The 276283-nt window shown below is 39.9% G+C and overlaps 51 protein-coding genes, 1 non-coding gene and 1 pseudogene across 56 annotated transcripts in view; 26 read left to right on the forward strand and 27 right to left on the reverse strand.

Moving 5' to 3' along the window:
• Positions 1 to 12932: 12932 nt before the first annotated feature.
• BDBG_16990 lies at positions 12933 to 13013 on the reverse strand. The gene has a single exon. It is a non-coding gene; the product is annotated as a tRNA-Leu (tRNA).
• A 10863-nt stretch (positions 13014 to 23876) lies between these two features.
• BDBG_04254 (7-dehydrosterol-delta 7-reductase) lies at positions 23877 to 26711 on the forward strand. The gene is made up of 5 exons (XM_002625339.2): positions 23877 to 24867; positions 24926 to 25040; positions 25098 to 25214; positions 25275 to 25597; positions 25691 to 26711. The coding sequence occupies exons 1-5, from the start codon at positions 24261 to 24263 to the stop codon at positions 25924 to 25926; spliced, it is 1398 nt and encodes a 465-aa protein (XP_002625385.1). The 5' UTR covers positions 23877 to 24260; the 3' UTR covers positions 25927 to 26711.
• A 274-nt stretch (positions 26712 to 26985) lies between these two features.
• BDBG_04255 (uncharacterized protein) lies at positions 26986 to 29531 on the forward strand. The gene is made up of 2 exons (XM_031721598.1): positions 26986 to 28088; positions 28166 to 29531. Exons 1-2 carry the CDS (start codon positions 27418 to 27420, stop codon positions 28809 to 28811), a joined length of 1317 nt encoding a protein of 438 aa, XP_031578208.1. The 5' UTR covers positions 26986 to 27417; the 3' UTR covers positions 28812 to 29531.
• A 496-nt stretch (positions 29532 to 30027) lies between these two features.
• BDBG_04256 (uncharacterized protein) lies at positions 30028 to 31461 on the reverse strand (the record flags this gene model as incomplete). The annotated part of the gene is made up of 3 exons (XM_031721599.1): positions 30598 to 31461; positions 30429 to 30457; positions 30028 to 30366 (listed from the first exon to the last, which is right to left on the reverse strand). Exons 1-3 carry the CDS (start codon positions 30878 to 30880, stop codon positions 30028 to 30030), a joined length of 651 nt encoding a protein of 216 aa, XP_031578209.1. The 5' UTR covers positions 30881 to 31461.
• A 457-nt stretch (positions 31462 to 31918) lies between these two features.
• BDBG_16991 (uncharacterized protein) lies at positions 31919 to 32326 on the reverse strand (the record flags this gene model as incomplete). The annotated part of the gene is made up of 1 exon (XM_031724819.1): positions 31919 to 32326. One exon carries the CDS (start codon positions 32324 to 32326, stop codon positions 31919 to 31921), a length of 408 nt encoding a protein of 135 aa, XP_031578210.1.
• Positions 32327 to 33061: 735 nt separating this feature from the next.
• Positions 33062 to 34768, reverse strand: BDBG_04257 (oxidase; the record flags this gene model as incomplete). The annotated part of the gene is made up of 7 exons (XM_002625342.1): positions 33062 to 33392; positions 33499 to 33673; positions 33734 to 34063; positions 34123 to 34272; positions 34344 to 34374; positions 34429 to 34547; positions 34603 to 34768. 7 exons carry the CDS (start codon positions 34766 to 34768, stop codon positions 33062 to 33064), a joined length of 1302 nt encoding a protein of 433 aa, XP_002625388.1.
• A 368-nt stretch (positions 34769 to 35136) lies between these two features.
• Positions 35137 to 35396, reverse strand: BDBG_04258 (uncharacterized protein; the record flags this gene model as incomplete). The annotated part of the gene is made up of 1 exon (XM_031721600.1): positions 35137 to 35396. Exon 1 carries the CDS (start codon positions 35356 to 35358, stop codon positions 35137 to 35139), a length of 222 nt encoding a protein of 73 aa, XP_031578211.1. The 5' UTR covers positions 35359 to 35396.
• On the forward strand, positions 35344 to 40568 carry BDBG_04259 (CFEM domain-containing protein). The gene is made up of 10 exons (XM_031721601.1): positions 35344 to 35652; positions 35741 to 36705; positions 36758 to 36896; positions 36952 to 37139; positions 37201 to 37237; positions 37303 to 37370; positions 37427 to 37809; positions 37879 to 37946; positions 38002 to 39959; positions 40146 to 40568. The coding sequence occupies exons 2-9, from the start codon at positions 36619 to 36621 to the stop codon at positions 38289 to 38291; spliced, it is 1260 nt and encodes a 419-aa protein (XP_031578212.1). The 5' UTR covers positions 35344 to 35652; positions 35741 to 36618; the 3' UTR covers positions 38292 to 39959; positions 40146 to 40568.
• BDBG_04260 (uncharacterized protein) lies at positions 38426 to 40885 on the reverse strand (the record flags this gene model as incomplete). The annotated part of the gene is made up of 3 exons (XM_031721602.1): positions 38426 to 40280; positions 40347 to 40465; positions 40659 to 40885. The coding sequence occupies 3 exons, from the start codon at positions 40883 to 40885 to the stop codon at positions 40135 to 40137; spliced, it is 492 nt and encodes a 163-aa protein (XP_031578213.1). The 3' UTR covers positions 38426 to 40134.
• Positions 40886 to 40971: 86 nt separating this feature from the next.
• BDBG_04261 (choline dehydrogenase) lies at positions 40972 to 43075 on the forward strand (the record flags this gene model as incomplete). Its single annotated transcript, XM_031721603.1, has 2 exons — positions 40972 to 41033; positions 41098 to 43075. The coding sequence occupies 2 exons, from the start codon at positions 40972 to 40974 to the stop codon at positions 43073 to 43075; spliced, it is 2040 nt and encodes a 679-aa protein (XP_031578214.1).
• Positions 43076 to 43725: 650 nt separating this feature from the next.
• On the forward strand, positions 43726 to 46664 carry BDBG_04262 (uncharacterized protein). Its single transcript, XM_031721604.1, has 3 exons — positions 43726 to 44987; positions 45064 to 45598; positions 45674 to 46664. Exons 1-3 carry the CDS (start codon positions 44436 to 44438, stop codon positions 46117 to 46119), a joined length of 1533 nt encoding a protein of 510 aa, XP_031578215.1. The 5' UTR covers positions 43726 to 44435; the 3' UTR covers positions 46120 to 46664.
• Positions 46665 to 48757: 2093 nt separating this feature from the next.
• Positions 48758 to 51164, forward strand: BDBG_04263 (PWWP domain-containing protein; the record flags this gene model as incomplete). The annotated part of the gene is made up of 5 exons (XM_002625348.2): positions 48758 to 48961; positions 49100 to 49601; positions 49774 to 50125; positions 50276 to 50516; positions 50641 to 51164. Exons 1-5 carry the CDS (start codon positions 48811 to 48813, stop codon positions 51162 to 51164), a joined length of 1770 nt encoding a protein of 589 aa, XP_002625394.1. The 5' UTR covers positions 48758 to 48810.
• Positions 51165 to 53737: 2573 nt separating this feature from the next.
• BDBG_04264 (18S rRNA biogenesis protein RCL1) lies at positions 53738 to 54949 on the reverse strand (the record flags this gene model as incomplete). The annotated part of the gene is made up of 1 exon (XM_002625349.1): positions 53738 to 54949. One exon carries the CDS (start codon positions 54947 to 54949, stop codon positions 53738 to 53740), a length of 1212 nt encoding a protein of 403 aa, XP_002625395.1.
• Positions 54950 to 55104: 155 nt separating this feature from the next.
• Positions 55105 to 60005, reverse strand: BDBG_04266 (Noc1p protein). The gene is made up of 3 exons (XM_002625351.2): positions 56677 to 60005; positions 56564 to 56599; positions 55105 to 56506 (listed from the first exon to the last, which is right to left on the reverse strand). The coding sequence occupies exon 1, from the start codon at positions 59686 to 59688 to the stop codon at positions 57538 to 57540; it is 2151 nt and encodes a 716-aa protein (XP_002625397.1). The 5' UTR covers positions 59689 to 60005; the 3' UTR covers positions 55105 to 56506; positions 56564 to 56599; positions 56677 to 57537.
• On the forward strand, positions 55279 to 57014 carry BDBG_04265 (3-hydroxyanthranilate 3,4-dioxygenase 1). The gene is made up of 2 exons (XM_002625350.2): positions 55279 to 55573; positions 55764 to 57014. The coding sequence occupies exons 1-2, from the start codon at positions 55542 to 55544 to the stop codon at positions 56308 to 56310; spliced, it is 579 nt and encodes a 192-aa protein (XP_002625396.1). The 5' UTR covers positions 55279 to 55541; the 3' UTR covers positions 56311 to 57014.
• A 271-nt stretch (positions 60006 to 60276) lies between the features above and the next one.
• Positions 60277 to 62973, forward strand: BDBG_04267. 2 transcript variants are annotated; one of them, XM_031721605.1, is made up of 4 exons: positions 60278 to 60462; positions 60557 to 60819; positions 60924 to 61536; positions 61679 to 62944. In XM_031721605.1, exons 2-4 carry the CDS (start codon positions 60700 to 60702, stop codon positions 62269 to 62271), a joined length of 1326 nt encoding a protein of 441 aa, XP_031578216.1. In that variant the 5' UTR covers positions 60278 to 60462; positions 60557 to 60699; the 3' UTR covers positions 62272 to 62944. The 2 variants fall into 2 exon arrangements, with proteins under 2 accessions (XP_002625398.1, XP_031578216.1); XM_002625352.2 differs by having other exon boundaries at positions 60277 to 60819; positions 61679 to 62973.
• On the reverse strand, positions 61602 to 65715 carry BDBG_04268 (oligopeptidase). Its single transcript, XM_002625353.2, has 2 exons — positions 65340 to 65715; positions 61602 to 65242 (listed from the first exon to the last, which is right to left on the reverse strand). The coding sequence occupies exons 1-2, from the start codon at positions 65369 to 65371 to the stop codon at positions 63070 to 63072; spliced, it is 2205 nt and encodes a 734-aa protein (XP_002625399.1). The 5' UTR covers positions 65372 to 65715; the 3' UTR covers positions 61602 to 63069.
• Positions 65716 to 65763: 48 nt separating this feature from the next.
• On the reverse strand, positions 65764 to 73062 carry BDBG_04269 (pre-mRNA splicing helicase). The gene is made up of 2 exons (XM_002625354.2): positions 66681 to 73062; positions 65764 to 66616 (listed from the first exon to the last, which is right to left on the reverse strand). The coding sequence occupies exons 1-2, from the start codon at positions 72812 to 72814 to the stop codon at positions 66076 to 66078; spliced, it is 6675 nt and encodes a 2224-aa protein (XP_002625400.1). The 5' UTR covers positions 72815 to 73062; the 3' UTR covers positions 65764 to 66075.
• An 85-nt stretch (positions 73063 to 73147) lies between these two features.
• Positions 73148 to 79766, forward strand: BDBG_04270 (DNA mismatch repair protein Msh1). The gene is made up of 4 exons (XM_002625355.2): positions 73148 to 73539; positions 73605 to 74517; positions 74603 to 78787; positions 78866 to 79766. The coding sequence occupies exons 1-3, from the start codon at positions 73228 to 73230 to the stop codon at positions 76354 to 76356; spliced, it is 2979 nt and encodes a 992-aa protein (XP_002625401.1). The 5' UTR covers positions 73148 to 73227; the 3' UTR covers positions 76357 to 78787; positions 78866 to 79766.
• BDBG_04271 (ureidoglycolate hydrolase) lies at positions 74502 to 77637 on the reverse strand. The gene has a single exon (XM_031721606.1). It carries the CDS (start codon positions 77405 to 77407, stop codon positions 76505 to 76507), a length of 903 nt encoding a protein of 300 aa, XP_031578217.1. The 5' UTR covers positions 77408 to 77637; the 3' UTR covers positions 74502 to 76504.
• On the reverse strand, positions 77961 to 79839 carry BDBG_04272 (uncharacterized protein; the record flags this gene model as incomplete). Its single annotated transcript, XM_002625357.2, has 7 exons — positions 77961 to 78228; positions 78332 to 78531; positions 78597 to 78653; positions 78720 to 78866; positions 78952 to 79035; positions 79180 to 79360; positions 79718 to 79839. 7 exons carry the CDS (start codon positions 79837 to 79839, stop codon positions 77961 to 77963), a joined length of 1059 nt encoding a protein of 352 aa, XP_002625403.1.
• A 547-nt stretch (positions 79840 to 80386) lies between these two features.
• BDBG_04273 (peroxisomal membrane protein) lies at positions 80387 to 82294 on the reverse strand. The gene is made up of 6 exons (XM_002625358.2): positions 82038 to 82294; positions 81864 to 81979; positions 81744 to 81770; positions 81438 to 81651; positions 81138 to 81361; positions 80387 to 81047 (listed from the first exon to the last, which is right to left on the reverse strand). Exons 1-6 carry the CDS (start codon positions 82050 to 82052, stop codon positions 80990 to 80992), a joined length of 654 nt encoding a protein of 217 aa, XP_002625404.1. The 5' UTR covers positions 82053 to 82294; the 3' UTR covers positions 80387 to 80989.
• An 87-nt stretch (positions 82295 to 82381) lies between these two features.
• BDBG_04274 (uncharacterized protein) lies at positions 82382 to 84810 on the forward strand. Its single transcript, XM_002625359.2, has 2 exons — positions 82382 to 82707; positions 82792 to 84810. Exons 1-2 carry the CDS (start codon positions 82498 to 82500, stop codon positions 83233 to 83235), a joined length of 654 nt encoding a protein of 217 aa, XP_002625405.1. The 5' UTR covers positions 82382 to 82497; the 3' UTR covers positions 83236 to 84810.
• On the reverse strand, positions 83388 to 85227 carry BDBG_04275 (valyl-tRNA synthetase). Its single transcript, XM_002625360.2, has 3 exons — positions 84986 to 85227; positions 84753 to 84915; positions 83388 to 84616 (listed from the first exon to the last, which is right to left on the reverse strand). Exons 2-3 carry the CDS (start codon positions 84764 to 84766, stop codon positions 83617 to 83619), a joined length of 1014 nt encoding a protein of 337 aa, XP_002625406.1. The 5' UTR covers positions 84767 to 84915; positions 84986 to 85227; the 3' UTR covers positions 83388 to 83616.
• On the forward strand, positions 85052 to 88286 carry BDBG_04276 (uncharacterized protein). Its single transcript, XM_002625361.2, has 4 exons — positions 85052 to 86438; positions 86495 to 86551; positions 86609 to 86656; positions 86707 to 88286. Exons 1-4 carry the CDS (start codon positions 86382 to 86384, stop codon positions 87829 to 87831), a joined length of 1287 nt encoding a protein of 428 aa, XP_002625407.1. The 5' UTR covers positions 85052 to 86381; the 3' UTR covers positions 87832 to 88286.
• BDBG_04277 (ribonuclease P/MRP protein subunit RPP1) lies at positions 87911 to 90041 on the reverse strand. Its single transcript, XM_002625362.2, has 2 exons — positions 89231 to 90041; positions 87911 to 89143 (listed from the first exon to the last, which is right to left on the reverse strand). Exons 1-2 carry the CDS (start codon positions 89304 to 89306, stop codon positions 88266 to 88268), a joined length of 954 nt encoding a protein of 317 aa, XP_002625408.1. The 5' UTR covers positions 89307 to 90041; the 3' UTR covers positions 87911 to 88265.
• Positions 90042 to 112279: 22238 nt separating this feature from the next.
• BDBG_04278 (CMGC/CK2 protein kinase) lies at positions 112280 to 114519 on the forward strand. The gene is made up of 4 exons (XM_002625363.2): positions 112280 to 112689; positions 112852 to 113225; positions 113305 to 113724; positions 113820 to 114519. Exons 1-4 carry the CDS (start codon positions 112575 to 112577, stop codon positions 113922 to 113924), a joined length of 1014 nt encoding a protein of 337 aa, XP_002625409.1. The 5' UTR covers positions 112280 to 112574; the 3' UTR covers positions 113925 to 114519.
• A 13-nt stretch (positions 114520 to 114532) lies between these two features.
• Positions 114533 to 119346, forward strand: BDBG_04279 (valyl-tRNA synthetase). The gene is made up of 4 exons (XM_002625364.2): positions 114533 to 114824; positions 114915 to 115019; positions 115158 to 117170; positions 117244 to 119346. The coding sequence occupies exons 1-4, from the start codon at positions 114794 to 114796 to the stop codon at positions 118245 to 118247; spliced, it is 3153 nt and encodes a 1050-aa protein (XP_002625410.1). The 5' UTR covers positions 114533 to 114793; the 3' UTR covers positions 118248 to 119346.
• Positions 119347 to 120001: 655 nt separating this feature from the next.
• Positions 120002 to 122265, forward strand: BDBG_16992 (uncharacterized protein). Its single transcript, XM_031724820.1, has 3 exons — positions 120002 to 120497; positions 120697 to 120831; positions 120895 to 122265. Exon 3 carries the CDS (start codon positions 121064 to 121066, stop codon positions 121559 to 121561), a length of 498 nt encoding a protein of 165 aa, XP_031578218.1. The 5' UTR covers positions 120002 to 120497; positions 120697 to 120831; positions 120895 to 121063; the 3' UTR covers positions 121562 to 122265.
• Positions 122266 to 122812: 547 nt separating this feature from the next.
• BDBG_04281 (uncharacterized protein) lies at positions 122813 to 124335 on the reverse strand (the record flags this gene model as incomplete). The annotated part of the gene is made up of 2 exons (XM_002625366.1): positions 122813 to 123942; positions 124029 to 124335. 2 exons carry the CDS (start codon positions 124333 to 124335, stop codon positions 122813 to 122815), a joined length of 1437 nt encoding a protein of 478 aa, XP_002625412.1.
• Positions 124336 to 125743: 1408 nt separating this feature from the next.
• On the reverse strand, positions 125744 to 129581 carry BDBG_04283 (uncharacterized protein). Its single transcript, XM_031721607.1, has 3 exons — positions 129026 to 129581; positions 126995 to 128956; positions 125744 to 126889 (listed from the first exon to the last, which is right to left on the reverse strand). Exons 2-3 carry the CDS (start codon positions 128848 to 128850, stop codon positions 126304 to 126306), a joined length of 2442 nt encoding a protein of 813 aa, XP_031578219.1. The 5' UTR covers positions 128851 to 128956; positions 129026 to 129581; the 3' UTR covers positions 125744 to 126303.
• A 32066-nt stretch (positions 129582 to 161647) lies between these two features.
• BDBG_04284 (uncharacterized protein) lies at positions 161648 to 165817 on the reverse strand. Its single transcript, XM_031721608.1, has 2 exons — positions 163711 to 165817; positions 161648 to 163624 (listed from the first exon to the last, which is right to left on the reverse strand). The coding sequence occupies exons 1-2, from the start codon at positions 163895 to 163897 to the stop codon at positions 162609 to 162611; spliced, it is 1203 nt and encodes a 400-aa protein (XP_031578220.1). The 5' UTR covers positions 163898 to 165817; the 3' UTR covers positions 161648 to 162608.
• A 1280-nt stretch (positions 165818 to 167097) lies between these two features.
• Positions 167098 to 170892, reverse strand: BDBG_04286 (RING finger protein). The gene is made up of 4 exons (XM_002625371.2): positions 170478 to 170892; positions 170322 to 170426; positions 169571 to 170255; positions 167098 to 169499 (listed from the first exon to the last, which is right to left on the reverse strand). Exons 1-4 carry the CDS (start codon positions 170499 to 170501, stop codon positions 167815 to 167817), a joined length of 2499 nt encoding a protein of 832 aa, XP_002625417.1. The 5' UTR covers positions 170502 to 170892; the 3' UTR covers positions 167098 to 167814.
• Positions 170892 to 174152, forward strand: BDBG_04287 (MFS transporter). The gene is made up of 4 exons (XM_031721609.1): positions 170892 to 170946; positions 171075 to 171193; positions 171279 to 171544; positions 171604 to 174152. The coding sequence occupies exons 3-4, from the start codon at positions 171311 to 171313 to the stop codon at positions 173197 to 173199; spliced, it is 1830 nt and encodes a 609-aa protein (XP_031578221.1). The 5' UTR covers positions 170892 to 170946; positions 171075 to 171193; positions 171279 to 171310; the 3' UTR covers positions 173200 to 174152.
• BDBG_04289 lies at positions 173381 to 180558 on the reverse strand (the record flags this gene model as incomplete). 2 transcript variants are annotated; one of them, XM_031721610.1, is made up of 4 exons in its annotated part: positions 173968 to 176333; positions 176400 to 178869; positions 178944 to 180135; positions 180226 to 180558. In XM_031721610.1, the coding sequence occupies 2 exons, from the start codon at positions 180556 to 180558 to the stop codon at positions 179212 to 179214; spliced, it is 1257 nt and encodes a 418-aa protein (XP_031578222.1). In that variant the 3' UTR covers positions 173968 to 176333; positions 176400 to 178869; positions 178944 to 179211. The 2 variants fall into 2 exon arrangements, with proteins under 2 accessions (XP_002625420.1, XP_031578222.1); XM_002625374.2 differs by having other exon boundaries at positions 173381 to 178869.
• BDBG_04288 (uncharacterized protein) lies at positions 176915 to 178997 on the forward strand. Its single transcript, XM_002625373.2, has 2 exons — positions 176915 to 178603; positions 178678 to 178997. Exons 1-2 carry the CDS (start codon positions 177158 to 177160, stop codon positions 178894 to 178896), a joined length of 1665 nt encoding a protein of 554 aa, XP_002625419.1. The 5' UTR covers positions 176915 to 177157; the 3' UTR covers positions 178897 to 178997.
• Positions 180559 to 186728: 6170 nt separating the features above from the next.
• On the reverse strand, positions 186729 to 188662 carry BDBG_16993 (uncharacterized protein). The gene is made up of 2 exons (XM_031724821.1): positions 188327 to 188662; positions 186729 to 188233 (listed from the first exon to the last, which is right to left on the reverse strand). Exon 2 carries the CDS (start codon positions 187439 to 187441, stop codon positions 187121 to 187123), a length of 321 nt encoding a protein of 106 aa, XP_031578223.1. The 5' UTR covers positions 187442 to 188233; positions 188327 to 188662; the 3' UTR covers positions 186729 to 187120.
• Positions 188663 to 191285: 2623 nt separating this feature from the next.
• BDBG_16994 (uncharacterized protein) lies at positions 191286 to 192395 on the forward strand. The gene is made up of 2 exons (XM_031724822.1): positions 191286 to 191401; positions 191492 to 192395. Exon 2 carries the CDS (start codon positions 191593 to 191595, stop codon positions 191929 to 191931), a length of 339 nt encoding a protein of 112 aa, XP_031578224.1. The 5' UTR covers positions 191286 to 191401; positions 191492 to 191592; the 3' UTR covers positions 191932 to 192395.
• Positions 192396 to 195959: 3564 nt separating this feature from the next.
• On the forward strand, positions 195960 to 201338 carry BDBG_04294. Of its 2 annotated transcripts, none has more exons than XM_031721612.1 (3): positions 195960 to 197674; positions 197806 to 198533; positions 199352 to 201338. In XM_031721612.1, exons 2-3 carry the CDS (start codon positions 198014 to 198016, stop codon positions 200887 to 200889), a joined length of 2058 nt encoding a protein of 685 aa, XP_031578226.1. In that variant the 5' UTR covers positions 195960 to 197674; positions 197806 to 198013; the 3' UTR covers positions 200890 to 201338. The 2 variants fall into 2 exon arrangements, with proteins under 2 accessions (XP_031578226.1, XP_031578225.1); XM_031721611.1 differs by having other exon boundaries at positions 196049 to 197674; positions 197806 to 199112; positions 199352 to 201268.
• A 43-nt stretch (positions 201339 to 201381) lies between these two features.
• BDBG_04295 (COP9 signalosome subunit 1) lies at positions 201382 to 204223 on the forward strand. The gene is made up of 5 exons (XM_031721613.1): positions 201382 to 201473; positions 201578 to 202225; positions 202366 to 202410; positions 202495 to 202775; positions 202854 to 204223. The coding sequence occupies exons 2-5, from the start codon at positions 202081 to 202083 to the stop codon at positions 203922 to 203924; spliced, it is 1542 nt and encodes a 513-aa protein (XP_031578227.1). The 5' UTR covers positions 201382 to 201473; positions 201578 to 202080; the 3' UTR covers positions 203925 to 204223.
• BDBG_04296 (DSBA family oxidoreductase) lies at positions 203969 to 205503 on the reverse strand. Its single transcript, XM_002625381.2, has 5 exons — positions 205241 to 205503; positions 205097 to 205175; positions 204958 to 204998; positions 204748 to 204875; positions 203969 to 204667 (listed from the first exon to the last, which is right to left on the reverse strand). Exons 1-5 carry the CDS (start codon positions 205272 to 205274, stop codon positions 204275 to 204277), a joined length of 675 nt encoding a protein of 224 aa, XP_002625427.1. The 5' UTR covers positions 205275 to 205503; the 3' UTR covers positions 203969 to 204274.
• Positions 205504 to 205545: 42 nt separating this feature from the next.
• BDBG_04297 (oxidoreductase) lies at positions 205546 to 207566 on the forward strand. Its single transcript, XM_002625382.2, has 5 exons — positions 205546 to 205832; positions 205929 to 206357; positions 206483 to 206580; positions 206637 to 206708; positions 206798 to 207566. Exons 1-5 carry the CDS (start codon positions 205739 to 205741, stop codon positions 207056 to 207058), a joined length of 954 nt encoding a protein of 317 aa, XP_002625428.1. The 5' UTR covers positions 205546 to 205738; the 3' UTR covers positions 207059 to 207566.
• BDBG_16995 (uncharacterized protein) lies at positions 207415 to 211094 on the reverse strand (the record flags this gene model as incomplete). Its single annotated transcript, XM_031724823.1, has 7 exons — positions 207415 to 207575; positions 207681 to 208422; positions 208480 to 208764; positions 208824 to 209176; positions 209243 to 209415; positions 209812 to 210931; positions 211010 to 211094. 7 exons carry the CDS (start codon positions 211092 to 211094, stop codon positions 207415 to 207417), a joined length of 2919 nt encoding a protein of 972 aa, XP_031578228.1.
• On the forward strand, positions 211069 to 212410 carry BDBG_04300 (small nuclear ribonucleoprotein G). Its single transcript, XM_002625385.2, has 5 exons — positions 211069 to 211375; positions 211454 to 211525; positions 211658 to 211732; positions 211813 to 211845; positions 211930 to 212410. The coding sequence occupies exons 1-5, from the start codon at positions 211346 to 211348 to the stop codon at positions 211954 to 211956; spliced, it is 237 nt and encodes a 78-aa protein (XP_002625431.1). The 5' UTR covers positions 211069 to 211345; the 3' UTR covers positions 211957 to 212410.
• On the reverse strand, positions 211912 to 217410 carry BDBG_04301 (transcription initiation factor TFIID subunit 2). Its single transcript, XM_002625386.2, has 5 exons — positions 217178 to 217410; positions 214186 to 217120; positions 213761 to 214129; positions 212908 to 213702; positions 211912 to 212807 (listed from the first exon to the last, which is right to left on the reverse strand). The coding sequence occupies exons 2-5, from the start codon at positions 216508 to 216510 to the stop codon at positions 212544 to 212546; spliced, it is 3753 nt and encodes a 1250-aa protein (XP_002625432.1). The 5' UTR covers positions 216511 to 217120; positions 217178 to 217410; the 3' UTR covers positions 211912 to 212543.
• On the forward strand, positions 216927 to 219655 carry BDBG_04302 (sn-1,2-diacylglycerol cholinephosphotransferase). The gene is made up of 6 exons (XM_031721614.1): positions 216927 to 217123; positions 217196 to 217299; positions 217372 to 217497; positions 217570 to 217613; positions 217680 to 217757; positions 217813 to 219655. The coding sequence occupies exons 1-6, from the start codon at positions 217099 to 217101 to the stop codon at positions 218726 to 218728; spliced, it is 1293 nt and encodes a 430-aa protein (XP_031578229.1). The 5' UTR covers positions 216927 to 217098; the 3' UTR covers positions 218729 to 219655.
• Positions 219656 to 219860: 205 nt separating this feature from the next.
• Positions 219861 to 220772, forward strand: BDBG_04303 (phosphotransferase enzyme family protein; the record flags this gene model as incomplete). The annotated part of the gene is made up of 2 exons (XM_031721615.1): positions 219861 to 220440; positions 220528 to 220772. The coding sequence occupies 2 exons, from the start codon at positions 219861 to 219863 to the stop codon at positions 220770 to 220772; spliced, it is 825 nt and encodes a 274-aa protein (XP_031578230.1).
• BDBG_04304 (uncharacterized protein) lies at positions 220658 to 221667 on the reverse strand. The gene is made up of 3 exons (XM_002625389.2): positions 221540 to 221667; positions 221258 to 221459; positions 220658 to 221201 (listed from the first exon to the last, which is right to left on the reverse strand). Exons 1-3 carry the CDS (start codon positions 221554 to 221556, stop codon positions 220890 to 220892), a joined length of 531 nt encoding a protein of 176 aa, XP_002625435.2. The 5' UTR covers positions 221557 to 221667; the 3' UTR covers positions 220658 to 220889.
• Positions 221668 to 222369: 702 nt separating this feature from the next.
• On the forward strand, positions 222370 to 223619 carry BDBG_04305 (uncharacterized protein; the record flags this gene model as incomplete). The annotated part of the gene is made up of 5 exons (XM_031721616.1): positions 222370 to 222397; positions 222476 to 222575; positions 222619 to 222892; positions 223123 to 223476; positions 223509 to 223619. The coding sequence occupies 5 exons, from the start codon at positions 222370 to 222372 to the stop codon at positions 223617 to 223619; spliced, it is 867 nt and encodes a 288-aa protein (XP_031578231.1).
• Positions 223620 to 223666: 47 nt separating this feature from the next.
• BDBG_04306 (uncharacterized protein) lies at positions 223667 to 226826 on the reverse strand. Its single transcript, XM_002625391.2, has 3 exons — positions 225891 to 226826; positions 225695 to 225789; positions 223667 to 225584 (listed from the first exon to the last, which is right to left on the reverse strand). Exons 1-3 carry the CDS (start codon positions 225985 to 225987, stop codon positions 225189 to 225191), a joined length of 588 nt encoding a protein of 195 aa, XP_002625437.1. The 5' UTR covers positions 225988 to 226826; the 3' UTR covers positions 223667 to 225188.
• A 388-nt stretch (positions 226827 to 227214) lies between these two features.
• On the forward strand, positions 227215 to 229870 carry BDBG_04307 (FluG domain-containing protein; the record flags this gene model as incomplete). Its single annotated transcript, XM_031721617.1, has 7 exons — positions 227215 to 227561; positions 227790 to 228041; positions 228096 to 228421; positions 228526 to 228760; positions 228821 to 228963; positions 229030 to 229430; positions 229550 to 229870. The coding sequence occupies 7 exons, from the start codon at positions 227215 to 227217 to the stop codon at positions 229868 to 229870; spliced, it is 2025 nt and encodes a 674-aa protein (XP_031578232.1).
• A 29062-nt stretch (positions 229871 to 258932) lies between these two features.
• On the reverse strand, positions 258933 to 259021 carry BDBG_16996 (annotated as a pseudogene). Its single transcript has one exon. The product of its transcript is annotated as a tRNA-OTHER (tRNA).
• Positions 259022 to 274729: 15708 nt separating this feature from the next.
• Positions 274730 to 276283, forward strand: part of BDBG_04308 (PX domain-containing protein) — a 1816-nt gene continuing 262 nt past the window's right edge. The window contains exons 1-5 of the mRNA XM_002625393.2: positions 274730 to 275541; positions 275636 to 275661; positions 275741 to 275835; positions 275946 to 276003; positions 276090 to 276283. The exon at positions 276090 to 276283 is cut by the window's right edge and continues 262 nt beyond it. Of these exons, the coding sequence (XP_002625439.1) occupies positions 275029 to 275541; positions 275636 to 275661; positions 275741 to 275835; positions 275946 to 276003; positions 276090 to 276162 (765 nt within the window). The 5' untranslated portion in view covers positions 274730 to 275028 and the 3' untranslated portion in view covers positions 276163 to 276283. The remainder of the gene's footprint in view (positions 275542 to 275635; positions 275662 to 275740; positions 275836 to 275945; positions 276004 to 276089) is intronic.

The following is a 276283-nucleotide window of genomic DNA, read 5'->3' on the forward strand; positions in this document are numbered from 1 at the left end:
CCAAGAATAAGACTAAATGAAATCAAATGAAATCACTTTCTCATTTTTTTCAAGTCATGGTTTCATTTTAAGATCTGATATATAGTCACTTTACATGTTTTTTTAATGACTAGTCCCAGCGGGATTCACGCTAAGAAATGTATGAGATCAGATCAAATGGAACCAAACATGAAATTCATGATCTCAGCGGCCAGTCTAGAAAGATTTATCATAATCTGATTAAATAAGCACTGAGAATGTTATCACACATTTTCTCAGTGTGAGAAAAGTCTCTTTGTATACAGTATTTCAGATAATTGAACAAAACTTCTTCTTCTGCAGATTAGTATTTACTTCTCTTAAGAGATCTGAGAGTGATGCAGCTATTCATATGAAATCTTTGATGAATCTGTGATAATATAAGATCAACTCAAGAAACTGTTATATATAATGTATATTTCTCAGCTGCAGTTAATTCACTATAACATTCAATTTCTCTGAGATGAGATGTATACAGTTACTACTTATTATATATCTCATAAACTTCAACTCTTCTATTTCAAACACACACTTGATTGATTTGATATAGAGCTTATACTCTATCAGAGTTGTAAGCACTTTATCAAGATACTTTAGATGTTTATTATATGAGTTTAAGAAAACTAAGATATCATTCAGATATATGAGATATGAGATTTTATTCTGTTTATAAAGAATTGTATTCATTATCATTTGAAAGATGACAGGTATATTCATTAGACTGAATAATATTGTCAGGAATTTGAACTTCTCTCATTATGTATTAAATATAGTTTGTAGTATTAACAGTTTATCTACACAGATCTGTTAATATTCTGAGAGAAGATTAATCTTTAATAGATATCAGATGTTTCTGACTGTATTCAACTGTTATTAAATTCATAGCAGTGAATATTCATTCTTGATTATAAGCTTATTAAGTGCTTGATAATTAATACATATCTGTTACTTCTCATCTGCCTTTTTTATGAATAGAACTGAAAAGTCTCACATACTTAATAAGAGTTGTATAAGACTATGTTCTAGAAGATCTGTGATCTGACACTTCTGTTCTTTGAGATATGTTTATAACAGAGAGTATATATTCTGATTAACTAGTTTCACATTCTCTGTATTAATCTCATATATAAATTCTTGTTTCAGCAGCAATTCTAGTGAAAGATCTGTTTAGAAGATCTTTTCATACTTCTTCAGAAGTTTTTTCATACACTTGTTCTTCTATATATCTTTTATCTTGATTTTCTCTGCTTCTGAGTTCTGTATGATATACAGAATGCTTTTAAATAAGATCTTGTAAATTGTTCTTTTTACTTATTAATATATAAGCAGATTTAACTCTTCTATATCAGAGACATGAAATGTTCTTCTTATATCAGTTAATAGAATTATATGAACTGTTTTCTTTCTATCAGTTAACTATATATGACATGTACATTATTGAATCTGCAGATTGAACCTTTGAAACTAATCAAGTCTGAGAGCCCCGGTGGCCGAATGGTTAATACGGCCACCCGGTAGCGCCTTGGCGTGGGAAACCAAGGCGCGTGGGTTCGAAACCCGCAGGGAATACATTAAATTCAGAACTCAAGCACCTCAGGTTTCTAATAAATACAGAGGTGTACAAATCACTTCAATGAATCACTCTATGTTTCTGAGCTGAGAAGTTATTATCACATGTATCTAATTGTTACTTCTTTGTATTTTCCTATGTTCTTGTTATCTTGGCGTGGTCTCAACACCTGTATTTCCTCCTGTATAATCAACACTTAACCTGTATTTAACATCACGCAAGGACTCATCATAAGCTCCGCTTGAGTATAATGAAAGAATAATAATAATAATAATAATTAAGTCTGAGAATAAGATTATATTTCATGTTCTGCAGCTCTTGCACTTAAATATAACAAGATTATTATCTGAAGTATAAGAGAACTCTTACTCTTGCAGATAATATTAAATATCAGTTATTAAATAATCTTATATATTGAGAATTCTTCACTCAGTGAATCTCTTTCAGTCTTCAGATTATATAATTATTAATATATTATATAGAAGCTTCTGTATCTGCTAATACTTTTACAGTCATCTTTTAATTCTTACTTAAGTACTCTTTATACATTAATATTTCAGGTCTTAAGATATTAAGATAAGTGTTCACTTTATTCTTATCTGTATCTCAGTCAGAAGCCTGCTTTCTCTTTATATTCACAGAGTTTAGTAGATTATCTAATGCAGGCATTTCTTTCACATTGAAGACTTTTCATAGAATATCAGTGAGTATCTCTAAGCTCACTGATTCTGCTAGTTTTTTAACTCTCTTGCTTTTCTTGACTATGCATACTATGTGTAATTCTTTGCATCATGATTCTGGTATCTGCAGTTGAAGCAAGCTCAATACTTATAATATTAAGATTTTCACTTAGAGAATCTCTTTTTCAGAGAATTCAGTACTTTAACAATAATATTCAGATCTAGATTCATCACATTCAGATGTATAACTTATATTATAAAAGTCTGATTACTCATTCTCTATTAAGAACTTAAGATATACTTGATTGCAGTATTTTCTGTTGTAATTAACTTACTTATTCTTATATAATAAGAATATTGTATGCTTTCTTCACTGTATTTGATTATAAGATTAAGCATTTTCATTCTGCTCTCAACTCAGATATAAGATCATGAATGAAGATCTGTAAATAGAAAGATGTTAAAAGCTCTTCATTCAATACAAGATAGTATAAGCTGAAGTATGTAAAGTATGATATAAGATCACTTACTTATCTACACTCAGTGAAGTGTTTATAACACTTATCTTATATATTCACTTTCTCAAAGTTATATAAGATTTATTTAAAAAACTCATTTCATATATATGAGAATGAATATTATTCTAAGTCTGTGAGATTTATCTTTTCATCAGCTATTTATAATAACTTTGCTTTTCTATGTAGAAATACAGCAGATCTTAAGACTTGTTAAAATTCTGTTAACTATCTATCTGTAAGTTTATATTCAATCTGATAATATAATTATATCTGACTTAGTCAACTGATTGCAGCATTATTTTTTCAGTTATTATTAAAGCTTGATAATTTCAGCAGATCTTCTGACTTGATATATTTTATATTTAAATTCTCATTCTATGCAGTAGTCTTTAATGATATATATACTTCTGAAGAGATTGTGAATAATTGTAATGAAATCTTCAGATTCAGTGTAATTATCTATTTATATAAATATTCAATCTCTCACTGCAGATCTATAACCTGGTTTTCTCTATTCTTATTAATGATAATAATTATGTCAGTGAAGCTCTTCATAGTGAATACTTGATCTGCAGTAAATGTCAATTGTTGTTTAACTTCTGCCTCAGTCTGTCACTGTATACACAAGGTCTCAATTTTATTTAGAATTCTTGTACATGTACAGAGCTTTAATTTCAGTTTAACAGTCTTAGCTGCTTTTCTTACTACTTTAAGTAAATTCTCTGAGAGGTTCTGCATATCTTTCAGTTCAGATAGCAGAGAAGAATGTTCATATTAACTAGAGAAGATATTCATTTCAGTGATTTCTTATTAATTATATAATATCTATTATTATATTGTTATATCTTTATATTATAATATGACTTCTGATTTTCTGTTATTATTATACAACTGTAGTGATAGTCATCTCTCTTTTATTCTTCTAAATAGAGAGTAGTATTCTTTGAATCTGATTTATCACTTCTCTTCTCTTTCTCACATCTCATCTGTTCACATATGTAGACTGATCATGTGACCGTGTCTGAGACCAGAATCAAACTTTACAGTTGTCACATTGTCTAAAAGCATTACTTCTGATCATGATTTGTATTCATTACATTGATTTCAAATCATATTATTTCAAATATTAAAGGTTTCAGATTCACTTTTTAAATAAAAATCTAGTCTCAGATAAAGAATATATTTGAATTCTTAGTCACATTTTCATTCTGATCTTATTATTGAGAATAGCATTAAATAAGACTATGAAATCATTTCTCACTTATGTAATATCATAACATAGTACTCATTTGTTGAAAATTTAATAGAGAGTGTTATTAAATATCATTACTTTTCTGAACACAGATTATAATTTATATAATTTTAATTATGAAAAAAATATAAAATATAAAAAAAAATAAAAAATAAAAAATAAAACAAAAACAAGAAAAAATCACAATAAAAAATAAAAAAAAAAAGAGAAAGAAAAATAAAAAAATAAAAAATAAAAATAAAAAAAATCAAGATCACAGAGCTGCAGCACTCTTAAAATAGTCACTTCTCAGAGTCTTTGTAATATTCATTATTAACTGTGTATCTCTCACAGTGAGAGTAACACAGCTGCAATGAGTTATTGTCTTAACACTATCTAATAAATAATCAGTATATATCTGTACAAATATGAATAATTAGAAAATATACACTTAAAAAGTGTGATCAGAGTGAACTCTGCTGCTACTTAAATGATATTAAGAATAGAACACTGAAATTGATAATTTCTCTCATTGATTTCACAGACAAGACATGTGAAGATAATCTTGAGAAATATAAGATTTCTCAACTTCTGATAAAAACAGATCTCACAGAGAGACTCTATTTTCATAATATTAGAGACTGAGTGTTATTAAAAAGTGTTACTTTCATACAATGTATATATACTTACTACAGTAATTCACTCTCTGTGTATGTGACTGAGAGTTGCAGCTTTCTCACATTACACAGCTCTCTCTGAGATACTGTTATCAGTTTACAACTTATATAGTCTCTCAGTTCAGTACATGCTGCATGTATACAGCTCTACATGCTGAAGCTGTGTTGATTATTATAGTCTGATATAATACTTGCTTTTCACAGGCTATGTTTCATTTGAGAGAGAGAGAGAAAGACACAACTGTTGTTTTATTAAGAGAGAAATGAATAATTAGTATTATTGAATATAATTTAATTCATCTGTATTTAAAATTTGATTAGTCTATACTCTTTAATTTAAGAGTTTCTAAGAGTGTTTTAATAGTTTTCATATCAGCTTGAACTTAGTGATGAGTTGAAGAAGAAGAGAAAAGAGAGAAGAAAGAAATGAGAATAACTTATCTTTATAATATAAAAACAGAGAATCACTGCAATCATTCTTTCTAGTAATAAAGATCTGTTTTCTGTATGTATCTCTGATATAGATTATATAATAAATGTATACAAAGAATATCAATAGTGTATGTATTAAATAAAGATAATATTACTATGCAATACTGTAGCTGTTTCTGTACATCTCTGAAAGCTGTTAATAGTTTCTTTATCTCTTTATATTTAATAAGTTAATAATATATTCTGATGCACTTTCTCTTTTATCATTATTATCATTATTATTATTATCATTATCATCATCATCATCATTATTATCATTATTATTACTATTATTATTATATCATTGCTAGCTGTCTTCTCTGTCTTTACTCTCTCTCAATACTTATTAAAATTAATTATGTCATTTCTCTTCAAATATTCTGTGATTCTGTGAATCATCAAGGCGCGTGAGCACTGTCACAGATTGAAGAGAGAGAAGAAGAAGGTATTCAAGTGCAGAGAGACAGATTGTAAGATATATTATAATATCTTAAAGAGACTCTGTAGAAGAGTAGAATGATAATAATTTTAAGTAACACTTCTGATAGATTTAGACTGAACTAAGTATAGAAATAATGTAAATGATGTTATCTGTGAGAGATTGAAAAAGAAGACAGTGAAGAGTCTTATACAGTAGTGATAAAACCAGAAGAAGTTCTGAGAATGATTTGAGATCAAGATAAAGAGAGAGAGAGAGAAGAAGAGTGTTACTGTAAATAAGTAACAGCAGAAGAAGATTGAGAAGGTATTGAAGTAAGAGATAAAGAAGTTAAAACTGATAAGTTTTTTATTAAAAGATAATGATTTTTAATAATACTTCTATTCTCTAATTGATTAGCAGAAGCTGACAGAGAAGAAGAGAATTAAGATCTTATTCAGATCTTAAATGCACTTCATGGTTCAGAATATTAAGAAGACAGCTCTACTCTCTGAGCATGTCAATCTGCTTATCACTGAGATGAAACCCGAGATAGTAGATCAGAAAATGCAGAATTTTAAGATACAGATTAATCTGACTGAGAGAAAGCAGTGAAAACTCTTCTCTGAGAAGATAGCAGAGAGAGATTTTGAGATGATTATCATCTCAGATGAGAAGAAGAAGAAGAAGAATGAGAATAAGAAATGAATTATGAAGAATGATAAGAAGAATGAGAAAGAGAAGAAAGATAATAAGTAGAAAAAGTTTTTTACTTTTTATATTAGTTAGTTATAAGTTTGTAACTATTAGTTAATAATTGAAATTAATTTTGAGTTTTCAAAAATTATTGTACAAGTTGTAATCAATTATCAATGTCAGAAATAATATATATATATATATTCAACTATCATGTCACTATAATGTATAAGTATCAACATTTTTTCAACATTGATATTTATAATATTAATATATTTTTAATAATATTATCTGATAACATAATTTAGTAATACTCTCTTTCATAATATTAATATATTTCAAGAAATATGACAGAGATTAATCAAGATTATTTATTTACTTTTATACATTGATAATATTCAATCTGAGTTAGTATTAAAATTATAACTAAGCTAAGAAAGAAGATTATTTTCTCTTATATTAATTCTTCTTACACACATCAGTGATCAGTTATTGAAAATAAATTATTATCTTTCTTAAATTATTATTATATCTTCTGAATTCACTTCTTTCACTTCTTTTACTTCTATTGAAGATTCATAAACTCTTTAAGAAATCACTGTAAATCACAAAGTTTATATTATTCATAATTCAATATAGAATACTCTCTTTCAATTATAATGAATAATTACTTCATTCTTCACATCTGATTTCAGGTCATGAAATTTATGAAAAACTCAACACAAACACTGAGATGAACTATGAAATAATTATTAACAGATTGTATTACAGATTACTGAAGAGTCATCTCTCTGCTACAATCACTGCAACTTCATTCAGAAACATTCATTATAAACTGATTATAACTCTGAAGAAATTTTCTAACATCTGAAGTCATCAGAATGCAGATAATAAAAGAAAAATAATCAGAAAATTACTACTGAGCTGATAAGTTACTCTATCAGATAATGATTTTTAGTAACACTAACTTTCTAATTTGAAGAAAATCATGTGAAAATAATCATGTATTAGTACTCTGATTTCATAACTCTTATCTGATAACTTTCATGAATAATTACTTTATATATATATATCTCTGAATCTTTCTCTTCAATTAATTGAAAACCTCAAATTCTGAACACTTCTTCAAATACTTAATTCAAATTTTCATATTTCACATCAATTCTGTCTTCAGTTCAATCTTAAGACACACTACAAAGTTAATATATAATATCTAGAATCAGAGTTGAAGAATCATTGAAGAGTATCTCTCACAGTAAATGCATGAACTAGTATAAATAATCTTATATTTATAAGAGTTATATGTTATTACATTGATGAGAACTGAACTTATTAAGAGACATTAATTGAATTTGAATCATTGATCAGTAGTCATACTGAGAATTATATAACAGAGATATTAATAACTGTGATTAAAAATAACTATTGAGATATTAGTCTCAGTCTTCTTATATTATTATTATTATTATTATTCTTCAATTATAGATGTATGCAGTCAGAGACTATGACATCTACCTGAGAACTTTTAGTTCTCAGGGTTTTTCCTATATCTGTAAAGTTAACTATTATACATTCATCAATTTCAGATATGCAAAATCAGAAAATTCCAGCCTAGAATACAAAAACTGTTTACAAATTGCAGTGTTTTAACATCATCTCATACTTTGAAACCATTTGACAATATCATGACAAAGGAAAGGAGAACACAGTCTTAAAGATAGACACATTAAATAGATAGACAGAAAGAAATTGAAAGGAAAAGATAAAATAAAGAAAGACTGTAACAAAACAAATTATTAAAAGATAGTATATAGCTGTTTTAACAGACTATATCTGATTGATTTCCTCCTCTTCATATTCAGATAATTCTGAATTTAGTCATTTTCTTGTAGCTGCTTGAGTTTCTGATAGAAAGTCTATTAAGTATTTAATTCCTGTCTCAGTTGAGAATAAGAATCTCATATTTAATTGATTTAGATCATACTTCTCTTTCAATCTGGCTCTGAGACTATTGTATAATACACAGTGCATTACAATATACTCAGAATTCTCATTTGTATTGCAGAATAAGCATTCTATTGAGTCAAATCTATCATCAAATCTTTGTATATAAGATTTGAAATAGCCATGTCCTAGTTTCAGCTGTATTATAGATGAGAATATTTTCTTTTTACATTTAATTGAACAAGATTTTCACTTGAGTTTTGTTTCAAATCTTGAATAATGTATACTCTTCTTTTGTTTCTGCCAGCTTTCATTTCACTTGTCTAAACAAGATTCTTTTATTTTTCTCTTTATAAAAGATCAGGACACAATTTTTTGAATAGATCTGCTTAATTCTGCACTCTTTTTTGCAGCAGAATCAGCCAATTCATTGCCATGAATATTCATATGAGCAGGAACTCAGTGCAGATGAATTATCAGCTTTGATATTCTTCTCTTTTGAATTTTTAAAACAGAGTTTAAGATCAGTTCAAGATTCATTTGATCATTATGAATCTGACTATTTCTAAGTCTTTTTAAAGCAGCTTGACTATCAGAGAATATTCATGTCTCTTTCAAATAATTTCCTCTTTTATAAGATTTTATTTCAATGAGTTTGAAAGCTTTCACTATTGCAAATAGTTCAGCATCAAAGACTTCACATTCAGAGCCTAGATTTCAGAAATCTGAGATAAAATTGATATTATCTTCAGTATAAGCAATGCCTGTGCCTAATCTATTCAAGTTCTCATTTTTTGAGTCATCTGAATAAATCAGAATAGAGTCTTTTATATTAATTGTAGAAATTCTCTTCAAATGCTGTTTATATTCTTTCTCTTTTAATAGTTCACTTATTTGTAAGTCTATAAGAGATTCAAGCTTTTCTCTCCAGAGAGATAACTTCTCATGATTAACTTTTTCAATATTTAAAGAAGAAAATTGATTTTTAATCAGAGAGCATAGTCTGTACAGTTGAGAAGGCATTTTCTTTGAAGAATTATTTTCATTTCAATCAAGAAATCTATTTCAATCCAGTTCATTTCCAGAGTTAATTGATGGAAATGAAGAAGAGACTCTTTCTCTGATTATATAATTTGAGCTCATCTTTACAACTCTCAGAGCATAGTTCATACAGGCCTTTTCAAATCTAATAGCAGGAGAAGGAATTGAAGCTTCAATTTCCATTGTTTTAATAGAAGATGATTTGAATGCTTCTAGAATTCTTCTCAAGGCTCTGTTTTGCAGACTTTGAAAGAGTTCAGTGAAATTCCCTTAATTATTTCATCAAACTTGAACTTCATAATCAGCTACTGATGTAATACAGGCTATATATAACTGTCTCATAGCCTGGAAGAATAGACCTCTCTCTGTATTTAATAGTCTGATTATGTTGTTCAATAGTCTTTCTGCCTTGACAGTTCTTTGTTGAATGTGATATTTAAAATTCAACTTGGAGTTTAACCATACTTCTAATTATTTGACATTTACACTGGGTTTAATCTCTCTATTTAAAAGAGTTAGAGATAGTTCTTTCTCATTGAATCTAGAAAAGAAATGAATTAACTCAGTTTTATTCATATCAAATTAAATTTGATTAATATCTGCTCTAACAAAGATTTTCTTTGCAGCTTCTTCAATTACTTTCAAATTCTCTTTGATAGTTTTTGAGCTGTAGACTAGATCAATATCATTCACATAACTCAGAGATCATACTATTCTCATATTTCTATTTTTGAATAGATATGCAGTGTATATTATAAATAAAATAGATGAGATTGAAGATTTCTGTGATACTTCTATTTTTATCTCAGTCTTGTCTTGTTTCATTCCATCAAAGAAGAGTTGTATACTTCTTTTAGATATAAAACAGTTAACTCATTTTATTAGAGAAAGTGGCAGTTTTAATATCTTCAATGTCTGAATTAACTTTGACTTTGAAACATGATCAAATGCTTCTTTTATATCAATAAAAACTGCAGTTGAGACCAGACTCTCATGCTTTGCTATTTGAATATCATGAATAACTGAGAGAACAGTGTCAATTGCAGAACACTGTTTTCTATCTCTCATTTATTCACTGAATAAAAGAGAATCATCTATAGAGCTTATAAAAGATAGTTGAGTAGCTATTATCTTTTCTAAAACCTTTTCTAGGCAGTTCAATAGAGATATTACTCTATATGACTTAGAAATTGAAGTTTTTCTATTAGGTTTTGTAAGAATCACTTCAGTGGCTTCTCTCCAGCATTCAGAATGATATTCATTTTTCAAGAGATTGAAAAAGAGCTCAAAATATTCATTCTTTAAGTAGAAATATATATTTTGAATAATTAAGTGATTAATTGAATCAGGACCTGCAGCAGTTTTAACAGAACTTGAGAAGATAGCTGACTCTAATTCATCTTGTGTAAGATCAGATCATTCCCAGTCATTTTCATCAATATAGTTAAGAAGTGATATATTCTCTTTCTCTGAATCTGAATCTGAATCTGGTGAGTTCTGAAAGAGAATTCTCATGAAAGCTTGACATTTTTTCTCAAAAGAGTTTGCTGTATATAATTCATTCTGAAACTCATATTCTAAGGCTGAAAGTTTTGCTACACTTCTTGTTTTAGTATAGTTAAAAGCTTTAAAAACTTCCTTCTCTTGTGCTTCTTCAAGAAATTTATTCCAGCAGTCTGTTTTAGCTCTTTTAATATCTGAAAAATATTCATTTCTGACAGCTTTGAACTCTTCATCAGATATTACATCATTCTTTCAATCTCTTCTAATAGTAGCTAATTCTTTTCTTTTAGATGAGATATTCTCATTTCATCAAGATTTTGAATACTCAGAAGATTTTCTCTTTGAAATATTATCTCTAACACTTGTTAGAATAATAGATGTAATAAGCTTCACTCTATTCTCAAGCATTTCATTTGAGATATCTTGATCAGAATTTCAATATAGCTCATTCTGTCTTTCAGATTTTAACAGTTTTATACTTTCTTCAACTGCTTTTCAATCAGCTTTTTCAAAGTTATACTGATTAGAGAGAAGAGGATTTTCACTCATTTATTTTTCACTCAGTTCAATATTAAATTGAATAATCTCATGATCTGATTCTGATGTCTCATTAGAATTAATAAATCAGTTTACAAGTCTTCTTTTCATTAGATTTTATGACATGAAGATTAGATCTATAATAGACTTCTGTTTCATATCTTTTCTAAAGAATGTTTGTTGATTAAACTTATTAATCAAATCTATTGAATACTCAAAGGTTCATTCAATCAGATTATCAGCTCTTACTACTCTCTTACATTCTGAATTTCATCAGAGATGATGTGTATTGAAGTCTTCTACAATTATAGAGTTTCTTAATGAAGTTATATTCAGAAATTCTCTATCAATTATTCAGATATTGTTATATTTCTTCAATGACTTTTCATTATAGATATTTATAAGCTGTATAGTATCAAACTCATTTTCTTTATCTATAATGTCACTCACCAGAATATCAGGGTCAGACATGATATCAAATCTTAGATTAAATTAATATCTTGATCTCTTTCTTTCATAGATCACTACTTTTGACTTTATCTCAGACTTTTGAGATAAAAAGCAGTAGTAGCTTGAATGAGAAATGATATATTTTTACTCAGTATTAAAATTCAGCTTCTGAAGCAGTACAAAATTAACTTTTTATTCAAATGCAATTTAAAGATAAGAATAAATACAATTTAAGTTTCTATTCACATTATTTTGAATAAATGTGATTTTTGAAGAGTTTTTAAACTTTTTTTATTGTTTTTGTTATATATTCATACTAAAAGAGAGTAGAGTAGAATCTAATCACTATTATCAGATAGTAGATTATAACTGTTTTGAAAAGTAGAAATCTCAACTGCTTGCATTATATCTAGTTTATTATCAGAGTTATTTCTCAATTCTCTAATCTTAACAGAAGTTTGAGAATTCAAATTCTGTTTATATTTAGCTGGAGAATTGAAGTTTGAAGACTACAGATACTAGTCACCCGCAGAATGCATTTTAAGCTAATTACATTTAACTCTCTATAATTAACTGATCACTGTGTCTGTTCTCTCGGGCCAGTCACTAATTTCCAGGGGCATTAGTTAGTGGCTGCCACCGCTCACTTGATAGTGTACACACCAAGCTTCCGGTTGCTGATCTCAGCCTCATTAGATGCTCATAGGCCTATCAATCAGCTGTCATGGCCTCGCCCCGTGTTAGAGACTAATCATAGGCTTGATGACTGCAGTTCTCCCTGCCAGTATTAGAGGTTGGCAGTGAGCTTGCAGGCTCTAGCCTATCAGGGTGCCCTGTCTAGAGCCTAGATGTGCGTCTAGGCCTGCTAGTCGAGTGGTTTTCAAAATCATTCCCTGTATTTGAGGGGGAGCTAGGCTCCGATGGCAGCCCTAGTTTAGGGACTTGCTTAAGTAGTGTATAATCACTACATTAGGCTTGGCTCTATATCATTAGAACCTTGACGGGTGCATAGTAGAATAGTGGGACATTGGCATCCCATGCCGGCCCTGGTGAGTGTTCGCAGGATCTTGCTTAACTAGTGGCTTGGCTTGCAGTAGAGAGTTCTACCCCGCACCAAGCCTTACTAATTAAGCTCAGCCTCTATTACATGGGGGCTTTCATGGGTAAGAAGTGACAGGTGCCAGCGGTGGGATTCGAACCCACACACCTCTAATGTGTGCGGCCTTGGTTACCAGTCTTACCAACTGGGCCACGCTGGCAGTCTTCTTATAATTACAACTGACAATGCTGTAAATAACTATATTATAATAAACAGCTTGAAGTAAAAATTAGCTTTGCATTTCTGAAATAATAAACAAGGTCATATTCTCTGCATTACTCATGTGATTTAACTTGTGATGTAAACACTGATAAAGAATCTTAATATCAAGATAAAGAATAATAAGATAACTGATTCTTAAAATAAGAATAAGATGAAAGTGATTACTTAAGTAACTTTTATATTCACTTTATAAAAGATAATGTTTTTTAATAATACTTTTTAATATTGCTTTTTAATAATACTTTTTAATAACACTACTATTAATTTTTAATAGATTGACTAATAATTTAAATATCACAGATTTGAAACATTGTTAATATGATTTGTATCTTCTCTAAATAATAATAATGATTTTATAATATTTAATAAATAAACAAATCAGTCACATCACTGAATATGATACAGAATATTAGAATATAATGAAGTTTAATATATAAGATAACTGTTCAGACTCTTTGATTATATCAGATAATTAATTATTAAGTGCAACACTCTGATTGAGAAAAGATTCAGATATTGAAACTTTCTGATATAAAGTGAACTCAGTTGAAATATATGATTGATTTACTGTTTCAGTTTTATAAGATAATAAAGACAGTCTCAATCACTCATACATCAATGCTGCAGTCAGTCTGATAAGTGTATAACAGTTTATTTACTTATCTTGAGAAGCAGTTGAATCACTTAAAAAGAAATTCAGTCTGAGATAATGTTATAATGCAGGCTATTATTACTGTAAGAAATAAACTGATATATTACTACAGTAAAACTGAACAATCTTTTACAGAGTACTATACTATAGCAGCTCTACTAGATTTCTCTCATTAAGTTAATATCTACACTTCTCAAGATTGAACAGAGAAGAAATGAGACTTATATATTAAATTAGTCTGAGACTACTACAATGTCAACTATTAGAGATTTGAATGAGCACATGTTAGAGATATAGAGACAGTGAAATACAATTCTCTAGTAAGTAATAATCTTTGATAACACTTCATATCACATAGAACTATAATACTAACTTTGAAACAGAACTTGTATACATTGATTACAACTGAAAATCAGGCAAAACTACATACTTGTAAAACTGAATTTGATCACTATCTTCAAGATAATTCAATAAATTTACACATCAAATCAATTCTAGAGTTATAAAAAATTGTTAAGAGTATATATTCAACTGTTACACTGATGATGTATGATATTCTGATAATTTCATTAATAGAGATGAAAATGAAGTGAAAGTTCAACTCAAGCTAAGATATTTATCACTATCACTGAGAACAATTATAAGAAGAAATAATCAAGAAACTCATGATTATAAAACATAGAATTATCAGACAGTTTAATATCTCTAATCACAGTATATCAGAGAAGTGTAGTTTTTATAAGAAAGTAAAGAATAAACTTACACAAGAATGTATTTAGTTGTTTCATAAGTATTATCAATAATTATTATCAAATTCTGATTATATAAGTAATCACTGAATGAACTGAATGAGACTGAATTTAATCTTCAGTCTCAGTCTCATTCTGATTTTGAAAGAATAATCATCTTTTACAGTTTATTCTGAGAAATTACTCTCATTTCACTGTTCTTGAATTAAATGTGATCATTTTTCACACTATTTCTCTCAGAAATGGTTCATTTTCAGATTTTTTTGAGACTTGGTCCTGGTGAGACTCACATCAAGAAATGTATGAAATCAGATCAAATGAAATTAAATGTGAAATTCATGGTTCCAGCGGCCAGTCTACACATATGTGACATTTGTCTGAGTGTGAAGTTTTTCTTCAATAAGTAAAGTAGTATTAATTGAATGCTCTTTCACTCACTGCTCTTTATATACTATCTTTTGAGATATTTTAGAACCACACTGACATGATAATTATGAATCACTTTGTAGATGAAATTATCACACTCTGAAGAAGTCTGCACTTCTTACTAGTTTTTAGACATGCTATCAGATGTGATTCAAAGGTTACTTAAGTTAGTGTATAATTACAGGCGTACGCGGCCTTCTTATATATATTATCTAAATTAATTAGTGGCCGCTAGGACCTCTTTACATTCATAAGCGTGTTCGGAAGCGGCCGTGTTATTATCCGGCGGTTGTACGTTCTTTCCGAACCACATGAATTCAGATATTGTAGTCAGAATAATGAAGTTTTTAAAGAAGAATGACTCAATTGAAGCTATAACTGATTTTTAAACTTTAATATCAGTTATTAACTAAGAAAAGAACTGCTGATTAATTTCATTTCTGATTCTGAAAATGAGATTTGAGTTTAGCTTGTTTCTCTGCAAGATATTCTGATTTAATACTTTAAGAATAAGTCTTCTATTTCTGAAGATTTGAAAGTTTTTCTCTTTTTATATTTTTTTCTTTACTTTTCTATGAATAGAAGCATGAGCAGTATTTTTTTTAGTTTTCTCAGAATTTTAAGCAGATTTTGAGATAGCAGGTTTAGAGATAGCAGATTCAGCTTTTTAAGCATATGTTTTCTTCTGATTTAAAGAAGAAGAAGAAGAAGTAGAAAAAGAAAAAAGTAAAATAAAGAGTCAGTGATTATACTAGAAATTTTCAATATTTTTTAAACTGTATTTGAAATTCCAAGTTTGAACTTAATTATCTTCTGTAGTTATCTAATCTGAGTATAATGAATTAACAGAACTTCTTCATTCATCTTACTCAGACACTGCTTTTCAAGAATCTTACTTACTTTTTCAAGTTTCTGTATTTTAAGAACTTATTATTTCTCTATTTCTTCTTTCTTTCTTCTCTTCAGAATTTCAATCTCAGAAATAGTATTTAAGAAAGCATCTTTTTTCACATCAACTGAGTGTATTTTTGAACTTATTATTCTCACTCAATAAAAAGTTGATTAGACTGTTTTAATTAAGAGATTTATTAAACTCTTTTAAATTGAAAAGTTAGTTAGACTGTTTCAATTAAGAGATTTCTAAGTCTGTTTTCAATTGAAAAGTTAGTCAGACTATTTCAAAAGAAGAATAAAAGACTTTTATATAAAAAATACCTGATTTTTTTCACACTAGTTCAGTAACTAGATTAGATTTTTGAAGAGAATCTAATAAACTAAAATTGATTTTTAAGATAAATTAATAAAATCTTTATAATCTCTTTCTTGAAATACAGTGAGAAAAAGTATAATATCAATTGATAATAAATCAGATAATATGACAGTTTTTAAGAGAAAAACTGATAAAAAATAAATTAATTTTTTGCAGAGAATTTGATTAAAACTATTTAATTTTATTCTAAATCATTCAATTCTTCTCACACAATAAGTATGCAACTCAAATCAGTTAATAAAGAGTGTAAAAAAGAATTAAGTATTAATGAAAGCTCTTCAGCTACTGAAAAAGTAATTCTTACTTAAAAGAATATGAAATTATGACAGAAAATAACTCTGTTTTTAATTCTTTATAAGAATATTGTATAAAACTCAGAGAAAAACATCTTACTTTTTCAAGAGAAGTAAAAAACTATTTCTAAGATCTTTTTTTACATTAACTGCTGCAGAAGAATGAGATAGAAACTACTAAGATATACACTACTGTATACTCTCTATCAAGACTTTTCCTCTTCAGAGTCTTAATATTATAGAGAATATAAGTCTGTTTCTATATAATAATATAAATATTATCAGCAGAATGTAGAGAAACTGATTATTTATATCTTAAAATAGAAGACTGTGTCAATGATTATATCAATATAAAGTTAATTCTCAAATTTAATAGAAATCTAGTATTACTGTTCTCAATTCCTTGCAGAATCTATTGAATATTGAGATATTAAAACTAGATTTAATATATCTCACTATGCAGAGATCAAAGACTCAGTCAGATCTTAAGATATACTGATTTTATAGTTATTAATATGCTGTTAACTCATTGTTCACTGATTATGTATTGAATACTGTTACTGAGATATCTTTTTGTATTTTTCTGCTGAGAATGAGTCAGATTGAAAGAGGTGATATGAGAGTGAGACTTGATATTGATGTCTAGATACACTGAAGACAGACAGAGTATTCACAGAGATTACACTTCAGATGTATCTGTTAATTATGTACTTGACATTATTGCTGAGGTATCTATTTGTATTTTTTTATCAGAGATGAGCCAGATTAAGAAGAGCGGTATAAGAATGAGACTTGGCATTGATGTTTTGAAACATCAAAGATGAATAGGGTTTTCGCGGAGATTGCTCCTCAGATATCTCCACAATTACAGATCAGAAATCTTTCAAAATCAAGAAGATTGACACATATGACTATGTCTCTTCACCTTACAATTTGTATGGTAATTTGGCCCAGGGTTGTAGTGTGGTAGGGGTGAACAGGGGATAATCCCACACAGGAGTTTCAAACAACATCTGGTTTACATTTGGCTGGATAACTCCACCATCACACGGGGTATGCAGTCGGTGATAGGGTCAAAATGCTCCTATGATCGAGGGCTTTTCGATGAATCTATCGGCGGGTTCTTATTCGAAAAATCGAGCGAGTTCGTGGTGGAGCGGTTGGAACTTATAAGTTACTTATAAGAAAATACTTCTGACTGAAGATATTAGAGCTTGTAAAAAAGATAGTGAATTCTTATACTATATATCAGAATTCATAGATAGTGCAGTTCAGACTATATAAAGAACTTACTTCTCTACTTATCTTATAAAAAAAAAAAATCTTGAGAATAGCTAGAAATAAATTCTCTTATAAGTCTCTTTGAAAGTAAGAATATATATAATATCCGTTTTAACAGTGTGCTGATTAGACTGACCGTGTGACCGTGTCTGAGACCAGGATCAGAATATTTGATGATCTCATTATCAATTCAACTGATCTCATTACACTGTTTTAACATTAGATAGTAGTTTCATACTGTCTCAGTGAGACTTACTGTCTACTCTTATTACATTTTTCAAATGAGATCATGATTTTCACTTCTCAATTTAAATTATTTTTATTGCTTTAAATGACTTTAAATCTCATTTGAGTGTTACCAAAAAGTGTTACTTTTTAAAAAATTAAAAATAGTCTAAAAAAAACCTTAAAATGTCTAAAAATAGTAACTTTATGCCAAGAATGGGACTAAATGAGACCAAATGAAATCACTTTCTTATTTTTTCTAAGTCATGGTCTCATTTTGAGATCTGATATATAGTCACTTTGCATGTTTTTTTAATGATTAGTCTCAGTGAGATTCACGCCAAGAAATGTATGAGACCAGATCAAATGAAATCAAACGTGAAATTCATGATCCCAGCGGCCAGTCTAGTACTGATAATAGTAGATTACTTTATCAAGATAACACACTTTATATTCACTTATAAGAATTTAAAGTCAAAGAATTTATCTTATATCTTTATCTGTAATATGATCTGATTATATAAATTACTTATAAACATTGTCTCAGACAGAGAATTAATCTTTATAAGAGAGTTCTAATCTAATCTGATAACTATACTGAAGATCTTATAAGATCTAAGCACAGCTTTTTATCAATAGATAGATAATCAGATAGAATATCTGATAAATATATTATAACAGTATCTACAGTACTTTATCAATTATAATTAAAATAACTAAGTACATTAGTTATCACTTATAGAGTTTGTATATAATAACTTAAAGCATGTCAGTACAGATAAAATTCTCTTTAAGATACTTACTAAGACTTATCTGTGAATAATCTTAATAAATCTGTAAGAGTATATTATAGAGTGTAGTAATATCTGTAAATAAGCTGAGAGAATTCAGAATATTTAAAAGAAAGTCTATAAATTCTTGAGAAAGACTTAAGAGTATTAGAAGAGATACTATAACTTCAAATATATTATAAAAAGTTTTAAGAAAGATAATAGAGTCTGACTAAGTCTGAAAAATATTATTATATAAAGATTTAGTAAGAAGCTAAATCTTTTATAAATAGAGTCTTATAAGATTATAAAGAAAGTTAGCTTATAGTTCTATAGATTGAAACTATTATATAAGTTATAAATATATAATATTTTTCATATCTCTTTACTCTGTAAATATAAGAAATTCTTAGAAGAGAATTCTATAACTCATCACTCTGTTTATAAAGTATTAGAGAGTGAAAGAGAATATCAGATTAAAGAGATTATTAACTCAGAGAAGTAAGATTATAAGCTCTGATTCAAGATTCAGTGATAAGAGTATTCTAATAAGATGAATAAGTTCACTTGAGAATTATTCAGACAGATAAGACATCTGTGAAAGCTGATATATAACTTTTATATCATGAATTCTGATAAGTTAGAATAATAAAGTCTTCACTAAGAATCTGATTATAATAAAGATATTAACACTGTTATTTGTAAATTCTAGTCTATAAAAATAACAGATTTCTACTAAGATGAACAGTCTGCAGTGTATATAAAGAGAAGAAGAAATCATATTATTATTAAAGTTAAAAATAAAGAAAAATAAAAACAGAACTATGAACACAATTTAGAGATTAATAAAGAAAAAATAAAGAAGACTTATATTTATATTCTTTATCTGTAATACTTAATCTCTCTATAACTATTAATTTCTCTCTTTAAAGAAGTAGAGAGTATTATACCTGTAATATAGATAATTATTGTATTTAATATAAAGACTATTAAAAATACACAGACTTTAAAAGGGCTGAATATCAGAGTATGTATAGTTACAGTAGAATCTTGAGAACTAATCATCTATATATATAATCAGATATCTTTTACAAAGCTGTATTCACTCTCTTAGTTATACTGAAGTATTCAGTCTGAAAATAATTAAGATATAGAGAGAGAGCTTATCTACTTAAATTAACTTCTATTGTAAATTCATAGTATTCATATTATTTTAATTATTCAGATTTTATAAGTACTCAGAGACTTATCTCTCATTAATAATAAGATTACAGAAATATACTACAGTGTGAGAACTGTTAATAGAAAATCTAGATATATTTGTATATATCTAGTCAGAGATTGTGTGAATAGAGAGAGAGTAATTATAGATTTACATAGTTACAGAGAATACTAACAGCACTAAGAGCTTCACAGAAACTGTTAGCTAGAATCTGTAAGAAATTACTTATAAAGAGACTTACAGTAAAAAGTAGAACTATATTACTGAGAGTCAGAGACTGATCTGAGAGAGATATAAAATTAACTACTAATCTGAAGATCAGATACAGTGACAGAGCTGAGAAGAATAAAGATACTATTATAAGTAACAGTATCTCTGCATTATCAGTCAGTAGAAAGTGATTAAAGATATTATGAAAACACTTATAAGAAGCTTAGTAGTAGTCAGATATTATTTATAAAGATATTAAAATTAAAAAAAAAATTTTATTCTTAGAAAGTTCTTAAATTAATATATAAATATTATTAGAAATACTCTCTCTCTGTTATCTGAGTGAAAACACTTTACAGATGAATGAAAATACTCACAGTTTATAAAAATAAAAGCTGTTATAGAAAAAGAAAAAAGAGAATAAGATTTTATAGACAGATCTGAAATATTTATACTACTTTAAAGAAGTTTATTTATACTATAAGTAATTCTATAAAATAATCAGATCACTCTAGTAAATAAAAAGTGATTATAAATTATAGATCTAAATCTTTCTATATAATTATAAAGAGTGATTACAGACTGTGAATATCTTAATTCTACAATTCTACAGAGTTGATAAAAGAATGAAAAATTTCTTATAACTCTACAGTGTCAAAGAATTATAATTTATAAGAATAAGTAAAAGATTAACTTATAAATACTTCTCTTTAATAAGAATAATCTCATAGAAAGTAATTCATCTGTGAGATGAATCTATGTAACAGTTATACAAGAATTTCATGAAAAAATAATTAAAGATCAACTGAAACTCTTTAAATTAAAAGATGTAAAATGAATCTGTGTAATAATTATATAAGAATTTCATGAAAATAATTAAGAGTTAACTGAAACTCTTCTATATAAAAGATATAAGATGAATCTATATAATAGTCAGAGAAAGATTTATAAACTATAAAAAATCTTATAAAATAAGAAACTAAGTAACAGACTCTTTTCTCTTGATAATAATAAGAAATTTTTCCTCACTGAGATTTTTTATAAATATAAAGAGTTTTTAGTAAGTATTACTACAGTACTGAACCTGATTCTATAAAATCACTTAGTGAAAGACTTTATAAATGAAGTCTTAGAGAGAAAGAAGTATATAAAAAATCTCACTTCTTATAGATTTTTTATCTCTATTTCTATCTCTTATATAATTAATAGAGTTAGTAGCTCTTGACTACATATAACTATATAGACTGAAGTTTATAACTACTATTTATAACTCAGCTTAAATACTGTTATATATTTAATCTCTATATTTTATCTTTCTACTGTGAATACTTTTAGTAGTTAATAGTACATATCATGTCAAGCTGCAAACATCTGAATAATCACCTGCAAGTACTTATTCTTACATCAACTTATACAGATACTGAATTTTATTATTTTTATATATTAAAAAGTTAGTAGTTATAATATTATTAATCTTTTTAAATATCTGATTAAAATTAGAGTTATAGAGTGTTTTCAGAATCTATAGTTTCTCTTTATTAAAAAATATTAACAGTGCTTATAATATTAATACAGATAATAACTGAGATTTAAAAAGCAGAGATTTCTGAAGAAATTTTTAAAAATGTAACTATGTTAATAAGAGTTTTATGAAAAAAAAATAAGTAAATACAAGTCTTGATACAGATAATAACAACATTATAAAAATAGAAAAAAGTATAAGTTATAAAGAAGTTAAACAGTGATAAAATTTATTAAGAATATTTACATATAATAACTTAAATATATTAAACTTTTAAAAAATTTACATTCTGCAGAAAATAAAAAATTATAGTATTAAGATTTACTGTTATCTTTAATAATTTTTCTTAAAGCTTTATTATCTGTTTAATTTACAGTTAGAGCACGCTGACTTTTCATTTATGAAAAAGAGAAACATTCAGCTGTTTATATAGACAATTTAAAAATGCAAGATAAAACTATAAAATTTTCAGTCTATCTTACTCAAACAATCTTCACAAACCTAGCTGGGAAAAAGAATGCCTTGCCTGATAATCAGCTAAAATCAGCTGTAACTGCAAGCAGGACTTGCACAGCTGCATAATGCAGTTCAGCATCATGAGACACATAGGCAATGTAACTCTCTATTTATCATCACTCTGCTCTTGACCTCTTCTCTTTCCCTTCTTCATCTGCCACCAGTAGAAGTTTACCACTAGCAAGGCTGCACTGTTTGACCAATGTTGCATGAAGACTAAGAATATAGTGGAGACACTTGAAACCCAGAGTCTGGCATCCTTTTTCCAGTGGGAGTCCAACTGACACCCGCCAGGGTCTCAGATTGCACAGAATCTGCCTAAAAAAACGCATTCACTCGTGGTTGCCCGGTTTAGCCAGCGCCATCGCCCAGCTCGGAGACCACCGGGGATGACCGCAAGACTACCGAGATTGCCCCGTGGGAGAAATGTCAGCTAGACCATGCCCCCTTTCGAATTTTCCCAGAATGGATCCATTCTTGTGAGACATCCAATACGATCAACAGTTCCCAAGTCAAATGCATTGGGGGCCCTGCGCCGCCGCGATTGAAAGTCCCGCAGATAACGAGATGAGGCAATTTTGCTACTGGTCCAAGGGAACAACCAAAAAATTGTTGGCCCCAGCACGGCTCTCAACGAGAATGGTCCAGCCGCCCAGCTGGAATATCGGACTCCAGGTGTTGGAATATCCCACCGCAAAAGGCGACGCAAGAGACCTGAATCAAGCGCGTATCGAGCTAAGAGGTAGGAGAAAGAAACAAAGGAAGGGAAAATTAAGATAGAGGAAGTGACCGTGGCCCCGTCCCTAGAGTTGAATAAGAAAGAGGGACGCAATATTCCATGCCAGGATAGAGGGAGAGGAGTTGCGCAGTGCAGGCTGCAGGAAGGAAATAGAGATGTAACACTATGCTTGTCCTTTGTTGGGGCGCAGGCAAAGATACAAGAGACACGGATAGAACGTCAAAAGTTGAGAAGTACGGGAGAGGAGAAAGTGGAAAGGAAAAAGGAATTGCGTGCGAGATGGGAGGTCGAGGTGGTGTTTATATAGATCAACGGCGATGGTGTCGACATTTTGATGGGGTCGCCGAGCAGGTCACGCCAAACCTAAAGTAGACACGCTACGCCTAAAGGAGCAGCGCTAGACCGAACACGGCGAGAGGCCACGCCCGAAGAGGCATGGCAGCGCGGCGACGCGGACCCACTCGCTAGCTGGGAGTTTATTGTATTTTATTTTATAATTGAATCTATATTTTAATCAATTTTAACTATATTATAATAATTTTGAATTATATTATAATATAAGTCTTGATATTTTATAGATTACAAATTAAAAAGTAAAAATAATGAATATTCATTGAGATATTAACATTTAAAGTTGATTGTAATTGATTTACAATGGTGAGCGTTGGGTGGAAACGACGTTATTGTACCTTGGGATCAGGACTAACTTTTCCACAAGTTTCCAATCATGCGGTCACATGGACACCGGCTGGTCTACCTAGGTAACTTCCGAGTGAATTTAACTATCACATGATTCTATAATGTATCCAAACTATGAAGATCTAAACTACTTTCAGACTAGCGTATTCAGATCACATGACAATGGATGCGAACCTTGGAATTTATGGTTCAGCAACTGGAACCAGGGCGGAGCTGCGGGATAGAATGCAAGGTGGAAGGAAGCTTTCCTGGCCCGTTGGTGGCCCGCAGGTAGATTTGGGGGCGAGCTGTCCTCCGTAATAGATAAATATGGAAAACATTCGCATCACGAAACTCGCCTGTTGTGCTCCAGCCACGACTCCACAAGACCGCTCTAATTGTGCCACCAGAATCTATGCTTGTGTTGGTCGCATTGAGCTATTTTACCTCTTTAATTCACTTTCCTCAAAAATATAAAAAGACTTGCGCGGCTTCATCTCTCCTGTTGGATGTGATCGTTCCTCCAGTCCGTTTCTAATCCAGTCGCGTTCCCAACACCTTTCTCAGGTCCAGAGCTCATTGATTTTTTTGCCGTTGAATACTACTTCTGTGCCCGATCCTAGATTGAGAAAATGAAGGAGATCATCTCGAGTTCCCCTCCTTGCCATTCTGACCAGAAAGGGTACAATCTTCAGCGCATTTCGAAGGACGTTATCCCGTCGTGGGGCCGGCGCAGCGATGTCCCTCCACTTCGAAGTGCATTGTCTCTTGCGATAATGCTGGCATGTCCTGCTGCCATTGTCTTCTGGTACGTGACACTACAGCATTTCGACGGCTCCCTATTGTCGGCCACGGTGGCCCTCCGAAACGAAGGGTTCATTTATTTTTACCGCGAATACTGTCCGATCCCCAATTTGCCAACTACTCTTGTCTACGGAGCTTGGGTCCTCTTTCAAGCGCTGCTCTACAGCTTTCTCCCGGGATCTACGCATGAAGGACAGCCTACTCCTGCTGGAAACATTCTCAAGTACAAAATCAACGGGTTGTTGGCTGCCGTTGTAACTACGTTGCTATTTGGCGCGATTAGCCTGTGGGGTGGTACTTCTGCTTCATCATTTGTCGCCGCCAATTGGGGCGCGTTTCTCGCCATATTTAATATCTACGGATTGTTTCTCACCCTGGCTTTCTACATTAAAGCCCACATCTCGCCGTCCCATCCGGAGGACAGGAAGTTCAGCGGTTAGAACATTCATCTTTTTTGACTACGTTAGGGATTGCCTGGCTTACATTTCCATAGGATCTCCGTTGTATGATATATATATGGGGATTGAGCTGAATCCGCGACTGGGCCAATCATGGGATATGAAGCTTTTTCACAACGGCCGTCCTGGTATCATTGGCTGGATATTGATGTGAGATATGCAAAATATTTTCTGGCTATATATTCAATGAGCTAACAACATTATTAGTGACATGTCCTTCACTGCTCTCCAATTTTGTCGACACGGATACATTACGAACTCAATTCTTATTGCGGATATCCTTCACCTGACTTATATTATGGACTTCTTTTTCAATGAGGACTGGTATGTTTTCCATGAGGGAGAGAGTTTCCCTATACCCGCTAAAAACAGAAACGCATCTAGGTATCTGAAAACCATAGATATGGCCCATGACCATGTCGGATTTTATCTGGCTTGGGGCTCTGCAGCATGGCTTCCTACGATCTACACCTTACAACCCCAATTCTTAGCAATTAACCCAGTTTCTCTCTCCCCGATTGCTGCAGCCACGATTTTGACAGCTGGGTTTGGTGGATATGTCCTATTTCGGTCCGCAAATCACCAAAAATACCTCGTGCGTGATACCCAAGGCAAATGTTTGATATGGGGGAAAGCGCCAGAGTATATCCAAGGCGAGTATAAAACCGCAGATGGATCGAGGCACAAATCTATTATTCTATGCTCTGGTACGTTCAAGCATCCTCCCAGTGCTTCCACTTGTAATAATTGTGAATTTTATCACTGACACGGGCCATTTGCGCACTGCTTTTTCGTGACAGGATGGTGGGGAGTTGTCCGTCATGCGAACTACCTGGGAGATCTAATCTTGTCCTACGCAATGTGTGCTACCTGCGGGTTCACTCACCTGCTCCCTTGGACTTACGCCATATTCATGACAACGATTCTCGTCCACCGATGCTATCGAGATGAGGAGCGATGCGCCAAGAAGTACGGGAAGACCTGGGGTGAATACTGCGGGAAAGTCAGATGGAGAATCATCCCTGGCGTCTTTTAAGAGCTATCCAGTCGCCGAATATTTTCTTTCGTTTGCTTCCTTTTCAACTCAAGCCGGAATAATAGCGCGATTCGAACTTATTTTATTAGTAGACTCAGATCTACCCTGTCGTTCCTAAGCGACTTTGAAGGGATATCGGCTGTTGGAAAGAGTAAGGGCCGCCTGAAAGACTATGCATGAGCGAGACAAGGTGTGGAAAACGAAATTAATAACTAATGTATCAGAAACCTCGATGATCAAACCTGGTCATGAGATCCATAGATACTTGAAGCTATGTAAGAAACTAGACAGAAATCAGAAACAGATGAAACAGCTAATTGTGCCATGACAACTGACAACAGAGTAAAATACATACCTGAAATGGAACACTTCTCTACTTCATATCTCTTATCTCTATGGTGTTTTCGTGTAACTGCAGCAAAGGTCATCGGTCACCCGACATGTAGCCGACTACAAGTCCGAGGCCTGTGAGGAGAGTACTTGCCCGCGGAAGAAGCACGCCTGCAGAGTAATCGAATCGCAATCTCTCTCCCGACTGTGTTTATCGGCGAGAGGCAGTCATGAGATCACGTAATTGCGAAATTGCATTTCCGCAGAGGGTGAAGTTGCTGATCACTATTGATTGTAGTGATAGGATATATATGGCAATGTTTGAAGTGACAGCAGACTTTAAAGCCCAGTCAAACCTCGCGCACAAGGTTATTATTATCGCTCATAGTCACAGCCACAAACATTGACAATATCATGCCGCACCTTGCGAAGCACATAACTTGAATGTCAGGTTCCCGGATCTCCTCTGTTGTAGATTTCAAGGGGGGGGTGAGGTGTCGGATCCTTTTGGTGAGGTCGTCTGGCCGATGTATTGTTCAACAGACAGACTGGGATCCTGAAGCTCTCATGTTAGCGAAGTGGTATCTTCCATCCATTGCATTGTGGTCAGCGCTATACTCCGCTCGATAATGATATTGGGACTCGCTGTTCCATTTTAAAATGCCATATTCTCAGCGGTTCCAACCTGAAGGATGAACTGGGTTGTTGTAATTGGCGCCAAACTAGCGCGTCTACAACCAACAAGCAAGCGCGCTTATTTAACCAGGTTCAGCCAGGATTCTGCTTTACGGTGGCTGAATTTAGAGGTACTGTTGTAATTCAAATCGTTTAAATATATCATATGCAGTTTTTATGAAGACTCTTTGAAATTTATGTATCTGAAATGCTAATTGGTCAAGCAAGGAATTGAGATTTCATGGTTTTCGGCGGCTGGGTCGGATAACTTTAATCTCGGCTTCAATTTTTTCAATAATAAAGCGCTTCTCAACCAACAATATTCCGTATCTCATACCAACATTTGTTATGCCTGCACTTTTTTTTATAATTTCCCCTTAAAGCCACACAAGCACATGTGTTTCACCTGTGTTGAACTCCAGAGCTTGTCCCCAATGCCCTCGCGGGTCTTACCTGCGCAGGAGGGCAGAGAGCTCAGTACATCGGATGGGCACGGCGATAGCCGCCGGAACCTGCAGGCTACGGAGCCTGGGGCCAATGCAGCTGTGGAACGTGGTGGGATCCGGTCGGTCCGTGTTGTCTGGGCTGGCTTCCTCTCGAGCGAGGCTTCGACCCCCGTGCGCATATCCAGTTACACGCGTGAGGAGCACAACGTCGAAAAGGTCGTTCCACTCGAGCCCTCCCTCTCTATCCGAACGTCGCATATCGTATCGCATTGCCGCGTCCGCCTCCGGGAAAGGTCAAAAACTCTCTCCTGCGAAAAATGTCATTAGCTTTAACCCGGAGGAGCAAGCCGCTCTTGGCTTGCAGACCGGGACAACTGCTTTGGCTCGGAAAATGTCCCGGTTTGATAGTGGAGAGGATGCCTTCTTTGTGAGCAAGGTGAATGATGAACCCAGCGCTGTCGCTTTTGGCGTGGCAGATGGTGTAGGAGGTTGGTCCGAATCTGGAGTGGACCCGGCAGATTTCTCTCATGCTCTTTGCAGCAACATGGCCCAAGCCGCGTTGGAGTGGAATTCAAAATTAGAAAAAGTGAGGCCTAGGGCTCTAATGCAGGCCGGTTATGAGAGATGCAAAGCAGATCAGTCTATTTTTGCGGGTGGAAGTACCGCTAGCATCGGCATTGCCCATAATGATGGCAGGGTGGAACTTGCGAAGTATGTATACATCCTCCTGTTCTTTACATGACGAAAACTTAAGGGCTTGCAATACTAACAACGACAATTTCGTTCAGTCTCGGAGATTCAGGGTCAATTCTTTGCCGACTTGCAGCCATTCATCATTACTCCGTTCCTCAAACGCACGATTTCAATACTCCGTACCAGCTCACCTTGGTCCCACCAATCATGCGAATCCAATCGTCAATATTCGGGGGTCGAGTCTTCGAGGACCTCCCCCACCACGCGAGCGTAACCAATTTGAAAATGCAACATGGTGACGTGCTCATTCTTGCCACCGACGGGGTCCTAGACAACCTTTTCAACCAAGACATTTTAAATAGCATAACAGACCAAATGATAACCGCTGGCGCTTGGAATGTTACTTCGGAGTCGGGGATTCGCGTTGCCGCTGATCTCGATAAATTCACTCATGAAGGCGGCCTTATCCCAGAGCCCAGGGTCTCGTCCACCTTGGCGAACGATCCCCAATCTCAGCAACCAAGATCTAACGCTCAAACACGGCACCTTCCCTTACAAAGCCTCCTCGCTCTTACAGTCGTTCGGCAGGCCAAAGTTGCCAGCATGGATCGTCACAGGGACGGACCCTTTGCGAAACAGGCCCAGAGATATTATCCATGGGATAGATGGAGAGGTGGTAAAATCGATGATATCTGCGTAATTGTCGTTGTTGCGGTGGAGGAAGGGAGAGCAGAATCATGACAAAAATTCCAACTCGACCTCCATGCCGGCGCGGAGAGTAAAATTTGAAAAGAGGACGGTTCATGAAGTGTAGATTTGAGACGCCCCGTTGGTCGCCATATCCATACAGCAACGGAGCCAGATAGAAGAGAAAAAGCAAAAGGACACCAATCAATCTTCAGGACAATTTCCGTTTTCATGCCCCGAATACTTTCAAAAGTCTTGTCAACAGAACTGTTTTGGCACGTACAATAAATAACGGCGAAAAAAAGGAGGTGCCAACTCATATGCTCCGGATTTCCAGCCTAACAACCCCATATCTATGCATGCTTCGGCATCCTCGCACTTGTTGAATCAATTTTGGATGCCACTCACAAACCAATATTTTCTACTGCTACATGCGGCTATGCCTGATTATATATCCCCTATAGACGTGTACATAAGCGACATATTCTGTACATATTCACATGTTTTGAATGTCAAATGACCATAGCAGACTGCTATGAGAGGTTATTAACTAGATTTCTTTAATTACGTATTCTGTTAGATTATTAACGGTCTATCTTGTTATAGTTAGCAGTTATATAGCGATACTATAAATTTTCTGTGAGGGCTTCAGATCTCAGGTTTGAATATAGTAGTAGCCCCCCATTAATTTTCAGTGTAGTAGTTGTAGTTGTAGAGATATCTTGACTATCTATAAATCTCGTAATATAATGATAAAGTAAAAAACGATCTAGATTGGCTTGATTGATTGATTTGATTTGATTATATCATATACCGATCCAGCCCCCCCGGGGGCAAGGATTTGAACTAACGGTTTTTCTCTCAAATACTGGTGAATTATTTAAGCGCACCAGAGCGCTGTGCATGTACTGCACAAGCCGTAATTCTGCCTGCCTACAAATTTTTTTCTGGCTTCCCCTGAACGAACGTATTATAACACGAATGTAACACTGTTATTATGGGAATCTCGTCATTTATATATCTAATCTACTGAGGGCTGAGCTGGCAACCTGCTAGAGCAATGTGGGAAGCCAATTCCAGGAGCCATGTATTCATGTGGTTTTGCATACCCAGTAATAGGAGGGAGGTGTCATAGGTTTATACAATCTTCCATTGTTCCTGCTTAATATTCGTCTTGTCTGATCCTTGCTTTTAGGGAAAACACGATTGCAAAAGGGCCTTGTACTGTCCCTTTTACAGCATGGCCAATGGCATCTGAAGTGATGGCGCCCTAGATATAGCCATACTTCAGAAGGTCAAGTGCACTGGGCCGTAGTTCTGGAACAGGATTGAGTGCGACGGGCGCTGTCTCGATATCCTTTTCCGGAATATTCTTGTCAAAGAGTTTTACTACCCAGTGATCATGCTCGGTCCTTGTTTCATCCTTTGGCGGCAGCAATTGCCGCGTAACAGGATTCGAGTTATAATACTCAATCGCGTGAAGGCTAAACTCTTGTGCCATGGCCGCCCGGATAACATTCTCCTTGTCTGTCAATGTTCCCTCGACCTCCAAAGAGTCAAACATTCCGGGTTTCTTGAAATTGATGTGGGCTTGAAGCAGGTGCAGGTACTGTGTAAGATGTGTTAAGCATCATCTACTGCAAGAGGTGTCTTGAGTATGGAAGAAGTTACTATGCCCCAGGGCCATATATCTGTTGCAGCTGTTCAGGGTTTGTTGAAGTACATCTCAGGACTATGGTAAGTGATTGCGGATATGGATGGGCCTTGAGAGGGCGGCCAAGCTGGTCCTTAGTTGGCCATTCGCAGCAGCGAGCTGGACAGCCGTGTAGCGACAACATACCCGTCCCAAGATTAGCAATCTTTGTTACCAAACGTTCACCGGAGCCTGGGGACTTGTTATCGAACCCATTGACTAGGACGTTCTCCATCTTCAAGTCTGGCACATAGTGTCTATTCAATGTTAAGTCCCGTTCTCGGCAACAAACCTGTATAAACGATATTCTTGTGGTGTATAGTCCCAGTCCAATTGCGATAGATCTTGCGCTGCACAACGATTTCTCGAATGCCTCGAGAACCATGGTCTGAGGCTCCACATCAGAAGGAGGCGGGACAACATCGACCATCCGACGGATGTAGCCAGATTTATACAACAGCTCCTACATTTCCATCTCCCTACGGGGGCGTCTTCATCGTCCGGCTACTTGAGGACAAACTGGCGCATTGGGTCGTTCTCCTTTGCAGCGCTCCAGACATTGCACCGTTTACCTTCGCGCTGAACGAGCGGATCAAGCAAAACATAGGTATGGCAGCGTTTACCAACCAGCTTCGAGCCTCGAGTTAACACACAGAGAGGGGACGACATGATATCGTAAACATCTTGTAGATGAGTTTAAGCGATTGAGCTATCACGCACTGTTTCTCCTTTCGTGACAGGAGAACGAATTCGCAGAGCAGAGCATTACAGAGGGAGCTCCATCTTGCGCAGTAATTACTCGGAAGGGCCTTGAGCAATTTGGTTGCGATGAGGTCGCTCGCTCAAGACCAGATTAGACATAGCCTAGGTGCCTAGGTAGGTGGTGTGTGCATATTTAAGGCTCGTCCCGCAGGTCAGCTCACGCCCATTATTCTCACAGGTTGCAAGCATCCCGACTGGCTTCATTTTGTTCTCCTCTCACTGTCACTCTGTGCCCTAATTCGATAAAAAATAGGAGCCGGCGGCTATGCGGGTCTATTTTTTTGTCGTCCCGGAGCTAAGAATCGTCCTGTCATTCAGTCATCATTTGCCCCATCAACAAGTTGAAACCTCCCGGCTCATTGGACTCGATATTTGAGGCAAAGCAGTCGGCACCCCCAGCAAGCAGATCATGGCACGGATGTCAATTGTTAGCCGCCTGTCCCCTTGATACTACTGTAGGACGGGATCCTTAACGCAAATCCGACACAAAAACCCTTGACGGAGATGCCTACCACCAGTCGCTTTCTACTCGCATTGTATCAATCACAAATTGTCTCGAGTAGCCGCCTGAATTTTAGTTTTTGAGGCGTTCTGACTCTTTGGTTGCCAGGGGCATCAAACAGTCATGCGCCTGGCTCACAGCCTGGCGGGCATCATGGGGGGAGAGAGCTCAGCTGTATATACTCGATCAAATACCCAGTCTTGTTCAGTTTCTCATTCTCCCCTTCAATAAAATCGGTGCACTGTGTACTGACGCTGCCAATTCCCCCTTAATTTGCTTTCCATTCAATCTTCTATTCTCGAGCCTTGCTCTTTCAACCTTCATTGAAACTATCCGTATTTCCTGACGGTCACTACGGCCAATAAGGACACTGGACTTCGCGTTTTGCGGAAACTGAAATCGTGGGATCCCTTGTACCTTCATATGGAGCAAGGAGGCGGAGCCTGGCATCGTCCCGGCGTTTTCGATGAGTCGTACTTCAGCGAAGGTGTTGGAAAACGTATTGATGACGAGTTCCAGAAGCACAGTACTCAAGTCGAAGAGAAATACGGGAGCTCTATTGGGATGGCTATCATTGAGTAAGGATTCCGAGACAGGACGCAACAGCTTCATGGTCACTTTCGTCAGGGACGACTTCCACGAGAGCGGAAATGATAAGGAGAGCCCTCTGGGGTCACCTACCAAGTCAAGGATGGCAAACATTTAACCCGGCGCCATGTCGCTGGGAGGCCGGAGGAGCAGAAAGAGGTAAGAAAAGAGGTGAGAGATTATTTGCTTGGTCTCATGATTCCGTACTGATGATATTGCAGAGTGATAAGAAGTAGCGAAGCTTGTACCGCCGAGGATATCAAGGCGTGCCTCTCTCAGTAAGCCAGCTCGACCGTCAAGATGGGACATAAGTGGGATTGCCTTGTTTTTTGTCTCTCTGCTATCTCCCTGCCACAAGGGGTCCAATTGAAAATCAAAAAAAAGGTACGTTATAGCATACCGTGGAACGCCCATTGAAATAAATGAGCCCAAGGAATTAATATCAAATGGACTATGGACGCATAATAGCAGGAAAGTATATAAGTAGGCTGGGTAGGTTTGGTAGCCAACTTGACAGGGGGAAAGACTGTCCGACTGTGCGAGAACGAATCCACAGACACAATATATAAATTTATACTAAAGGTTTAAAAGGACCAAAAGAAAAAAAAGAAAAAGAAAAAGAAAAAGAAAAAAGTCAAGAAGGAAAATTATCCAAATAGGCTGCTTTCGGCCAAAGCCGACATGGCTTCTGAAAATATTACAATGAATCTCACCGACAACGACTTCAGTTGAGAATTTTAGACCTGCTCAGTTCGGAATTCAGAGTGGAGTTCCTCCCTTCTTTGCACCGGGGAACGTATCCAGCAACACATCCCAAATAGGCTTGCCGCCCTTGGTTAGATCAGCCAGCGCAGGGCAGTCGAGATCAAGGAGGGGAACATTGAGGGTCTCGGTTAGGAGCTTTAGAGGGGCTTCGAGTGTGGCGATGGTGCTAGATAGAGAGTTTGGAGCGAAGGCTTTGACGATCTGAAGCAGGAAGCAGATGAGATTGTTGCCCTCGAAAACGTGGCCGATGTTGGCGATGCCTGTTGTGAGATTTCCCAGGTCAAGGCCGGCAAAAGAGTCGATTTTACCCAGGTTACCGCCAATGCTGCAACGGGAAGATATTTGTTAGTATATGAGCTCCCTGTAAACCCTTACGTAGGTATGTTCATACGCCCCTGGAATGGAAGCCAAGGGTGGTTCAAAAGACTCACCTTGCCAATTCGGGATATTTAAGTACCCAGTCAATGATATCAAGATTGAACTGGATTAAACCGAAGTCAACTGGAGTGCGATACCAGTTTTCTGGAATCTTTTCCCAGCCTTCCTTGTACTCGAGACAGTCCTCTTCGCCATAAATACCGTAAAAGCTCTTGATAATGTTTTTTGCTGTGATCAACCTCTTTAGCATTGCCGCTGTCCACCGAATACTGGGAGACCTTCACTCACTCAAAGTACCCTGAGGGTTTTCGCGGGAATGGTTCCTGAATAGTCGACCAGGGAAAATATACCCAGCGTTGCGGTTGATCAAACCGGTAACAGGGCCATAGTAGAAATAGGGGTTCTCAAATTTGCTTTCTTGGAATCTGTCCGCTGCACGTCGTGCCATGATATCCATGTTATAATCTCCGACTGGGTGCTCTCGAGACATGTTGTACCAAGCCATAAACTTATCCATTCGGAGGGTATGGGCGTTTCCTGTGGAATATAGATCATCCCGCGTATTGGAAGAGTCTGATTCGATCATGTTGTGAGACCCGATAAGCCCTTGCGGGGTGCCTGAGACGAATTGTCAACAACACTGATAATAAAATGCCGGGAGCTACTTCCACTCATACCAATCAATCCAAGAATCTCGTGAAGAATATTTTCAGACTGGTTAGTCGGCCCTCCAATGCTGAATCCCGGAGTCAGGGAGATTGGGTTCCCAACCCACACTGTTCCCAAGACTCCAAGAATAGTCGCAAGGTCGATGCCCATTCCATATACTACATGTAGAGGTCATATTAATCAAAACTCAAGACGCCGTAAGGTGCGGTAGTTGGTGGCTAGCTCTCACCGTCATTGATAGCAAAGATAACTTGCGCTGTCTGTTGGCCCCCGTTAGATTCCACAATGAGCTAGATAGGGTAGCTTTAAAGTACAGTTGTGACTCCGTTATGTGGAATATATCCATGGTTTGCCAAGGCGTTCAAACCCGGGCAAGGACCTCGCTGGTCACCAGCTTCGAAGTTTGGTGGAACGAAAGCATGTTTTCCAGTAACTATGTTCAACTTTAGCTTAATATCACAGCTAGATAAGCCAATTGTCCATCTTACCCTCGATGGGCTTCTTCATCGTATCGACAAAGAGTCGCTTTTCCCGCTTGTGCTTAAGCTCAGCTTGGAGCAGCGAGTACGGACATCCTTTTTGGGACTGCTCTACATTGAATCTAGCAATGTTTTCTGCAGACGGGAAGGCATTGACGAGCACATCCAACCCCATGAGGGGAAGGGCAAAGGAGAGAATTGAAAGCTTCATGAGAAATAAAAGGGCGACGGTTCCAAGAAAAAGAGAAAATAAATATGAAAACGAATGATTGGAATTTAATATCTGCCTAGGTAAACCACCATTCGGGGTCTGGAAAAGGAGTGGACAAGCTCCAACAACCAAAGATCTAGAAAATGAGTTACAGAACGAAGCACCTCTGCGGTTATACAAAAGCTAACTTCATGGAGAGAAAATGTGAACGGATGGATATCTACTAGGTAGGATCGATATCCGGATGACATAAGTTGAAAGAAGAAGCGGGAGTAAAAGTCTCCGAAGAATATTATTCCTGCATAGTGCTAATCCGGCATATGTGAGTGGCTTCATCCCATGTCGCGAAGCCTGCTGGGACCTCTCATGCCACGACAGAGGGCTGGGGTGGAAAACTCGACAGCATCAAAATCGAGATCGACGCAGTACAAATTTCTTTTGTCGCGCCCAGACAAGGGATCCCAGACAAGGGATGGTTGGAGAACTACGCTGCGTAAGGTAAAGTCAGAATAGCCTGTTTCAAGCCTTGTAGGCATTTTCTGGGATAGAACCATGAAGTGGAACGAACCCACATGGTTCAAAAATAACCTTAACAAAGGGAGAGAGAGTACGATGTGCAGAATTCCATTCCATCTTGGACTAGCTGTGGGCTAAGTGCCCTAAAAGTGCCAAGGAGCGGCTCATGAGGTCGAAAACTGGAGAAGCATTGCCAGCTCCTCGCTATCTCCCAGCACGCTGGGCCGTCCTGGTTTTGTCGCTGTTGCAATTGATTGCGGTGTTGAGACCACGGAATGTTGGAATAGTTAGGGGTTCGATGTAGCGACGCTGGTGGTTGGTTGGCGAGTTGAGTAATTAATCACGTGGTGCTTCTTGCCCTAACTAGTTATCTAGCTAACTAACTAAACTACTGTATCTAACCTCCTTATTTTCTGTTAGCGCTCGAACCATGGACAGGACACAGCCAAACGTGCCTCCAAGAATTATCTCCGACAAGCCCAGCAAGCTTCCTGTTAGAATTTAACTTTCATACGAACCTACGGGATAACTCATCTTCTTCCCAGTACATAATCTTATAGTGAGTGTTGCTATCTGACAAGCCTTGCGAGCAGCAAGCGACTCTCTTCTACCGAATTCTCTTGGCTTGTTTGCCCTGGGGCCACACAGCTTCTCATCATGTCTCCGCCGGCCCTCAATCTGGGATTTCATGTTTGACCTGTGAGAGGAGTTACTGGAGCCTTTTTGGCTTTCAGCCTTTCTTTGGTCATTGATCAGCATCAGTGGCTTACGCTGCGTACACAAAAGTTTGTTTGTCATAGCTGCGTTCCTTCTTGGGGGTTGTTCTCTGGAGCTATGAGCATGGCCTCGATGAGAGGATTCCTTGACAACAGCCGAGGACGACTTCCCGTAGTTAGCCCTGGCTGATTCTTCGGGAGGTGGAGTGCGGAATCCCCGTCAGGAGCTGACGCCCGCGTCGGGCCTGAGGGAGGTCCATCAATATTTTTTTTAAAGTCACAATTCCTCCTCCTTGATCCTTGCGCGCCGTGAGGAACAATTCGCTATCAAGCCTCAAAATCGCCGGCGTGCGTAGATATTCTTTAGAACAGGATTTCCCATTTTCATTCATTATTGCTGGCCTCGTTCTTATTTTATTTCCTGATTTTGGCACCTCTGACTGTTGAAGTCATCTGGCTCGCGCTTCGCCTACTCTTCACTTTCCGTTGAATTTGTCCTTGGCTTTCTCTCAGTTTCTCCCACATGCGCGGTGATTGGGTATCACGGCGCCTCTATGGTACTTAGACCGTGGATAAGTGGATATGAAGGGTTTGAACATCTTCTTGACGGGGTTTGCAGCCCTTGTTTCAGCAGCGCAAGCAGAGAGGATATATGTACCTGAATGCACGGTAGGGTGTATAACCTGAGGAATAAGTATAAAACATAGCTAATTGTATTCAGATCGAGTGTACGAAACTGGCAATATCTGAACTATGCGCGCCAACTGACGTGAAGTGTTTGGATACCTGCACAAACCACCAGCTGGATGCTAAGATCGCACCATGCGTGGAACGGACATGTACAGTTAGAGAATCGTTGAGTAGGTGGTGGCTTCTATTCCATGATCGCTATCCACGGCTACTGATGTGATGCAGCAACGAAGAGGATCTCTGATTTAAAATGCGGACGCCCAATCCGGGACCGTACTAAGTTGATATCGGTTACGGGTGTGGTTGGGGGAGGCCTCGCGCTGTTGGCCTTCAGTTTGCGGATGATGGCAAGGTTGCCTTTTTTCAACGGTGGGCCATTTGGCATGGACGATGCGATGATAATAATAGCGATGGTTAGATCCCTATGATGACTATGGCCTTCGGTTTGAGTGGTGATTGCTAACTAAATATTAGATGTTCACAGTCCCCTTCACCGTGTTCTCAGTATTTAGTGAGTATCACTATTCTTGACCCTGACCACACAGGAAAATATAGCTAACAATCAATTTAAAATAGTCGCAAATGCTGGCCTTGGGAAAGACATATGGCATGTTGATTTCGACGACATCACAAAAGTTCTTTACGTGAGTAACCCCGCGTGCCTTTCTCGGGGGTCTTCGTGCGACTGACCAAGGCTTAGATATACTTTTGGGATGAGTGGATTTATTTTTCAGCTCTCACAGCGACAAAGATATCCCTCCACTTCTTCTATCTTCGAATATTCCCAAAAAAAAGTTTCAGGATAGCCATCTATGTCGTCATGGGCCTGACACTGGCATACGGGTTCGTCTTCATCATTGTGTCGGTGTTCCAATGCTCACCGATAAAACTTGCCTGGCTCCGGTGGGATGGCACTACCCCGGGCCACTGCAATAATATCAACCTGCAGGGCTGGACAAGCGCGGCGTTTAATATTGTCTTGGACCTACTTACTCTAGTTCTTCCCTTAAGGGAGTTATCGAAAATGGACCTTTGGCGCAGGAAGAAGATCCACATATGCATCATGTTCAGCGTCGGTTCTTTGTATGTTGATGTTTCCTTTTCCAACTTTATCTTCTTGCAACAGAGAAGGCTGACAGTAAAACTTGATAGCGTCACTATCGTCAGCATTCTCCGCCTCCATACTCTTCTTGAATTTGCCAAATCGCACAATTTCACTTGTGAGTTTACCCTTTTAATTTCATGTCCACGAATTCAGACTAAACCAGTTTTCAGGGGACTACGTCGAAATGGGATATTGGAGTACAATTGAAATCCATGTGGGCATAATCTGCGCATGCATGCCAGCAATGCGATCCCTCCTCCGAAGACTATTTCCCAGCTTCTTCTCCTACACTCAGCATCAGAAATCTGGCACGTTCGGTAATAGCTCATCGCATGAAGAGTCCGCAATACGCAACTCGCAACGAACGCCTCAAAAGCCCGGGTTTCACGATTCGGACTCATTGCCTCTGGTCGATGTCTATAATGCTCGACTCCAGTACAGCTACTTCAATCCTAAGTAGGATCCGGCTGCCAGTCTGTCTGGTTGCTCCGCCTATTTGCCGAAATATGATTCTGCCTATCTTTTTAAGCCATGCCGTGTTCCATTCTATTTCTGTCGCTACTGTTTTAGACTTGTGATAATCGCCCTTTCGTTTTCTCATCTGCTTATTGATCTTAAGATCCCTGATACTAAATTTACGCTCGCTAGAGTCATACAGTGGGCAAGACCCATTGTTCTTTCGTTTCTCTCTCAATCTTCCCCATTTTCCCTATTTGTATGATTTGCTAGGCTTTTCAGTTGAGAGTAATATTATTGGCGGCACAGAAAAGGGGGCTTTCATTCCTGCAGAATATCCTGGCTCAACCACTTCAAAAAAAATACACATAAGCATCCTGCGTAATCACATTTAAACGCTACCAACAAAGGGGAACATGGCTCTAAGTGGAGCCTCCGTTTCCACTATTCCCTCCCACACGGCACACGGCTTGGGGTTGCTCGTTCGGAGCCTCCGAGGCAGGTTGGACGAGACGAAATTAAGCATTTGTCCCATTTTGGAATCATGGTCAACGGACCATTGTGTACTCTCACCACAGCTAAAATACGGTCTCGCGACAATAATCAATTATCGCCTCCTCTCATACTCCCTATGACATATAGTTATATACTCTAACTAGTAAAATTGAAGTTTGCGCAGTATACGGGAAAATTCAAAGCATTTTCCAGCCGCAATCCTAGCATATTCAGCCTTTACCCGAGCCGAAGCTCCCCCAACTCCGGAGGCAAGTATGAACATGAGAGTTTGAACTAACTTATGATCATGCAAAGTGACTGGCTGGGGCCGTGGTACCTTGTTATTGTGCTAATCCCACCCACCGTGCTGGAGCATTTAGCGCTTACTCCATGGATATTGTGCAGCTTAGTTTTGATACCTGGCAGATGATCGGCATGCAAGCTCTTTTTTAAGGTTCCGACCAGACCTCAACGCCCAAGCGGGAAATCCCTAGCAGCCCTGGCAGGCATTTTACCAAAATAACAGTTCGTCAGATAGGCATAGTGGAGCCAAAAGTTTCGCGTGGCAGAACAGAACGAATAATTGCGATTCGACTATTGTTTCAAAGGCAGAAAAGGCTCCCTCTTGGTTTTTTTTCTTGGGTATTGCCTTGCTGTTATTGGGCCCAACTCGATCCTCAGCATTCTAGAAGACTTCCTGAACATCGCTGCGAAACCTACAGACTGACAACCATACCTCCAACACTCCGCAGAACGCACTTGGCGGGGACATTTTCTCCGTCGAGTCCGAAGTTAGGATCGACAACTGCCATGCGACGGATTTCCTTAGTCGTGACTAGCTACCAATGGCGCATTAGAGAGCCTCTGAAGGGGTGTTGTGAAGGGCGCCGAAGATGAGCTCCATTTCCTGCTAATGTCTCCGATGCATGATGCCCATTCAGGATTGAGAAACGGCTGAGTTTGAACGGTCGACGACGGTTCGTAACAGTCATACAAATATAACCGGTTCGTCTGAGCGAAATCGCAAAATCGCAAAATCGCAATTTGTGTGGAGACTACCGGCAGCGAAACCTGGTCAAGCGCCTGGCGCTCCTGCTTCCAACCCTATGATTATTCTAGGCATCATCGCACTCAACGCGAGAGGTTGGTATTGGGTTGGAGTTAAGGGTACGCAAAGGTAGATACAGCCTTGAGAAATATTGGACAATCATCATCATCATCATCAGTATCAGTATCAGTATGAGATCTTTTATACGCTGCGTAACTCCGTGTCCCCTTCATCGGATTGTTTCTCTCACCGATGCTAGAGCTGACGCCGAATGTTTTTCCGGCCGAAGTAACTAACATGAGGCCTATCCTGTAGAACTCCGGGTGGTGTCGTCCTGCTGTTTACTCCGCCCATCCCACCACCTGAACGAGCGAACGGGACCAGGGTCAAAAATGCGATCGTCAGGGGATGTTGCATTCATGTTGAACTCAATTCCACCCGCTCCGTCATCTGTTAAGAATAGGTTAGCACCAGGATATCGAGCAGGGGATTCATGAGTGTCCCAGGGCCAGCTACCTCTGAGCCGTGCCGAGGGGTGAAGATCTATATCATGCAGAACACTTTCATACCACATCTGAGTGTAGCCTATCCCAACTCTGGAAGGCTGCTGGGAAACCAAACTGAGCCGCCAGCAGCTGGGTTCACCCCGGCGCCTGATGAGAAAGTCCCCTGCGAGCGGGACGCGGACGCCGGGAGCGCCATCCACTGCGGGAAAAAAATAAATAAATAAATAAAAAAGCACCCCATTAGCATGTGTAAGTTGGCCGATGGAGGGTGAGATCATTACTAACATAGTCTGTTGCAATGGATAATACTCATAGCATCCACCTATCTCCACCAATATCCGTAGCTCCAGCTCTAACTCCAGACTCCACGGAGCCTTTTATGCTCAACGTTAAGTCCTGCTCTTCACGGGAGCTCAAGAGAAAGGGGGATTGGAAAGAGTTTGAGTTCTCCGTGTCGGGCAGCTGTTCCTCCGCGTATCGTCTCTCGTTTCTATTTCTCTTTTCTCTTTGTTCCTTTGCTTCGTCTTCGGGCATTTGCAACTTGAACATTTCGCCTTCTGTGAGGCTGCGTTTCTTGTAGCCGGCGGCGATTTGCAAAGATATTTCACTTACATTCGGCCAAGCCTCTTGACGATATGCTCCCTCGACAGGGCCTTGTCTTGCTCGCTCTCGTCGCTTCTGACGTGCTGGCTGCGACGTAAGTGTCAGGAGTTGGTTCAGACGAAGTTATTAAAAAATGTGACATCTACTGACACTTCTAGCAGCGTTCACGGAAAGCATCACAACCACCTTAATGGTGTCATAGACAAACATCAATCGTCCAATACCACAGACGAATATGAATATGTCATTGTCGGATCTGGCCCAGGAGGGGGCCCTCTCGCATCTAGACTTGCTATTGCAGGGCACAAAGTGCTTCTGATAGAAGCTGGCGATGACCAGGGCGATTCTATCGTGTATCAGACCCCAGCTCTTCATTTGCAATCAACAGAATATGAGCCAATGCGCTGGGACTACTGGGTTAACCATTACCCCGACCTCGAACGCCAAAAGAAGGACTCCAAATTTACCTACAGGAAATCTGATGGCCAATTTCATGTCGGAGCGACTCCACCCGCAGATGCCGAACCTTTGGGGATTCTATATCCAAGAGCCGGAACTTTGGGAGGTTGCGCCTCCCACAACGCATTGATTAGTGTTTATCCCCACAAGAGTGACTGGCTTAACATCCAGACCATCACTGATGACGATTCCTGGGCCCCGGAGAAGATGCGAAAACTCTTTCAGCGTCTGGAACGCTCGCGATATATGCCTAATGGTCTTCTCGGCCACGGCTTCGAAGGCTGGTTCGAAACCAGCCTAACAGACTTGGGCCTCGTTTTGCAGGATCTCAAACTTATCTCCCTGGTCGTTGCGATTGGCACTGCCATGGGCAAAAGTGTCGGCAAAGTGATCTCAACCGTCGCTGGCTTGGCGGAGGTTTTGCTTTCTGATATCAACGTCGACACCCCGCTCCGTGACTCCACTGAGGCCGTATACCAGGTCCCCATCGCGGTCAATATTCCGGAGTATAAACGGAATGGTCCTCGCGAATTCATCCTCCAAACCGCCAATGCAGTCAACGAAGATGGGTCGAGGAAATACCATCTGGACATTGCCCTCAATACCCTTGTAACCAATGTTCGATTCGATAACTCTGGCCCTGCACCGAGAGCCGTTGGTGTAGATTTCCTCAAGGGACAAAGTCTCTACTCAGCTGACCCTCGTGCTTCTGGCGCTAAGGAAGGAATCCCAGGCAGCGCCACCGCTACCAGAGAAGTGATTCTCTCTGCCGGAGCATTTAATACGCCTCAATTACTGAAACTCAGTGGCATCGGGCCCAAGGATGAGCTGAAGAAATTCGACATCCCAGTCCTCGTCGACCTCCCCGGAGTTGGCCAGAATCTCCAGGACCGCTACGAGATGGGTCTTGTTGCAGAGACCGAAACCGATTTCCTCCTTACCTCCAAATGTACTTTCTTGACCACCGATCCAGACCCATGCCTTGAGCAGTACTTGACCGGCCACTTGGCTCTTGGAAAAGGAACTTACACCACCAACGGCCTTGCTGTCGCAGTGGTCAAACGTTCCTCTGCTGCAAGCGGTGATCCCGATCTCCTTATATCTGGCGCCCCAGCCTTCTTCCCCGGCTACTATCCCGGCTACTCCGTTAAAGGCCTTTCCGACGCTCGTCACTGGACCTGGATCCCGCTCAAAGCACACACGCGCAACAATGCTGGCACTGTCAAGCTGCGCTCCAAGGATCCCCGCGACATGCCCGAGATCAACTTCAACTACTTCGACGCTGGCGTCACGACAGACGATGCTGACGAGAAGGATCTACAGGCCGTTGTTGAGGGGATGGAGCTGTCGCGAGAGATCTTCAAGAACGTCGTGCCCATCCAGGGCAGCTTCAAGGAAGTCTGGCCTGGTACTGAGCGAGCCAATGACACCGAGAGCCTCAAGGAGTTCATCAAGAACGAAGCGTGGGGCCACCATGCCTCGTGCACGTGTCCTATTGGTGCCGACGATGATCCGATGGCTGTGTTGGATTCCAAGTTCCGCGTCCGTGGCGTTGAGGGCCTGCGTGTTGTTGATGCCTCTGTCTTCCCCAAGATACCTGGCTTCTACATTGCCGTGCCAATCTATCTGATCAGCGAGAAGGCTGCGGATGTCATTCTTGAGGCTGCCACGGACTAAAAATAAACATAAAAATTCATATAAAAAAATAAGGGTAGTCAACCAGGTTGTCATTTTATGCCTTCCCGCCATAATAACGGAGTCACCGTACATATACATTTCGCAGGGAAAGGGACTGAATTCCCTTTCCAAATGATATACCCACCCTGCTTTAGTTAATAGAAATAGGAACCTGTCTGCACTGTACATTGATTTTTGTATTCTCTATATATATTTCCTTCTAATTTAGCCACTACTATTTTCTTCCTTTCTCCTTTGCTGAGCGATGTGTGCCCTTCAATTTGAGCACAATAATCTGCATATAAGAGCCACGACTTATATTATTCAACCTGTTCAACCACACAGATTCATTGAGTGAGATACGAGTAAGTTTACGATGATGGCTCAATCCTTTCAAACTTTATTCTCGTAGAAGTGTTGGGTTTCTTAGATGAAGGCGTCAACACCTGAAGGTTCCTAGCTGTATATGCCATTAGATAAATTAACGGACTATGCTTCACCGACGTATAAGAGATTTCGTTGTTAGAGCATATTTTATGATTAAGGAGTTGCCACTGATCCCCGCCAAGATTTATATCTTAGTCATCCATTTCCAACCCTCACTTAACTAACCTACCTACATAGTCTCATTCAGCTTATGTATCAACTATCTCTCACGTACTCACTCTAGCATATTGGCTAAAGGCCCTAGGAACCCCTTTGCGTTTAATGAAACTAAATATGGAGCCTCACTCTCTGCTTCTGACGACGGGATGCCTTCAAATCTGCTCACAAGCCTTCTGCTCTGGCTTTTTCCACATCGCCTTTGCTGCCTGCCCCCCTCCATGGCAAAGACGATCTCAGATCTACGACAATGCCTCCCTATACACCGCACCTATCTCAGGTTCCACATGTACTATTATGCCTCTAATAGTTGGGTGATATCGATCTTTTGTTGTACAGCCAAGAGTAGAATTGGATTTGTATCCAATGTGGTTTCCTTTTGATTGCCATTGGTGGCGCCCCAGAGGTCAGCGAGGTGTGCAACTTCCTTCGCAATGAATGGCTGGGCTCAACAATGGTATTTTCCCATTATATTTGCCCTTCTCAGGCATCAGATGGCATGTACCTTTTCTTTTCTTTATTATGCTATACATGATACCATGAGAAGTTATCTGCATCCTCTTTTATCTGGTTTTTATTGTCATATTTTAGGCAAGTGACTCGGAGCCCAGAGACCAATCCTAGCATCGGATATCCCTTCATGAATAATGGCTTCCGCGATGCTTTGAATGATATCGCTTGAAACATCTCATATCGTCTCATCGTGGTGAGGTTTTGCGGATTCCTCGTCGGTTTCTTTTCTTCTTTTTAACGGCGTATGGACTCAACCTCAGATCGCTACCCTTTTGACTACTTATTACCTCCTGTTTTGGTTTCTGGATCTCGCGATCCAACATCTGTGCACGTTTTATTCTATTCTGTTTGCGCCTCTTTGACCATATCTACAATCCAGGGCATGGGGATCGGGACTTTTTTGGAACCATTGGTGGTTATTACACTGCTTGTGGGGGGAACATGGATCAACCGATCATCTGAGATATCCCGTCCATTTACCCACGATACAACAAGGCCTAGTTCGGTTACAAGTGATGAATTCACGGATAAAACAGTTGGCAGCGTTGAGGATGGGTTATCAACGACTACCAGTACACACGATGGATCGATGTCAACCCACTTGTACTGTTCCTTATCTCCATCTTTGCTTCTAGAGCAAGAACCGCCATGGAGAACTCGCCAGATTTGGTTGTGGTCATGGAAGAGAGAGGTTATGACGCCAAATACAGCTAAATATCGGAATCGATGTTTCAGCAGATTTCTTCGGAGATTCCCGTTTTTAGTGGAATGTTGGTACTGGACATTGGTGTATTGGGTACGTCACCTTTTGTGCTAGAGTTTAGAGAACACATGAAACTATGCCTAAATTCATATGCTGACATTATATATAGACATATCAACTTGCGCGAGCCTTCACCGCGGTCACTCTTCAAGATGCAACAGTGGACATCGCACGAAAGCATGCATTACAACTCATAAAGCTAGAGGAAAGTCTCCACATATTCTGGGAGCTACATATACAACATTATTTCCTCCACCACCCGATACTACTGACTTGTACTAATTGGCTCTACTCTTTTATTCATATACCTGGAACGATTGCTTTCCTTGTTTGGCTTTACTACTGCAGCATCACGAGAAATCGACCTGCAGACCGTTATTCCATGAAGCTCGAGGGTTATCAAAGCAATGTCCTTACAGGTTCAGAGCTCTATCAAGCTCGCAGGCGGACTCTAGCATTTTGTAACCTGCTTGCATTTGTGGTATTCACGCTGTGGCCGTGCATGCCACCTCGGCTTCTTAGCGATCGATCAGTCACTGGGTTGGTTGGTGAGTTTTCAAGGAGCTATGGATTTGTTGATACAGTTCACGGGGTTGGTGGTGCAAGCAGTGTTTGGACGCAGAACAAATTTTGTAATCAATTTGGTCAGTGTCAAGATCTACAGCCTTCCATATGTGTGGAGTCTCTTGCTCACCCTTTGTTCCTCTACTTACTTTTAGCCGCCATGCCATCTCTACATTTTGGATATTCGCTGATGATCGGAATCACTATAACAACCATTCCGCTTCCTTCTGAGCACACTCGATCCCGAGCCTTACTACCACATTTTCTCAACTTTTCTCTCCCTGGCCTCGCCTCCAAAATCCGCCCCCTAGCTTGGGAGCGCATCGTAGCTATTGTTGTCGGGATTACGTACCCGTTTACCATTCTCGTTGCGATAGTGGCAACCGCTAACCATTTCATTCTCGATGCGTTTGCCGGCGCGATTATCTGCGGGTTAGCATGGTGGGGAAATTCTGTCCTTTTAAACCTCCTTCCGTTGGAGGATTATCTTTTTTGGATATTGAAGATTCACAAGCCGGAGCAAGGGTCTCACTGTCTACGCCCTTCGCTAGTTTTTGATGATTGTGATGGAGACCACGTCAAAGATGCTATGAATTACTAAATTACGCACAAGTCCCTTTTTTGACTTTTTCATTACGCTTTTTTGTTTTTATTGGTTATTCGCTCATTGGTTATTATATCCATGCGACTAGATATACCATTCGCCGCCTGTGGATGTTTCACTCTTGTTATTTTTGTCAGGTTCAGCAGATTTCCTGGTGGGTGAGAATTTGTTGGTTAGGACCTGATACTGTATCATTATCAGAAGCCCCAACAGCAACTTCTCCCCATGTTAATGTTGTCATCTGAAAATCCGAGCATGCTGCCCTGTTTCTGTGATTCTTTTTCTGTATGCCTGGCTGATGTATAGTATTTCTTGTTAGTCCTAGGATATGATGCCACCCTTTTCATTGTTCTTCTCTCAATTGACGTGTTTGCTCCACTGTCTGGAAACGAAATGACTGCCACAGAGCACCGCTTGTTCTATACAGGTTTGGTTATCTTTTAATCATGTCAGCTAGGTGCGTGATGCGCACAGTTCAGGGATTTCTTGTGTGTCTTGGAAAAAGAAGGGGGAAAAAAACTTCAAAACCTAAAAAGTTCAACGGCTCGTTTTCTCCTGCGAGAGTTTTTTTCCTACGGCAGAAATTCCTCCCCCACCACCTCCTGGCGCCTGCTGCTTGCTGCCCGGTGCTCAGGTAGCGGTGGATGGAGGACACAGACGAGCTTGCTCTGCAAGTACACCGCAGAAATTCGTACCCGGATACGACCTGATTGATTTCCCTTGAGGTACCCCACACTGGCAGGGGTCGGGATCTGGTATGGCAAGCCTCTCTCGAGCACCAAGCAAGGCAAGAGGATGGATGGATGGATGGACAGTTCGCGGGAAGGAGGTGGATGTAACTTGGTGATCCTTTTCGCTTCTGCTTGGTTTGGCTATGTAGGTTTTATTTTTATTTTTATTTTTTTCAAAGTCTTGATACCCTCCACGTTGCTAGGATGAAGAATGAGCGGGAAAGGAGAAATGAGGATGGGAAGAGAAATGGAGGAAGAAGGGAAGGGAAGGGAAGATGTGGAATAAATTCCAAATGTCTTGTCATCTTTGAGTTAAGGCTACCTTGGTAAGGTCGGTCGGTGGTAGAAGACGTTCATGGGTGAGGGAGTTTCTTTCCCAGCTGGCTGCTAGTAGTCTTTGTCTGCACCATTTTTCATTCAGCGAACAAAAATCGGGCGGCGTGCTCCATGCGCGTATTCGCACGTCCTGTTCTGGAAAATGCCACGGCCAAATCGTAGTAACCAAACTACAAGCAGCTTGTATTTTTTCGATTCAGACGAACGAAGAGCTCAGACGGTTGTTTAGATATGTTTTTGATAACTCTGGTTTGAGTCTGTTATTTTGTTTTATTTATTTCTTATTTATTTATTAAATGAAACACTTATTGTATCTGAAGCAGATTTTAAAAGAGCTACTCTTGCAACTCCAGAAATGACGTTTTAAGAACTGGCTAAATAAAATGAATAGACAAGTACATAATAGATAGAGTAAATAAATCAAACAAGTTCTCTCTCTCTCTCTCTATATATATATATGAGCGGTAAAACGGGAACGAACACAGCATTCAGAGCTCTCAGATCATGGATGGGAGGGAAGGGAAGGGAGGGTAAGCGATGGCTTGACCATTAAATAAAGCGGGCTGATGCTGCTCTATTTCCTCCTCGCATCATCATCATCATCATCCCTTCATTCCCTCTCCTATCTCACTCAACTCAGTGATCTGTTACTGCGTACTCTACTACGGGTTCTTCCAGCTGGTGGCCTGCTTGGATAAAAGAAGACCAGGTCTTTTTTTCTACGATAATTCCAGGATTCCTCTACAGTTACCTGCTATATACTTCTGTGGTTGCATCTATATATATACCCCTCTGTGAGCAAGCAAAAAATCTAAAGAGGGGAGGAGATATTGATCATATCTCTCTGCCTGCCTGACTTTCTACTGGATTTATTGCTTTTTGTTTCTGTTGTTGCTTTACTGTTGGTTTTTCTTTTTTTTTTTTTTTTTTTTTTTGGTCAAAAGGAAAGGTTCAAACGGGGCTGTATTGAACACAGCAACCCTTTTACTTCATTGTACTTGAGATTTTTCTATTCATTTACTATTTTTGAAAGTTTGAAAGAGCTTGGGGATTTTCCTAGCAGTGACGAGAGAGATAAAAAAAAGAGGGAAGAAACCGAAGCTGTGAAGGTGAAGCCCCTCCATTTATTATTATCCCCCTTCGTTGTGGTTGTGAATCACTCCAATCCAGGGCAGATAAAGGGAGAAGAAGCCCTCTCTGGAATTCGAACAATACCCTCATACGAATTACTTAGCCAAGGCTAAATAGAGAGCAGAGCAGACTGCTGTCTCATCTCTGAGATCTATCTATATCTATATATCTATCTTTCTGTCGTTGTGGTGGTTTCTTCTTCTTCTTCCTCTGCTGGTCGCCCCCCGAGTCTTGCCGCAGCGCCCTTTCCACACACGCGTTTCTTGTCTCACGCCACGATCTTCACGCACCCAAGGAATCATAATATTATCCACCGCCAACTCCCAACGCCAAACACACAACTCTCTCGCCCTCAACTCCCTCCACCCATTAACCCGCCCAATCCACCCCGTCGACCACCCCTTCGCCTGGCCATCATCGCCTTTCTTCTCACGCCCTACGCCAGCTCTCCTATTCTTTTGTTCTCCATCTGCTCTGTTTTCTCTCTACCATGGCAGAGGATGCAAACCCCGCCGCATCCCGAGGCGACTCGGTCCCCGAGACTACGCCATCAGCAAACGCTGCTCCCAATACTCCTGGGTCTCCACGCCCTGAGAAAGATGAGCAGGCCGATGTAAAAAAGCCTGAAGACGCGTCGGCCGGTAAGCGCTCCTGCTTCATCCTCCTGCCCCTTCCCTACGTTGTATTCCGCCAACCCCCCTATTATTCCCTTTTGTTGGAGAGACGGAGTACCCTCTTTCTTTACCTCTTCTGCTGACCTGTCGCTGTCGACGTGCAAGGAACAGATGCTGCGGCTTCTGAAAAACCCGAACCCGCTGCTACGGACGCCTCAACAGACGCTGCCAAGCCTGGGTCAGCCGCTGAAACACAAGAGCAAAAGACGGACGACAGTGCTGCTCCGGCGGAAGAGACTGCTGAAACCGCTTCTCCCACCGCAGATCGCGCCAACGGGACACCCGCTGCGTCTAAAAAATCGAATGCCGCAAAACGCAAGTCAACCGGGGGCGACACCAAGGGGAAGAAATTGAACAGGAAGAAGTCTTCTGCTCGAATTACACACCTCGATGCCAAACCTGGAGAATACTACATGGCTCGTCTGAAAAGCTACGCTCCCTGGCCATCGATAATCTGTGATGAGGAGATGCTACCGCCCTCACTTTTGTCGACGCGTCCGGTTACTACGAAGCAGCAGGATGGCACGTACAGGGAAGCTTACAGTGATGGGGGCAAACGGGTGCACGAGCGCACGTTTCCCATTATGTTCTTGTACACTAATGAATTGTGAGTGGAGTTCTTTTCCTTTTTTTGGCCTTTTTCCCCAATGTCCCTCAGCTGGAATTAATGCGCTGGGCTCTTCCAACCACCCCCCCCCCCCCCACCCCTTCCGCATGGTATGATTACTGGATTAGAAAATATCGGAAGTACGAGCTAAGAGAAATTGATATGTTTTCAGCGCCTGGATTCCAAACACAGACCTCACACCCCTCGACCCAGAGTCCTGCAAAGATGTAAATGAGAAGGGAAAAACGAAGAACCTGATTGAAGCCTACCACGTAGCTGCCGAGAACCATGATCTTCAATACTTTAAAGATATGCTTGCCGACCATCAGCGGGCATTGGAGCAGGACCAAGAGGAACGTGAAGCTCGCGCGGCAGCAAAGGCAGCGAAGCAAGAGAAGAAAAAGCGGAAGAGCATGGATGTAGCTGATGAGCACGAAGACGAGGCAGCAGAGACAGGAGCTGAGAAACGAAAGACCACGAAGAAACGGAAGAAGGATGGTGAGAGCGAAGCTGAGAGCGACAAGGTAAGCAGATGTCCCCGAAATTTTGTGGAGTTACGATTTCTCGATCGCATACCTTCGGGCGCGGCATTTTGGGTGGTGCTTTGAGTGCTTTGATGGAAAGGACAGGTGGCTAATGGGGATTCGTTTTGTTTTTGGTCGCACACAACACAGCCCGCAAAGACCCCGAAAACTGCCACTAAACTTAAGTTGACCACGCCCAAGACTCCCGCGACCGGTGAGCCAGGCAAGAAACCTGCAGCCAAACCAGCTAAAACGAAGGCCACCAGTGCCAAAAAGAGCAAAAAGGAAACAAAGGCAACAAGTGATGAAGATACTACTGAAGCTCCAAAGGAAGCTGAGGTTGAGAAGCCGATTGATCCACAGGAAGCGAAGCTGAAGAAGGAGAAAGAAGGTAAAACATTTTATCTATCATCATCCATTGCCCCGGTTTAATTTTTGCTCTACGATATTATTTTCTACATCAGTTCCAACACATTTGCAGCACCAAAGAGCTGTGCTGACCTGATTCCCAACAGTTCTCTATCTTCGCCACAAACTCCAAAAAGGGTTCCTCACACGTGACCAGGCTCCCAAAGAAGAGGAAATGGCGTCAATGTCTAACTTCATCCAGAAACTGGAATCATATGTCGACCTTGAGGTCAGCATCATCCGCACAACCAAGATCAACAAAGTGTTGAAGGCCATTATCAAATTGAACTCGATCCCCAAGGACGAGGAATTCAATTTCCGCGGCCGCTCCATAAACATCCTGAACAAATGGAAGACCCTGCTAGATTCTGATATCCCCCCGCCAAAGGAGAAGGAAGAACAGGAGCCTGAGCCTAAACCAAAGGCAAATGGCCACAACCAGGTCAATGGGCGGAAGGCGGAAGAGGTGACTGAAGGGGATGATGAGGCTGCTGGTGGTACTACTTCCACTCCCCGAGCGGATGAAGATGAGCCTATGCCAGATGTCCCAGCGGAAGTAGGGGCCAAGGCCCATGGTGAGAGGTCAGGTTCGTCTCCTGCTGAAGGGGAAGCGGAGGCTGTGGAGGCTTGAGGCATAATTTGTTACTTGATTTCTGGAGCTTTCTCCTGCCCATTTCATTTTTCCTCTAAATTTTATTTTATTATATATTTTATTTTCTTGTGTCTAGTTTCGTTTGTTGTTTACCTTTTGCCTCGTTTGTGCGTGTGCTTTTGAAGTAAGAAGTCCGAGTCTGAGTGAGTGAAACCCGGTTTTCACGAGATTTTCACTTTATTTTATTATTATTACGTTTTCATTCCTCTTTCTTCCTCTGTTATTATTATATTTCTCATTTTTTCCAACTTCCCTCGCCATCCGATAACATCAAGGATGTACAGGTGTATTTTCTGGACAGGTTATGTGACTCCGTCTAGTTGGGCAGTGCGAGGGAGATGGGTCATGGATTATATGGAATGCTCCATGACAGATATAGGAAGACGGTTTGGGGGTAAGTTGTTTTCAAAAAGCAACCATCAGTCAGGATTACGTATGGGAGATTTCTTCATGCGCCTGTCCAACGGGTGTGATGGGGCAAAATGTGACCGCCAGACCAACGAGAAAACGAAGTCAGCAAGGATGAAAGAAGGGAAAGAGAAGTGGATAATAAAAAGTAGCTCCGGGGTTAGGGGCAGGGGAAAGGCATTTTGCTTGTTTGCCAGTTTGCTTGGTTGGTTGGTTGCGATGGGATGGTGTGTTTTGAGAAAAGAAAAAAAAAAAATTTGTTTTTGCATTAGCAAAAAGGTAAAGCGAAAGCAAAATTGAAAGTAAAACAAAAAAGAAAAAAGAAAAAAAAAAATAATAATAATAGGTTGCATTTGAAAAGAAGTAAGCTTGATTAATATAGGTGAGGAGGCAAGAGAAAAAATATTAGGTGTGTTCATCTTTTTATTTTATTTTACTTTGCTGTCTCTTTTTTCTCTTTCTTTTTATATATATTTTTATCTTCAACGATTTCCTGTTTCCTGTTTCATTTTCTTTGTTTTTTCTCCCCCCCCCTCCTTTTTTTGCAACCAAAAAAATACCCTTCAACTGAAATGGAACTGGGATAATATGGCGGTGGTTTTTGTGCGGCATTTTGGGCTTTCTACTTTTTCCTCTATTGTTTTTGTCTCCTCTCTTATTTATCTCTTTTCCCCTTCATTATTAACTCTTGAATTACATCCTCACTTTCTGAAGTTATATCTGTGTACAGTCGCTGTGCCCCCTTTCTTTTCTTTTCTTTTTTTGGTTTATCTTGTGATTTAACTATTTTCATCAATTCTGAAAACGCGTTTTTTGTTGCCTATTGTCCTACGCAAGCCATCAAAGGAACAAATACCGATTGATCTATTATGGCCTCATAGTTGATTTTACTATGGCTCCTTCTGGCAGTTTTCCCCCGGTCAAAAGACAGGTAAATTTCTTGTCTATGTGTGAATAAACCCTAAGAGAGAACCACGAGTTGCTTGGTTGCTTCTCTATATAATAGACAATAAAACGCTCCACGAAAAATACATTCAATTCAGCTCAGATCAGACAATTGTTTTGAAAATATCATAAGAAATTGTAGTCTTGTCTTGCGACACTGACTCCCCTCCCTCACCCCCTCTAATTATATGTAGGAGGAAACAATGATGTCCCCCTAAATTGTCCCAGCTTGCATAGATTTCCCCATTGTTCATGATCAGGAGGATACCTGGCCACGGACCCGTAGGGCTATTTGTAGAGGTATTAAGCCGGTTCACGTTCATCGCCAGAGATAACTGCGGTGGAGCTCAACTGAGATGCTTAGGTGGGCGGCTTCGATTGAGGGATCAAATTGAATCACTGGCGTATTACTTGTTAGTACTTGGGTACCGGTACCTTCGTAGATAGGTTACTAACAAGTCATGGATGTTCACCCTTGCACCCCCATGGCGGATGATTCGAAGATCACACGAAGTATAGGTGGAGGAAATGTGGGAATGGCTGACTTGATAGCTGGCATTCTAGACCGATGGTATCAGAGCGGAAATATTATACATTAAGTGATGAAGAGCGTGAAGCCGAGAGACAAAACGAGTCGAGGAAGAAGTTTTAAGGGGTTGTCAAGCTTGATATATATAGGAAGGCTTCAACCAGCAGCCCCAAGCTTTGTTCTGGTTCCTTCCATATCAGTTCCTGTGGAGATACATCCCATGGGCCAGGAAGGTGCCATGGCCATATCGCGCGCACCTGCCATCTCTCGCATATCTTTTTCATCCCACGCGAAAGAACCAGACGTCGACACGTGAAGATATTGATAAGACCCGGATGGCCTTCCTTTCTTTTTGTTGAACCCGGACTTGCGGTGCACGGCGGTGGGTGCTAAATGCCAGCCAGGCCGTATACTGTCCTCGCGCTTTGAGCGCATGTCACGGAGGTATGTTGTGTCAATGCGGATCGGCCGGAAGGGGCAGATTATTTCGGTCCAAACCTGTTAGTCGCTGCAGTGTGATCCGTGCGATGTACCATACAGGGGTATATATCTAATAAAGTATTGGTATGAATACGTCTCCTATGGAGTCGCCCAGCGCACATGAGGAGCTCTGTGAAAGGATAGGGCACAGGCGGCAGTGAGCCCCCCTGCTTCATCGGAAACGAGTTAATCAGGCAATCTTCCGCCCAACATTTCCTATTCCTCTGCCAACAACGCTAATGATCACGTCCCCTGAGTCATTTTCTCCAGGTGCGTCCCTGATTCCCCACCCAGGAGTACCGAATTTATTTAGGTCCCTGGCGAACTGGACCATGGACTCATCCGCGATGACATCCCTTCCCACTTGCAGTCTTCCTACGTCTTCAGAGCCCATCGCCATCAGCGTTATCATCGTTGGAGCCGCAGCCTTCGAGACACATCCACCCACTGAGACGGACTCTAGGAGTTGGTACGCACACCGTTTCCCGATATCTTCTGGGGGTTCCCCACCGGTGGGTAACGAGGCCACATCAGCGGAAAATAAACAACCCGTGGAGGACTCAGCGACTAAAGACAGCCCAAACCCAAGGCCCATCTTCTTTTTGTTAGAAGGGTTATCTCTGGTCGGTGCAGCGACTAAAGGCGCCGAAGAGACGTCTGAAAACACATAGGTATCGGGGCAAAGGGGGTTCAGGATGCCTCTCGCAACTTCAATCATCCTGGCGTTATGAGATCCAGATACGCCTACAGCATATGCCACACCACGTATTTTCTTTATTCTACCGGGGTTTAGCAAGTGTAGCGTCTTCGGAAGTCGAACCTGGTGACCGAACACCAGCTGAACCTCTCCTCCTCCACCTTTTCCATTTGGGCCGGGATTTGACCGTTTCAACACACGCAGCTCGATATTGTTGAAAATGCCAAATTGAGAAAATAACGGAAGAATAGCAGTCCGCACACTATCGACAGACATATCGCCGGTTGGGGTGGAGGAGGTAATGACACCAGGACCGGTGAAGAGGATATTAAACTGTGCTTTGGAGAATGGCGCAAGGAGGCACATTGGTAATAAGAAATAACTAATGCCGCGAGCACAGTTGGAAGGGATCTCATGCTTTATCACACCCCCGCTTGCACCAGACCCGGGTGCGCTCCCTGTTATAAGCCCCGGTTTGTAGAGAACGATGGTTCCAGTGTAGGAAATTTCCATGTGTGAGCCATTGGTAACAGCTTCGAGGAGTCGTAGAAATGAAATCTCATGGGGAGCAAGCCCCGTATGGATGGGATCGGACGGCCGGATTTGAGATATATGAACCGGACGCCCAGTGAGGGTCGAGAGAACAAGGCGGAGTGCAAGCTGGCGATGGGAGGTGAACCGCAGAGGGGGTTGCGGAGTAGCCATGGTTTGTGTAAATTGGAGACTGGACCGAATAGCTGCTATCGGGGCATGAGAAGGAAATTGTCTGAGAGTATATATATAAATATTCAATTATCGAAAACCTGCTCGCTCCTGAAATCGATCTTGTTCACATCCACAGGAGCCAATATCAAAATCCTGGCGTTGCGTTTTTGACAGTTCAAAAAAATATATAAAAATATGGGTGGATAAACATTTATCCGAATTCTGACGGGGACCGGTATGGAGTATATGCGTAATACCGAACCTTATCCTTATGGCATACAAATAGCACCCTTCAACCGCTGTAACTAGCGTATTTCCATGACACCGCGGGGAGACAAACCTCCGAATTTCATAGATATAACAGAGTTGGATCTGGAAAAGCAGCAACAGAAATTTGACATGGCCAAAAACTGCCTTTGACTCAGTGCGAATTGCATCTCTGTCTCCTGGAACTGAGATCTCACTGCCCGTACATAAATCGAAATCGATCGCCAACTCCTGACCTATTCCACTCCTTTCTTTACACAACCCAACCCTCCGTTTGCCCGCATCGGACATTGCGGGGGATCCGCACTCCAAGCTACCAGCTACAATGCTCCCGCCAGCGCTCAACCTGCCGCAATGGTAACCCATCCCACTATACATATTTAAATACATGCACATGCCCCGCCCAATAAGAAAGAAGACAAAAAGAGGAAAAAAGAAAAACAAAAAAAAAAAAAAAAACCAAGAAGAAAGAAGAGAAGACAAGCAGCAAGCGCCATTCCACCCACACACTTCATTTTTAACTAACCCCCCTCATCTCATCTCACAGGCTCTCCCAAAACGCCCACCTCCTCCAACCCCCCGTGAACAACTACTGCGTCTACCACCCTTCCTCCCCCGCCACCGAGGGCTACACCGTAATGGTCGTCGGCGGCCCCAACGCGCGCACAGACTACCACATCAACAGCACGCCCGAATTCTTCTACCAGCACCGCGGCGCCATGCTCCTCAAAACCGTCGACACAACCACCGCCCCGCCGACCTTCCGCGACATCCCCATCCACGAAGGCTCCCTGTTCCTCCTGCCGGCAAACACGCCGCACTGCCCCGTGCGCTTCGCGGACACGGTGGGTATTGTCGTCGAGATGCCGAGGGCGGCCGGGGCGGAGGATGTCATGCGGTGGTACTGTGGCGGGTGCAAGGGGGTGGTTTGGGAAAAGAGGTTTGTGTGTACGGACCTGGGCACGCAGGTTAAGGAGGTTGTGGAGGAGTTTGCGGCGGATGAGGGGAAGAGGACATGTGGGGGCTGTGGGAAGGTGGCGGCTGTAAGGTATGCGGAGGGGGAGGTGGTGCAGCCGGGGAGGTTTCCGGAGTGAACGACGGGGGGATTGGGGTTGCGGAGATAGGTAGGTTTGGGAAGAAAAGGGGAGGGGGAGGTGGTTGTCAAGATTTATCAGATCAGCCGGCTGATTGATATTTTCGTTGGTTATGATGGGCCGTGAAATCGAAGTTGAAGTCCCAAGTCTATGAATTTCTATTGCTATACCCCGTTCCGCAACTTTTTGAACTTTACTAAACTTATCTGTAAGTTGTGTTTATTTCCATTATTATGTTGGAAAGGCAACACACTTTTGGACTTTATAATCTTGGAATGTTCCGTCCGACCTAAGAATCACTCGTTAGGAGGAATACATCATGGGAGAAAGGCGGCAGCAACGAGTAAATAGTAGTTAAAGAAGAACCTTAGATGGAATGAATTGGATAGCTTTCGCACTGATGCTGTAAAGTTGGGATATACCATTGGAGCTAGGTCGGGATGCCCGAGAACGTAACTTGGGAGAAGACGGCTGATGCTTAGTCCAACACTAAGATATATTCCGAAGGTTTGGTATGTGATAGGACATGAAAGAGCCGAAGGGTTGTTGGGGAAAGCTAGCGATGGGTTGGTATTATATATACAAATATATAGAAAATAGGGCAAGGAATTACAACAGATTGTATAGAACAAAAAAGGAAAGATAATAGAAAAATAATGAGAAGGGAGAGGAAAAAATGAAATAGAAAGATAGAAGAACAGAGAATAGTGGTTTGGGGTTGTAGATGTAGAATTCATTGAGGGTTGATGGTGAGAAGGAGGGGCGGGCCATAAAAAAAAGGTACAGGAATAAGAAGTGCAATAATTAGTCACTGTCAGTTGAAATACATCAATCAGCATTAAATGGCCACAAGCATAAAAAAAATATAAAAAAAAAAAAAAAAAAAAAAAAAAAAAAAAAAAAAAAAAGCGCAGAAGATGAAAGCACCGAAAGGCCTCCGAGTCAGGGAGATAAGAAGGGAGGGTTCGATTCCACAACGATACAAAAAAACAAAAAGGGAAATTACTCTGCAATAAATTCCGCACTGGACCATGGATGACATTTCGCGAAAATGGGAGAAGACACGAGACGACAGGAAAAAGGGAGGATGGGGATATATAAAACCCGTAGTATCCCATCACACTCCTCAGCACGGCGAGCTCATGACCTGAATACTCCAAGCCGCTCACTTAATTCATTTAGGCATCGATTCCCGTTTAGGGATCTCAGAATGGAAGCCAAAAAAATCTAATCCTCAAACGGACAATCGATACTCTCATGCCCATCCCGTTCGCAGAGCGCACACCACTTCGACTCATCAATGACGCCGGACGCCTTCCCCGCAACCGGCGACATAGACGCCGTCAGCCCGCTAATACCCTTCAGTCCCTCCAGCACTACATCGCGCCCCGTCCGCTGAGAGCTGGGGCTTCCGCCAGCGTTGAGGTTATTATTATTGGTATTGTTGTATCCATTTGTCGTTGTCATTGTTCTTAAGTTATTTTGTTGGTAGGGTTGATGATGGCTATTGCCGCTGAAACTGTTGTAGGTATTATTGTTGTCGTAATTGCTGTTGCTATTGCTATTATTATTGGTGGTGTTGTTGCCGGTATTTGCAACTGACTTACCCGCCGCGTTCGCATTCGCGGCAGCGGAACCAAACATATTCGTGCAGGTCAGGATATCATGGCCGCTCGTTTCGCAGATCTCACACCAGAGCGCGCCGCCCTCATCTGTGCTTGAGGAGCGCGAGTCGGATTCCTGCATGCTCTCGAGGTGCTGCTGGTGGCGGACGGGTTCGTTGCGGTGCGGTGGGGAGAAGTGGGGGTATTGGCTATGGCCATTGCTGTTTCTGGCGGGTGGGGAGGTGGTGTCGTGCCAGTCATTAGGGACGACGGTGCGATCGGAGAGGGTGTGGGTGTGGTTGGGCCCACCCATGCCGCTGCCCGTGCCAGCGCTGTTATGTCGCTGTTGTTTGAGTGGTGAGGTGGTTATGGTACCGCTGCGGTTGCGGCTGGGACGGTTCTGGTCGAGCTCGCGCTCCAGTTCTTCGATGCGGTAAGATTTGCGCTCCGTAAGGCTTTCAAGCTCCTCGATGCGACGCTCCAGTCTAGCGACGCGGTCAGCGTCCTGGTGGTCTCCGTTATTGGCAGATCCACCATTCATCTGCGCGAGGCCGGGAGGTTCGCCCCTGCTGAGGGAATGGATGATGGCTTTTAGGCCGCGTATTTCATCATCCTTTTGGTCTAGGTCCTTGGAACTGGCATACCCATCGCCCCCGGCTCCTTTATATGAGGAAGATGGTTTCTCCCTCTCCTGCTTCAACTCTAGCCTAGTTCTCTCAACCTCACCCCTGAGGAACTCCACTTCTCCTCTTGCCTCCGCCTCACCCCTGCGAGCGTCTTCAAGACCTTCCTCAAGTTCTGAAACCAGTTCCTCCAACTGTTTAAGCTGCCTTGCAACGGTTTCAACATCCTCACTACGATCTTGTAGTTCCCTATTAGCCTGCATCAACTCTTCTAGTCTTCTCTCGTAGACCCTCTCAGTCTCCGATGCGGCCACTTCCAGAGTATCCAGGGTGCTACGAAAGTCTGCGCGGTGGCTATCGAATTCCGCCGTGAGAGCCGCAATCTTCTCGTTTTTCTCGCGGAGTTGTGCCCGCACTTGTAGCGCATCCAGACCCTCTAGCTCTGTAATACTCTTTTGAAATTCCGCGAGAGTCAACGCCTGTTCTTCCAGCTGCTTATCACGATCTCGCAATTGTTTCTCTAGAAATTTGATCCTATCCACGGACTCACTATCGTCAAACGCGGGTGTTCTTATGTCATGCCGCCTTACTGAGCCGGGGGTGTTAATGCCGCTTTCTACGCTAATTCTGGATGACGGGCGGCTGGGTGGACGGGTAGTCTTGAGCGGCGTTCGAGGAACGCCTCCATGGGCAGAAGTGCTCCTGGAAAATGCGGACGGTGTTCGTAGAGCGGTCAGGTTCAATTTCGGTGGAGGGGCCCGCGGGGATTCAGGTCGTGGGAGGGATGGGCGTCTGAACTTGGGTCTGTTTACAGACAGCGGGCCAGGGCCTGCGCCTGGGCCGACAGATTTGCTAAAGGGGGGCTTGGAGGGCGTGGGCGGTGTGCTGCCCATGGATGCAGTTCGTTTGGAGACATATCTGTTATTATTCATGGGCACGAAGATGCCGGAGCCTGGCTGGGAGGTGGTGAAGTAGCTCCGGCCTTCGACGTCGCCGTTATTCTTCCCTCTCCCGGCGTGTTCTGGGGCCAGCTCAACACCAGCAAAGCGGCCAGGTTTGCCGGCGACGGGGCCTAGGAATTTGACAGTGCCGTACATGCCCCCTGGCACGTTCACCAGGTCTCCGACCTGGATGTCGTCAAGGGGCGCCATAATCGTGTCGTGATATTTGTTTGTGTAAATAAAAGCTCCGGTGGAGCAAATAACTAGTTAAAGAGGGCAGGGATGGGGTGGTTTAAGAGAGCCGTAGCAGCATGTCAGGCGTAGGGTTGAAAGAGAGAGAGAGAGAGAAAGTAACAATCAAGAAAGATAAGAGAATGAAAGAAGAGGGTCGGAATGATACGTAGACGGCGGTGTTGAAGGAGAGAGAGAGAGAGTCATTCGAGGGGAGAGAAGAAGATGAAGATGAAGATGAAGATGAAGATGAAGAAGAAGAAGAAGATGATGATGATGATGATAATGAAGATGATGAAGAAAGGAGGGAGGAAGCCGTGTTGATTGGGTGATGGTTTGAAGACGTAGTTAACGATATAAGTAAATAAATAAATATTTAATAGTTTCTTTTCCTATCCTATTTATTTATATATAACTATTTAATGCATAAATACATCTCGGGAGTCGACTATAGAGATAGAGAGGAACAACTCAATTCAATAATGTATATTTATTAATATTTATATAATAAATAGTATAAATATTTAACTATAGATATAGAAGACACCAGATCAGATCTCGTCCATCTAAATATTTCATTTCCCCTTAAATACTTAACCTATTTATTCTCCATTGATTCCAACTGGCCGTTAGTTAACTTATTTATTTAAATATTTAGCTCAGCGCGCATATAAATATATCATAAATATCGTATTTAAATATATTCGCACCTCAGCCTCAAAACGAAGCATCCAACCCCTTCACAACATCTGAGTAAATATCACCGGGCAAACAGATCAGCTCATTCGCAACCAACTCTGCTTCATGATTAATCGATCTAAATATCTCTAATTCCTCTACGTGCCAGTTGTTCTCAATTCTCTTTGTTTGACCGTGGAGCCCGTTCCGCCATCGTCATTACACCTGCATACCGATCTATCTAACATCCATCGACGCCCTCGCGTTTCTTACACTCCTCATATCCACTCCGCTTCATAGCCAATCGCAGTCATGTCGCAATACTTCTTCGATCTTCTCTACACCTTCACAGACTGCATGTGCTGTTTCCCCAACTCCCCGCAGCTCAAAATTAACAACAGGAGTTTCAAGCTGTTGCGGTTGCTAGGAGAGGTGTGTAACTGCTATATATATTATGTAGATGGGATAAGATTAGATGATGAAGATAGTGGGAACTTCAAAAGACCGACAAAAACTAATCCCACTTATTCATTCAGGGCGGCTTCTCCTACGTCTACCTCGTTCAGGACAAAAACACCGCAGAGCTCTTCGCCCTCAAAAAGATCCGCTGCCCCTTCGGCCAGGAATCCGTCTCCCAAGCCCTCAAAGAAGTTGAAGCATACACCCTCTTCTCCCCAAACAGATACATCATCCACTCCATCGACTACTGTGTCTCCACCGAATCCGGCTCTAAATTCCGCGCCGATGGCGGTGACCCAGGCTCCAAGACCGTCTACATTCTTCTCCCGTACTACCAGCGCGGCAACCTGCAAGATGCCATCAATGCTAATCTGGTCAACCACACCTCGTTCCCGGAGAAGAAGCTGATGACCTTCATGCTCGGCGTGGCCAAGGCGCTCAAGGCGATGCATCAATATCGCGTCAGAGGTGGTGCGGGTGCGGTGAAGAAAGCGAAGATGGTTAGGAATGAGGCAGACGCAGCGGATGCGGACGCGGCGGCATCTCGTGGACGGCCTGCAAGAAGAAACACTCGTCGCGATAGCGATGACACGGAACACGAGCCGTTGATGGATGGGGAGGTTACCATTAGCCAGGAAGGGGTGGATGAGGGTGGTTTCCGCCCATATGCGCACAGAGATATAAAGCCAGGTATTTTTTATTTCAACCAATGCGCTTTTTTTTTTTCTTTTTTTTCTTTTTTCTTTTTTTTTTTTTTTGGCTACAATACAGAATTTAATAAATAGAAAACAAATAAATAAATCAAAAAACTAACAATTCCCACAAAAACCAGGAAACATCATGATTGATGACGACGGCCTAACCCCCATCGTCATGGACCTAGGCTCCCTCGCACCAAGCCCCATCGCCATTACCTCCCGCTCTCTCGCCCTCGCCGTCCAAGATACAGCCGCCGAGCACTCCACAATGCCCTACCGTGCCCCAGAACTCTTCGACGTGAAAACCGGCTCCATCATCGATACCAAGGTCGACATCTGGTCGCTAGGCTGCACCATATATGCCTGTCTGGTGGGTAAAAGCCCCTTCGAGGCCCGTAGTGACGAGACCGGTGGTAGTTTGAGTATGTGTGTGTTGGGTGGGGACTGGAGGTTTCCGGATGAGGACCAAGACCAAGGGCCGAAGGGGAAGGGGAAAGGGGTTGTGGGCGTTGGCGCTGGCGCTGGCGCTGGGGAAAGCGAAGGGGAAGGGAGTGCTTCTGCTGCTGCTGCTACGGGCGGTTCACCGGGTAAAAAAGGGGGGATTAGCGAGGCGTCAAAGGAGGTGGTGAGGAGGTGTTTGCAGGTTGAGCCGGCGGATCGACCGGATGTTGATGAGTTGATTGAGCTTTTGAAGGCGACTATTGAGGAGTTGCCGGATGATGAATGAGGTGGTTGTTGTGTTGGGGTTATTTTTGTGTTTTGAGTCTTTTATGTCCTTCTTCTCGTTTTGGTCTCCCCCAATGAAGGAAGGGTTGTTGTTATTTTGGCTCTGGTGCTCCTTTTTCCTTTCCTTTTTCTGAAGCGAAACCTTTCTGGGGAATTTTCGCGAGTTCACGTTCTTTTGCTTGATCATTTTAGGGAGATCTTCTTGATGTCTTTTTGGCCTGTTATGTTTTCCCGCTGTTTTCTTCCTTTCTTTTTCTTCCTTTCTCTTTCTTTCTTTCTTTTTTTTTTTTTATCCAAAGCTTTTGGGACCGGTTATGTGCTAGATGTACGCTCCAACGATTATTTTGCCTTCTTTCCCTCCCTGTCTATCTGCATTGCTTGTTCATCCTCTATTTCTTTCTTTCTCTCTCATCCCTCTTGTCTACAGATGTTCACATGTATATCTACTCTCGCAATGTTCTCCTGGACGTCGCGGATATTAGACAGGCAACCATCTAAAGCCCCGCAAAGCGGGACAAAATAACTATTTCTTTATAATTTAGAAGGGACAAGTAAGATGCAGCGGATTGTAGCTTGGAACGAATTTTATCGTAATATCATGTAGCTCATAAATTTGACTTTCTAGTTTCTTAAGATATGTCGTCTGAGTTTATGGATGGGTTCTCCCAGACCCCCCTTTGTCCTTTCTTGAGAAGAGATTTCTTTCATTGACGCATTTAAAAAGCCCCCCGCGAAAATAGCGGAATCCAAACACCATCCTCGTTAAAATAACCCCATGCCAAATCACAAAACTGAGCCCCTACTCCGTCACCGTCAACGTCGCCATATTTCTCACAATCGCTCCCTCATTCCTCGCCGGAAACCCATCAGACCCATCCTTATCCAACAACAGCGGCAACCCAACATGTTTATTAATCCAATTAAGCACTGTCCGATACCAAACAAGCGAATTCTCAGGCTTAAGCACCCAATGGTTCTCATCAGGGAACATCAAGAACGCACTCGGCACGCCTCGCATCTGCAACACGTTGAATGCTGCCAACCCTTCCGCGATCGTGAGGCGGTAATCCAGCTCGTTATGGATGATTAGGTGCGGCGTCTCCCACTTATCCAGGTGCAGCGAGGGGTCCCAACGGTCCCAGTTCTCGGGGACCTGCCAGTATACGCCCTTCAGATCCCGGATGGGGAAGTACAGCTCTTCGGCCGCGAGGGAGAATTTCGTGCTGAAGATCCCGTCGTGGGTGACTAGGGCTTTGAATTTGCGGCCTAGGTCGTGGCCCTGGATCCAGTTCACCATGAAGCCGCCGTAGGAGGCGCCTAGGGCGACGGCGCGGGCGGTGTCGACGTAGTGGAGTTCCTTTTCGATGTAGTCGAAGCCGCGGGCGATGTCTTCGTATGGTTTGCCGCCCCACTCGTTCTGGATAGCGTCTGTAAATGCCTGGCCGTACCCGGTGCTGCCTGTAGGGTTGGGCGTGATTACTACGTAGCCCTGCTCTGCGAAAACGGCAGGGTTCCAGCGGGTGTTCCATTGGTCGTTCCATGCGCCCTGCGGGCCACCATGGATGAGGTAGCAGAGGGGATATTTCTTTTTCGGGTCGAAGTTAGAGGGTTTGATTACCCATGCGTGAATGGGGTGGTCATCTGCCCCTTTCCACCAGATATCAGAGACTTGTTCGGAGGAGAGGCCCAGGGACGCGCCGTGTCGTGAACCTGAGCAGATAAGTTTGGGTTTTTGGTCTGGCTTCGACAAGTCGAGTACTGAGAATGCACTGTTTTCCACGAAGCTCGTGCTGGTTATGAATAGCTTGCTGGATGCTGGTGCGACGCTGGTCACGTATCCGGAATGGGTCAGTTTGGACAGGTGGCTTGTAGAGACCTTGGTGTAGTCAGTCAATGGAAGCCTGAACACGGTCCCGCAACCGGTGTCTTCAACCCGGACAAATAGTTCTGAATCGTTCTCACCCCATGTAAGTGAGCTTGGGCTCAGGTTCCATGAGCCAGAGCCATCTGTATTTGCAAAAATCTCAAGGGATTGAGGCTGTTCAGCCCGCCAGTCAAAAACACCAGGGACAAGAATGATCCTGTTTTTATCCGACTCATATCCGTCTTCTCTCATAGCTAGAATTGCGAGTGTTTTGGACACCGGGGATATAACTGGAGATGTTATCGCCCCTTTCAAGCGATCGAGGGAGAGTGCTTTGGCGGATATTGGTACCGCTTGCGTCCAGGACCCGGCATCCATGTTGCAAATGAAAACAACACATTTGGTGTGCAGGGCCTGATTTAAATTCGGATCCTTGGCCACAAACACAATACCATGCGGACAGAGATCGAAATGATCTGTTCCACCAAAAGGCGGAATCGGTGATTCTATCTCGGGCCAACCGATAAACTTGAAGAGGTTTTTCAACTCTGACAATTTGTACCTGGACTGCTTATCCTCGGCCGACGAGGAAGTCTTTTGTAACGTCCCGAGCCAAATTGCATTTTTCTGCGGTGTAATATACTCGTCCCAATGCCTGACGAACAGCGATGTATACAATTTCCCCGAGCTAAGGGGCTTTTTCGCAGTGGATGGATTATATATCGACCCATCTGGATTGGCCTTCCCAGAAACCGCGAGACCCACGAGCCCAGGGGAGAGAGTAGTGAGTTTCAGATTCGACACGGGAGCGGATACCGTCCCTGCAACATATGGATCTTCCTTGCGCTGGCCACATCCGACAATGAAATTGGTGCTTCCCTTCTCCCCGTCCTGCAGCCAGACGAGTTTGTCGCCGTCACCCAACCATTGCGGAGATCCGTGGTAGGAATTTGTCAAGAGAAGGGAGCTGCCAGTTGCAACATCGAGGACTCGAAGTTCTGAGGTTGTCGCGTGGGTCTCGAACGAGTATACTGTCTGCGTGTAGGCCAGCAAAGTACCTGATGCATTTGGGATGGCAGCGGAGCGGCGAGGAGCGCTCAGCATTACCCTGTGAGCAGAACCCATGTTAGCTTCAGGATGGAGAGAATATCATTGTTTCTTTCGTATACTACAGCTCTAGCTATGGACCTGGGGGAAATAATTACTCTGGCGTAAACTTCAGCGCACGAATAGTCATGATGCTATATCACGGCAGCAGAACCGGTCTAGATAGATACGAACGATGTTTTTAGGTTATTGTTGCTTATACGACCCGGAAAGAGGATAGCCGTGCGTCTGGAAAGCTTTTGATTAATAGGATTGTTTGCAATGAACGCTGAACTTGAAGCTGTTGGAGCAAAGCCTTTGTTTCCTAGAATCCCAGGTGAGTTCCCAAGTCTCGCTGCTCTTCTTCGGATCACGGGCATTCCCCCTGTTCTGACAACGGATGGCGCGGGACCTTCTGAGCTTGCTTGTACAGTTGTTAATTCTATGTAACCCCGCGTTGCGCCTGCTTAGTGATACAGCTGCTATTATTAGTTAGCCTCAGCACATTTAACATTCCAAGGCTCGAAAAAATATAAAATACAACGTAAATCTAACTTTAATAAGAGAACCCTCCAGATGTAGAGATCATGTTTGTCTATCTTATATAAAGTTATAGGAACTGAGCAGTTTGCAACTTCAGGCTCATTTCAATTCAATCGACAAATTCTGATCCAAACAAAATCATTTTAAATTTTTTCTCAAAATGGAAACCGTAGCAAAGCCGTTTTTAGTAGACAAATCCATACATTAACTTACATACACAGTACACTCCGTACAGTCTAAACAAAAGGGCGGAGAAAATGAAAATCAACTTTCGGAGGTTAAATTTTTTAAAAAATAACAAAACGACATTGCCTACTCCGATCCTTCATCCTCATCCTCATCCTCATCCTCATCTTCATCCATTCCTTCCGCAGCCGTTATCTTGAAGGACGGATCTTGGTCAACACCCACATAGCTATCGCTCATCAAGAACAGCGTTAGCTCATGCTCACCAGGCGTCGGAACAATGTACTCCAGTTTGAGCTGCAATTTCTTTCCAATTGTGACCCGTTTGGTGGCCAGGAGGCTATTTGTCTTTTCTTCGCCCACTACCAGCCACCAATTCTCCATCTTCTTGCCCGGATAGAACGGAGCAGACACGGTAGTATCAACTTCTTCGTCTTCCTCAACATCCCTCTCAATCCTGATATCGATATAAGCGGGCTCGCCAGCGGTGATGTTTTCTTCGTCTAGAACAGTAAAGTCGAGATCAATGTTGGGATACTTGTTATTCGTAAACTCTGCCGCCTGTGCTAGCTGCTTGTTGTCAAGACCCAAGCGTTTGACGAGAGTTGCATAATCCTTGTTCTCCGATGGGTCCATGGCTTCCATGAACTCGAAGATGTCCTTGATTCTACGGGTGTAAAGGTGGTTAGTAGCTGCGAATACAAGTATTACCAAGGGAAGGAGGAACATACTGGAACTCATTGGCCACCATGATGACCTCGGGGCCGAAATGAGGAATTTGCTTCAATGGACTATCCCGGTCCCACATAGCTTGAACAACCATCTGTGACATTTCCATCGCATTCATCGCGTTCAAGTGGCCCTCGGATGACAGAACATCCACACAAGCACTCAGGAGGTTCAACACTTTGCCCACAATCATTTCTTGATCTTTGCCAAGATCGATCGGAAGCTGCATGCGCGAGAAATGTGCCTGCAAAAGGACGAATGCCTTGAAATGTGGTGAGTCGTAGACTGGCTGCGACATCTTGACTGGTACCCTATCATACACGCGACGGAGAATATGCTCTTCGTGGCGTCGAACCTGGATCATTTCAAACTCAGTAGCAGATGTCACGATTTCAAGAATGCCCTTCAGCTTGGTTCTGGCTGTTAGAGAAAGCAAGAACGTTTGCATGGTGATGAACGAAATGTTGTAGTATGCAGCAATCATTGCAGCATTTAGTGGTGAGAGTGTATCATCCTCCTCGTCCAGGTCGATGATCTTGGCTTCAGAGAGCTCCTTAAGGGTGTTCTCAACCAACTCGGAGAGGAACGTACTTAAGCCTTCGTGGCTCACATCAGTTAGGCCGTAGTAGCTAGGATTTGCGAGGAGACGGCGATAGAAATAGGTGTATGTCATCCAATCAACAGCATCTTGTGTAGATGCAATAGTTCGAGTGCTGATCTCGGTGACAAACGCATCGTGAAGGTATATCTGCAAATGGCTCTCTATTGGTAGTGCTTCATTTAGGAATTTCTTGTAGTAGTCGCGCTTGACGGCGGGAACCATAAGCACGCCCCTTCCACTTTTGTCCTCAAGAGGGCGGGAAGCTTTCCCGAACATTTGGAGTATCTCACTGATAGGATAGTCGATATATCGATGCTCTCGGCCATCAAAGAATTGGGTATTCATGATAATAACGAGATGTGCATTGAAATTGATCTCCCAACAAACATCCCTAGAGGCTAGCATAACTTGTATCGCACCGATTTTGAAGAGATGTGTCACAATGCGCTTGTCGCTGTTGCTGAGAGCCTCATGGTAATAGCCAATTCCGTGTGATATAGATTCTGCCAGTGCTTGCTCGTCGATTCGCTTTAGCAGGGGGGAAATCTCTTCAACGTCGGCATGTAAGAATCTGTCCTCATCATCTGCGGCAATGCAAGCAGCCAGCAAATCTAAAGCAGTTGAGCGTGTCTGTTTTCGCGTAGGTACAAACACTAGCGCCGGTTTATCAGGAGAAAGCTGCAGTATCGATGCAAAGACAGGTTTTGCCATGGCAAGCATGAGAGATGGGAAATGAGGGATCGTGTAGGACTGAATGTGCAGCTCTAATGGAACAGGGCGTACGTGGGGGCTAAAATTGTAAATAGTATGCTTTTTAGCTCCTAGCCATTCCCCAATGTCCCGGGCATTGGACAGAGGGACACTCAGCCCAATCATCCGGAGGTCTTTTTCAGTCTGAAGGGCAATATAATGCATCCGCGAAACAACAACCTCATAGATGTAGCCACCCTGACCACCAAGCATGTGCAGCTCATCGGCGATAAAGAGCTCAACGGCTTGTACATTCTTGCGGCGCTGCCACTGCCGTGAGAGGACATCCCACTGAATGGGCGTAGCAAGTACTAGGTCGGCTTGCTCGAGAATTTTCAAATCTGCAGTGGTTTCTCCTGTGAGTTTCAGAATGTTCTTCCCACCGTTGAGATTGCCTAATCGGGTTTGCCAATCGGTCACACGATAGTCGATCAATTCTTGGAAGGGAGCAATATAAACTGATTTGCCAGGGTTGGGTTTTAACCAATGATGAAGTAGAGCAAACTCCGCACAGACTGTTTTCCCACTCCCGGTAGGGGCTCCTAGGAAAACATTGTCATCCGTGTCGAACAATGATTTAAAAGTCTGTGTCTGCACCTTGTTAAAATGGTCCCAGGAAGGATAAAGCGTTTGGTACTCAGGTCGTTTAAGAGCTTTGACTGGTACCCGCTGCATATCCAACAATGGCGTATGAGCAGGAAAACGCTCTGGTAGAATAAGCTTCTGGAATGAAACAGGTATCTTCGTCTCCGAATGCATCCATCGATCCGAAACGAGTGAAATAAAGTAATTCGGCGGCATTGGTTCTGTTATTGGTACAGTGAACTCGACTAAATGCTCATTCATTTCTGAAACTGCAAACTCTTTGCGAAGGATAAATTGGTCGTGGAAAAGGATATCTTCGCCATCACAATCCTCCACAATAATCCAGAAGCTTTCTACGGCACCATGAAGATCATCATCCCAGGTGAAATTAGGCGTGATGGTGAGTTCCACACGTAGCATTGACCGCGTCATTGGTTGAACTTGGGCTTGCACCTCGAGGCGCGGGAACTTCTGGACGAGGCCGCAAACTAATTGACCTGACTTAGAACTGCCCAGTAACTCTCCCATGCGAGGGGGATCCAGATCAAAATATGTTGACCAAGGAACATCAATCCTTTCGGACTTTTGCAAGATTTCGCGGGGGCACGACGGAAACTGACGAAGAGGGGACATGGTTGGCCACATGCGCTTTTCTGCCATTTTGCAGAGGTTGAGGGCAGTTTTGGCGACAGAGGCCCAGCCTTTTCTTAGCGTAATTTCGAAAATTGCTCGAAGAATACGACCCGCAGATTGGGTGACATATACCATATCTGCCATTAACGCTAGCCCTTCTAGCTTCAAACGAGATATGTAAGCCTGCAAGAGGACATTGATTTTTGCGTGAGGTTCCTCAATGCCTTCCTTCACTGGAATTGGGACACGACCAAGTAACTTCGCTAGCTCTAGCTTTTCATCCTGTCGAACCGGAATGTATTTGAACTCGTCGCTGAGTGCAAATATACGGAACAGCTCGATTGTGGACACCATAGGTTGAAGGTGGTAGTTATATGTACTCATAGAACTATGCGTGATATAATAATGCGAAGCGATACGGCCAAGTTCGGTAGATTGGAGTCTTCCGGTTTTTTTCTCATATTTGACAAGGTTAGCCTTTTCGAGTACTGTTGCTGCAGAGTGGATGAGATCTACGCGTCGTTGTTCGAGAGCTTCATCGTTTTCGTAATCCGTGCCAACACTGTAGAGACCAGGGGATCGAAGCATTCGGACGAATAAGTAAGTGTAACCGAGCCAGTCCACTCCCTCGTCACGATTGCGTACATTTCCAAGCACAATCTCAGCGTTTAGATTATCCGCAAGCTTGCTCATCAGCTGGCTTTCGATAGGAAGTTGCTGGTTCAGCAAAGATAGGTAATATTGCATTTCGGTCTGGGACGTAATGATGATACCCTCTCCAAACGTATCGTATTGCGGTCGGCCGGCACGGCCAAGCATTTGAAGCACATCCTGGGGACTTAACTCAACCCAGCTGCCTTTCTCCGGCGAGTACACTTGTGTACCTTTGATAATGACTGTATGGGCTGGAAGATTGACACCCCACGCAAGGGTAGCAGTACAGACGAGAACTTGCAAACTGCCATCCGCGAATAGCTCTTGAACGGAGGTACGATCAGCCAAACTCATTCCGGCATGATGTATACCGAAACCGTATGGCATAAGGTCTTTTAATGCAGGGTCGTTGACCGCATCAGCTTCTTCCGTGAGAATAGCCCGGCTGGCTGCGTCACTTCTCAAAATTTGTCCAATAGTTTCCATCTCAACAGCCTTGTCTCGAATGTACCGGGCTGTCTTTGCCGTTTCTTTTCTCGAGTGGACAAAAATTAGCATTTGATTCTTATTTGTACCAACTTGCTCAAGAACTTTCGTATAGCAAACATCATTCATAGTTTTCAGCTGTTTAATGGCCTTTTTATCGGTCACACCAATAAATTCTTGCTTCAGTGGACACGGTCTGTATGAACCATCGAAGTGGAAAAGGGCATTGATAGGATCAACGCGCAGGAAGCTGCCCACGTCACGATAGTTAGGGAGCGTAGCACTCAGACCAATCAGTCGCACTGGGTCGCCTGTTTGTTCAATTTTACGTATTGTCCTGCTCACTATACTTTCCAAGACGGGCCCTCGGTCATCATGGAGCAAGTGGATTTCATCGATGATAATAAGTCGTACAAGGCGGGTATAGCTGGTATCGGTCGCTTTTCTCGTGATAACATCCCATTTCTCAGGCGTGGTCACTATAATCTGGGTATCAGCTATTTGTTGTTTGGTAAGTTGCCGGTCACCAGTAAGTTCCGAGACGCGAATACCGTAGGGCTTTAGCCTTTCGCCGAAATTCCCTACTTGCTCCTGAACAAGCGCTTTCAAAGGTGCGATGTAGACAATTTTGAAGTCATCTAACATGATCTCGCCAGTGTCAGGATTGCGATTTTTCCCAATTTCACGTAGTATTGCAAGCATGGCGACATTGGTTTTCCCAGAGCCTGTTGGGGCACAAACGAGCATGTTCCCATCATCTTTGAAGGCCGTTGGGAAGCACTTTGTTTGGATGCGGTTGAGCTTTTGGGAGTTCCTAAATCCGGGACGTGCCCAATCTGGAAGATCTGAAATGGGAATAAGACGTTCACCTGGGTCCCTCTTTGGCTTCGGAGCTGGGACGTGAATTTCTTCATATCCTTTAAAGGTTCGTTTTGTTGAACCTTGTGGCAATTTGACATTGGGGTTAGTCATAAGGTGATTTCCTTGATCAAACACAAGATTATCGAGGTTGATGAGCTTTTTTGGCTGGAGTCCGCCCGTTAGAACACCATCTTTTGGCTTAGATTCAGCTTGGTCTGGTTTGGGCCCGGGAATATCAATGTCCATTAGGTCAACCTTCATCCTTTTCCCAGGTCGGTCGGCCGCTGCTTCCCGAGACGACTTGCCATGTAATTCATCCAAAATGTCACGGTGACCGGCCTCAATCATTTCTTTCTCAAGTGTGGTTTTGGCCTCGGCATCCTCCGCTGTCCGCCTCCATTTGGTCACCCAGACAATTCTATCCCGATTCATAATGAGCTTTCCTACTAGCTCTGGGTAGTCGTAATCAAAAAGTTCCATCAGGTCATTTTCGACATCACGTAGCTGCCTTTCATTTCCATCTTCTGACTTTTCCCCCATCATCCGCAAAGCCTCTTGAGTCTTTTCTTGCTGTATATGTGCGTCGTTGTAAATCGATCCAATCTCTCGCTGGAGCCAATACGCATCAATTTCACGAATTGGGACGAGGTTCGAGCGACTCTTGGTTTTGTCATCACGAGATGCTTCCACGGCGCCATCGATTACTATTTCTTCATCGGGTGTGCCCGCCTCATCATTTTCAGCAGCGGCACCGCCAGCGGTTGCAACCTCTTCTAAACCGGGTTGATCCTCTTCGTCAGACATGTCCTCGTCGGAAGGCTCGTCCGCATCTCGAACCTCGCGAGCCATATTATCTTCATCTTCGTCCGATTCATCGAAAACCACAGCTACACCTTGCCTCTCATCTAATTCCTCCCCACCCTGTATACCATCTGCGCCGTTTTCCATATTTTCGTCTTCATCTTGCGCATCGTAATCTGTGATTTTCTTCCCTAGGTTGACAAGCTCATTAAACTCTTTCGCTCCCATAGTACTTCCAAGTAGGTCATCAATCTCTTTTTTTTTGTCGAAGTCCTTCATATTTTCATCTTTTAAGAGCTCTAGTACAGCATCTGCAGCACTTCGAATAACCTCGTGAGACACGTCTCCTAGATGGTTTGAAGTCATCGTAAGGATTAAATCATAAGTTGCTCTTGTCGCAGGAGTTCTCGGTCGATATTTTAGGCCTTCGATGAGCGCGTCTGCTGCCGACAAGATACCCACGCCCCTCAGCTGTGCCTGTTCTCCTCGCTTTCGTTTTCGTTGCTCTCGTTGCAAAACATCTTCGCCTTCTCGAATCGCACCTCGTTCGATATTCTTAGGGGCCACTGGAGCCTTCCTGATTTTTGTAGCATCCGCACCTGAGGCCCGCGTGCCCATGTCCTTGATATTAATGCGACCGGCGAGAGACTCCGGGTCGCCCGTAACCTCATCTGTGCGGCGAGTTACAAAACGACGGTCCGCCTGGAGAACCAGGTTGGACATCGCCGAGTACTTGTACTGCGACACATTATTTGGATCCGCCATCTTGACTGCCGTACCAGAATATTGTCAAGAGCTGTTTCGCGCTGGTTGACCGTAGCGTAGATGCAGTCGAAAGGTAGAAGTCTATGAAAACCCTGCAGACAAAGACAGGAATAAAGATAATTCAGGAGCCTGGCCTCATTGCTTGAAATAGCACGCGAAATTCAGGCTCAAGAATGCTTGATTCGCAGGCGCTATGGGTTGTAAAAAAGGGACAGAATCCAGCAAGAGAAAATGCTATTTGTTGAAGCCTGAAGACGTCGAAGTTGAAGCTTTGATGCTCACGGCCGAAAAGGGACTAGCGCCTATTTAACATCTAGCCGGTGCTCCCAACCACGACGCCAAAATATAAATTCCGAGATAAACCAGGGGAAGCGGATGCAACGACACAGCCTGGTTTGTGGATATGGTGGATAATGTCAATTTACCTATCTCGTGGACGGCAGCTGAAACGCCCTCTATTGTCAATTTCTTTGCATTGCTGCCCTGCCCGCAATGCTCCCCTTTCGCGCCGCGGAGTGCTTCCCTTGGAGCTCAATCGCGGCGCAAAGAGAAAATCTACAGCCAAACTTAAGGATCTTCCTCAAGGGCGTTTGGAACCAATAGAACCGTATGCTCCTCTCGTTAACGATGCTCCTCAGTATCCGACGGTGATACAAGGCGCAAAAAACAATATGCTGAAGTTTAAGAACTGTGTACTGCTCACGAGGGTGGGAAACTTCTACGAAGTACGGATATCCTTTTCACTTGACTTGTCGATGAACTAGTAGTGACATACCCTTTCTCATTGCAGCTCTATTTCGAACAAGCGGAGGAATACGCCACGCTGTTGAATTTGAAACTTGCCCAGAAGAAGACAAACGCTGGAGCCGTGCCTATGGCTGGCTTTCCCTTTTTCCAGCTCGACCGATTCCTTAAAATCCTCGTTCAAGACCTTAACAAATATGTTGCCATCAGTGAGGAATTTGCCAATAATGTTGTTGGTAAAGCGAAGTCCGGGGGTTTGCAGTTCGACCGTAAAGTCTCTCGAATTGTCACTCCGGGAACATTGATAGACGAGAAGTTTATGGATCCTTACGAGAACAACTTTCTACTCTCAGTATATATGCCCACAACTCTCCCAGAAGAAACGGAAACATCATCGCCTGAACAGCATTCTTCTATGTCGGGCACTCAGCTCATTGGCCTCTCTTGGTTAGATTTATCCACTGGCGACTTCTTTACCCAACAGACGAAAGCGCAGATGTTACCGTCTGCTCTAGCTAGGATTGGTGCTAGGGAGATAGTCATAGACCAGAATGTCGGGCCAAAAATAAGACAAGAACTACAAGCTATTGTCGGACAAGACCAGCAGCATCTGATAACGTCATTTAGCTGTCCAAATGAGATGAGGACTTTAGCAGAGTGGGGTTCCATTTTTGAGTCTCCGATACCTCTTGAGGTAGCTTCCATGTTCACTATGGAAGAAACAGCGGCCTGCAATATATTGTTGGAATATGTCCAAGTTCAAACGCAGGGAGTGAAGATGAAACTCCAAGCGCCCCGCCGTAGGCATTTAGATGAGTCCATGACTATTGACCGTAATAGCCTAAGAGGGCTTGAGATTTTAGAAACTGCTCGAGACGGGCTTGGAAAAGGAAGCCTTCTCCATGCTGTGCGGCGTACTGCGACAAAAAGTGGAGCTCGATTGCTCAGGGACCGGCTGAGTACGGATTTACTGTCTATTTTATTTTTATTTTTGGTTCCTCGTGCTTGCATTCGGGATCACGATAGGCTAACACTGCTCTCCAGCTTCACCTTCCGCTTCATTACACGTTATCAATGAGCGACTTGATTTAGTATCCAAGTTCCTTGAGGATGAAGATCTACGCCAAAACATCATACTCCTCCTTAAACGTAGTTTCGATGCTCAACGACTAGTTCAAAAGTTCTCATTAGGCCGAGGGGATCCGGACGACCTACTTTGCCTGTCAAAAGCAATCCAAGCGTCGCAGGAAATAAAATCAGTTTTACTCCGGCATATCAATCAGTATGCTAATAAGCCTTCTGATCTGACTAGCAGTTTACGCTCCATGCTGGACCGTTTAAATCTCGATGGCCCCGAAACTCTTTCACAGAGGATACTGGCGGCGATAGACGAAGAGGGCCTTCTCCAAAAGCAAAGAATCGAAGACGATGCCGCTGCAGACGCTGCGGCTCTCGCTCAGGAAGTGATTTTAAATGAAGGGTCGTCAGAAGACCTAGAAGCCATGCCTAAGCCGGTCAGAACCCAACGAGCCGGTAGGCAAAAGGATTCGAACGGCACTGAGCAGGCAGATCGGACCACATGGATCATGCGCCGGGGGGCAACTAAGAATTTGCAAAAGCTACATGATGCTCTTGATCTCCTTCTAGCGGACAAGTCCGAACTAACAAAGACGTTGCGAGAGACCGCTGGGACTGAGAATTTAAGTCTCAAGTGGACACCTGGGCTTGGCCACATTGTTCACATGAAGGGAGTAAAAGCATCGCAACAGTCAGTTGAAGCGTTGGGAGCAACGCGAACAGTCTCTTCATCAAAATCAACACGCTCCTTTTATCTAAGTTCCTGGTCACAATTGGGAAGCAGAATTGACGATGCAAAGTTCCACATACTGTCCGAGGAGCAGCGCATCTTCGAAGAGTTACGCGAAGCGGTGATTTTGAATCTTGTGAAGTTACGCCGAAATGCTGCTGTCTTGGATGAACTCGATGTTGCGTGTTCGTTCGCCAGCCTTGCTGAAGAACAGCAGATGGTTCGTCCTGTAGTCAACAATAGCAGAAGTCACAAAATAGTAGGCGGGAGACATCCGACAGTTAAACTTGGGCTGGAAGAACAAGGGCGTCCCTTCGTTAGCAATGACTGTTTTATCGGGGAACAGGAACGGATATGGCTCATAACGGGGCCGAATATGGGTGGAAAAAGCACATTTTTGCGCCAAAATGCTCTGATTACCATCCTTGCACAGGTTGGATCTTTCGTACCGGCGGAGCATGCAGAGATCGGTATTGTGGACCAGATATTCAGCCGCATTGGTGCTGCAGATGATCTCTTCCGGGACCAGTCAACATTTATGGTGGAGATGCTGGAAGCAGCGACGATTTTGAAAAACTCTACATCACGCTCCTTTGTGATTATGGATGAAGTTGGGCGAGGGACAACGCCTGAGGATGGAACAGCCGTGGGGTTTGCTTGTCTACACCACCTCCATAACGTCACTCAATGCCGTACTCTATTCGCTACCCACTTCCATGTGCTGGCGGACATGACCGCTCAATTTGAGCATTTGGGTCGATACTGCACGGACATAAATGAGGACCCTTCGGGGTCTTTTTCATTTGTCCACAGACTGAGAAGGGGTGTGAATCGAGAGTCTCATGCTCTAAAGGTCGCACGGCTAGCGGGTCTCCCAGAGAGTGCCATTGCCGTTGCAAAGGATGTGTTGTGCAAGCTATCACATGGCAGAAGTTTTGAACCTAATGAGGCGGTCTCTTCTCCTGACAGAGCTACTCGGGGCGGCTCCTGATGTTTTATTATACCATTTTTTTTTATCTCAGATCATAATATGCCTTTTAATCATCTGATTCCCCCTCGTGAAAATACTCAATCATATTAGCAATTTGATTCCCCACGAGCCGAAAATTAACGAAGTGTACATATACTGAAATTTCCGCTCATAACTTAGCCACCTCATCCTCATACTCCTCCATCTCCCTTATATCCACATCCACATCTACATCAACAACAATCCCCTCATCAAACGCAACCTCCTGACAATCATCCTCCGCAACCCCATTCGCAAACTGCACCACTACGAAGTCCACCCGACGTCTCCCCACCACTACCATTGGCGCATGCCAAGTGGCAGCCCCATACGTCACCGCTTGACCACCATGCGCAATGAACGCTTTCATATTCCGTAGATCCGGCGGGTCGCGAATGAGAACCTGCTCCTTGCCACCCTGAGCATTGACAACCGTAGCTTGCGCCGTCTGCCCGTGTAGTGACGGTGCGACGATGATGAGGTAACTGGGCACGGGATTGTCATTGCCGCCACCGTCGTTCTTATTGCGCGCTCCCGTAGATAAAGCATTGTTCTCATTATCGGGCCGTTTTCTGTCCACCCCAGATGGTACGCCCAGCGGAATAAACGTCTGCGTAGTAAACGGATGTCGCTCCAGAATCCTTACATCGAAGAGTCCACCGGCAGGCTTTCGTCCCCGGCCCCCTCCTCTCCTCAATGCCCGCGGGAAACACGAGAACATACTCATGCGCGGCTCCCCGTTGCTCCTCTTCCCCTGGCCCTCAGCGCTTGTACATTGGTCGTAATTATTCTGGAATACGGAGATCGGGCTGTATTTCAATGCGGTAGATTGGTTGGCGAGGATTGGAGTAGGGGTATTGGATGGATTTGGATCAGCATCGGGGAGAGAGGAGAGAGAAGAAGCAGGGGGTGCGCGGGTGAGGGTTGCTGGTAACGGGCTAGATATGGCAGTGCCAAACGGATGGAAGGAAGGTAGGGTGAGAGGGGAGGGATGTATGGTCATATTTGATGTAGGGAGAATCGGCGGAGGCATTGTCGATGGTATAGGTATATGAGTTAAGTGTATGATATGTGCAAATTGTCGTTTATTGTTGGGAGTAGGAGCTTTTCATGTCCCTACAGCAGACAAAAGGCGGAGGTTGCCGCCGAGTTGCAAGGGCTCAGGCTGTGGCTGGCGGTGACGTAGTTATTTTTCACTTCGTTAACTAACTACTCCGTACGGAGTAGTTATAAGCTTGTTTGGCTGGTTTGCCTGGAGAGAAGCTCCCCATGGTTTGCCGAGGCATAAAACAACAGGTAAACAACAACTTACGGAGTACAAGATCCATACCATAGTTAACATCTCCAATGTTCTTTCAACTGAATCAAATACAAAGCGTTGCTGGACATGGCATATAATGTTCAAATTACAAGCCAATTGATTTTCGGAAGTGAGATAGCTATCCTATTCATACTTGGGTACCATCCATGCGATCTTGTCTCGTCTCAAGCAATGTGGGCGCATTTGTAGACACCGAGTACTATCCATTTATGTATATGTATATTCCCCAATCCCACTACTATAAGTAGTAGTATTTATCCTCTCGCTATTCATCCTGAATCTTTGCTACCACCTTATTCGCTTTTCCGGCACCCTTTTGCTGATACTGATGCGCCTCAAGTGCATCTTCAAAACCGCCCTTACCCACCAAATCATATGGGGGAGGGAATAATTGACCCCCTTGTTCAAATAATGCCACAAATACTGGAATATACTCAGCAATCCTCTCATTGATATGTTCTGCAGATGGCCGTCCAATCTGCCCTAGCTCAACAAGTTTTGTTTTGCCCCCTTCGAAGTCGGCGATCCCACTCCTAGAAATGCGGTCAGTTCGGAGCTTTAAAGAAACTAAAAAAAAAAAAAAAGAAAATTCAAGAAGTTTGCATGAAACAGTTCTCTACAGCGGTACAAACTCACCATGTGTTTGTCGAGCAGAACAACTTTGGACCCTCTTTGGGAAGCCTTTTAAACAGCTCTTTCGCGAACGCATCGCCCGATGCCGCAGCGTCAAAGACTCGATGTACCTTGCCTTTGGTAATATTAAGGACATCTTTGACCTGCTCCTCTATTGGCTTCTTATAGTCAAACACGGCTGTAGCGCCTTGTCTTTTAACGAGCTACGATGTGGAGTTAACATCATTGTACGATGCCGTGAATATATTTGGGCGGAATATATACGAACTGGAACAGAGCTTGCAGAACACGACGCCATCACCTTATATCCACAAATATTAAAGAGCTACTGTCACCGTCAGCATAGCAATCGAGTGATCTTGAAGGGCGGTCTGGGAAGGATAATATGTACCTGAACCGCGAATTTTCCAACAGAGCTGGCGCCACCTTGAACAATAGCCCATCCGTCCTTTTTTTCAGGTGCGTATTTAGCTTCAAGAACTTCCTGCAAATTTGGCAGTTCCACGTCAAGGCAGTCGAATACTGATAAACCCGCAGTCTACTCTTAAAGTGAGCTTTCATTCGCACATCACGGTACCTGCATTTCATGATGTCTGAGGAAGGAATAGACTAAACACACATACCTCCAGACCAGCACCTATCGTGGCAGCTTCCACAAGAGAAATGTTCTTCGGCTTCGGAATCGTGACTTTGGCATCCATCAATAGCTATATTGCACAGCGCAAGAAGACTACATATTAGTTAGGTGATCGGAAATGGCAATCACCATTCCAAAAACGAAGCCCCGCCAGTTCCGAGCCATGGGTTGAATACGGTAGTGCTCAGTTGGGATACGGTGCGGAGATACTGACATATTCCTGCCCACTATTATATCCCGGATTGCCCAGGCGTGTGCTTCCACAAACATAATCGCCAACTTTAAACATTGAGGCAGCGTTTTCGCCTACTTTTACCACGACGCCTCCAACATCGACTCCAAGACCGAGTGGCCATTCCTGAACGAGCACGCCTAATGATCGCATCAATCCGTCTCTAAATGTAGTAGTTCTGCGTCAGGCCCCGGCTGAGAGGGAGAGAATCATTCTGCCTCAGGAATACCATGCGAAAAAGAAAAAGAAGGCAAACAAAACACAGGGTCGAGAGATAGGGAGTACAGTAATAAGAACCCGATAGATTCTAATGAGATAATAATTAAAGAACAATGAAGACACGCTAGCGCTCGCTATTACACGAACAAAGGCGCTTGTCCGTCCTCCCCCACTCAAGAGGTGAGCAACCTCTGCGCAGGGCGATAAATAAACAAATGAAGAAATAACAAAGGAAAGCCGCCGTGGATAATTTCAATATCTCTAATGAAAGTTCAAGCTTCTAAGGAAAAGTACTACAAACACTGGATTCAAGGCCATATAGATTGATTTGACCAGTATTTGGTCAGCCGATGGCTCAGGAACATCAAGATTGTCCACGATTTTGAAAGGCTCGCCGGCCTTCTCACAAATGATGCCTTTCATGGTTTTCCTTCGATATGAGTTTGGCGAGCTGTTGGTGGAGGTATTGAAAGACGTGGGGGGTCTGATGAGATGATGGGGAGGGGTAACGTAGATATAGATAGATGCCAAGAGCAAATGAAGCGGGGTGGGAGTATACAACAATAAGTTCTGGTAAACGCAAGAGGTATTTATGGACAGTGCAAGTTAGGTTTATTTTGAAAAAACCTTTTGAGACTTTTCCGATTTGTCAGGAGGGGGCATAAATGCCATCAATCATACTGTATACTCCGTCTTTCGGATGATTGCCTGGTCTCGGCTTTTATTTAGGCAACGCCGGTCTCGTATCGCCGATAGAGCAACCGCCAGGGAGCGGAAGAAGCTCGAAACTTGGAAGCTGGTATAAAAATCCTCTGTCCGTGAGTTGCGCTCTTTGGATTTTGACTTCAGGCTAGAGGTGAATCAAGCTGCCTAGAATCCCTCGGAGGCATCCGGCATTCGTTCTTGTTTTGCCAGCATCCCCTCCCCTAGGATAAACTCAGGAGCGGGAAGAAACACAGGCTAAATTTGGTTGGCTGCTTTGTTCTCTTTTTCTTTTTCTTTTTTTCCCGCGTATTAAGATTTAAATGGCTCGTCTTTCTCGAAACATCTGTAAAGAAATGTGGATTCTCAATGCTGGAACCTCGAAGTGATCATGAGTACCAAGAGGTACACTACGACATTCTTAAATACGCATGTCTCGTTAAATTGACATGATTGAAAGCAACTTATGCTTGAACTTGGCTCTAATCCATGATGTAGTATATGTTACATTAACCAGGAATTAACAAAGAAAAGAGGGAATCAATGAAATAAAGATGAAGAAGGGTACGAAAATGGATAAAGATACAAGGAAACGTTTCCGTGAAAATGGCCTGCCCTGAATTCTAGGAATTTCATGAGCGCCGATAGAGTGATCGCTCCAGCAGCCAATGTATGCTAGATTGCTCATCAACTGATAGCGGCGGGAGGTTTAGGGAGAAGGAGTGCCGAATGATGCTGAAAAGGTCAATTGCCCGCCGTAGTCATAGGTTGTCAATAGATTCTCTAGGATTATAAAACCATGTTCGATCCAAAATGGAAATCCCTCTATATACGCCGGTTGATGATTACCCCGAACGCATTCTATAATGCCTCATTTGTTGTGCAATAACAGCGTTCTTAGCGAATCCCAATGGTCCGAGTCCGCGTATCTGGTTCATGGTTAGCCATTTTGTTCATATACTTTAGAATTTAGAATAAAGTATGCGCTTCAGAGTGACGCTAGGTTTTGCTTGACATACATGTACGTCATGCTACTTCGTAGGCTTGATTGAATAGCTGCTGGGTACCAACGGAATAGGTACATGACGAAAGCCCAGCTTAGACTGGCAAAGGCCGGCCACGCGTTGGCATATATTTTATTCCTGGCTTCAGGTGTTATCAGGTGCGACAACCCGTGTGTTCCGGGCTCAACGGCTATTTTTGCCATTGCGAGCACTACACGCGCAAAAACGTATATAACAATCTAAATTGACGTATGTTAGGTTTACTCCGGAGTTTCTTTAGGTTAGATATGTTAATAGATTGGGTAAAATGCTGACCTGTTTGCTGACGCTCCCCGGGGACTTGCCAAAAACGAGATACCCTCCCAGCAGTCCAGCCACGAAAGTATCATATGGGCCCTCCTTACCCCATCCACTTGGCCCTAAATATCTAAGGGCGAGCATGGTAGATTTGTAGATGACTGCGAATAATGAAAGGTTCCGTGCATGTTGCCTCGTAGCTTTGAAAACAAGCCATGTTTTCTCTCGTATACTGGAAAGGGTAATACGATCTGAGTAAACAAGATGATGACATGAAAGAGTAAAGTTGGAGGTTAGGATGGGTGTTAGGCGGTTTATAAATACCTTCCCGAACGGAAAAGAAATATCATCCTACGGGTGTAAAGCAAGAGTTAGCATTCTGAGCTAAGTTAAGAACCATCATATGAAGTATATAAACAATAACTGTGCCGGTCATTGACTTACACCAAGGCATGGGGAAATCGAATCTTGGCACCGTAGACGGCTCCATTGCGAGCGCCTTTGAGGACTGCGAGGAATGGCGCGAGGTCAGGGTCTAAGGCAACTTTATTCAGTTTTTCCTGTAGCTGTCTGTTAATGTAATTGGTTTAGGCGGTCGGTGGAAATCGAAGCGCGTACAATGAGGGAATCCATGGTTTCTCCCTGATCCTCTCAAGCTCCTAAGGCGGGCGAGTAGGTATAATTCGACTCTCAGCCTCTCTCATGTGCTGGCTGTGCAAATGAATAGTATGTCTCCAATCACGAATGTGTACATGTGGTAGTATGATAGTAAGTAAGTTGACGTTTTCCGGAGAGCGGTTTTAAAAGAAAATCGCGGAAAAGGGTTTGGATGAGGGAAAGGGTTAAAAATCGCGGGTTCACCACATGCCTTTTTGTCCCGCAGCCCTCGGCATGTGATGGCCTTAGCCGACAAGCGCGCACCGACGTCACTGCACACACGTGACCTCCGCGCTTATTCGGGCCGAAAATCAGAACCAGCGACCCGTAGCCTCCTTTTAAGGTTATTCCATCTGCCGCGTTGAGAGACTCTGCCAGCGGATCGATACGATTCCGGCCCTATCAGCAAATAACGGTAGATATGCGGAAACGGCTTACCCAGGAGCAAAAGCACGCCGTGACCGCTGCATTGTTCCGCCAGGAGCCCTATCCCGATATTGCTGCCGCCCACGGCATATCAGAACGACGGCTGCGGGGAATTGCCAGCTGCCTGCGAACATGGGGAACCACACATCCACCAAGGACTAAGCCAATGGGGAGACCAAAAACAATCACGGATGAGATTCAAAAGGTAGGCTATACTACGAACGCTCGCCCTGCTTCTCCGAACATACTATCACTCATTGCTAAATACTAATGACGTCCATGAACCTAGGGTCTAGGTGATTTTGTCAATGCACGGCCCCTTGCTAGCATTGAGGATATGCAATCTTATATACAAAACACCTTCAGTATAAAGTGCAGTTATCGGTCAGTTTCACGTCGTTTGAAGGATATAGGATATACCCGCACCATCATCCAGCGGGGCAATCGTTCCTTGGAAAAGAACAACATACCACTGCTATCTGACACGAATAAATTGCGAATTCAGAATGATCCAGCTGCTCCAGAACTTTTAAATAAGCCCAAGGTTCTATACGCGTGGATACTGAAGCCTTCGAAGCCGAGCCAAAAGCGCTTGAAGGCCGCTGCGCAGGGGAATAATGGACAGCCTTCTGGCGAGGTTTCGGATTACGCGGGAAATGAAGAAAGCCTTGACAGCTTGTTTGATGGGGAGGATTCCGTTACTGATCCGATGCCAATAACAACGCTTCCTTAACAAGCTATCCCACCAACTTCCTCCTGGTAGATATTATATTGAACAGGCCTGTTGACGTACCCAGCGTCGCATAGCAATATCCCTTTGGCACACCCATTCGTCCGGCTTACATTTTGTTTTCGTTTCCACTTTCTCAGCGGGATCTGTAAATATATACACTTTTCTTAATATCATATATTGGAGAATAGAAAAAGGGGTTATGTATTTATATAACTGTTCATCCCTTCAATATATAATCGCTGAATAATAAAACTTTTTATAAATAATGTTACTTTCACACCGCACATTTTGCAAAAATGCCGTTTTAAAACCAGCCAGGCCCAGATATAGAACGCCATGCTAACGCATAATTAAAAAGAATAAGGAAAACCACGGATCCCATTACTTGCCTAAACCCACTTTCGCCTTTTTCCTATTATCGTCTTCAACTACCTCATCCACATCCATCATATCCACATCCTCATCATCGTCATCAACACCGGCTCTCCGTTTCAACCCTTTCATCTTCCTTGTTTGCAAACCAGTAAGATCCTGGCGACCAAGATGGACCCGACCAATCTTATCACCAATAGCATCCATACCGATATTCTTTTTCGTCTTGGCCTCCTCATTCGGTCTCTTCCCTTGTTTCATAGCTTCCTTCATGACATCCTGGTCCGCCTCTCGTACTCTCCCAATTCTGAAATCAAACTTCGGCCCAACTTCATCCAGCTCCACACGCGGAAGTTTTTGTCCACTTTTCTTCGTCCGAATCTTATACCACCTCAAATGAATAACGGGCCGAGTTCCTTCCACAGGTTCCTCCGCCGTAACCGAAAGTAAATACTGCAAACCTTCCACATCGATCTTATCCGTTTCCTCCCCCTTAAACATATCCAAAATCATACTCTTCAGCATCCCATAAACAGGCGACGTGGCGTCCTCCCACGCACTGCCCGCAAATAGCATCATCGGCTTCATCCCAACTCCAATATCCAGCTTCATCTTCTTCATCTCCTCCTTCTCCATCTCATTTCCCTGGTCCCCATGACTGCTCAGCAACAGCATCTCGCACATATCCAGCACCTTGGAGTTATAGATGCGCACTAGCGTCACGCAATTGGGACGCTTCTTATTGCTGCTGCCGAAGACAACGATGCCGCATTCATTTTTCCCAGCGAGGAATTCTATACCCTCTACACTCTCGAATGGGTGAATGTTTTCGTTTTTCTTACGGAAAAGGACTGAATGAGGTTTCGTGAGGGCGTGGAAGGTTTTGAGGACGTGGTTCAGAGGTTGGGGACATTTTGGGCCGTGGAGTAGTAGGGTGCGTTTGACCGGCTCGATGAGTTGCGGTTCCCGCGCCTTGAGGATACGTGCAGTGCGCGGGTTTTTTGGTTTTCTATGAAGGTATCGTGTTAGCTTTGCTGGGTAAATAAATTGTTTTGGTTGTCGTTGGTCCTTTTTCGGTAGTAATGAAGAACAGATACGTTTCTGTACGCAGGAATAATAACCACAACAATTGGAGGAATACGTACACTTCTCTAAGCATTTTGAGAATCAAGATACATGTATGTGCCTAAATATCCGTCCCCTGGGTTTTGCAGAAGTTGAGATCTCTCCGAGAGCAGGTCGGAGAGCTAGCCTAGAGTTCGCAAAATATTAATTATGCTTTTGATGCCAAGAAGTCTTCATATTTAGCTTTTAAAGAGATTTTGGTTAGCGCGGAAAAGAACCAGATAACGGCGGCTAGCAAGCAAACAATGCAAACCTCGGTGTACCACATCTCTCAAGTTGCTCGTTCGATATACTGCCTAACATTCGTACGTGCTTATGGTTTCGATTCCGAGCCTCCTCTACGAAGGTCTGATAATCTTTGAGCTACAATATCCATGAGAATTAAAATGGGTAATAATACACAAGGAGAATCGGAACCAATCAAGATTCCAGAAGGACAGGCTTGTTATTGGGAATGAGATCACACAACTAGATTGGCACGATACGGAAACAAACCGGCCAATTTACGAAAGAAGAGGAGACACACGGAAATTGTGGCGCCGCACCATGAGTTTCAGCTCTTGGTTGTTGAAACTGCGATCCCTTTCCGAGCTCAGGAATATAGTGGGGGGGTTCCCAGGCCACCTAACCTATGGCCGCGGTCCAGTTAAAGCATCCCTAAGCTAGCCGCTAAAGTTTGCCCGGCCTTAGCGGCGCTTCACAATGCATAGCCATACAGGACAGATAAGGATATGAGACTCACAAAGCATCCATGAACCAATCCATGGAATTGTGTCAACCGGTTTTCGTTGACACCGTTTCCCACCATACATCCCTTACAAAAGAATTTATTGCATGAATTGCGGGGATTTTAACCGCAAGTCCCAGCCAACAACGTTCGCGTAAAGAACCATCACTCAGCTTGTCCGACGAGAGATCACATAATTATCGTGGATGGCAGCTTAATACCTTGAATTCTCTTTCAATGGTTATAGGTATGACCATGCAATAGGGATCTAGCTGGGCCGGTGTTAGGGAGCATATATCTTCACGGCTGAGGTTTTCGAGCTGAGACAACCCCTGTTTGAGACCTCAAGAGCCTCAATGCGTTATTGCCACATCTCCCAACGATGATACAACCGACTGCATGGCAGAGTATCTCTTCCTCAGACAACTCATGATAGTCTAGGCCATCATGATACCGTTGATATATGACCATTGACCGTTTACGAATCTGAAAGCCAGGTTGAACGGCGAACCACTGCCTTCAAGAAATTGGCTGGCAGTCTGGCTTAATTTCCTCTCCCTCTCTCAGAAGGAAACCCTCTCTATCTCTCTCTGTAACTACAATTAACCTGGTGTTGGCCGCCAAATGAAGTTTTTCCTCATGTCTATCCTTTTTGTTTGAACTTCGCAAATAGTGCTTCCATTAGTTGTATTTCGATTTGTCGTTCGTTGCCGTCGCCATCGGCTGTTATATCTCTTTCCGACCCAGACTGGGATAGCAGTCAATTTTCCGTTCAATATACTCAAGTTCTCAGACTGCTATGAAAGTTGGCTTGTGGATTACTGCTGTTTAAATTTGTCTACTCACTCCAGCGGTACGGTGGGTTGGAGCCGGAGCTCAACACCTTCAAGGCCGTGAGGTTCCTAGGACCTGCGAAAAGAAAATGAAAAGACTCTTCAACAGGGTGTGCCTTCTGCTCGTATTGGTTGGGATATCAGGAGTATGTTCTGCAATGTGGCCTCACAACAGGATGCAACTAATAGAGTCTACTTATAGGGGTTAACAAACGCAAGAATACTAGGCCCGAGAGAACACCAGAAATTCTCCCAGCAGGTAGAATTCTTAAGCCAAAAATGCGCTATGATTTTTTTCGTTCTAACTCTGTTCTAGGGAAAGGATCTTCAATCAAACAATTTATTACGCTCTCGGTCATCAAATGTATTTGCAAAACCCCCTTCAATGAATCGTGACGAAGCTGACAATCGTAGGGCCACATAATCGGTGCCGCTGGCGTTGCGGTACCTCCAACCCATAACAGCGTAACATTTAATGAGGGTGGCATCGTTATCAATGTTATAAATTCGGGGGACAGCCCCAACGTTCACGGACAAGACCAAGGGCACGCCTCACTGTTTCCCCCAGCACGTTCTCTTGCAAATTCTCCAGAGCTAGTAGCATTCGAATCCCCCTCTCGCACTACACTCCTAACACAGTCTGTCGGGCAATCCCCATCATCAATATCTCCGGAGCTTGCAGCAGAGCTGTCAGGCAATGCTTCAATACGGTTTCCACCTGCTCCTCGAAACCAAACAGCGCCATTTGCGATTCCGACTACACAAGTACAGCAGTCTGATATTGCTGCGGATGCCTGTGATTGCCAGTGTCTTTGTCCGTTTCACTTTTTCAGCATTCCTGCTATGAATTTGGCATCAACAGTCGATATGGGAGATGTACCACCACCGACAACGCTCGCCACTATCGTTTCTCCATCTGTTCCAGGGGATCAAGTTTCCAGCACCGCAGCTGCAGCGCCATTTTTCCCTCCGGCCAATAGTATAGCAACCTCTAGCTCGGTCTCTCCGACGATTCCAGACCTTCAAGCCTCGAGCGTACCAGCAGTGCCCATACCCCCTCTAGCTCTACCGAAACCGTCAGAGGACAGTATCATAACCGCGACTGATACATTTATATCCTCAGTGAGAGATGCGACTAGGAGTGCTGTTGAGTTTGTAACGCCAAACGAGCCAGTGCCTGCGCCACCGAGAGAGACAGCGGTGACAAATACAGAGGTCACTCAACCAATAACGACAGAAACGGATGTGACGCAGCCAGTGGAAACGGAAGTTGAACCAACGCCGAATGTTGCCGTATCCCTAGAGGACCCAGCAACCATAACGGACGCAGACTTCACACAACAAGCAACAGAGAATGCGGACGTGAGCGCTACCGCAGTTGATGCACCCGCAGAAACAGATGCAGATTCCACTCAGATGGGGATAACACAAGCGCCAACGGAAACGGCGGCACCAGAGGTGGATCCAGTGGCAGCGGAGAGGTTTGACATCAGCACAATGTCACTTCATAGCGTGTTAACATTGAGACTTGGGGGATAGTATGGATAGTGTTCAAGGGGAAGTTGACTATAGAGCCGAAACCAATAGCATGTTCAATCGGCATTATTGGGAGGACCAGGCAGGTCTTGCGCTTTTCTTTCCATATTTCTTTCCCTTTTTTTTAAGGTGTTCGTTGAAATTGTATACCTACTATCTGGTAGTTGGGTTAATATCTTCCTACTTTTTAATGCTGTGGATCATGATCTACTTCCATTTATATATTGTAGCCCTTCCGCTTTTTATTTCATTGCATTATTAAATTTTGCTTTGCCGCACCGTCGGTTTAACCCAGTTCTATGTAGGATTCCGATATCCATTTAAGTTATACATGTCTATCCGGTAGTTTACAATACCATATTAACAGCAACGCCAAACCCCTAAGAATGTAAGAAAGAAAATGAGAAAGAAAAAAAATACAAGCAGGTCATTATGTTTTATCCTGCATCAGGCATCGGGGACGCTGTCGAATTATCATTAGAACCCGACCCCTGAAGCTTTGCCCGCTTGGCCCTCCGTTTCAGCTCACGTTTCGACAACGGCGCCTGGGATTCAGCATTCGACTCAGTCTCGGTATCAGCCTTCCTCTTCACCCCACTCCTATCCCCTTCATCCTTCCTACCCCTATTCTTATTCTTGTTACCATTTTTATCCTTCGTTTCCCTGACCTCCTTCACTGGCTTCTCTCCTCCATACACCACATCCACAATCCCCCTCCAGCTCCTCCGCTTCATCCCCGCCAACGCCACAACCTTCCTCGCCTCATCACACAGTGCCTCCTTCCCTCTTTCCTGCGTAAGCCCCCACACACAGGCCAAATTGACCACATCAAAGGGCGCCCGCACCCCCAACGCCCTCTTCGCCTCGCTCGAGATAATAATCCCCCGCCCACGCGTCGCGCGTATCAACGACGCGGCATTCCCAATCAGATTCCTGCGCGCCTCCGCGCCACTACCCGTTACGCCGGGGCCGTAGCAGATCTCCAAGCGGACGCCGCGCGCGATGGCAGCTGCGAGGGTTTTGAATTTGAAGTGGAAAGGGAGGCGGGAGGAGAGGTCAAGGGAAATTATGTCACAATCCAGACTGTTACAGGCGAGCGTGAGGCACTTTTCATTGAGGGGTCGTAGGGCGATGAGGGAGTATTGTTGTGCGAGAGGGGTGAGCCGCTGGTTTTGGGAGGGGTCAGAGACGTTGACGGTTATGCGGGTGAGTAGGGTGAGGGATTTGGGGGGGTTGGCGGGGAGAGGGGGCGGAGAGAGGTCTGCCGGGAGTTTTCCAGAGACGGACTGGGAGAGGGCTATGGTTGTGTAGCCGACTGTATTGTCCCGAGAAAGGCGAGGGGGTTAGCATGGCGGGTTGCTGATTGTAGAGCATATGCGCGGAAGGGAGTGAGTAAACTTACGTTCGGAGAGGAAAGCAAGGGTGTTAGGTATTTCAGAGTCGTTGGGCGCGTAAGGAACATTCAGATCGTAGAACATGATGGCTGCACCTTGCGATCCAGCCCGCCCTGCTCCCTATTATCGCGGTCTAGTCATTGATGTTTAGCAAGAAGAATCTACGTTAACTGGTTAACTATTTATTTAACTAACATAATCAAGCATATTTCCACGTGACTATCAAGCTCCCCGCAAACGTCCAGCAAAGGGAAAGGAAATTCTTCGGATCTTGGATCTTGGCTTGGTCCATTGAAGAAGGATAGAAGGAAAAAACTAATTTACATGTTCATTAGATCATAACCATACCCATGGGGCCTGTCGAGCACTAGCGAATCGCAAATTGCTCCACACAACATTATTTATTACTTCTCCCTGAACATTGAGACCATTGCAGGAACATCGGAGAGCAAACGGTCCATTGTCAAAATAAGAAGTGAGAGGCGGCGTCAGGCACAGAATTCTTAAACATATGCAGCTTTCTTATGGCCGAGCGCGCGCCGCACCCTAGGGACCCAACGTCCGTCAGATATTGCAAGCCAAAGGACAGGCAGGAGATGTATACCATCAGAAAAAGATATCGATATTCTAGTTGAGGGTTAGGGAGTTCATAGGCATGATTCATCTGTCTTAACAAAAACATCCATGCAGGGCGCGGGAAACCAATCGAGCCAATCAAGCCCCAACCCTTTGAAAGGTTGAAGCCAGCGTCAGAGTTAGCGACTCCAGGGCATCTTCCAGGGCTGGATTGCGCTGAGAAGAAGCAAGTCTGACTCGAAGTAGCCAATCGGATCACTAACTTACCGGATCAGACGTCGGCAATGCTTCATTATATATTAATAACACGAAATACAAACAGATCATTCTTTCTTGTCTTGACCTTTAGAACTGATAGAATGATGAGTTAACTATGAGAGTGTCTCATACGCTGCTTCCTGTGTTAGAAATCTTTCAACCTGTAAATTCCATATAATGTTCGGATTTTATTCAAGAATAAGATTCATTTCTCGTGTCCCTCAAATAACAAAATGGAGAGAAACTGGGAGAGGAAGGAAAGTAGATGAAATGTATCTCAGCCGCCTCGCATGTCTATGGTCGCCGAAACAAGGGCCATTTTCCATGGGATAGGCTCCGTAATTTTCTCAGATCCCCGGGGTCAAAGAGATACTACTTCTTTCCGCGTGGTTAAACTAGCAGCGCGTCCAAGAATTATTGTTTCGAGGTTGGATTGAGGTTTCTACCCCGAATGTATAACAAATCAAGGGATTTGTACAGCATTGGCCCTTCTACTGTGCCGACAGTGGGTTTAGGTAATTGTGGTTACTACCGCACCATTTGTACTGCCCTGATCGATAGAAGATTCAATTCTAGCATGTACTGTAGCTCCATCTATCTATCGCCCAGCAAAGCTTAGCTTTGGTTAAACCTCTAGTTAACCCCACATGATATATCTATTTACTACATATCTGTCAGGTCACGTGATCTGGCTTACTAATCCTTCCACCATATCACTTTCCACAAAGCTAGCAACCTTTCAATCACACAAGTTTTACACCTTCCACAGGTTATGAGACCTGTTTTGTGCAAAATCACTGCCAATTCGGGATTCCTTGTCAATATACTCATTATTTGAACTACTGCTTCATTTGATACACTCATCAGGAGTTAAAATCATCTTATTCTATCAGTATTGATACATTTGAGATCTTGATGATTAATAATACTACTGCTCACTTAAAAAAAAGGCTTGCAGAAAATGCACTACATTTGCAAAAAAAAAAAAAAGCAAGAAAAGAGAACAATATTGACAAGGATTCAATAAATGAATATCAAGATGATGAATTCAACACAATTCTGCTCATATACATGTTCATAATCTCATATTCTTTTCACTGAATTAGTTGCAGTTGATGATGATAATTCTTTACACTTATACTCTGTCAGTGAACATTCTTCTGAAGCTTTTGAAAGCTTTATTGATAAATGCTCTGAAACACTCTCTCAATTTGAAGCTGATTTAAATACAGCTTCTGATATGATCAGATCAGCCTCTCAATTAGACTGGCTGCTGAGATCATGAATTTCATGTTTAATTTCATTTAATCTGATCTTATACATTTCTTGATGTGAATCCCGCTGAGACTGGCTATTAAAAAAACATGTAAAGTGACTATATATCAGATCTTAAAATGAAACCATGACTTCAAAAAAATGAGAAAGTGATTTCATTTAATCTTATTTAGTCTCATTCTTGGCATAAAGTTACTATTTTTAGACATTTTAAGGTTTTTTTTAGACTATTTTTAATTTTTTAAAAAGTAATACTTTTTGATAACACTTAAATAAGATTTAAAGTCATTTAAAGCAATAAAAATAATTTAAATTGAGAAGTGAAAATCATGATCTCATTTAGAAAATGTGATAAGAGTAGACAGTAAGTCTCACTAAGACAGTATGAGACTACTATCTAATGTTAAAACTGTGTAATGAAATCAGTCAAATTGATAATGAGACTATTAAAAAATCTGATTCTGGTCTCAGACACGGTCACACGGTCAGTCTACTCTCAATCTACTTAACAGCTTGATGCTGATTCTCTTGATAAGAATAATGAACACTCAGATGTTTATCATTCAGATGAGATAATATCAGATTAACAGATAAAGCATCTCAAGATAATACTTGAGATAAATAAGAGAAAGTAAAGAGTTCTAGAACTTGAACTATAACTGAAAAAACTTTATCAACAGAGATTCTCATTCTCTACAGATTAATCACAAGATATTAATAATTATTCTGTCATCATATTAACAGTCTGTACAGTCACATGAAATTCTAATCTCAGTGAAAGATTGAAATTCAATCTTTATAAACTAGATAGCTGTGTTGACAAGGCAATCTCTCAATTCAAGAAAGATATCAAGAATACTGTGAGACTAAACAGTCTAACTGATACATTCAATTACACTACATGAAGCATCTTCATGAAATTGAAACTGATTAATATACAGTGTTGATATATGATAGAGAAATAACAGACTCAGAACTCTTTATAAAGAGATGATAAATAAGCATCATTCTGAGATGTCAGAAACTGATGACTCTACACATGTAAGAAATCCCGCTCCTCGCGGATTCTTTACCTCTATTCCTATCTCTCACATAATCAATAGGGCTAGCGGCCCTTGGCTACACATAACTATATAGACTGGAGTTCGCGAATACTATTTACAACTCAGCTTGAATGCTATTATACACTTGACTTCTACATTTATCTTTCTATCATGAACACTTCTAGTAGTTAACAGTACATATCACATCAAGCTGCAAACACCTGAATAATCACCATGAGCACTTATTCTTACATTTCAAGCTCAGTCAGTCAGCAATCACTCATTATGACTGGAAGAACTAGAAACTCACATGCTTCAATCCCTGCAAACTCTACTGCAGGCACCCAGAAGCAGCCATCTGAATCATGAATAACTCTCATGAAAGAAGTTTCAGAGGACTTATTAATCACTCACAGAACATCATTCTCTGCATCTGTGATAGAGAAACTCTTCAAACTCATGAATAAATCAATCTCAGTGAAGAACATTCTTGAGCATCTCTCACAGAATCAAGCTATTTTTCTACAAGAAATGCTTACTGTCTGCAAACACTCTTGAACTGAGTCTCTAAACATGATCTTCAGAGACACCTGTAAACTGAAAAGAAACTTTCTCAAGCTGTGATCACTTAAGGTCATCTATCAAACTACAATCTATAAAAGCTTTTGTGAGTTTGCATTTGAAATTGACTTACAAATCTGACTGTGTGATATGAAAGATGAAGAAGCTGTCATCTACACAATGACAGGCCTCTATTACACTGAAGTCAAGAACTGACTGAATCATCTAGAAAATAATCATGAGAGATTTCAATGATCTGTTCTCAAGACCTATCTAGAGAATAAGTTGAAAGACTTCACAAGCTGGACAGAGAACACCTGAACTGTGATCATCAATATTAGAAAAAGAGGCAAGGAATCTGATGAAGACTACTTGCAGCACTTCATGAAATTATGACATGAATTGAGACCTGTGGAAACAGAGCCCTGAAACAAGATCTGAATGATGATATTTGTAAAGAGACTGAATAAAGACATGCAGAACAAGCTCATTGAGCAAGGCTCTAAGCTCTTAACTCTGGAGAAACTGATGACTCTCATTCATTACTTACAGATTACTGTAAGAGTCACAGACTCACAGAGAGCAGATCATTAATCAGCCCTGTGAGAGCCAGGACAACAGAGAACAGATTTATCAGGAAAAGATGATAAGATATAGAGAGATTTGTATCTGACTGCTGAGCAGAGAGAAAGAGCTTCACAAGCTTCTATGAATAGAGTGTATAACAGAGAGATCAAGGAAAAGAGACTCTGCTTCATCTGTTCTAAATCAGAACATCTTCACACAAACTGTTCAGACAAATCAAAATAGAAATTTGAAGAGTTGCAGACAGAGTCAGTAACAGCCTTCTTAAGAGTCTTGAAGCTGACATCTGAATCTGTTGCTTTCTCAATGAAAATGCTTACTCATGAAGAGAGATCACACTGCAGTGCTGCTGCTCTGCAAGCATGAAAAGCATTGATGAACTCAGGATTCCAGATCACTGTGATGTCTCTAAAGCTCACAGAGTGAATGAGCTGAAAGGTGAAGACTGAGAACCTGCTCTTATAATAAGCAGAGTATGAGAACTCAGACCTGAGAGCTGAGAGACTCATAAGAGTCATCTTTGAATTGTAAGATCTCTCTGAAATCTGGAGAAGATTTGTGAAAACTGTGATTGTCACAGACATTACAGATGACATGTATTTGAGACTTGCATGACTTTAAAGACACAATTCATATATAGCTGTCTGTGAGTCAGGTTTATACTTCTGATCAGTGTTGACAGACTCACTCACAGAGATAGAAGCAGTTAATACTGCAGAGTTGATTAGAGAAGACAAGCTCATCTATGTGATGACTTTGCAAGTGTCTGAGAATCTTGTGATTATGAAAACTGAGCTTCAGATACCAGAGAAATACTGAGATCTCACAGAGATGTTCAGCCCAGCTAAGACAGCTGAGCTTTCTTCTCATCATGAGAAGAATCTAGTAATAGATTTGATAGAAGAGCAGAAACTCTTCTGAGAATCAATCTATAAACTCTCTCATCATGAGACAGAGGCCTTGCAGATCTATGTGAAGAAGAATCTGAAGAATGACTTCATTTAATCTTCACAGGCCTTTATAAGAGTCTCTGTGATATTCATGAAGAAGAAGAATAAAGATCTCAGATTGTGTGTAGACTATCATGATCTGAACTTCAAGATAATAAAGAGTCACTACTCTCTATCTCTGATTGAGAATGTAATCAACTGTCTTGCAGAAGCTGTCATATTCACACAACTGAATGTGATCAATATATATACACAGCTGTGAATACAGTCTGAAGATGAATGAAAGACTGTCTTTAGAACTGCACTGAGATTGTTTGAATATCTAGTGATGCCTTTTAATCTGACTAATGTCTTCATAGCATTTCAGTCTTTCATCAATAAAACACTTCATGCATATCTGAATATCTTTGTGATAATATATCTGAATAATATGATGATGTACTTCATGAAGAAGGAAGAACACACTGAGTATGTATGAAGTGTGTTGAAGGCCTTAGATGAGACAGAACTGTATGTTAAGCTTGCAAAGTGCAACTTCAGTGTCTGCTGAATTAATTTCCTAGAATATGTAATCATCACAGATGATATTCAGATGAAATCTTCACAGATTGAGACTATTCTATCATAACTGAAGTCAACTAGTATTCATGAGATTCAGATCTTTCTGAGCTTTGTGAATTTCTATAGATGATTTATCTTTGTGTTCACAAGAATCTTCTTGACTCTTACAGACATGCTGAAGAGTGAAAATAAGAAGAAGTCATTCTGTGAACAGAGAATGAAAAGATTGTTGAGAAGAGAGAACTGTGAGAACTTTCTTATCTTAGAAGCTCACAGAGTCTTTGTAAGATTGAAACAGGCATTCACAGATGCAGTGATGCTGTTCTACTTTGATTTCTTACTCTTAATCAGATTGAAGACAGATGTCTTCTTCTTTACAATTTCAGAAATAGTCTCACAACTACAGTCAAATGAGAACTGAGTTTCAGTGGCCTTTTTCTCACAGAAGATGCAATCTGTGAAGATCAACTATGACATTCATGATCAGAAGCTTCTCATGATAGTGAAATTCTTTCATCACTGATATCACTACTTCAAGAGCCTTGTGACAGTGATTACTGTTAGAACTGATCATGACAGCTTGTGACAGTTTGCTTCAATCAAGAAACTCTTGTGACAGCAGGTTCACTGAGCTCAGAGACTGAGTGAGTTCTGATTTAAGATAGAACATATTAAGAGAACTAAGAACTCAGCAGATGAACTCTCTCACAGATCAGACTATGTTAAGAAGATCAGAATGACAGATACAGAGAGACTAGAGAAGACAGAAAAGCTTCACAGAATGCTCAGACTGAGTGTTGTGAAGAGATTGACTGAAGAGTCTCTCAATTCCTCACAAGAGAAGAAGAAAAAGAAAGAGAAGAAGTCTGCACAACTACTCTCTACAACACTGAGAGTTAACACTCTGAGAATCTCTGTGAGAATTCTTGAAGAGGGTATCTATAATCTGAAGAGTTTGCAGGCTTTGAGAAGCACTGTGAAAGACCTGATATAAGAGGAAACAGAACATAAGTCTTTGTAAGATCTTCTATTCAGATTGTCTGAACTGCAACTGGAGAATGAATATACTTAGTATATTCAGAAACTGCTTGTGACAGAGATCAACTCTGCAGAAATAAAGAATTGAAGAGACTTAAATAATCTCTTGCAAAGAGAGGGCTGAATTTATGTGCCTGTGAATGAGTTTCTATATGTAGAACTCATCAAAAGACATCATGACTCTTCTCTAGCAGGTCATTTTGCAGATACTAGAACTCATGAGCTGCTCATAAGAAAATACTTCTGACTGAAGATGTGAGAACTTGTGAAGAAGATAGTGAATTCTTGTGCTGTTTATCAGGATTCGCGGGTAGTGCAGTCCAGGTCATATGAAGAACTTACTTCTCTACTCATCCTGTGAGAACCTTGGGAACAGCTAGGAATGAATGTCCTTGTGAGCCTCTCTGAAAGTAAGAACATATATGATGCCTGCTTTGACAGTGTGCTGATGATAGTGAATCACTTCATCAAGATGACACACTTTATACTCACTCACAAGAACTTGAAGTCAAAGAATTTGACTTACATCTTCATCTGTGATGTGGTCTGATTGCATGAATTGTCTGTAAACATTGTCTCAGACAGAGAATCAATCTTCACAGAAGAGTTCTGATCTGACCTGATAACTATACTGAAGATCTTATGAGATCTAAGCACAGCTTTTCATCAATAGACAGATGATCAGATAGAATATCTGATGAGTATATTGAAACAGTATCTGTGATGCTTTGTCAATTACAATCAGAATAACTGAGTGCATTGATTATCACTTACAGAGTTTATATACAACAACTCAAAGCATGTCAGCACAGGCAAAACTCTCTTTGAGATACTCACTGAGACTCATCCGCGGATGATCTTGATGAACTCATGAGAGTACACTATAGAGTGTGATGATGTCTGTGAACAGGCTGAGAGAATTCAGAAGATTTGAGAGAAAGCCTGTGAATTCTTGAGAAAGACTCAAGAGTATCAGAAGAGATACTATGACTTCAAGCATATTACAAAGAGTTTCAAGAAAGATAATAGAGTCTGACTGAGTCTAGAAAATATTACTATACAGAGATCTAGTAAGAAGCTGAATCTCTTGCAGACAGAGTCTTGTAAGATTATGAAGAAAGTTAGCTCACAGTTCTACAGATTGAAACTGTCATCTGAGTTGCAGATATATAATATTTTTCATGTCTCTTTACTTCACAAATATAAGGAATTCTCAGAAGAGAACTCTGTGACTCATCACTCTGTCTGTGAAGCACTAGAGAGTGAAAGAGAATATCAGATTAAAGAAATTGTTGACTCAGAGAAGTGAGATCATGAGCTCTGATTCAAGGTTCAGTGACAAGAGTATTCTGACAAGATAAATGAGTTCACTTGAGAATCATCTGAGCAGATAAGACATCTGCAGAAGCTGAGACATGACTTTCATACTATGAATTCTGATAAGTCAGAATGATGCAGTCTTCACTAAGAATCTGATTGTGATAAAGATATTAACACTGTTATTTGTGAATTCTAGTCTATAAGATGATGAGTTTCTACTGAGATGAACAGTCTGCAGTGTATACAAGAGAAGAAGAAAACATGTTCTCATTAAAGCTAAAAAACAAGAAAACAAACAGGGCTGTGAATACAATTTAGAGATCAACAAAGAAAAAATAAAGAAAACTCACACTCACATTATCAACATTCACAACACTTAATCTTCTCATAACTATCAATTTTTTTCTTCAAAGAAGCAGAGAGTATTATACCTGTGATACAGACAATTATTACATTTGACACAAAGATCATCAGAAATGCACAGACTTCAGAGAAGTCAGATATCAGAGCATGCACAGTTGCAGCAGAGTCTTGAAGACTGATTATCTGTGTGTGTGATCAGATATCTCTTATAAAGCTGTGTTCACTCTCTCAGTTGTGCTGAAGTATTCAGCCTGAAAACAATGAGAACATGAAGAGAGAGCTCATCTGCTCAGGTCAACTTCTATCACAAATTCATGACATTCACATTGCCTTGACTACCTGGATTTTGTGGGTACTTGAGAACCCATCTCTCATTGACAATGAGATTGCAGAAATGCGCTGTGATGTGAGAATCATTGATAGAGAATCTAGACATATTCATATATACCTGGTCAGAGATTGTGTGAGTAGGAGAAGAGTGATTGTAGACCTGCAGAGCTGCAGAAGACACTGGCAACACCAGAAGCTTTACAAGAACTGTTAGCTAGAGTCTGTAAGGAATTACTTATGAGAAGACTTACAGCAAAGAAGGGAACTGCACTGCTTGAAGCCAGGAACTGGCCTGAGAGAGAGATGAGATGGGCTGCTGGCCTGAAGATCAGGTGCGGTGGTGAAGCTGAGAGAGATGAAGATACAGTCATGAGTGACAGCATCCCTGCTTCATCAGCTGATAAAAAGCAACTGAAGAAGTCACAGAGATGCTCATGAGAAGCTCAGCAGCAGCCAGACATTGTTTGTGAAGATATTGAAATTGAAAAAATTTTTATTCTTGAGAAGTTCTTGAATCAATACACAGATATTGTCAGGAATACTCTCTCTCTATTATCTGAATGAAAACACTTCACAGATGAATGAGAATACTCACAGTTTATAAGAATGAAAGCTGTTACAGAAAAAGAAAAAAGAAGATAAGGTTTCACAGACAGATCTGAGATATTTATACTACTCTAGAGAGATTTGCTTACACTGTAAGTGATTTTATGAAACAGCTAGATCACTCTAGTAAACAAGAGTGATTGTGAATCACAGGTCTGAATCTTTCTATGTGACTATAAAGAGTGATTGCAGACTGCAGATATCTTGATTCTACAATTCTACAGAGTTAGTGAAAGAATGAAAAATTCCTCACAATTCTACAGTGTCAAAGAGCAATGATTTATAAGAATGAATGAAAGATTAACTCATAAATGTTTCTCTTTGATAAGAGTGATCTCACAGAGAGTGATTCATCTGCAAGATAGATCTGTGTGATGATCACATAAGAATCTCATGAAAATAATTGAGAGTCAACTGAAACTCTTCTGTATGAAAGATGTGAGATGAATCTGTGTGATAGTTAGAGAAGAATCTGTAGATTATAAAGAATCTTGTGAAATAAGAAACTGAATGACAGACTCTTTTCTCTTTATAATAATAAGAGATTTTTCCTCACTGAGATTTTTTACAGATGTGAAGAGTTTTTAGTGAGTATCACTACAGTGCTGAGCTGACTATGAAGTCACTCAGTGAAAGGCTTCACAGATGAAGTCTTAGAGAGAGGGGAATATGTAAGAAATCCTGCTCCTCACGGATTCTTTACCTCTATTCCTATCTCTTGTGTAATCAATAGGGCTAGCAGCCCTTGACTACACATAACTATATAGACTGGAGTTCACAAATACTATTCACAACTCAGCTTGAATGCTATTATACACTTGACCTTTACATTTATCTTCCTACCATGAACACTTCTAGTAGTTAACAGTACATATCACACCAAGCTGCAAACACCTGAATAATCGCCGCGAGCACTTATTCTTACAACACATTCATCTTGAACTTCTTGAATGCAGGTGTCAGACCATGTTTCTTCAAGTATGATGAAAATCAGATCACTTATACTCTATGAAATACGATTGAATAGAAATACTCTGTTCTTAAAACACAGTTACACTGTGAGACAGTTCTGAAATTCATGTCTCTTAATGACATACAGATCATCAATCTACACACATTCTTTGATAAGTTTCAGTTCATCATCATGAAATTGAAGATGTTGAATACTTCTCTCTCAGATACATGAATATTTAATATCTTCTACTCAGTTCTACTCAACAATTGAAGAAATTATATTCAGAAGAAGATAGAGAAGATACAGGATTTCAAATTCACAGCTGTGATATTGAATGTTAATCTTCTCATGAAGAAAATTCATTCACAGCTTGATTCTTCAAAAGATAAAAAGAATCTGCAGAATATAGATTCTGCAGCCTATAATAGTAACAATAGCTATAACAGTCACAATGACTATCAGTAACAATATATTGAATTCAGCTCATGAAAACTGTACTGAACATGATTATAATAGTTTACAAGAAGACTTCTGAAACTATTGAGAATCAGAAAATTCATCTACATGTTCTGATTGTGAGAGATCTCACTTTAACATCTGTTAATTGATCAATTCAGACAGTGCTCTGAATAATTGAAGAATAAACAATACTGTGAGAATAAAGAAATTCAAGGAAAAGAAGAAAAAGAACAATAGTGAGAGTAGAACTCAACTATTTATTACAGATGAATCAGAGATCTATCAGATGACAAATCTCACAGAGATTATCAATGTGTCAGTCTGTTTCATGAAATCTCACAAGAATTCTCTCACTATATGAAATAGTAGCACTGAATGTCACATAGTGAGTGATAGATCATGATTTTCAGAACTTATAGCAATTAATGATTTAACAGTTCAAGTGACTAATAAGATCATTATAAAGATTCAGAGTGTCAGCACTGTATTCATTCTGATAAGTGAAAGATTGATAGAATTCAATCATGTATACTACATGTTAGAACTATCTGCAAATCTAATCTTCACTGAGCTTATGAAATGTCAGAGTTATATTTATCATAATATACAAGTTGATGCTGAGAACTACTTTGAGTTTCTGATATCTATTAACAGTAATATCTTCTACATCAATCTGTCTCATAATAATATTTATATTCTATTCAACAGCTCACTGACATTTCATGAGATAATAAATAACTCAATGTATAGAGCAGTGACATATATAACTGTTCTGAAATTAAAGATAATCTCAACAGATTATGATCTAAGTGCTGAGTCTTTGAGATCTTTCAGTCATTAGAAGATTGAACAGTTAATCAACTCTAAGAATTCAGATACTGATTTCTTTATTATCTTATCTTTATCTTGATTATCTGCAGTTCTTCTGAAACAGCTTCTGATAGATAAGTGACATTATCAACTTAGTCATATCAGTGAAAATAGTATATTAAAAATGATCAGAGACTCATGATTTGATATTATCATTATCAGTCTGAAGAAATTATCATTCTGTATTATATATATTAAGACTAAACAGAAATGCACTTTCTACAAGAATTTCACATTACATCATGCCATCTGCAAGGCCTTGAAGATTTGAGTGAATATATTCAGTGATGATGAGACTCTTGAAACTGAGAATGATATATCATCTTACACTGGCAAGAAGCTTGCAATGATAATAACAGATAATGTCACTTATATGAGATGAATATTTCTATTGAAATATAAAGATAAGATGTTGAGATATCTATAAATCTTCAATTAATTCATCAAGAATCTGCTGAGATATGATATTACAATCATTCACTCAGATCATGAAGAATTGAACTCAAATGCAGTCACAGCATATATACTCAGTGAAGATATAAAATGAGAGCTGACTTTCTCTCATACTTCACAGTAAGATGAAGTATTTGAATAATTGATTGATTTGATCATTGAGAAGTTCTGATCACTATTAATAGACTCTTCAGCTCTGAAAAAGATGTGAGATGAGACAGTTATTGCAGTCACAGAGCTGCTTAACCTTATATCAATCTCAATGATATTGTATGAGAGCTCTGAAAATACAAAGCTGATTATACTGTATAAGATCTGACTTGAAACTCTATCTTCTGTACACAGTATTCACTGATGAGGTTGCAAAGCATTCTTGAAGATTGTTCTCAAGCTCATCAATAAGATGACTTCTCATTTCAAAGAGTTGATTTTTGTGAGTTATAATAATTTTATCAATTATAGATTGATGAACCTCTTCAACAGGCATTTATACATATCAAAAGATGTCATCTTTCAGAAGAATCTTTATCTTGTCAATTCATTGATACTGATAATGCATAATCTGAAGATTCTACTCAATACAGTCTGTAAAGCAGCTGTGATGATTTCTTCAGTGACATCAGATCTACTCACTGCAGTCTGTCAAGAGATTGCAGTGATTTCTGATTCATTAATAGATAATCTATTCATTGATGAGAAAATCTGACCTGAGTGTTTATTATTTCTCATACTCACTAATAATTGATGAATTGACTATGATATCTCTGTAAGAATATCTATCTTTTTAGTACAGAATACACTGAACTTCTTAGAACTCACAGTTGAATCAGATAATTTTTCAACATCTATAAGAAATATCACTACAGTGAGAAAAGCTTCAGTGAAGAATAGTCTTGAAGATCTACTCACTGATTCTGAGATCACTGCACTTTCAATTCTGAAAAATCTTATATGTGTCAAAGCTTCTATGAAATGAAAGTATTATTACAAGATCTGTATTAAAGAGATCAACTGTTTAAAATAGATAGAGATCTGATAACTGATTGAGAGAATATTATAAATGAGTGTTCTCTGCAGTTAATGAGTATTTAATAAAAAGTTTAATAATATAAGTGATGTTATCTGCTATAAGACCTGCTGAATTATCTGTGAAAATCTTTAACAGAAGAGAGTTAATTACTCAAGAATCTTTGCACTTATCATCTCTGTATTTATCTCACAAGCTCTCATAACAATCTTAGCATTCTGAAGATGATATATTCTGCAGATTGATATAATAACTGCTTTTTTAAACACTCAACTGCCTGCTGATGAACAGATATATATGAATCAACTCACAGAATTTCATGAAGACTGTGATAATCTTATATATGAGTTGATACAGAGACTCTACAGTCTTAAGTAAGCAGCACTCTTATGATATGAGAAGCTGTGAAAGATGCTATTATACTCAGACTTCTGTATCAGTCTCTATAATATCAGACTATTTATTCACAATGAAAGATAGATCTATATAATTATTTACATGAATAATGTTCATCTCTACAGTCTGAAAATTGAAGATCTGAACTGAGTCAAAGCTGAAATCACTGCTAATTATGAGATTAAGAATATAGACAATTTTAATCACTATCTAGAAATGAAGATTAATAGAGATTTAACTTCATTAACATTGTTTCAATCTCTCTTTATAAGAAATCTTCTAAAGAAGTTCTTAATAAATGACTGTTATTCTATATTTACTTCTATGAAGAAGAACATTGATTTTATAAATGATAATAAGAAACTGATTATATACACAGCAGAATTTATTCTACAGTTCTATTAATTCAGTATCAGATCTCTATAATATCTGATATTCAATACACATTCTGATATAAGCTTCACTGCAGAATTTCTTGAATGATTCAGCTCTCAGTCTATATCAAAGAACTGAGCTGTATACAAGTGTACACTCTGATATCTACAGAGTTCAATCAATGAGAGTATAATCTATCACAGAGATGCTGAAATTGAACCTGTAGTATACACAGATACTGATTGAGCTGATAGAAATTCAGAATCTCATTCAATCACTGATTATATCATCTACATGACAGGTGGTCTCATTGCATGACAGAGCTGCTGATAAACAGAGATCTTCAAGTCATTAACAGAGGCTGAATATATTGCATTCTCTGAGACTGTATATAAGCTAGTCTGTCTCTGAGAGCTTCTAGAAGACACTGAATTCATTTCATCTCATCTCAACAATCTGAATGCTGATGATTATCTTATTTTCATCACAGTCAATGATCTGACTTATATAATTCATGCTGATAATAAGTCTGTCATAGAGCTATTCTCTTCTGAAGCAATTTCACACTGCTTGAAGTATATAGAGGTTTATTTTCACATTCTGTCACGCTCCCGGCCGCGCCAAGGCCCCGTTGCGGTTCCACACGGCTCATCGCTTCCATGCGGATGATTTCATTCTGTCTGAACCGGTTTCCAACCGCTCTATGACATCATTCGGATATATCATAGAAAGATTTGATTGATGAATATGAGAACCTCACTTCTATATGAGATCAGCAGATTACTTTTCCTTGGCAGTGAGACACTGCTGAGGTATCACTTCAGCTATTCTTGCTCATGGAATGAGAGGAGGTATTCACTCATTATCTATATAGAATAGCTAGATGCTGACTTCTTATGAAAGAAGCCAGTGATTTGTTTCTTTTATTATGAAAGAAATATACACAAGAGTTACTGCATGCCTCATACAATCTTCTTAGTATACTAAGTATTATATCTGTGATATCCTTGTAATAACCCTGTAGCCTACAAGCTCACTATTCAAGCAAGATAGTCAAGCTCACTTATACAGCTTCTCAAATAACTATCTCTATATGATGCTGCTGACTAGTCATCACTTCAGTTCTGTCACATTACAATTTGAATTGCTTAATCTGATTACATGTTTGAATCAGTTGAGCTCTAACAGACTGATATGGCCTCATGCATCTGTACTGAGACTGATCTGATCTCACTCTCTGAAGGAAACACTACATCATTCTCTAGAGTGTGTACACCTCTATCCCAGCAGAAATCTGAGATTCCTGAACCTGCTGCACATTTTGACATGAGCTCTTCAACTGCCCTGCCATCACCGCGGTCCCTACACACCTACATCTATCATGAAGATAGAGAGATTAAGATTGAAGATTCACCAGAATATAAGAGAAACATCTTGTCTGAATTTCACAGCTTTATCTGTACTCTTGAATGAAAATTCTGCCTTAATCTGAGCCAGTATAATACTCACAAGATATGAGTAATATACACTGTCAACCTCCTTGAAGGCATCTCTGTGACTACTTGAGTCATTAAGAAGAGAGAGCTTGAGTGTATCAATACTGTCATGACTTGGAAAGAATTCAAGAACTTTCTACTGAATCAAATTAAAGATCACTGCAACTGCAGCTTCACAGCAGTACAGCAGTTCAACTCATTATATTAATAAGATAATGAAAATCCTTTCAATTTCAACACAAGATTCAAAGAATATTGAGAGAAATTAACTGATGATTTGAATCAATTAAAAACACAGCTTTATCTCATGAAGCTGACTCACAAGGTGTGAACAATGATATTACAATATCAGAGTTCATTAATTAATTACACTGAGCTTGTCAATCTGGCTTTCTGAATCTATTTGAATAATCAATTCTTTAAGAAAAAGGCTAACAAGACCTCTTCTAAGCAATCAATAATGAGATCTAAACAGCATCATGACAGCTTCAGTGTGAAGAAAGTAAAGAAGAATTTCAAGTATTCTGATTCTTCACTCACTGTGAAGAAATATTAAAAAAGATTTGATAAAGATCTCTGTTTCAACTGTGAAGCTGATGATTACTATATCAGTAATTATAAGAAGCTGAAGAAGAGAAGAAACTGAGAAGATATCTTCTTGAAGTTGACTTCTCTTCTGACAAATGTATTCACAGAAGATAAAGAAGAGAAAGAAAAGAATTGACAATTCTCATATTTTCAAGTTCATATTATAATCATAATATATACTCTGAATAGAGAGATATCAGTGAGATGCCTACTTGACTCTGAGATGAATATTAACTTCATATTCTATTTCTTTTCTTTGATGAAGAGTTGAAAGAAGATAGATCTGTCAGATCATGTGAAATTTACAGATGAAATGAAATGTCATCATTTTAGCATAATTCAAGCAAAGTGTGTGATCACAGACTTAGAAGAAATCTTCAAGAAGAGCAGTCTGCTCCTTCATACAGTTAACATCATAGATGAGAATGTCATTCTAGATCTTTTATAATTGAGAGAAAACAATCCTCTCATTAACTGAGTCACTCAGATGTGATGATACTATCTCACTAATGAAAAGACAGTGATAGAGAAATCTGAAGAGTTTCATTGAAAGAATCTTGAGAAAAAGATTAAGTCAATATACTGTGTAGCAGGTGATTGAGACTTGAGAACAGATAAAGAAGTCATCACTCTCACTGTAAGATTAGCAGCAGTATCTGTTATTGAAGATGAATATACATGACATCTCTTTACAGATTTTAAGAATGTCTTTTCAGAAAGAGAAGCAGCAAAGTTTCCTGACATCAAGATATGATATAAGATTTGCCTTGAAGACAGTGCAATGACACTGTACAAGTCTCTTTACAACTTGTCTGTAAAGAAGTTGAATGTTCTGTGTAAATATCTTGAAGAAGTGTAATCAAAGAACTGAATACATTTATTAAAGAGTTCAGCAGAAGCATCTATACTCTTTATACTTAAGAAGAATAATAGACTATGTCTATGTATAGACTACAGAGGTCTCAATAAGATGATGATTAAGAATTGCTATTCATTATCATTAATTAACAAGATGATTGATTGATTATCTGAAGCAAAGATGTTCTCAAAGATTGATATATGAGATATCTATCATAGAATCAGAGTTAATGAAGATGATGTTTGAAAAACAGCTTTTTGTACTAAGTACAGTAATTTTGAATATCTTGTTTTATCTTTTGATCTTTGTAATACTTCAGTCATCTTTCAGACCTATATAAATGAGATGCTGTGAGGCCTTGTCAATGTCTTCTGTATAGTATATCTGGACAACATTTTAATCTTCTTAAAATCAGAGAAAGAACATGATACTCATGTTTAAGAAGTATTGAGTCACTTGAGACAGTATCAACTCTATATAAACACTGAAAAATGCTCATTCTACAGGCAGAAGATTGATTTCTTAGATTATATTGTTGAGATGAATGACATTTCAATGAACAGAAGCTGAGTCTCTGTCATTGAGAACTGATCAGTGCCGCGGATGTACTGTGAGATGCAGATGTTTCTAGAATTTGTAAATTTCTACAGATGATTCATCTATGCATATTCACAGATTACTGCCTCTCTTACAGATCTGTTGAAGAGAAGTGTGAAAGACAGAAAAATAGAATTATTTACTCTCACTCAAGACACTGTGCAGATATTTGTGAAATTGAAACAAGCTTTTGCAGATGTTATAATACTGAATCATTTTAACTCTGACTTACTCAGTCAGTGTGAGACTGATGCATCTGAGAATGAAGTCTGTGAAATCTTTTCACAGTTGACACTGAAGATCTTTCAACATTGAAAGAATCAGAAAATAATTACTTCTGAGAAAACAGATAATGAATTGTCTGTGAAAGAAGACTTTTTTACAGAGTTTATAAGATACTGTGAATGAAGATCAGTGATCTTCTTCTTCAAGAAGTTATCACTTATACAGAGAAGGTATGATACTTATGATCAGAAAATATTAGCAATTGTTGAATTCTTTAAGATCTGATGACATTATCTTCAGAGTAGTAAGTACTCAGTGCAAGTTCTCACTGATTATATAAATCTGTGTTACTTCTTAACAACAAAGAGCTTGACAGAATGTCAAGTCAGATAAGTGAAGCTGCTTTCAGAGTATGATTTCTATATCTGATACTGTTCAGATCAGCTTAACTCTGCTGACACACTGTCTAGACAGTCTGATTATAATATTATTAATGCAGAGAAGAATTCTATAAAAGAATCTCTGTTATCACTGCAGAAGAAGCTGGCTGCAGAGGGTTGAGATTCTCTAAAGCTCAGAAACAGTGTCAGAGAGGCAGCTATGTGACTCAGTATAGAAGATGAAAGAGAACCTGAGTCTTCACAGAGAACTGACACTGAAGATCATGAGCTTTTCATGTCATGTCTTACAATCATTGAATTGATAAAGAATGAAATGATCTACAATCTTTCAACTTAACTACTTTTGAAATTCATTGATAAATTACAGAAGAGGGACATCTCTACTGCAGCTTGAATTCAGAAGTTGAAGAAGAAAGAATTCAGTTTGAACTTGAAAGAGACAGACTCTGAGCAGAGTGATGCTGCTAAGAAACCAAGTTACTAATAACTAGAAGAATGTGAACTTCTACTGCTGAATAATTCAGTCTTCATCTCTCATAGCAGAGTAATGTGTCAGAAGTTATTGAGAATTCATTATAATGATTCTCATGCAGGGCACTTCAGGTTAGAGAAGACTGAGAAGCTTCTAAAACATAAATATACTTGAGACAAGCTTCAGACAAATATCAAAGAGTATATTAAAACTTACAATGTCTGTTAAAGAATAAAGATTCTGCAGTATAAGTAATACAGTGAGTTGATATCACTGCCTGTTTTAAAGAGCTTATGACAGAATCTATTAATAAATTTCATAGTTGATCTGCTGAAGTTAATAAGAGTCAAAGAATATGACTCAATTTTGATCATTGTTAATCACTTTATAAAGATGATCAGATATATCTCTACTTATAAAAAGGTTAAAGCCTCTGAATTAACTGACCTGTTTTTAGATATCATTATTTATAATCACAGTGCTCTGAAATCATTGATAACAGATCAAGAATTCCTCTTCATCAGTAAATACTGATCAGCTTTTTACTATCATCTTACAATAAGATGTCTTCTCAGTACTGCATTTTATTCACAGACTGATGATCAGACTGAATATCAGAATCAGACACTAAAACAGCATCTTTAAGTGTTCTATTTATATCATTAGAATAATTGACTTAAACATCTTTTAATCACTGAATTCATATATAACAATGCAAAGAATGCAATCTTAAAGATATCTTCTTTCTATGCTTATTATAAATATAATTCTTTGTTACTCAGTGACATTGCAGACAATATTTCAAAGAGAGAAATAGACAGTCAGAATGTTAAACAGATACAGAGAACAGAGTATCTCTCAGTGTCAGAAGTAAAAGTGAGATTGAAACTTTTGAATAAAATTCATGAAAAGACAGTGAAAAGCATCTGCTGCACTCAGAAGCAGTAGACAGAATACTATAATTAAAAACATCTTTTAATAAAGTTCTTGATAGAGGATTAAGTGCTACTTTTAACAAAGAATATCAAGACAATGAGACTGTGTAAGAAGCTCAGTGAGCAGTGACTAGAATCTTTCCCAGTAACAAGAGTGATGAGTAAGCAGATATATGAGTTGAAATTACTCACAGAATTGAAATTAATTCATTCTGTTTTTCACATTTTCTATTTAAAGCTCTATAAGCAATATCTCAGAGTGAAGCTGCCTCAGCTGAATGATATCAAGATTGAGAATGATACTGAATATCTTATGAAGAAAATATTAAATAAGTAAATATATTATAATAAGCTTCAATATCTTATTAAATGAGAAGATTATTCATTATCAGAGAATTCATGAAAACTGCTTAAGTATTTGAAAAATGCTGAGAAAGAGATTATAATTTATAAGATGACTAGTAGAGACTGCTCTATTACATGTCAGAGATATTAGATAAGAAACACTGCTTAAGACTTCTCATTTTTTTTAAAGAGTTTTTTAGAGATAATCTTATAATGATGAGCTGATATCTTGTAAACTCTGTAGCACTCTTCTTCTATTTTCTCTCAAAGAGTTTTTAGAAGTTTAATGAGACTACACAAGTGTAAAATTCCTGAAGCAGTTAATAAGAAAAGAAAGAAATATTTGAAATTAATAAAAAGATTAATATTATTAATCTGCAGACTGCTGCTATTCTAATGAGACTGCAGTCTGCTGAAAAAGTAAAAAGAGAGATCAGAGCCTACTTGCTAATAATCACACTCTTATCAAACTCATTCTTCATTGTTAAAGTCTCTGACACTGATATCTTTGTCTGCTGAGAAGTTAGTGCTGCAGTATCATAGAGAAGCATGCTACAGAAGAGTATAAGAGATACTGAAAGTATTAACTTATCAACTTATAAAACATCTCAATCATCTACTTCAACTGAAGTGAGATTCTCTTCAATCAGTGATTAATCTCTGCAGTGCTTTCAACAGTGATACTAGCTGATCTCTTCTTAAGATCAGTCATTCTGAGATGTTTTTTCATCTTAAAGATTCATACTTTTGTCTTCTTTTATAGATGAGCAAGAGAAACCTCTTCAGTCTTAATAAAATCTGTCAACACTTGAAGCTCTGAGACTCTCACTCTGTACTACTTAAGTATCTAGACTTCTTATCAGAACTGATATGACATCTTTCTATGAAATAATACTTACAGAGAGGCAGAAGTCATTGTTGCAGATATAATGAAAATAACAGAAGTGAGAGAAGAAGTGAGTACATAAAATTCTCCTCTTCTTCAGCTGCTTAGTGCAGTATAGACAAGTAGCAGTGTCAGCTAGAGACTGCACTGAAGCCTTCTTACAGAGAGAAGATGAAGAAACTGTGAGACTCTGTGAACTCAACTCAGCAGTATTCTGAGCAGGGCTCAGACATGCTGCAGAAGAGAAACTACAGATTAAGCTTCTCAGAGTCACTATCTCTGAAATCAAGCTCTTCTCAGGTTTCTCTCTGAATAATCACACAGAGTCATATGCCACTGTATTGACTGAGAGAGGAGGCAGCGTCACAACAGCAGTGAAGAGGACAGAGAACAGATCAGACACAGACAAACTGACTGATAGAAGAGATGACATCTCACTACAAGGCACAGTGACTATCACCACAGCTGTAAAAGAAGCAGGAGAAGAAGAAGATATAATAATAAGAGTGATGCTCTCACAGCTCATTGACACTGCTATCTCTGCCTTCAACCTGACTTTCTTGACAGTCATGAAGGCCGCTGCTACACCATGAAGACATTTACTTACTAGAAAATGTCAGAATAAGCTCTTGATTGTTCTTCAAGAATGATACTCTTATACACTCACTGTTACAATTGAAGAGAGAAAAGAAAAATGTTTTATAGAAGAAAGAGATCTTTTTGAAAAATCCTGTCACTACTGTTAGCTTTGTCTCTAAAAATACATCACTTTTGCAGAAACTTTCATATATAGAATGAAATATATTGAGAGATCTGTAAGTCACTTATTAACTATGTTTTCTACATTTTAAATTGATATATAAGGAACTTACTTATCATGTGTTTGATTTGAACAAAGATGAGAAAAGAAAGATCTACACAGTCAGCAGAAAAACTCATCTATTTCTTTATATTATATACAGCATATGCACTGTTAATCAGTTGACAACTGTTACTATATAATAAAGATAATTTCTAATTCAGTAATCTTGAGAACATAGAGACTATACTTTTAAAGAGAAGAGTATTATCATACTCTCAGCTATGTCAAGACTCTGTTACAGTTTCACACAGCTTATTACTTCTATGTGAATAATTTCATTCTGTCTGAACTGGTTTTCAACTGCTCTATAACATTATTCAGATATATCATAGAAAGATCTGATTGATAAATATAAGAACTCTGCTTCTATACAAGATCAGCAGATTACTTTTCCTTGACAGTGAGACATCACTGAGATATCACTCTGACTATTCTCACTTATGAAATGAGAGAAGGTATTCACTCATTGTCTATATAGAATAGCTAGATGCTGACTTCTTATAAAAGAAGTCAGTGATTTGTTTCTTTTACTATGAAAGAAATATATACAAGAGTTACTGTATGTCTTATACAATCTTCTTAGTATACTAAGTATCATATCTGTGATATTCTTGCAATAACTCTGTAGTCTATGAGCTCACTATTTAAGCAAGATAGTTAAGCTCACTTATACAGCTTCTCAAACAACTATCTCTACATGACACCGCTGACTAGCTACTGCTTCGGTTCCGCCATGTTACACATTCTTTGAGATCTTATCTGCAAGAATGAGATATCTATCTGATATGTTTTATCTGCTGAGAACACGGTAGATGAGCTTACTAAACCACTTAAAATGTTGAAATATATGCATTGAAAAGAGAATATAAAGAAGATAGAGAAATAGAGAAATAAAAAATGATATATATCATAACTGATTTTTCATTACTTCATATTTTCCAGTCATTTTTTGTACCTGTACTTGATTTGAAGGCGAATTTTATATATAGCATTGTGTATAGTTACTCTGGTGAGTGAGGGTGTCAGGTCACATGATCTGGCTTACTAATCCTTCCACTATATAACTTTCCACAAAGCTAGCAACCTTTCAATCACACAAGTTTTACACCTTTCACAATATCAGCACAAAGTGTAGTTATAGTACATTACTCTGAGTTTCACTTACCACTGAGACAATTTCATATTTATGTAGACTTTCCCGAGCTTCCAGGTGCAGCTCTCCTGGCGCTAGAATTCATTTTCGTAGAGGATTTATGCGAATGGGGAACAGCAAAAGACAAAAAGGATGTATGTCCCTGTCCTGTCCTTGTTATGTTTATGTTGTTGTTGGTCTTTGGCTGCAAGGTTCCGATGTTCAACGCTAATTCCCTTTTGATCTAGCTAGCTACATGGTCCGTGCCCTCCGCGGGGTTTCTGCACCGTCATGTGACCTCGCGGCCTGAGCTCTTGTCGGTCGGTTGGGTCCGATGCCATTTTGCTGCTTCCTTTGCATATCTCGTTAATATTCTCTCTTGACTCCCTTTAGCTGCGGCGTCGGGCAACGCTTGTGCCCTGTTCGCATACAGCCCGCTACTTTACCTCTCCTGTTTTGTGTGTTTCTTGTTTATCTTGCGCGTTTGTGCCATTTTCACAAAATCGATCTGTGCGGCGGCGTTTCTTGGGATAGAGGGAGGTAAACCGGCATCATGGCGCGAGTCTATGCAGATGTGAATCAGCAAATGCCCAAGTCCTATTGGGACTATGACAGTGTAAACATATCCTGGGGTGTGTTGGAGAACTATGAGGTTGTGAGGAAAATTGGTATGTCCAATCCAAAGAAAAATCGCTGGTGCGCGGGGTCTGTGGTCGGCAGACTACGGAAAATGGGGAATGCTTCTTTCAGCAGTATAAATATATATATATATATATATATGCATGTATATATGGCACGCGGCTAACGTTGGGATTTTGCCTATTGAATAGGGCGCGGGAAATACTCGGAGGTTTTCGAGGGGATAAATGTGGTAAATTACCAAAAATGCGTCATCAAAGTGCTGAAGCCGGTGAAGAAGAAGAAGATCAAGAGAGAGATCAAGATCCTGCAGAATCTGTCTGGTGGGCCCAATGTCATACCTCTATTAGATGTCGTCCGCGACAGCCAGAGCAAAACCCCTAGCTTGGTTTTCGAATACGTCAACAACACCGACTTTCGAACGTTATACCCTCGATTTGTCGATTACGACGTGAGGTACTATATCTTTGAGCTATTGAAGGCTCTGGACTTTTGCCACAGCAAGGGCATAATGCATCGAGATGTGAAGCCCCACAACGTCATGATAGATCACGAACGTCGAAAAGTATGTCTCAGTTTCTGTCCCCCATGTCTCGATGAAATACCTCAATCCGTTATGCTAATTTCTTCCTTCCGTGATGCAGCTTCGGCTCATAGACTGGGGTTTGGCTGAGTTCTACCATCAGGGAATGGAATATAATGTCCGCGTCGCATCGAGATATTTCAAAGGACCCGAACTGCTCGTAGATTTTCAGGAATACGATTATTCGCTCGACATGTGGTCATTAGGGGCTATGTTTGCGTCGATGATATTCCGAAAAGAGCCTTTCTTCCATGGCAACAGCAACTCAGACCAATTGGTCAAAATCGCAAAAGTCTTGGGTACCGATGAGCTATTCGAATACCTCGACAAGTATGACATAGAGCTTGATCCTCAGTACGACGAAATTCTTTCGCGCTTCCCCAAAAAGAGCTGGCATTCTTTTGTCAATGCCGAAAATCAGAGATTTGTCAGCCCTGAAGCTATAGATTTCCTGGATAAATTGCTCAGATATGACCACGCTGTAAGAAGTATTTTTTTTATTTTTTATTATGTTTTTGAACCTCATGATATTCTCTCGCCATTTGAAGACCAAGGTGAGCTAACCATTTAATCCAGGATCGGCTCACTGCCCAAGAGGCCATGGCACACCCTTACTTCGCTCCTGTCCGAGCTGCCGCAACCCAAGCCCTCCAGAATAGCGGAACTCCTACTCACGCTTGATTCATCTCTCAGTGACTGGCCCGGATGCCCATTCATTCAACATTTTCCGTTACTATTTTTAAAGTCTGTATCTGGCTTCCGATTTTCATATTACGCATCTCTCTCACCTTATTCTCGTACGAAAGAAACCTGTCCTGGAAAGTGGAGCATTTAGCAATAGGTTTATGGCACGTCGTGACGTTACTTACGGACCTTCCAACATGACCATTCAAGGAGTATATGATGAAGAATTACTTTACGAACATTGTCATCTTGAATTTGTTGCATTCTTTCGCCTCTTTTCCTTTACCTTCTTCCTTTTTTATTCAAGTGGGTCTGTTGGATGCCTTTGCCATTTTTTATTCTTCTTCCTTATTTTTCGTTCCGGTTTCCTTTCGCCTTTTAATGTATCACGCGTAGAGAATCAATATGGTTTATTTTATCTCTATCATCCTTTCCCGTCTGACGTATTCTTTTGTAGCCTGTTTCATTCATTAAGAGTTAGCAGGTCATATACTCCGTAGATTTTGTCCACTATAAGACCCTGTGCACGTGACTCAACCAGACTTTTGACTCATCCTAAAAATCATCTGGAGTCCGCAGAAAAACAGTTCAGGAACCAGTAAACTTCTGTGAGTAACGATCGCTCATACTTTAACCATAATCATTTTGGTCCCTCAGAGTGATCGCTAATTAACTCACTGATCAACGTAGTGAATGTTGCCCTTGCGAGAGAAGGAGACAAAGGCGACAGCTCAACTTGGAAACCCCGGCACTACCCCTCTTGAAGCTCCAAGATACTTTTCCGACGAATAGTGACTCCGCGCTTTGCGCGATGGGCAATTGCTCCAACAAGACCAAGACCAAGACAAAATCCAAGATTATTTAGCATGGCGTCGAATCCAGCACAAAATACGCCTGGTAAGCGCTCCATGAGTGATTAAAGAAAATCTTCTCGTTTGAGAGTCAACAGAAACTGATTGTCAGGGCGTTTCCCATTTCACTCTCTAGCTCCGCAGCAAGCAGCCAACCCTACCCCTCCAGCCGAAAATGAAACCGTGAAAAGCGTGGCCATTGGAGCCCCGGGGGCCCAAAAGGAGAAATCTGAAAGAGAACGTATGTCATCCTGTTCATCAAATATGTTGCTCTTCACCTTTTGGTTGCGGGGGTTTGTGAAGCGCATCTCGTTGCGGGGTACATTACTCGTGGAAAGGATAGAAGGTATGTATGGCTAACAGATATTTTGACACATAGTCGAGAAGGAACGGAAAAAGGCGGAGAAGATGAAGAAATTCGCTGAAAAGAAAGCCAAATCTGGCTCCGCCACTCCAACCGCTGCGCCCAAAACGTCTGAGAAGAAACCCAAAGTCGAGAAGGAGAAGAATGCCGACGCATATGATCCCCATACGATCGAGTCTGGGAGGTATGAGTGGTGGGAGAAGCAAGGCTTTTTCAAACCGGAGTTTGGACCGGATGGAAATGTCAAGGAAAAGGGGAAATTCGTCATTCCCATCCCGCCGCCAAACGTTACAGGGGACCTACATATGGGTCACGGTTTGACCAATGCTCTTCAGGATACGATGATCCGCTGGCAGCGGATGAAGGGAAAGACCGTCCTTTGGCTTCCAGGCTACGACCATGCTGGAATATCGACCCAGAGCGTTGTGGAGAAAATTCTGTGGAAGACTGAAGGCAAGAGCCGCCACGATGTGGGAAGGGAGGCTATGACTAACATGATCTGGGACTGGACGCACAAGTATCATGATAGCATTACCACGACCCTGAAAAGGCTAGGAGGTTCCTTCGATTGGACTAGGGAGGCCTTTACTATGGATGAGAACCTGTCTGCTGCAGTGACGGAGACGTTCGTTCGCCTGCATGAGGAAGGGACTATATACCGCGCAAACCGCCTCGTCAACTGGTGTGTGGCCTTGAATACCTCGCTGTCTAACCTTGAGGTGGAAAATAAAGAGCTTGAGGGCCGCACGTTACTCGATGTCCCAGGATATCAGAGGAAGGTGGAGTTTGGTGTCTTGACCCATTTCTTGTACCCGATTGATGGCACGGATGAAACCATCCAGGTTGCAACCACTCGTCCAGAAACCATGCTTGGTGATACTGGGATTGCAGTCCATCCTGATGACAAACGATATCAAAAATACGTAGGCAAATTCGCGAAGCATCCTTTCCTGGATCGATTGCTTCCAATTTTTGCTGACAACCAGGTCGACCCTGAATTCGGTACTGGTGCTGTCAAAATCACCCCGGCCCATGACTTCAACGATTTTATCCGCGGAAAAGATAATAAGCTGGAGTTCATTTCCATTATGAATGACGACGGTACTTTCAATGCCAACGCTGGCCCCTTTGCAGGTGTGAAGCGATTTGACGCAAGATATAAGGTCATTGAAGCACTGAAGGAAAAGGGCCTGTACGTTAAATGGGAGAATAACCCAATGAAGGTACCCATGTGTGCCAAGTCCAACGATGTCATTGAACCGATTTTGAAACCACAGTGGTGGATGAGCATGAAGGATCTCACTGGTCCCGCAATCAAGGCTGTCGAAAGTGGAGAAATAATAATTCGCCCCGAAACCGCCGAGAAGAGCTATTTCCGCTGGATGAATAACATTAATGACTGGTGTCTATCCCGCCAACTTTGGTGGGGTCACCAAGCCCCTGCTTACTTCGTCCAGCTTGAAGGTGAGCATGGCGATGACAGCGACGGCAATCTTTGGGTAGTTGGCCGCACGGAGGTTGAGGCGCAGCAGAAAGCTGAGGCCAAATTCGTTGGGAAAAAATTCACGCTCAAGAGGGATCCTGACGTACTAGATACATGGTTTTCCTCTGGTCTCTGGCCTTTTTCCACCCTGGGTTGGCCCAAGAATACCCCTGATTTTGAGAGGTTGTACCCTACCTCTGTGCTCGAGACTGGTTGGGATATTCTCTTCTTCTGGGTTGCTAGGATGATCATGCTTGGTCTCAAGATGACGGGCAAGGTTCCATTTACCGAAGTGTACTGCCACTCGTTAATTCGAGACTCTGAGGGAAGGAAAATGTCCAAGTCGCTGGGTAACGTGGTAAATCCTATCGATGTTATCGAGGGCATTGAGTTGCAAGTCCTACATGACAAACTGAAGCACGGCAATCTGGCCGAGAAAGAGATCGCTGCGGCCACGAGATATCAAAAGAAGGCGTTCCCCAAGGGTATTCCTGAGTGTGGAACTGATGCTCTTCGATTTGCACTTGTCTCTTATACCACCGGCGGTAAGTTATATTTGCACCACCTTATACTATTACACTAAAAATGACCCTCTAACGTTTTCTTCTACACTTTTAGGCGGTGATATCAATTTTGATATCCAGGTCATCCACGGCTACCGTAGATTCTGCAACAAGATCTATCAAGCTACGAGATACGTTCTCGGTAAGCTAGGCGAAGATTTCAAACCCCAGGCCACTCCCTCCAAAACCGGCAAAGAATCGCTCTCCGAACGCTGGATCCTTCATAAATTCAATAGCGCCGCTAAACTCGCCAACGAGAACCTGGAAAGCCGTGATTTCTCTGTCGCAGCCTCAGTCCTCTACCAATACTGGTATAGCCAGCTTTGTGACGTCTTTATCGAAAATTCTAAATCCCTTCTCCAAGCCGACGTCCCTGCTGAAGTCCAACAGTCTGCCAAGGAGACTCTGTATACCGCTCTCGAGGGCGCATTAACCCTGATTCACCCCATCATGCCATTCGTCACCGAAGAGCTCTGGCAACGTCTCCCCCGCCGCCCTAATGACGACACGCCGTCGATCATGAAAGCAGCGTACCCGGAATACAACCCAGCATTCGACGACGTTGCCGCTGAAACAGCCTACGAGCTCATCCTCGCCACGTCCAAGACAATCCGCAGTATCCTTTCCGAGTACGAGGTCAAGACCAAGAGCGACATCAAAATCCAAACCTACGACGCGACAAGCTACAAGACCGTCTCCGATGAAGTGCACCTCATAAAGTCCCTAGGTGGCAAGTATGTAGGCGAGATTGCTGTTCTCGATCCGGAGAGTCAGACTCCCCCTCCCGGCTGTGTGCCCTCTGTCGTGAGTGCGCAGGCTGCTGTTTACCTCCAGGTCTCTGATGAAGTGCGTTTGGAGCAAGAGGAGAAGGCCAAGGTGAGTCTTGCTAAGGCTCAGGAGGCTGTTAAGAGGCAGTTGGGGATTATGGGGTCAGCTGGGTGGAAGGAGAAGGTCAAGCCAGAAGTTAGAGCGTTGGAAGAGAAAAAGTTGCGGGATGCGGAGATTGAGGCGGCGAGACTTGAGGAGCATATTAAGGGGTTGGAGAAGCTGAAGATTTGAAGATTTGATCTTTACGGACTTTATTTTGATATACGGGTTCTTTTTGTTGGCTTTTTGGTGGATGGATGACGATGGTGCGACACAGTGACATAAAGGTATAAAGAAAGAAAGACGTAGTGTTTGGTAAAATCATATATTGCTTGCTGATTTTCTTCTCTACATCGCTACACCTTATAGGTTGCTGTCTTTATTGTGGTTTCTCTATATGTCGATACATCCAGATTTGCTCTCAGTATACTGCAGCGGCTGTGTATTGTGCCTGGAATATGATATGATCCTCAACTAACTTAATGTATGAAGTACTGTATGCACATGTCCTTGCATTAGCGTACTCTATAAGCTACATCATGCGTGCGTCAAGGTGGAAGGAGTATTCATCCTTTTTGAGCCCCACTCTATATATCCTCACATCATCAACCAACAGACTACATGTATCTAGTTTCCTTTACTCTTCAAACGCCAGAAAGTTGCCATGAATTATCCCCACCCTCTTTCAATCAGCATGTTCCATCTTCACACAAATGTGCGGGGTTATTTTTAGTATGCGCGTCATTATGTGCGTTTAGATAGCTGGGAAGCTATGTAGGGGTAGTTAGGTTATGTGCCAGCAAAAAGAAAAAAGAAAAAAAAATCATGAATGTTTACACCCCGGCCACCACTTTCTTGTCGACTCTAAACTTTGAGCAAGAGCTTTCAATGAAGGCTGCCAATGCAAAGCAGTTTTTTCCGCGTGATTATAACCTGGCTACACAGTCAGGAACTCCCGAGATGTCTTGCTTTGGGATTCCTTGGAAGTTCCGCCTCTGGATGATACCGTAGAGTAAGCTTTCCGGAACTAAATGTGAAGCCTACTACTACTATCTGTTCAGGACACTCGATCACATGCGGCATATAGAAATCATGTTGCATGAGAAAGGCGGGGAGGACGCCGAGTCAAGCGGATGCCAGTATTCTAAATAAAGGGTATAAACTTGGAATATTACAACGAATGCCTGATTCAGCATCCTTACTCTATACTAGCCAGCTATCAGAACTTATTCTAATACTCGCAAGAAGTAAGAGGATATTCAAAGTTATTTATGTATTTAACGTAGCAAGAAGCCACAGCGGGAAAAAGCAATTAGGTCTTGGAAGGTCACATGACATACTTGGTTTTGTTCTGCTATTCCAAGCCCGAGCGAGGGGACACAGGATGCGCCAACCCTGGAAGCTGGACCTAGAAGTAAGCTCGATCCCGGGAAGAGTTCGTAGTTCGGGCCCGAATTGGAGTCGAGTTAGTTAGTGAAGGGACCGGCTGGAGATTCTTTTTGCCTGTGGGGTGGGAGCAAAGCCAACTTTGGTGGACACTTCCACCACCACCACCACCACCACAACCACCACCACCAACAGCAACAACAACAACAACAGCAACAATCTTGCAACTGTTTTGCAACACGCTAAAGAAAGCTACCATCTAGTATCATTCAAGTCAGGAATGGCCTTCATGCCATGCAGAAGCTCAGAACAAAATGCTTTGTTATCAAACTAAGAAATTCGGTTTCCTGACACGCAGGAAGGAGTACAATGTACAGTACATACATTTACATGTACATGTACATGTACATGTACCTCCCTTGCACCTTTCCATTTACCCGGCTAGTTAGATACTATTCAACCAGGAAATATATGGGTAGTGTTAAAAGTTAATATACTCGTCTTTTCCCTTTCCCCGGGGCGTTGACTCTGCTTCGTTTAAATACCCTACTATTGTTTCTGCTGCATGCTCAGGGTTACCTCGTCGTGCATTCAGCGTTGCAATAATGGTTTTTGTATAACCTTTCTCAAGAACCATTACACTGCAGGCCATGCTCCCCATATGAGACAATTGAGCTATCAAAATTAGCTAAACTTGTCATACGGGTTTACATTGTCAAAGAACTCTGCTGGAGCTCTGTTCTTCTATTTTCTATTTCCTATTTTCTATTTTCTTTCCTCTTTTTATTTCTTTTCTTGCCTCTTAACGGCCCATGAATTTTGCTATGGTCGATCATCTGCTACATCTTATCATTCGTTAACAAGGGAGAAATTAAAGAGGACAAGTGAACAAAGCTGGCTTTTTTGCCTTGTTCTGCTATCTTTGAGTGCCGACATTGTCATACTCCATTTTTCTACCGCTGCGAAACTCATTACGGGATGGCACTATTTTAATTTGCCCTCCGGACTCGCTCTCTTGAATGAGAGTCACGAAGAGTTGTTACAGATTAGACAGAGGTATATCCTTTTTGTTAGAGCTGTCCTTTTCATTCATGGTCAACATTGCCATCCCGTTATCCCTTCTACACACTCCTCACCATGTAAAACACCCTACGTGGTTCTGAAACGGCCTCAGAATACCCTCTGCTTGCCCATTTTAAACTACGGTTGTTTTTAATCAAGTGACTCATTGATTTAAGAGACTAACCTCCTGCAGCATTCACATTCCATCCTCCTTGCGGTTCCCCTCTCATTATCCTAGATATCTTCTTGCGAATTGCTCTCAATATTCTTGACCCGACTTAACTTATAGACACTGGGGCATAGAACTAGCTAGGTTCACTCTTTAAGAGTAAGTTTAACACCATATACGGAACAATTTGTACTTTCCCTACTAAAAAGCAAATCCAATTAGTTTCACTCTGTTTTACAATGTGCCGTTGGTCGACAGCCCTGTATACCTGCGGCCACCGCTCCCCGCCCGTGCGTGTGGAAGAAGAGACATGCGAAGACAGCGCAAATTGTACTTATGACGGCTCAGATGCAACTTTCAAAGTCTCATACAAGTGCCGGCTTTGCGATCCATGGGAGGGCCCCCCATCACAATATCCACCTGCAGCAGCACCAGTTGCACCATCACAAGCACCAGCACCAACACCAGCACCAGCACCAGGACAGGCACCGGCTATGGCAACAGCTCCAAAGTCAACAACTACAACAAGAACAAAATCAAGATCAGTAGCAAAAACCCCATCGCCGCGGAGGTCATCGAAACGGAGAAGAAGAATAGGGAAAGCGATCAAAAGGGGATTCAAGAAAACGGCCATATGCATCTGCCAAAGAAAATAAACTGGGAAGAAAGGAGGGTTGGAACATTAAGAGAACAAGCTCGCTCACGGGAAATAAAACCTTGCATGGCTGTTGAACAGCCAGTTCCAGGAGGGACTGTTTTCGATAAAAAACTATACCCACGGCCCTCTCGATTGTCCATTTTTGAAATGCAAAACGGAAAGGGCGTTTTACGGCTGCACAACACAACGATAATAATAAACAATACGGGAGTTTTGATGATATGGATTTAAATTTCTACGGGGTTGGGATCTGAGAGGAGGACTATAATAGCAGTGTTTACAGTTGACCCGCACAACGCCCTGGAAGATCAAGTGCTTCAAGCCATTTACTGGGATTGGGAGATATCATCCATGTGCTTTTGTCCTTTAGATGCAGACTGCGATTTAATTTCCTCGTCTTTACTCAGTCCACCGTTTGTCTGCGTGGTAATCTGCAAATTCTGGAAGGAGTAGGGGAGGGGGGGGGGAATGATGATGGATGGGTGGGTTGTTCATACAGCAAGCTCAAGGCGCCGGGATAAGTTAATTTTGGCAAGCCAGTTCTAATCATGCATGCATGCATGCATGGACTCTGGTGCTCTGGTGTTTTGTGTGAAAGGCGTTGTCTATGGACTTGTGTTTTTTTTTCCTTTTTCAGGGGGGTTCCTTTCTTCGCTTATTTTCCATCTTGCTACTGTGCATTGAATGTATCAAAATTGTCTTTTAGTCCATTTCATTGGGCAGAGGGTCGCTGGTGGCATTGTGATATTTTTTCCCCCGTTTTTCTTTTAATGGTTTCATTTAAGTGTGGCATTTCCTCTTTTCTTTATCCGATTAAGTCTGGTTGTCTGGGTTGACCGGGGGTGTACAGTACTGTGGAATATTCAAGCAGTTGACATCCTTTTATATCACTTCCTAAAGTTTGATTAGTTATGAATTTATTTACAAAATTTGCCCTATCTGCTGGTAAGAAGAGATCAGTCAATACATAGGTCCGAAACTGACACCGTCTCAGTGCACGACGGACAAATGAAATAAAAACTCCCATGAAAAAAAAGACCATTCATGAGGTGCAAAACGTAATATTGAGCAGCAAACAGAAATGGCAGACATTACGCATTACGATAAAACGTGAGGATTTGAAGGTCATTCAGGGCGCATTTCGTCAAAGAGCGTAAAAAGTTGAAAGAGAAAAAAAAAAGAAGAGAAAAAGAAGAGTGAAAGAGGTTGACGTTTGCCAATAATGGATGGAAACAACATCATAAAGATATTCACACGAAAAGAAGAGCACAGACAAAAAAATATAAAAATAAAAATAAAAAAAAGGAGAGACGTCAGAAATTAAATAAAAAGGAGAAACAAAGAAAACGGCCGCTTCATTTCCGGTTCAGAAACGAATTGACGATATGGAAAGAAAGAGAAGAATAAATGAGACAGGGGACGGAAAACAAAGGCAAATAGAGAGAGGCAAAATGTAATGTACCACAAGGGCATCATTGCTTTTTAAAAGAAAGCCCCTCCTACTTTCTTCCCCCCTACACCCCTTCGAGCATTAACCCCTTCTCGCTCATTCGCCTCCGCAGCCAATCTCCTCCAGTACTCCAATCCAGCATGGAACGCAACGCTAGGCCGTTGATACCCAACCTCCACAACCGGTCCTGTGGGCCCGGAATTCCGCGCCTGTGAAGAAGTAGGTTGTAGAGACGTGGAGTGCGAAAATCGCCCACGATTCGGTATCTCACCCAGCTTTGTGCTACCAGACGACACTGACGTTGAGGACGCCACTGCTGGGCATCCTCCAGCTCCTGCCCTCCCACGTGGTGGTTGCAGGTTTTGTGACAGGGGCACAAGAGGGGAGAGTGGTGGCATGTCCTTCCGAAGCACTCTTGAAATAGAAGGTGCTGCTGCTGCTGCCGTTCTTCTATTATCAGTACTTATGACCGTTGTGCGGATGGAGGAAGGTAGCTGTTGTCCCCGGTGGTCCCGCCCGCTGAATTGGAAGTCTCCCTCGTTATTTGGGGATCTCCTGTGTTGCTGGAGATGTGCAAAAGCCGGGTGGCCCTGATTATGCTCCATGTCGCATTGCTTTATCATATTTGGCAGCTTTTTTGGAGCTTGCTGTGCTGGGTGCTGGCTTGTAACCGCTGTTGTTGCCAGTGATATGGAGGACCCCTTTCTCGACCGAATCCACATTCCCCTGAACGCCTGGTTGCTGGACGCTATATTCGAAGCTGGTTTCAGCGGTGATCCTGCTACGTTCTTTTTGACTTGGGTTGTCGTCGTTGTGGGCCGTCTCGCAGCGCTTTGGGGTCGACATTTGTCTTCGGCTTTACTACTCTTCCCTGACCTCTGTCGGGACAACGATCTACTGCGTTGTCTCTCTTTCTGTCCCGCAGGTATCATTGCTGATTTAGGCGCTGGGGTGGATGCGCTTATGAGGCGCTGTCGGAGTTCATCGAGAGCAGTTATTGCATCTGCCGCCGCAGAATCGGAGAGAGAAAGTAAAGACCGTCGATCAACAGTTCCTGCACAGTTGTATCCCTGTCCATCACTGGACAGACACGATGCTATAAGTTTCATCAAACCAGCGTTCAGTATTAATAATGTATGGGCAAGAGAGCCGTGAGCAAGCTCTAGGCAAAATTAGATGTTAGCATATGAAAACTGACAATAACTTCAGATATATACCGATCAGAAAAACAAAAATGGAATTATGTACCATCTCCCTTTTTGAAGCGTTCCCCTAATCTTTGCACGCTTTGATCATACTCCCTCTTGATTTCAGCAGGTCCCCTTTCCAATGATGCCTGGATTCGCAGATCATCGATATCTTCGCTTCGAACGGGAACCGCCGCATCATTTGTATTCCTTCGCTTTTTCTTTCGGGAGCCGTGGGTTCTTAGATTTCGCTTGGATTTATCCGTTCCCGTTCTTTTGAGATCCTTCTTTTGCTGGACGCGATTGAAGAGGTCCCTCCCATTCCCAAAGGCAGCCAGGATCGAAGTCACAACCGTGGATATGTCCATATTTGTGATGTTGTATCCTCTTCGTTGGATATCCCCTATATATTTATATCCCTCCACCGCGCGAGGTCGGTCGACGAAGTAAAGTAGAAAGCGGAATTCCGCAGGAAGAATATAAACATCAGTTTAAGAAACGAGAGTCAGAGCCACCACTCGACGGACAAGGAATAGCAAGTGATGCCAAAACCAACCTTCCTACACATAGGAAAAGAGAAGGCAAAGGAAAAGCAATGGGGAGCAATTGGCTCTTCAAACAGGGCTACAAATCCACGGCTCTCAGAAATTGGAAGCTGTCGAGGAGAAAAGCGAACAACCACGGGGCAAATTCCATTGAAGCAGAGTCGTTGGAACGAAGCCTTACTCCCTCCCTCCAACAGCCCTCTAGTGGCCTTCGTGTTAAATAGAGTCTGGCGCTTCGAGCATGGTCTCCTCCTCCTCACCCCTGCCGTGCCGTGCTTAAGTGCGCGCGCTGGTGCTGCAGCCCAGTCCAGTTAGATTCTGCAGGCCACGACTGTCTTCCCATGACCCGACGCCACGTTCCGCGAGCAGTCGGCCAGTCAGGATCAAAAAGAGCCGTTTGGCGAACGGATTTTTTGAGGCGATCCGACCCATACCTATTTGAAGGGAACGCTCGCACACCCTCGGCTTGTTGGAAGAAGTTAAACCGGAATATGTTCCAAATGGTCGGTTATCCTCTTTCCTTGTGCTCTTGTGCGTTGCAAGATTAAAGGATATTCGTGGATGATTGTGGGGGAAAAGGTAGCTAGAATGTTGAATATTATGCGAAGATGAGTGGTTGGTGTGTGGATGTGTGGATGTTTCTTGTCTGCTTCCCTTCCAATGAGCAGCCGTTGAACATGTTTCCTCTCACCATTTGTGCCGCAGAAGATAGCTTTCATCTCGACTCAGAAGAGTAACTTATTATTTATTTAGGCGACTTGTAAAACCCGCTAGAGTCGGGCGCAAACCCATCTGCGTGTAAATATTTCAGTCAGGGTCGAAAATGCCTAGTTAGTTACCTTTCAAAAAAAAAAAAAAAAAAAAAAAAAAAAAAGAAGAAAACATTTCCAACCCATTCACAGGCCTCCGGTACCTACGTTAATGCTTTAATGCTCTCTGCCCTCGCGCATCCATCCCTCTCCACCGCAGAAATAGACAAGGAATTGATGAATAAATCTTTCCCCGGAATCTTGGTGACGGCCCTGTTGGCTCTTACTTATGAAACATAAGAACTAATACCTTTTTTTTGAGGAAAGTTTTCCGATGTATGGGGAACCAACCAGACGAACATTGCTCTCTTGTACATGTACATACATACTTGCAGTATGTAACTAACTATATGAGGCATGCAATCAGGTTCCAGCGATTGATGCCCCGACAAACACCAACCCCAAAGACAAATAAGGGGAGGCTTGTATATTCGGAGAAAGAACTCAAAGAGCTCCTACACAAAAATATGTCTATATATGTATATCGGTGGAAGAATCAAGGCTCGATGAGATTCCTACTATGATCCCCCATGTCTGTCTGCATTCCCCTCATTCTATCCGCCACACCTCTCCTCGTTTCCTTTTAAATAAAAACAGGTTGCCAGTTGAACATAAAGAAATATATAATAAGAAAACCAGTAATGGCAGGGAATAAAATAATAATTGACAACACATTGGCATGAACTTCAGGTAAAAGATGTATATGGACTGGTGAAACGAAGAACCCCCACTGAGACCGCGCTGGCAAGAAAAAGAGAAGCAAAGGCCCTGTTTTTGTTCATTTAGATATTAAATAAATAAATAGTAATGAAATATGAAACATGAAACAAGAACACACACACACTCACTCACTCACTCACTCACACATACAAAATTATAGACAGGGAATTTGAATTAAAAGAAATTGTGGAATCCACCACATCCCATATACGATTAGCCAGTAAATAACTGACGCAAAATAGGGGAACGGAAAAATACAAAACTAATCCGTCACCTTAAACACCTCACCTGCTCCTTTTCCCATTTTCCCCGCGGCATCATCACCACCACCACCACCACCCTGAACAATAAGAACCCTCAACTCCCCATCCATCCAATCCACCGTACTAACCTTGCCCAGCGCAACCATCCACTCCGCATCCGTCTGCACATCCACCAGCCCTTCCTCCAACCATACTTTGACGGGTAAAGTCGGCTCCTCAACAAGGGCCGCAGCAGCCTGCTGCGCGTGCAGGGACTGGTGGCCGTTCTGATGCTGTTGCTGGAACTGGATGTGGTGCTCGCGTGCCTTTTGGAGCAGGCTGGCTAGATCAGGGCACTGGTCGGCGGAAATGTCGAGGCGGGGGATGAGGCGTTTGGTGCCCTTGGTGCTGGGGTTAGTGGTGTTGATGTGGATGGTTATTTGGTGGGCTGGGATTTGCGGGGCCGTTGTGGTGGTCGTTGTTGAGGTCGCGGGTGATGTTGAGGGTGGTGAGGGTTGTTGCTGTTGTTGCTGTTGTTGTTGCTGTTGCTGGTTGAGGATCGTATCACGGATGAGATGGGTCACGTCGCGAGTTATTCCCGTCGCACTGTCGGTAGAAGAGTTAGCAAAGGTCCTTACCATGTCTTATAGGTGTAGTAGAAATCATAAGGGGTAACAGTAACAAAAAAAAAACAGAAGTATAGAAACTCACAAGTAATTCCTCGCCGCCAAATCTTCCGTCTGTAACGGGCCACCCGCACTTCCCATCCCCACCCTCCATCCAGCCTGCGACACACTATCCGACGAAACAATATGATTGATAGTACATTCCTCACAATCTCTACTACAATCTGAGGCATTTCCCGAGTGGTAAATCTGATAATGGCTGTCAATCGCAGCAACAAGACCCCACCAATCCGCCTGTTGCAGACCGGATATGGAACCCAGGTTATCCAACCGGTAATCTATATTGTAATTATCATAGGACCGCGCGATCGACTCCCAATCAGTTGGATACCCTTCAGTTAACAGGTCCAGTAACCCCAGCTCCATCTCCGAACCGCCATGGTGTTGCTGCTGTTGCTGCTGTTGATGCTGTTGATGCTGCTGCTGCTGCTGTGACGCGAACCCACGTTCCGGCGTGAGAGTCGAAATGCCCTCCCCCATCTGCCTCCTCTTCTTCTTTTCCTCCGCACCCGCCCCACCCTTCCTCGTCTCAATCGCATACTGCCTCTGCCGCTCATTCGTAACCATCCGCCGAAGCAACGGCATAACGAGCGAAATAATCCTCTGCTCATCCCTCGGCCAAACCAACGGCGGCCTTGACTCCACGCCAACACCCAACCCCATCCCCATTCCGACCCCCATCATCCCAGCTCCACCACCACCACCAGCAGTACCAGAACCATGACCCCCCATCCCAACCCCAACCCCTTCCCCAAAAAATCGCTCCCCATTCCCCTCCCTATCCAAAAACTCCCTCACACAATTCCACAGCCGTAGCTTAACCATCTCCGTATCCCCCTTCCCCCTCTGACCCACACAATCGCGTCTCTCCGGATGTGCCGGGTCAAGCATATATGCCTTCGCCGCGGCCTGCAGGTGCAAGAAGTTCTCCGGCGACAGGCCCAGCGAGGAGAACATCTTCGACATGGGCGGGCGCGTGTATTTCTTGCTGGTGGCGGAGGGTTGGCGGAAGAGGGCGGCGGCGGAATGGACCCCCGCTGCGCGCGCGTCAGATAACGCTTGTTGCGGTGGTAGCTCGCGGATATCGAGACCGTGGCTGTGGCCGTGGCCGCCTCCGTTCCGATTTCCGTCCGTGATCATGTGGTGGTCGTCCTCGGTTCCTGCACCGGCACCAGTAGCACCAGCAGCACCACTGTTCGCAACAGCAGCAGAGCCATCATCATACTCCCCCTCCGCCGCCACGCCACCAGTCATAGCCGGATCGACGTTGGCAGCAGTAGTTCCCGCCCGCTTCCGTTTCCTAGGCAGGGCCGTCTCGACCCTACCAACATTCGCATGGCGCATCTGTCTCGTCGCCGCCGCAGCAGTAGCAGCTGCGGCAGTAGTTGTCGACACACCAACCACAGACCCATTCCCATGTCCCGTTCCATGCCCTGCCCCCGCCCCCGTCCCAGCAGACATCCCGCTAAAATGCACCTGCCCATTCCCCGTCGGGTCGCCCACGAACCCATCATCCAAATGTAACGCCCCACCCGCGCCACCAGGCACAGCATTGGAGCCCGGATACCCGTCGAGATGGTTCTGCAGCGCGCGCCCATGGCCCATCATGCTCGCATCTCCGTCCTCATTCTGCGCCCAGCTGACATCCTGTCCCGCGGCGGCAGTGGCGGCCTCTACAAGGCCTGCCAGGTGATTATCGGCAGCATAGCCGGCAGCGGCACTGGCGGCGACGGCTAGGCTGTGTTGTTGCTGTTGCTGCTGTGCGCTGTTTGAGAGGTGGTGATGGGGGGGTGGGAAGTCGGGGTTCGAGGGTTGGGATTGTTGTGGTTGTTGCTGTTGCTGTTGCTGTTGCTGTTGCTGATGCTGAGAGGTTGAAGTCATATCTGGAAGCCTTTCGAGTATCCAATTATTTTTGCAGCGCGTAAAGCGGGGAAGATGGGATAAGATAGCTAGAGCTATAGACAGCAGCAGATGAGGTTACTTTATTCTAAAAAGTACTTTTTAGTCAAAAGATACCGTGGCTCCGCGACGGTTGCGGAGAAGGAATAGAACTCACCTGGTTATATTGTTAACCGCACAACCCAAATTCGCAACGTCCGTGGCCCCGTTCAACAAGCCTCACAAGAGCTCAAAATCTTCCCAAAGCGCATTGCAGGCGCAAAAAGTGTAATTCAGTTATCTATTCTTCCCTCTCCTACGTACCCCCAGTTTATGTATGTATATACCTCCAAACCGAATCCGTTTAGTTTGAGTTATTCAATTGGAATATCAAAAACTGCAACTCCCACGATCTTTTTCCGTGTCGAGCGGGGAGGCGTCAAAGCAAATTCGAACAGTGGCGAGATGGGCCAAACGCGTAAAATAATAATTTTTTATTTTTTTTAAATAAAGGAAAGCTCTGATCAATGAAGCCGTGAGCAGCTTTCCCGCGATATATAGATCGATAATACAACGTTTGGTGATGGACGGTTTGAGATGTTTGTCGTGTTTGAATTGATTGCAGGCGCGGGAAAAAATGGGAAGAAGAATCCAGTGAAGTAACTACGGCTAGGCTTCTTTGGGCATTCACGTGGCACCTTATGTAAAATGTTAGTCATTGAAACGGGGATTTGTGTAGGATAGTTGAAGGTTGTATTGATAGATCTATCTACAAGAACATAATATAGTGGTGAGTCATGTGATCTAGTGGGATTGCTAACCGCGACAGCTGTAACAATCAACACCCCCTCTCAAGATAACAAGAATCACATACAAAAACACTCAAATCATCAAGATAGTCTGTCAAAATCAAATACAAATGTAAAATTAAACATTCTCAACTTTTACATCTGTAAAACCTAGCAAAATCATGAATTATGTAAATATTATAGTGTCTAGAGATTTAGTGAGTTTATTTACTATTATCTGAGCAGTGAGAATGTATTCTAAATCAATGATTCTCTGATTCAACTGTCAATGTAAAAAATGAAAATATTTGTCAATATACTTACTTCAGACTGTAATGACTGTTATCTTTGTAAGATCTATGATATTCTTATTATTAATGAGAATCTGTATTGAAGATGCAGTGATAAAGTCAAGCTCAATTATAAGATTCTGAATTCATATTACTTTGCAGATTATCTCACTAATAGTCATATATTCAGTCTTATTAAAACTTAGAGATATATAAGATTGCTTCACTGAACATTATAAAATCAGGTCACTCACAAGCTTAAAAATATAGCTGAATGTTGATTTTCTATCATTATTCAAGAGACTGACTCAATCAGAATCTGAGTAGCTGAAGAGTAGGTAGAAATCATTAGAGAAATCAGAGAGAATGAATCTCTTATACAAGTTATATCTGTAGAAAATACTCAGATTGTAAGAATAAGTGCTCGCAGGCAATTATTCAGGTGTTTGCAGCTTGGTGTGATATGTACTGTTAACTACTAGAAGTGTTCACAGTAGAAAGATAAATGTAGAGGTCAAGTGTATAATAGCATTCAAGCTGAGTTATGAATAGTATTCGCGAACTCCAGTCTATATAGTTGTGTGTAGTCAAGAGCTGCTAGCTCTATTGATTATATGAGAGATAGAAATAGAGATAAAGAATCTGTGAGAAGTGAGATTTCTTACATATTTCTCCCTCTCTAAGACTTCATCTGTGAAGCCTTTCACTGAGTGACTTCATAGTCAGCTCAGTACTGCAGTGATACTCACTAAAAACTCTTCATATCTGTAAAAAATCTCAGTGAGGAAAAATCCCTTGTTATCATGAAGAGAAAAGAGTCTGTCACTCAGTTTCTTATTTCACAAGGTTCTTTATGATCTACAGATTCTTCTCTAACTATCATACAGATTCATCTTACATCTTTCATACAGAAGAGTTTCAGTTAACTCTCAATCATTTTCACAAGGTTCTTGTGTGATCATCACACAGATTCATCTCACAGATGAATCACTCTCTGTGAGATCATTCTTATTAAAGAGAAACATTTGCAAGTTAATCTTTCATTCATTCTTGCAAATCATTGCTCTTTGACACTGTAGAATTGTGAGGAATTTTCCATTCTTTCATCAACTCTGTAGAATTATAGAATCAAGATATTCACAGTCTACAATCACTCTTTATAGTTATATAGAAAGATTCAGGCCTGCAATTCACAATCACTTTTGTTTACTAGAGTGATCTGACTGTTTCACAGAATCATTCACAGTGCAAGCAAACCTCTCTAAAGTAGTATAAATATCTCAGATCTGTCTGTGAAATCTCATCTTCTTTTTTCTTTTTCTGTAACAGCTTTCATCTCTATAAACTGTGAGTATCTTCATTCATCTGTGAAGTGTTTTTATTCAGATAATAGAGAGAGAGTGTTTCTGATAATATCTGTATATTAATTCAAGAACTTCTCAAGAATAAAAATTTTTTCAATTTCAACATCTTTGCAAACAATGTCTGGCTGCTGCTGAGCTTCTTATAAGTGTTTTCACAACTTCTTCAGTCACTTTTTACTGGCTGATGAAGCAGGAATGCTGTCACTCACAATCACATCTTCACTTCTCTCAGTCTCATCACTGCATCTGATCTTCAGGTCAGTGACTCACTTCATCTCTTTCTCAGACCAGCTTCTGACTTCAAGCAGTGCAGTTCTCTTCTTTGCTGTAAGTCTTCTTATAAGTAATTCCTTACAGATTCTAGCTGACAGTTCTTACAAAGCTTCTGATGTTATCAGTGTCTTCTGCAGTCTCACAGACCTATGATCACCTTCTCTCTGCCCGCACAATCTCTGACCAGGCATATGTGAATATGTCTAGGTTCTCTATCAATGGTTCTCACACTGCAGCGCATTTCTGCAATCTCATTGTCAATGAGAGATGAGTCCCCAGATACCTGCAAAATTCAGATAGTCAAGACAATGCAAATACCATGAATTCATAATGAGAGTTGATCTGAACAGATGAGCTCTCTCTTCATATCTTCATTGTTTCCAGGCTGAATACTTCAGTATAACTGAGAGAGCAGACACAGCTTTGTGAGAAGTATCTAATCACATATACAGATGACCAGTCTTCAAGGCTCTGCTGCAACTGTATACACTCTGATGTTCAGCTTCTCTGAAGTCTGTGCATTTCTGGCAGTCTTTATATTAAATACAACAATTGTCTGTATCATGAGCATGATACTCTCTGCTTCTTTGAAGGAAGAAATTGATAGTTGTGAAGAAGTTGAGTGTTATAAGTGTTAATAATATAAGTATGAGTTTTCTTTGTTTTTTCTTTATTAGTCTCTAAATTGCATTCACAGCCCTGTTTATTTTCTTGTTTTTTAGCTTTAATGAGAATATGTTTTCTTCTTTTCTTGTGTATACTGCAGACTGTTCATCTCAGTAGAAACTTATCATCTTGTAGACTAGAGTTTGCAAATGACAGTGTTAATATCTTTATCACAATCAGATTCTTAGTGAAGACTGCATTATTCTGACTTATCAGAATTCACAGTATGAAAGTCATGTCTCAGCTTCTACAGATGTCTTATCTGTCTGAATGATTCTCAAGTGAACTCATTCATCTTATCAGAATACTCTTGTCACTGAACCTTGAATCAGAGCTTGTAACCTTGCTTCTCTGAGTTAATAATTTCTTTAATCTGATATTCTCTTTCACTCTCTAGTGCTTCACAGACAGAGTGATGAGTCACAGAGTTCTCTTCTGAGAATTCCTTATATTTATAGAGTAAAGAGATATGAAAAACATTATATATCTACAACTCAGATAACAGTTTCAATCTGTAGAACTGTGAGCTAACTTTCTTTATAATCTTGTAAGACTCTATCTGTAAGAGATTCAGCTTCTTACTAGATCTCTGTGTGATAATATTTTCTAGACTCAGTCAGACTCTATCATCTTTCTTAAAACTCTTTGTAATATGCTTGAAGTCATAGTATCTCTTCTGATACTCTTGAGTCTTTCTCAAGAATTCACAGACTTTCTTTCAGATCTTCTGAATTCTCTCAGTCTGTTCACAGATATCATCACACTCTATAGTGTACTCTCACGGGTTCATCAAGATCATCTGTGAATGAGTCTCAGTGAGCATCTCAAAGAGGGTTTTGCCTGTGCTGACATGCTTTGAGTTGTTGTATATGAACTCTGTGAGTGATAATCAATACACTCAGTCATTCTGATTGTAATTGATAAAGCATCACAGATACTGTTTTAATATACTCATCAGACATTCTGTCTGATCATCTGTCTGTTGATGAAAAGCCATGCTTAGATCTCATAAGATCTTCAGTATAGTTATCAGATTAGATCAGAACTCTTCTGTGAAGATTAATTCTCTATCTGAGACAATGTTCACAGATAACTTATGCAACTGAATCATATTACAGATGAAGATATGAGTCAAATCCTTTGACTTCAAGTTCTTGCAGATGAATATAAAGTGTGTCATCTTGATAAAGCAATTCACTATCATCAGCACACTGTTAAAGCAGGTATTATATATGTTCTTGCTTTCAGAGAGGCTCACAAGAGCATTCATTTCTAGCTATTCTCAAGGTTTTCATGAGATGAGTAGAGGAGTAAGTTCTTCATATGATCTGAACCACACTACTCATGAACTCTGATAAACAGCATAAGAATTCACTATCTTCTTCACAAGTTCTCACATCTTCAGTCAGAAGTATTTTCTTGCAAGCAGCTCATGAGTTCTAGTGTCTGTAAAATGACTCACTAGAGAAGAGTCATGATATCTTTTGATGAGTTCTACATGTAGAAACTCATTCACAGACACATAAATCCAGCCCTCTCTTCACAAGAGATTATTTAAGTCTCTTCAATTCTTTATTTCTGCAGGATTGATTTCTGTCATGAGCAGTTTCTGAATATGCTGAGCATATTCATTCTTCAGTTGCAGTTCAGACAATCTGAATAGAAGATCTTATAAAGACTTGTGCTCTGTTTTCCCTTGCATCAGGTCTTCTGCAGTGCTTCTCAAAGTCTGCAAACTCTTCAGATTATAGATACTCTCTTCAAGAATTCTTATAAAGATTCTCAGAGTGTTGACTCTCAGTGTTGCAGAGAGTAGTTGTACAGACTTCTCTTCTCTCTCTTTCCCCTTCTCTCACAGAGAATTAAGAGACTCTTCAGTCAATCTCTTTATAACACTCAGTCTGAGCATTCTGTGAAGCTTTTCTACCTTCTCTAGTCTCTCTGTGTCTGTCACCCTGGCCTTCTTAACATAGTCTGGCCTGTGAGAGAATTCATTCACTGAGTTCTTAATTTCCTTGATATGTTCTATCTTGAATCAGAACTCACTCAGTCTCTGAGCCCAGTGAACCTGTCACTGCAAGAGTTTCTTGATTGAAGCAAACTGTCACAAGCTATCATAATCAGTTCTAACAGTAATCACTGTTACAAGGCTCTTGAAATAGTGACATCAGTGACAGAAGAATTTCACTATCATAAGAAGCTTCTGATTATAAATGTCATAGTTAATCTCTGCAGATTACATCTTCTGTGAGAAAAAGGCCACTGAAACTCAGTTCTCATTTGACTGTAGTTGTGAGACTATTTCTGAAATTACAAAGAAGAAGACATCTGTCTTCAATCTGATTAAGAGTAAGAGATCAAAGTGAAACAGTATCACTGCATTTACAAATGCCTGTTTCAATCTTGCAAAGACTCTGTGAGCTTCTGAGATAAGAAAGTTCTCACAGTTCTTTCTTCTCAATAATCTTTTCATTCTCTGTTTACAGAATGACTTCTTCTTATTTTCATTCTTCAGCATGTCTGTAAGGGCTAAGAAGATTCTTGTGAACACAAAGATAAATCATCTATAGAAATTCACAAAGCTCAGAAAGATCTGAATCTCATGAATACTAGTTGACTCTGATCATGATAGAATAGTCTCAATCTGTGAAGATTTCATCTGAATATCATCTGCAGTGATTACATATTCTAGAAAATTAATCTGATGAGCACTGAAGTTGCACTTTGCAAGCTTAACATACAGTCCTGCCTCATCTAAGACCTTCAACACACTTTGCACATGCTCAGTGTGTTCTTCCTTCTTCATGAAGTACATCATCACATCATTCAGATATATTACCATGAAGACATTCAGATATGTATGAAGTGTTTTATTAATGAAAGACTGAAATACCACAGGAGTATTAGTCAGATCAAAAGACATCACTAAATATTCAAACAATTTCAGTGCAGTTCTAAAGGCAGTCTTTCATTCATTCTCAGACTGTATTCACAGCTGTGTATATGCATTGATCACATTCAGTTGTGTGAATATGACAGCTCTCATGAGATGATTGATTACATTCTCAATCAGAGACAGAGAGTAGTGACTCTTTATTATCTTGAAGTTCAGGTCATAGTAGTCTACACACAATCTGAGATCTTCATTCTTCTTCTTCATGAATATCACAGAGACTCTCATGAAGATCTGTGAAGATCAGATAAAGTTATTCTTCAGATTCTTCTTTACATAGATTCACAAGACCTCTGTCTCATGATGAGAGAGCTTATAGATTGATTCTTAGAAGGGTTTCTGCTCTTCTATCAAATCTATTGCCAGATTCTCCTTGCAGTGAGAAGAAAGCTCAGCTGTCTTAGCTGAGCTGAACACCTCTGTAAGATCTTGATATTTCTCTGATATCTGAAGCTCAGTTTCCATGATCACAAGATTCTCAGACACTTATAAAGTCATTATATAGATGGGCTTGTCTTCTCTAATCAACTCTGCAGCATTAACTGCTTCTATCTTTATAAGTGAGTCTGTCAACACTGATCAGAAGTATAAACCTGACTCATGAACAGCTATGTGCAGATTATGTCTTTGAAGTCATGTAAGTCTTAAATACATGTCATCTGTGATGTCTGTGATAATCACAGTTTTCACAAATCTTCTTCAGATTTCAGAGAGATCTTGCAATTCAAAGATGACTCTTGCAAGTCTCTCAGCTCTCAGGTCTGAGTTCTCACATTCTGCTTGTTGTAAGAGCAGGTTCTCAGTCTCTATCTTTCAGCTTATTCACTTCACAAGCTTTAGAGACATCACAGTGACCTGGGATTCTGAGTTCATCAATGCTTCTCATGCTTGTGAGATAGCAGTATCATGACACAGTCTCTCTCTGTAAGCAAGCATTTTCATTGAGAGAGTAACAGATTCAGATGTCAGCTTCAAGGCTCTTAAGAAGGCTGTTGCTGACTCTGTCTGTGACTCTCTAAATTCCTATTTTGATTTGTCTGAACAGTTTGTATGAAGATGTTCTGATTTAGAACAGATGAAGCAGAGTCTCTTTTTCTTAATCTCTCTGTTATGCACTCTGTTCACAGGAGCTTGTAAAGCTCTCTCTCTCTGCTCAGCAGTCAGATACAAATCTCTCTGTGTCTTGTCATCTTTTTCTGACAAATCTGTTCTCTGTTGTTCTGGCTCTTACAGAGCTGGTTGATGATTCACTCTTCACAGGTCTGTGACTCTCACAGTGATCTGTAAGCAATGAATGAGAGTCATCAGTTTCTTCAGAGTTAAGAGCTTAGAGTCTTGCTCAATGAGCTTGTTCTGCATGTCTTTATTCAGCTTCTTTGCAAATATCATCATTCAGGTCTTGTTTCAGAGCCCTGTTTCCACAGGCCTCAATTCACATCACAATTTCATGAAGTGTTGTGAGTAGTCTTCATCAGATTTCTCACCTCTTTTTCTAATATTGATGATCACAGCCCAGGTGTTCTCTGTTCAGCTCATGAAGTCTCTTAACTTGTTCTCTAGATAGGTCTTGAGAACAGATCATTGAGATCTCTCATGATCATTCTCTAGATAATTCAGCCAGTTCTTGACTTCAGTGTAATAGAGGCCTGTCATCATGTAGATAACAGCTTCTTCATCTTTCATGTCACACAGTCAGGTTTGTGAGTCAATTTCAAATACAAACTCATAAAAGCTTTTATAGATTGTGATTTGATAGATGGCCTTAAGTGATTGTGACTTGAGAAAGTTTCTTTTCAGTTCACAGATGTCTCTGAAGATTATGTCTAGAGACTCAGTTCAAGAGTGTTTGCGGGCAGTAAGCATTCCTTGTAGAAAAATAGCTTGATCTCATGAGAGATGCTCAAGAATGTTCTTCACTGAGATTAATTCATTCATGAATTCAGAGGGTTTCTCTGTCACAGATGTAGAGAATGATGTTCTGTAAGTGATTGATAAGTCCTCTGAGACTTCTTTCACAGGGATTATTCATGGTTCAGGTGGCTGCTTCTGAGTGCCTGCAGTAGGGTTTGCAGAGGTTGAAGCACATGAGTTTCTAGTTCTTTCAGTCATAACAAGCAGTTGCTGACTGACTGAGCTTGAAATGTAAGAATAAGTGCTCGCAGGCGATTATTCAGGTATTTGCAGCTTGGCATGATATGTACTGTTAACTACTAGAAGTGTTCATGATAGGAAGATAAATGTAGAAATCAAGTGTATAATAGCATTCAAGCTGAGTTATGAATAGTATTCACAAACTCCAGTCTATATAGTTGTGTGTAGCCAAGGGCCGCTAGCCCTATTGATTACGCGAGAGATAGGAATAGAGGTAAAGGATCCGCGAGGAGCGGGATTTCTTACACAGATTTATAATCTCTTTTAAATAATGTATAACATGTAACAGAGTCTTTCAATATTAAGATATTAAATCAATGTTTTATTGAGTAAGTAGTAAGACAGTGTGAGTGATATCAGAATATATTTTAACTATAAGATATTATAAGTAACTTATATTATATTAATATTACTGAATTATGAAATCAGTCTCTTTCTCTGATATAGAGAAATTATTAATACAGAATTCATTCTTTATTAATATTTTAGTAATAGCTGTATTATCAAGATAGAAATCTTTAACAAGATATTTAATATATTAATAATATATTAAATTAATTTCTTTATCTGAATAATTGACTTTTATACTCAAATACTTAGTCAGTTGATATAGATTCTTAACTTTCAATTTCTCAGTGAGTATACTCACTAGTTAATTAGCATTCTCAGAAACTTTAGATATAATATTAAGATTGTTAATATAGATTATTATATAGAGATGATATCTGAATATATAATATCAGAGTACTGAATCATAGATACTGACTATAAATTCAAGATTGCTCAGTAGAGCTGTTAAGTAATTATATCAGATCTTCACTGCAGAATTCAGACTATATAGACTACTTTTAACTGTATAGATAAGTATTTTCAGTGAATCTGTCTTAAATTCAGTGAATTATCTTATATAGATCTTTTTAGTGAGATATTCATACAGATATATCATCACTATATTTACTTAATAGAGTGTTTAATCATGTAGTGCTGTTATTATAAAAAGAATATAATTAGCAGTATCAGTGATAACAGAAGTATAGATCTCTTCTCTAGAACTCTTCTTAAGTTAGTTATTATAAATCTCTCAATGTAATTTTCTAAGAATATTATCAGAATTGATATTCAAATTCACAGATTTATCTTTCTTAAGAAACACTTAACAGTCTGAAGCAATTAGTTTATTTCTCAGAATATCAGATCTAGAGATTAAACTTTATATATTATATCTCTTTAGATTGATAATCTTATGTTATATAAACTTCTTTTAATAATCTTCTATTCTCTCTGATCAAGATATAACATTCTTGTAGAACTTCAGAAGATTATCTGTAACAGAGCTCAGAGTGTAAGTAGTCAGTGATTTCACAGGCTGCAATTATGTAGAATTTAGATTATTAATATCAGAAGCATCTTTATTATCAATTAGATAAATATCAGATTTCAGTTCAATAATATAATTAATGAGTTTCACAGATATAACAATCAGTTTTTCAGTAATTGAGAATCTCATATTCCTACTGATAATAATCTTGTCAGATTTGAGATATTATAGATAATATATTGATGTATCACTGAATTCAATGATACAATAGAAATCAGTATATGAAGAAAGCTTATTCATGAGCTTCTGAGATTCATACAAGTGAATAAAAACCTCTGCACTTGTGACGGGCTGCGCCTGATCAATCATATAGACTATTCTGTTACACTTAGACTGGCTGTCAGAATTATGAATTTCATATTTAATCTCATTTAATCTGATTCTATACATTTCTTGATGTGAATTCTGCTAGGACTAATTATTAAAAAAACATGTAAAGTGACTATATATCAGATCTCAAAATGAGACTATGACTTAGAAAAAATAAGAAAGTGATCTTATTTGATTCTATTTAGTCTCATTCTTAGCATGAAGTTACTATTTTTAGACATTTTAAGGTTTTTTTTAAACTATTTTTAATTTTTTAAAAAGTAACACTTTTTGATAACTGTAAGAAATCCCGCTTCTCGCGGATTCTTTACCTCTATTTCTATCTCTCATATAATCAATAGAGTTAGTGGCTCTTGACTACACACAACTATATAGACTGAAGTTCACAAATACTATTTATAACTCAGCTTAAATACTATTATACATTTAATCTCTATATTTTATTCTTCTATTATGAATACTTCTAGTAGTTAATAGTATATATTATGTCAAGCTGCAAACATCTGAATAATTGTCTGTGAGTACTTATTCTTACATTTCAAGCTCAGTCAGTCAGCATCTATCTGTTATAACTGAAAGAACTAGAAACTTGTATACTTCAATCTCTATAAACTCTACTACAGACACTCAGAAGCAGTCATCTGAATTATGAATAATCTCTGTAAAAGAAGTCTTAGAGAACTTATTAATCACTTATAAGACATTATTCTCTGCATCTGTGACAGAGAAACTCTTTGAACTCATGAATAAATCAATCTTAGTGAAGAACATTCTTGAGCATCTCTTACAGAATCAAGCTATTTTTCTACAAGAAATACTTACTGTCTGTAAACACTCTTGAACTGAGTTTCTAGACATGATTTTCAGAGATACTTATAAACTGAAAAGAAACTTTCTTAAGCTGTGATCACTTAAGATCACTTATTGAATCACAATCTATAAAAGCTTTTACAAGTTTGTATTTGAAATTGACTCACAAGCTCAGCTGTGTGATATAAAAGATGAAGAAGCTATTATCTATGTAATAACAGATCTCTACTACACTGAAGTCAAGAACTGGCTGAATTATCTAGAGAATGATTATAAGAGATTCTGCTGATCTGTTCTCAAGACCTATCTAGAGATTAAGTTGAAAGACTCTGTGAGTCAGACAGAGAACATCTGAACTACAATTATTAATATTAGAAAAAGAGATAAGAAATTTAATGAAAACTACTTACAGTACTTTATAAAATTATGATATGAATTGAAGTCTGTGAAAACAGAACTCTGAAACAAGACCTGAATAATAATATTTATAAAGAGACTGAATAAAGATATGTAGAATAAGCTTATTAAGTAAGACTCTAAGCTCTTAACTCTGAAGAAACTGATAACTCTTATTCACTGCTTACAGATCACTGTGAGAGTTATAGATTTATAAAGAGTGAATCACTGATCAGCTCTGCAAGAATCAGAATAACAGAGAACAGATTTATCAGAGAAAGATGATAAGATACAGAGAGATTTATATCTGACTACTAAGCAGAGAGAGAGAGCTTTACAAGCTTCTGTAAACAGAGTATATAATAGAGAGATTAAGAAAAAGAGACTCTACTTTATCTGTTTTAAATCAGAATATCTCTGTGCAAACTGTTTAGATAAATCAAAATAGAAATTTAAGAAGTCATGAACAGAGTCAGTAACAGTCTTCTTAAGAGTCTTGAAGCTGATACCTGAATCTGTTACTTCTTTAATGAAAATACTTACTTACAGAGAGAGATTATACTGCAGTACTGCTATTCTACAAGTATAGAAAGTATTGATGAACTCAGAATCTCAGGTCACTGTAGTGTCTCTAAAGCTCACAGAGTGAATAAGCTGAATGATGAAAACTGAGAATCTGCTCTTATAATAAGCAGAGTGTAAGAACTCAGATCTGAGAGCTGAGAAACTTGTAAGAGTTATCTTTGAATTGTAAGATCTCTCTGAAATCTGAAGAAGATTTGCAGAAACTATACTTATTACAGACATCACAGATAATATGTACTTAAGACTTATATAACTTCAAAGACATAATTCATACATAGCTGTCTGTGAGTCAGATTTATACTTCTGATCAGTGTTGACAGACTTACTTATAAAAATAGAATCAGTTGATGCTGTAGAGTTAATTAGAGAAGATAAGCTCATCTATATAATAACTTTATAAATATCTGAGAACTTTATAATTATGAAAACTGAGCTTCAGATATCAGAGAAATACTGAGATCTCACAGAGATATTCAGCTCAGTAAAGATAGCTGAGCTTTCTTCTCATTATCAGAAGAATCTGATAATAGATTTAATAGAAGAGTAGAAACTCTTCTGAGAATTAATCTATAAGCTCTTTTATTATGAGACAGAGATCTTACAGATCTATGTAAAGAAGAATCTGAAGAATAACTTTATCTGATTTTTACAAATCTCTGCAGAAGTCTCTGTGATGTTTATAAAGAAAAAAAATAAAGATCTCAAATTGTGTATAGACTATTATAATCTGAACTTCAAGATAATAAAGAGTCACTATTCTCTATCTCTGATTAAGAATGTGATCAACTGTCTCACAGAAGCTGTTATATTCACACAACTGAATATAATTAATATATATACATAACTGTAAATACAGTCTGAAGATGAATAAAAGACTGTCTTTAGAACTGTACTGAGATTGTTTAAATATCTAGTAATGTTTTTTGATCTGACTAATATCTCTATAGCATTTCAGTCTTTCATTAATAAAACACTTTATACATATTTGAATGTCTTTATGATAATATATCTGAATAATATGATAATATACTTTATAAAGAAGAAAGAACATACTGAGCATGTGTAAAGTGTGTTAAAGATCTTAGATAAGACAGAACTGTATATTAAGCTTATAAAGTATAACTTCAGTGCTTATCAGATTAATTTTCTAGAATATGTAATTACTATAGATAATATTCAGATGAAATCTTTATAAGTTAAAACTATTCTATCATGACTGAAGTTAACTAGTATTCATGAGATTCAGATCTTTCTAAGCTTTGTGAATTTCTATAAACAGTTTATCTTTGTATTTATAAGAATCTTCTTAGCTCTTACAGACATGCTGAAGAGTAAAAATAAAAAGAAATCATTTCATAAACAGAGAATGAAAAGATTATTGAGAAGAAAGAGCTGTAAGAACTTTCTTACTTCAGAAGCTTACAGAGTCTTTACAAGATTGAAACAGATATTTATAAACACAGTGATACTGTTTCACTTTGATCTCTTACTTTTAATCAAATTGAAGATAGATATCTTCTTCTTTATAATTTCAGAAATAGTCTTGCAACTACAGTTAAATAAGAACTGAGTTTCAGTAGTCTTTTTCTTATAAAAGATACAATCTGCAGAGATTAACTATAACATTTATAATCAGAAGCTTCTTATAATAGTGAAATTCTTTCATCACTGATATCACTACTTTGAGAGCCTTGTAACAGTGATTACTATTAGAACTGATTATAACAGTTTATAATAGTTTACTTCAATTAAGAAACTCTCACAGCAGCAGATTCACTGAGTTCAGAGACTGAGTGAATTCTGATTCAAGATAGAATATATCAAGAGAACTAAGAACTCAGTAGACAGATTCTCTCATAGATCAGACTATGTTAAGAAGATCAGAGTGATAGACATAGAGAAACTAGAGAAGATAGAAAAGCTTCACAGAATGCTTGAACTGAGTGTTATAAAGAGATTGACTGAAGAGTCTCTCAATTCTCTGTGAGAGAAGAGAGAGAAGAAAGAAAAGAAGTCTGTATAACTACTCTCTATAACACTGAGAGTTAACACTCTAAGAATCTCTGTGAGAATTCTTGAAGAGAGTATCTATAATCTGAAGAGTTTGTAGACTTTGAGAAGTACTGCAGAAGACCTGATATAAGAGAAAACAGAGTATAAGTCTTTATAAGATCTTTTATTCAGATTGTCTGAACTGCAACTGAAGAATGAATATACTCAGTATATTCAGAAACTGCTCATAGCAGAGATTAATTCTGCAGAAATAAAGAATTAAAGAGACTTAAATAATCTCTTATAAAGAGAGAGCTGAATTTATATATCTATGAATAAGTTTCTATATATAGAACTTATTAAAAGATATCATAACTCTTCTCTAGTGAGTCATTTTACAGATACTAGAACTTATGAGTTACTTATAAGAAAATACTTCTGACTGAAAATACAAGAACTTGTGAAGAAGATAGTGAATTCTTATACTATTTATCAGAGTTCACAGATAGTGTAGTTCAGATTATATAAAGAACTTACTTCTCTACTTATTCTGCAGAAATCTTGAAAACAGCTAGAAATGAATACTCTTATAAGCCTCTCTGAAAGTAAGAATATATATGATATCTGCTTTGACAGTGTACTGATAATAGTGAATTGCTTTATCAAGATAACACACTTTATACTCACATATAAGAACTTAAAGTCAAAGAATTTAACTTATATCTTTATCTGTGATATGATTCAGTTGTATAAGTCATCTGTAAACATTGTCTCAGACAGAGAATCAATCTTTATAGAGAAGTTCTGATCTGATCTGATAACTATACTGAAGATCTTATAAGATCTAAGCACAGCTTTTTATTAATAGACAGATGATCAGATAGAATGTCTGATAAGTATATTAAAACAGTATCTATAATGCTTTATTAATTACAATCAGAATGACTGAGTGTATTAATTATCACTTATAAAGTTTATATATAACAACTCTAAGCATATCAGCACAGATAAAACTCTTTTTAAGATACTCACTGAGACTTATTCACAGATAATCTTAATGAATCTGTGAGAGTATACTATAGAGTGTGATAATACTTATGAACAGACTGAGAGAATTCAGAAGATTCAGAAGAAAGTCTGTGAATTCTTGAGAAAGACTTAAGAGTATCAGAAGAGATACTATAACTTCAAGTATATTATAAAAAGTTTCAAGAAAGATAATAAAGTCTGACTGAGTCTAGAAAACATCATTATACAGAGATCTAGTAAGAAGCTGAATCTCTTATAGACAGAGTCTTATAAGATTATAAAGAAAGTTAGCTCATAGTTCTACAGATTGAAACTGTTATCTGAGTTATAAATATATAATGTTTTTCATGTCTCTTTACTCTGTGAATATAAGGAATTCTCAGAAGAGAACTCTGTGATTAGACTGGTCACCGGGATCATAAATTTCACGTTTGGTCTCATTTGGTTTGATCTCATACATTTCTTGGCGTGAATCCCGCTGGGACTGGCTATCAAAAAAACATGTAAAGTGACTATATATCAGATCTTAAAATGGAACCATGACTTGAAAAAAATGAGAAAGTGGTCTCATTTGATCCCATTTAGTCCCATTCTTGGCATAAAGTTACTATTTTTAGACATTTTAAGGTTTTTTTTAGACTATTTTTAATTTTTTAAAAAGTAACGCTTTTTGATAATGCTCAAATGAGATTTAAAGTCATTTAAAGCAATAAAAATAATTTAAATTGAGAAGTGGAAATTATGATCTCATTTGGAAAATGTAACAAGAGTAGACAGTAAGTCTCACTGAGACAGTATAGAACTACTATCTAATGTTAAAACCGTGTAATAAGATCAGTCAAATTGATAATGAGACTATCAAAAAATCTGGTCCTGGTCTCAGACACAGTCACATGATCAGTCTATCTGTAATTCATCACTCTATTCACAAAGTATTAGAGAGTGAAAGAGAATATCAGATTAAAGAAATTATTGACTTAGAGAAGTGAGATTATAAGCTCTGATTCAAGATTCAGTAATAAGAATATTCTGATAAGATGAATAAGTTCACTTGAGAATCATCTGAGTAGATAAGACATCTACAGAAGCTGAGATATGACTTTTATATTATAAATTCTAACAAGTTAGAATGATATAATCTTTGCTAAGAACCTGATTATAATAAAGATATTAACACTGTTATTTATGAACTCTAGTCTACAAGATAATGAGTTTCTACTGAGATGAATAATTCACAGTGTATACAAAGAGAAGAAGAAATCATACTCTTATTAAAGTTAAAAAACAAGAAAATAAAAACAGAACTGTGAACACAATTTAGAGATTAACAAAGAAAAAACAAAGAAAACTCATACTTATATTCTTAACACTTATAACACTCAATTCTCTTACAACTATTAATTTCTCTCTTCAAAGAAGCAGAGAGTATTATATTCATGATACAGATAATTATTACATTTGATATGAAGACTGTCAGAAATGCACAGACTTCAGAGAAGCTGAATATCAGAGTGTATACAGTTGTAGCAGAGTCTTGAGAACTGACTATCTGTGTATATAATCAGATATCTCTTACAAAGCTGTGTTTACTTTCTCAGTTATGCTGAAGTATTTAGCCTGAAAATAATTAAGATGTGAAGAGAAGACTCATCTACTCAGATCAACTTCTATCATGAATTTATAACATTTGCATTATCTTGATTATCTGGATTTTACAGATACTCAGAAACTCATTCTTCATTGATAATAGAATTACAGAAATGCGCTGCAGTATGAGAATTATTGATAGAAAATCTAGACATATTTGCATATATCTGATCAGAGATTGTGCAGACAGAGAGAGAGATGATTATAGATCTACAGAGCTGTAGAAGACACTGACAAAACTAAGAGCTTTGCAAGAACTATTAGCTAGAATCTGTAAGAAATTACTTATAAGAAGACTTACAGTAAAGAAAGAAACTGTACTGCTTGAAGTCAGAAGCTGATCTGAGAGAGACATGAGATTGACTGCTGATCTGAAGATCAGATATAATGATAGAGCTGAGAGAGATAAAGACACTGTTATAAGCAGTGATATCTCTACTCTATCAGCTAGTAAAAAGTAATCAGAGAAGTTATAAAGATGCTTATAAGAAGCTTAACAGTAGTCAGACATTGTTTACAAAGATATTAAAATTAGAAAAATTTTTATTCTTGAAAAGTTCTTGAATTAATATATGAATATTGTCAGAAATACTCTCTCTCTATTATCTGAGTGAAAACACTTTGCAGATAAATAAGAATACTCACAGTTTATAAGAATAAGAGCTGTTATAGAAAAAGAGAAAAGAAGATGAGATTTTACAGACAGATCTGAGATATTTATACTACTTTAAAGAGATTTACTTACACTGTGAATAATTCTGCAGAACAGTCAGATCACTCTAGTAAATAAAAAGTAATTATGAATTACAGATCTGAATCTTTCTATATAACTATAAAGAGTAATTACAGACTGTGAATATTTTAATTCTACAATTCTACAGAGTTAATAAAAGAATGAAAAATTCCTCACAATTCTACAGTATCAAAGAACAATAATTCATAAGAATGAGTGAAAGATTAACTTATAAATACTTCTCTTTAATAAGAGTGATCTCACAGAGAGTGATTCATCTGTGAGATGAATCTATATAATAATTATACAAGAATCTTATGAAAATGATTAAGAGTCAATTAGAACTCTTCTATATAAAAGATATAAGATAAATCTATGTAATAGTCAGAGAAGAATCTATAGATTATAAAGAATCTTACAGAATAAAAAACTGAGTGATAGACTCTTTTTTCTTTACAGTAATAAGGAATTTTTCCTCACTGAGATTTTTTATAGATATAAAGAGTTTTTAGTAAGTATTACTAGAGTACTAAGCTGATTCTATGAAGTCACTCAGTGAAAGACTTCATAGATAAAGTCTTAGAGAGAAAGAAATATGTAAGAAATCTCACTTCTTACAGATTCTTTATCTCTATTTCTATCTCTTATATAATTAATAGAGTTAGTGACTCTTGACTACATATAACTATATAGACTGAAGTTCATAAATACTATTTATAACTCAGCTTAAATACTATTATATATTTAACTTCTACATTTTATCTTTCTACTGTGAATACTTCTAGTAGTTAACAGTACATATCACATCAAGCTGCAAACACCTGAATAATCACCTGCAAGCACTTATTCTTATAATAACACTCAAATGAGATTTAAAGTCATTTAAAGCAATAAAAATAATTTAAATTGAGAAGTGAAAATCATGATCTTATTTGAAAAATGTGACAAGAGTAGACAGTAAGTCTCACTGAGACAGTATGAGACTACTATCTAATGTTAAAATAGTGTAATGAGATCAGTTCAATTGATAATGAGATCATCAAATATTCTGGTTCTGATTTCAGACACAGTCACATAGTCAGTCTAGTTACACTTCATAGATTCTTCCGCTTCATTCTCGAACGCGTATGCTCCGATTCTCGGCCATTCTCAATCACCGATTCTCGGCGGCCATGAACACGTATAGATTCTTCCGCCCTGAAGCTCCACTGCATACATCATCACATATGTGTATAAATATTCACCTCAATGACTGATTCTCACACTTTCTCTTTCTTTCCTTCTCTAACATTTTTCTCTTTGTTATATAAGACCTATCAATATCATACTGATCTATTTAGCGTAGGCCTCTTACAGTACTTAATCAGTGAAAATGCCTTATATTCAGTGAGATGTTTGTAAGTGCATATTAAGAAATTTTATATAAACTTAAAATCATAGAAGTCTCTGCAGTAGAGAACTAAAATTTCAAGTTGTAAAGAACTGTAGATATGAGAGTATTATTAATTATTATAATCACTATCTCTAGAACATCTGCTCAGAACTTCTTAGAGAGATTATCTTTTAAAAGAGCAGCTCTAACTTATCTCATAATAGTGTGAATCTTATATTCAGAAACATCATCTTAGTGTGATAAATGAAGTATTATTAATTTTCATTTAATATCATATGAATTCATAACTATATGCATATATATGAATTGAAACACACTATCAATATCAGTTCATAGAAAAGCAGAGACTGTATATCTGAGATTATTCATGAATCTGAGTCATAACTCAAAGTATTTGTGACAGGCTGCGCCCGATCAATTATATAGACTATTCTGTTACACTTCACAGATTTCAATCACTTCATTCTTGAATGTGTACACTTCGATTCTCAGCCATTCTCAATCGCCGATCCTCAGCCGCTATGAACACGTACACTCTGATTCTCAGTCATTCTCAATCACTGATTCTCAGCTGCTATGAACATGTGTATATTCTTTCACTCTGAAGCTCCACTGCGTACATCATCACATACATGTATAAATATTCATCTTAATCATTAATTCTCACACTTTCTCTTTCTTTCCTTCTCTAACATTTTTATCTTTGTTATATAAGATCTATATATTATACTGATCTAATTAGTGTAGACTTCTTACACTATAAAAATGTTCATTATCTTCTTATTAGAAAACAATTATTCACATATTATTTTCTCATCAGAAATGATTACTTATTGAGAGATATCTGAACATATAACAATATGTAAGAAATAGAGAAATAGTCAAACAGTTAAGCAGACACTGAGTTCTTAGATAGAAGCTTGCTAACCAGTTATTCTGACTCTGTAACAAGATCTTACAAAGAGAATAAGATCTTATAAGAGAATATCAGTGAAAGATCTGAGAGTTCTGATACTCAGATATATAAGAATACAATTACACTTCTTCAGATTTCACAGATATTATATATCTAACAATCAATATAATCATGTCTAACAATAATATGAAACTCTTGAATGTGAGTATAGATGTGATGTCACAGTGACTCTGAGCAATGTTGAAATTATAACAGTAACAGATAGCAGATATGTATGTAACTCAATAACTTTAATATGAAGAGATTCAACAATTAATCTATATAATTTCAATATTTACAGAATTGAATACAAAAGCACTGAAAGAACACTTAAATACTCTCATATATTTTAATACTTCTGATCTCACTCTCTACTTATCATGAAGAATGAAAATGCTTGTGAAACTGAGTGTAGATGAAGATTTTATCAGTTCATTAATCAATCAAGATTAATATATTAATGAACAATTGAAGAATTGCATGAAACAGAAGTTCTATTCATGAATGAAAGCATGCAAATCAGTATTATAAATATCTGATAATATTATCAAATATCTTGATATTCTGTTCTGAGACACTGCCATGCAACAGAAAGTATTAGATTGATTACAGAGTATCTGACAGAGAAACACTTCTCTTATAATATTCATCCCTGATTTCAATATCAAGATTCTAGAAGCAGATGATCAATCTTGAGAGAATTGAATGAAGATTAGCATGCTCAAGAAGATATTAACTTTTGAACTCTTACAGGCTCTTGTAAGTGTAGACAAAGATCAGACTTATGAAGGCTTCTACACACAGCTTCAAACATTGAATGATTATCTTATCAAGCTCAAGAGTATACAGAACAGTGATAGAAGATATTACACTCACACATCTGTGCTGAGAAATAACTCAGTCACTCATATACCTGCATCAAAGAATAACAATGATGCAGATGCTATGAATTAAGTAGACTTGAATGTCTACACACAAGCAAGAGTTTTCACTGCTTGAACAGACTTTCAAGTTTCTGAGATCACTTCTGAAGAAGTCATCAATCAATGTCAATGTGAAGTGTGCATTAACTGTAATCAATCAGAACATATTGCTTTCAACTGCTGATTAATCTATGTGTCTTCACACTTGAGAGAAAGATCAGTACCTGTTCACACCAATCACATTACATTAGAGAAAGATTCAGAGAATAACTATGAGAATGTCTCAGTGAAACAGAGAAAAGATTAGCTTCTGTTTATAAATTTAAACAGAAGCTTGAAGAGGTTGAATGACAATAATTTGAAGAGAAGATAACAATGAATGCAATTCTTGTATCTACTGTGATTAATAACATGTATAATATGAAAGTCATGATAGACAGCAGTCTTTGTCACTATACAATGATAAAATCTTCAGTTGTAAGATGTCATAACCTTCAGTGTATTCTCTTATCAAAACCTCAACTTCTTGCAGAATTTGATGATTCAAAAGATATTTGTATCTGTTACATGATAAAGCTGATCATAGATGTGAGAGGATATTAACATGAAGATGTCTATATATATGAAGTTGATAATCTTGATTATAATCTTATATTAGAACTTGTCTGATTATCTGAACAAGGCATTTTATTAAACACTTGAAATAGAAGCTTGATATTCTCTAACAATGATAGAATTCACAAAGATGACATTCACAAGACTATGAATCTGACACAGATCTCTGTCAACACCTATAAAATGCTTAGAAAAAGAAGTTGCTGAAAGAATTATTAACAGCAGAATTATGTATCAATCTATTTTATCAGTCTGACTGATATTAAAAAGGCTCTAGAAAAGTTATCCTGTGTTATAATAACAGATTCTCATACAAAACTTTCTCAATAATATCATGAATATCTAGATGTCTTTCAACAAGACAACACTATGAATATACCTCTCTTACAGAGCCTAGGAGTAGATCACAGTATCAAGTTAGAAAAGAAGAATGATAAGAACTCTAAGTCATCATGAGACTTTCTTTATAATATGTCTCAAGATGAACTTCTTCTTCTTCAGAAGATACTCAATGATCTGTTGAATAAGAAATTCATATATGTTAGTAACTCTTCTACTGTAGCTTCTATTCTCTTTGCAAAGAAATCAGATGAAGAACTCTGATTCTGTATGAACTATCAAGAATTGAACAGATTAATTAAGAAGAACTGCTATTCTTTATCTCTTATCAATGAAATTCTAGCTTGCATTGAACAAGCTCAATAATTTATAAAACTAGATGTCATTGCTGCATTTCATAAGATTCATATCACTGAAGAAGATGAATGACTTACAGTATTCTGAACATATTATGATCTCTTTGAATATATAGTCATACTCTTTGAGCTGGCTAATACTCTCAGTACATTTCAGAAGTATATTAACTGAGTACTCTGAGATTTTCTTAATGAGTTTGTATCTGCTTATCTAGATGATATTCTCATCTTCACTGATGAATTCAGAAAAGAATATCAAGAGTATGTGTAAAGAGTATTACAATGACTATGAGAAGTAAAACTATCAATTGATATTAATAAGTATGATTTCAAAGTCAAGAGTATCAAATATCTAGGTTTTATCATAGAAGCTGGTAAGAGAATTTAAATGAATTCTAAGAAAGTCTCTGTTATTCTTGAATGAAAAGCTTCACATACTGTGAAAGATATATGAAGCTTCATCAGATTTGCTAACTTCTATCAGTGATTTATATAAAACTTCTCAGATATCATGAAATCACTTACAGAACTTATTAAGAAGAACTCAGTATTTCATTAATCAGCAGACACTGAAGCTGCATTTACACAGATAAAGAAGATGTTTATCAACATCTCTCTGCTAATGATATTTGACTCTGATTATAAAATAGTTGTTGAAGCTGACTTCTCTGACTATATTACAGAGAGAGCTATATTGTAATATGATAATAAAGATATCTTATAATTATGCATTTTCATATCTAAGAAATTGAGTTCTGCTGAATGCAACTATGAGATCTATAATAAGAAACTTCTTATAATTATACACTGTCTAGAAGAATAAGACTCTGAACTTTGAAGTGTCTTCAAATTTGAGATAATCACAGATTATAAGAATCTTAAGTACTTCACAACTATCTATAAACTTATTAAATAATAGATGTGATAATCTGAGTTCTTAAGTCACTTTCATTTTATAATACACTACTGTTCTGACAGCTAGAACTCAATGACAGATGCTCTCTTATAATAAGAGCAGAATATGTCATCTGATATAACAGATACTCACTGAATGAACTAAGAGCACTGACTCTTGAATTCAAAGATACTAGTTGATTAAGATGAAACAGCTCACAGTACTATACATACTTCTCTGACTAGAACTGTTACTGATATCTCAACTTCTTCTGAATCTATATTAGATGAGCTATGATATACAGCAGCTTAAACTGATGAACTTCTTCAAGCACTTACTGAAGCAGTATAATAAGAAGCACTCTGATTTCTCTCAGAATTATATGTAAGAACTGACATTTCAGAATATTCAATCAATGATAATAATACTCTATAATTCTGTGAATAACACTGAGTCTCTCACTTTGAACTCTTACACACTCAGATAATGCAAGACATGCATGATTCATATATAACTAATTATTCAGACTGTGAATAACTGTATAGAATAGTCTTCTAAGAGTTCTATTAATCTGAGATATTAAACAACATTAGATGCTTTGTTTAAAACTGCAATCACTGTTCTTTCATTATCTCATGAAAGAACTATAGAAAAGATCTATTAAAATTACTTAATATCTCTGATAGAATCTGATGAGATTTAGTAATTAACTTTACTATCAATCTATCTAAGAGTAAGAGTTGTAGAAACATTCTGATCATTATGAATCAATTGAGTAAAGATATAATATTGAAATCTTGTAATAAGATAAATACTGAACAAGTTACTGAAGCTTTTCTATAAAGCTCATTCTATTGAATGTATAAATTGCTGAGATTTATAGTATCAGATCAGAGCTGTTAATTTATAAGTACTCTCTGAACAAGAATCTGTTAAATTCTCAAGATTATACACTATCTATCAACTGTCTATCATTCTGAGACTGATAATACATCAGAATAAATAATTCAGACTATAAAGAATTATCTTTATAAGTTCTGTAACTACTTATAAGATGATTGATATAATCTTCTTCTATACACAGAGATCACTATCAACAGTTAAGATACTGTTTCAACAGATATAAGCTTATTCTTTCTTATACATGAATATTACATGAAAGTGTTGAATCTTCTAGAGATTACACAGTTTACACTGAATCTCTGCAGTCTGATTTAAATCACTGATAATATAGTAATAAAGCTCTGAGATATCTATAACTGAGCAGAGGTCTTCATGACAACTGTAAAATAAGATTAAGAAGATTAAATCAATATTTAATAAGATTCTGCAGAACAGTATAAGATAGAAGATCTTGTATAATTGAATCTCAAGAATATATGAATCACATATTCATCTCATATACTAGACTATCATCATGTCAGATATAAAGTGATAGAAGTTCTAGATAGTTACAACTACTATCTTGATACATTATCAGAGATTTATAATATATTTCACACAAGCTTACTCTGCTATGCTATCACTGATCTATTCTCTTCTCAGCTGACTTCTGACTGACAGTTGTCAGATATCATAGAAGAAGATAATGAGCTTAAGTGAGAGATTGAGAATATTCTCAATGAGAGATTCTGCAGCTGCAGCTGATAATATCTTGTGAAATGAGTCAGCTATGATTAACTGATCTGAACTCTGAGTTCTGTGTTATTCAAAACAGTAGCCCTTGACTGATGAGAACTGCTTCTGAAAAGAAGAGGCTAATGTGATGAGCTGTACTCAATCAATTATATAGACTATTTCATTACACTTCACAGATTCCAATCACTTCATTCTTGAATATGTATGCTCTGATTCTCAGCCATTCTTGATTGCTGATTCTCGGCTGCTATGAATGCATACACTTCAATTCTCAGCCATTCTCAATTGCTGATTCTCAGCTGCTATGAATGCATGTATATTCTTCCACCCTGAAGCTTCACTGCATACATCATCACATACATGTATAAATATTCATCTTGATTGCTGATTCTTGCACTTTCTCTTTCTTTTCTTCTCTAACATTTTTATCTTTGTTATATAAGACTTATATATTATATCAATCTAATCGGTGTAGGCCTCTTACAGTATTGAACAGTCTCATTCTTGAACTTTAAAAAATATACTCAACAGTAGCAAGTTATATCACAGATAATAAGTATTCAGTATTTAATTCTCTGATAGAACTCTAAGAGATAATCAGAGAGATCTTTCAATATATATTCACTGTCTACAAGATTAATATAAATCTTCTTAATAAGTTAAATAGATCTAGATATCAGTGTTTTTGAATAATCTCATATCATATCTGTCTTAATACATTTCTTGCAAAAGAACTTAGTCTTAGAATCTTTAATTATAACTTCAGTATGAGAATTCTTAGTCATAGTAATTATAGCATCAGTGTGAATATGATTAAGATTGTAGTATCAATTTAAAAGAGTCTTTGATATCTTTGATATCTGTGTTTTCATATTAGCAGAATCAATGTTATTAATAGTAGTAATAGTAGTCATAGAAAAATCAACTTTTCAGTTAAAATTATACTCATAAAATATTATAATATACTTGACTGTCTTGTTCAGATAATTGAGATTCTCATTAAACTTCTATTTATTAATCTTATATATGTTGTTCTGAGTGATCTGAACTGTATGAAAAATAACACTGTTTAAGACTCTGCAAATGAAAAATGAGAGAATAGTGAAAGATAATATAAATCAGAATCTCTGATTTTCAAGCTTTATAAATAAGAGCAGATTAACTGTAATATTAGAAATATAGTAAATATTCTGTAAGTTAATATTATCACTCTCAATCTTCAAGGTGATAGTTTTAATCTTCTTAATAAACTCAGTTTCCTCAGTCACAGAATTGACAGAGATGTTATTATTAAAAGATTTGATATTTAAGAAAGAATAAAGTGTATCTGTTATATTCAGACTTATATATGTATTCAAATATCAAGATCTAGAGAATGATTTTTCAGTGACTGTGAAAGAGAAATAGAACTTAATCTTTGTAATTACTGTATTTACTGCTGATTAAGAACTTATTAAGTCATTCTTCTTCTCTTTCTTCTTATTATCATTCTTCTTATTCATCTTCTTTTTATTTTTATCAGAGTGTAAGATGAAATATCTATTAATAGTATATTCATATCTTCTGCAGTGAGTGCACTTTTATACAGATATATTTTTATTCTTATCTTTATTCTTATTCTTTTTCACAGTCACAGAATCAGTCTGAGACTGCTTTTTTCACTTAATAATAATCTTCTTAAATGTACAATTAATCAGTTGCTTCATTAAATTATTAATATCAATATTGATAATGAGTCTCTGACTAGTGAAGAAAAACTCATTTAATTATATCTTAATAAATGATCTTTGATAATCTTGTAGATTGTTAAGAAAAAGATTATAATATATATCTTCAGTACTCTGACAGAGCTTCTTGTGATAGATAATAAAATAGCAGAAATATCTTTGAAAAGTAAGATAGTTACTATTCTTAACTTATAATTTTATCAATTTCTTAAAGATATTAACTCATTCTTCAGTTAGTGATATTATATATTTAATATTGATCTTGTCTTACAGAGCTATAGCATTGTCAGCTTTTAAGATTTCAATAGTAATTTAAATATTTTCAATAAGACTTGATAGTATACATCTATATAGAGACTTAGAACAGATTTTTCACTTCTCAGAATTAATATAATATATAAAAGAAGATTCTCATTAAGTTTTTAATAGAATGTTAATTTCATTAATAACTTTTACATCAGTTAATATATCAATATATCAGACTTTATAATTAGAGTTATTAAATGTGATCACTGATTTAATATCTAGTGTATATTTAACTTTCTTCTGATATTTCTGTAACTCATCTCTCATAGTATCTCTTTATACAGAGACAGATGTAGTGAGATGTTAAGTGATTTCAGCTGCAGTCATTTGATTTTATAGTATTATCTGTATAAGATTCATAAGATTGTCTGCAGTGTAATAGATAGATTGATTCAGATCATCATTAAAAGTTAGCATTTCAGAGATGAGAAATAGTGAAGAATTTATTAAGTTAAAAGATTCTGTAGATAAATATTAACTCTACTTTCTCTTATTTTAAAACTTCTTCATTATTTCATCATTAAATTTCATACTCTGGTGAAAACTGACATCAGTCTTATCTTATAACTCAGAGACTTTCTCATAATAAGTAATTATTCTATCAATAAGTTATCTAGTAGAGTAAGTAATTCTGAGTCTTGAGCTGAACTCTGAAGTAACAGATGTATCACTTATATTAAGATAACTCTGCTTCTTCTAGATATGTAAAAAAAAAAAAAGTAATATTCTTCATAATAGAGAATACACTTTTCAAAAGTTAAAAGTATATGAATCTACTGATCAGTGAATTTGAAAAAAATAAAATATCTCTAATAAAAAGTAAAAGTCTTTTCAAAAAGATAAACTACTCTTATCAAAAATGTTGATACAATATTTTAAAAAGAAAAATATGCCATTCAGGCTATAATCTGTAGAATAGTTGAAGATTGTATTGATAGATCTATCTATAAGAACATAATATAGTGATGAGTCACATGATCTAGTGAGATGTTGATGATTACTACACCTACTCTAGTCACGTGCCACCTCAATCTATTTATTTAGTGTAACTCATGTAGTTAGATTATAACACAATAATGTTATTCTTCAAGAGATTATGAAGCTCTTCACAAGCAATGAATAATTACAACAATGTGCTAAATTGACATCTTCACACATCATTACAAGCGTGCCTAGATGATTTATTGATTAATTGAACTCATGATGAACCTGAGATTGAGTGAAAAGCCTGACTTAACAAAGAATTACATGTCAACATGTAGGAGAAGAAATTCACAAATGTCTGAAGCATAAAAAGAATTGAGCATGAGCTTATCAACATCTGCAATGAACTGAAAAGTGACTGTCTCAGAGGCATTTGAGCCAGATGAAACCATTGCAGAAGAACAGTCTGACAAGTTCAATGTATACAAAGACTCAGTTGAAGATATCAGTGAGATGTCAGACAATGTGAGAGGCTCAAGTGACTGAAATAACAATAGCTCAGTGAGTGAGAAGACTTGTATAAGGCTTGAAATTGCAAGACTTCAGCATGAGGTTGAGTGAATGAAGACTAGTAGAAGTGACTCTGCAGGTGATGAGATGAGAGCAGACCTGACAGAATATCTTCAATGAAAAGAGAAGACATCTGTTATAATGAAAGTTCTTGAAGAATTCAGAAGCTAAGTAAGATTCATCAAAAGATTAATAGTTCTCACTGAATTCATTAACTATTCAATGTGAAGAGAGGAAATTCTTTTGACTGCAGAACAGTCTGAAATCAATGATATTCTTGAAGATAATAATCTTGATGAGAATGCTATCATGAACATGCAATGTTTCTAAAAAGAATGCAATCTTTGATTATATAATTATATATAGTCTGCAATTGCTCTGCAGGCCAAGGCTTATTTCACTATACTCAAGAAATTCAAGTTGTCTGCTTATGCTCTATAAACTATCATAGAGGATAACTTTTCTGAGAGATCTGCTGTTTACAGAACTTATCTGTTTAAGAAACTGATTAGTATGACTGCTAAGTCAAAAGACTCAGATCACACTTTCATTGAATGTCTGATTGCTATAAGAACTGATTATATCTGTCTAGAATATGAGATTCCAGATGTCATGTTTTTTAACAGACTGCTTACAGGAGTTAACAGAGATTGAGTCTTATTTATAAGAAATTGAATGAATCAAATTGACAAAGATAATACTTAATTCTTAGAGAACAATTTTATAGGCCTGTGCTATGATATTCTTTTGTGACTCTCTGCTGCAAATGAAGCAAATACTGATATGTCTAGAAATTCTATCAATAACACACAAGATAAGAATAAGAAAGACAAGAACAAAGAGAAAGACAATAACAAGAACAAGAACACTGAATTCAAACCTGAATATAGAGATAATGATGCGAGGACCTGCTATCATTGTTAAAAGATTGATTATATTCAGACTGACTGTTGGAAGAAATACTCTGAGAAATGTTCTTCAAACTCCAATATGAATAGAAACAAGGATAAAGACAAGAATGCAGAGAATACAGGTGCTGCTTCTATTTACAATGTCATAAAGCAAGTATTTTGCATCAAAGAAAAGGCCTATACAAGTGATCAGATAGAAAAAGATACCTGGATTTTAAACTCTGAATCAGGTGCTCACATCACACCTCACAGAGATCTTGTCATGATAAAACCTCAGAAGATGAAAGTGATGTTGAAAATGACAGACAGAATGATAGTCTCTGCTGCAGCTATAGAAGATATAAAGATTTCAGTGAAAGAGACAGATATGCTGTTAAATGATGTTCACTATATTCTGAAGTTAGAAGTGAATCTCATAAGTATGAGTAAGCTTGTACATCAGAGTTATACCTATAAGCAGTTGATATATGAGAATAATCATACTATGTTGATTATGTCTTCTGACTGCATGTTCTCATTTACAGCAAGATTAAATGAGAATGATATCTATGAGATGAAAAGGCTGATTATATACAGAGACTTGATCTGATTTGCTATACTTAATGATGATTTTGAACCTGTGAATACATTATGAGCAAAAGATGACACAATATTGACACTATCTGAAAGAAATGATACAAAGGTTATAGAACTTACAATAATGCAATGATATTAAAAGCTAGAACATCTAAATCTCATGAATATTGTAAAAATAATAGCAGATTCATATCTAGAGATGAGAATTATTAATTAATAAGCTTTATCATTCTGCAAAGTCTGTGTTCAGACAAAAATGACACATTCAATCTTCACATCTATGACATGAGCTGTCAAGCTGGCAATGAGATTCTTCATCAATCTAGCAGAGAGTGGAAAAACACTTTTCAACAGAAATGACATTCTCACTAGAAGAAATGCAAGCTACTGATTGAATATAACAGATGATACAATCTGTTATAGATAAGTAATTCTTATGATGAGAAAGAAAGAATCTACTACAAGATTAATGAATTTCATCACAGATATTGAGATAACTATACAATGTTAAGTTAGAACTCTACACTGAGATGATGAAGAAGAGTTCAAAAGTCAAGAACTTAAGACCTACTGTCAGAGCAAAGAAATAGTATATGAAATGACTATATCTGACACATCACAATCAAATGATTCAGCAGAATGCATGAATCAAATAGTTACAGAAAAGACATGAAGTCTACTATTTAATAGTGAATTAGAAAGAGAACTTTGAAATGAAGTAATACAAGCTGTGATCATAATGATCAACACATTCTCAACATTAACAAAGATATTTGAATATAAGAAAGAAACATTATTTACATCTTTTGAAGTGTGAACTGAGATGCAATCTTCTGTTCATTGAATACAGAGATAAGAGTGCAAGATCTATAAAAAGGATTTAAAAGTGTTAAATAAGCTTGCAGATAGAACTGATGACAAGAAATAACAGCTGATTGAATATCAAGAATTACATCAATATCATATGTGAGATTCTGTTGCACATCATCTTGAGATTGCATGAGATATCATATTTGATGAAGCTCTTAACATGAGTGCAAATACACCTGTAAATACAGTGAGAGAATTCAATGAATTGTCTAATGAATTGAATATTCTGAATGCTAGAGAGGAATAACAGCACTGCTTACTATAACACCTTACAAAGGAAAAGTCAGATGTTTTGAAGATGATTGTAAATAAGAACTTAGAGAGTGTAATTGATTCAATCTATCTTCTAGATGATGAGACACAGCTTGTCATGAATGAAGAGTCTGAAGACTCTGTTAATGAGAATGATTCTGTTCTAAGTGTTCTGACAGACTGATCAACTACACTGACAGAAGTCAAGAGAAGCTCAGACTGAGACTATTGACATGAGGCAATGAAAAAGAAGATTAAGATATTTGAATAGAAGAAGATATATATTATCATTGAGAAGGCTCTGGAAATGAATATTCTTACAGATAAATGAGTATATGATCAGAAATTCAATAATAAGAGAGAAATCATCTGCTTTAGAGCTTGCTGAGTGATTAGAGAGTTCTTGCAATAGCAGAGTATTCATTATATGAGATTATATACTGCAGTGATATCAGGGTCTACATCACACAGTCTATTCACTATATCAACTGTCAAAGAATGAAAGATCAAATTGATTGACTATGTATTCATGTTTTTGAATGACATACTATCACAGAATGAGATGATCTATATGCAACTGCTCACAGGTGTTAAGCATAACAGAGAGAGCTTAGTGAGATTACTCTGCCAGAGTCTATATAAAATGAAGTAAGCTGTAAGAATATAGTATTTCCTTGCAACAGAGCATCTAACTACATTAAAATTCAAGATATTATCTTATAATGATGAATTTCTATATCATTCTGTTCACAAGATCTATCTGACATTGCATGTTGATGATTATCAGGTGACAGGATCTCAAGAACAGTAATTAGACTGAGTATTGAGAGAGATTGTAAAGAGATTTGAGACAAAGAATGTTGAAGAGACTAAGTCATATCTTGAGATGAAGGTCAAATGTCAGAGGAATAGCAATCTAGCAGTTACACAGAGTCATTATATTGAGGAGATCCTTGAAGATTTCGGCATGAATAAGATAAATCCAGCTGGCACTCTGATGACAGCTGGTATATGACTGGAATTCTCACCTGATGAGAGAGGGGGATTGAATGATGACTTTACAGCTACAAGATATTGTCAAGAATTGAAATCATTGCAATATTTGATCTCAAGCAGCTGGCCAGATCTGGTGTTTGTGGTCAACTATCTCTCGCATTTTAACTCGCATCTGCACAAGGCATGTTGAGCAGCGTTGAAGCATGTCCTATGTTATATCAAGAAGATGAAAAACCTTGGCATATTATACAGGAAGAAGATTGATGATGTGAGCCTGAGTTCTGTGATATACTGTGATTTGAACTGGGCGGGGGCGGATTCTCAATACAAATTGACTACTGGCTATGTTATATTGATTAATGAGTCACTGATCTCATGGTGTTCACAGAGACAGACATCTATTACTAAATCAATCACAGAAGCTGAATATATTGCAGCTAGCAAGGCAGCTTGTGAGGTAATCTGATTGAATGATATGTTATATGATGCTGAGTTGATGAATGATGAAAAAGTGAAAATATGCTTGCACCTATGAGTTGACAATAAGGGAGCAATTGATCTAGCAAAGGGGAAATTCTTAACATGAAGATTGCATCACATTGAGATCAGATATCATATTCTTCATAATTTGATTAAAAAAGAGAAAATCATGATAAAATATGTTGATTCTACAGCAAACATAGCTGACAGGCTTACTAAGTCACTGGTGAAGCCTGTGTTTGAAGATTTTATCAAAAGAATTGATTTGAAAGAGATCAGAAAGAAATAATTGAATGATAATAATAATACAGTAAATCAATGAATTTTGCATGTATTTCTTGATTTTTACAGTTATTATTATACAGACACCTTTCCTAATGAGGAAATCAGGGTCTGATTGATGTAATTAATTATTATTGCATTTTTGAAAGATTTGAGAATGAGGGAGGCCCCGGGTGGCGGCTTATTATAGGCCACGGTGTAGCAAGGGGGGGTGTTGGTGATTACTACACCTACCCTAGTCACGTGCCACCCCAACCTATTCATTTAGTGTAACTCGCGTAGTTAGATTACAACACAACAACGTTATCCTCCAAGATGGGATCGCTAACCGCGACGGCCGTAACGGCCAACAATTTGTTAAAGCTTATTATTAATCAATATCAATCTTCAATATAGAATTAACAGTAGTAGTGAGTAACAGTAGAGTAGTATAAGTATGAATAACAATAACAATAATCAGTGATAATAATACAATAAAATCAAGTTAAAAATCAAAGCCAATCTAATATAACAAGCTCATGAAACAAAAGATATTATCAACAGAAGAAAAGCGGACAAGATAATTAGTAACTAAATGTAAAAGATTCAAGAATAAAAAAGAGGCTGTTTGTTTCACCTCAATCAACCCATGAACGCCTGAGTGTACAGATTATCAAATATAAAAAAATTACAAAAAATAAAATTAGTATGATCATGAAATGTAGCCAAAAAACACTGTACATCCAGAGTACAGTACTTCATAAATGAGACCGAACCCAAGAGCACGGCGCCCTAACATGAACCTCCTCCATCAAATGACAAATGGAGACAATATCCAATAAGCCAACCAATGCTTTCCAGGTCTAGGGGAACACCTTGGCCAAATGTCTATTTTCATTTCACACCACAACTCCCCGTTCTCCATCCCTTCCACCTCAAAAACGTTCGTTTTATAAAATATGAACGCGGTGGTTGATCCTCAACTCAGCTCAATCCTTTCCTTCGGACTTCTGCTGGATCCGAGTTTGATCATCCCTCTGGCTTTCGTGCGGTTGGAGACATATGATCTGGCTGTACGGTGTACGCCGGATCCTGCCCTAGGGAGAGAGCAGGTCGAATCATGAGATGAGAGGAGGATAGTCAAAAAAGAAAAGCCGAAGCAAAAAGGAAAAGCAAAGGAATTGGACAAGGGTCATTTGAAACCAAAACACAACAAATGGGCAAAAAAACAAAAAACCAGTTTTGTGTATTTAACATCACATCCAACATTTTTACCCCGCCAAATTTGAATTTTATACCGCCGATTTGCGCCGTGATTTTGATACTTTTTTACCGGACTTTTTCCTTTCTCTTTTTTTCGTTTATTTCCCCCTGTTTCGCAAGTTTTTTTTAAAACCCATCCCCCTCCTTCCACACTCTTCCAGCCTCCTCAGCACGTATTCGCGGATCTTTCCCCCGTTCCTTCGCCTGCTCAACCATCTTTGCCAACTCCTGCTTCTTGTCCTCTATCTCACGCTCCAGAACCTCATCTCTCCCGGGCTCAGGCTTCTCCAGTTTCTGAATCTCCTCGTCCGACAAGCCTTTCTCGATCGCCTCCTGAATCTCCTTACTTAACTCCTTCCATTTAAATAGTTCCCACTCCTTGGCACGTCTCTGGCGAGCGAGGTCAAAATATTCATCCAGTCCCTTAGCGCCACCGAAACATACGCCGAACCCGTCGCAGTAACACGCATGCTGCGCGGGACAGAAGACGTTCTTGCCCGTGAACACAACCTGCCAGAGATACTCCCACACGCGGCCGGAGATATAATTTTGCAGTTCCGTACGCAGGATCCAATCGCGGTAGAAAACGTATCTAGATCTCGGGATGGCGCGCGCGCGCTCGCGGGAGACTGCGAATTGGGCGCAGCAGGCCTGCGACAGGACCGTGGGGACTTCCGCAAAGGGGAAAAGCTCACTCCACGCTTTCGCAAGGATTGCTTCCTCCGGCTTGCTGGGGTCCGCTTCTTCTTTTTCTGGGTGTATCCAGTCCGGGCAGCCGGGGCCCCAGTTACAGCGCAGATTCATGTATCCGTCACGCATGACGCGTTCGCTGCTTAGCCTATTGATTAGTTCGGCGGCTTTGAAGTCTAACGGCTCTTCGTTGTGCCAGCTATTGCCGTGGGAATGCATGAATATCATGATGTCTGGGAGGTTGTCGTAGTGGTCGATGAGGTAGGTGAGGTAGACCATTGCTTCATTGCCCTTGTTGGCGGGCGGGTGGAGAGTTGCGGAAGGATCATCGACGACGTAAACGAACTGTTGCACATGCTGGACCTGGGAGGAGATCCAGCTGACGTCTTCCTTTTGTAGACGGGGGATGATCAAGGCTCTTGAGTAGTGGGAGCCGGGTGGTTTGGGAACTCCTGGGTTCAATATTAGAGTTACTGCGATATGGGTGATGTTGAAGTAGCGACGACTCTTCTTGTTGTTAGGAAGCGGGAGAACCAACCGGGGGAGAAGTGTGAGAAGTATCCCCGAGTGGGAGCTTTTTCTTCGGATGCATGTTCGATCAATGGGCCGGCGAAATTCCTGTGGTTTCTGGCGACGTGCCTATACCAGCTCAGAGTGACTAGGAAGGCAAGGATGGTGAGGAGAGCGAAAGGCCGCCGCACGAGGGCCAAAGGTCGTGAGTACATTATCGGATTGATTCATCCGTGGATATATATACCTCTATATATGGGGTTTGGGCGTCGTCACTTGTTTTGGATGACGATTATCGATTGACTATCTGGTTTCAAACACGCGGGATCCAGTGCCCCTTGCAGTGCCTCTTGTTTCCTTTATATTCGAACTTTCGAACTGCTTTGATCCCTTACCCCCGGTTCAGAATCGGAAGCCCAGGTAGGCAGGGGTTCGGTCTACTCTAGAAAGTGATTGAGCTAAAGTTAGTTAGGGGGGAAGGGTGGGATGTTGAGATGGAGGAACGATCAGCAAGGAGAAGGCATTCTGCCAGATACGAGGCGACCAGGACATTAAATGAAGCGCCGTCCAGCAGAATAACAGGACGAATAGCGGGAAATATTGTCTGTTGCATTTAAAACCATATATTAAAGAATAATAAGTATTATGTGGAAGCGAAGAGAACAAGACAACGGTGGGAGACGCTGAAGTGGGTTTAGCCGCATCCAGAGAGGCGAGGGCAAATTCCATGCGCAGCGCAGTCCTGAGAGTGGAAGAAAGGGAATTTAAAAAATAAAAAAATTTAAAAAAATAAAATAAAAAAAAAAGAAAGGAAAGGGGAAAGAAAGAGCAAAAGGAACCAAAGAAAGGGAAAAGAGGGAAAAGAACGTCCCCCCTGGCAGTAACGAGTGATGAGTGCTGTGCAACCAGGCAGAGGGGAAATATACGTAGAGGATATATATAGATAGAACACCGTGTACAGTACAGCGGACGCGCCAGTGTTCTCCGGTAAAGCCGAGTTTGCAAATATGGAAACGCATGAATCGTTCCCCTGGGTGGAATAACTCTGGTACGGTACGTACGCCTGTGTTAATATGTATGTAGTAACTGAGGTTGTTTGTTGCTCTCACAAGGGTTCTTTCTTGTCCATGCGAGAGCGACTCTGATGATGGCCATGGCTCATATATGTCATATATGGTTCGTCCTGATGAAAAGGAAAAGGTTGTATGTATTCTTTGTGCAGCCAAACCACTCCGTACATAAATAAACAAACAAATAACTACGAAGTAAGACAGATAAAAGAAAAGATCCAAGGATAGTAGCAATCTGCATGCTCGGCCTGCCTGGGGTGGAGTTGGCGCAGCGGCGATCAACGCCTCAATCACTCTCACATTCCAGCCCGAGGTTGCGATTTTCATGACGTCGGGTAGGCATAGTAGCATCCAATGGAGAGTACCCGTACTCTTTTCTTTCTCCTTCAGCGTTCGGATATAAGGGCAATGCAGGTATCAGTACATCCGTGAATTCCAGCCGGGGAACCGTCGTGGCTTGACAGCTGAGCAGAGGCCATCTAGGATAGAAGGGTCAGCTTGGGAAGTAATATCTGTAAGCCGTGAAACAGGAGAATATGTAGGTAAGGACGAAAGGATTCTGCATCTGACATGCACTGGACGATTATTGCTCTTCTTCTTCTTCTTCTTCTTGAGATAGCCAATTAGCGGGGATGCGAAGACGATGCCTCGCTTCCTGCAACAAAGTAAAAGTCGTTGTCTATATGGGATTTAAGCGATTACAGGCAAACTACCATAGGTATAGTGCTTCTCCTCCGCAGTTCTGGATAGTTATGAATGTAGTTAGCCATGCAGATGTAGCAATTATAATAATTACTTAGATAACTAATGTTTGTGTGAGTGTATGAAATCAGAACCAGTTCATGGCTAGTAGCATCTCATTTGGCTCTCATAAGGCCACAAGCTATCATCTATCATAATAACATTAGATATCCCCCCCCACCGTCAGAATATCCAACAGATTAAAGTATACCCATTCCAGTTTATAATACATCAAGATCTGATTTTACAAGGACCTTCGGATAGTGCAATTTTAATAATTGCACTATGGTTATTAAAACCCACCTTGTAATGTATGTACTTGGCAGCTAGGTGATAGATATAGGATTTTATAATAAGCAACGAAAATGACAGAACCTATTTAGTTAGCGGGCACTAAAATGATGTCATACACTAAATAAGTCCCCCTAATAATAGGGCTGAAGTTGCCACAGTCAGTCAGTCCAGTCCAGTTCCAGTCCTGGGTAACTAGCGGACGCCACCAATCCTCCTAATAATAAGCTTAAATTAGGCGCTAGCGTCCGTTGCCCACGCGCTTGGTCTGGACCTTGACGTCGATATATCAAAAACAGCAGCATACTGGCTCCAGAGCAGGTCAAGGTTATTGACACACGAGACCCCAGCTGAATCTTGTTACTTTATTTGTTGATATTGAGAAGTCCCTCCTGCGCGGTGGTTAGTAGAGGCTGTGAAAAAAAAAAAAAAATATCTCCACGGGATATTCATTCATTTTCCGTGATTGAAGCTGTGTTTTTAATTACAAGGTTGTTGTATGATAATGACGATGATGCTAGCAGTCTGCCGGAGCAAGTGAGAGAAAGACATCGAATAGAGAATTGGAAGGGAAAAGGGTCCAGGTCAAGGTTGGAAGAAATTACTCGGGGGGAGAATCTGGTTAGAAGGCTATCTATCTCTGTCCTCCGTGGCCTATTCGGGAACGCGAAAAATGCTACCACAGTTAGGCCTGTAACTCATTTACTTCGATTGGTTGGGCGAATCTAGAATATTAGACCCAGGTTTGGGTAATAATATATGTAGTAACGTTAAGGCTTTTGAAGTTCCGTCGACGTAAAGAAGCCCTATCACGGACAGGGGATGTAAATCACGCGCGGGAGCAGACTCGACGTGGTATCCCCCTCCCTGACTCTAAAAGGATCTGAGCAAATAAAAAGAAGAAAGTGAGAAAGGAGTATAGAGGGGGCTTGGAATAAGAAAGAAACAAAGTAGGAGGGCGGTTCGAGATGTCAGTGATGATAGTCGCCAAACACAGGCAACTCACCCTCGACACCCATGGAGAAAAAGAAAAGAAAAAGAAAAAAAAATATCTCCCAACGACTCAGGCTGGAAAATTAACTCCGTGTGAATAAAAAAAGTATTCCCGATTCCCGACGGGGTGAAGTAAAGAATCTCTCAAAAAGGACAAAACAGGACTGGCTAACCCATCCACGGATAATGGATAACCCCATATATATATATATACTTTCAATAACAGAAAGTCATGTCTGTCGCTGATGATTACCAATGCAAATATCGTCGTCATCGGGGGAGGGGGTTGAGGCTGAGGTTGAGGAATTTGTACTGTACAAACAGCTTCCTCTCTACCCGTGTCCTAGAGACTATTTGGTGATGAAGAGTTTTAACCCGATTTAACTCATTGTCATGATTTGGGCCCCCCGAGTAGGTTGGGGGGGGGGGGGAACGGGGGGGAGGCCGAAGAATCTACATACATACATAGTACATACAATTATTTTCTACCCCTGCTGCCATTTTTTGATAAACGGCTGTGGTGTGGTGGAGGGGCAAAGCGGAACAGATGCCTACGATAAAAGGAACGTGGATATCTTAAAAAAAAAAAAAAAATCTCAGACGTCTTCAATGATAAATGGGGGGTGATTTTACACAGTCGTAGATTTTCTTCTTCCATATAATGTCCGTTAAACACAAGAGGACAATCTAGAATACAAGCATCAAAAGCGAGTGGTATGATCAACAGGGCTGTCTTGTTCGATCATCGAAAGGGCTGATGGAAAACGACGAAAAGAAAACTGCAAAAAGAAAAGACGAGACAAAAAAAAAGATGCAATCTGCAGACCATAATATCCTTCGTTGAAGAGAAGCCAGAAAAGAAAAACCCAGGAGTGAAAAAATTGATGTAATTACATGAATTGTGAAGATATAATTGATGCCCATTTTCTTTTCCTCTCCTTTTCCCCCTATCCTCTGCCGTGAGACGAAGTTGTTGTGGCTTGCCCACAGCTTAGTCTACCTACCACACGGGTGTTGTCATGAAATTTTTCGTCTTATCAAGCACTGTCTTCTACGTAATCTTCTACTGTGGTTGCGCGGGATTTGCCTTTAGACGACGATTGATCTGACGGTGCTGGTTCCACGTCATTGTTTTCTTCTCCATCCGGCCCTGTTGGTGTATCTTCAGGCGCTGCCACTACAGGCTTACTAATTGTCCCGTTCGATACTGTTGAACTCCAGTCTGGAATGGGAGGGGCATGTTCTGCAGAGGGGCGATTAGTCCTAGAACTAGTCTGCACCGGTTCAGCCTGTGATCCGTGACTTGGCGCAGAGAATGCCAATGTAGGGTTTGGAGAGGATGAATCCAGGCTAGACCGTTGAACATCCAAAGGTTCATGGTTGAGAGAAGCTGCGCTGTTAGTTGATTCGTTCGTGGGGGGTGACGAAGTGTTTGGTGTTTGGGAAAATAGTTGAGTACTAGGCATTGACGATGAGTGTGAGGGGAATGGAGGTTCCATAGAATGGGTGGTGGAGGTTTGAGTGGATGATGGTCCAGGATGATTAGCCTGCTGTAGAGGTAACAATGTCCAACCTCGGGGCAGGATAAGCCCTTCGGGGAGACGACTGTCCCCCGAGCCCAGCGCAGGGACTTGTGGATGGGATGTGAACTGTCTTTGGCTGCCAGTCGCAGGAATATGTGATGATGCCATAGCAGTAGGAGTAATAGCTGGCGCAGTTGCAGCCTGTGGTTGTGGTTGCGGTTGTGGTTGTGTATGCTGGTTCGTCATGCTGGCTTGAGTAGCGCGAAGTCTGGCTAATTCAGCTTGTAACAAACGCACCACTTGCAATTGTTCAGCCGTAGCCCGCAAATTGTCAATCGCCTGGGAAATATGATGCTCAACATGCTGGAGATGGGCCTGCGTGTGTTGGAAGTTGAATTGCGTGTTTGATGCGGTTGGCTGTACGTTGTTGTGCTGGGCTGGAAGCGGCTGTTGGGCAGGCGGTCGCCCAAAGCCAAATCCAAAGCCGATTTGCTGCGGTCCAGCTGGCTGGCGGTTTGCATTAGCTCCTGGCTGAACAGGTGGCGCTTGGCCATCGTGGATCTGTTGTGCAAGGTTCTGGAACAAATCTCCACGGCCAGCTCCAAACCCGACGCGAATAGGCCCGAAATTGAACATCCACGCTCTTGGTCGAGCTTCTCCAGGTTGACCATCGGCTGCCCCGAAAGTCTGGTTTGCTCCCGCACCCTGAGCTTGATTAGCCATTCCACCGGGACCTCCAGGGGCAACCCCTGGAGCAGCAACGAAATCCTGACGTATTCGAGCTGAGGCAACAGGCCGTCGACATGTTGGACAGATTTGTTGGCGCTCTAGCCAGCTACGCAGGCATGCAAAATGGAGTATATGGCCGCAAGGGAGTTTCTTTGCCCTTAATCGATCCGAAATGGGACCAGAAGGTCTGGCTGGGGGTGCGTTCCCATTTGGAGCGGCTGCCGGTTGCCAAGGTTCCATCTCTTCGCGACAAATAATACATACATCCCCTGCCGCGATTTCTTCCGCAGTTGCATCCGGGTAGCGTTGGTGCATATCCCTTGTAGCATTGCGGTAACGAAGGAAGTCAACCACCCGCTTCCCAAATGACCTCATTGTAAGCACAACATCTCGAATAATGTGGATCGGTAATCCGTAGAAGGTGAAAAGGATCGCGAAGAAAGACATATAGACAACAAGTTTTACAAAGTCTATATGTTTAATCAGCTTGCGTAATCTTATCACGGGGGAATCAAACAGTAATGATTATAATTATACTCACCAGTTACGATATTGAGATAAAATACCCATCGGCCCTTTTCCTCCCAGCCAGGAACATCAAGCTCCATTTCATCAATATCATCCTCATTTGGTAAATTATTTAGAGGTTCCTGTGACCCAGAGTTTGACTGTTGCTGGATTGCTTCCGCTCTCGCTGCTCGAATCTCCGCTCTTCGTTCCTCCATCTTCGCCTGTCGCTGTTGTCTAGTGATATAAATCTCCCAGAGGGAGATACCGTACCTCGCCGCGGTCGACGTCGAGAGGATTGATAGGATCGCAAACTCGAATCCAAACATCACCATCATGTCAGGTCGAGCCTTGCGGAGTACTGTCTTCACGGCATATTCGAGCATAAGGGTGTTGAATACTACGGCCAAAATCAGGGAAACTGCTAGTCGCGTATGGAAAAGGCGGGGGTTTTGCGGCGGCTGCTGCTCAAGTATTTCCACTCGACCCTCTCCAATCCATCCCCAAATTTTACCAACAAGAAGGCAGACGAACATGACCAGAAACCAGGCTCCCATCTCGCCACGAAATATGGTCATCGCGAGGCATGTTTCCGTCACCGCAAACCAAGCTTTTTCATATAGTTGCTCCGTTTCGACTGGTCGGAGGGGTCCATATAGCAATCTCTGAAGTCCATATAGCACGAATCCGACGATCAAGAGGCAGAAGTTCGTTAGTATCTAAGTTTAGCTATTATTAGTCGGTTTATCTACTTTGAGCATTAACTCGAACGATCGTACACATACCATGAGGTTCGCGTTGCTCTGGGACAGATAGACGCAGGCGGAATAAAAGTTTGCTCTCTGGTGTAAGGCCTTAAGGATCACGCCAGCAGCCAGAGCCGTCGAGGCCTAGGCGATAGTTAGAATCAGCTTCGTATATACTTTCATTAGATATCATACCCCAGCATAAGCTGCCAACCTCATGGCGGCGGACGCAGTTCCCTCGGCTAAGGCGTGTAAGAAAAAGAAAGGGGGTATCAAAGGAAAACAGCGGCTTATGAAAACATAGTTAAAGCGGATGGAAAAAGAAACCAGTGTGGGTGTTCTGTTTGCCCACTGCTGGGTGACTTGAAAAGTGGTAAAGTGGTCGTTGCAAGAGTGACGAACTTCAAGCCAGCTAGCATCATCAACGCGGTGATGGGGAGATCCGCCGGATGGGCTGGGGCAAAGGATGGGCCAATCAGAGTGCTATGTTTGGGTTTGGTTACTAAGCTTGGTCACGTGGAAATCATTGCCCGGAGATGTATGTGTCATGCAGCACTTATGCTATTAATACCGTTTATTTACCTTTGTCGGGGTGTTAAGAGATTTGAGGCGAAATCCGAGGAAATTCGGGCTCCTTTGAGAAGATCATTTCGCAAAAAACAACGTGAGTTTCATACTGAAAACAGATATCTATAAAACTGAGCTCCGCGGGTTAGCCTCGACCGCTTTGTCAGTCATGTGATGCGCTAAGTCATAATAAGCTAGCCCGAGTTTGCGGCAAATGCCCTACAGGCTACGTAGCCTTGAAGTCAAAATAATGGTCTGATATCATGTTCTATAACATTAACTCGGTAACCTCCCCACGCTGCGGGTTTAGTCACAACATTGGCCCCTCCAATATGATAATTGAGGTATTTCCTGCTGTTCCCGGAATACTACAATGCTTCCTGCAGTTCTAGCCAAAGTTTTCAGTACTAACTCCCCTGGATCTAATAGGGACGTGACAGCTCCGGCAATACCACGCCATAATGTTTACCGCTACTAAATTGCAGACGGCAACCTACCTCTTAGGTGTTTGCCTGTTTTCGATCTCCTTCCTCGTCTTTTTGAACTCGTCGATATCCTTCGTAGTCACAGATCTAATTAATCTCCCAACCGGTGAAGGTGATGCTGTTGGTACGCTCGGCTTCGCGGATGAGCTGTTGGCCCTAGTGGCTTGTCCCGTATGGGGAATGTTATCGGATCGGATCGGGGTCAGATACGTGAGTTGGAAGTATCCATTGGATTACTATTTGGGTAAACTCTGACATTATATGTCAAGGTATGTACGGTAGGCTACCTGATTATCGCTCTGGCACTGGCCCTGTTTGTGCAGGCCAAAAATGTATACCCAGAGCTTCTACTAGGCAGGCTTTTGTTTAGCCTTGGTGGGTCGGCAGTAACCACTATGGTAACTGCTGTCCTTCCGGCTATAACTGCAAGCAAGAGCTCCTTGAATGGCACCTCCGCAAATTCAGATCAGAGTTCTGAAATAATTACGCCCACTTCCCCTCAGCCAGATGAATCCCAAAGGATATATGGCCATCTGCATCGACCGTCTAACGGTTCAGAGTTGACGATAACCCCCGTGCTTTACCAGGCGACATTGCCTGATTCAAAAACGCGTGAAAGGCGGGCAGCAAAGGGTTCAACGTCACATCTAGCTGGCATCGTTGGCATGCTTACAGGTTCTGGCGCCGTCGTTGCGTTGCTGGTTTTCCTGCCCCTTCCGGCGTGGTTTGAGAAATCAGGGCGGTCTCCTGCTCAATCAATCAAATTGAGCTACTACATAGTTGCTTTGCTCTCTCTTTCTGTTTCCGCAGTTTGTTTCATTGGCCTACGAAATCTACCTGATGATCAGTACACAGGATGGAAGTCACTATTCAGGGCCCCTAGAGCCCATACTTCAGATGGACCACAACCCACCACAGCAATGACGTCGAACTCACCTCTATCGTCATTATTTCCTAAATCATACCTATCACAATTCAGTGCATCATTCCTTCTCGGCTTTAAACAGCCGGGAATAGGGCTCGCATATTTGGGCGGATTTGTCGCCCGAGCCTCAACCGTTGGCATCTCCCTATTCATTCCTCTATATGTCAACCAACATTTCAGGCGCTCAGGTCTTTGTGATGAAAGCCACCCCAGTAACAAGAGCCACGTACTTGAAACCGACCTGGGTGAGATCAAACAGTCGTGTCCGAAAGCCTACATTGTTGCTTCAATATTGACGGGTGTTGCACAACTCATCGCCTTGTGCTTCGCACCAGTCTTTGGCTATTTCTCAGCAAAATCTAAACGACACAATGTCCCGCTCCTTTCCGCTGCTCTGGCTGGAATTATTGGCTATATTTTCCTTACCCTCCTACCAGCTCCTCAGATATCTGGGCCGGGGGGAAGCCCAGTGATATTCGTCGCCATGGCCCTGGTCGGGATTAGCCAGATTGGGTCTATCGTCTGCAGCCTCGCAGGCCTCAGTACTCATGTTCTTGGACCGGACCATTACCAAGATACAGCATCGTGCCACCATGACTCGGATGGACGACGAACAAATGCAGCCGACTATGCTACCCTAGAGGACTGCCCAGGCGCCAGAGACAATTTTTCAGATGAGAGCGCCGCCCTTCTTCCAAAACCTATGTCATCAGCAGCAAACTCCAACAATCTGGTTCACCTCAAGGGTTCCGTTGCTGGAATGTATTCGCTGTATGGGGGGGCAGGTATTCTCCTCCTTACAAAAATTGGAGGTCTCCTCTCAGATAAAGTGTCTCCGAAGTCGCCATTCTACATCCTTGCCGGCTTCAATGGGCTTCTTTTAGTAGCTGGTGTAGTAATCAGCGTGCTGCAGAGGTGGAATTACGGGAAAGTTGTATAAGTTGCCTTTGTGTTATTTTATTTTATTTTATTTATTTATTTATTTTTTTTTTTTTTGCCAGAAAGCGGGTACCCCCTTCCATCCTTGCCTGAATGAGTTCATTCTCCCCAACTTTTCTCTCGGCTAGGCAACGTATCTATTTGGGTTATAGGCCTGAGATAAAATAAAACCATGTGTATTTACACTTCAGTTTCCGGTGTTCGTTCCTCAGCTTCAACTGAGGGCTTCATTCCAACCGTTTCAGCAACGTGTAGTGTAGGAGAAGGGAGGTTACATGGAAAGAGCCTTCAGTCTACCTTAGACATGATAAGCAGGGATGTTAGGGATTCTATCGCCTGTGCACCGTAGCAGATGAAGATGTTTTCGAGCATAGAGACTTCAATTTACGGGGTAAACAGCAGATATGGAACACCATATCTAGGTTTTGGTTTCAGAAAGGTAAAGACACGAGAAGAGCGAGGAGGCAAGAATCAAACGGAACAAGAAATGACATGAAACCAAAAGTCAATGATGAAAGGAAGCAAGAAGGGTGGAAATTGCAAAGACTAGTTAACCTTACCAGCCGAAGTTATTGTGATCTATCGACTAAGCTATTGAATTGAAACGAGACACAACCAAGCAAAAGTTGGCCTGTTGTCTCTCAACATTTTATGAAGGGTGTCAAATGTATAACGGCAATGTGCAGGAAGGAAATTGATGTGAAACTGGTTATGAAACGCATTTTTATTCCTATGAACAGCTGAGCTGCTCTTGGTTCACAATATTTGGGTCAGTTGAAGGGTTTATTTTTGGGTCGGGAGCTGTAACTAGGTATGTAGATGTACATGTATGTCCGACGTTACTGTAAACCAGGCAATCAGATGCTCCCAGGAAGGGATTTGTATGAATATTTTGTGCGTTTCTGCAACGGGTATTTGTACATGTGCAGTGCATACACGTCAAAGAATGAAAAGCTTTTCATGTCATGCGAAGTAAATATATGTATGTATATGTACCGTACATTGATGTACCCGCGTAGACAAAGGTGAAGTGCGTATGCACAACTATTTTTTCGCAAAGAAACGCTCGAGCATAAACCCACAGGCTTGCAGTTTGGCACGTCCAGGAAGGCAGAGCTACAGAGAACAGGTGCATGATAAACAAAGGGGGGAGAAGGTAAGCTCCCATTGACGACCTCCCTAAAAACTGGACATGCCCGGATAGGCACAATAATAATAAAAGATAATTCATGATTGAAATGTGGTAAACTAGTTCCCTCGCTTAGCCCGGCAAAAAAATGCTTCCAGTACAAAAAATTTATAGTTGGGGTTCAAGAAAGAAGAAATGGCAATATTCTCCGAGCTACATTATAGTTCATGGTCCAGCCTTTCTGCCGTTTGATCTTGGCTCTTCATTCTGCGGCGGTTTCTTCACCCTCAGACAATCCCTAGCACGAAGCCATGCCTTCCATCTGCTCCTTCAATAGAAAAAGCAAAACGAGGCGTGGAAAAGGACCAGAAGAAAGGCGGGAAAGGAAGGTGTTCTCGAAGCACGGACGAAGGTCCTCCCCTCTCGGTTTTACCTTCTCGAAAGTTCTGCAGCTGCAGGTAGGGTTCCGGCGTCCATGTCCGTGCCTACAGCAATACGCTGTATATGTTGCGTCAAGAGCTGCATTGCAGCGTGCCTAAAGGCGGGCCCTAGCCGATCCTGATCTTGGATTATTCTTTTCTTTTCTTTTTATCCAGCCTCATCGTGTTATTGGCGGTCATGGGGGACAACAGTGTGGGATTGGCTCGGCAATTTGCAGCATATAGCACTAGCGTGATGTAAGGTTGTCAATTTTTCATCCCTTTCTTCCTGCTAGGCGTTTTAATTTCTGACCTATCAATAAACCTGCCATGCAGAGATCGTTAGATTTGTACGGGGACCCTATCGGGCTCTATCGTCCCAAGCTTTCCTGTTGCTCTGCAGGGACAAAAGTGTCAAATTTTAACCCCAACTTTCAAAAATATCACCAAAAGAGAGGGAAAAACAAGAAAAGTAAAGAAAAGAAAAATTTTAAAAATCAGAAAAACTACTAGATAAGGCAATGACTAATAGCTGAAACTCGTTTTATATTGCTGGACAACGAAAGAAGGGTGGGGTAATGGCCACGTTCAGGGCTGGTCCCCATGCATGACTATATTGAGAAAGGTGATAGGACCGGTGGTGATCAGGACGAGCGGGAAGAGCAGGAAGAGCACGGAGGCAATGAATGATCTAGATCATACAGGAACCGAAAGTTAAATATTCCCAAGCCTCTAAGCATCCGCTTTGCATAAAAAGGCAATCGGGAATAAAGAAGAAAAGAAAAAGAAAAGAAAAACGTGAGGCAACGGCGGCAGTCAATTAATCGGCACAGCCACAGATTGCCACGAGCAAACTTTGAGGTGGAAGCAGCCCTGGAAGCATTTGAAGGTAGCTAGCGCTCCTTAATGCTGCACTGGGACATACTCGGACACATGAAATAGCTGAAATAGAGTGTATTCTTCGACGACATAAGAGTTGAACATTCCAGTGCATTGCAGGTCCATGCCTGCAACATCTGCTGCTAAATGTTAGAGTGGTAAGTGTTTTCAAGAAATCCTTACAAGAATCCGCCTGCAAGGAAACCTGCGTTCGAAGAGGATTGGAGCCAAAACGTGGCTTTTCTCTCGACCATTGAGAGCATGGCGGGTGTGCAATGAAAGATGTGACAACACAATCGACAAGGCTTAGGGCGCTCAGATCGCAGGGCGCCAAGTTTGTCAGGAATGCAACCAGTCATATCATAGGAAGTCCCTACTTCACTCATGACATGCCAGATTATCATTGAAACTGAAGAACACGTTTGCGGCTTCTCCAAAACATAAGGAAAACATGACGTTAGCCTTCACTGATGCGTTAGATTCTAATAATAATGCAACCCGCAATGCGCGGAAGTTACACTCAAAGGAAAGCGGGAGGTTGCTAGAAACAGATGACAGCTAATGTTGACGTATCGAAGGGCATGTTCCTCGAAAATTCTAGAGTGTTGCCAGTTGCGATGGCTTGCAGTTAAGATCATCGAATACCAACAAAAGTTGGTGATAGGCATGCGCAAGGGACCGTTACCTTGGGCAATGCATGTAAGGAGCCTTCAACTATCAGTTTTTGGAATGGGAAAGCCTTTATTTTGGCGAGGAAATCGGGTAGATCCATACACATGTTGTTTGCTTCCCTAACCAATTTTAAAAGCAATATTAAGCTCTATTGCAACCCGGGGAATGTTGGACCAGTGATTATGGACACTCAACGGCTTTCCACGCTTCGAATATTGGTCCATGCCGTCTCAGCTGCAAGTGCCACATACCACAACAAGGGAGGTTGCGAGGAAAGTTTTATCGGTGAAAATAGTTGTAAATTCTCCGCGATGGACTTCATAAATCCGAAATAATTTAACGAAGTCACCATCACCTAGAAAACTAAAATATATTTCTCAAATTCATTATCTTTGCTAAATTTTCACAGCACTTGGATATTGATTTCGGTGTTTCATTCTGGGAACTAAGAGTCAAACACAGCTTAAATCGAACGTAAACGAAGGAGGTAGTCTTCGGTGCTTCCAGGTAAGCTTCTATTGTACATCGAACATTTCATATTCAAACGCAGCTGAATGCCTAACGTGTCAATATTAGAATATTTCCACTGGAGGGAGTGCTCAGAATTCGTACCCGTAGCTCGCTAGAATCCCTATTATAAAATTTTAGCTAGCTTCACATCAATTTCTCGAAAATCTCGAAGATTCGCGTTGGTCCATCCAACAAAGAAGCATTACAACAACTGCCCGAGTTGACTCTGTTCAAATTCTTCTAGTCCTCTCTGGTAGAGGACAGGAGTTTCATCGGCTTGCACCATATCGTTCCAGGTGGCTTGGCGCTGGAGAGCATAGCAATCTCCTCCCAACAGCTGTTGTGGAGATATGGCTTTGTCCCGGCGACGGGCCCATCGAGATATATCCATTGCTCACGACCAACTCCCTATACCTAGAAGATCTGCGACATCAAACTTTTCGGCGACACAAAGCGCGTGGTGCGGAAAAGTTGTTTCACAAGATCTCGAGCCGCAAGCAAACTATGGCCATCCCGAGCAATTTTTTAACCCGAGTGGCAAATTTGAAACTTTGAATTCAAGTTATGCGATATCCACCAACGTCAGATTCACCGAAAGTAAATATGATGACAGAGACTCCGTTAGGCTGCAGACACAACAACGACACAGAGGCCCTCAAAATGTTGAATTTCGTTTTGATAGCCTCCCGGGACCAAACATCACAACCGATACGAACACTGGATGGGCGAGCCTAGCGGGATCTGGGCCAGTCAGCGAACCCGCCCCGGCTTTCTCTGCAACGGTACCGCGTAACGGCCAGAGACAGAGTAATTCGACAGTGCCAACGGTACCGCAACCCCTAATTCGATCCAACCTTGGATGTACTCCGTCCGGTTCGATCTACCCTGCTATGGAGACTCCTGGAGGGCAGCATTATATCCCAAGGGTACAGACCCAAATACATGAGTTCAAAAACTGCAACAGTAGTTGGGAAGGGGATAGGAAGGATGAGAACATGTCTGCGGATGGTGGGTCTCATCAACATGGATACATCTACCCAGGATGGGCCGAGCCCATGACTAGAATGCCATATATGCCCATATCACGCACCTCGGATACAAACACCGAATCAGCATATCCTACCACCATTGAATGTCTAGAACAAACGGGCAACAGAGGATATGTCCCAGATTTCACAGCAGAAACAACAAACGGGTGGTGGCATGGAGCGCAAAACTTTATCCAACAACCGCAACGATGGTCTAATGGGGTAAACAAAGATTTCTCTGCGTCGTTGATCACCCAGACCAGTCTGCCAATCGCACAGAGTGACTGGAATGAGCTGCACACAACCCCTCTAGGCAACCAATGCAGCCCAGAATCTTCGTTCTCTTCATGCTTTACTCCAGACACACTTCACGAGCCGGTAAATTTCGATTCTCTAAGTTTCCACGATATGAACATGGCGATGGAATATTTTGATCAAAATCCCGGACGTGAAAGGCTCCCCGAATGGCAAGGCCATTTGACAGGCGATGAGCCCTTTGAGCCAAACGAGATCCCAGCCATAAAGCAACCAGGGAGGCCCCGAAAGATGAAGCGATGTGAGGCCCAGAGAACAGCAAGCATCGGCACCCAGCGTGCCAGTGAAAAAGATGAATTTCTGATCCAGTGCAAACGCGCAGGAATGCCGTATAAGGAAATTAAAGAAAAGGGAAACTTCTTCGAGGCAGAGTCAACGCTAAGAGGACGGTTTAGAACACTAACTAAGCGAAAAGAGCAGCGGGTAAGGAAGCCAGGATGGCAGGAAAAGGATGTGAGTAAATTGTTCTGTCGATATGTATTTCCCAATGTACGATTCCACTAACAAGGATATGTTCCTGATGACAGGTGCGACTGCTTTGTGAAGCCGTGCGGAAATACGCTAATCCGATACAAGATGGCGTAGGAGAGGACATCAAGGATCCTAAAATATCATGGAAGCAAGTGGGGGAATATATCTCGAAAAACGGCGGCTCGTACCATTTCGGCAATGCCACGTGTAAGAAGAAATGGTCACAGATCCAACAAGATATTATAACACTACGGCCAGAACATCAGTTCGGTTGATCGCAGAACAGAAGTTATATCTGGGGAGGAGAAAGCCGTATACGCACCGTAATAAATACCTTAATATATCCATTTATATATAATCGAGTAAATAAATTTCATCTTAATTAGCATTAAATGTAGGCTGAGCCTATAGTAGCCTCGTTATTTCGTTTCCCGGTAACAGCGGTCAAATATAATAGCTGTTCATAATCCCAATAGATTGGTATTAAATAGCGGTTCAATTTGTCTTCAATTTGTAGTCTGTTGAAATTCGGTATAATAGCGTATGTCAGTCGCATACAGAACGCATTCGGAGAGCCTTCTATGCATGTGTCAACACCTAGACACAAATGGATCTGGAAACCCAATTGCTTCCAACACAGATTCCAAGGAATCAGGCTGATCTCTCAGCACATCCCATTCAACGGCTGCTTTCACCATCAATGTCCCCGCTAAAATAGTCCCGTTGAGTTTAACCAGACCTGCTTCTAGGGTTTCGTTTCGATGTTTAGGGTCTATTGGTAGCCATGTAAACTCGCTCTTTCGAGGGCATATCATCATTCGAGATGTAGTCATGGCTAAATTATAGCTAATAGCAGCCGGTCCGTCGGTTTTCAAATTCATCGGATCCACGGCATTTAATTGAGAGACCGGGGACTGTTGCGCAACCTTCACAGCCATCCTGTATAATTGCAGGTATAAATTATGTAGCTCTTCCGCGGATGGCTCTGCTGGTAGATTGACAGCATAGCAGGCGAATGGCAAGCCAAAAGAGCTCGGATGATCGAAGTTCTTAGCTGCGGAGGAAGAATTTCCATCAATTAATGGCTTCCACGTTTCATCATTGGGCTGGGCTATTCTTTCCACAGGTAAAAACTGTATATGCCTGTGGGGTTGACTAGCACCACTGTGTTCCCCGGAGTTGAAAAATGCAAATAGGCGTTTCGATCCGGGTGGACCTTCATGCTTCTGCCATGCTTTTAGGCATTGAAATGTTGCTTGGAGGTCTTCTTTCTCGAGCAGATCGGACTGCGGCTTATAACCTTTGGTCGCAAGTATAAAGTGATCCGAGATAACGGGGAATTTATTCAGAACCAATATGTAGGACGGATCAGGCTGTGGAAACTGAGCAATGAGAAGATCTTCCGGGGGGTCGTGGAATGGATCTCGCTTTATGTCGGACGGTATATGTTCAAGTGCTTTGGGTGGGTTATTGATCGGCTTTTTTGCGAGAGCGGGACAGTATCTAAGTTGGAACTGGTATGATACCGAGGATTAATGAGCTTGCCAAAGACCTAGAATGTACATCAATCGGGAAACCAATCTGGAAAGGGTACAATGGCTTACTGGTGTATTTGAGGCCGATATTGTCGTGACCTCTGTCTGTGAGACAACAAGAGCCCCAGACTGCTTGGCCGCAGTGAACCGTCTCGCGACGAGCGCTGAGAGGTTCTCTGTGATTCCAGATAGCATGTCGTGCATTGATGGGGAACACGTACTAATGCTACGGACAGTGCAATCTTGATACGTGCTAATGGTGTTCAGATAAATGAAGCTATCGAGTCGTGTTATTTGCAGAAGACGCGGCTCCGAGATTGACGTCGCGAGTTCTTGGCGCAAATCGACAACCAACAGAATCAGGGACTGCACAACATGGCCAACTACACCTACAATCTCCATTGTTGATTAATCGCATATCTTTATTTCTTGTTTCCAAGAGAGAGAGGACAGTTGTATTCATAATCCTCATTAAACCATGCTTTTATTCAATCACCTCTATGCAGTTAGCAACGCCAATATTCGGGTGTCCAACAGCTTTCAAAGATATAAATCACGGACGGAGTCAGTAATTGCCTAAAGTCAACCCTGCAGGAACCATTTCCCTCTCCTATTAATTCAGCGGGATAAAGTGAAAGATAATGTTCAATTTGATTCCCAGTGTTGGTAGACCCACATACCCCCAAAATCAGTTACTTGCTGCTAATAGGTCTCTAGGCAATTCAACAGTGCAAGCAATTCAGCAATTCAGTAGACACCCGCCTCTACTCTACGCATACTTAATGGTATCATAGAAAACGATGATGTCTATCGATGCTCATCGATCATATCATGAGACAGTCAATATCCCCCGGAAGGAGCACCATACTGTTTCTATTTTTAGAGGGCGGTTGTTAATAGCAACGGTGATCATCAGCATGCTATGCAGAGTTAAGAGGCTTAGCATCGACGCTTATGAGAATGACCCTTATGCTATGGGGCAGGTCGTTTTATCCCTTCTGATGTTCACAGTATATCAATGATAAGGACATGGTAGAAACCATTCCAAATTCTGCCTCTGGTTGGAGGATTACCCAAAGGATCAGCCCTATGGTTAGCACATTACCAATCGACTTTCAACCATCAGGCCGCATTGCCGCATCCAGAAATAGACTCTAACTAATTTTCCTTCAGATCGTCACCGTTTGCAAGGCGGGGAAATACAGGCCATTGTCTTTTAAGCTTGGGCAGTCCAAATACTCTGACGCTAGGCCATGCAAGCGCAGGATACCGAGCAAATCTAAGCCATACCGTTGTTATCAGCCGGCTCTCGTGCTCGGCACGTCGCTCCAGAGCGCTATCGTGTCCAGAAAAGGGGCTCTCCTTAGAAATCACATCTTCATTCTTCTTTGAGCTTCCCGTCATTGGCCTTCACCATGCCAGGGACTCACCATGTCATCTACGTCCAGGTATTGCAGAAAATATGCATAGCAAGCACTGACATCTGGACTGCTGATCACAAAAATCTCCGCAACTTCCCAATTCGGCCGCGATTTAATTAGACAGTACGGAACGGAAATCAAACTATCGGATTAAATGCCCCTTCTTGTCTCTCTTGCCCGGAAAGAAATAAGCACTTGGTATAGTTTGACCTTTATCATACGGATTGAACAACCCATGGTCCACGGCCCATGGCCTAGCCATCCAGCTAATTTCAACCCCAGCGTCCAAATCGCGGACAGAGCATCTTAACTGAACCGATGATCGCCTACTATTTTTTTGTTGAGAAACCTGTGGTGACCTTTCAACCTGTAAGCCATGCGAAATTTCATCCGTGAGACATCGGGTCCGTTCGTCGTCGCACATACAGGGCGCATTTACGCGCATACTCCCTCTAGCAGGCCCCAATGTCAGCCCTACTGCATCCCTGAGATTTTCGCCAGTGTTCTGTCTCTATTTGGGCCTCGTCTCACCTTTTCCACTTGCCGCCGGTGATGAAGCCCCTAAAACCCCTCCCCGGGCCCCCAAACCTCACCTGGCTGCACCAGTGTCAACCTCCTTGTTGAAGTAACCGAGCGCCCCGGGGGAACTGTCATACCGTTAAGCCCTAGGATCGTGCGACGGATGGAGTTTCTTTCCGACAAATACCCGCACCAGAATTACTCCCACACCCCTCCGCTGCAGAGGTATATTGCATCACAAGTAGACCTGATTCTCTTATTCTCTGGCTCGCTTCTTCTCAATCATCATTGAATAAGCCCCTTCCATCCATACCCCTCTGGAGCGATGATGCCTCGGAAAGTTCCTGAGTGCAACCTGTTTATGATCGCTTGTACACCCCGAGTGATGGAAGGCATTTCCTTCAACTCCCCCAGTCACAGGACCAACACGAAACCAGTACCTTTTGTTGCCAAATTTCCTTCGAGGAAACCAGACTCTCGAAAATGAGGCATGGCATTCCTAGCATATTGGTCTAGAAAAAGTGCCAGATCTCTATTTCCCAATCCAGAAATCTACAAATATCAATACAGCCCAAACCGAAATTCTGGGAAACAAAGATTATCCCGTCATATGCTCACTGATAGGTTCAGTACAATATTCTTAAACCTTCACAGCACAGGGGGATTGTGACCATTAGGAGCTGAAAGATGAGGGCTCACTCACTTGGAAAGCACCAAACGCTAATTCCTCGTTTCAGTTCACCCGCTCCGAGAATAGGGTACGTACTGGATACCATGGGCGTGCTTCCCAGATTCCTTGATCTTGTTTTCTTCAGGAGGGTGATCTGCTGAGCCCGTTTACCATTCATTGTTCGTCATCGCCGCTTCGATCGACCCCTCGACCCCTTGTTGCTACCGTCGAGTCTTGCAACTTGATTTGTCTCTAGGGTCCTTTCTTGTGGCTACTATGTGGATTGGCAAGGCAGACAGGCAATGGAGATCCTCAAAATTGCCTACGAAGAATTTATTTTCTGCCGTGTTCGTTCGTTGCAAGGTCTTGCGATCTATGCGGCTGAAAATGGGTTGCTGTACGTTACCGCGTATCCTTGATTAGGGCCTAATTGGAATGTACTGTACATACATGCACAGTACAAAATGCTTTGCAAATTTCTTCGGAGAAGCCCGAATGGGCGGGCAGGCCGATGATGACGGGAAACCGACGGACGGCAAACAACATTGCCACAGTCGGGTTCGGAAGTTGTTATCCACACAAGTTCGCGATGGGATTAACTTATTACTTTGCATTTCTTGAGTCATCTTTGCCATCCTTTCAATGAGAACTACTGTACTTTACAATGAAGTCGCTTCATTGCAAAAAGAAACAATGCAAATCTCAAACTCGCCAAAACTAATCTGTAAACGAAGGGAGAGATACCCCCGGAACCGCGTTTCCGGGCCTTTTTCCCAACCTCCTTCCTTTCCCTTTCGCGCAAAACACATGTCAACACTTCACCAAGACTACAAAAGGGGCCAAGATAGATAACCATTATATGCATGTATGTAACGCCTAGCCAAACGCCAACGCGTACCGGTGCCCGTATCATCCGTACCATCATCATGGAGGCCGTGCAATACCGTTGGTATGATGTATATATGTGTATATATGTATATATGTATATCCAGCAGAAAACGGCGGGGCTCTATTCCTGTTATTTTTGAGTGTACCTATTTACTACATGTACTGTACTTCCCGCACACATTCATTCCTTAGTATTAGTATGTATATAGTGAGTCTTTCAAACTACGGGATGGATTCCAACGTGACACTCTCGGCCCATTTGACGTCCAGCCCTAAAGGGGGGAGATGGGGGGGAGGAAATGATGTGCAAGGGTTTGCCCGGTTATGCAAGATGCAAAATGATGCAAGCATACATACATACATACATGCATGAATGGCAGTGTGTGTGTGTGTGTGTGTGTGTGTGTGTGTGGGTTGGGGTGAGTGTTGGTGGTGGTGCAGACCGGCAAGCAAAACGGCAGACCGCAAGATCAAGCGGGCAGCGGGGAGCTCTATATGGTGATTCGGAGGTGAGTCGGTTTCAACAGTGAAGGGGAGAGGTCAGATCCCCGATCCCAGAAGTGGCGGTGTTTCTTTTTTGAAGTTATCTGGTTGGCTGGCAAGACTCGGCGGGTTCGGCTTTGAATTTACAGTTCCATTGGAAGAAGTGATAGAACAATTGTCTAGATCAACGTTGTCCTATGATAACCTATGATGATTGCCAGGCCAGGGCTACTAATGAAGAAAGGTATTCGTAGAAGAACTGGATGAAAAACATTGGACGGTTGCTACACCGAACCGATGTTTTCCTCACCGTCATTTCCTCCCCACAACAACAGCAGCACCAGCAGCAAACAAGCGGCGTGACAATGTCATTGTAAAGCGTGCATATTGCATATGCAATATCTAACAGTAAGATTCATAAACGGCATTATTGATTACTGTCTCCGCTCTTCTTCGTCTCGTTCTTCGCCTTTTTCGGGCGCACAACAACAGTGCATTCATTGATCGCATAACTTTATCCCAACAAACTGTAGTTAACTAAGCACAAAATATTAAATAATAAATGCACCCCGCTCCAAGCAATCATTCCGCAGATCAAAACACCGCAGTTCGAGTTAAATAGTTGTTAACTTACATAGTTTACCCCGACAACAACACCGCCCAACTTCGGCGAAGTTGTCAAAAAGTTTTTTCTAGAATAGAGGGCTTTATCATTACAACCAGACGTGTCCACCTCTTTTCCTTTTCGTTCCTTATGGCTAACTGGTTGGAGTTTATTATTCGTAAGTAGTACTCTGTAGTAGTTATACCTAGGTACCCAAATAGTTTTATTTAAGATTTATTTATTTATTATTTTTTTTTTTTAAAAAAGGGTCCATTTGACATCTAACTACGACTACGGAGCACGCTGCACCGAACCCCGCTGGAACTAACAAAAAAACACAAGTACAATTCAACCACGGAAGTCTTCCGCTGCTGGTGAATAATCAATAACTAATCAAAGGAAAAAAAAAAAAAAAAAAAGGGAAGAAAGGGAAGAAGCTAACCTTTGATCCCAATCCCAGCGCTCGCTTCCCGCGAATCCTGCCCGGCGCGATGGATCGCGACATCAAACGCTGGTTTGAACCTTTTTTTCTTCAGTCATCGTCGAAAACTGAACTACGGAGCAGTTACGCAGTTAGTTTTACCCAACCATCGGGCTTGGGTTCGAGCAGGGGATAGATTCATCATCTCCAGAGTAGTAGCTCCATCGGCCTTCTGTCTACTTACGGTCCCAGGGCCGGTTAGGTCGGGCGGCAGACGTTCGTTCTCAAGAAGGATTTTTAGTTCTTTAACGGAACATGTAGTTACAGCGTTATGTATGTACGTTAAAAGTCTCCTTTTCACACTACTCCGTACAATATGATGAAATAGAAAGTCTTGAGTATCAATCGCCCCTTTACACGCCCCTTTTCCGCGTCATCGCTAGGAGTGTCCTCTCAACACTTTCTAGGGGGGAATCCCCCCGCCCCCCAACATCTCTACAGAATTAGATTAATAAACAAGGCGGTGCGTGTGTGGGCAGGTTTGGCAGGCTCCATCCGCAGCGCTTTATTATTAGCCGGCACGTTTCACAACGGTCAGGGAGGAATATGGCTATCAGAAGCCCGGATTAATAGGAACCTCTCGTGAGCGTTCTTCCCATGTTCGAACCCCCCCCCCCAACAGATTCCCCGAGCCAATAATAATAATGAGATGTTTGAGAGAGAGAGAGAGAGGGGGGGGAACAAGAAGCACGCGCGTTTTACTATCTACATAATATAGCATAGTTACGGAGTATGTAAGAGGGAATTAAGCGCGGAAGAAGGACTAACTTCGGCACGCCGGCGGCCACACATCACAACCACTCTGCCGCATAAAAAGGCGGGAGAACGTAGGTGAAGAAAATCGTAATTGATTCCTTCGTCTCATCATCCCATTTTGATTGACCGAGAGCTCCTATCTATCTTCACAGAAAATGAAGGAAGAGCCAGTTACATAGTTAAGCGAGGTTTCTGCCAATGGTGAAGATTGTTGATGCTGGACTTCTACTAGTAAGGATATATTTCTCCGACAAATTCCCCCCACCCGGCCCCTTCCAAGGTTCTTCTTCTTATCCATTTTTCGTGGGTTAATATAGTAATAGTAAAAAAGTAAAATGAAATTGGCAAAAGCTAGATTCGGGGGAAATAAATAAATTACAATAGAAAATAAAAAATAAAATAACAATAAGCCGGCGTGAATAATGGCAAGGCAGTTACATGTACTGTACAATGTGCAAATAATAAATGTCCGCCGGTAAGGTTACGTAGCCCTATGGGTAGTTAACTAAGGGGTACGTGCATAGGGCTGAGCCAGCCAAGAAGAAAAAACGAACCCCCAACCTTCTTCCATGTTGGATTGAATGCAAAAGGGCGGAATCCTGCAGCGGACAAAGGCGACATACATGTGCTCTCTTCTTCTTCTTCTTCTTCTTCTTCTTCTTCTTCTTCTTCTTATTATTATTATTATGTATGACGCAGGTCTAACAGCCAGCTACAGCCACTGTTGAACCATAATTAATTTTTGACGGATGGGCTTTTTTGATATGAAACTCTTTGATGTAACGCTACCTTTTCTATTTATTTATTTATTTTTTGAATTATTTTTGTCTGCTATTTTGTCCCTTGGGATGGAGGTGTCAAAACAACACAACACGAAATTATTAAGAACTATCAAATGTAGAGGACGGCTTGCACAATTGATGACGACCAACATTGCATGCACGATGCCAAAGAAAAGGAGGAGGGGAGGGGGAGGGATGCGCTCTATGAGTGCATGGTTATTTAGTAGTAATTCACATGAAGAAGCAAGCCCCTAATCAGCCCTATGATCATTTGAAAAGAGCCGCGAAGGATTGAAAAGACCAGACCTCAGTTCCGCGTATGGATAGCAGAATAACCTGAAGGATCACAGGCTGGCTAGGCTAAGTTAAAAAAAGGCGTTGAGAAATGAAAGGAGAGATAACTTGGGAGATCAAAGAAGGCGTTTTGTTGAAACAAGGTCGATAGAATCCCCGGAGCATGAGCCTGCCTGGCATTGTCTGTCGGCATTGTCGGTGTTGACCGAAAAGGAGGGACGCTCGCTGTTTTAGACAATCTCTCATCTCATCTCTCTTGTCTCCCAGGGGTGGCTTCGTGTTTTTATTTCCCGTGCACAGGAAACTATTGTTATTAGTGTCAACCCAAGAATGACTTTTTTTTTTTTTTTTTTTTTTGGCCCGCTTCATACATAATAATCTACACATACTAGTACGAGATGGTCGACCCGGAGCGGCCGATAGAATCCCGCACTAGGGGCGCCACGCCATGCCACGAACTCCAACAGGCCCCAAGCCCATTTCATGGAAAACAAACCTTGGGAGATCGTCTCCCCCAAGCCTCAAGGGTGCCAAGGTGCCACCCTTCCTTAGGCCGGACTAGAATTCTTTTTGAATGATGCACCAAGCCAACCAGGCCAACCAGGAGCTCTCCCTAGGCCAAGAAACCATCAAGATCCTCCCCTCCGGGGGTCCGTCGTCGGTGGTTCGGAGGGGGGAACTACAACCCTTGCACCGTGCCCTTGTTGCTTGTTGCTAACTATTATTAATGCTAAGTTGCTCGCCCGGAAGAATAATCCGTCTGGCAGGTTCCACTCTGATCGTTGTCTGTTTGTCTGTTGTCTTGTTAGTAATAATGTTACTGTACATTACATACAGTACATACACAGCGTAGTGCTTGGGCTTGGCGCAGGGATTAGGGTTACTTTCCCAATTCGATAGGGCGAGGGAGCGGTCAGGCGGCTGCGGCCAATCAGCGCGAACCCGGCCTCACCAAAACAGCTGCGACGCTAAACCGGATCGGGGTGCGGACAGGGGGGTTCAGGGTGAAAAGGCGGGAAAGGGGAAAGGGGAAAGGGGAAAGGGAAATTTCAACTTCCTTCCACGTCGAAGAAGAAACTGACTCGGACGATAAGTTATGCGCATGTTTGTTTGTTGTTGTCGTGGGAGGGTCCTGGAGCCTGTCGTCGATTCTAACGAACTATGATGATGATGTCCAACCTTGAGATCCACCCGGCTGGTTAAGGGGGGTTATTCATAATTATGAAAAAGTCAAAAGCCGAGAACAAGCATCAACAAACAGGATACACCAACCACCCGTCACATGTTGATATGGTCTTGGAGTAAGCACCAGGCACACCACTGCAGGGCGTTCGTTCTCCTCTCCCACTCCCACTCCCAATCCCCCCCCCCCCTTTGGCGTATATGGATGCATGCATGCTCTCTTCGCTTCGCTCGCATGCAAAATCCCCACACGGGAGCGCCGAACCATTGGGGCCACTTTGCGATAGACAAGAGTCCCCCGGTCAATAATCCTCTGTCTATGATACAGAACCAGCAATAATAATCATAACAATAATAATGATTTTGGAAAAAACCGTACGCTGTACGTAGCAGGTCACCGGCCGGTCGAAGCAGGTTGATCACTTCAACTTCTTTCTCTGCCAGCATTCATCGGTATTCGCCAATTACAAATGCCATAGGAAAATTACCGACCGACCAGGAGATCTGGATCCAGTTAGATATTATTGAAGATCGTGAGCCTTTTATGGAGCCACTATTATTTATAATTCTTATCGCTGCACGCGACACAAATGGAACACGTCTCGGAATTTTTAGTATTGAGCCTTGGCGGGAATAAGCCAATGGGATGCGTTGGTGAACTTGAGCCTCAGGGATTTGTTGTCCAGAAGTTGGAGGTGGCGATATTGTATTCTATTATTTTATTTTTCATACAGAGGAACAAGACAATCAAATAACGTTGGTGATAAGCATGAATCCCGATTTAACCTATTGTGGGGCATTGCTTTCTGTCAACGTTCTCGCGTCGCTGTCGTGGTCGCTAATTAATATGTCTCCTAGAAATGATCCACATGCGAAATATTTGTAATTTTCTTAATATTTGATCATATTTTCTCTAGCAAAAGTCAACAATAATCCTTCAGGTTCTTTATTTAATAATTATTATTCAAGGCCATTCTCTTTTTCTCTTTGCCCACTACCACGACTACACACTACCACTTCCAATTGATACTTGCCAGCAACGTTCACTGACGTTTACCCAACAGACCCGTATCTTGGGTTAGCTCACGGAAGCGATCTCGATTAGGCGCATGCCCGTACCTTTTGAGGCTGCTATTTTAAGGTATCTAGCCTACTGTGTAGGTACGATCCTAAACCTTAAAAAAACATGAAATGGTAAAATATAAATTACGAATGTCTGAATTTCATTTTGCAAAAAAAAAAAAAAAAAAAAGTATTTCCCACCTCTCGTATAAAAAAAGTCCCAGCCACACATGGCGTAAAATAGCGTAGTTACAAGCCATAATCCCGTAAAGACATTAGATTCCATTCCACGAGGATTGGCTAGAACTGGGGAATGAAAATCATTATTTCAAAAGGAACCATCGATCAGAGAGCACGAACCTCAGTAAAAAACCTGTAAAAAGTGCCTCCGGAAACCATTTTCGTCCTAGCAGCTCTGGTGTGATCTGCAGAGGAAACGGTTTTGAGTGGTGGTGATTTTTTTTCTTTTAGGTTGGCAGTGATAGATTCTATCCCCAATACACCTACCTACCTATAACACTTTAAAGAAAGGATGGTTATAAATCGTCCACGAGCTTCCTGCATACCACGGGGTATTGTATATACTCAATTTGGCTAACGTATGTATGCTTTGTAGGACAAAAAAATAAAATAAAATAAAATAAAAAGAAGGCTCGTAGAAATGATTCAAATAATCCATCCATTAATCAAACACTATCAAAATAGAACTAGAGCCCAGGGTAGGGGCGGCCGGCCATCTATCCATCCAGTTCATCATGCTCATAGATACAAACCCTCATTCGCTCGCGAGAAACGATGATAGAATTATTATTGCATATTGACTCCCTCCCCCCCCCCCCGGCCCCCCATCTCATTTACATTGCCACGTTTTCCATGGTCTCACCGCAGAGAGCCGGATTATATTCCTTTTTCCAACCATCACTCGCTTCCCACCGGCGGGCGAAATCTGAAATCTGGTAGTGAGTCCTGTAGTGTAGTTACAACGTCCGTCCGCAGAGAAGGGGGGAAGGAAGAAGGCGGTCTTTGCTATTATGCTTTGGGCTTTGGGCATATGTAGGGGGGGTCGACCGAGAATGAACTGTTAGTTACGCTTTAAGCCAACAAGAAGATCTCATTTGATGTTCTGTTTTTCATTTTGCGGGCATTGGGGCGAGTTTATTTTTCTATTTTTATATTTTGGGGGCAACTTTAGCGTTACTTCGTCTGCCGTCCGTTCAGAGGGCATCTCATCTCATTGGCTTCAATATTGCTAATCCAGGCTGCATATTGGCCCAAATAAACACAGCCCAGACAAGAGAATAGTTATAATTATTCTTGTTTTGGTTTGTTTTTAGAGCGGGTTTCCTTGTGATGTTTCCCTCCTCCTGACTACATGCTTTGGAGATATGTAGATAGGTACTGTATGTTATTTATCCCTCATTCACTTAATCACAATCTTAAAAAGCACCTATCTGGTTACGTCCGTAAGGAAGAGTTTTCGGTTCGTCCGTCAGCAAGCGGAAGAAGGTGTCGGGGGAGGAGAAGACGGGAGGGAGGTGAAGGGTCTTGGCTCTTTTCCTTCCCCAGATCTCCGACAATATTTTGCCAAGAGGAAACTAATTATCAGTCATGTAATCTGTAATGTGTCGGAAGAAAAGGGAGACCATCTTTGAGTAATAATAATAGAAGGATGCAAGCTAGAAAGGAAGAAAGAAAAGGTAACTTACAGTTGGTTGGTTTGGTTGGTTGCACTGCATCCAGGATAATTATATTACTCCCACATGGCGGCGCGGGGAAGTACAGCATTCGTTCTGACTATCATCGCCATTATCACTCGTATTTTGTTTTGACGGTTTACCTGAAGCGTTTTCCATTTTTCTGCTTCTCGGATCACAGGATTCGAGTTGACCTTTGGCAAGTGTCTAATATATTTTAGTTCCTTTGCTAACTAGATCGCTTGCATCATCATTCATTGGTATTCCCTAGTTCACCATGTCTTTTTGTATTTTGTAACTTTTCCATGTTGTGTCAAGATTTAATAATAATAATGAACTCTTGAGATCAAGCATGGTTGATTTCAGATGAACCTTTTCGTTATAATCATTGGAAATATTCTCTGATACCGTAAGTTACATACAATATTTGCATGAAACCCCGAGAAGAAATCAGGAAATACTCCTGTGCAAACATTGGGTAACTAGTTGTGCTGAACAGATTCAAATGAGAGGATATTAATAGCAGCGCAACCTTTCAGAAATCTCTAAAATAATACAGTTAACAACATTGGAACCCATTCCTGCAAGGGGGAGACGGGGATGCAATCAGGATCTATCTATCCACCAAGAACCAAACAATCAAACACACTGGCTTCACCCACGCAGGTTTCTCTAAACGGGTCAATCTCGGCAATCTCAGTTTTCAGGAATGTAGTATACGGCGGCTCCATTTCCACACAAGGGGATAAATGCCAGGCAGACGAAGGAATGATGGAAAGGAGGGGGAGGAGAGGGAGGGCTTCGGCGTGTGGCGATTTGAAGGTGATACGCAACTTCGTGTGTTTCAAGCTAAATAAAGAACGAGCTACGTTTTATATTTATTATTCATTTCCCGGATCTTTCTTCGTATATTTAATAATGCACGCCGGAAACTCATAGGGTACATTACATAGACGACAGACATCATAGAACAGGAGGACGGCGACAACTTCTCAAACAATAATAATGAATGATTCTTTGAAGCTCCGAGAGTCCCTCCGGCTCCAGATATGTAAGAGCGAATGCACCAAATCGACCGATCAATCGAGGCCCCTCTAATTTTACCCCCGGTTCATGCGATATGCTTTGTGCTCGTGGCGTGTTGTATCACCTTAATGTTGGTTATCGAGTGTAGGGGTTTGGGGTGGGACGGGAGAGAAAAGAGGAGAGGGGTAGAGAAAGAGAGACAAGAAAAACGTGGTTCTTGATAGGGCGGGAATGTTGAATGCGCGAGCATGATTCGCCATGTGTTTCTTGTTGTTGGAAATGTTGCATTCGCATAGGGTTTTGTGTTACACACCTCTTTTTTTTTTTTTTTTTACGGCGGCGTAGTTTTGATTCTTTTTTTTTGGGGTTTTTTTTCTCCCCTTTTTGGAATTTCTAATTTTATTCCTTCTCATACGGAAGCATAGAGAAGACAAGAGAGGGGTGGCCCCAAGCCAATATGATTTAGACTATTTCTGCCGAGAATGCACTTTTGCTTTGTTACACTAGAACCTTAGAAATACACATGGCAAATGACTGATGACCATTGTCATAGTATCACATAGCATAGCACAGCATAGCACAGCATAGCATAGTATAGCATGAGAAAAGACCTTTTCTTAACTCTGACAGATTTTTAAAAGTGGGTCTCAGAAGTGTTGTTGGGTGAAAATTGACATGCTCTCATTTAATTGTCCCATGGCAAAGCTATCCATAGAAAATGATCTGCTGCGCGGTCATCTGGCACCAGGTATATAAATGTATATAAATGAGACCTTGAGACCTGCATACCTCCCCTCTCTGTTGAGTAATGTAATGTATGTGGCACATGGTGTTAAAAAAGTCAGAAACTGAGATGAAAGACCTGCCTTTTTTTTTTTTTTCCTAGAAAGCGTATAATCTATCAAATCACAAAAATAAATGAAAAAAGTGAGACGTTATTTTTTACCATTGTATGCACGAGATGCATGGAATATTGAGATATAATTGAATTATTCTTCTTTCAGTGTAAAACAATGGAGTCAATTGCATTCTTTGTTTCAATTGACATGAACAGTTCCTTCCTTCCTCAACCACAGCATTTCCTCAAAACAATGCTGTGTTTCAATATATTTTACTACCATGGCTATGACTTCTATGAGTGCATGAAACTAATAAGCCTTCTCTCGGGTGAAGGAAAGGAAATCACTGCCACATGAAGGAGACAGATATCACGTTGCATATGAAGAGAATAGAACCAATAAAACACAATGATTTTGTTTTGAGAGCTGTAAAATAAAACAAGCCATAAATAATAGTTTAAGTTCATGAGGCGGTGCAGAAATAAAGCCACACTGACTACGGAGTTACAAGAGTACAAGAGTAGTACCAACTCTGGAGACGACTACGCTCACTGTGGCGCCCAATCAGAAGGCCTTGAACCCCTGAAATTTCCCATATCTCGGTTGCTTGTTTAGCGCGATCTGTGTTAGGGCCAGGACAGTTGTGGCTCATGCTCGAAGCTTAAAAATGTGGCTTTTCTCGTCATGCTCTGCATCATTATTATTACATATTACATTTTTCATTAGTTAATATAGACCAAAACAGAGCGAGTGGGATTCGATATATGAGATAACAGCAAAACTAACAGAGTAAAAATGATGAGAGAAATTTAGAGGAATACTCTTTACCGGTTGTGATAGTATCTTTTTCCAAGGGAATTTTCCCGAGCTATCCCGATCGTAACATATGTGTGGCTTTGCATATTTCTTCCCATACATTCCTACTGGGCATTATTAGCTTGGAGTGGCAATTCTTTTTTCCTTTGCGTGAAAAAACACAACCAACTAACTATTATTTAATTGGTTGGGTAGCCTAGCCTAGCTGCATGCACACAGCCACACGCACCGAGATTATGTAATGCAGGCTTGCAGCCACAGGCGAGGAGAATGACAACTACTCCGTATAAATGATAGTTAACTCAGTACGCTGCGTATGGTACTGTATTTCATAGGGCTGAATGCTACTGTGTAAAAGCGAGGTTACAAGGGCTGAGCGGTTGATAGCTTTTTTTGATACACTGGCATTGGGAAACAGAGTAAGTAACTACTTGAAGAAACATTTCGAGCTTCAGAAGGGGGTCTGGAGGTTTGTATGGTTGGTTGCAAGAGCGAAGTGGGAACATCATATACCTATGAGAGTGAGTCTGCTCAACTTTGCTATTCTGATTTCTATTTATGCCCTTTTTTTATTTTTATTTTTATATTTTTATATTTTTATATTTTTATTTTTGGTGTATCTTCCCCGTTGTAGGATTGCACGAGTTAGAGCCCCGCTGAAGGATTGAAAGTTGTGGAGACGGGATTTTTTGCTGTTGACTTTGGCAGCTTAGAGAGCTTTGCCCCTGAATCATTTGAACATAGAACACGTTACGGAGTAGGCGATGGAATAACTAGTATACATATTGGTAGAGATAAAAATATATCGACCATTCATCTTCATTGTTCTATATTTAAATCCAATATTATTAATAAGTTAACAACATAGTTACATCAATTATTAATAATAATGGAGAGAAAGCAGTTTGCTGTTTGCTTGCTTGGTAAGTCCACTGAAGCATAACAGGTAAAAAATATGGAAAGCGGAGAACACATATTTTGTAAAATATCCACTGCCGCTTCATTTTGGGGGCAGGAAATCCCTTGCTTAGCCTATGGATTCCTCTAATAAATGTTTAAATATAAATGATCATCCAGGGCTTCTACAGAGAAAAGGGGGTTTGAACCCGTCTTCCCAAGGTGAGAGAGCAGGAAGCCAAGAGTCGCTGTTTTGAAAACCCGGAGTTCGGAGGGATGCTTTGTATGTACTCCCACCAGCGATTCAATTCTGCAGTATAACAAAACGCAACATCGATCAGGCGCAGGTTGGTTCGAAACAGAGCAACAGTGTCATCGAGCTGTGAACTGAGTCCTGAAGCGGGCAGTCCAAAATAGGGAAGTAGGATGGATATTGGGGCCTTGCGGGCAAGCTGCGAATCATAGTCCATGAACCTGCCACATCATATCAATAGTAGTTAATAATAATAGGGTTCATCGGGAAGGGAACACAAATCAATCCCGCCAATTTGCGGGTTGCAGTTCAGCCTTACGCGGATAGACGATCGCACAGAGATAGGATAGAGAGCACATGTTGAGCATTGTCCAATCTTGCATGGGCGTCGCATCGAGTTTTGCATACCGCAACAATGAGGGCTGCGGGTGGTTGAAGCTGGGGTCTGCCCTATGACGAGAACGGTGAGAAATGGGATCGAAGTTCACACCCCGATGATTCACACGGGAGGGTGGGTGCATATATGCATAAACTGGATTTATTATTACATGCATTGCGCATGTATGCACATTATAGGACTGTTGCATATAACTGAACGATTTTCGAGTTTCAATTCTAACAAGGGATATTGTTGACGGGAAATACCTGAATACCATACCATGCCTTTGTTGTTTTTGCTGCTGCCGATGCTTCTTCTTCCTTTACAACCTTCGCAAACATTCAACCCCCTTACGTGGGACGAGAAGAAACGACGTGCAGTAAGTTACGCTGCGTAACTACGTCTTGTCAAGTAATCGTAGGGGGGGGGTTCTGCCTGGCTTGGTCTCTCCTCTCCGCAGGGAAAAATGGACAGACAATAAGACTCGGGTCTCAGCAGGATCATGATGCCTCCACCTGAATAACCCAAAAGGGATTCCATGTCAGCATTTCTCCTTCCCCTTCTGGCCCTCTTGTAATTATTATGAATGTGTACGGAGTACGGCCCCCGATCCCTTTTAGTAGGCTGAATTCAACCCGACGTAGCCAATTGAGGCGTGTTTCAACAGCCGGGGGACCAACCACGCCGTATTTTTAATTTTAGCGGGTTCCAACGGCGTAATGCGAGAGAGCGTATTTTTTATTTTTGCAGTTCTCGGGTCCTGTTGAAAATACGCATGTTTGTACCGCACATGTAACTTCGGCGGAGTCTGCGACCTGCGCTAGCAGAGTAGCAGCATCCACACTCGCAGAACCCAGATCAGAACACAGACACAGACACACACACACACGCACACGCACACGCACACAAGCAGACACAAGCAGACAGTGGCAGACAGTGGCAGACAGTGGCAGACACCGTACCATACCACGCTAGGCCATCACATCTCCACTGCCGGGGCCCAGTGAGCACATCCCAGCCCTGGGACTTAGCGTGGCTGCGCACTCACTGCCGATGATATGATGATGCAGAGAGGAGGGGGGGGAGGAGCAGTTAGCAGCAGCAGTAGTGGCAGTCTGGTAGATCAAAGCCAGCAAAAAGATCACTAACGTACTGTACATTACATATCTGGTGCAGAAGGGTGGAGCGTGGTCGTGCTGCTTGGGCTATTGGGCTCCTTACTGGGCCTATTATTATGACTGCTGCGACATAGCGTGGGTAGCGGAGGGTTTTGCTGTTGCGCCTCGCTCGGGGGGTGGGTTCTGGGTTCTGGGTTCTTGGGTTCTGGGTTCTTGGAGTCTGGAGTCTGGAGTCGAGTCGGTGCTGGGTTGCGTGGTGCTGGCTCATGTTCCTCGCTGTCCCTGTAGGGCAAACAAATCAGAGCCCCGATATGACCCCTTCGCTGCCGCTCGCTCTCGGCTCTGCACGCCGCTGCTGGCTTTTATAAAAACTACTCGTCGTCCACCCTCTCTTCCTGGCTTGTTTGATTTTTTTTTTATATATCCCCCTCCCCCCTCCCTTTTGTTTCATTTACTGGTATTATTGTTTTACTTTCCTCTCCTTGCCTCCTTTTATTTATTCATCTTTCTCCTCCTGACCACACTTCTGTTCTCCATTGTGTTGTTTGTGCGGATGGATCTTCCCCTTCCTCTGCCTTCGGCCGACTACTAGAAGCAAAGAAAAAGTCACAGGGAAACATACAAGAAAAACAAATAGAAAAACAGGAAAGGAAAAGGAAAAGAGAAAGAAAAGAAAAGAAAAGAAAATAAATCGAACGGAAAACCCCCCAGACCCAAAAATAAATAGAGCTCGCCTTCCCCGCCATTTGCCACCGCGAGATCTCCTCGAGTTCGATCGAGTCGGTCTAGGACAGACCAACAAGAAGGCATTCGTGCATAGGGAGAGAAAATCGATCGATAACCACCACTCCCTCTCCCTCTCTTTCTCCCCCAATCTTCCTCTTTACCCGCCCCGATATCCTTTGCCCGTCCTGTCCTGTCCTGTCCTGTTCATACCGCGATCCTGCGTTCTCATTGGCTGCGCCCTCCCGGTCCTAGCACGCCCGCCAAATCTCTAGCCCTGGCTGCTTTCCAGCACCCTCGTCCACTCCTTTGCCAGTGCTCGTGTTGTTTACTCGGCTTTTGTGCCCTCGTTTCCGCCAGTTCCCCAGGGGCAAAATCCTCCTCACGAACTCCCTTTTTTGTGTGCACAAAGAGGACTGGTTCTCCTTCCGCAGCCCTATTTTAACTACATCGGACCGACCCGTGGACCAAATCCCCCCTCCCCTTTCCGTGGTTTTTTGTGCTTGGCGCCAGCTGCAGACAGACATACAACCCAACCACCATTCCAACCGCGAAGAAACCGCTGAAACAAAAATTTCACGCTGGGAAAAAAAATAAAAATAAAAAATAGTCTTGCTTCCCGTTCTGACTGGTACGATGATTCGCGGCTCATAACCCTTTCTTTTCTTTTTCCTCGTCCAATATTTTGGTTGCTTTTTCTGCCGCTGATCGAATTTGGATATGAACCAATCCAGTCAGCTGACTTCGCTCTATATAAAATAGCCCAAATACTATTCGCCTGATGCTCTGCTGACATTGGCTCCCGTTCCATACTTTTTTTGGATGAACAATTTGATCTACCGCAGAAACGACGCCAGAAAAACTTTGTTCCTAGAGGCTGTGCTTTCCCCCCCTTCTTTTTCCATTCTATCTGGCTCTGTGGTTGAGCAAAAAGTGTGGTTCCGCCCTCTCCCCTTCCAACGGCCCGACAATGCTAGCGCTGGAGCGTTCTCATCACGAGCAATCCTATCTTCAGCAACTCTCGATGGATCCTTCTATGCATGATCCTTTTGGTTCGCTAAATATCGACGGTTACAATCATCTTGGTTTCAACCCGTTTCCCTTAGGCACGGCCTCTTTCATAGAAACTCCTTCGTTTTTGGTAGAGGCCCCCCAACACTTGTACGGCAACAACATCAGTAGCGAACAGCACGACAACCAAAAATACGACTCCTATGCACATCACCCTTCTGCTTCTCCCTCCATAGCTACTACCCTCTCCTCCGACCTCAGCGCATCTACAAGCTCATCCGTATCTGGTCCTTCGTTACCAAGCACCTCATCGTCCACTATCGGCTCTCCGTACCAGGACAGCTGGATCGACATGAACAGCGCTTCGGGGCTTGGACCCGCCACAGTGGGTAGCGATGGCTACCCGCAGGAATACGTGAGTGCTGGCATGGAAGCTGATATGATGTTTGCGCATGAAAAGCTCCCAGATAGCTTCGTGGGTGAGTGTCACAATGCTTTTTCTTCTGTCCAACCTTCGCAGGCGCCCAAACTGCCTAGACAAATTGCTCAGCATGTAAACATCTCTTCTGTATCTGCATCCGCATCTTCTCCAGTAGTAGATGGCCATTTTGGTGCACTCTCTTTCTCTGGTTTCACATGGCAACACTCAGATGTTGCATCTATGGCTAGCAAAAATCAACCAATTCAATCCATGTCTCCTCCTACGAGCACTGCTCCTCTGGCAGGCGGGAGATCACAGCGCAAAGGTTCAACCAGCGGAACTAGCACACGCAGGAGTGCACTGGCCTCCCCGGTGGCCCGATCTCTGAGTGGCAATTCTCCAGCTATGTATTCGCCAGAGATGCCCAGCAGAAAGCGGTCGTTGACCCAAGACTCAGGCGTAACAACCCTTGAAGCGAGGAAGATGTCCACTGCAGAGGCTAGGATGAAACATCGAGATAGCCTACATTCTCCAAAGAGGAGCTCTAAGCCTCCAGGGTCTAGGAATAGGGAGCCATTTGAAAACTCTTTCTTTAAACAGAGTAGCGGAAATTTTGTGCCGCCGCTCGAGTCATCTTGTTGGTGTTTTGACTTTCCTACTTGATATCCCGTGCAGTGTCTGCTTTTTGAATGTTTCATTTATTGCCGCTTTGCCTTTTCTTTTATTTCCTTATGATACCCAACACTGTGATCGTGATACATTGCGTGTTTTGCTGTCTTTTTTGTTCCGGTTTCCTTAACTCTACATATTTGAGATACCATCTTCTCGTCACAATGCGCTCTCTACAGTTACTAATTTACCATTTGGCTTGCATAGACCCGTCATTGATCCAGCCAATGCAACAACAAAGCAGTTACCCGCCTCCGACTGCATCATACGCAGAGGAAATCCAATATGCTTTTACACGATCACCCCTTTTTCATTCGACATCTCCCGCCGCATCACCTTTACCACAATCCCAAACATTACACCCCCAACAACACCCTCGATCCGCTCTCCCCTCCCCGTACCTAACGCAATCATTCACTCCTCGGCCGCTTTCATTTGCTGGAAGAAGGTCGTCCATATCCTCCGAAAACTCGCGACGGTCGCAACGCAGTCCCCTGGCGGGTAGTGTTGACTACGAAGAGAAAGGGAAGGAGAAGGGTCGCTGCCCCCACCCGGATTGTGGGCGGGTGTTCAAAGACCTAAAGGCGCATATGCTTACCCATCAATCAGAGCGACCAGAAAAGTGTCCGATAGTAACCTGCGAATATCACCTGAAGGGATTCAGTAGGAAATACGATAAGAATAGGCACACATTGACACATTACAAAGGGACGATGGTGTGCGGCTTTTGCCCCGGTTCCGGGTCTGCTGCTGAGAAAAGCTTTAACCGGGCGGATGTGTTCAAGCGACATCTGACTTCTGTGCATGGCGTGGAGCAGACCGCGCCCAATAGCCGCAAGAAAACCCCTCCCACGTCAAATCGAAAGGCTGCCACTTACTGTCACGATGCCACAGGCAAATGCTCGACGTGCTCGTCGACGTTCAGCAACGCACAGGAGTTCTATGAACATTTGGATGACTGTGTTCTGCGCGTAGTCCAACAGGAAGAGCCCAGCGAAGCCATTAATCTCAAGCGATTGACAGAAGTGGCTTCCGACGATGCTGTGCGGCAAACCATGGAGAAACACATGCTTGTCGACACGACCAATGACGTGATAACGAACCATAACCAAACAGACGACCATGATGATGATACGAACGACTCTAACGATAATAATAACTCAAACACCAGAAACCCCGCGGCCGGCAAAGGCTCTCTAAAATCATCCGCCTCATCCACCTCCACCTCCAGCACAAACACAAACACCACCCCTTCCTCCTCCTCAAACACCCTCTCCAAACCCCCCTCCACCACCCACACAACCGCCGGCATAACAAAACCCCGCCCCACCTCCTCCCGCCGCCGCAACAACCGCAACAACTACCCCCCATCCTGGGGCTGCGCGACCAACAAAATGAAAATGAAAAAGCGTGTCCTGTGCCTCTACGACGGCCAGCGCCGCCTCTGGAAAGATGAGATGATGCTCGATAACGAATTCGAGGTCCGGTTGAAGTTACTCGGTGGCGCCAATGACGACAACGGCACAGGCCGTGACGCATATGTCACGGATTTGGACGTGGAGACACTGAAGCGCGCCGACGCAGTGCATGGAGCTACGGAGGAGGAGAGAGGCCCCTGGGATGGAGATATGGGTGGCAGCGCGGGTCTCGTGGGGCTCATGGGCCCTGCTGCCGTGCCGTTGATGAGACACATGCCCGAGGGTGGGATGGTTGATGAGGTTAACATTGATGAGCTGATGGCGTGAGCTGGGAAGGGGGGGACTGTGATTTTAAATATGTTTTTCATTTTATACTTTCCCTGTGCACCTGGGGTGAGAGGGATGTAAAATGTCCTTTGTGATATTGGGCTTTTTTTTTCCGCTTGATATATATTTTATTTTATTCCCCTTCTTCGTCTCCGATCTATTATTATTATTATTATTATTTTTCTGGCTTCATTGGTTTTTGCTTTTTGTGTAATGCCCCTAGGCGGGGGTGACAAGGCTCCGCCGCAGAGCAGTTAAATTTCTTCAGAAGCTTTGAGACTTTTGACTCAATTTCTCTGTCTGAGATAATAGAATTCACTGATACACTTCTAATAAAATCTCTTTATTTCTCCGAGAGAGAATACGAAATGAAAGTTAAGAGTCATGGAATCACCAGCCCCGTATTATATAAGCCAAACCGTATAATCACGTGATTAAATGATAGCTGCGATAAACCTCCGCACTCCGCAGCCCGACACAAGGACAAGCTAAACAAGATATAAATCCAACTACAGACGGTTTTAAAACGGCTCATGTGCAATTGACTGCACCCGCCTTGTTTTCGTCATTTCCCCACGAGCTTGGTGAGTAACACATTTTGCCCGTATCCTTCATAATTTTCCAGACATCTTGGAAAACTTTTCGGAACTATAAAACTGACCGCAGCGGGGGGTTGTTGCCTGCCCAGTTCAAGTTTCTGTAGAGCTTCTACACAACGCCTTCTTACGGTTTTCGCTTGCGTTTTCCATTACAAAACCTAACGAACTACGAATAAGGAAATAGAAAAAAAAAAAAAGTCGACTACCTGATCCCTCTGTTTGTCAAGATCCTGCCACCAGAGAGAAACGGAAGGGAACGAATCGAATCGAATCGAAATAAATAAGAAACAGGGGGCCCGGATTGAGAGAGAGAGAGAGAGAGAGAAGTGAGTGAGCGGGGTCCTATCATACACTAGAAGCGCGGGGATTTATCTGGAGGGAGATATTCGCCGGGGAACACTTGCGAACGAGGAGGTGTGGGGGGATGCAATAAATCCAAATATACCATATACCATATACCATATACCATATACCATATACCATACGTTGGGCACATTCCTCGCTGGGCGAACACACAAAGTCGGCATATATTCCAACCTCCTTTCCTTTTCCTTCTTTATTCCCCTTTGCCGCGCCCCGGTTCGCGACTAGAATGGACTCGCTCGCTAGTCCGGCACCGTTTGCGGCGGGCGCAGATGTTGAGATGAACATGGGTCTTGGGGAGGGTAATGGTAGTGGTAATCGGAAGGGTATTCCTGGTGAGACGGGCGGTAAGGCGAAGGGTGTGAGGGTTGACGGTATGTTATTTTCTTTTTCCTAGTTTCTTTTGAAGGCGCTGTGTGGGAGTGTGGTGGGTGAGGTGGGGGGATGATGGGTGGAAATGAATTGATGAATTGATGGCTAAAGGAAAGGAGTATTGATTATTTTTCTTGCGCAGAGCCGCCGAAATTCGATCTGGAGTCATATATTAGTAACTACAGTGGTATGTTTTTTACTCTGCATTCTGGGGTATTGGGCTCGTTTTTATTGTTTTTGTTTTTTTTTTCTAACCGTATTGTACGTACAGGGAGAACGAAATTTGCCAGACTCTACCTGATCGGAGCCTGCTCAACGTTTCTCTCTGTTGAGGCTTTGAAGATGGCAGTTGCAGACGCGAAAGGCGGGAAGGATGTGAATTCTTATACCGATGCTGTTGAAGCGTTGGCTCGCGTAGCTCCGCAAGACCCGGAAGCTAAACTTGATGCTGCATGGGTTGATCATACATCTAAAGTAGTGAAGGCTGAGACAGATCGGTTGGAACATGAGCTCAAGGGATATAAGAATAACTTGATTAAGGAGAGCATTCGGGTGAGTGAATCTTGTCATCTTTCACGGTCAAATATAGCCGCCATTCTAGGACATTCGCTTATTCATTGTTGATAACAGATGGGCAATGAGGATCTTGGCCACCATTATCATCGCATTGGGGACCTCCCAAACGCTTCCAAAGCCTACTCTCGGATGAGAGAATACTGCACAACGACGTCTCACATCGCGTCTATGCTTTTCAAAAACATCAACGTCGCTATTGACCGCGGCGACTGGCTAGGTGTCCAATCTAGCGTGCAGCGTCTACGCAATCTACAATTCAAGCCAGAAGACGAAGCAAAAAGCAAAGCCAAAATGTTCGCTGCACTGGGCCTATCCCAGCTCGCCTCATCTGCCTACCACTCAGCAGCAATAAACTTCCTCTCCACAGATCCAGTCATAGCGGACAACTACAAGGAGGTAATCTCAGCCAACGACATCGCCGTATATGGCGGCCTCTGCGCACTCGCGTCCATGGATCGTGCGGACCTGCAGACCCACGTCTTGGAGAACAAATCCTTCCGCAACTTCCTCGAACTGGAACCCCACATCCGCCGCGCCATCTCCTTCTTCTGCGCCTCAAAGTTCCGGCTCTGCCTGGACATCCTCGAAGCCTACCGTGCCGACTACCTCCTAGACATCCATCTCCAGAAGCACGTGCCAGTGCTTTACTCCTGCATCCGCACCAAGGCTATGCAGCAGTACATCATCCCCTACAGCCGGGTGACGCTCGATGCGATGGTTACAGTGTTCTCGCCAGGCCAGGCTGCGTCAATCAAACCCAATGGCGGCACCATCGATCTAAAGTCGCCGTTTATCGTTGAATTGATCGATATGATCCAGAAGGGAACGCTCGATGCACGTGTTGACGTCGAGAAGGGCGTGCTTGTCACGACGCAGACGAATACAAGAGAAAATGTGCAAGCAGCTGTGATCCAGAATGTCAAGGAGTATGTCAATACGGCGCACATTCAGCTGCTGCGGATGAATATTTTGCATGCAGGCTTGGAAGTTCCCGCGGTTGGCATTGAAGGGGATGGTGGGCGTGGGGGTGGCGGTATGCGTACCAGGGCTGCTGTGGCGGAGGCGGCGATGAGAAAGGGTTTGTCGCTGGGGAAAGCGTCGAAGGGACGTAAAGGCAAAGGTTGATTTTTTTGCGGTGCGGAACGATACTGGATTTGTCAAGTTATGAATGTCTATACTTTGAAAGCCTCTATGGGTATCAGAGGCGTTGTTGATATGATGGGTATGCCTGATGTATTACGAGTCTGACTTTGTTTTCTTCGGATGATAGAGCGCTCAGCGAAGAAATGAAGAAACATACATGTTTAATGTTTATTTGAACTCTTGTATCAACCATGATATGTCCACAAATCGACCTAGTTTAATAATATATCCACACGACATTATATGTTGCCAGTCAAATCTAATCATTGTATATCACACCCATAACATATCCCCCATGCACTCTACCCGCACCCCCTCACCCCCTCACCCTCTCACAACTTCGCCCCCTTCCCTACAATCTCCACATCCCGAAACGGCACCCCTAGAAACTGCCACATAAAATGAAACCGATCACTGCCAAAGAACGGCTCAGCCTTCCCCTCCGCATTCGTCACCCAATACCACGGCGCGCCAAACGCGCCCCGGTCCAGCGCCTCCTTCGTCCGGTCCGTCAGCGCCTGCTTCCCCTCAGGGCTCTGCGCAGCTTTCATGATGGCCTCGATTTGCGCGTCGCTGTACTTCTCCTCGTGGAGCAGGGCGATCACGTTCTCAGGCTTGCTGAGATCGATTTGCCGGTAGAACATGTAGGTCCAGTAGAGGAGGAAGGTTTTCTCGAAGCGGTCGCGCGGGTAGTTGGCTTTGATATAGGTAGCGACGCGTTGGGGCTGGTGGTGGGTGGGTGATTTAGTGAATGGTTCAGGGGATGTCTTTCTTTTGGGGAGGTGGGAGGGGGTGTTGAATTTACTAGAATTGTAAGAGGCGGGAAGAATGGTGGAGGAACTATGGGTTTGACTTTGAAATAATTGGCGGCCCGTTTACCGTCATATTTGCTGTATTTTGCCTTGACGGGGTTTGTCCAGGGGGGTGTATTGCCTGAGATGAGGAATTAATTAGATTGTTAGCTCGCTGCTTGTGGTTTCATGTATGTACGTACGACTTGGGGATTTGTCCATACCTGAGCCAGCATTGATTCCACCCAAGAAAACTGGAAATATGCTAAGATGCGGATGAAATTAAATTAACAATTGATCCAAAATGCATCGCGAACTGGTCTTGATGCATATATATCATTGCTCAAACGTGTCAATACATACTCGATCTCTATGCCATAGGATTCTAGCACCTCGCGGTTCCTGAGCAGGTGCAGGAAAGCGAAGTAAGAATACAGAGAGGCTATGGTCGTGATAATGCTGTCAGCACGAGTGTACCTGGTATTGAGGAGGAAGCGGAGGACTCACAGCAGTCGAAATATGCTTCTATCTTTCCGCCCATGGTGTTAGATTAAGCTTGCAGCTGTTAGAATTGAACTCAGGTGTTTGTCCCTTCGAGATGGATTACAACAACGAGAGCTAAAAATAACTGTATGAATACATACAGCTGAGCGCAAGGGACGATAGAAACAGCTTATCTAAATTATCTATTCAACAATGGAGAAGGTTTAGTTATTCGTCGCAAAAAAGATGCCGAGGTGCGGCAGCTTTCGGCATCTTTTGGATTACTAATGACAATTTGCCGGAGACAGAGCCGAGCTTTTTCTGTCCAGCAGCAGATGATAGCTTTCGGGGCATTAGTATTGAGGCAAGGTATGGCCCGTATCATGAATTAATAATATCAACTTGTTTTCACTTTGAGCTAGCTTAATTGATGGACTAAGACAAAATACAACGGGCCGTTAGCTCTCCATATCTTTCTCGTCCATCCTTCCTCGGGCGTTTTCTGTAATTCATCAAATAACCATGGCAACTATCAAACCAGTGGCATTGGTGATTGGAGCGTCTCGCGGGATTGGACGTCAAATTGCTATAGACCTGGCAAAGGACGGTTATGCTGGTTCGTACAGCTCTAGCTCCCAAGTCTATATATCTACAAACATATCATGCACATGTATCATGGACAGCATTGGCTAATTAGACAGACAATACACAGTGGTTGTATCCGCAAAAACAACTTCGGACGCCAGCAAAACCACCCCTTTCCCGCCCGATCCCAACTCCCCACAATCGACCATCAACACCGTAGAGCGGGAGATCCGGGAAGCGGGCGGTGAAGCCATCGCACTGGCAGTGGACACCAGAGACGTCGACGCCATCAAACGTCTCGTCAAACAGACTGTTGATACCTACGGTAAACTGGATGTCCTGGTTTACAACTCCGGGGCCATCTGGTGGTCATCTGTTGAGAATACGCCTGTCAAACGGTTCCAGCTGATGCAACAAGTTAACCCTGAAGGACTGTACGCTAGTGTGCAGGCGGCATTACCTTATTTTGGGAAGAATGGGTGGAAGGGTAGGATTGTTGTTGTGTCGCCTCCGATTTATTCGAGGTTTTTCAGAGGGAAGACGGCGTATGCCATGGGTAAGTTATACTTATTGCTTGCTTTGCGAGCTTTGAGTTGTTGGGTGGGCCCTCGGGAGCGGCGTGGTTCTGATGAAGATTGAATCTTTTGGTATTTGCAGATGGAGTTTAACATATTCTTTTAGGCAAGGTCGGAATGAGCGTCCTAACCAAGGGGCTGGCGATGGATTTCGTTCGCCAGGGGCGGAAGGATATGGCCATTACCAGTATATGGCCTGCTGTAGTATGCTTCAGGCCCAATCCACCGCTATACATCCTTTTTATAACCAGAAACTTTAGTCCATCGAATCCGCTGCAACCAAAAGATCGACAGACAAGGAGCCCTCACTCGCAAAAGATTTGCGAAAACCCGTATGATAATATCCTCCCTTCACTACTAATACCCCAAAATGAAAAAGCGAGCAGAAAACTAACTCCAAAACCTCTCTATCCAAAAAAAGTCAATATTCTCGGCCGCTATCCTCGGCATACTCCATGCCCCTACATCCGCGGTAAACGGCCTCCTAACTCTAGACGAAGACTTCCTTCGGGAATACTGCAACGTATCGGATTTCTCTGAATATGACGTCGTGCCAGGTTCGAATCCAAGGCGAATCATGCCCGCAAAATTACCTGTTCTGGAAGTTGCGGAGCAGGACGATGAGGGCCGGAGAGTTGATAGTACGGCTCTGAGAATTGCGGAAGGGAAGTCGAGGCTGTGATTTGATTTGTTTGAATTTGTGGCTTATGACAGAGCTATCTATCTGTATAATAATTCTTGCCCCTTTAACCAGCCAATTTTCCCTCCGGAGGAGGTGGTAGTTGGGTGGTGATTAGTTGGACTATGGTTATCAGCATGGAGACCTAATATGTGCAACTGGTGGGTAAGAAGATAAATCAGTCGAGTTTGTGGCGCTCGTCATTGCCACGGACGTACGTGTACCTCCCTGGCGTTTTGCAGCTGTTCTCCGGTTGGGGGGGAAATCGATAGAACCCATGGAATACAAATTTTGCTCAAAGGAATATGATTTCATTAATTTCTTATGGCAATCATGCAGCCCCTGCGCGCAGATGCTAATTAATGATCCAACGTATTGTCATCAGAAACAGAAGTTGTCATAGGACTGAGCTGGAACATGGCGTATGTATCCGTCCCAGTTACCTCTCTATCCTCCCTATCACTATTTGGTTTTCCCACTTTCAGTGCAACGGAATCCAACACTCTGTCAACCAATAACGCTGCAAATCACATCAGAGAATATTAGCCCCGTTGCAGTGGTCCGGTTATTATAGGAGGCGAGGAGCACGGGTATTCATGCAAGATGAAATGGGCGAGCAACTCACCTATGAGTAGCGCCAACGTGAACGTAAAAATAATCAGTGGGCTTGTCATATAACTGTAGATTAGACGGAAATTCGCCACCATTGCGACCATGCCTAGCAGTATAATTCCCAGCAGAACACGAGTTGTAATAGCCACCCATGCGTATATTTTCCCAGCATGGCGCTGTGTAAGAAAGACAAAAGCGGCGAGTATGAACATAGCAAACGACGCGACGACAAAATAGTATATATACACAAACCCAAGCAGCCGTAAGTACAACATCAACAGCTTCTCGCTCTCCACCACGTCAACTGGTAGCGTTATTCCCATGCTTGAGAAGAGGCTCGTTGTCACGTTTCCTATCAGGTCGTGCGAGCGTTGATGTGTGAGCGACCCTGGGCCATTAAACGATGGACACAATTGGGGGCTATTTCGGAGATCCTGCAAGACAGATTGTATACAGCGCCGCTCTTCAAGACCACCCCTGGTATAGTCAATGTCCATGTCCAAAATTGTGCTGTTGAGTAGGTCGATAGCAAAATGAGGGTCTGGTCTTGGCGGCTCGCATGCAAAGAGAATGCTATCGCTCAAATGTCTGAGTTTCAGGGAAATGTCTAGAGTCAGGGCCAGAATTTGGGACCCCTCTGAGAGAAGGACAAGCATAACGTGAAATGGAAAATGTAGCTGTGTCCAGATCTGTTGGTTGGTTATTCCGTATTTCACACGAGGCGAAATATCGAAGTATGATTGCCATAAAAGGTACTAAATAGGCATATTAATCACTCTGTTAAGTCTGCCTATCCTGGGAAGGAGTCTTACTACTCCAGTAGTCACGCCAAGTATATGAACAAAGGACCATTTCGACCAGCCAGAAGAACCAACTGTCTGATTGACGAGTCTGGTTACGGAGATAACGCCTTCCCCAATAATGATAAGCGTCAGAAGGCCCATCCGAACGTTGAGATGGGTATTTTCAAATCCAATTCCGGGCGTGCGACTGGATACTGACATCACAACAAGGGTTTCGATTGCGAATATCAAGAACCAAGAAGTCCACACATATTCTCCTCTGGTGTCCGTGTTGTTGTTAAAAACGAAGTAAAGCTGAGCAATGAGTTAACGTGTTGTTCTCCTCCGGAATAGTTGTACCGTGAGAAACTCACCCCGGTGTATGTAGCCCCAGTTCCGATGAAAACCACAACTATCCACAGTAACCTCTTGGAAGCCAGTTGCATTGTACGATATAAAAATATTGCAGCTATTGAATATTCGACACTTAATAACAGGCGACTGGAGGCTAAAAGGATGCTCAGCGAACGAAATGCCCAGACGTTCTCATCACGGACTTGCGTAGCGAAGCCGGCGCCAGTTGAAGCAAACCCAACCATAGTCGCAAGCTGGAGTGCTTTGCAAATCCTCTCAAATATAGAATCCTGTGCAAAACGAATGTCGAACAGAGCTACCTGAAGCCAGGTAAACCAGATGATACTGAGGAAGCCAACGTAAGACCACAACGCTGAAATAACAAAATCAGTATCAGCACGATTCTCCTGGTTTTGTATTGACACACGAAAATCCTAACCTTCCAGATTATTTATTTCATGAGTGGCGGTGAATGTAGACAGGTTTGCAACGAAAAAAAGGTCAAAGAATAATTCAATAGGGGTAGAATCGGTATGATGGTTAAGACGTGGATGCTCTTCATCGGTCTGGTCCAGGGGTGATGCGATCCATGGAACGCAACGACGTGGTTTTCTGACAGACTGGTTAACAAGACTTAACAACTCAGCATACATCAAAGCACGGAGCCTACCCCTTTCTTGTAGTCAGGTGGATTGGTAGAGAGTCGCGACTAAATGTTAGAAATAAAGGGCGACCCATGATGATACGCCCAAAATAACAATAAAAGTCGAATTAATCCCTCAAGGTTGAATAATATATAGGACAATGCAAGATTGCATTCCCTGTGAGGTTTGTTCTTTTACCTCGACAGGAGAAGCGGCCCACCCAGTTGGTGGAAGGCACGTATGTTGTACCGAGCCGCCATGTCATCCTTGTATCAGGCTGTAGCAAGAGCAATGGGCGACGCCAAGGAAAAGTCATCCTAGGCAATTGATATTTCACACTCAGTCAGAAGCTTCATCTTCAGACGGTAGTTCAGAGCGTCCTCCTAGGTTTTCCAGCCCTCTATCACCCTGGACATCAGTCCCCGGAATGAGACTTTTATCGCCCGGATTGAGACCTGCCTCAGCTCTGAGCCTCTCGTAGTTTTCCCCGGCCTCCTTCAGCAACGTTTGGATCTCTACCTCTCTGGTCGATATCTCAACCTTCTCCTTTCGAAGCTCCTCCATCCTCAGAACGAGCTGGACCTTTGAGTTTTCCATCGTGCTGAGGGAATTCCTGAGCCGGGCCAAACTGTCTGCGAGGCGTGGCAGCGGAGTGATTTTAGGTGGCGTTTTCGGTCGTAAAGGAAGGCTCTCGTGAGTGCGACGCAGACCTTCCATTCCTGCGCGAGTTTGAGCCGCTTCATAGGCTGCTCTGCGCTCGGCTTCAGAGTCATCCGCCTCGGAAGACTCTTGCGCCTCGTCAATCAGTTCTTTCATCTCCGCTCGCTCTCGCCGTTGCTTTTCGCGTTCTGCTTTCCTGCCTATAGCTATTTTGCCATCTTCTACATATTCATCGAACCCTTCCGCGAAATCTTCGTCGTCCCGAACAAGCCTTGTTTCTACTTTCTCCTTCTTTCGCGAGAACGACCAGTCATCGTCAGCCGCATCATCTAGAGAGATGAAATCTTGTTCATGGTCTTCGCCCCGTTGCATGGCAAGGCGAGCACGCCTTTCCTTCTTCTCGCGTATCTCAGCATCAGTGGGGATGGTGGACGGCTTTGACACCTGCACAATCTCTCCAAACTTTGCGGCGATATCTAATTGCCTTTCTTTTTCGTCCTCACTAGTAGGTATCGAGCCCGACTGCTTCGGGGTGGATGGGGTGGAATTACGAAGCTCCTTCAGGTATTCTTTATTGTAGGTCGGGCGATCTTCTTCTGGACCAACCCGGAGAGGTATACTTTCAGACGGCCCTGACGGTGCCCAAGCCCGCTGAAGCCCGCTTTTCTCTTTAATGTGTTTCCTAGCTCCAATTCTCTTGGGAGTGATGACTTCGCCTTCGGTCATCTCCTCATCACCGGCCATAGAAGTCCCTCCGGGTCCAAACGAAAGGCGCAATTTTGATTTTTGTTTCGGCTTCGTATTCGGTCTCCGGACGACTGGCTCTGTATCTTCTTAAAGTCAGCGTTTAACCCCGCGGACCTTTTAATGCAGACATGAAATATAAATTGGAGAGTACAGACCTTGTTCGCTGCCATTCTGCGCATTATCGTCTTCGTCCGTACCCACCTTGCGAGCTTTGCGACGATTAGCAAAAAGAGAGCTCATGTTTCCTCCTACCAACTAGGCAAAACCCAAAGAAATACAAAAAAAAACGCGGTTGTTCGGGAAGAGAGCTCTCTTCGTCCAATAGTTCTGTCCCCCGTCCAAACGAACAAGCTCTGGCGTCAGTTTATTTAGTAGTGTTCGGTAAATTGTTGTTCCGGCGCTGCTCCGGCGCTTGCTTCAACTTTCTGGAGCTCGCAAACCGCACCAGTTCGAGCGGCCATCTTAAACTACAATCCAGAACTTCTTCCAAAATGCCTCAAGCACAGCCAGAGTTAAAGAAGGTAAGTCCAGAAAACGCTCCTCTTGGTATTAACCTCCCATGGAATACTGACGACTAATCCGCGTGTGTTGACATTTAGTATATGGAAAAGCGGTTGTTCGTTCAACTCAACGGCAACCGCAAAGTCATTGGAATTCTGCGCGGTTACGATGTACGCGCTTCAACCCCCCACTCCTCGCGTGCCTCAGTTATCTCTCTCTATTCGGGATATTTATTTGGCTCTTTATCTTGAAGTCGCGTACACAAAATGCGCTAGTTAATCTAATGTTGGAATACAATGCAGGTGTTCATGAACATCGTCCTGGACGAAGCCGTCGAAGAAAAGAACGGAGGCGAGAAAGTGCGTCTAGGCATGGTGGTATGTGTACATATTGATCTCTTGTGGTTAACCCTTTAGTATGAACTACACTGACCTGGTCGCAATTTTCTGTCCATTAGGTCATTCGCGGAAACTCAGTCGTTATGCTCGAGGTTTGTTTCCCCGCCTTTGCGTCGTTGCTAGAAGGTGTAATGCAAGCAGATAGCTGACAATACCCCGTTTTCCGTCACCTATAGGCGCTCGAGAGAATCGGTGATCGATGATACCCGGTAGCTGTGCCTCAAGGGAAATCCTGGCGTGTTAATGAGTACAAGAAAATGGGCTGGTGGTTCCTATTTACCCCAATTTATGTCTTCTTTTATTGCGATGGCTGAGAAGCGTTTCAATCTTTGTTTCGACTTTTGTTCTAGGAGTTCGAGGGGAAAAAAATGAAAAGAAATTAAATATACTTTGAATAACGGAAATCCGATCCAGCGCCAGCAGGATTATGGGCTGGCTGCAAAATAAATGTCGATTAATAAAAAATTGGCTCGAGTAAATGTAAAATACATCACGTATACTTGTACGTTGACGTTAAATAAAATAGCCCTAGTCGGCCTTTTTTTTCTCTTCTTTCTCAAGAGATACCGTGCAATTCACATCGGTAATGCCAGCCTCATGTCATGTTTCCTCACGGCTGTAGCCTTCGTTCCCTAAAAAATGAAACAAATACATGTGAAAGAAGAAAACAATTCCCCACAAACACCCCAACGCGACGAAAATAACCGCTGACATAGTAAACCCTGCCATGAGTAGCCAATATAAAACTCAAGAAGCAAAACAGAATAGGGGGAAAGAAAAGGCCTTAACATCAGGGAGGTGGCATGGATGAGCGCGCTGGTCTGAACTTCAATTTCAATTTCGGCATCGTTGATGGAGGGGTTGCTTGGGAGTTTGCGGGGGATGACGTTAAAGAGAGCTTCGGAACTTTCAGGGTGAGTTTATGGCTGAGCGGCGGAGGAGCACCCTCCTCGCGTTTCCTCTTCAGTGTACCATTGGGAGCCGGTGCGGCGGCACCTCCATTAGCCACTAGGGTAGTACGGAAACGGCCTCCCTTGAAAAATCGGAGTTTGCCCTATTTTTTTTTTTTTCGTTGGGTTAATTATCATATTTCCTGATGATACAATCGACTGATACAATACAACGTTAGTTAAAGGGCAATGGGATGATCTTACATGTCCCCGATTTTCCAATTTCCAGTACCGAGGATATTTCAGAACGACCATCTTTTCATTGATGGGGGTGTATAAGACACTACAGATGTCGACGAAATCGCATAGTTCCGCTAAACCCACGGTGGGAGAATTGCACGCTGCCCATAGGGCTTCCTTTAATGCCGCGTTACCTTCCAGCTCATGCTTCAACGCCTCCAACGCACCGGGGACCGTTTGTCTACGGGCAAGATTAGCTTGGCGAACCTCAGTAGTTGATTCCTGTTCGATGATTAAGCTGTTGTTAGGTTCCGGTTGTTGTTCGACATTACGCTCGCCGAAGGCAATGGGAGCAAGTCCTCGACCGAAGGCGACATGCAGATTGTGTCGGATCCAGGGTGATAGGTCCGTAGACATCACATAAACGAACCACGTGAGCAGCTCAGGTTTCTGGAAGATGTCGAAGTCGATCAATATGTTGAAAGCATCCAAACGAAGCATTTCATAGGTGCCAGCTCTTGTGTATTGAAGGAACTGCATAAGATCCAAGTCGATAACGTTAGCCTGCATGAATCGTCGCTGGCATTCAATTGCAGTTCTTGAGTAGATGTTCTGGAAGGAAGTTGTCCATTCGTCCATTCGCCTATAACGGTCAATCTCAGCAATGCAATCCCGGTCCAGTTGTTGTTCTGCTTGTCGTTCCAATTCCTTTTCCACATCAAAATCCATATCAACGCTGCCAGGTTCGGTTTCCTTTCGCCCGAGCAAAGCTTCACAAATGGATTTCATGAGTGCAGCAATATAGTAACAATCCGAAAGCTATTCATCATATCAGTAATCAATTATCATAGCCCAAGGCAAGATAGCGACAATATACCTCATTGTTCGAATTGTCATTAAACTTTAATTTATCATAGAGAAACCGTTTAACCCTCATAGGCGTCTTGCCGGTATTGTCTCGAACTTGTGCAATGGCTTGGGGTATAGTCAGTTGGAGAATATAAGCTGCCCGGTCCGAGAAGTCGTTGGAGCGAGTCATGGGTGAGCCTGGTAAGCAGAAAAGCTCTTGGAATGCGGTTTCCAAATGGTACAGTCCAATCCAGTCAACTTCATCTTTAGCATGTTTTACAAGTGCCTTGGCAGCGGCCGCTCGAATACCGTAGAAATACCGTCGATCCATAAGAGTACGCACGAAAATAGTCGATATTAGAGGATGTTCGCGCTGGGCGGCCATGTATTGGATTGACTGCAAAGAGGATGTTAACAAATCTCTTGGAGATAATGGGTAACAAACGTAAATACCTCAAGCTGGGCGACGATGTCTCTATCTTGTTGCAGCTGAGATAGGTACATATAGCCTGGCATTGTGAGTGACATTTTACATATCCACTCGAAATCAGCATCCATTCGAATCCACTCGTAAGACTCCTGGCCCATTCGGTCTTCGTCTTCTTTACTCCATTCAACAAGCTTCCATTTTTGAATCTCCTCCTCGGATTGCAGCACATCCCCAAGGCAATATAGCAAGACATCGTCTTGGAGTTCGGCATTTGGGTCCATACCAGATGTGGCAGCTGCACGCTCTTTCTGCCGTTTATTGCGCTTAAGGCGTTTGTATTTGGTGTTGTATGGGATGTCGAACTTGGTGACACCCTCTTTGATTTCAACGATATGTTCATAGGGCGTTCCATCCGCTTCGTGTATTCGAATAGTCATGGAGCCTGTGAATACATGCTGCACCGGGCCGGCATAGATGTTCTTTATTTCTTCTTTAACTTCTCTCATAAATGTTGATTTTTCTAAATCTCGGACCGTTGCCTGTTCGGATTGAACTTGCCGAATCATCATTTCAACCACCAGCTTCTTTTTATTGAACCGTTGAGTGGCTAGGAACCGCGGACAACCAGCACCATATACCCATTGCTGGAAAAAAGAGTCGAGTTTTGTGTGTCCTAATCTTTCGCACGTTCTTTGGAAAAAGGATGTTGTCAGAGCACCGTTGGGAAGGTCGCCCATTCTCGCATTCAGAAAAATCCGAGAAATGATTCGGGAGATGGTAGCCTTTCCACTAGCTTTCGATAGCCTTCGCTCCAGGATGTAAAGAACTAGTGGTGCTTTTAAAGCTATGAAATCAATCTCCGAAGGGTCTATTCGCAACAGGGCACCCATATCGGATATGGGAGGTCGCGAGATGTCACGGTCGCAAACTTTATCCGACATCTGCTTCAGTCGATACCTGTATTCGTTATTTCCGCACAGCTTTTTCATAAATGTGTCCGTGATGTAATAAGAAATACCCAGTATAGCCCATGTATCTGTTGGATCTTTCGGAATAATACTAACCCCAATCCATTGAGAGGCTAAAGCGTGTACCAGACACCTGGTGGATTCATAGATTGGGTCGATTATGTCCTCCGGAAAGAGAACGCGGTTACTACAAATCGATAGTGCAGCCGTTGCAAATGCGGAAGAAGGGAGATCATCGACAAAACACATTTTATAGCTGGAAAACGGATATGACCCATAACTAAGGGAAAGAAAGTCGATTGCTTTGGCCATTGGTAAACAAGTATTCCTAACTTCGTCCGCCCGTCCTGGGAGACAAAACGCATGGACCGGGATAGCATTCCTTCCGAGCTGGTCATCCTCGTCGCTCTCGCGGTATTCTGAGAGATTAACATACTCGAAAGGCCCAACAGCAAAACCAATTTGCTGTGCGGATACAGGGCTGGTGCAGGAAAATGACACGGTCTTCTTTGCAGGGTCCTTAGTATCCATTATTTCATCGGTTAAATCCCCGGAACACGTCACAACCATATCTAGCGACTCATCGTCCGAAGATATGCCTGGTTTCCTCAGTGATGCATTCCACCCCTTCGCTGTTCCATTTATCGCCTGAGACTCACGCCCTTTGGGATAAAGCGCATCCCCCAGTGTCCGGGGACATCGTATCGATATATCCCACGTGCACCGTGACGACATATCCTCAACGCAGGGAAACAAGCAGCAGCCACTAATTGGGTCGAACGCATTGATTGTGAAGACGTGCGGGTAACGGCGATCGCTACTGTTAATCCCGACAAATTGTATACCATCCCTTGGGCGATTGATTGTGAATTCCGCATATACTGTCAACATCGTATATCTTGGTAACGAGGTCTCAGCGGCTTTTGAGCCAGGCTGGCCGTCTGCTGCATCATCGGTGCTCCCGCTAGCCCGGAGCGCAAGTTGGGTTTGGGCCTCTGCAGAAAATGGATCCAACTCATCAATTCGCACAGACTTCGGGATTGTCACGATTAACTCGGGCTCTGGAGGAGCTTTGAGGAGGGGTTCCAACTTCTTGGACAGTTTCTGGTGTTGATGGACGCCGTATAACCGGAAGGACTCGTATGGGTCTGCATATTTTGTGGTCGGCGCCTTTCCGCTAACATTCAAACGTTTTAATTCTCCTTGGCGGAAATTCAGGCGGAGGGCCTTGAGTTCCTTGTAGTGTGGCTGAATAGTTATCTCTGTTTTCCCCTTCAAACTCTGGTTCACAAAATCAATATCAAGCTCGACCTTCTGGTGAACAACTGAGTAGCCCAATCCAGCGCCGGCAAGCCCCGGTGTTTCCACCACGCCTGGCATTGTAGGCTTCAGTCAAAGGTGGCGCTGGTCGCGCAGGGGGCGTATCGCAGCCTCATAGCCAGCTTCAGGAAACTGATATGGCTGATCTGCGATGAAACGAAGCGTAGTTTGTTCTGGTGCGGGTTACCGCCAGCTGTAGCTGGTGGTGATGCTGCTGAATTTGGGAGCTAAAAGCGGGCGGGCATCGTTCTGCGGCAAAGAGGGTGCAATATAACAGCTATAGCACCAAAACCGGGTGCGTAGTGACAGTTAATTGAGGTTGCGGTGAAGGCGCAGGAGCCTGAGAGTGAGTGTGATTTGGAGATATCTTTGAAGCGCCGTTCTTGCGCGGCGCAACGGCCCAAGCAGGGATGTCACGTGGGCTTCAACGGCTCCTGGTTGAACGTATTTGATCTATCCCCTTTCCCTCTTCCCAAGTCGAACTATTTTATATCCCCGTGTCCTACCCTGTGACACTGCTTCTGCTTGTGTAGGACAGTTATCGTCTTGGGCCTATTCCTTCCATTTCATTGATATCAGCAATGCCCTAGGTGAACTTTTCTGAGACACCTTCTCTTCGCCCAATAACCCTCGCTCTCTGCGACTGCAATGGACTTCCTCAAGAGAATTGCTGGTAAGTTTATCAGCTCTCGTGTCCCTTTAGCTCGAAACGGGTTGAACTAATTACCATAACTCTTCTCCGTAGATGCCCAAGAGTCGCTGTCCGAAGATGCGTTATCACATCTGAAAACCTACAAGTACTCCAGCGTCGACAAGTCCTTCATATCCAGATATATACTGAAGCATTACGTACGGCTATCCCAATATACATGATGTCCTATTGGTTTCCTGCATACCTAGACTGATGAACTCCAATGACAGTGGAATGCCTTCGTCGAACTCCTGCCGCTATGGCTCGCGCCAAATATGGTCACGCTAATCGGCTTTATGTTCATCATTGGAAACTTAATACTTCTGGAGATAACTGTTCCGGATCTTGTCGGGCCGGTATGCGCTTCCTCCTCGATATTGCATGAGCCACGGCCATCTTCAATGCTAATTTGATTATTTACAATATAGGCTCCCTCATGGGTATATTACAGTTTCGCGATGGGGGTATGGATGTAAGATATTTCCTCAACGGACCCTTTGTCCACTATAATGCTATATAGGCTCTTACTCCTCCCTAGGTACTCAACGATGGATAACGTCGACGGGAAACAGGCGAGGAGAACGGGTACATCTAGCGGACTGGGAGAATTATTTGAGTGCGTTTTCCCAGCCCGGCATTTGGTATCCGCAATATCTAACTTGAACCGCCAGCCACGGGATTGACTCCTTAAACTGCACTTTAGCCAGTCTTCTACAAGTTGCGGCAATGGGCCAGGGCTCGACAAAAATCGGAGCCTTCACCACGCTGCTTCCCTGTCTCCCTATGTTTTTCTCGACCTGGGAGACCTATCACACCCACACTTTATACCTTGGATATATTAATGGCCCAACTGAGGGATTAATTATTGGAGTTTTAATGATGATAGCGGCTGGTTATTACGGACCTCATATTTACTCAGCGCGGGTGGCAGATACTTTGGGTTACCCAAGCTTGTTCGGAAATTGGACCTACCAGGAGCTCTTCGTATTTGTTCTGGGCTTCTCGTTTTTGACCGCCCACTTTCCCGCATGCGTTTACAATGTGATACGAGTCCGTAAACGCCACAAACTCCCTATCCTACCCATCTTCTTGGAATGGATACCTGCCATCGTCGCATCTGCATCCGCCGTGTCCTGGCTGTATTCGCCCTACTCGTCGCTTTTGAGTGACAACAGGCTCGTTCTTTTCGCAGTAACGATGTGTTTTGTGATCGGGCGCATGACAACCAAAATAATTCTAGCTCATTTGACCCGGCAGCCATTTCCGTACTGGACAATACTTATAACTCCTCTTATTGGCGGTACCATACTGGGGAACCTCCCCAGATTTGGATTTCCTCAGATCAGCCCGTGGCTAGAGCTGCTTTATTTGCGGGCCTATCTGGTGTTTGCCTTTGTCACATACATGCATTGGGCCTACTTTGTCGTCAACCGAATCACAACCTACTTGGGTATACATTGTTTGACGATCAAACAGGACAAGACGAAGGCTAGGGAGCAAGCTTACCGCCAATTCGGAGAAGGCAGGGTCGACGCGGTAAATATGAGGCCGGATCCATTTGCTGACTCCAGAGTCAAGGCCAATTAGAGAGGATGTTGGCCGCCACAGAGCACGCAAACAACCGGCCCACATCCTGACTACTACAATGTGTCAGGTCAAACCAAATTCAACCGTGTCGAGTGTGATCCAACACTGCCTGTCTCGACAAGGATTCAAAGAAAATCTGAAGAGATATGACTGATGAGATATAGGCAAGAATCACGCAGGTGCTCGACATGCGCACATTCTAAAAAAATACCCCTATCAAACCAAAAAGCCACCATAACGCATTCATGACCTTTACAACCCTTTACAACTCTATACAACTCGTACACCGAATCAACTGGCGTTGAAATAGAGAAACCGGACCTCGGTAAATACATATATATATAGTGATTTCAGGCGTCACAAGCTGTGTATAAATTTTGTTCTTCGCAATTGCATTCTTGTCAAAGATAGATGGATGTCTCTAGCTGTTATGGTTTTAGAAATATTTAATACCCTTTTGATATTTCCCAATAACCATTAGCTAGACCTGTAGTTATTGCCCCGGAGAACGTTTTTGGAGTTTGATTGTGCTCCATTATTCGAAGATCTCAAGGGCCAAATAACATGCGTACCTCGGCCGGCTGAAAGGAGCCGCACCAGTGGCTCATGTGGACTACATGCTGGATGCTGGGCAACATTTCTACGTAAACAAACATTCCATTCTACACTTAAATATGTTGTCCCTGTAGATTTGTGCATCTGTTTACATCTGTATCTAGATAAAAAGTCCCCTTATGAATATCACTGCGGACTTATCCGTGTTGACCTTGGAACCGTCCTTCACACATGATAGCAAATATACAATCACTTCTCTCCCTAATGCTGGCAAGGGCAATAAAGCTGCTTGTTGAGCCATTAGTGGGTCAATACATGAAATTTATCCATCGTATATTGACTCCTCTCATGCCCCATACAGCTATGTAGAACATATATAATTATATTTAGTCATAAAAACCACCAACTACCCGATAATAGAATTCACACCCTAACCCATGTGTGTACTATACATGTACATATATATATATATAGCCATAGACCTAGAACAAAAACTGCTGTTTCCCTCTATGTGTCTTCCCCATCGAACAGCCACTTTTGCCATTGATTTCACCACAAGAAAAGCCGTGTTTAAAGAATGCTACCCTTCTACACTGATTGGAGCGCTTCCCTGAATTTTTTTCTAGGAGCCAACACCGCGCTCTTTATCACAGCTTTGCCGATTGTTTACTCTGTCGGGAGTCGATATTTCAGGGGCCGGAATCAAACTCTTCCAACACCATCATCGCCGGCACCGTTGTCGCCTACACCGTCGTTGCCTATTAAGCTGCCGTATTTCGCTCCAGATATTCCACATCCTCTTACGGAAAACACGGAGATAGAGAATGCCACTCTTCTAGTCAAGCACAACGGGTATAAGGTTGTTCAAGTTGGTACTGAGTTTGTTGTCAAATTCGGGGCGGCGAGTCAGGTTGACCTCCTTGAGGGCGTGAATATGGCTTTTGTCCAGCAAGCAACCAAGGTTAAGATCCCACGAGTTTATGCACTTTACAATGACCCTGAGTCGTTGACAAACTATATCATTATGGAATTTATTGAAGGCAACTCCCTAGACACTCAGTGGGCACACTTCACCAATTGCCAGAAGTGTGAAGTTGCTACAACACTCAGACAATACTTTGATGAACTACGCAATCTCCCCTCACCAGGGTTCTTTGGTAGTATTGGATAAAAACATCTCCTTCATGGTATTTTCTGGACTCCACAACCTTCACCTTCCATCAATGGCCCTTTCGACTCTGAAGCTACACTGAATGAGGCTCTGGCTTTGAAATATATTGGAGAGTCTGAGCATCGTACCACCTACAATACTGATTTCTATCGTCGATCGCTATCGCATGTTTTCCGCGGCCATGTGCCGAAATTCACGCATGGGGACTTCCAGCGCAAGAACATTATGATTAAACAACTGCCCAATAACGCCAATAATAGCAAATATGAGGTGACTATCATAGACTGGGAAACAGCTGGATGGTACCCCAGCTACTAGGAATATTCCCTAGCAATGTGTGCGAGCAGATGGGATGATGATTGGGATGAATGGGTTGCCAAAATTCTACAACCCTTCGACGCCGAGTTCCCTTGGTTGAACATGTTGTATCTTGATTTATGGTCTCAATTTAATCAACATCAATGTCTTTTTCTGCTTTTCAAAATCAAGATGATACAATACTACCTGCTGAAGAGAAGTCCTTCTCAGCACTTTCTGTACAGTCCACCCAGCAAGGCCTTGCTCAACAGCGACCTGTGGAAATAGAGGGTTCCACTCCAGTAGCTTCAATAATGATGGCCGCTGCAGAACTTGAGCGTTGGTCAGCGCTTCTATAACCTTAGCAGTCCACTCTTGGCACCGGCGGAGAGGTTCATCGGGATACAGTATCTTCGGTCCATGGAATTGCTTCTTTGGCGGTAGCATATTCTGGCAGATAGTTATCATGTGTCACACTACGGAGTACTGATGTGCTCTTTGCTTACTAACGAAATCAATGCATCAGGCTTCCTTATGGTTTTGTCCTCGAAAGACATTCCATTTTGAATGTCACCTTTCACATGGAACAGGCAGCCGGTTTCAGGACCATCCTCACTAGTTTCGACGAATATTGTGTGATGGTTACGGGGGGCGCCGAGATTAGCAACACGATAGACTGCGTACGACATGCTTCGACTGAGAGGTAACCTAGAGACAAGGCGCATCAATTAGCCAACATAAACCATCTATAAGAGGAAGAAATGAAGATTCAGATGAGTGTTGCGAACCTAACTTTCTCAGACATATGTGGTTGGCGAAGGCCCAGAGAGGGATATATCTAATACTATGAAAACAAATTGGAGGAATAATGAAATTTATTTCAATCTTTAGGGTGGAAGAAAGATTTTATACACATCATGCATCCTTCATTGCCCCATTTCAACTTTCCTGAGGAAGGAATGTTGTCTGATATTCGCAGACGCCATGAGAGCCAGTCATTCTACGCAAAATCCTCAAGTTCCGCTCAATCTCGCTGTCATGGCGTCTGGCCTTTTTTCTCTCCAGGGATGAGCCAACTCGACAGGTCGTACCTTTAGCGTAGCACGGTCTAGGCACAAGTATCAAGAAGAGAAAATGCGCGACCAAAATCGAAGCGAACTAAAACCCAAGTCATTGTGGTGCGCCTCATGTTGGATGATAATGCAAACTGGGCCCCTGAAATTAATTAGTAGCAAAACACTGCAAAAGATCCAAATATCCGTTTCTCTAGAATCATTCAAATACACATCTTTCATATCTTTATTATCAAGTGTGTCAATATGTCATCTCAACTCAGTGAATTTACTATCAATGAGATTGTATATCTTCTCAAGAATGTTTATATACCTACTGAAATTACCCAGAGTATTGATTATTATCTGATCACTATATTGAATTCAATGAAATCTTTACTGTTTGAAACTATTAGAAAATCTCATTCAATATATAATATAAAATTAAAGATTACACTGAATATTTGTCAGGATTGAAGAATTTTTTTGAAATATATTCAACTGTATATTATGATGAGACTGTCTGAGACGTGCGTCCAGGTGCATATTGCAAAAAGGATATAATCATGCCTAAGATAGGGGATGTTAGCCGAGGTTAGTTCTCCTGTGTGTATTCCAGCCCCTCTTCCTCCAGTGTTAACTGGTGGTGATTGAGCTCTTGTGCCCCAGTAGCTGACAAGGGGGGCGTACGCCCTCTGCTATATACGACGAATCCAGAGTCGCGATTGGGCGCCTTGTCTCTGGTGATCCCAAGAAACTTTCTGGAAGGAAGGTAAATAAAAGACAGATCTGGGGTGCAAGGGCCAGGTTATCAGGAAGGCAGAACTTGTCCCTGAAGCAGAACGGGACAAACCTGAAGGACCACTTGCCGGATTTCCGAGTCTCACGGTGGGTAAGAACGTCGTCGTGTTAGACAGCTCATACCAGATTGTCGGGCGTGTGATAGAGGGGAACATGAAAAAGCTTATGGGTCAACTAGTCGATGAAGATTGTGACATTATTGATAAAGTGGGAAGTGTCATTGGAAAAGCTGAGCGCTGGGAGCAAGAACAAAGGAAATGGGACATCAATCCAATGTCTGGGTGTAAAGTAAACAAAGAGGGAGAAGTGTGAGATGCAGAGGGCAACCAGATTGGAAAATTGACGGAGGGCAACCTGAATAACCTCGTTGGGATGTTTATTGACGACAACGGGTCGAGCTGTGTGTAAGATGATAAAGGAGGTTAGTTCCCCCCCCCCCCCCCCCCCCCCCCCCTCCAGGATTTCAGAGGACCATTAGTCAATGTAGCCCCCTTTACTGACAAAACACACACATATAGCACATGGAGAGAGCGGATAGAACAAATGTCAAGCCCCGAATCGAAGAAGGCAGTAGCCACCTTCAAGAATGCAACGGCACCCTCCGCTTGCTCGATCCAGACGGGCAGATGATAGCAGCCAAGGCGAAATCAAAGTCCGCACAGCGCGAAGCATCGCCAGAGGAACACCAGCTAGCGGATCTCCTGAAGGAACTCACGTCGACCGTCGCCACGACCATTGACAATGCACGGAAGCGGATTGCCGATATGCCCCACGCAAAGAAAAGGCTCAACCCGCTCTGGGCTCTGCTGAGCGAACCTCTCTTCCAGATCATTACTGCGGTTAGCCTCCTCCTGACTGGTGTTCTTGGCTTGGTGGGCAGACTGCTCAATGGACTTGGACCTAGCGGCTGGTGAATGGACTCCTCGGCGGATTGGGTATCAATAAGCTTCTTGGTGAGTTGGGTCTGGGGTCTGTCACGGATGCTCTGAACCTTGGTGGTGACAAGAAGAAGTAACAAGCGCTTGAAAATGTGACCATGAGTCTTGTCTTTTTAGCATTTCGCGTCAGAGGCTGGGGGATTCAGATCATCGTGTGTCGCGCAGGGATTTCATCATGTCTCATCCATGAATTGATTTAATATGAGTAATAAAATAACAGACCTTTAATAGAAGAGTAAGTCACAGCAGTTTTGAACTTCTTCATGCCTCTGTTCAAGCTCAATGCACAGAAACTCAGCACTTCAATAGATGCGGTCGCTCCGACGTGGACACAACAGACATTGTTTTTAGTCTGTAGCAAAAATGAGGTTGATTCAAGAAGGTTCATGATCAGTCAATTTGACTCCAACCAGCGAGTTTCTGTTTATGAAGCCAGGACACAGAACATATCATTGAGCTGTCGTTCTGAGAAGCGTGATAAGAAGGTTCTGAGGTATAACAGCATATATATACGCTAGTTAACTACCTATTTTGGGTATAGTCAGCCCTTCTCGACCCCCAGGGTCTGTTCGGTAATGACGTCATCAAATATTAACTAACTAGTTAGTTATTCTTCTCTCTTCATATGAACTTACTGAATATGATCCTAAGCACTCAATGATCTTATAGCCTATTTTCTATTGATTTCTTCCTTTCTCCCACCCTCTACACAGCAGGAATACCCCTCTCCCTTCCGCACCTCAATTCCCACATCGAAGCCCAATTCATCTCACCTGTTCAAAATGTCATAGTCAGGGGAGAAACTACCCCCTTTCAACGAGCTGCTTTACAGACAGAAAGTACCTGCTCGTGAACTCCCCACTACCCACCACCCAACCAGGGACGAGACCCCAATTCTGGTGTGATATGTTCCTGCGAAGCGAAAAATCCTGACTGGTTTTAACACCTTGTCGAAGTGCAAAAAGCCATCCAGCATTGATGACTTGAGAGATCGGACTGAAGATTTTCTTAGCTGCATATGATCTTGTGCCTGGAGGGTAGACGGCCACACCTAGACAAGTTGTGACTCTTCATTCACCTATTTATTAATTAATTAAAGGATGCGATGAGTCGTACTTATCCATAGCCATACATACATACAAAATATAAAAAGGGACAGGGTACGACGGATGAGCGAGGAGAGGGAGGTGGGTTAATTAATTAGTTGACAAGGTGGAATAACAAAAACAAGTAAGTAGTATATGAAACGTTGCAAACCATTTGCTAGAAATGAATAAACAAAGGGGGTAGGTAGGTTACTTCAAGAAGGCTCGAAACCAGCAACAACGCAGCGCTTGGAAAAACAGAAAATAAAACATAAATAAGCACGCTGGAAGGAAAAAAGCGGACCACAAAAATATACGCCGCATGTGTAGTGATGTGGGGAGGTTGATATGTACGAAATGTACTTTCCGACTTTCCGAACAGAGTAAAGGAAGATAGGGGAGAGGAGAAGGGAACCATGGTATTGATTCGTGATAAAAAAGTCGAAGTTTCTTTCCTGCTTGTCTTCCATTTTCTTTAATCCCCCGGAACGAATCAATCCCTCTCTCTGGGCCTCCCCCCCACTTTCTTTCTTTTCTTTTCTTTTTTTTTTTTTTCTCAGTTTACATCAACACCGAAAACCCCACGAGGAACCCAGCCACCACAACACTAACAGCATACACCTGCCCAACCTGCAGCGCAACGCTAAGTCCTGCAGCGCCACTGCCGGGCCTCGTAGCCGAATCCTCACCTAGGCCCGTATAGACGACATCATTGGTAGCGGTGCCAGTGGCGTCACCTGTGCTGGTGGCCGAGGGGGTGGTGGTGACGCGTCTGGGGCTCTGGGCGCCACAGGGGTTGTCTTCGCGACAGGAGGTTTGGCATCCGGAGTTGCCGTTGCAGTTGCGGACGCATTGGTTGTTGATTTCTGTACATATATAGTAGGGGAGTGTCTGGGAGAATTCAGAGGCATTGGGGGAGAGGCCGGAGCTGCAGACGCAGGAGAAGGTGAGGGTTTCCTGTGGTTTTGGTGGGTTAGTTTGTTGTTAGGGGGAAGAGAGAGGGGGGTTATGTTTTGGTACTGATGATAGTGTGAGAGACAGAATAATTGGTAAAAGGGGTCTCATACCGGGTCACAGTCGTTTGACTTGGGTTCACCATTTGTTCCCCTTTCTTGCAAGCAGATCAATGGGCAGGAGGAAACCTGGTCGAGGCACCACGCACCTGTATTGTAATATGAAATGTTAGATAGGGGTTTGTTTCACAAAATTGGCAGGCGGTTTGCTGCATAATTTTTGGGTTTTGTTTCAATAAAATGAACTCACTTCTTGTAGAGACGGGAATGGTCATGGGATCAATGGTCTGCGAGTTAACGACGCCAGAGATGGAGGAGAGAGCGAGGAGGATAGTGGGGAACAGCATATTTGCGTGTGTATGGGAATTTAATGGAGATTGCTGTAGATAGAGAGCTATGTAGGACAGAAATGACGAGCAGACGGAAGAAAGAGATGGTATTAAAAGCTATATACGACAGAACGAGAGACACGACGAAGAAGAAGAAGAAGAAGAAGATCAAGCGAGTGACAATTGGAAGGGAGAGACAGCAGAGACAAAGAAAGAGGAGAGAAAGAGAGAGCAGAGAGAAGGGAATAATAGTAACAGAAGAACTCCACAGCGGCAAAAAGTCATCAAGCAACATCGACAGCCTGCTGCACCCACCAAAAAGCACTAGACCCGCTCCAGCCAGTGAGTGTGCTGCGAATCTTGCTGTTGGGAGATCTGGCTGGTTTCGACCTGTCGAGCTAGACAGCGGCCGTTTTAGTAGAGCTTGGATGGATTCTGCAGGCCATTATCCCTCCTATCCTATTTATTCATCTGCATCGTCGTTCATAGCCATCGTGCTGTTTTGGCTATACCATCAAAATAATGGATGGCCATTCGCAGAACAGCCATATTTTTTAGCAGTGCATAAGATAATGCTCCTGGGAACCAAGGTTGCATCATCAATACCACAGCAGGGCAGACAAAGGCAGCAACAGTGGAGGACATCCAAGACACACAGCAACCTGTCCATGCGGAGTTGGGGGGGTCAAGAAGTGTTGCCCCCAGCGCAGAAGTGGTTCCCATGATGAAACGATGTCTCACAGCTTGCTTGATCTTCTGAGTCTAGCTGCAGCAACGGACCAGCTTGGCCGGGAGCTAGCTAGCTTGGACTCTTTTGAGGATCTTGAAGAAGTCAAGATTTAATATTATTGAGCTTGGAAAGGCGGCGATCGGAAGCCCTAAGCCGAGGTCCCAGCTAGTTACGGGAGCCTATAGGCTGCTGCTGTAAACAAGCCTGTAACGTAACGTAACGGCTCTTTTAATTCACCTCTCTAGATCGTTGCCCCTTCGGACTCATTTTAAGTGGCCTTTTTTGTTCGTGTGATGCTGCTTTTGCACGAAGCACTCATAACCAGACCCCTTCAAGCTGGCGCGTGCATCCCGACTCCTGAGGCCCCAATACCTATAACACTGTCTATAAAACCCGCTGTGCGGCCTGGTGCTGTACAGCGGGTTCTCAGTGTCTCTCTGTCTATAGTAAATACAATTATCCTACTCCCATCTTTCAGACTGTATTCTGTTTCCTCCCTAAGCATTTTGTTTACAATGGTTATTCTCCCGCGCAAAGCTCCAGTTAAAATGAGGCCTGGATACTGGATGGATATGATCAGCAAACCATCACAGCCAGTGAAGCCGGAGTTTGAAGAGTCTACCAAGCGTAGTTACCTTGGAAGTTACGAACAAGAATTTCGAGAAGTACTCCTACCTGATCCTAATTTCTTCATGGGAAGTTTGCTCATTATTACCAGGTTTGTGCAATGCCTGCAACCGGCCGATCCACGTTACTGGTTTGAGAATTTGACCATGAATGTTATCGAATACTATCTACGCTGGTATCTCGAAGGCCACGATGTTCGATCTTTGCTGGGCTTTCAGGTCAAAGTTCGATACTGGTGAATGTCCTATTGTTCTGAGCTAAACCGTGGCTCCTTTCCTTACGATCTCAAGCGTCAAACTAAGAGTGTATGTGTTCAGAACCTTGTACTTGTTGGAGCTAGGCTTACCATGATTGAAGTTGATCTGCGGAATGCTTAAGGAATATGATCTTACAGAGACAATCAAATTCCAACCATGTGTTAATGTGGATGATCTCCTCTATCATCTGCATTCTCTCTTGCCAGTTTGAAGGTCTTTTACATAACAAACCGGCAGAGAAGCCAACATGCAACACTGCAGAAGATGATGACTGCTACCAGTGCACATCCTGGGACCCTTGTTTGTAACACTGGTTACTGCAGAAAGGAAAAGGATGCACTTCGCTGGGGAGATATCGAGCTCTTCATGGTTATGGATCCCGAACGCCCTACCTGCAAGGTTCTTCTCATGCACGTAAAGCACCGACTCAACAAGGGCAAGAGGAACAATGGCAGAGCGTAGGTGCAATGATACTCTCCATCAACCTTCAGTGACTAACCCGTATCATACAGTCCGAGGTATATCTATATCGAGCGGAATGACAATCTGGGACTCTATGTGATCCAAGACATCCTAGAGTATGTGTTAGAGGACCAAGTCTTTGCCAGTGAATTTATTCAAGAGCCCCGAGACATCTGGTGCTACACCGATATACCAGCGCATCGGAAGAGTGTTCCCATTCATATCAAGGCGGAAAAGCATCATATACCAATATTTCGACGTGCGGCTCGAAATGGAAAAGGGAAGTGGATTACACATCCCACAGGGCCTCTGACATATGCACAACTCGCAGAAGATCATCATCGAGAGTGTAGAGCTGCAGGCGCTAAAGATACAGGTTCGCTGTACTTATGATGGAGAAAAAGAAGCTGCCGCTGCATTTATTGATAAGACCCATACCAACCATTCCTGTAGGAACGAGTGACTAAACCATTTCTGTAGACTTGACCCCAGGGCTACGTACTCAGATCATGGGCCAGGCTAAAAGCAGCATTTTCATGGTATACCTCAATGAGTTGGTGAACTGTGACACCCAGTCTGTTTTTGTGGGAACCCCAACCAGAGACACCCTGATTGCGCTTTCTACCAACTCCAGCCTCACTTGTGATCCATCTGCGCCACGGAGCCTGACTCGCGAACAACTGCAATGTGTCGAGAATGATCCAGAGTTAATGAAGTTAGAAAATACTCATGTGGCCTTTTGAGAGGATCTGATTTCGGAGTATGGCAAGATCAGCAAGGTGACAGACCCGGCCAAATGTGACAGATATCGACAACTTGGCAATCAGGTTCGAGCTGAACGCAGGAAGCTCCAGAGTCAGGTCGATAAAGAGGCATACAAACAATTTTTCGACAATGTGGGTAATGCTATCATTGAGAGTAACTATCATTGATAGGCCACCACATTTGAACCCGATACCTCTTCTCTCTTGTTCGAGTGAAAAGCTCTGGCCGCCCTTGAGTTTAAGAACCGAGATGTCAGCATCGTTTTTGATGAGGAGTGTGTGGAAGATCGCATCCTGTCTCTTGAGCTTCGTCTCGCTCTGAACCGCCTCACCGTGCGCAGGCACATGGCCCGGAGAGTTAAACCGGAGGTCCCAGCCCAAGATACTTTGTCTGACTTCCCAACTCAGGCTCCTACTAGTTTAGAGGGCCCTGAGTGCCTGGGTGACGACAGGTATCCCGAAGCACGAGAGTTCAGCTATTGCAACATGTATCTCCTGCGAGACCACCTGGAGACGCAGCATGTGGAACGGATGGACTTTTCCGAACCGGTCACCTGCGGCTATCCAAATTGCGTAGCACTTTTGGCTACTCCAATGCAGTATTGCCACCATGTTACGACGGTATATGGAACTAAACTCCGAAAAAGTGGATGGGCACCTAAAATTAAAGCCCAGTTGGCCTTCAGTGCCTCTTTGCTCAGCACAGCTGATGCAGGCATCAATTCATCTGGATAATGAAGGGAATTGAAGCGGAGAGCGTTAAGTTTGAACTTACACTCGAGAGCACAGTAAAAGGCATTGTACTCCGTGATGCTTCTTCCATGGTAGTATTAGGGATTTCCAAATTTAGTGTCACCAATGCCGTCATTGACGAAGTCATGAAGTGGCCTAGGAGGCGGCATCACGAGGGGTTCAAGCGGGTAGGCCCGCTGCATAGGTTGCCCGTAACATTCGGGGTAGGCTTCAACAGGTTGAGGGTACCCAGGGTATGCGGGCTGGGGTCCCGGCGGCAGAGCGCTGTGGGTAAGGAGCGTGTTTATCTACATGGTGGAATCCCCTGATAGATCTGGTAGATCTGGTAGACGTTGTCTATCAGTCATACCAATCTATCATCATTTTTCTTATTATTTTCCCTCCTTTCTCTTCCATGCTCCTTAGTCCACCGAAAAATAGGGCTTCACATCTAGCTAAAAACCCTCAAAAAGTTGTCTGTTATGGCCAAGCCGAAGAGAAAATATATTGTTCAACCTATCTAAAGATGCCAAAATACAATACAGCAAAAGTGAGAAAAGAAAGAAAGACGCAATGAAGAAGCGAGCCAGAGCTCCTATAAGAGTTGAACATAGTAATGAGTAGACTAGCTGATTCGCGGCACTGCAAAGTGTGAATGCAACAGCAAACTGAAAACAGCGGTGTCTCTAACGCAGCCTATTAGTGACATTTGAGTCAAATGAGTATTTTTGATGTTTTTTATACTAGTGTTACTATGTACATGCATCAATCATATTCATTCAATTTGTAATCAAACAGAGCTTATTAATTAAAATTTTACAGAGTACTCTGTTCTCTGCACAAAGCTGTAAAAAAATAAACTTTGTAAGTAATTATATATTTTAAAATAACCTAGTTAACTTTATTAAATCATGAAAATGTACTTGAAGTAGTTGATTATTATTATGAAAAGCTAGCTGCTATATAATTTTTTATAAAGAGTTTGTAATTACTGATTATATAAATCAGTGACTACAGTAAGTATGTATAAGAATAAATACTCACAGGTAATTATTCAGAGATTTGCAGCTTAATATAATATATACTGATAATTATTAAAAATATTCAGAGTAAAAAAATAAATATAAAAAATAAATATATAATAGTATTTAAACTAAGTTATAAATAGTAATTAAAAACTTTAGTTTATATAATTATATATAATTAAGAGCTGTTAACTTTATTAATTATATAAAAAATAAAAGTAGAGATAAAAAATTTATAAAAAGTAAAATTTCTTATATATTTTTTTCTCTTTAAAGCTTTATTTATGAAGTTTTTTATTAAATAATTTCATAGAATCAGACTTAGTATTATAGTAATATTTATTAAAAACTCTTTATATTTATAAAAAATCTTAGTAAGAAAAAATCTTTTATTACTATAAAAAGAAAAAAGTCTATTATTTAGTTTTTTATTCAGTGAAATTTTTATATAATTTATAAATCTTTCTCTGACTATTATATAAATTTATTTCATATTTTTTATTCAGAAGAGTTTTAGTTAACTCTTAATTATTATTTTATAAAGTATTTATATAACTATTATATACATTTATTTTATATTTTTCATTTAAAAAAGTTTCAGTTAATTTCAACTGTTTTTTTAAAAAACTTTTATATAACTGTTACTAGACTGACTATTATTATTATTATTATTATTCTTTTATTATACTTATATATAAGTAAAGCTTATAATAAGTTCTGTCACGCTCTCAGCCGCGTCAAGACCTCACTGCAGTTTCACACAGCTCATTGCTTTTATACAGATGATTTCATTCTGTCTGAATCAGTTTTCAATCACTCTATAATATTATTCAGATATATCATAGAAAGATCTGATTGATGAATATAAGAACTCTGCTTCTATATAAGATTAGCAGATTACTCTTTCTTAGCAGTGAGATATCACTGAGATATTACTCTGACTATTCTAACTTATGAAATAAGAGAAGAGTATTCACTCATTATCTATATAGAATAGCTAGATGCTGACTTCTTATTAAAGAAGTCAGTGATTCATTTTTCTTCTACTGAAATATATACAAGAGTTACTACATATCTTATACAATCTTCTTAGTATACTAAGTATTATATCTGTGATATTCTTACAATGACTCTGTAGTCTATGAGCTTGCTATTTAAGCAAGATAGTTAAGCTCACTTATACAGCTTCTTAAATAACTATCTCTATATAATATTATTAACTAGTCATCACTTCAGTTCTATTATATTACAATTTAAATTGCTTAATCTGATTATAAGTTTGAATCAGTTAAGCTCTAACAGACTGATATAATCTCATATATCTGCACTGAGACTGACTCAATCTCACTCTCTGAAGAAAATATTACATTATCTTCTAGAGTGTATATATCTTTATCTCAGCAGAAATCTGAGATTTCTGAATCTGCTGTATATTTTAACATGAGCTCTTCAACTGCTCTACTATCACTGCAGCCTCTATACATTTACATCTATTATAGAGATAGAGAGATTAAGATTGAAGATTCTTCAAGATATAAGAAAAATATCTTGTCTGAATTTCACAGCTTTCGCGCTTAAAACAACCCCCAATTTCACCTTAATCTGAGCCAGTATAATACTCATAAGATATGAGTAATATATATTATCAACCTTCTTGAAGGCATCTCTGTGACTACTTAAGTTATTAAGAAGAGAAAGCTTGAGTATATCAATACTGTTATAACTTGAGAAGAATTCAAGAACTTTCTACTGAATCAAATCAAAGATCACTGTAACTGTGACTTCACAGTGATACAGTGATTCAACTTATTATATTAATAAAATAATAAGAATTCTTTCAATTTCAATACAAGATTTGAAGAATATTAGAAGAAATTGACTGATAATTTGAATCAATTAAAAACACAGCTTTATCTTATGAAGCTGACTTATAAGATGTGAATAATAATATCACAGTATTAGAGTTTATTAATCAATCATACTGAGCTTATCAACCTGACTTCTCAGATCTATTTAAATAATCAATTCTCTGAGAAAAAGATTAATAAGATCTCTTCTAAGTAATTAATAATAGAATCTAAACAGTACTGTAATGACTTCAGTACAGAAAAAGTAAAGAAGAATTCTAAGTATTCTAATTCTTCACTCACTGTAAAGAAATGTTAAAAAAGATTTGATAAAGATCTCTATTTCAACTGTAAAGCTGATAATTATTATATCAGTGATTGTAAAAAGCTGAAGAAGAGAAAAAACTGAGAAGATATCTTCTTAAAGTTAACTTCTCTTCTGACAAATATATCTGCAGAAGATAAAGAAGAGAAAGAAATGAAGAATTGATAATTCTCATATCTTCAAGTTTATGTTATAATTATAATATATACTCTGAATGAGAAGATATCAGTGAGATATCTACTTGACTTCAGAGTAGATACTAACTTCATATTCTATTTCTTTTCTTTAATAAAGAGTTGAAAGAAGATAGATCTGTCAGATTATATGAAATTTACTGATGAAATAAAATGTCACTATTTTGACATAATTCAAGCAAAGTGTGTAGTCACAGACTTAGAAGAAATCTTTAAGAAGAGCAGTCTGCTTCTTCACATAGTTAATATTATAGATGAGAATGTTATTCTAGATCTTCTGTGATTGAGAGAAAACAATTCTCTCATTGACTGAGTTACTTAGATGTGACAGTATTATCTCACTAATGAAGAGACAGTGATAGAGAAATCTGAAGAGTTTCATCAGAAGAATCTTGAGAAAAAGATAGAGTTAATATACTGTGTAGCAGATAACTGAAACTTGAAAATAGATGAAAAAGTCATCACTCTTGCTACAAGATTAGCAGCAGTATTCATTATTGAAGGTAGATAAATATAATATCTCTTTACAGATTATAAGAATGTTTTTTTGAAAAGAGAAGTAGTGAAGTTTTCTGACATCAAGATGCAATATAAGATTTGCCTTGAAGACAGTGCAATGATGCTGTACAGGTGTAACATGACGGAACCGAAGCGATGACTAGTCAGCGGCGTCATGTAGAAGTAGTTGTTTGAGAAGCTGTATAAGTAAGCTTAACTATCTTGCTTGAATAGTGAGCTTGTAGACTACAGAGTTATTGTAAGAATATCACAGATATGATACTTAGTATACTAAGAAGATTGTATGAGACATGCAGTAACTCTTGTATATATTCCAGTCTGAGAAAAAACAAATTACTGACTTCTTTTATAAGAAGCCAGCATCTAGCTATTCTATATAGATAATGAGTGAATACTCTTCTCTCATTTCATGAGTGAGAATAGCTGAAGTGATATCTCAGCAGCATCTCACTGTTAAGAAAGAGTAATCTGCTGATCTTATATAGAAGTGAGATTCTCATATTTATTAATCAGATCTTTCTATGATATATCTGAATGATGTTATAGAGTGATTAAAAACTGATTCAGATAAGATGAAATTATCTGCATGAAAGTAATGAGCTGTGTGAAATCACAGTAAGATCTTGACACAGCTGAGAGTATGATAATATTCTTCTCTTTAAGAGCATAGTTCTGATGCTCTTAAGATTATCAGATTAGAAATTATCTTTGTTATATAGTAATAGTTGTTAACTGATTTGACAGCACATGTGCTGTGTATGATATAAAGAAATAGATGAGTTTTTCTGCTGACTGTGTAAATCTTTCTTTTCTCATCTTTATTCAAATCAAACATGTGATAAGTGAGTTTCTTATATATCAATTTGAAATGTGAAAAATATAGTTAATAAGTAACTTACAGATCTCTCATCATATTCTGTTCTATATATGAAATTCTCTATAAAAGTGATGTATTTTAGAGATAAAGTTAACAGTAGTGACAGAATTTTTTGAAAAGATTCTCTCTCTTATAAAATATTTTTCTTACTCTTCTCTCAATTACAACAGTGAGTGCATGAGAGTATTATTCTTAAAGAATAATAAAGAGCTTATTCTGACATTTTCTAGTGAGTAAATATCTTTATAATGCAGCTGCAGTCTTCATGACTGTTAAGAAAGCTCAGTTAAAGACAGAGACAGTAGTATCAATGAATTATAAGAGCACTGCTCTCATTATCACATCTTCTTCTTCTTCTTCTTCTTCTGCTTCTCTTACAGCTGTGATGATAGTCACTGTGTCTTACAGTGAGATATCATTTCTTCTGCTGATTGATTTATTCATATTCAGTTCTTTTTCTATCTTCTTCATCACTGTTACAATGCTATCTTCTCTCTCAGTCAACACAGTGATATATGACTCTGTGTGATCATTCAGAGAGAAATCTGAAGAGAGCTTGATTTCAGAGATAGTAACTCTGAGAAGCTTAATCTGTAGTTTCTCTTCTACAGCACATCTGAGTCCTGCTCAGAATGCTGCTGAGTTGAGTCTACAGAGTCTCACAGTTTCTTTATCTTCTCTCTATAAGAAGGCTTCAGTGCAGTCTCTGACTGATATTACTACTTATCTACACTGTGCTAAGCAGCTGAAGAAGAAGAGGATTTTATGCACCTGCTTCTTCTCTCACTTCTGTTATTTTCATTGCATCTGCAACAATGACTTCTATCTCTCTGTAAGTATTACTTCACAGAAAGATGTCATATCAGCTCTGATAAGAAGCTCAGATGCTTAAGTAGTACAGAGTGAGAATTTCAGAGCTTCAAGTGTTAACAAATTCTGTCAAGACTGAGAAGATCTCTCTTGCTCATCTGTAAAAGAAGATGAAAGTGTGAATCTCTGAGATGAAAAAACACCTCAGAATGACTGATCTCAAGAAGAAGTTAGTCAGCACTGCTGTTAAAAGTATTATAGAGATCAATCACTGATTGAAAAGAATCTTACTTCAATTAAAGCAGATGACTGAGATGCTTTATAAATTAATAAGTTGATACTTTAAGCATCTTTCATACTCTTCTACAGTATACTTCTCTGCAGTGCTGTAGTACTAACTTCTCAGTAGACAAAGATATCAGTGTCAGAGATTTTAACAGTGAAGAATGAGTTTGATGAGAATGTGGTTATTAATGAGTTGACTCTGATCTCTCTTTTTTACTTTTTCAGTGAGCTGCAGCTCTATTAGAATAGCAGCAGTCTGCAGATCAATAATATTAATCTTTATTAATTTTAAATATTTCTTTCTTTTCTTATTAACTGCTTCAGGAATTTTACACTTGTGTAGTCTTATTAAACTTCTAAAAAATTCTTTGAAAGAAAATAGAAGAAGAGTATTACAGAGCTTATAAAATACTGACTTATCACTGTGAGATTATCTCTAAAAAAATCCTTTGAGAAAAAATGAGAAGTCTCAAGCAGCATTTCTTACTCAATGCCTTCAGTATGTAATAGAGTAATCTCTACTAGTCATCTCATAGCTTGCAATCTCTTTCTCAGCATTTTTCAAATACTTAAGCAGTTTTCATGAATTCTCTGATAATGAATAATCTTCTCATTTAATGAGATATTGAAGCTTATTATAATATATTTACTTGTTCAATATTTTCTTTATAAGATATTCAGTATCACTCTCAATCTCAATGTTATCTGACTGAGGCAGCTCCACTTCAGAGTATTGCTTATAGAGCTCTAAATAGAAAATATGAAAAACAGAATGAATTAATTTCAATTCTGTGAGTAATTTCAACTTATATGTCTGCTTACTCATCACTCTTGTTACTGAGAAAGATTCTAGTCATCACTTACTGAGCTTCTTACACAGTCTCATTGTCTTGATGTTTTTTGCTGAAAGTAGCACTTGATTCTCTATTAAGAACTTCATTAAAAGATGTTTTCAATTATAGTATTTCATCTGCTACTTCTGAGTGCAGTGAATACTTTTCACTGTCTTCTTATAAATTTTATTCAAAAGTTTCAATCTTACTTTTACTTCTAGTACTGAGAGATACTCTGTTCTCTGTATCTGTTCAATATTCTGACTGTCTATCTCTCTCTTTGAAATGTCATCTGTAACATCACTGAGTAATAAAGAATTATATTCATAATAAGCATAGAAAGAAGATATCTTTAAGATTGTATTCTTTGCATTGTTATATATGAATTCAGTGATCAGAAGATGTTTAAGTCAATCATTTTAATAATATAAATAGAATGCTTAAAGATGCTGTTCTAGTGTCTGATTCTGACATTCAGTCTGATCATCTGTCTGCAAATGAAATATAATACTGAGAAGATGTCTTATTATAAGATGATAGTAAAAAGCTGATCAGTATTTACTGATGAAGAGGAATTCTTAATCTGTTATTAATGATTTTAAAGCACTGTGATCATAAATAATGATATCTAAAAACAGGTCAGTCAATTCAGAGACTTTAATCTTTTTATAAGTAGAGATATATTTAGTCATCTTTATAAAATAATTAACAATGATTAAAATTGAGTTATATTCTTTGACTCTTGTTGACTTCAGCAGGTCAACTATGAAATTCATTGATAGATTCTGTCATAAGCTCTTTGAAACAGGTAGTGATATCAACTCATTATATTACTTATGCTTAGACTGGCCGCCAGAATCATGAATTTCACGTTTGGTCCCATTTGGTCTGATCCCATACATTTCTTGGCATGAATCCCGCTGGGACTGGCTATCAAAAAAACATGTAAAGTGACTATATATCAGATCTTAAAATGAAACCATGACTTGAAAAAAATGAGAAAGTGATCTCATTTGATCCCATTTAATCTCATTCTTGGCATAAAGTAACTATTTTTAGACATTTTCAGGTTTTTTTTAGACTATTTTTAATTTTTTAAAAAGTAATGCTTTTTGATAACACTCAAATGAGATTTAAAGTCATTTAAAGCAATAAAAATAATTTAAATTGAGAAGTGGAAATCATGGTCTCATTTGGAAAATGTGACAAGAGTAGACAGTAAGTCTCACTGAGACAGTATAAGACTACTATCTAATGTTAAAACCGTGTAATGGGATCAGTCGAATTGGTAATAGAACTATCAAAAAATCTGGTCCTGGTCTCAGACACGGTCACACGGTCAGTCTACTTATGCTGCAGAACCTTTATTCTTTGACAGATATTGTAAGTCTTAATATACTCTTTAACATCTGTCTGAAGCTTGTCTCAAATATATTTATATTTTAGAAGCTTCTCAGTCTTCTCTAACTCAAAGTGCTCTGTATGAGAATTATTATAATGAATTCTCAATAACTTCTGACACACTGCTCTGCTATAAGAGATAAAAACTGAATCATTCAGCAGTAGAAGTTCACATTCTCCTAGTTATCAGTGACTTGATTTCTTAGTGATATTGCCCTGCTCAGAGTCTGTCTCTTTCAAGTTTAAACTGAATTCTTTCTTCTTCAACTTCTGAATTTGAGCTGCAGTAGAGATATCCTTCTTCTGTAATTTATTAATGAATTTCAAAAGTAGTCAGATTGAAAGATTGTAGACTGTTTCATTCTTTATCAATTCAATAATTGTAAGATATAATATGAGAAGCTCATGATCTTCAGTGTCAGTTCTCTGTGAGAATCTGGGTTTTCTTTCACCTTCTATACTGAGTTGTGCAGCTGTCTTACTAGTGTTATTTCTGAGCTTCAGAGAATCTCAACTCTCTGCAGCCAGCTTCTTCTGCAGTGATGACAGAGATTCTTTTATAGAATTCTTCTTCACATCAATGATATTATAATCAGACTGTTTAGACAGTGTGTTAGCAGAGTTAAGCTGATCTGAACAGTATCAGATATAGAAATCATACTTCAAAAGCAGCTCTGCTTATCTGACTTGACATTCTGTTAAGCTCTTTGTTATCAAGAAGTAATGCAGATTTGTATGATCAGTGAGAACTTATACTGAGTACTTACTATTCTGAAGATAATGTTACTAGATCTTAAAGAATTTGACAATTACTAACATTTTCTAATCATGAGTATTATACCTTCTCTGTGTGAGTGATAACTTCTTGAAGAAGAAGGTCACTGATCTTTATTCACAGTGTCTTATAGACTCTGTGAAAAAGTCTTCTCTCATAGATAATTTATTGTCTGTATTCTCAGAGATGATTATTCTCTGATTCTTTCAATATTGAAAGATCTCTGATATCAACTGTGAAAAGATTTCACAGATCTCATTCTCAGATACATCAGTCTCACACTGACTGAGTAAGTTAAGATTAAAGTGATTCAGTATTATAACATCTATAAAAGCTTATTTCAATTCTGTAAACATCTGCACAGCATCTTAAATGAGAATAAACAGTCTCATTTTTCTGTCTTTCACACTTCTCTTTAACAGATCTGTAAGAGAGGCAGTAATTTATGAATATGTATAGATGAATCATCTGTAGAAATTTGTAAATTCTAGAAACATCTATATCTTATAATACATCTGCAGTGCTGATAAGTTCTCAATGACAGAGACTCAGCTTCTGTTCATTGAAATACTGTTCATCTCAATGATATAATCTAAGAAATCAATCTTCTACATGTAGAATGAGCATTTTTCAGTATTTACATAGAGTTGATACTGTCTCAAGCAACTCAATACTTCTTGAACATGAGTATCATGTTCTTTCTCTGATTTTGAGAAGATTAGAATGTCATTCAGATATACTATACAGAAGATGTTGACAAGACTCTGCAGTGTCTTATTTATATAGATCTGAAAGATGACTGAAGTATTACAAAGATTAAAAGATAAAACAAGATATTCAAAATTACTGTACTTGATATAAAAAGCTGTTTTTCAAATGTTGTCTTCATTAACTCTGATTCTATGATAGATATTCTGTATATCAATCTTTGAGAACATCTTTGCTTCAGATAATCAATTGATCATCTTGTCAATTAATAATAATGAATAGTGATTCTTAACTATCATCTTATTAAGACCTCTATAGTCTATGCATAGATGTAGTCTATCATTCTTCTTAGGCATAAAGAGTATAGATGTCTCTGTCAGACTCTTTGATAAGTGTATTCAGTTCTTTGATTGTACTTCTTCAAGATATTTGTGCAGAATATCTAATTCCTTTATAGACAAGTTGTAAAGAGGCCTGTACAGCACTATTGCACTGTCTTCAAGATAAATCTTATATCATATCTTGATGTCAGGAAACTTTGCTGCTTCTCTTTCTGAAAAGACATTCTTATAATCTGTAAAGAGACATTATATTTATTCATCTTTAATAACAGATACTGCTGCTAATCTTGCAGTGAGAATGATGGCTTTTTCACTTATTTTCAAGTCTCAGTTATCTGCTACACAGTATATTGACTCTATCTTTTTCTCAAGATTCTTCTGATAAAACTCTTCAGATTTCTCTATCACTGTCTCTTCATCAGTGAGGTGATACTGTCATATCTGAGTAACTCAGTCAATGAGAGAATTGTTTTCTCTCAATCACAGAAGATTTAGAATGACATTCTTATCTATAATATTAACTATATGAAGAAGCAGACTGCTCTTCTTGAAGATTTCTTCTAAGTCTGTGATCACATATCTTGCTTAAATTATGCTAAAACAGTGATATTTTATTTCATCAGTAAATTTCATATAATCTGATAAGTCTATTTTCTTTCAACTCTTTATCAAAGAAAAGAAATAGAATATGAAGTTAGTATTTACTCTGAAGTTAAGTAGGCATCTCACTGATATCTTCTTATTCAGAGTATGTATTGTAATCATAATATAAACTCAGAGATATGAGAATTGTTAATTCTTCATTTCTTTATCTTTCACAGATACATTTGTCAGAAGAGAAGTCAACTTTAAGAAGATATCTTCTCAGTTTCTTCTCTTCTTCAGCTTCTTATAATCACTGATATAGTGATTATTAGCTTCACAGTTGAAATAGAAATCTTTATCAAATCTTTTTTAATATTTCTTCACAGTGAGTGAAGAATCAGAATACTTGAAATTCTTCTTTACTTTCTCTGTACTGAAGCTATCACAGTGCTATTTAAATCTTATCATTGATTACTTAGAAGAGGTCTTATTAATCTTTTTCTCAGAGAATTGATTATTCAAATAGATCTGAGAAGCTAGATTGATAAGCTCAGTATAATTAATTAATGAACTCTGATACTGTGATATTATTATTCACATTTTATGAGTCAGCTTTGTAAGATAAAGCTGTATTTTTAATTGATTCAAATCATCAGTTAATTTCTCTCAATATTCTTCAAATCTTGTATTGAAATCAGAAGAATTCTCATTATCTTATTAATATAATAAGTTGAACTGCTGCACTGCTATGAAGCTGCAGTTATGATAATCTTCAATTTGATTCAGTAGAAAGTTCTTGAATTCTTCTCAAGTTATAACAGTATTAATACACTCAAGCTCTCTCTTCTTAATAGCTCAAGTAGTCACAGAGATGCCTTCAAGAAGGTTAACAGTGTATATTACTTATATCTTATGAGTATTATACTGACTCAGATTAAGACAGAATTAATGTTCAAGAGTATGAATAAAGCTGTGAAATTCAGATAATGTGTTTCTCTTATATCTCAGAGAATCTCTGACCTTAATCTCTCTATCTTCATAATAGACATAGGTGTGTAGAGGCTGTGACAGTGACAGAGTAATTAAAGAACTCATATCAAAGTATACAGTGAGTTCAGAAATCTCAGATTTCTGTCAGAGTAGAGATGTATACACTCTAGAGAATAATGTAGTGTTTCTCTCAGAGAGTGAGATCAGATCAGTCTCAGTGTAAGTGTATAAGATTATATCAGTCTGTTAGAGCTTGACTGATTCAAACTTGTAATCAGATTGAGTGATTCAAATTGTAATATAATAGAACTGAAGTAGTGACTAGTCAGTAGTGTTATATAGAGATAGTTGTTTAGAAAGCTGTATAAGTGAGCTTAACTATCTTGCTTGAATAGTGAGCTTGTAGATTACAGAGTTATTGTGAGAATATCACAGATATGATACTTAGTATACTAAGAAGATTGTATGAGATATACAGTAACTCTTGTATATATTTCAGTCTGAGAAAAAATAAATTACTGACTTCTTTTATAAAGAGTCAGTATCTAGCTATTCTATATAGATAATGAGTGAATACTCTTCTCTCATTTCATGAGTAAGAATAGCCAGAGTGATACCTCAGCAGCACCTCACTGTTAAGAAAGAGTAATCTGCTGATCTTGTATAGAAGTGAGATTCTTATATTCATCAATCAGATCTTTCTATGATATATCTGAATAATGTTATAGAGTGGTTAGAAACCAGTTCAAACAGGATGGAATTATCCGCATGGAAGCGATGGGCCGTGTGGAACCGCAGCGGGGCCTTGGCGCGGCCGGAAGCGTGATAACAGGCCTCTTTACAACTTATCTGTAAAGAAATTGAATGTTCTGCACAAATATCTTGAAGAAGTGCAATCAAAGAACTGAATATATTAATTAAAGAGTTCAGCAGAGATGTCTATACTCTTTATACTCAAGAAGAATGATAGACTATGTCTATGTGTAGACTACAGAGGTCTCAATAAGATAATAGTTAAGAATTACTATTCATTATCATTAATTAATGAGATGATTGATTGATTATCTAGAGCAAAGATGTTCTCAAAGATTGATATACAGAATATCTATTATAGAATCAGAGTTAACAAAGATGATGTTTAAAAAACAGCTTTTCATACTAAGTACAGCAATTTTAAATATCTTGTTTTATCTTTTAATCTTTGTAATGCTTCAGCCATCTTTCAGGTCTATATAAATGAGATGCTGTGAGGTCTTGTCAACATCTTCTACATAGTATATCTGAACAACATTCTAATCTTCTTGAAATCAGAGAAAGAACATGATACTCATGTTTAAGAAGTGTTAAGTTACTTGAGACAGTATCAACTCTATGCAAACACTGAAAAATGCTCATTCTACATGCAGAAGATTGATTTCTTAGATTATATTATTGAGATGAATGACATTTCAATGAACAGAAGCTAGGTCTTTGTTATTGAGAACTGACTGATGCTGTGAATATATCATAAGATATAGATATTTCTAGAATTTGCAAATTTCTACAGATAATTCATCTATGTATATTCACAGATTACTGTCTCTCTTACAGATCTATTAAAGAGAAGTGTGAAAGACAGAAAAATGAAACTGTTTACTCTCACTCAAGATATTATGCAGATGTTTGCAGAATTAAAACAAGCTTTTACAGATATTACAATACTGAATCACTTTAACTCTGACTTACTCAGTCAGTGTGAGACTGATATATCTGAGAATGAGATCTGTGAAATCTTTTCACAGTTGACACTGAAGATCTTTCAATGTTAAAAGAATCAGAGAATAATCACTTCTGAAGATACAGATAATAAATTATCTGTAAGAGAAGGCTTTTTCACAGAGTCTATAAGATACTATGAATGAAGATCAGTGATCTTCTTCTTCAAGAAGTTATCACTCACACAGAGAAGATATGATACTCATGATCAGAAGATGTTAACAATTGTCAAATTCTTTAAGATCTAGTGATATTATCTTCAGAGTAGTAAGTACTCAGTGCAAGTTCTTACTGATTATGCAAATCTGTGTTACTTCTTGATAACAAAGAGCTTGACAGAATGTTAAGCCAGATGAGTAAAACTGCTTTCAGAGTATAATTTCTATATCTGATATTATTCAGGTCAGCTTAATCTCACTGATGCACTGTCTAGACAGCCTGATTATAATATTATTAATATAGAGAAGAATTCTATAAAAGAATCTCTATCATCACTGTAGAAGAAGCTGGCTACAGAGGATTGAGATTCTCTGAAGCTTAGAAACAGTGCTGATAAGACAGCTATGTAACTCAGTATAGAAGATGAAAGAAAACCTGAGTCTCTGCAGAGAACTGACACTGAAGATCATGAGCTTCTCATGTCATATCTTATAATCATTGAATTGATAAAGAATAAAACAGTCTACAATCTTTCAACTTAACTACTTTTAAAATTCATTAATGAGTTACAGAAGAGAAATGTCTCTACTGCAGCTTAAATTCAGAAGTTAAAGAAGAAAGAATCTGATTTAAACTTGAAAGAGACAGACTCTGAGCAGAGCAGTGCTGTTAAGAAACTAAGTCACTGATAACTAGAAGAATGTGAACTTCTACTGCTGAATAATTCAGTCTTTGTTTCTTATAGTAGAATAATGTGTTAGAAGTTATTAAGAATTTATCATAATAATCTTCATATAGAGCACTTCAGATTAGAGAAGACTGAGAAGCTTCTAAAATATAAATATATTTAAGATAAGCTTCAGACAGATATCAAAGAGTATGTTAAGACTTGTAATATCTGTCAAAGAATAAAGATCTCATAATATAAGTAATACAGTGAGTTGATATCACTGCCTGTTTCAAAGAGCTTATAACAGAATCTATCAATGAATTTCATAGTTAATCTGCTAAAGTTGACAAGAGTCAAAGAATATGACTTAATTTTGATTATTGTTAATTACTTCATGAAGATGATCAGATATATCTCTACTTATAAAAAGATTAAAGCCTCTGAATTAGCTGACCTGTTTTTAGATATCATTATTTATGATCACAGTGCTCTGAAATTGTTGATAACAGATTGAGAATTTCTCTTTATCAGTAAATACTGATCAGCTTTTTACTATCATCTTATAATAAAATATCTTCTCAGTACTGTATTTTATCTGCAGACAGATGATCAGACTGAATATTAGAATCAGACACTAGAACAGCATCTTTAAGTGTTCTATTCATATTATCAGAATGATTGACTCAAACATCTAACTACTGAATTCATATATAACAATGCAAAGAATGTAATTTTAAAGATATCTTCTTTTTATACTTATTATAAATATAATTCTTTGTTACTCAGTGACATCATGAATAATATTTCAAAGAAAGAAATAAACAGTCAGAATGTTAAACAGATACAGAGAACAGAGTATCTCTCAGTATCAAAAGTAAAAGTGAGATTGAAACTTTTGAATAAAATTCATGAGAAGACAGTGAAAAGCATTCACTATGCTCAGAAGTAGTAGATAAAATACTATAATTGAAAACATCTTTTAATGAAGTTCTTGATAGAGGATTAAGTACTACTTTCAGCAAAGAACATTAAGATAATAAGATTATATAAGAAGCTCAGTGAGTGATAGCTAGAACCTTTCTCAGTAATAAGAGTAATAAGTAAGCAGATATATGAGTTGAAATTACTCTCAGAATTAAAATCAATTCATTCTGTTTTTCACATTTTCTATTTGAAGCTCTATAAGCAATATCTTGAGATGAAGCTGTCTTAACTGAATGATATTAAGATTGAGAGTGATACTGAATATCTTATGAAGAAAATATTGAATAAGTGAATATATTACAGCAAGCTTTAATATCTTATTAAATGAGAAGATTATTTATTATTGAAGAATTTATGAAAATCACTGAAGCATTTGAAAAATGCTGAGAAAGAGATTATAAGCTATGAGATAGCTAGTAGAGACTGCTCTGTTACATATCAGAGACATTGAGTAAGAAATACTACTTAAGACTTCTTATTTTTCTCAAAGAGTTTTTTAGAGATGATCTTACAGTGATGAGTTAGTGTTTTATAAGCACTGTAGCACTCTTCTTCTATTTTCTCTTAAAGAGTTTTTTAGAAGTTTAATGAGACTACATAAGTGTAAAATTCCTAAAGTGATTAAAGAAAAGGGATATTTGAAATCAATAAAAAGATTAATATTATCAACTTATGAACTGCTGCTATTCTAATGAGGCTGCAGCTCACTGAAAAAGTAAAAAGAGGAAATCTCAGAGTCTACTTATCAATAATCACATTCTCATTAAACTCATTCTTCACTGTTGAAGTCTTCAGTATCAGTATCTTTATCTGCTAAGAAGTTAGTACTGCAGCATCACAGAGAAGTATGCTGTAGAAGAGTATGAGAGATACTTGAAGTATTAACTTATCAATTTATAAAATATCTCAGTCATCTGTTTCAATTGAAGTGAGATTCTCTTCAATCAGTGATTAATTTCTGTGATGCTTTCAACAGTGATGCTGACTGATCTCTTCTTGAGATCAGTTATTCTGAGGTGTTTTTTCATCTCAGAGATTCACACTTTCATCTTCTTTTACAGATGAGTAAGAGAGATCTTCTCAGTCTTGATAAAATCTATCAATACTTAAAGCTCTGAGACTCTTACTCTGTACTGCTTAAGCATCTGAGCTCTTTATCAGAGCTGATACAATATCTTCTTGTAGAGTAGATAATACTTACAGAGAGACAGAAGTCATTATTACAGACACAATGAAAATAACAGAAGTGAGAGAAGAGATGAATGCATAAGATCTTCTTCTTCTTCAGCTGCTTAGTGCAGTGTAGACAAGTAGCAGTGCTGATCAGAGACTGCATCAGAGCCTTCTTACAGAGAGAAGATGAAGAAATCACAGAACTCTGTAGACTTAACTTAGCAGCATTCTGAGCAGGGCTCAGATGTGCTGTGAAAGAGAAACTATGAATTAAGCTTCTTAAAGTCACTGTCTCTGAAATCAAGCTCTCTTCAGGTTTCTCTCTGAATGATCACACAGGGTTATATATCACTATGTTAACTGAGAGAGAGAATAATGTTACAACAGTGATAAGAGAAGCAGAGAAAGAACTGAATATAGATGAACTGACTGACAGAAGAGATGACATCTTACTGCAAGACACAGCAACTATCACTGCAGCTGTAAGAGAAGTAGAAGAAGAAGAAGAAGAAGAAGATGTAACAATGAGAGCAGTGCTTTCACAGTCTGTTAACACTGTTATCTCTGTCTTCAATCAAGCTTTCTTAACAGCTATGAAGACTGCAGCTGCATCATGAAGACATTTACTCACTAGAAAATATCAGAATAAGTTCTTTATTATTCTTCAAGAATAATACTCTCATGCACTCACTGTTACAATTGAAGAAAGAGAGAAGAAAAATGTTTTATAAGAGAAGAGATCTTTTCAAAAAATCCTGTCACTACTGTTAGCTTTGTCTCTAAAATATATCACTTTTGCAGAGAATTTCATATATAGAATGAAATATAATAAGAGATCTGTAAGTCACTTATTAACTATGTTTTTCATATTTTAAATTAATATATAAGAAACTCACTTATCACACATTTGATTTGAATGAAGATGAAAAAAGAAAGATCTACACAGTCAGCAGAAAAACTCATCTATTTCTTTATATTATATGCAGTATATATGCTGTTAAATCAGTTAACAACTGTTGCTATATAACAAAGATAATTTCTAATTCAGTAATCTTGAGAGTATCAAGACTATACTCTTAAAGAGAAGAGTATTATCATACTCTCAGCTATGCTAAGACTCTGCTGCAGTTTCACACAGCTTATTGCTTTCATATGAATAATTTCATTCTGTCTGAATCAGTTTTCAATCACTCTATGACATCATTCAAATATATCATAGAAAGATTCAATTGATGAATATAAGAACTTTGCTTCTATACAAGATCAGCAGATTACTCTTTCTTAACAGTGAGATGTCACTGAGATATCACTCTGACTATTCTCACTTATAAAATGAGAGAAGAGTATTCACTCATTGTCTATATAGAATAGCTAGATACTGACTTCTCATTAAAGAAGTCAGCAATTCATTTTTCTTTTACTGAAATATATATAAGAGTTACTGCATGTCTTATACAATCTTCTTAGTATACTAAGTATTATATCTGTGATATTCTTGCAATGACTCTGTAGTCTACAAGCTTACTATTTAAGCAAGATAGTCAAGCTCACTTATACAGCTTCTTAAACAACTATCTCTACATGACACCGCCGGCTAGTCACTGCTTCGGTTCCGTCATATTACAAGTTCTTGTATATAGACTAATCACTGAGATTATGAATTTCACATTTAATCTTATTTAATCTGATTTCATACATTTCTTAACATGAATCTCACTGAGACTAGTCATTAAAAAAACATGTAAAGTAACTATATATCAAATCTCAAAATGAAACTATAACTTAGAAAATATAAGAAAGTAATTTTATTTAATCTCATTTAATCTCATTCTTAACATAAAGTTACTATTTTTAGACATTTTAAGGTTTTTTTTAGACTATTTTTAATTTTTTAAAGAGTAACACTTTTTGATAATACTTAAATAAGATTTAAAGTCATTTAAAGCAATAAAAATAATTTAAATTGAGAAGTGAAAATTATGATCTTATTTGAAAAATGTGATAAGAGTAGATAGTGTGACAGGCTACGTCTGATCAATTATATAGACTATTTTATTACACTTCACAGATTTCTACTGAGGCTCTGATTCTCAGTTGCTAATTCTCTGCTGAAGCTCTGATTCTCAGTCACTAATTCTCAGCTGAAAACTTATGAAATTTCTATTCTTTCACCCCGAAGCTTCACTGCATACACATATAGATATTCATTTCAATCACTGATTTCTGTACTTTCTCTTTCTTTTTCTTTTCTAATGTTTTTCACTTTGTTATATAAGACCTATAAATATTATACTGATCTATTCAGTGTAGACCTCTTATACTTGAAAAATGTTCATTGTCTTCTCATTAGAAAAGATTATTTATTAAGAAGATATCTGAACATGTAACTAGACTAACCGCCGGGATCATGAATTTCATGTTTAATCTCATTTGATCTGGTCTCATACATTTCTTGATGTGAATTTCACTGAGACTAGTTATTAAAAAAACATGCAAAGTGACTATATATCAGATCTTAAAATGAAATCATGACTTGAAAAAAATGAGAAAGTGATCTCATTTGATCTTATTTAGTCTCATTCTTGGTATAAAGTTACTATTTTTAGACATTTTAAGGTTTTTTTAGACTATTTTTAATTTTTTAAAAAGTAACACTTTTTGATAACACTCAAATGAGATTTAAAGTCATTTAAAGTAATAAAAATAATTTAAATTAAGAAGTGAAAATCATGATCTCATTTGAAAAATGTGATAAGAGTAGACAGTAAGTCTCACTGAGAGAGTATGAAACTACTATCTAATGTTAAAACCATGTAATGAGATCAGTCAAATTAATAATAAGACTATTAAAAAATCTGATTCTGATCTCAGACACAGTCACACGGTCAGTCTACATGTAATAATATGTAAGAAATAGAAAAAACAATTAAACAGTTAAGTAAACACTGAGTTCTCAGATAGAAGCTTACTCATCAGTTACTCTGATCTTATAACAAGATCTTATTTAGAGAAGATACAAATCATATTAGTAATATTTCAAATCTATGATATTTAAATTATTAGTCAATCTATTCAAAATTAACAGTAGTATTATTAAAAAGCATTATTAAAAAATAATATTAAAAAGTGTTATTAAAAAATATTATCTTTTACAAAATAAATATAAAAGTTACATAAGTAATCACTTTCATCTTATTCTCATCTCAAGAATCAGTCATCTCATTATTCTTTATCTTGATATTAAGATTCTTTATCAGTGTTTACATTATAAGTTGAATTACATGAGTAATACAGAAAATATAACCTTGTTTATCATTTCAGAAATACAAAGTCAATTTTTGCTTCAAGCTCTTCATCATAGTGTAGTTATTCACAGCATTATCAGTTATAATTATAAGAAGACTGAAACTAATATCTCAATAGTTATTTTTAATCACAGTTATTAATATCTCTGCTATATAATTCTCAGTATGACTACTGATCAATGATTCAAATTTAATCAATATCTCTTAATAAGTTCAGTTCTTATTAATATAATAACATGTAACTCTTATAAATGTAAGATTATTTATACTAGTTCATGTATTTACTGTGAGAGATACTCTTTAATGATTCTTCAACTCTGATTCTAGATATTGTATATTAACTTTATAGTGTGTCTTAAGATTGAACTGAAGACAGAATTGATGTGAAATATAAAGATTTGAATTAAGTATTTAAAGAAGTGTTTGAAATTCAGAGTTTTCAATTGATTGAAGAGAAAGATTCAGAGATATATATATACAAAGTAATTATTCATAGAAGTTATTAGATAAGAGTTATGAAATCAGAGTACTGATACATGATTGTTTTCACATGATTTTCTTCAAATTAGAAAGTTAGTATTATCAAAAATTATTATCTAGTAGAGTAACTTATTAGCTCAGTAGTAATTTTCTGATTATTTTTCTTTTATTATCTGCATTCTAATGACTTCAGATGTCAGAAAATTTCTTCAGAATTATAATCAGTTTATGATGAATGTTTCTGAATAAAGTTGCAGTGATTACAGTAGAGAGATAACTCTTCAATAATCTGTAATACAATCTATTAATAATTATTTCATAGTTCATCTCAGTGTTTGTATTAAGTTTTTCATAAATTTCATAACCTGGAATCAGATGTGAAGAATGAAGTGATTATTTATTATAATTAAAAGAGAGTATTCTATGTTAAATTATAAATAACATAGACTTTGTAATTTACAGTGATTTCTTGAAGAGTTTATGAATCTTCAATAGAAGTAAAAGAAGTGAAAGAAGTGAATTCAGAAGATATAATAATAATTTAAGAAAGATAATAATTTATTTTTAATAACTGATCACTGATATGTATAAGAAGAATTAATGTAAGAGAAAATAATCTTCTTTCTTAGCTTAGTTATAATTTTAGTACTAACTCAGATTGAATATTATCAATGTATAAAAGTAAATAAATAATCTTAATTAATCTCTATCATATTTCTTGAAATATATTAATATTATGAAAGAGAGTATTATTAAATTATATTATCAGATAATATCATTAAAAATATATTAATATTATAAATATCAATATTGAAAAAATGTTAATACTTATATATTATAGTGATTTGTGAATCATGATAGTTGAATATATATATATATATTATTTCTGATATTGATAATTGATTACAACTTGTATAATAATTTTTGAAAACTTAAAATTAATTTTAATTATTAACTAATAGTTACAAACTTATAACTAATTAATATAAAAAGAAAAAAACTTTTTCTACTTATTATCTTTCTTCTCTTTCTCATTCTTCTTATTATTCTTTATAATTCACTTCTTATTCTTATTATTCTTCTTCTTCTTCTTATCTGAGATGATAATTATTTCAAAATCTCTCTCTGCTACTTTCTCAGAGAAGAGTTTCTACTACTCTCTCTTAGTCAGATTAATCTGTATCTCACAATCTCACATTTCCTGGTCTGCTGTCTCAGGTTCTATCTCAGTGATAAGCAGATTAGTATACTCAGAGAGTAGAGCTGTCTTCTCAATGTTCTGAATTATGAAGCATATTCAAGATCTGAACAAGGTCTTAATTCTCTTCTTCTCTGTCAGCTTCTGCTAATTAATTAGAGAATAGAAGTGTTATCAAAAATTGTTATCTCTTAATAAAAAACTTATCAGTTTTGACTTCTTTATCTCTTACTTTAATATCTTCTTAATCTTCTTCTACTATTATTTATTTACAGTAATACTCTTCTTCTCTCTCTCTCTCTTCATCTTAGTCTTAAATTATTCTTGAGACTTCTTCTGATCTCACTGCTACTGTATGAGACTCTTTACTGTCTTCTTTTTCAATCTCTCACAGACAGTATTATTCATATTATTTCTATACTTAGTTCAGTCTAAATCTATCAGAAGTGTTACTTAAAATCATTATTATTCTACTCTTTTACAGAGTCTCTTCAAGGTATTATAATATGTCTTATAATCTGTCTTCTTATACTTGAACATCTTCTTCTTCTCTCTCTTCAATCTGTGATGATGCTCACGTGCCTTGATAGTCTGCAGAATCACAGAATATTTGAAGAGAGATGACATGATTGATTCTAATGAGTATTAAAAAGAGATGAAGGCAGAGAAAACAGCTAGTAATAATATAATAATAATGATAATAATAATGATGATGATGATAATGATGATGATAATAATAATAATGATGATGATAATGATGATGAAAGAAGAAGTATATCAGAATATATTATTAACTTATCAAATATAAAGAGATAAAGAAACTATTAACAGCTTTCAGAGATGTACAGAAACAGCTACAGTGTTATATAGCAATATTATCTTCATTCAATGCATGCACTATTAATATTCTTTATATACAGTTATTATATAATCTATATCAGAGATATATGCAGAAAACAGATCTTTGTTACTAGAGAGAATGATTACAGCAATTCTCTGTTTTCATATTATAAAGATAAGTTATTCTTATTTCTTTCTTCTCTCTTTTCTCTTCTTCTTCAACTCATCACTAAGTTCAAGCTAGTATAAAAACTATTAAAACACTCTTAGAAACCCTCAAATTGAAGAGTATAAACTAATTAAATTTTAAATGCAGATGAATTAAATTATATTCAATAATACTAATTATTCATTTCTTCTTTAATAAAATAATAGTCATATCTTTCTCTTCTTCTTCTTAAATGAAACATAGCCTGTGAAAAGCAAGTATCATATCAGGTTATAATGATTAATAGTCTCAGTATGCAGAGCTGTATACACACAGTGTATGCTGAACTGAGAGACTGTATAAGTTGTAAACTAATAGCAGCATCTCAGAAAGAGCTGTACAGTGTAAGAAAGCTGCAACTCTCAGTTACATATACAGAGAATAAATTATTATAATAAGTATATATATATTGTATGAAAGTAATGCTTTTTAATAACACTCAGTCTCTGATATCATGAAAATAGAGTCTCTCTATGAGATTCATTTTTATCAGAAGTCAGAGAATCTTATATTTTTCAAGATCATCTTCATATATCTTATCTATAAAATCAATCAAGAAAATCATTAATTTCAGTATTCTATTCTTGATATTATTTAAGTGACAGCAGAGTTCATTCTGACCACACTTTTTAAGTGTATATTTTCTAATTATTCACATTTATACAGATATATACTGATTATTTATTAGATAATATTAAGATAATAACTTATCATGACTGTGTTACTCTTATTGTGAGAGATACATAACTAGTAATAAATATTATAAAGACTCTGAGAAGTGAGTATTTTAAGAATACTATGACTCTGTGATCTTAATTTTTTTTATTTTTATTTTTTATTTTTTTCTTTTTCTTTTATTTTTTTTTCTTTCTCTTTTTTTATTTTTTTTTTATTGTGATTTTTTCATGTTTTTATTTTGTTTTTTATTTTTTATTTTTTTTTATATTTTATATTTTTTTCATAATTAAAATTATATGAATTATAATCTGTATTCAGAAAAATAATGATATTTAGTAATACTCTTTATTGAATTTTTAATAAATGAGTACTATATTATGTTATTATGTAAGTGAGAAATGATTTCATAGTCTTATTTAATGTCATTCTCAATAATGAGATCAGAATGAAAATGTGACTAAGAATTCAAATATATTCTTTATCTGAGACTAGATTTTTATTTGAAAAGTGAATCTGAGATCTTTAATATTTGAAATAATATGATTTGAAATCAATGTAATGAATACAAATCATGATCAGAAGTAATACTTTTAGACAATATAATAACTGTAAAGTTTGATTCTGATCTCAGACACGGTCACACAGTCAGTCTAAGAATAACAGTTATTCATTGAGAACTTCTTCAGAAGATTTCTTACAAAGAGAGATTGAGATAATGTCAATGAAGTTGAATCTCTATTAATCTTCATTTCTAGATAGCAGTTGAAATCCCCTACATTCTTGATCTTGTAATTAGCAGCGATTTTAGCTTTGACTCAGTTCAGATCATCAATTTTCAGGCTGTAGAGATGAACATTATTTATGTAGATAATTATATAGACCTGTCTTTCATCATGAATAAATAGTTCAGTATTATAGAGACTGACATGAAAGTCTGAGTGTAATAGCATTTTTCACAGCTTCTTATATTATAAGAGTGCTGCTTGCTTAAGACTGTAGAGTCTCTACATTAACTCACACATAAGATTATCACAGTCTTTACAGAATTCTGTGAGTTGATTCATATATATCTGTTCATTGACAGGCAGTTGAGCATTTAAAAAAGCAGTTATCATATCAATCTGCAGAATGTACTAGCCCCGGGATGCTGAGATTGTCATGAGAGCTTAAGAGGTGAATGCAGAGATAACAGATGCAAAGATTCTTGAGTAATTAACTCTCTTTTGTTGATGATTTTCACAGACAACTCAGTGAGTCTTATAGCAGGTAACCTCACCTATATTGTTGAACTTTTTGTCAAATACTCATTGACTGTGAATGACACTCATTTCTGATGTTCTCTCTATCAGTTGCCAGGCCTCTATCTATTTCAAATAATTGATCTCTTTAACACAGATCTTGTAATAATACTTTCATTCTATGAAAGCTTTGATGTGTGTGAGGTTTTTTAGAATTGAAAGTACAGTGATCTCAGAATCAATGAATAGATCTTCAAGACTGTTTCTCACTGAAGCTTCTCTCACTGTAGTGATATTTCTTATAAATGTTGAAGAATTATCAGATTCAACTGTGAGTTCTGAGAAACTCAGTGTATTCTGTATCAAAAATGTTGATATTCTTGCAGAGATTTCATAGTCAATTCATCAATTATTAGTGAGTATGAGAAATAATGAACACTCAGGTTGAATTTCCTCATCAATGAAAAGATTATAAATTGATGAATCAGAAATTGCTGCAATCTCTTGACAGATCACAGTGAGTAGGTCTGATATCACTGAAGAAATTACTGCAGCTGCTTTACAGACTGCATTGAGTAGAATCTTCAGGTTGTGTGTAGTCAGTAATGATGAATCAGCAAGATGAAGGTTCTTCTGAAAGATAACATCTTTTGATATGTATAAACACCTATTGAAGGGATTCATCAATCTATAATTAATAAAATCATCATATCTCACAAAAATCAACTCTTTGAAATGAGAAGCCATCTTATTGATGAACTTAGAGACTATCTTTAAGAATGCTTTGTAACCTTATCATGAATGCTGCATGCAGAAGATAGAGCTTCAAGCCAGGTCTCATATAATGTAATTAACTTTGTATTTTCAGAGTTCTTATACAATATTGCTGAGGTTGATATAAGGTTAAGCAGCTCTGTGACTGCAATAACTGTCTCATCTCACATCTTTTTCAGAGCTGAAGAGTCTATTAATAGTGATCAGAACTTCTTAATGATTAAATCAATTAATTGTTCAGATACTTCATCTTACTGTGAAGTATGAAGAGAAGTTGACTCTTACTTTATTTCTTCACTGAGTATATATACTGTGGCTGCATTTGAATTCAATTCTTCACAGTCTCAGTAAATGATTGCAATGCCACATCTCAGCATATTCTTGATGAATTGATTGAAGATCTGTAGATATCTCAATATCTTATCCTTGTATTTCAATAGAAATATTCATCTCATACAGATGGCATCATCTGTTATCATCATTGCAAGCTTCTTACCAGTGTAAGATAATATATCATTCTTGATTTCAAGAGTCTCACCATCACTGAATATATTCACTCAAATCTTCAAGGCCTTGTAAGTGGCATGATGTGATGTGAAATTCTTGTAGAAAGTGTGTTTCTGTTTAGTCTTAACACATGTGAAACAGAATGATAATTTTTTCAGGCTGATAATAACAATACTAAATTACGGGTCTCTTGTCATTTTTAATATACTATTTTCACTGATATGATCAAGTTGATGATGTCACTTATCTATCAGAAGCTGTTTCAGTAGAACTGCAGATAATTGAGATGAAGATAAGATAACAAAGAAATCAGTATCTGAATTCTTAGAGTTGATTAACTGTTCAACCTTCTTGTGACTGAATAATCTTAAAGACTCAGCATTCGGATTGTAATCTGTTGAGATTGTCTTTGGTTTTAAAACAGTCACATATGCCACTGCTTCATACATCAGGTTGTTCATTATCTCATGAAATGTCAGTGAGCTATTGAATAGAATGTAAATATTATTATGAGACAGATTGGCATAGAAGATATCACTGTTAATAGATGATAGAAACTCAAAGTAGTTCTCAGTATTAACTTGCATATTATGATGAATATAGCCCTGGCACTTCATAAGCCTCACAGAGATCAGATTTGCAGATAGTTCTGATACATAGTATATATAATTGAATTCTATCAATCTTTCACTCACTGAGATGAACGCAGTGCTGACACTCTGAACCTTCAGAATAGTCTTGTTAGTCACTTGAACTGTTAAATCATTAATTGCTATAAGTTCTGAAAATTATGATCTATCACTCACTATGAGGCATCCGGCGCCACTATCTCATATAGTGAGGGAATTCTTGTGAGGTTTCATGAAACAGGCTGGCACATTGATAATCTCTGTGAGATTTGTCATCTAAAAGGTCTCTGATTCATCTGTAATAAATAGTTGAGTTCTACTCTCATTATTATTCTTCTTTTCTTTGAATTTCTTTATTCTTACAGTGTTGTAGATTCTTCAATTATTCAGAGCACTGTCAGAATTAGCTAATTAACAGGTGTCAAAGTGAGGTCTCTTACATTCAGAATATATAGGTGAATTTCCTGATCTCTGATGATTTTAAGAGCTCTCTTAAGTATTATCATAACCACATTCATTACAGTCTTCACAGGCTGAATTCGATGTATTATTGTTGAAATTAATAGATATTATAGTCATTGTAGCTGTTGAAGCTGTTGTAGTGATATTAACTGTAGAATCTGTATTCTGTAGATTCTTTTTATCTTTTGAAGAATTAAGCTGTGAGCGGATCTTCTTCATGAGAAGATCAACATTCAATATCACAGCTGTGGATTTGAAATCCTGTATCTTCTCAATCTTCTTCTGAACATAATTCCTTCAATTGTTGAGTAGAACTGAGTAGAAGATATCAAATATTCACATATCTGATAAGAAAGTATTCATCATCTTCAACTTTGTAATAATGAACTGAAACTTATCAAAGAATGTGTGTAGATTGATGACCTGTGTGTTATCAAGTGACATGAATTCCAGAACTGTCTCACAGTGTAACTATGTTTTTAAGACAGAGTATTTCTGTTCAATCACATTTCAGAGAGTATAAGTGATCTGATTTTTATCATATTTGAAGAAACATGGTCTGACTCCTGCATTCAAGAAGTTTGAGATGAATGTATAGAGTCATTGATTTCTGACATCTCATAATAATACTCATTCATCATCTCTTTATAGACTGATCACTGAAATCATGAATTTCATGTTTAGTCTCATTTGATCTGATCTCATACATTTCTTGGTGTGAATCCCGCTGAGACTAGTCATTAAAAAAACATGCAAAGTGACTATATATGAGATCTTAAAATGAAACCATGACTTGAAAAAAAGAAGAAAGTGATCTTATTTGATCTCATTTAGTCTCATTCTTGGCATAAAGTTACTATTTTTAGACATTTTAAGGTTTTTTTAGACTATTTTTAATTTTTTAAAAAGTAACACTTTTTGATAACACTTAAATAAGATTTAAAGTTATTTAAAGTAATAAAAATAATTTAAATTGAGAAGTGAAAATCATGGTCTCATTTGAAAAATATGACAAGAGTAGACAGTAAGTCTCACTGAAACAGTATGAGACAACTATCTAATGTTAAAATCATATAATGAGATCAGTTGAATTAGTAATGAGACTATCAAAAAATCTGGTCCTGATTTCAGACACGGTCACACAGTCAGTCTATCTCTTTGTAGAGAGTTCTGAATCTGTCATTTCTCTATCATATATCAACACTGTGTATCAATCAGTTTTACTTTCATGAAGATGCTCTATGTGATGTAATTAAATGTATCAGTTAGACTGTTTAATCTCACAGTATTCTTGACATCTTTCTTAAATTAGAAGATTGTCTTGTCAACATGACTATCTGATTCATAAAGATTGAATTTCAATCTTTCACTGAGATTAGAATCTCATGTGACTGTACAGACTGTTGAGATAATGACAGAATAATTGTTGACATTCTGTGATTAATCTGTAGAGAATGAAAATCTCTGTTAATAGAGTTTTTTCAGTTGTAATTTAAGTTCTAGAACTCTATGCCTCTTCTTCTTCATCTTAAATATTATCTTGAGATGTTTCATCTGCTGATCTGATATTGTCTTGCCTGTATAATAGACACCTGAGTGTTCATTATTCTCATCAAGAGAACTAGCTTCATCAAGCTGTTAAGTAGATTAAGAGGCTGGCCTGACCATGTCAGAAGCTGTATTCAAACCAGCTTTGAATTGAGAGAGTGTTTCAGAGTGTTTATCAATGAAGCTTTCAAAAGCTTCAGAAGAATGTTCACTGACAGAGTATAAATGTGAAGAATCATCATCATCAACTGATTCAGTGAAAAGAACATGAGATTATGAACATGTATGTGAGTGAGATTGTGTTGAATTCATCATCTTTATATTTATTTATTGAATTCTTGTTAATATTATTCTCTTTCTTTCTTTTTTTTTTTTTTTTGCAATGTGATGTGTTTTCTGCAAGCCTCTTTTTTAAGTGAGCAGTAGTATTATTGATTAACAAGATCTTAATACTGATAGAATAAGATGATTTTAACTTCTGATGAGTGTATCAAATGAAGCAGTAGTTAAAATAATAATTATATTGACAAGAAATCTCAAATTGACAGTGATTTTGTGCAAAACAGATCTCATAATCTGTGAAAGATGTAGACTGACTGTGTGACTATGTCTGAGACCAGGACTAGATTTTTTGATAGTCTCATTATCAATTCAACTGATTTCATTACATAGTTTTAACATTAGATAGTAGTTTCATACTGTTTCAGTGAGACTTACTGTCTACTCTTGTCACATTTTTCAAATGAGATCATGATTTTCACTTCTCAATTTAAATTATTTTTATTGCTTTAAATGACTTTAAATCTTATTTAAGTGTTATCAAAAAGCATTACTTTTTAAAAAATTAAAAATAGGCTAAAAAAAACCTTAAAATGTCTAAAAATAGTAACTTTATACAAAGAATGAAACTAAATAAGATCAAATGAAATCACTTTCTCATTTTTTTCAAGTCATGATTTCATTTTAAAATCTCATATATAGTCATTATTATTATTATTATTATTCTTCCATTATACTCATATGCAAGCGGAGCTTATGATGAGTCCTTGCGTGATGTTAAATACAGATCAAGTGTTGATTATACAGGAGGAAATACAGGTGTTGAGACCACGCCAAGATAACAAGAACATAGGAAAATACAAAGGAGTGACAATTAGATACATGCGATAATAACTTCCCAGCCCAGGAACATAGAGCAATTCATTGGAGCGATTTGTACACCTCTGTATTTATTAGGAACCTGAGGTGCTTGAGTTCCGGATTTAATGTATCCCCTGCGGGTTTCGAACCCACGCGCCTTGGTTTCCCACGCCAAGGTGCTACCGGGTGGCCGCATTAACCATTCGGCCACCGGGGCGCACTTTCAGCAGAATGACAAGCTCACTCACCTGAGCATGTCAATCATACAGAACCTGACTGTGAAGGGGCTTGCAGATGCCATCTCAATCATTGAAAGACTTGTGAGACATAGTGAGGAGATGTTATTTATCAATTATGAATTTTTCATTTTACTCAGTCAGCAATTGATTAAAGATTTAAGATAGTTATCTATCAAGTAAAAGTTGCACTGATGAATGAATAATGATGAGTTAATCACTTCACAGACTGTCAATTCTAAGAATTTCACTAATCAGAATATCATTATTCTGCAGACTTGTGAAGAAATAGCTTCTATATCATATCAGTCTTGCATGAAGAGTCAGAGATGATTTGAGAAATGTGTGATCACCTCTGCAGATGACAAACAGACATGGCAAGAACATAATGCTTACACCAACTGTCAGTGAGAAAATAAGAGGTCTCACTACTCTTTAAATTGCTGTATCTGGTATGAACTCAGGCAAAACATGAATAACTTGCTGTTTAAAGAGAGTGTGCCTGGATTTGAAAAGACTGTGATCAAGAAGGCGGATGTTGATGATATTATTAAGGTCAGTGATACAGAGAAGGAGAATGATTTGACTATAGTTTCAATGAAGAGAATGTCTATGTCTTTCAAGCACAAGGTGTTGAGTCTGATTGCACTGAAACTTTCAAAATGTGTTCAAATCAGTGAGCAGAGCATCTCAACACCTGTGAAGACAGACAGTGAGATGAAGACAAGTCATTCAACCTCTGCTAAGGTGATCAATGAGGCTAAGATAAGTGATGTATGATAATCATTAATTCTGTCTTCTGAAGGCCGCACAGTCAATTGTAGAGCTCAAGATTTAAAGGTGCTGAGACAGCTGTCTAATCTTGACAAGCATAATCTGGATATTATTCAGGCCGCGTGGAAGAAACTGAACAAGATAGCTGAGTTCATCAACATGATTTCAGCTGCAGAGAATACTGTGACTAATAATTGTTTCTTTAAGTTGTTCAGTGAGATGTGTTTTGATAATCTTATGAATGAGAGATTGTCAGTGAATATTGTATTCTGAGATGCATATCTCACTGAGCAGGAGGTCAAGCTGCAGGAAGAGCTTGAAGATGATTGATGAGAAGAGATAGAGTGAAATGATGAAAAGAGTGAAAGATGATAATTTTCTTATTTTCTTTGTCTTCTCATTTAATAGCTAAAATTAGATTGTAATACATTTTCTTTCTTTCTTTCACTCTCTCTCTATTTTACTTTTCTTTCTATCATTTACTCAGTCAACTGTGAGGCTTCTTAGTCATGAAGACCTTGATCAGATGTGAGGTGTCTTGTGTGATAACTTCAAGAGACTCTCAGATCAGGTCTTCATATTTCTTTCACTTAATCTGAAGATAAGTCTTGCTGTTCTCTGTATACTTTCTTATGATGTTTTCAACTTCAAATTATGACTGATCATCAATAAGTACTGATTCTGATGATAAGTGCTTCATATTCACTTCTATTAACACAGTCTTTTTCAGATGAATGATGAAGATTACTGAGTGCATTCATTAACTAGCTGACAGTTTCAATTGAAATGTGGCATCTGATATCTTCTGAAGAATGTGAAATGAGTCTATCTGTAAGAGTGATAGCTTGAACATCTCTTTTAACATATAGCTCTTTTGAGCTTTTTGAATAAGGTTTAAGAAGACTCAATCATCAATCTGAATAGTTAATTAAGAATGAAATTGATTAAAGAACTCAGTCATTCTAGCTTTTATCAGAGTGTATAAGTCAAGAATGTCTTGCTGCATCATGTCTCATGTAGTGATGAACTCAGCTACATCTAGTAAAGCTTTCTCATTGTTCAATGACAGTCATCTAGACTTTACACCTGTGAGTAATTTGAAGAGAGAGATCATTGCTGGCTGTGCAGCTACTGAGTTCAATACTCTTTTCACTTATTCAAGCAGAGCAGTTCAATTTACTTCATATTCATCTATAAGAAGTATTCATAATATGACTTCAACTGTGAGATTGATCTGCTCACTTTGACTGTTTGAGTGAGAATTGTAGACAGTTGTCATTCATGTCTTAATTCTCATAAGTTGAAGAATTAACTTCTAAAATTGCAATGTAAATTTGAGATCTCTATCTGAAATAATTACTAGTGAGAGCTGCCAGTGACAGATCATTTTCTTATAGAAGTCTTTCACTCATTATGAAGCATTTCATTATTCCTGTTCTACAATTAGAATTACTGCTTTTGAAAATTTATCTATGACTGTTAATATAGTGTTATGATTGTCACTCACAGATAATCCTGTAATAAAATCAATTGAAAGAACTTTAAACAGCTGTTTTAAGAATGATATGAGATGTAATTTATTCTCTGATAAGTGATTCAGCAGTTTGACTAGTTAGCAATTGAGACATTGTAATAGATGATTCAGAATTCTTTTTCAGGCATGAGAAAGAAAGAAGAACTGATGAATAAGGTTTTTCATTTGATAAAGGCCAGGGTGACCTGTCACATTGTAGTATATATAGATGATGTCTCACACCAGTGATTTGAGAATACAGAGATGTGATTCTTTGAAGAACAATAGCTCATTCTGCACTATAAACAACTGATATCACTCTTTCTGACTGGCCTTGTGAAAGACCTTTTCCAATGCTGAGTCATAAGAAATATCTTGATATAGTTGCTTTTTGAATTCATTGATGAGCTCTATCACTGTAGTTGAAATTATATATATCTTCACTGAAGATGCATCTGTCATCAGTTCATCTGTCTGATTGATGATAATCTGGCAGATTTTTTTCTACTCTTCAGAGAGAATCTCTTCTGAATCATTATCTAAATAATATAATCTGAATAGAGTATCAGTATTAGCATGTGCAGTGCTCTTGCAATAGCAGATTATCATCTGCAGAAGATACAAGCTTAGAACTAAGGCCTAATTCATCAGTCAGTTGCTATGATGACCTATTATCAGTGACTGAAAAGTGAATATAAGAGTGATATGATCTGTGATAACTGTAAACTCACTGTCTAAATACTGCAGTAATTTCCACAGGGCTCATATGAGTCTAAGACACTTCAATTCAGTTGTTCAGTAGCGCTTTTTAACTGTACTCAATTGATGAGAGAGAAATAGAACAGATCTTTCAATATTATTCATTCTGACTTAGTGTAGAGCTACTCTGATACCTCTTTGCTTACTGATATTTATATATAATATGAAGAGACATTTAAAGTTGAGATATGCCTAGACTGGCCGGCGGGACCATGAATTTCACATTTGGTCCCATTTGGTCTGGTCTCATACATTTCTTGGCGTGAGTCCCACCAGGACCAAGCCTCAAAAAAATCTGAAAATGGACCATTTCTGAGAGAAATGGCATGAAAAATGACCAGATTTAATTCAAGAACAGTGAAATGGGAGTAATTTCTCAGGATAAACTGTGAAAGATGATCATTCTTTTAAAATCAGAATGAAACTGAGACTGAAGATCAAAATCAGTCTCATTCAGTTCATTCAGTGATTGCTTATATAATCAGAATTTGGTAACAATTATTAGTAATGCTCATGAAACAACTAAATACATTCTTATACAAGTTTATTCTTCACTTTCTCATGAAAACTACACTTCTCTGATATACTGTGATCAGAGATATTAAACTGTCTGATAATTCCATGTTTTACAATCATGAGTTTCTTGATTGTTTCTCCTTGTAATTGTCCCCAGTGATAGTGATAAATATCTTAACTTGAGTTAAACTTTCACTCCATTCCCACCCCTGTCAATGGAATTGTCAGAATATCACGCATCATCAGTGCAACAGTTGAATATGTACTCTCAATAATTTTTCATAACTCTAGAATTGATTTGGCATGTAAATTTGTCAGATCATCTTGAAGATAGTGATCAAATTCAGTTTTACAAGCATGTAGTTTTGCCTGATTTTCAGTTGCAATCAATGTATGCAAGTCCTGTTTCAAAGTTAGTATTATAGTTCTATGTGATATGAAGTATTATCAAAGATCATTACTTACTAGGGAATTGTATTTCACTGTCTTCACATCTCAAACATCTGCTCATTCAAATCTCTGATAGTTGGCATTGTAGTAGTCTCAGGCTAATTTGACATATGAGTCTCATTTCTCCTCTGTTCAATCTTGAGAAGTGTAGGTGTTAACTTGACAGAAGGGATCTAGTAGAGCTGCTACAGTATAGTACTCTGCAAAAGATTGTTCAGTTTTGCTGTAGTAATATGCCAGTTTATCCCTTGCAGCAATAATAGTCTGCGCTATAGCATCATCTCAGACTGAATTTCTTTTTAAGTGATTCAACTGCTTCTCAAGATGAGTAAATAAACTGTTATACACTCACCAGACTGACTGCAGCATTGGTGTATGAGTGATTGAAACTGTCTTTGTTATCTTATAAAACTGAAACAGTAAATCAATCACATATTTCAACTGAGTTCACTTCATATCAGAAAGTTTCAATATCTGAATCTTTTTCTGATCAGAGTATTGCACTCAATGATCAATCACCTGACATAATCAAAGAGCTCAAACAGTCATCTCATATGTTGAACTTCACTGTGTTCTAACATTCTGTATTATATTCAGTGATGTGACTGATTTGTTTGTTTGTTGAATATCATGAAATCATTGTTATTGTTTAGAGGAGGTACAAATTACATTAGCAATGTTTCAAATCTGTGATATTTAAATTATTAGTCAATCTATTCAAAATTAACAGTAGCATTATCAAAAAGCATTATCAAAAAGCAATATCAAAAAGTGTTGTCAAAAAACATTATCTTTTACAAAGTGAATGTAAAAGTTACTTGAGTAATCACTTTCATCTCATTCTCATCTCAAGAACCAGCTATCTCATTATTCTTCATCTTGATGTTAAGATTCTTTATCAGTGTTTGCATCACAAGTTGAACCACATGAGCAATGCAGGAGATATGACCTTGTTTATCATTTCAGAAATACAAAGTCAATTTTTGCTTCAAGCTCTTCATCATAGTGTAGTTATTCACAGCATTGTCAGTTGTAATTGCAAGAAGACTGAGACTAATATCTCAATAGTCATTTTTAATCACAGTCATTAATACCTCTGTTATATAATCCTCAGTATGACTACTGATCAATGATTCAAATTCAATTAATGTCTCTTGATAAGTTCAGTTCTCATCAATATAATAACATGTAACTCTCATAAATGCAAGATTATTTGTACTAGTTCATGCATTCACTGTGAGAGACACTCTTCAATGATTCTTCAACTCTGATCCTAGATGTTGCATATTGACTTTGTAGTGTGTCTTGAGGTTGAACTGAAGACAGGATTGATGTGGAATATGAAGATTTGAATTAAGCATTTGAAGAAGTGTTCGGAATTCGGGGTTTTCAATTGATTGAAGAGAAAGATTCAGAGATATACACATGTGAAGTAATTGTTCACAGAAGTTATCAGATGAGAGTTATGGAATCAGAGTACTAGTACATGGTCATTTTCACATGATTTCCTTCAAATTAGAAAGTTAGTGTTATCAAAAATTGTTACCTGGTAGAGCAACTTATCAGCTCAGTAGTAATTTTCTGATTATTTTTCTTTTGTTGTCTGCATTCTGATGACTTCAGATGTCAGAAAATTTCTCCAGAGTCATGATCAGTTCATGATAAATGTTTCTGAATAGAGTTGCAGTGATTGTAGCAGAGAGATAACTCTTCAGTAATCTGTAATACAATCTGTTGATAATTATTTCATAGTTTATCTCAGTATTTGTGTTGAGTTTTCCATAAATTTTATGACCTGAAATCAGATGTGAAGAATGAAGTGATTATTCACTATGATTGAAAGAGAGCATTCTGTGTTGAATTGTAAACAATATAGACTTTGTAATTCACAATAATTTCTTGAAGAGTTTGTGAATCTTCAATAGAAGTAAAAGAAGTGAAAGAAGTGAATTCAGAAGACATGATAATAATTTGAGAAAGATGACAATTTATTTTCAATAACTGATCACTGATGTGTGTAAGAAGAATTAATATAAGAGAAAATAATCTTGTTTCTTAGCTTAGTTATAATTTTAGTACTAACTCAGATTAGATATCATCAATGTATAAAAGTAAATAAACAATCTTGATTAATCTCTGTCATATTTCTTGAAATATATTAATATTGTGAAAGAGAGTGTTACTAAATTGCATTATCAGATGATATCATTAAAAATATATTAATATTGTGAATATCAATGTTGAAAAAATGTTGATACTTATATATTATAGTGATTTGTGAATCATGATAGTTAAATATATATATATATATATATATTATTCCTGACTTGATTACAACTTGTACAATAATTTTTAAAAACTCAAAATTAATTTCAATTATTAATAATTATGAACTTACAACTAACTAATATAAAAAGAAAAAAACTTTTTCTACTCATTATCTTTCTGCTCTTTCTCATTCTTCTTATTATTCTTCATAATTCACTTCTTATTCTTCTTCTTCTTCTTCTCCTTCTTATCTGAGGTGATAATCATCTCAAAATCTCTCTTCACTGTCTTTTCAGAGGAGGGTTCTCACTGCTCCCTCTCAGCCAGGTCAATCTGTGTCTCAAAATCCCGCATTTCCTGGTCTGCTGCCTCAGGTTCCACCTCAGTGATAAGCAGATTGGCATGCTCAGAGAGCAGAGCTGCCTTCTCAATGTTCTGAATCATGGAGCACATTCAAGACCTGAACAAGGCCTCAATTCCCTCCTTCTCTGCCAGCTCCTGCTAATCAATTAGAGAACAGAAGTGTTATCAAAAATTATTATCTCTCAATAAATAAAAAACTTATCAGTTTTGACTTCTTTGTCTTCTACTTCAACATCTTCTCAATCTTCTTCTATCACTGCTTATTTGCAGTAACACTCTTCTCATCTCTCTCTCTCTTCATCTTGGCCTTAAATCATTCTCAGAACTTCTTCTGGTCTCACTGCTGCTGCATGAGGCTCTTCACTATCTTCTTCTTCAATCTCTCATGAGCAGTGTCATTCACATTATTTCTATACTTAGTTCAGTCTAAATCTATCAGAAGTATTACTTAAAATCATTATCATTCTACTCTCTTACAGAGTCTCTTCAAGGCATCATAATATGTCTTATGATCTGTCTTCTCTCACTTGAATACCTTCTTCTTCTCTTTCTTCAATCTGTGACAGCACTCATGCGCCTTGGTGGTCCGCAGGACCGCAGAATATTTGAAGAGGAATGACATGATTAGTTTCAGTGAGTGTTGAAGAGAGATGAAGGCAGAAGAGGCGGCCAGAAATGATATGATAATGATGATGATGATGATGATGATAATGATAATGATGATGATGATAGTGATGATAATAATGATAATGATAATGATAATGATGATGATGAAAGAAGAAGTGCATTGAAATATATTACTGACTCACTAAATATAAAGAGACTCAAAGAAAATATTAACAGCTTTCAGCAATGTACAGAAACAGCTACAGTATTGCATAGCAATATCATCTTCATTCAATGCATGCACTGTTGATATTCTTTGTATACAGTTATCATATAATCTGTATCAGAGATACATGCAGAAAACAGATCTTTGTTGCTAGAATAAATAATTACAGCAATTCTCTGTTTTCATATCATAAAGATAAGTTGTTCTCATTTCTTTCTTCTCTCTTTTCTCTTCTTCAATCAACCACTAATTTCAAGCTGGTATGAAAACTATTAAAACACTCTCAGAAACCCTCAAATTGAAGAGTATAGACTAATCAAATTTCAAATGCAGAAGAAACTAAATTATCTTCTACAGATTTAATTACTCATTCTCTCTCAAATAAAACAGCAGTCGCGTCTCTCTCCCCTCTCAATCAAACAAAACATGGCCCGCGAAAAGCGAGTACCACGCCAGGCCATAATGGCCAACACAGCCCCAGCACACAGGGCTGCATATGCACAGTGTGTGCTGGACTGGGAGACTGTGTGAGTTGCAAACCAGTGGCAGCATCCCAGGGAGAGCTGTGCAGTGTGAAAAAGCTGCAACTCTCAGCCACATGCACAGAGGATGAATTGCTGCAGTAAGTGCATATGTATTGAAGTAATGCTTTTTGATAACACTCAGTCTCTGATATGATGAAAATAGAGTCTCTTCATGAGATTCATTTTTATCAGAAGTCAGGGAATCTTATATTTCCCAAGATCATCTTCACACACCTTGTCTGTGAAATTGATGAGGGGAATCATTGATTCCAGCATTCTGCCCTTGATGTTATTCAAGTGGCAGCAGAGTCCACCCTGGCCACACTTTTTAAGTGTATGTTTTCTAATTATTCACATTTATATAGATATATACTGATTATTTATTAGATGATGTTAAGACAATGACTCATTGCAGCCATGTTACCCTCACTGTGAGAGATACATGATTGATGATGAACATTGTGAAGACTCTGAGAAGTGAGTATTTTAGAGATGCTGTGGCCCTGTGATCTTGATTTTTTTTTATTTTTATTTTTTGTTTTTTTCTTTTCCTTTTCTTTTTTTTTTTTGTTGTGATTTTTTCTTGTTGTTTTGTTTTTTGTTTTTTTGTTATTTTTTGTATTTTATATTTTTTTTTAATTAAAATGATATCAATTATGATCTGTGTTCAGAAAAGTAATGATATTTGATAACACTCTCTGTTGAATTTTCAACAAATGAGCACTATGTTATGATATTATGTAAGTGAGAAATGATTTCATGATCTCATTTGATGCCATTTTCAATAATGAGATCAGAATGAAAATGTGACTAAGAATTCAAACATATTCTTTATCTGAGACTAGATTTTTATTTGAAAAGTGAATCTGGGACCTTTAATATCTGAAATAACATGATTTGAGATCAATGTAATGAACACAAACCATGATCAGAAGTAATGCTTTTAGGCAACGTGACAACTGTAAAGTTTGATCCTGGTCCCAGACACGGTCACACGGTCAGTCTAGATATGCCTGAATAGAGATGTTCATCAAGACTTGCTTTATCATGTCAAACAAATATCTGACTTCTGTGAGCAGAGTGTGAAACTGCAGTGAGTTCTCAAATCTCATCAACTTAATCTTAGCTGTGTATAATGCTCTTTTCTGGCCTGTTTTTGAACTGTTATACAGCAACTTAATCTTGAGAGTCTCTAATACTTTCATCTGATCTGTATAAAAACTGACAAAATCATGATAATAATTGAAGAGGCTGATGATTCCTTCTAGTTCTCTAAGTGTTATAGAAAAGACTAGATTAGTAATAGCAGCTACTTTCTCTTCTTGAGTAGATAATATGTCTAGTTGACTGACATGGTGACTCAGCAAATGTACTGAGAGATATGTGAAATGATATTTAGTTAATGACATTATTATCTCAGATGTCTTGAGAGCTGTGAAGACTTGCTGCATATGATAAAGATGTTCATTCAGTGAGTGAGAGAAGATGATGATGTTATCTACATAGACTAACATGAATTGTCATAGGAATTTTGCTAGAATCTTCTTCATACACTGTTGAAAGAACTCAGGTGAGGTTATCAACCTCATTATAATAACTGTAAAATGTTCAAGACCTCAGTGCAGGGTTATGAATGTGATTTTGAAATGATTACTCTGTTCAATTGCTTATTGAAAGAAGTCTTGACAGATATTCATAGATGAGAATACTGTAGAACTGCTAAGTGATTGCAACACATCTTATTATGTTAATAGAGAGTATGTATTGAGAAGTAAGTGTGTGTTTACTTTTCACAAATCAATCATCATTCTCAGCTTTCTTCTAAGTCAGATCACAAAGACAGGTGAAGCAATGAGATTCCTGTCTCTGAGAGAAACACATTTAATTCTTCTATCTTGCAGAAGTGAGTCCAGGATCTGGTCAGTGACTTCATGATCTCTTTGAGACAGAGAATAGAGTCTTTGTTTCAGGCTGGAAAAGTTGCTCTCATCAATGAACTGCAGTGACATCTTAACATTGTCTGAAAATAAGCCTAGGCTGAAGCTAAATAGTTTATAGTATCAGTTGATAATCACTTGAATGACTGCTCAGTCTTCTGCTGCTCAGTGATCTGATATATTCACTTAAACTCACTCAGCAAGAGTGTCTGCTGTGAGAATTTAAAGTGAATTATTCTGATCTTCTGCATCTGTCAAATGTAATTTGATATACAAGGTAGAAAACAGAGAATCTTTCAAGTCAGAATGATGAATAATGTCAGCATTAACAGTATAAATGACAATCTTCTTTCACTGTCAGAGTAGCTGTGAGTTTGACAGATGTCTACTCACATGGATAGCGCCTCTGATGATCTTGATATTTATAGAATATCTTCTATGAAATGTAACAAGCTTGCTGTGAACATTGATAGTTGCTTTCACTGATGATAATACATTATTAGCTATGATTATATTGCATCTGAGATATCACACTAAGTGGAATTTATCTTCAACAATGAAAAGAGAATTGTTGTTCACTCTTAAGATAAGGTCTGTTATTATGAATAGATTTGATTCATCAGCTTCTAAGTTAACTTCTTAAATGCTCACACATCAATCATGCAGTATAGAGATTGATCAACAATAAGAAAAGAATAGATTTGCTATTATTGTGTTGATAAGTGATATATTCATGTCTGTATTCATATAAACAGAGAGATCATCTTGTGATGTAATGATGAGAATGATGAGAAAGATGTAAGATAAATACTGTAGTTTACTAATGTATTCTTGATCACTTATAGGGATATCACACACTGCAATCACATATATGTCAGTATTAAAGATGTTCTGATAATCATCTAAGAAAATATCTGTAGATGAGATGAGTCTCTCAGTGTCTATCTCACTGATTATTTTTTCAACTCACTGTTGAAATCTAGACTGAGGTCTAGATTCAGCAGCTCATTATCATCTTTTCTGATATTCTTCAGTTTAACTTGATTTGTCAGATGATCACTGTTCTTCTCTTTTTTAAGGCAGTGATTGATGTAATAAAGGTCTTCACAGATATAGCACTCTGCTGCAGGCACTGGCAGTCTTCCTTCTTCTGTTGTACACTGAATTGACAACTTACTCATTGTGAGAGCACTTGTGAGAATCACTGTCATCTCTGTGATAGACACAGACAGCTTTGTAGCTTCTGTCTACTTAGACAGAGAGATGTGATATGAGCAGCAGTCATTATTCTGTTCAAAACATCTGAAACTACACATGTAGTCAGTGAATTGAGTCTTCTGATCAGTTCAGATATGTCAGATAACTGACTCATTGTCTCTAATTTGTTATCAGAAGTTATTCAATCATTCAGCAGAAATGAGCAGTGTGATTAAGAAAAGATTGAACTCTAAATTCTCTCACAAGAGTCTCTTTATCATAATGAGATCAGAGATTGCAGCAGCTTGCAGTAAGTTAATCTTCTGTGAGATGTATAATGTCAGAGACAGTTCATCTGACTTCTCAAAGAAAAAACACAGAGTCTGAGCTTTCATTCAAGCTTTCTCTTCTGATAGCTGGAACTCGTGTTTTAACTCATTGATAATGGTAGAGAGAGAGGCATTCATATTCTTTCTCATTTCAATAGACAGACTGTTATGCTATTTCAATGCCTGACTCTTCAGATACAGAGAGAATACACAGAGAATCATGTTATCTCCCTTCTGTATGATGATGAATTCTAAGTGACTGATAAACATCATTACATTTATTTTCACTGAGTTGAATAGCATGATGTTGCCAGCCTGTAATCTCACTGATCTATCATCACTTCATACAGATAAATGAGGTTCACTATTAAGTGAAAGATCAAGATTGTCATGAGTGAGTGTCTGATTCCTATGCATTCAGTTTCTCTCTGAGTTATAAGTAAAACATGCAGTATCAGCTTCTCTGAGGAAATTAATCCTGTCTCTTATTAGATTATGATGATGTGTTCTGCCTTCAGCACTGCACAGTTCCTGTGAAATTGTCAGCATTTGTCAGGTTCTAGAAGGTGATTCAAAGCCTTTCTTGAAGAAGGCATCTAATTGCTGTACAGACTCATTGAGAGAATCATTAGCTCTGACATCTGTTCTATCAATCTGAGCTGAATGATTCATCTGCTAACAACAGTTCAGCTCCTGTCTTTGAGCAGTGAGTGCAGCTTTCTCAGTGCAGAAGCTATTTTATACTTTCATCAATCTGCTTCTTTCATCTGTCAATTGTTTAAGATTCTCTTGAAGTTTGCTGACACATTTATCAATGAGAATGATACACTTATTCAACTGCTTCTTTCACTGACTAAGCTGATGTTCACATTCATTGAGCTCACTCTTTTATCAAGTCAGTCAGGCTTCTAGCTGTTCTAACTTCTCAATCATATCTAGTATTGCTGCTTCATCAGAAGGAGTGTGATTCTGATAGTTGAATTCATAAAAGCTTGAAGCTATTGAACCTCTCTTCTTAGTATTCTTTATAATGTCTGTGCAGAAGGCCTGTAATCAGAGATCAATAACATTCTTTCATTTCACTACTGAAGCAGAGTTAAGAACTGTTTTTATGTCATTATAACATCTGACTGATACACTCATAAAAATGTCTTTCACTTTGATATGATTGTACAGTGTCACTTGACTTTTGACACTCTTATATTATTTATCTGTATTCTGCCAGACTTCTGTAATCATAATAGCATACTTTTCAGCCATTGTTTGTGAGTAAGTTTGTCCTGAGTTGAGTTCATCAGTGAATTCTTGAGTGAGTTATTCAATTTCACTGACAGGCTCATTCAGTTCAGTGAAAGAAAGTGACTGATGAGAGCTGCTCTGAGTAATTCATTCATTCTGCTTCATTATTGTGACAGGGCTGATAAAGTCATATAAGAATGTGAAGATGAGTTTACTGCAACTGTGATCACATTCTAGACTGATCACTAGTGCTATGATGTTCTGAAGTGAAAGATGCTTAAATGATTATTAGTCAGACCTATCACCAGCTGTAGTATTGAATGAAATAGATTCAAATAACTGCAGATCAGATCAATCACTAGCTGCAGTATTAAAGAAGATAGAACAGCTGAATAATTACAAGCTAGATTAATCACTAGCTGCAGTATTGAAAGAAGATAGAATAACTAATCAGACTGATTATTAGCTAGTCAATTCTCAGTGTCTGCAGCCTGGTTCAATCACTGATGCTATGTATATCAAGAGCAGAGTGAAAGTTAAAGAGACTAGAAGAACTTGATTCTTAACAAGATATACTATCAAATTATAGCATACACTGCTATGTAGGGTCAGATATAAGAGTAAAAACTTGTCTTATTCTCTAAAAGATGGGAGATGAGCGTACGCTCTTATATATACAGTGATTATTTTATAGAGATTAACTCTTGTAGAAGAAGTGATTGTCTATGAAGAAAAGAACAGAGACTCTGTAGAGAAGAAGTGAATACTCTCATAGAAGAAGTGATTGTATATGAAGAAAAGAATGAAGACTCTGTAGAGAAGAAGTGAAAGCTCTCATAGAAGAAGTGATCACATATGAAGAGAAGAACAGAGAAAGAAGATAGAAGTAAAAGCTTCAGGAAACAGCAAGGGATGAAGCGGAAGCTAGAGCTGAATAGAGAATTGACTTGAATAGAGAGTGAAAGCACGTCACAACTTTTATAATAATTTATAAATAGTAAATAAAAGTTATTAGTTTCTTTAGAGTTAAGAACTTAAAGTCTTATTTAATAAGCTTATTCTATATATTTTTATTCAGTTTTTTTATAAATATTATTATTCAGATCTTATTTCAGAACTCTATTTTCACAGATCTTAATTTATATTATAATTTTATAAAATACTATAAGTAGTTTTTATCAGATTTCTCATCTCTTTTTCTAATATTAATAATTATAACTCAGATATTCTCTATTTAACTTATAAAATTCTTTAACTTATTCTCTAAATAGATTTTAAAAATAGATTAATAAAATCTCTTATAATTATTTTTTAAATAATTTAATCAGTTTTTAACTTCAGTATAGTAGAGATCTGTTATTATATAGATAATAACTTTCTTATCTTTTATATTATATAGTCAGACTTATAAGTTAATTTTAAATATAAACTTATAAAAGCTTTTATAGATTATAATTTAATAAATAATCTTAAGTAATTATAACTGAAGAAAATTTCTTTTCAGTTTATAAGTATCTCTGAAGATTATATTTAGAGACTTAGTTTAAAAGTGTTTATAGATAGTAAGTATTTCTTATAAAAAAAATAGCTTAATTCTACAGAAAATACTTAAGAATATTCTTTACTAAGATTAATTTATTTATATATTTAAAGAGTTTCTCAATTATAGATATAGAGAATAATATTCTATAAGTAATTAATAAGTTCTCTAAGACTTCTTTTATAAAGATTATTAATAATTTAGATAACTACTTCTAAGTGTCTACAGTAGAGTTTATAAAGATTAAAGTATATAAATTTCTAGTTTTTTCAGATATAATGAATAGTTACTGACTGACTTAGCTTAAAATATAAGAATAAGTACTTTTAGATAATTATTCAGATGTTTATAGCTTAATATAATATATACTATTAACTACTAGAAGTATTCACAGTAGAAAGATAAAATATAGAGATTAAATATATAATAGTATTCAAGCTGAGTTATGAATAGTATTCATGAACTTCAGTCTATATAGTTGTGTGTAGCCAAGGGCCACTAACCCTATTAGTTATCTGAGAGATAGAAATAGGGGTAAAGAATCCGTGAGAAGCGGGATTTCTTACAGTCAGGAAATAAGAGATTATACATTATAAATGTTATTAATATGATATTACTACTATTTTCCTTATCATCAGCTTACTACAAAACTCATTTAGTACTTACTAATACTAGCTCTCTTAGCTTGCACATTTGTTTTGCTATAAATAGCTCTATCTTTTGTATATAATAGATAGTGTACAGATAATATAAGAAGCAGATCTTGAATCTTGATACACATAAGATTTATATGTTTCCGACATATTCATCCAAGACACTCATTCCGACACTGTTTTATATATATTATTCATAACTATCGTTAAACATATTCATATGTAACTATGTACGGAGTACGTTATATCGTAAGCTTTTTGTCAGCGTGGACCACCAAAGTCGATCCAGCCTGATCGCAAATGGCCCGATCAATTCTTCTATTTATTCCAGCGTTGGAACCGTAGAAAAATTCCATTGGAGTGAATTGTAAGCTCTTATTAGTCTGTCTGTATCAAACTACCAAAAGTTTTGATCCTCAAAGCCATCTTAATTGAGGCATGACGGGGAGAGAAAAAATGGATTAATATAATAAATAATTTATTTTATACCAATCCAATGAGAGTCGACATTCCGCGCTTGTGATTGGTTGTTGAGGGGCAGCTCCTCACATGACATCGGCCCCAGCCGTCTTGGCGCCCTCAACGTCCTCCCTATGCGGAGCACACTATATCAATCAATAGCCCTTTGCTATCTTGCTATACACAGCACAGTTATATCAGAAGCTGGTGACCAGCGACTGATGCTGCCCCTTAATAATAGTATATCCCCTGCTTGGTATGTGTAACTCTGCTGCCTGGCGTACAATCTTTACTGCGGAGTGAGCTTGCTAGCTGTACACCCCAAATCCCCAGTTCCACATCACTCATGCATGCTGGCGATCATTCCCAGATGCCCAATTCGTCCAGCACCAGCTAACGATGACAATAGAACCGAGTTGAAGATTATCTCTGGGTCACCAGAACTTTCACACGCACACAATACACACACACACACACACACCAGTTTCTCCTTCTACTCTCTTTCAAGTAGCACTAGCTTCCACGCACCATTTTGCGGCCTTCAATTTTCTACAACAAGCCTTAAAAACAAGCCAAGACGATTCCCACGTCATACTTCTTGCTCGCTTGTTCACAACGGGCCATCTAGCTGATGGATGGAGCCGCGGAATGAGGAGGCGCGGCCACCTCGCATGCAGCAACCGCAATCACAATATTCGGCCCCAACCTCACACTTCAATAACACCACTATATCTTCTCGCAATTTCCCTTTGAACCACACCTCCACCCCCTCCACCACCATCACGACCCCCGAAAGTACCGATAACAACACCACAGCGGCGGCCGCAGTGGAACAATCACCGACCTCTGATGAAGAACCGTCCCCATGGACCGTCCCACAAACGTCAACAGCGGCATCAGGAGTAGTCCCCCCTTACTGGCGGCACTATAGGAACGTCTCCCTGGCATCACAAACATCGCTAGACGCCGCCTCCGCGCCGCGGAGGTCGCTTATACGCCTAGAAGACCACACGGAGGACCCGGCATGCGAGACGAGTCAGGGCCTCTGGGCGCGTAGCGTGACCATTGATGATTATATTGTTGTGAAGGGGGACAAGTCCGGGATTGGCGCGTATGTAGTGTGGATTTGTAAGATTCAGACGTTGGAGGTTTGTTTTTCTTTTTTCATTATTTATATATTAAAAAAAAAAAAAAAAAAAATCTCGCCCTGGCTTGACGTTAATCTTCGTTCTGGTGACGTAGGGAGGTCCCATGGTGGTTCGGATGAGGTACGTACAAATCTCTCATGTTCATACATACATACTTATATATGGTCCCCCTTGACGATCAAGCTAAAAACCATATCAGATACTCTGAATTTGACGACCTGCGTTCCAAACTCGCCGCTGCATTCCCCCATGCCAAATCCGCGCTTCCGCAGCTCCCACCCAAGAGCGCCATTTGTATGTTTTACTCTTTCCTTTTCCACTTAACCTGCTATTATATCACTGTCACTGCACACTTTTGCAAAACCGGTGATGCTAATTAATAATATGATTTAAAATTCCAACAGTTAAATTTAGCCCTAAGTTTCTCGAAACGAGACGGGTTGGACTGGCATACTTTTTGAAGTGAGTTTAACTAACTTAACCTCAGCCTTTATCTCGAGTGCCTTATTTTTAACTAGTTGTACATATACTAATAACTTTTTCATCAGCTGCGTGCTTCTCAATCCTGAGTTTTCCGGATCGCCTATACTGAAGGAAGTTTTGTTTAGCCATGTCGGATAATCGCTTCGGGCTCTCTCTCTCTCTTTTTTTTCTTGTTTTTCATTCTTTTTCTTATACCACTATTTCCTTTAATTTGTATATACCCTCTCTAGTTCGTTTCCCCTTTATGATAGCGAAATCT

The sequence above is a fragment of the Blastomyces gilchristii genome, assembly GCF_000003855.2.
Source record: "Blastomyces gilchristii SLH14081 genomic scaffold supercont1.7, whole genome shotgun sequence".
NCBI classification, from domain to species: Eukaryota; Fungi; Ascomycota; class Eurotiomycetes; order Onygenales; family Ajellomycetaceae; genus Blastomyces; species Blastomyces gilchristii.

What these genes read in the sequence shown, in the direction of transcription:
- BDBG_04276 (XM_002625361.2), top strand. Translation starts at nt 86,382, where the DNA reads ATGAAAAGACTCTTCAACAGGGTGTGCCTTCTGCTCGTATTGGTTGGG. An exon ending in TATTGGTTGGGATATCAGGA is followed by an intron (nt 86,439 to 86,494) that starts GTATGTTCTGCA and finishes GTCTACTTATAG; the next exon opens with GGGTTAACAAACGCAAGAAT. An exon ending in ACCAGAAATTCTCCCAGCAG is followed by an intron (nt 86,552 to 86,608) that starts GTAGAATTCTTA and finishes ACTCTGTTCTAG; the next exon opens with GGAAAGGATCTTCAATCAAA.
- BDBG_04295 (XM_031721613.1), top strand. Translation starts at nt 202,081, where the DNA reads ATGGACTCGCTCGCTAGTCCGGCACCGTTTGCGGCGGGCGCAGATGTT. An exon ending in ATATATTAGTAACTACAGTG is followed by an intron (nt 202,411 to 202,494) that starts GTATGTTTTTTA and finishes TTGTACGTACAG; the next exon opens with GGAGAACGAAATTTGCCAGA. An exon ending in TGATTAAGGAGAGCATTCGG is followed by an intron (nt 202,776 to 202,853) that starts GTGAGTGAATCT and finishes TGTTGATAACAG; the next exon opens with ATGGGCAATGAGGATCTTGG.
- BDBG_04279 (XM_002625364.2), top strand. Translation starts at nt 114,794, where the DNA reads ATGGCGTCGAATCCAGCACAAAATACGCCTG. An exon ending in TCCAGCACAAAATACGCCTG is followed by an intron (nt 114,825 to 114,914) that starts GTAAGCGCTCCA and finishes TTCACTCTCTAG; the next exon opens with CTCCGCAGCAAGCAGCCAAC. An exon ending in GGAGAAATCTGAAAGAGAAC is followed by an intron (nt 115,020 to 115,157) that starts GTATGTCATCCT and finishes TTTGACACATAG; the next exon opens with TCGAGAAGGAACGGAAAAAG.
- BDBG_04255 (XM_031721598.1), top strand. Translation starts at nt 27,418, where the DNA reads ATGGGCACGGCGATAGCCGCCGGAACCTGCAGGCTACGGAGCCTGGGG. An exon ending in GGCAGGGTGGAACTTGCGAA is followed by an intron (nt 28,089 to 28,165) that starts GTATGTATACAT and finishes AATTTCGTTCAG; the next exon opens with TCTCGGAGATTCAGGGTCAA.
- BDBG_04254 (XM_002625339.2), top strand. Translation starts at nt 24,261, where the DNA reads ATGAAGGAGATCATCTCGAGTTCCCCTCCTTGCCATTCTGACCAGAAA. An exon ending in ATCATTGGCTGGATATTGAT is followed by an intron (nt 25,041 to 25,097) that starts GTGAGATATGCA and finishes CAACATTATTAG; the next exon opens with TGACATGTCCTTCACTGCTC. An exon ending in ATCTATTATTCTATGCTCTG is followed by an intron (nt 25,598 to 25,690) that starts GTACGTTCAAGC and finishes TTTTCGTGACAG; the next exon opens with GATGGTGGGGAGTTGTCCGT.
- BDBG_04270 (XM_002625355.2), top strand. Translation starts at nt 73,228, where the DNA reads ATGTCAATTTACCTATCTCGTGGACGGCAGCTGAAACGCCCTCTATTG. An exon ending in GGGTGGGAAACTTCTACGAA is followed by an intron (nt 73,540 to 73,604) that starts GTACGGATATCC and finishes TTCTCATTGCAG; the next exon opens with CTCTATTTCGAACAAGCGGA. An exon ending in ATTGCTCAGGGACCGGCTGA is followed by an intron (nt 74,518 to 74,602) that starts GTACGGATTTAC and finishes ACTGCTCTCCAG; the next exon opens with CTTCACCTTCCGCTTCATTA.
- BDBG_04300 (XM_002625385.2), top strand. Translation starts at nt 211,346, where the DNA reads ATGCCTCAAGCACAGCCAGAGTTAAAGAAG. An exon ending in GAATTCTGCGCGGTTACGAT is followed by an intron (nt 211,526 to 211,657) that starts GTACGCGCTTCA and finishes AATACAATGCAG; the next exon opens with GTGTTCATGAACATCGTCCT. An exon ending in ACTCAGTCGTTATGCTCGAG is followed by an intron (nt 211,846 to 211,929) that starts GTTTGTTTCCCC and finishes CGTCACCTATAG; the next exon opens with GCGCTCGAGAGAATCGGTGA.
- BDBG_16993 (XM_031724821.1), bottom strand. Translation starts at nt 187,441, where the DNA reads ATGTGTAGATTATTATGTATGAAGCGGGCCAAAAAAAAAAAAAAAAAA.
- BDBG_04268 (XM_002625353.2), bottom strand. Translation starts at nt 65,371, where the DNA reads ATGACTATTCGTGCGCTGAAGTTTACGCCAGA. An exon ending in GCGCTGAAGTTTACGCCAGA is followed by an intron (nt 65,243 to 65,339) that starts GTAATTATTTCC and finishes TTCTGCTCACAG; the next exon opens with GGTAATGCTGAGCGCTCCTC.
- BDBG_16992 (XM_031724820.1), top strand. Translation starts at nt 121,064, where the DNA reads ATGGGAGGGCCCCCCATCACAATATCCACCTGCAGCAGCACCAGTTGC.
- BDBG_04259 (XM_031721601.1), top strand. Translation starts at nt 36,619, where the DNA reads ATGAAGGGTTTGAACATCTTCTTGACGGGGTTTGCAGCCCTTGTTTCA. An exon ending in TACAGTTAGAGAATCGTTGA is followed by an intron (nt 36,897 to 36,951) that starts GTAGGTGGTGGC and finishes GATGTGATGCAG; the next exon opens with CAACGAAGAGGATCTCTGAT. An exon ending in CACCGTGTTCTCAGTATTTA is followed by an intron (nt 37,238 to 37,302) that starts GTGAGTATCACT and finishes AATTTAAAATAG; the next exon opens with TCGCAAATGCTGGCCTTGGG.
- BDBG_04302 (XM_031721614.1), top strand. Translation starts at nt 217,099, where the DNA reads ATGGACTTCCTCAAGAGAATTGCTG. An exon ending in GATATATACTGAAGCATTAC is followed by an intron (nt 217,300 to 217,371) that starts GTACGGCTATCC and finishes CTCCAATGACAG; the next exon opens with TGGAATGCCTTCGTCGAACT. An exon ending in TTCGCGATGGGGGTATGGAT is followed by an intron (nt 217,614 to 217,679) that starts GTAAGATATTTC and finishes ACTCCTCCCTAG; the next exon opens with GTACTCAACGATGGATAACG.
- BDBG_04288 (XM_002625373.2), top strand. Translation starts at nt 177,158, where the DNA reads ATGGCTTTGTCCCGGCGACGGGCCCATCGAGATATATCCATTGCTCAC. An exon ending in CAGGATGGCAGGAAAAGGAT is followed by an intron (nt 178,604 to 178,677) that starts GTGAGTAAATTG and finishes TCCTGATGACAG; the next exon opens with GTGCGACTGCTTTGTGAAGC.
- BDBG_16994 (XM_031724822.1), top strand. Translation starts at nt 191,593, where the DNA reads ATGCAATCAGGATCTATCTATCCACCAAGAACCAAACAATCAAACACA.
- BDBG_04274 (XM_002625359.2), top strand. Translation starts at nt 82,498, where the DNA reads ATGCGGAAACGGCTTACCCAGGAGCAAAAGCACGCCGTGACCGCTGCA. An exon ending in TCACGGATGAGATTCAAAAG is followed by an intron (nt 82,708 to 82,791) that starts GTAGGCTATACT and finishes CCATGAACCTAG; the next exon opens with GGTCTAGGTGATTTTGTCAA.
- BDBG_04287 (XM_031721609.1), top strand. Translation starts at nt 171,311, where the DNA reads ATGTTTACCGCTACTAAATTGCAGACGGCAACCTACCTCTTAGGTGTT. An exon ending in ATCGGATCGGGGTCAGATAC is followed by an intron (nt 171,545 to 171,603) that starts GTGAGTTGGAAG and finishes TTATATGTCAAG; the next exon opens with GTATGTACGGTAGGCTACCT.
- BDBG_04271 (XM_031721606.1), bottom strand. Translation starts at nt 77,407, where the DNA reads ATGCCTCCGCCGATTCTCCCTACATCAAATATGACCATACATCCCTCC.
- BDBG_04283 (XM_031721607.1), bottom strand. Translation starts at nt 128,850, where the DNA reads ATGACTTCAACCTCTCAGCATCAGCAACAGCAACAGCAACAGCAACAG. An exon ending in TTGGCGGCGAGGAATTACTT is followed by an intron (nt 126,890 to 126,994) that starts GTGAGTTTCTAT and finishes TTCTACCGACAG; the next exon opens with TGCGACGGGAATAACTCGCG.
- BDBG_04265 (XM_002625350.2), top strand. Translation starts at nt 55,542, where the DNA reads ATGCTCCCGCCAGCGCTCAACCTGCCGCAATG. An exon ending in GCGCTCAACCTGCCGCAATG is followed by an intron (nt 55,574 to 55,763) that starts GTAACCCATCCC and finishes CTCATCTCACAG; the next exon opens with GCTCTCCCAAAACGCCCACC.
- BDBG_04304 (XM_002625389.2), bottom strand. An exon ending in CTGATGCATTGATTTCGTTA is followed by an intron (nt 221,202 to 221,257) that starts GTAAGCAAAGAG and finishes ACTATCTGCCAG; the next exon opens with AATATGCTACCGCCAAAGAA.
- BDBG_04269 (XM_002625354.2), bottom strand. Translation starts at nt 72,814, where the DNA reads ATGGCGGATCCAAATAATGTGTCGCAGTACAAGTACTCGGCGATGTCC. An exon ending in ATGGTGGCCAATGAGTTCCA is followed by an intron (nt 66,617 to 66,680) that starts GTATGTTCCTCC and finishes TTACACCCGTAG; the next exon opens with AATCAAGGACATCTTCGAGT.
- BDBG_04297 (XM_002625382.2), top strand. Translation starts at nt 205,739, where the DNA reads ATGGCAACTATCAAACCAGTGGCATTGGTGATTGGAGCGTCTCGCGGG. An exon ending in CCAGTATATGGCCTGCTGTA is followed by an intron (nt 206,581 to 206,636) that starts GTATGCTTCAGG and finishes CAGAAACTTTAG; the next exon opens with TCCATCGAATCCGCTGCAAC. An exon ending in CAAAAGATTTGCGAAAACCC is followed by an intron (nt 206,709 to 206,797) that starts GTATGATAATAT and finishes ATCCAAAAAAAG; the next exon opens with TCAATATTCTCGGCCGCTAT.
- BDBG_04267 (XM_002625352.2), top strand. Translation starts at nt 60,700, where the DNA reads ATGTCGCAATACTTCTTCGATCTTCTCTACACCTTCACAGACTGCATG. An exon ending in TGTTGCGGTTGCTAGGAGAG is followed by an intron (nt 60,820 to 60,923) that starts GTGTGTAACTGC and finishes TTATTCATTCAG; the next exon opens with GGCGGCTTCTCCTACGTCTA. An exon ending in GCACAGAGATATAAAGCCAG is followed by an intron (nt 61,537 to 61,678) that starts GTATTTTTTATT and finishes CACAAAAACCAG; the next exon opens with GAAACATCATGATTGATGAC.
- BDBG_04278 (XM_002625363.2), top strand. Translation starts at nt 112,575, where the DNA reads ATGGCGCGAGTCTATGCAGATGTGAATCAGCAAATGCCCAAGTCCTAT. An exon ending in TGAGGTTGTGAGGAAAATTG is followed by an intron (nt 112,690 to 112,851) that starts GTATGTCCAATC and finishes CCTATTGAATAG; the next exon opens with GGCGCGGGAAATACTCGGAG. An exon ending in TGCTCAGATATGACCACGCT is followed by an intron (nt 113,725 to 113,819) that starts GTAAGAAGTATT and finishes CATTTAATCCAG; the next exon opens with GATCGGCTCACTGCCCAAGA.
- BDBG_04286 (XM_002625371.2), bottom strand. Translation starts at nt 170,501, where the DNA reads ATGAGGTTGGCAGCTTATGCTGGG. An exon ending in GGTTGGCAGCTTATGCTGGG is followed by an intron (nt 170,427 to 170,477) that starts GTATGATATCTA and finishes ACTATCGCCTAG; the next exon opens with GCCTCGACGGCTCTGGCTGC. An exon ending in TTATCTCAATATCGTAACTG is followed by an intron (nt 169,500 to 169,570) that starts GTGAGTATAATT and finishes TTAAACATATAG; the next exon opens with ACTTTGTAAAACTTGTTGTC.
- BDBG_04284 (XM_031721608.1), bottom strand. Translation starts at nt 163,897, where the DNA reads ATGTACTCACGACCTTTGGCCCTCGTGCGGCGGCCTTTCGCTCTCCTC. An exon ending in CTTCTCACACTTCTCCCCCG is followed by an intron (nt 163,625 to 163,710) that starts GTTGGTTCTCCC and finishes TATTGAACCCAG; the next exon opens with GAGTTCCCAAACCACCCGGC.
- BDBG_04294 (XM_031721611.1), top strand. Translation starts at nt 198,014, where the DNA reads ATGCTAGCGCTGGAGCGTTCTCATCACGAGCAATCCTATCTTCAGCAA. An exon ending in GCCGCCGCTCGAGTCATCTT is followed by an intron (nt 199,113 to 199,351) that starts GTTGGTGTTTTG and finishes TGGCTTGCATAG; the next exon opens with ACCCGTCATTGATCCAGCCA.
- BDBG_04306 (XM_002625391.2), bottom strand. Translation starts at nt 225,987, where the DNA reads ATGCTGTTCCCCACTATCCTCCTCGCTCTCTCCTCCATCTCTGGCGTC. An exon ending in CATTCCCGTCTCTACAAGAA is followed by an intron (nt 225,790 to 225,890) that starts GTGAGTTCATTT and finishes ATTACAATACAG; the next exon opens with GTGCGTGGTGCCTCGACCAG. An exon ending in AGTCAAACGACTGTGACCCG is followed by an intron (nt 225,585 to 225,694) that starts GTATGAGACCCC and finishes CCAAAACCACAG; the next exon opens with GAAACCCTCACCTTCTCCTG.
- BDBG_04266 (XM_002625351.2), bottom strand. Translation starts at nt 59,688, where the DNA reads ATGGCGCCCCTTGACGACATCCAGGTCGGAGACCTGGTGAACGTGCCA.
- BDBG_04277 (XM_002625362.2), bottom strand. Translation starts at nt 89,306, where the DNA reads ATGTTCTACGATCTGAATGTTCCTTACGCGCCCAACGACTCTGAAATA. An exon ending in CCTTGCTTTCCTCTCCGAAC is followed by an intron (nt 89,144 to 89,230) that starts GTAAGTTTACTC and finishes GGGACAATACAG; the next exon opens with TCGGCTACACAACCATAGCC.
- BDBG_04296 (XM_002625381.2), bottom strand. Translation starts at nt 205,274, where the DNA reads ATGGGCGGAAAGATAGAAGCATATTTCGACTGCT. An exon ending in TCCTATGGCATAGAGATCGA is followed by an intron (nt 204,999 to 205,096) that starts GTATGTATTGAC and finishes TCCGCATCTTAG; the next exon opens with CATATTTCCAGTTTTCTTGG. An exon ending in TGGAATCAATGCTGGCTCAG is followed by an intron (nt 204,876 to 204,957) that starts GTATGGACAAAT and finishes TCCTCATCTCAG; the next exon opens with GCAATACACCCCCCTGGACA.
- BDBG_04262 (XM_031721604.1), top strand. Translation starts at nt 44,436, where the DNA reads ATGGACTCAACCTCAGATCGCTACCCTTTTGACTACTTATTACCTCCT. An exon ending in ACTGGACATTGGTGTATTGG is followed by an intron (nt 44,988 to 45,063) that starts GTACGTCACCTT and finishes CATTATATATAG; the next exon opens with ACATATCAACTTGCGCGAGC. An exon ending in CAAATTTTGTAATCAATTTG is followed by an intron (nt 45,599 to 45,673) that starts GTCAGTGTCAAG and finishes ACTTACTTTTAG; the next exon opens with CCGCCATGCCATCTCTACAT.
- BDBG_04273 (XM_002625358.2), bottom strand. An exon ending in CGATTTCCCCATGCCTTGGT is followed by an intron (nt 81,771 to 81,863) that starts GTAAGTCAATGA and finishes TTACACCCGTAG; the next exon opens with GATGATATTTCTTTTCCGTT. An exon ending in CGAAGTAGCATGACGTACAT is followed by an intron (nt 81,048 to 81,137) that starts GTATGTCAAGCA and finishes ACCATGAACCAG; the next exon opens with ATACGCGGACTCGGACCATT.
- BDBG_04301 (XM_002625386.2), bottom strand. Translation starts at nt 216,510, where the DNA reads ATGCCAGGCGTGGTGGAAACACCGGGGCTTGCCGGCGCTGGATTGGGC. An exon ending in ACATCGTCGCCCAGCTTGAG is followed by an intron (nt 214,130 to 214,185) that starts GTATTTACGTTT and finishes TCCTCTTTGCAG; the next exon opens with TCAATCCAATACATGGCCGC. An exon ending in ATGACAATTCGAACAATGAG is followed by an intron (nt 213,703 to 213,760) that starts GTATATTGTCGC and finishes TATGATGAATAG; the next exon opens with CTTTCGGATTGTTACTATAT.